We start from the raw sequence: 222,887 nt of genomic DNA on the forward strand, positions 1-222,887 counted from the left end.
CAGACATAGAGGAAGAGAGAGATGGAGAGAGAAGGGGGGGGATGGCCAGAGAGAACTTTCCTCTCAGATACAGATCTATTACTGTCAATAGGCCCCCAACTGCCCTGGGCCCCAGGTTACAGTACAGAAGAGAACACGCACATAATCTGGGTTGGACTCTTTCAAGGCCTATCCTTGGCTACACATTCCATGTATTTATCACATATTTTACATCTCAATATCTTTTTGTAAAGGGATGTTGTTAAAACACACATAATGAACACATCTATAATGTTTTCCTACTAAAGACTGATTATTGATCTGTAGGCTGGGGTAAAGGAAGCATAGCCTGAGACAAAAACAAATATTTTGCTCGGTGAAGCACAGCATCTAGGCTGGTCCCCTGCTAGGAGAAACATGGTCATGCCTCTAGTCTCAGCGCTGTGCTGGTGAGCAAGTGAAAGTTGAACTGTAGTTTGCCACACTTAACAGACTGTGAGTAATGCAGCATAATCATCAAAGATAAGGGAAACAATATCATGCTATTTTAAATGGTTACCCATTATAATACACTCTCTGGCAAAAAGTCAATTAAAATAATTATTATATGGCATACAAGTGCCCTCCCTGTATTTGGTGAATCAGCTGAGAATACTTTGAGTGACTGCAAGGTAAGGTCAAAAATGAGCATTTGCATAATGCAATGCAGAAATATTTATCAGTTAGAGTTTGAGTCCAGCAAGAATGCATAGGTATTTTGTCCAAGCTCACACACGTACAGTGATTTTGGTTGTGGGTTTTGGCTGAGAAAAATAGAAGTTTATAGTAGGCCTATGTCTTTACTCTAAACCCAATATCAGCCAATAAGCACTGCATTAAATGAAGGTGATAGCCACAACATACAGTATAAACACAGCAGTTTCTCCCTATGGGAATCCTCTCCTTGAGGTCAGGATATATTTGAAACCTACTTGGCAACGGGCACAGACATCTTGGTGATGAGTGAGAAATGAAATTAGCCTCTTTAATCGGTGCAACGATCATTTCAAATGTGATGCTGAGAGAAAATGGAGAGGATGGAATCATGTATAAATTATCTAAGCAGCAGGGACGCACTTGTCTTGTGGCACGCTTTCACATTCCGTCTTGCTCTGTTAATCCAGGAAACAGTCTGTGTCTGTCTATGAGAAAGATGCATTGAACAGAGATCAATGGATGACTCCCGCAGCATTGGCTGCCATTTCACTGCTAGATGGAACACCAACAGGTCATCACACTCATTAGCATAAACAAACAAAGCTGGAGCGGTACGCAGAAAAAGCATCAATTAGACCAAAACAAACTAAGCCCTTATTGTGATGCCTATACAGCCCCGGGACATTTCATTTATATGGAGGGAATTTGAACTTCTAGTCTTTTATAAATCATATCCATGATGAAATCACCCCTGGCTGCAAGTATAGCTGTTTGGCACTGGAGCGGAATACATTATCATTGAGGATGAATGCTAGATATTTGGACAAAACATTAGGAATGTTTCTCTTGCCAGTAGGCTCATTATTTATCTGTAATAGGGCATCTCATCGTCCCTGGTCCTCTTTAGGACAAACTGCGGAGGCATCCGAAGGTTAAAGAATGTAAGCACACTGATGCCAATGCTTCCTGGACAAGCAGGTGAGGTTGTTCTGAGGTGATGTTTAATGAATGTGAGGAATTATGGCGATATTGTGCGTGTGTGTGTGTGTGTGTGTGTGTGTGTGTGTGTGTGTGTGTGTGTGTGTGTGTGTGTGTGTGTGTGTGTGCGCAAGTCACAGGACTTGATTTGACATCACCAGCAGATCAATCTTAGAGCCGGGCAGCACCCTGATCAATGCTCTAATCACTGCCCAGAGGGCACTGTTTCTGTTTCAATGATCACCACAAGGTCACAAATTAGCACTGTTACACTGATGTAAGATAAATCTACTCCATGTTTCACTATGCAAATATTTGACCTGACCATTTTAAGACAATCTGAATAGGATGTGATACTGTAGATCTTAATAATACTAATTTGGTGGGTGCTTATATTTGTCTGATTTCACATGTACAAGTGTGTATTATACACGTGTGAATTGGAAATGTGTATTTTTTTCATATCCCAACGCCCTGACACACCCTCAAAAAGTGGGGTCACAGCCAGCAATTATCAACAGTAACCCTGGAGCAATTAGGGTTAAGTACCTTGCTCAAGGGCATATCATGAGATTTTTCACCTTGACAGCTCGGGGATTCAAAAAAGCGACCTTTTGGTTACTGGCCAACAATGCTCTAACCGCTAGGCTACCTTGCCACCCTAGTGAAATTACACACACACACAGATATCTCACACATACACATACACACTTTCTCTCTCTTTAAAGGTCCTTTGAAGAAAATGGATGACAGATCTGTGTTTTCTTTGCTGATTGGTAAGGGTCCATGAAGTGGAGCGCTCAATACAGTCACACTGATTACTATAGATTGGCTAACGGCTGGGGATACTGAGGGTCGATTTGTTTAATCTCTGTGTCATAAATGTCCTGCTGCTTCCAGAACAAACTATTTCTGTTCCCTCTTCCCTCCATCCTCTATCCTCCTCTGCCGCCCACCCATTCCATCTTTGAATTTGGCACTCAGTCACCGCACGACTCACGTTTACCCTCCTCACCAGTGAGAAGAGAATAATGGAGACTGCAATGTTGGTCCAACAAGAACAAAGACATTGCAATGTGTCAGCGAGCAGCCATCAAATTCAGAGCCCCTTAACTATGTCCAATTCATATATCGTTGTATGATATCGCCTACAGTTTGGAGAAAAGCCTTGGAAAGAGTTTGGAACGAGGGAAAGCTTTCAATTTAAGACCTTCTCTTCCTATCAGACAGCTACCCGTGTGGCAGGTCATTTTCCAATATAAAGTGGCCTAGGCCCATATCTTAGAAAATACTACATACTGATCGGATAAGGGCTGCAGTAGCGCATTAAATGGAACCAAGGAAAGGCATTTGGATTGATAACCACGGGCACAGGGTTGGCATACAGAGAGCCCATTTGGGGAGGAACCAGGAGGTGGGGAGGTGGGCATGCGTCTGACAGCCACAATGGGGCACTGGATCCATACATGGAGGGCTCCCTCCAACCAGCCCAGTCAGAGCCTATATGGGGAGGGGGAACTGGACAAGGCCACGGGCTTTCTGAGTGATTAATGAACAGCCATGGAGCAGCCACAGATAAGATTAGACCTTCACAGGTGATGAAGGACATGTGGCGGGGCTGTGGTGGTAGTGGTGGTGGCGATGGGGGGGAGATTACAATTCTACTAAATTGGCACACAATAATTAAAACCATGCCCATAAAAAAAGTATATATACATAGATTTAAATTGTGTCATTTCAGCTCAGTGGTGGAATGGCAGAAAAATTGTTGGCATCGGGGAGTGGAGAGACTGAGCTCTAAAAAAACAATGTGTCCCGACCATGCTTTTCTCAGCCTCATCACTACAGTATGTTGGACCCAGAACCTAAAACCCATCCAACAGAACTTATTCAGATGGACTGCATCAGTAGAGCAGTAGAGCCACAAAACAAAGGACTGAAAAAATACACCTCAGAACCTGAACTATGTAGGTGTTATAACCAGCCATAAAATAATGCAATATAGGTCTACATATATGTGTCAGGACAGTGTTGTGACCATATTATGACATGGTTATGACCGTGTCATAACATGTTATGATGCTAGGTGTCAAGTAAAGTGAGTACCAAAATCAACTGAGTACTCAAAGCAATCACAATATGCATTTCATTTCTACTAGGCACTGACTTTCTTTCTGGATAGTTCATCTGCACGTAATCAATTGATTGTCATGAATTTACTGAACCGGTATAATTTATTTCATGTTTGAAAGTTACTGGTACCTTCTCTGACTGACAATTCCAAAAAATCACATGCAGTGCATTTATGATTCAGAATAAGCAAGTAAGAGAGAAAAGTGGGGAGTCATTTACAGAAGCCATTTCCTGTAGAGAGAGAAAGATGATTGCTACTGATGAACCCCTAGTACCTGCTCAAATTATCCAGCCATACAGATGCATATAAATTATATATTGCATGAAATTGCTAAAAAATCAGACATAATGTTATATTCAGCAGCCAGGCAACAGTTTCATGACGACATCATGAAAAAACAGTACAACTGCAACAAAGAACAGACACACAGTCCCCATGGAACGTCCTTGACTTTAAATAACAGAGGAGATGGATGAGAAATGGATGACACTCAAACAACTATATGGTGGTCTAGTAATGTGTGCCAGTAACTTCCTCTATTAGGCCTGAATGAGAAAGAGTGGAACCTGGATGACCTAAATACACAGTCAATTTCACTAACAGAAAACCACTACTAAATTAATTTTCAATAGGCCCATGGGAATAGATGACTTCAGAATATAAATGCCCAGACCAGCTAAGTGCAGCAGCAGCTATAGTAAGTGCAGGTAGGCAACTCTAATTCTGACAAAGCACTGTAGAATTCTAAGACGACGCAGGCAGCAGTTCTTTCCTGGGAGCTCTGCTTTGGCAGACTGTCAGCATTTTCATGGCATTTACAGGTAAAGGCCAGGAGGGCAGAGCGTTGCTGACAGTTTAGTAAGACCAGCAAACAAGAGTTAAATGATGATGAAGACAGATGCTATGTACAATGCACTCCCCTAGTGGCCCTTATGTTCACCTCGAAGGAGAGGGCTTTCCCCATCTCTTACTTCAAATGTTTTCCTGTACACCCCTGTCTGTCCCTCTCTATAGTACATCATTTACTTTACTGCCTCCTCACATTTTAATGTGTCCTCCATTCCAGCTCTAGAGGCCATCGTTGAGGTCTTCATCAAACATAAAGTGATCGACAGGGGGCCAAGGACAGGTAAGAGTCACTCGAACAGGGCTATGACCGAGGAGGAGAGGGTGAGATAGAAAGAAGGGTGATGGTATAGCTGAGTGTTCTGCACTAGCAGATCTTACAGGGAGATTAATGATTGTTGTATGGATTTGCCTCGCTCTTCATTGATACACACAGAGACAAGGCTGGGCTCCAATGAGAATCTCCCTGAAATAACCAATGATTGCAATAATTACTGCCAAACTGGGGAGCCACCATCAGTGCCCCCTTCCATTCTATTCACCTCTTCTGCTCTTTTCCTATCTAATTAATGCAGTTCTTTATTGGTGTAATTTGGTGGTTTTAGACATTTCTCCTGGATTCAGGGAGTGAAGCAGGTCACCAGCCTGACAGGGGTTCCTGTGTGTTGTGTTGTTGCTGCTGTGCATCGCCAATACATCAGAGCAGTGATTATTCTCAAATGAGAGCAATTAGTCAAATGTCAGGTTCTGTCTCGCACTCTCTGGGGGGCTTGCTGACAAAGTCGCTCAGAGGTATGTCTAAAGATTAATAGCTGTGGGATTTCATTAAGTAATCTTGCTTCAATAGAACGGGACGAATAAACAAATAAATAATGTCTCCTAAGTTTCTTTCATAATTAGCCACTGAGCACCGGTGACATTTGAACACTCAGAGGCATCGACCTATCCTGAGTCTGCAGCCAGACAATACTGATACACCCATATACCCGTCTAGTTCAGGGTTGTAGTGACATGCTAATAGTATCATAAAATACACTATAAAATGCCCCTGATTTTAACATGATCAACATGGTCTCCACTCCCAGCACTGTACTATAGTGCTTTACCCTGAATGTCACCTTAAGGAAAGGCATTCAGAGAGCAGCTGTAAGTTATGGCGTTTTGGCACCCTTTCAAAAGTGTGTTCTAGTGAATTGGTCAATCAATGCTCTCTTTTGCTTGTGTCGTCGCTCAGTGCGGCGCCCCGGCATCAGCCTCAGCCTGAGCCTGATGCACCTATAAAACCTATAAAACACAGCAGTTAAATTGCTCTGTGGGTCTGGGTAGGCCTGGTGTTTGGCATCAAGCCCTCTGCCACCCTCAGTGTTAGGCCAGTGGGTTTAAGAGCATGTCAGGTGTAAATCTGGAGGCTGACTGACTGATCTCCCATGTCTCCAGCTAGGATTTACCACCTGCACAGAGAGAGGCAGTGAGAGGTCAACCTCACTAAATGCCAAGCAACACGGAGTGATTAGATCAATAATTGTTTTACACGCAATAGACACTTAACAATCATACATTGATCATTCAGACAAGACTTACATTACATCATTCCTTCTAATTCTACATAAGTCCATTTGTAGTGGTTTTAAAACCGAAGCAAAGTGTTCCTGACACTGTGGAACATTCACTTTGGGTAATGGTGTACTGTGCCATTTAAAGCTTTATTCCTCTGTGAATGTGTCACAAAACTGGCACTGGCAGTTTGTGGGAAGAAAGGGGAATATTTAAGGCAGAGTGTCTACCACATATACAAATAAAGTAGGAGAAAAGACCAAAGGCGAGCTGTCAGAGTGTGAGGCTGAAGAAACTGCAAGGTCAACAGCAACACCACAAAAACAAAAACATAGCTTGCACTAAAACTCTCCTAAAGTGCTTCACTGCAAGGATAAAGACTATAGACTAACATCAAATCACAAAATGAATGAAGACTGGCAGCACTTTTAGGCAGAGTAAAATTCAATTAGCCTTTTTTGTGTCTCCCCAGCTAGCACATTTGGCTCCTTGGAAGTTGTGGGAACGTACGTTTTTGGTTTCTCATTGGTTCTGGGAATGAGGCCATAAGTTTCCTGACTGGTAAAACGTAAAGTTTTTGAAACGTTCTGAGAACGGGAGTGAAAATTTCACCTTTTTAGGTTGCAGGGAGGTTTTGAGAACATTTTACTATGGTTCCCTGAAAGTTGTATTAATTTTCTGAGAATGGAAATTATAGGTTATTTGACGGTAATTAAATAACCTTCTGAGAACATGTTTCAATAAGACTGCTAGCTTAGGTTAACTGTTTTGAACTCCAAGCACAGATAGGACACATGGAAATTAGTTTGCTTTGGTATGAAAAAAAAAATATGTATGCACTCACTAACTGTAAAGTCGCTCTGGATAAGAGCGTCTGCTAAATGACTAAAATGTCAATGTAACCACATTTCTTTTTACAGCATCAGTGAGATTCGACCCTGTGATTTTCTGTTCTCTAATCATGGAATTAGTCCAATGTGCCACCAGGAATGTGCTAGAACGTAAAAAAAGAAAACTCATACAAAGCTGTTCATTTTTGTCTATTCAAGCAGACCCCATTTCAAAGGAAACAAGCACTCATTAAGATAATGTGTGGCCAATTAGTGGGCGCGGCCAACACACCTGAACACACTTAACAAGATAGAGGATAGAGAGAGTTTTGTTGATGCTGAGAACGTAATGTATAGTTATATATATATTTTAATAACATTCTTAGAATTCTTAGAATTCTTAGAACTATCTTTGAATGTTACACACTTTCTCTTGTTGTTTTTTTTATGGAACGTTTTCTTAATGTTCTGAGAACATCACTTTAAATAGATCAGATACCCACTCCCTCATGATCAGATACCCACTCCTTCATGAGGAAACCTGAAGAAAACATTATGCTGAAGTACAAAAATTCCCACAGAAGAACGTTGTTTCTTAACATTCTCTGAACGTTCTGAGAACATGACTTTAAATAGAACCATGAGGAAACCTGTAGAAAACGTTATGACTAAGTACTGAAATACCCACCAAGAAAAAGATGGTTCTCAGAATGTTATGTGCTAGCTGGGTATGCTGCACCATTCCCAGAATGCTGTGGGAAGGTTGTATGCAAAATAACTATAGGACAACCATGCTCTCACCAAACTCTAAGAAACATATGGTTCTTAGAATGTTATGCGCTAGCTGGGTCTAATTCATAAGGTTCTCACCATGATGTTCTGACCTGGGTTTAATGCCAAATAATCTGTTTCCTCAAAATACTAATATACTCTACAATATATCTTAGCCTAGCTGTCCTGTGTTCATTTTTACATGCTGTAAAATGCTCTCCTAAGTTATCACTGTTCATTTCAGGCCTGTCTCTTTGAAGCAGTTCTGTGTATCATGTTCTCTTTTCTCTCCTATCAAAATTAATGGATTATGATTATAGGGAACAGGAACAGGAAATGGATAGTAATATTCTGTAAGTCGCTCTGGATAAGAGCGTCTGCTAAATGACTAAAATGTAAATGTAAAATGTACATCCTTCGCTTCCACTTTCATTTTCTGCTTCCTCTACCTTTTTAGTGTCAGTGGCTCATGTACTTATTTCCCTCATTCATCCCCTCACCCTGACTGGACTGGTGGAGATCCATTCTCAGACCATTACCAACTATTTCCCCAAGGTCCGTTCTGAGGAGCCCCATCACACAGTGTTTTTAGAGAGTGTAGAGAAAGGTACTTGGCAGGCTAGAAGAATACATTTCTGCTTAATTAATCCCATTCCTTACTTTAGGTATTAAAAGCCAATGGTCTGTTTAACAACTTTCCGCGACACTAAACGGGCAATTAGTCACAGCCTAATAATTTTTCATACATTTTATGGATATGTCCAGGGCGGGGGGTGCTCCCTGCTCCCTGGAGGGGCATCTCACTACTGACCATCTGGCTTTAGTCCCTGCCGCACCACCCACCGGACCCACCTCCCCCCACCGCAAGATTAAGTCATTTCCTCTTTGCTTCTTGGCCCCACTCCTCAGCAACTTTACCATTAACCGTGTCGTGCTCCATGATCAGATACCCACTCCCTGATAGCCCTCTCCTCTCAGCCTCCCAGCCTAGGCTAGCTGCCTGAATTTGATAGCATGGTGGGGAGACAAATGTGCTGCCTATTTACTCATTGTGCAGTTCAGCCAGAGGCAGAGATGGGATGTGGGGGGAACCATCCTCCTTTCCAACGCTTTTGAAAAAGGCAAGAGGAGATCGATGGAGGCCCGGGCGTAATCAGCTGTGGCACATTGATGAGCACTCTGTGCCAGCTGTTCCAGCTAGGCAGACATTCCATTCCTGGAGAGTAGTGTTATGCAGTGAGCTTTTCTGACATTCATTCAAATGGCAGGGAAATTAAGACCACTTAAATGGAGAGGGCCGCCCACTGCCCAGGTGTAAATAGGATTTCAATAACATTCTCTGTTCTCTGAACAAGCACAGCTGTTCATCTACACTGCCAGCATTGTGACTCCACACAGGCCCAGGGTCAGGTTGTTCCTCACAACATTAATAAAAGAATGAGCGTTATCTCTCTCTCTCTCTCTCTCTCTCTCTCTCTCTCTCTCTCTCTCTCTCTCTCTCTCTCTCTCTCTCTCTCTCTCTCTCTCTCTCTCTCTCTCTCTCTCTCTCTCGCTCTCTCTCTCTGATAATATGTTTTAACACCCACAGAACCACAGGCTATAAATGAAATCAATTAAACATAATTGCACGTCTATGTAGCCTGGTTCCAAAATCCATCTGAGAAATGTAAATCTGCTAAGCATCCTATATTCGAAGCCTCCATGCAAAACATCATTAATGCCCCTTCATCATAATGTGTTTTTTCTCCTCTCTCTCGCTCCTTTTTTTTATCTGATACTCCTAACGTTTGCCGAATGGAGTTTTAGATTAGACATGTTTTTCGCCATTCACGAAGCCATTATCAGTTTGTAAGGGTTGGTGTGACTCACAGCACATCCATTTCCAACCTCCAGCCAATCCGGAGTGGTGTCATCAGTGGAAGTTGATATAATCCTCCGTTGGGTAGCTTGGGTGGACGCCCCATTTTGTCTGCAATCAGCACTTAGTTTCCAAGGGTCAGCAAACACAGCTCTCCATGTTAAATTTTCATGAGCTATTCACTGTCAATAACCAAACTGCCCGAAATCCTCTAAACCAGTCCATGTCATTATGCTAACTAATGAAAAATCAATTTAACATATCAATCAGCCTTGAACAAGCAGGAAAGCACCAGGCTCAGGCCTGGACTATTAACCCCTCAAATGCTGAGGTCACTTCTGAGTGGATCATACAGCTAAGGTCTCATATGTCAGCCCCAGCATAGCCCCCCAAGCGACTGTCACTGTGTGGAACTTCATTTAGCCATGACATCATGAGTGAGAGAGGCAGCCGCAGTGGAATCGGTCATTTCTTACAGTGGGTCGTCTATTGCACAATTCATCTCTGGTAACGTCAGTTAGCTAGCATTTCAATCTGCCTTTAGCCCTCCATGTAGTACATCAAATCAAATCAAATGTTATTTGCCACATGCGGTGAATACAACCTTACAGTGAAATGATGACTTACAAGCCCTTAACCAACAATGCAGTTTTAAGAAAAATACGTGTTAAGAAAAAAATAGATAAGTAAAAAAATAGGGAGGCTGTATACAGGAGGTACCGGAACAGAGTCAATGTGCAGGGGCACAGGTTAGTCCAGGTAATTGAGGTAATATGTACATGTGGGTAGAGGTAAAGTGACTATGCATAGATAATAAACAGAGAGTAGCAGCAGCGTAAAAGAGGGGGTGGGGGGACAATGCAAATAGTCCGGGTAGCCATGATTAGCTGTTCAGGTATGTTAGTAGAGTATGGACAGTCATGTCAGGTGACACAAAGCTACAGAAAGGGATCGAGAAGGCAATATACTGTAATGACTGACACCAACGTATGACACACGTACAGTGCCTTCAGAAAGCATTCATACCTCTTGATTTATTCCACATTTTGTTATGTTACAGCCTGAATTCAAAATTAATTAAATATATGTTTTTCTCACTGTTGTGGAAAACTTATCCAAAGAGTAGACAAAGACTATGAGTATAATAGTAAACCTTTAATCAAGCAATTGCTAGGGAGGTAATAATAATCTGGGAAAGAAGGAGGGGCGTAGGGATCGGGCTAATTTCAATGACAGTAGGCAGTATCGTCTCCCATAGGGCAATCTGGATCCCCAATGAAGGGGGAGACAGTGACGAGATCAGTCAGGTCATTTAAGATCACTACTGTGGTCATGACCATCTGGTTGGGAGGAGATCTCGCTGTTTGACACAATCCCCTCACAAAGGCCGTCAGGCATGAGAACAGACAGAAGGACAGCAAATGGAATCCAACCAGCACCAGGAGACACTGCAAAGTGAGCATTCCAAAGTTCGCCATGCTAGTTTTGACCCATTCTTGAGCTCTTAGCCACAGTAGCTACTGCCTTTCTGATAGTAGCAACTGCCTCAGCCAGCCTAGTGGAGGGGTCAGGGATGGAGGTATAGCATTCTTGACCCACCACCGCACAAGTCCCTCCTTTAGATGCTAAGAGAATATCTAGAGCCATTCTATTTTGTAACACCATAGTATGTATAGCCAGGGTTGTGGGTTCAATTCCCACGGGGGGCCAGTATAAAAAAATATGTATTCACTAACTGTAAGTCGCTCTGGATGAGAGCGTCTGCTAAATGACTAAAATGTAAATGTAAATGTAATAGCTACTAATGCAGCAGTCAGCTCTATAGCTTTAGCAGTAGCATTACCCATCATTTCTACTTCTCTAGCCAGTTCTCGAATGGAGTCAAGCACAGTTGTAATACCATAATTGGGAATTAATGCAGAGCCGGCTACAATGGTCCTCCTGTACAAGTGGGAGAAAGGATTTGGGGGTTCTGGGGTATCACGAACAGCAGGAACAACATAGGCAGCATAGCATGATCCTGATCAGATAATAATAAGCTTTCCCCCTACACACATACATAGTTCCATTTATCGAGGAAGTAGGTTTAGCATACACATTGGTATACTTAAGCTTATAATGTATTCCCAATGACATGTTAGGGTGGAATGTTATATTTTTCAACAGCAGGGGTAGGGTAAGATTATTGTAGATGGAAAGATTATACTTACAATGACTTACCCCCAACCGGGGACTGGTTCCATTTGCTATATAACACAAATAACCTGGGGCCGAATAGTCCATGATGATTGGCTGTTTAGGCAGGGAGGTGTGATTAGTCAAATCAAATCCTCTCATATAAAACACCTAATCTTCTACCCAACCAAGCTCTCGACCTGTTAGGTTACCTGCTTTGGTCCACATCAATATTTCGTAAGCATTAAGGGGTATTGCGAGCAGTGGCATAGTCTCGGCACTATCTGGTAATAGCCCACAAACCCAACAATCTGATACATTTTGTAGTACAGAGACATTACTAGCTAATTGTAAGAAAGTGTTTGACCCAGGGAAACCCCCATAATGTTCATGTCCTCTTTTCCTTCTATTTAGTTCAGCGGAGTTCAGGTCGCTTTCGTCTGCTTCTGGGCTTCCCCATCTGGAAGCCGGGCCTTGTTGGAGAGGAGAGGTCGGGGAGAGGTTACTAGTACGTTCACCCGCCTCTGGCTCAACGTTTGCTACCAACCAGACTCACAGCCAAAGTGGCTGCATTCCCCAGGGTGAGCAAAGTACCCCTACTTGGTTGCAGGAGCAACATCTTCTTCCGGCTCAGCTACTTCATTACAATGGGAGGTGTGGATACAGGTGTCTTTTCCTAGACACTTTACCGTCGTTGGGGTGGTGAGGGCGATCTGATGTGGTCCTTTCCATCTGGGTTTTAGAGGTTCTTTACCTCTGTCGTGCCTCCGGACCATTACCCAATCTCCAGGCTGGAGATCATGATGGGGACTGTCGTCCGGGGGAATTTGGGCAGCAGAGACCTGTGAGTGAACAGCTCGGATACAGTTAGTCAGAGCTATACAGTACTTCATCATAGTGTCATCTAGCAAATGCAGGTCTGTGATAGCACATGGAGGGGATGCTGGGGTTCTCATAGGCCTATCCAGATAACAGGCGTCGGAGTCTATGAAATGCAGTTCATGCAAGGACAGAATACTTGGAAGAGTTCCAACTTAGCTTAGCCTCAAATTCTGCCACCACATTTACATTTACATTTACATTTACATTTTAGTCATTTAGCAGACGCTCTTATCCAGAGCGACTTACAGTTAGTGAATACATATTTTTTTATACTGGCCCCCCGTGGGAATCAAACCCACAACCCTGGCGTTGCAAACGCCATGCTCTATCAACTGAGCAACATCCCTGCCGGCCATTCCCTCCCCTACCCTGGACGACGCTGGGCCAATTGGGGGGTGGAGTAAAGGGGGGGGTAGAAGGATTACTTTATCCTATCCCAGGTATTCCTTAAAGAGGTGGGGTTTCAAATGTCTCCGGAAGGTGGTGAGTGACTCCGCTGTCCTGGCATCGTGAGGGAGCTTGTTCCACAATTGGGGTGCCAGAGCAGCAAACAGTTTTGACTGGGCTGAGTGGGAACTATGCTTCCGCAGAGGTAGGGGAGCCAGCAGGCCAGAGGTGGATGAACGCAGTGCCCTCGTTTGGGTGTAGGGACTGATCAGAGCCCGACGGTACGGAGGTGCCGTTCCCCTCACAGCTCCGTAGGCAAGAACCATGGTCTTGTAGCAGATGCGAGCTTCAACTGGAAGCCAGTGGAGTGTGCGGAGGAGCGGGGTGACGTGAGAGAACTTGGGAAGGTTGAACACCAGACGGGCTGCGGCATTCTGGATGAGTTGTAGGGGTTTAATGGCACAGGCAGGGAGCCCAGCCAACAGTGAGTTGCAGTAATCCAGACGGGAGATGACAAGTGCCTGGATTAGGACCTGTGCCGCTTCCTGTGTAAGGCAGGGTCGTACTCTCCGAATGTTGTAGAGCATGAACCTACAGGATCGGGTCACCGCCTTGATGTTAGCGGAGAACGACAGGGTGTTGTCCAGGGTCACGCCAAGGCTCTTCGCACTCTGGGAGGAGGACACAACGGAGTTGTCAACCGTGATGGCGAGATCATGGAACGGGCAGTCCTTCCCCGGGAGGAAGAGCAGCTCCGTCTTGCCGAGGTTCAGCTTGAGGTGGTGATCCGTCATCCATACTGATATGTCTGCCAGACATGCAGAGATGCGATTCGCCACCTGGTTATCAGAAGGGGAAAGGAGAAGATTAGTTGTGTGTCATCAGCGTAGCAATGATAGGAGAGGCCATGTGAGGATATGACAGAGCCAAGTGACTTGGTGTATAGCGAGAATAGGAGAGGGCCTAGGAACTGAGCCCTGGGGGACACCAGTGGTGAGAGCACGTGGTGCGGGAGACAGCTTCTCACCACGCCACTTGGTAGGAGCGACCGGTCAGGTAGGACGCAATCCAAGAGTGAGCCGCGCCGGAGATGCCCAGCTCGGAGAGGGTGGAGAGGAGAATCTGATGGTTCACAGTATCAAAGGCAGCAGACAGGTCTAGAAGGACAAGAGCAGAGGAGAGAGTTAGCTTTAGCAGTGCGGAGAGCCTCTGTGACACAGAGAAGAGCAGTCTCAGTTGAATGACCAGTCTTGAAACCTGACTGGTTTGGATCAAGAAGGTCATTCTGAGAGAGATAGCAACAGAGTTGGCTAAAGACGGCACGCTCAATAGTTTTGGAGAGAAAAGAAAGAAGGGATACTGGTCTGTAGTTGTTGACATCAGAGGGATCGAGTGTTGGTTTTTTGAGAAGGGGTGCAACTCTCGCTCTCTTGAAGACGGAAGGGACATAGCCAGCGGTCAAGGATGAGTTGATCAGCGAGGTGAGGTAAGGGAGAAGGTCACCGGAGATGGTCTGGAGAAGAGAGGAGGGGATAGGGTCAAGCGGGCAGGTTGTTGGGGCGGCCTGCCGTCACAAGTCGCAAGATTTTATCTGGAGAGAGAGGGGAGAAAGAAGTCAAAGCATAGGGTAGGGCAGTGTGAGCAGGACCAGCAGTGTCATTTGACTTAACAAACGAGGATCGGATGTCGTCAACCTTCTTTTCAAAATGGTTGACGAAGTCATCCACAGAGAGGGAGGGGGGGGATTCAGCAGGGAGGAGAATGTGGCAAAGAGCTTCCTAGGGTTAGAGGCGGATGCTTGGAATTTAGAGTGGTAGAAAGTGGCCTTAGCAGCAGAAACAGATGAAGAAAATGTAGAGAGGAGGAGTGAAAAGATGCCAGGTCTGCAGGGAGTCTAGTTTTCTTCCATTTCCGCTCAGCTGCCCGGAGCTCTGTTCTGTGAGCTCGCAATGAGTCATCAAGCCACGGAGCTGGAGGGGAGGACCGAGCCGGCCGGGAGGATAGGGGACATAGAGAGTCAAAGGATGCAGAAAGGGGAGGAGAGGAGGGTTGAGGAGGCAGAATCAGGAGATTGGAGGGAGAAGAATTGAGCAGAGGGAAGAGATGATAGGATGGAAGAGGAGAGAGTAGCGGGAGAGAGAGAGCGAAGGTTGCGACGGCGCATTACCATCTGTGTAGGGGCAGAGTGAGTAGTGTTGGAGGAGAGGGAGAGAGAAAAGGATACAAAGTAGTGGTTCGGAGACTTGGAGGGGAGTTGCAGTGAGATTAGTAGAACAACAGCATCTAGTAAAGATGAGGTCAAGCGTATTGCCTGCCTTGTGAGTAGGGGGGGACGGTGAGAGGGTGAGGTCAAAAGAGGAGAGGAGTGGAAAGAAGGAGGCAGAGAGAAATGAGTCAAATGTAGACGTAGGGAGGTTGAAATCCCCCAGAACTGTGAGGGGTGAGCCATCCTCAGGAAAGGAACTTATCAAGGCGTCAAGCTCATTGATGTACTCTCCAAGGGAACCTGGATGACAAGGATATTAAGCTTAAATGGGCTAGTGACTGTGACAGCATGGAATTCAAATGAGGAGACAGACAGATGGGTCAGGGGAAAAATTGAGAATGTCCACTTGGGAGAGATGAGGATTCCTGTGCCACCACCCCGCTGACCAGATGCTCTCGGGGTATGCGAGAACACATGGTCAGATGAGGAGAGAGCAGCAGGAGTAGCAGTGTTTTCAGTGGTAATCCATGTTTCCGTCAGCGCCAAGAAGTCGAGGGACTGGAGGGTAGCATAGGCTGGGATGAAGTCTGCCTTGTTGGCAGCAGAACGGCAGTTCCAGAGGCTGCCTGAGACCTGGAACTCCACGTGGGTCGTGCGTGCAGGGACCACCAGGTTAGAGAGGCAGCAGCCACGCGGTGTGAGGCGTTTGTGTAGCCTGTGCGGAGAGGAGAGAACAGGGATAGGCAGAGGCATAGTTGACAGGCTGCAGCAGATGGCTACAATAATGCAGAGGAGATCGGAATAAAATGAACTAAACATCTGGGAAAGGAGAGAGCGGGGCCTCCCTCACCATAACTCCCAAATATAACTCTCCCAACTTCCACCTCAGAAACTATAATTGTTGTAAACAGCGGTTCAATGTTTTCTAGGAATATACTAACCTAGTTTATTCAGCTAGCTAAATAGGTGCAGTATTATTCCGTGAAAAACGTCCGGGCACCTCGTCATAAGACGCCACAGCCAGCTAGCATGCCGGTCTCCAACAGCAGGGTTTAGCGCCAATACTCAGCCACAACAACCACCAGTGTATCAACACACAAGCAGATCGTTCGTGTTCGTGTCTAACATCACCCATCAACACACAATACCCCATAATGACAAAGTGAAAACATGTTTTTAGACATTTTTGCTAATTTATTGAAAATGAATTACAGAAATATCTAATTTACATAAGTATTCACACCCCTGAGTCAATATGTTAGAATCACCTATGGCAGTGATTACAGCTGTGAGTCTTTCTGGGTAAGTCTCTAAGAGCTTTGCACACCTGGATTGTACGATATTTGCACATTATTCCTTTTCAAATTCTTCAAGCTCTGTCAAGTTGGTTGTTGATTATTGCTAGACAGCCATTTTCAAGTCTTGGAATTGATTTTCAAGTCAATTTAAGTCCAAACTGTAACTAGGCCACTCGGGAACATTCAATGTCGTCTTGGTAAGCAATTCCAGCAGTGGAGGCTGCTGAGGGGAGAATGGCTCATAATAATGACTGGAACGGAGAAAATGGAATGGCATCAAACACCTGGAAACCATGTGTTTGATGTGTTTGATACCATTCCACTTATTCCGCTCCAGTCATTACCACAAGCCCATCCTCCCCAATTAAGGTGCCACCAACCTCCTGTGAATTCCAGTATATATTTGGCCTTGTGTTTTATTGGAAAGCAGATTGAGCCAGGTCTTCCTCTAGGATTTTGCCTGTGCTTAGCTCTATTCCGTTTCTTTTTATCCTAAAAAGCTCCCTAGTTCTTGTCGATGACAAGCATACCCATAACATGATGCAGCCACCACCATGCTTGAAAATATGAAGAGCGGTACTCAGTGAGGTGTTGTGTTGGATTTTCCCCAAACGTAATGCTTTGCCTTATTGCAAACAGGATGCATGTTTTGGAATATTTTTATTCTGTACAGGCTTCCTTCTTTTCACTCTGTAATTTAGGTTACTATTGTGTAGAAACTACAATCTTGTTGATCCATCCTCAGATTTCTCGTATCACAGCCATTAAACTCAATAACAGTTTTAAAGTCACCATTGGCCTCATGGTGAAATCCCTGAGCGGTTTCCTTCCTCTCAGGCAACTGAGTGTATTGATACACCATCCAAAGTGTAATTAATAACTTCACCATGCTCAAAGGGATATTCAATGTCTGTTTTTTGTTTTTTTGATCCATCTACCAATAGGTTCCCTTCTTTGCGAGGCATTGGAAAACCTCCCTGGTCTTCGTGGTTGAATCTGTGTTTGACATTCACTGCTCGACTGAGGGACCTTACAGATAATTGTATGTGTGGGGTACAGAGATGAGGTAGTCATTAAAAAATCATGTTAAACACTATTATTGCACACAGTGTGTCCATGCAACTTACAGTAGTATGTGACTTGTTTAGCAATTGTTTTACTCCTGAACTTATTTAGGCTTGCCATAACAAAGGGGTTAAATACTTATTGACTCAAGACATTTCAGGTTTTCATTTTTAATACATTTGTAAACATTTCTAAAAACATAATTCCACTTTGACATTAAGGGGTATGTAGGCCAGTGACACAAAATCTCAATGTAATGCATTTTAAATTCAGGCTCTAACACAACAAAATGTGGAAAAAGTCAAGGGGTGTGAATACTTTCTGAAGGTACTATATGTGTCCATCGCTCTGACCGTATATTTGACCCTTTAACATCCAGTACTATCTGGGGTTACCAAAACACAGAGCCCTGTCAGCCACCACTGGTGCCCTACACCATTGCATTGTGATGGAAGGTCACATTGAGTTCGAGGCTGTGTCAAAGCCACTCTCTCATCTCAAGATGGGAGTGAAAAGGAGAGGGTAGAGAGAGAGGACAAGAGGACAGGGAAGAAGTGATCATGAGGAGGAGAAGGAGTTGTCATTGTTAGGCTGCCCTCTGATTGGGCCAGAGTACAGTAAGAGAGACATCACACACCTCCTCGACACCCTAAATCAAATCAAATCAAATGTTATTGGTCACATACACATATTTAGCAGATGTTATTGCGGGTGTAGCGAAATGCTTGTGTTCCTAGCTCCAACAGTGCAGTAGTATCTAACAATTCACAACATTACACACAAATCTAAAAGTAAAATAATGGAATTAAGAAATATATAAATATTAAGATGAGCAATGTCAGAATGGCATTGACTAAAATACAGTAGAATACAGTATATACATATGAAATGAGTAAAGCAGTATGTAAACATTATTAAAGTGACTAGTGTTCCATTATTAAAGTGACCAGTGATTCCATGTCTATGTACATAGGGCAGCAGCCTCTAAGATGCAGGGTTGAGCATTGTAATGGTTCAGAAGAGCATTGTAATGGTTCACATGGACAGGCTGCTCTAAATCCCTCACTTTAGACTCTGTTATGGAGATGAAATGTAGAGGTGATACATGGACCTATTACACATTCCGGTAGCATTAGAAATAGCTCCATTCCACAGTAATCCTCAGATTTTACTTATCAAACACCAACCATTTACTTCATACATCCTGATACAATAACCCCCTTCAAATGGAGGCCATTTAAAAAGTACAATACTCTAATACCAGCCCCAGCCCCTCTCTGTCAGGGAGAAAGCATAATATGCAAAGTACAGAAGTGTGAGTTTCACACCATTCGGCTCTCCCTCTCTCTCAGAGAGGCTGCCTTACAGCAATCCCACACCCGGGGTGCTGGTATAGCCCTGATGCTGAAGATTACGAGTCATCATTGGCCAGCCTGTTAATGTGAATGTTATTCATCCACAGTATTTATAGCGCCCATTCCATCATCCCTGTGACGCACAGAGCAGAGCAGAGAGAGAGAAAGCCCCCACACTCTGAATGGCTAGGCTATGTGTGTGGCTTCCTCCAGCAGCCAGAAGTCATGCTCCCAGCAGCATCACACGAGTGGGATTAGGAGTGAGTTTTAGTGGGATGATACATGGAGCAGATCAATTTCTGGGGTTGCTAAGCCTGCAATCAAGCGAATGCCACAATGGTAGACAATTTTCCTGCCTATTCAACCGAACAGATAAAGAGAATGGTTAGACAATAATATTTGATGAAGTAACAAGGGCACATTCTGTGCACTGACTGTATTTGCTCTGAGATTCTGGAATTCTAATTTATTTATGGTACACTTCTGGAATGAGAATCTTTGTTTTTTTGGCTCCCAGATGAACTTGTTTGATCACAGCAGAGACAGAAGGCACGTTTTATGAATGGCTCTGAAACATTATCGTAGTCTCAGCCTGCCTGTTTGTTGCCCTACATGTTGTTTCTGCGTTGTTCCTAATCCTCTTGCCTTTAATTAACGGAACAAAAAATTCTTAATGGTTCTTCCTTATCTTTATTATCGTGTCTTAAATCCCTTTAGCAGCCGAGAAGCTTGCATAATCCCACGGAAATGGCTTGTGATTGTACGTGTCATAGTTATTATATTTTTCACTGGCAAAAATAAGCAAATAATTAAATATGCTGAGAGAATGAGATGTGTTGCATGTGTTTTTAGGGGTAAGAAAATAACAATGGAATGACACAGTGAATCATATCTGCCTGTTATCCTCTGCCTGAGGTGGGTGACATGATTCTGTGTGTTTATGAACACATCTGACAACTGTTCCAACAAATTACCTCCATAGAGTAATAATTGCACAGGGAGCAGCCATTACGGCCATATGTTGACATACAGTATGTATATGTCATGCTCAGATTATCTCTGATTGGCTGTCAGACTTCATCAGTAATGAACATGGTTCCACTTGTATGGAAAACCAAAAGCACCAGTATAAAAGGCCTTGGTTAAGTCAGTGGAAATCATGACAATATTCAGTATGAATCCATTATCGGATGTAAACTGAAATAAATGCATTAATAATTAATGCATACATGAATGATTCAATAGAAAACAGTTCGTTTACAGTAGTGCCAGTATTTCATATGCAACACAACATTGCTTTGAGCAAAAAGACACACACACACAAAGACACACAATAAATATTAAAATAGGCTAACAATAACAGAGCAAGGACGTCATCACCAAGGTCTCACAAACCAGGCCATTGGCTACTTTGCTGAATCTGTACCAACTGCTTAAACCTCTGAGGATTTCTCCGTATTCATAAAGAAATCAATTTCCTTTCTTTGTGTTATGCAGTCTGCATTTACTGTATAGCTCTCCAAGAAGAGTACAATGTGGATCATTTCCATGTGTTTGTCATTCAGTGCATCTCTCGGAGCTGTGTGATATAGAAGTGATCTCTTTATGCTGTGTACAGCAGCTGCACCATGCCCCAACTTAACTCCCTGTTATAAGGCCACGACCCAGCAGTATATTGAACTGCATTCCATAAGGTTGCTCTAGCAATATGTGTGTGTTGGGGTGGGGGCTGGTGAGGGATCACATAGCTTTGTACATGCATATATATCATAGGCTTTACATCCCAACTGTAAATTCACACCAGCTCTATTTATCAGGCATGGTGAGGCATAGTGGGAATTTCAGTATCATCACAGTGTCTACAGAGCAGTAAATCAGATGGGCTGAGAGAGAGAGAGAGAGAAAGAGAGTGTGTGTGTATGGAGGAGAGAGGGGTATGTTCACAACGCGCTGGCACTGTCAGGAGCAGCGGCAGATGTTAAGTTGAAAGCGAGGAAGCGATTATAATTGATTAAACGCTGCCTTGTCATTTTATTCTTTAGCGCATACTAATGGTATTAATTTACAAAGAGTGCACTTCATAATAGAGTTGGAATGCACTAAAACCGTCTCTGAGACAAAGGAAGCAGCGACTGAGGAGGAGGTGCTTCTGCTGCAGCTGATGTGTGTTTGTGCAACTGAGGCAGGATGGGATATGATATAAGAGCCTTTTTCCCCATTACAACCCATCACAGTATAAATTATATTTGATTAGATTGCATGGCACAATGAGCAGTTAGCATGCGAAACCACATTCCATTTTCCCGTCTCTGTATACTGGGTAAATATCATTGGGTCCTGACACTCCATCCATTCACACTGCTCTGTTGTGAATTCTAGATGCTAAATTCAGAATAAATTTTGCAACGTCAATCTCAGTGACATGAAGCTCTTCATTATAACAGTTTTCTGAGAAAGGGACTATTTCTGATTGGAGTCAAATCCCCAAATGTAAAACAAAATAAGACGATGTATTTGACGTACATTTGGCGTGACGTCATTTTCATGCCATTCCACATTTGTGTCTTTACAACCTGAATTAATTATGTAATACTGTAGGGGAACAGCTATCTAATGTTCTCACATTTCACTCTATATTTCCCTTTTTATAACTGAGTTATTGTTCGTAACTGAGTTACGAGGCTTTACAGTAAATATTGGGTTGAGTGTTTGAAATATGATAGCTAGCTTTTATTGTGTTTGCAGACATCTCGTGGCCCGTGGGTTGGTGGAGATGATTGTGATTCTATATCAGAGTTGTCAGTCCCTGTGGAATGGACTGTGATGCTTAGAAAACTAGTAATCCACTTCCAGTTTTTCTTAAATTACAGCTACTACCCTGGTGATACACTTTACAACAGACAATGGCTGACTACAGACATCTAACACTAAATCCCGACCTGCTACTCTGAAAGCCCTGTATTCATTTTCTAAAATAAATTACAATGATGCCAGTTCCTTTGATTTCCACTCTGTCATCACTTTTCTCTTCTGGCTACATTGATGGGTATGAAATATTCAAAAGACAGGTCCTTGCAAAAGACAGATTTGATCGTGTCTTACAAGATGATATATGACTTGGTTTTATGGTTTATTCATTACCAAACACAGGTCTGCACTAAGCCATTCTCCTTAATGGTATAGCCAGTCTGAGCTCTGAAACATCCCACTGGACATTTGGCCATGTACACTACACAGCAAACACAATACATTAAAACAAGCAGGGGCGCAACTTTGATTTTAGAAGTGGGGGGACATACATTATTTTTTATTATTTATTTTTTCAGTTGGATAAACACATGGTCCTAAAGCATACCATTGCCTCGTTTTGTATCACATTCCAAAGGCGGCAGGTAGCTTAGTGGTTAAGAGCATTGTGCCAGTAACTGAAAGGTTGCTGGTTCTAATCCCCGAGGCGACTAGGTGAAAAATCTGTTGATGTGCCCTTGAGCAAGGCACTTAACCCTAATTGCTCCTGTAAGTCGCTCTGAATAAGAGTGTCTGCTAAATGACTTACATGTAAAATATAAACCTGGGTGGGAAAAAATGCAATTTCAGAATGTGGGGGGGACATGTCCCCCCCGTCCCCAGTGAAAGTATACTAAAATATTCAGGTCTACTACTGAGGACTACATTATTGTATGGTTGGCTTGCTTCATTTCACTTTTACTTATGCGCCATTGAGTGGAATTAGCTTGCTTTTAGCCAAAGCAGCATGATCAATTTTCTGTGAGAGCCAGTGGCCAGGAAGTCGATACAACGTATTGTATTATATGCTGGCAATGATGAGGTGAACAGTCTGAGGGGGATTTATATTTATATTATATTATTATTATTATTTATATCCTATGGGCTGAAATGCTGCATACCTCCGAGGCCTGGACTGGAGTGTGCACTGTGCAGTATTATATGGGGAAGGAAGGATTGGTGAAATAACCGCACTACTCCATGGAATGGAACTGGAGGATGGAGCACAGATCACATGGATAAGCCACTTTAGAACTTCCATTTCAGTGCATGAGAGCACTCTGTTTTATCAGTTCTAACATTTTACTGATTCTATCCTACCCCTGCTGCCACCCTCATATTTCTTCTCATGTTATGTGTGAGGCACCACGATTGCATCCTAAACTCCCGATCCAACCCCAGTGCTTAATTAAAATCTTAATTATTCAATTGACCCTGCAGCTGGTGATCAGTGAATAACCAAGCAGCACATCTTTCTCCCAGTTAAAATGAAGTATGAAGAGGAGGTTTTATTAAAAGCTGTGATGGTAAATTATACAACCAATGTCAGCCCAAATCTGCATTAGTTAGACTACTGCATTATGCTAATTAGAACAAGTGCAAAGTACACATCTTATTAGACAAACACAAGGTGCATGTGCAGATGTATAGCACAGACAGCACAGTGTGAGAGGAGAACATTGAGAACGGTAATGTCGCTAAATAAGTAAACATGCTTAGGAACAGTAATGAAATTACAGACAGGAGGACTATTTCTGGCCCTGCTCCAATGAAAGCAGAGAAAAATGAACCCATGCATGCTCTCCCACACGCTTCACCCTCTGGTGGAGACGGATGGATGGCGAGAGGGAGAGCAACACTAACAGCTCATGGCAGTCGCGCTCAGAGCACGCCACACCAGGGAGAGACGGGTTAGCACAAATTCTATTCAGCGCTTTTATACCAAATCACACCAACACGCCACCCTCCCCAATCTCCGTTCCGCATTCCTAGTTATTGGATGATGGGAGTGGGAATGCATAATATGACTATATCCATTTCTCTTTTTTAATCAAACCTTATTTTAAATGAAATTGGAATGAAAAATCAGATTATAGGAGCAAAAGGTCCTTTCTGCCGTAATAAAGGGACTAGCGTTTGCTCAGCTCCGTCCATTTCACAGTATAATATACTACTCATATACTCATATCAGCTTCCTGTGCTTGATACATGTGGGAGGCTGAGATACAAGGCGGACAGGTGCTAATCAACACATAAATCCCACACCCACCCACGTTTCCTGTACATTCTGTCCTATTCACGTCAGACCACCCAGACAAGCAGAGGTTGATGCCTACTGTTCCTACTGTTCCCAAGTGACATCAGTGTTTGTGAAGTGACAGTCACATAGGGACTGATGTCACATAGGGACTGATGAAGCCCAGATGTTTCAGATGAAGTAGAACACGCTTCAACACAACACAGCCTGGGAGGACAACACCCTCATCTCCTGAAAACAGGCTACTCATTATCCCAATCTGATTGGGCAACGTTCTGACACCAAGGTCCAATAAGCCTTTGAATTCTAGCCTAACCATCGGCAGCGAGAGAGAGGAAATTAGTAGAATTACCCATATTGTCTAAAGAAATCAAACAGACAGTGTTGCAGAGTTGAAGCACTGTCATTTCTTGACTTTCTGAAACATCCTCCAACTCATCAAGGGATTGCCTCTCACTTTGATGGGTTTTCAATTAAACACTTGTAATTGTTTTGTTCGCAGGACATAGCTATGTGATCATCTGTAAATCTTTAAAAGGGTTGCATGCCGGTCATGAGACTGAACAGCAGGATAAAGAAATGAATTTCACTGAGGTCAAAAGCTGAAAATAAGGGTCTGATGCACTGCCTTTGGGGAAATGTATGACACAATTACTTTAAAAGGCACACGCTGCCTTCTTACCAGAACATCTCTCTGTGATTTGTCGGACATGCTGTTTTCACACTTTCCCCTCAGATATCCCCTTTCCCCTCTCCTTTACTTGGGCCTTGAGGCATTGATGTTTAGCAAATAAGCACAGTTGCTCAACTTCACAAGGCTGCCCAGTCATGTCCCCTACCTTGGATGCCCAGTCATGATGTCACCTAGCTGCACCTCACTGAGTGACAACAGATGGAAACAAATCCAAACGGCGGGAAATAAAGGAAATGTATTAAAGTATTGTGGGCAGACATGACTGAGACTGAGCCAGACCGTACAGTATGTAATGGTGGGAGGGATACGCAACATGGCATATGTGTTGCTATTTCAAGGTGTTCCAGAAGGGTGCTTGTGTCATGACCCATGTTGCCCAATATCCTGCAAACAGCCTGGAATCATCCCAGAGCCTTGGCACCGTGTGTCTGACTGGGGACCCGACTGCCACCATCACCTCCCTGGCACAATGACAGACCCAAAGCTAATTTCTGTTAGCAAAATTCCACTTCACAAGTCACCTTGCCCCCCACAAGCAACTTCATTCATCTGTTTTCTAGCATATACCTTCATCATCTGACTATTTGTGCATGCAATGAGAAATGTATTCATGTCCAATGGAGGAAACAGATTCAGCTAACAGGAAAACAACAAAAGAGCATGCACTCTTGATATTTCTTAACTCTAGTAGAATCCAAGGACTACTCCCCTACTCTACTTACCAATTATACGCAAAGGCAGGAACAGAGTTTGTTAATCTGAACACATCCCTCAAGTGTTCTGTCGTTTTGTCTGAAGACTGAAGGCTTTTTGGCCATGGAGTGAGGAAAGCCTCGGCTTGACTCCTGAATCTATATTATAGGCTCCTGGTTCTGTGAAGAAGGGTAGGTTGGAGAGAGAGATCGGTAGTATTCATTATAATAATTGATTGGAGTTATATATAGCTCTTTTCCAAAATGATCAAAGTTCTTTACAGTACATTGTATAAGGGAAACTCACCTTTCACACGTACAAGGTGTGCGGGAACAAATTAACCCCAGGATTCAGGACCAGCTCACCTGGGACGTCTCAGAGCGCCCCCCAACCCCCTCTGTCTCAGAGGGATGATTTGTGAAGAGAGCAGCCTGGTGAGGGAGCAGGGAGAGTCCCCCCTAGAGAAACGCCATGGTCTCACACTGACACATTAACTGCTTGCTAATCTCAGAAAGGAGACCATGGGGGACAGAACTGGACTAAGTATTAATGCACCACCATAGAAATATATACATTCTGATCATAATCAGCAACTGGAATCCACTTTTCAAATGACATTGTGTAATTACTATCTAATAGCTATGTACTAAACTAAATAATGCAATATTTAATTGGGGAAATGCATCTGTAGACAACATTCTCAGCTCTTAATTATGGCTTTTGAATAGCAAAAATGAGTTGGACACCTAGGCTACATTTATCTTCTGGCTGGCACAATGCCCAAACCTGACTACTGTTTTTACACCTCCCATTATTGAACTCTTTCTGACACGCATTCTGCAAATGTCAGGAGCCTTCTACAAATTAAACATATATTTTTCTTAAAACCCTGGAACTTTTACGTAATACCAAAATGTACAGTTCTCTTCCCTTCGCAAAAAAATGAAACTAGAAGTGCAGCTTTTGCAGTTTCCTCAAACCTTTTTGGAAGGGATACAAGTGCAGTAATGATAGCATTAAAAAAGTATGCACTCATGGCAGGTGCTGCTGGGATTAATCAGAGGGGAGCTCAGAGGCTGAGAGGCAGTGGTAAGAGGTTACAGTACCTGGCAGTGTGGACTCAGTGAACAGGGTTTAGGAGTTGGACTTCTCTAGTCTGTACCATACAGAACAGTACATTTTACATTTTTGTCATTTAGCAGACGCTCTTATCCAGAGCGACTTACAGTTAGTGAATGCATACATTATTTAAATATATATATATTTTTTTTTTTCATACTGGCCCCCCGTGGGAATCAAACCCACAACCCTGGCGTTGCAAACGCCATGCTCTACCAACTGAGCTACATCCCTGCCAGCCATTCTCTCCCCTACCCTGGGCGAATTGTGCGCCGCCCCATGGGTCTCCCGGTCACGGCCAGCTACGACAGCCTGGATTCGAACCAGGATCTCTAGTGGAACAGCTAGCACTGCGATGCAGTGCCTTAGACCACTGCGCCACTCGGGAGACAAGTACAGTACAGTACAGTACAGTAGAGTACATGCCTGGACATAGCCTGCCTCCTGCTCCTCCTGTGGGGCCAGATAAATAAATAAGCAGATTACAGGCTCATAAATTATCACTGGTCCCTCTCAGCCCAGCTCTGAGGAAAGGAGCCAAGGAGCCTTCTTGATTCCCTCTCAACTCTGGGAGTTCATTAAATGTATCACAATTCTCTATAGTGTACATTTACAGCTACTGTAGCTCCCTGCGGCAATGCATTCAATAGCGTATAGTATAAAAAATATATACATTATAAATGAGGGGCACACTAACCCAGGTGTTAAGATCTTTAAAGGGTGACTGCACTTCCTCGTTTTAGACAGAACTCAAATGTGAGTTGGTTTCGGGGGGTGGTTTGCTGTGGATGTCTCTTGTGTGTGTTCGCAGGTGGTAAGAGTAAGCCAAATCATTTAGCAAATTAGCTTCAGCCGGCTGGTGTGCGACCGTGGCAAAGTTGGTTTGACTTTGGATAGCCTATCTCTGGGGATAGTTAGGGACCATCAATAAATTACGCAATGTAAATGGTGACAATATTTGTATATGAATTTCAACACATTTATAGTTGGTTTGAGGTTTTTAAGTCATTGAAATTTGGGCTATTTACCTTTTCAAATATTGTCCCATGTACATTGTGTAATTTACTGATGGTCCCTAACCAGCCCCATAGGGATATCGAATGTCATCTATATTGACAATGGGCATTACGATCGGGTCGCGTGCAGCTGCGCTCCAAATTAATGATTACTTGGATGCTGCCAGCTGTGGGCAGGATTAAAATAAACCAAGATGATAGAATAAATGTTTCTGACTCATATCGATGCCACAATGGCCATTTTCAAAACAGGAAGTTGCTTTATTAGGGGCAGTCGCTCTTTAACCTAACCTACTGGGGAAGTCTTCTAAGATTCTGGAAGTGTATGTAGTCATTTAGTGGTGGTGTGAAGTCATTTGGATGTTGAGTGGGATGTGTGGTGTCAGAGATCTGGGTGTGTTTTGACAGTTAGTTTGGGGGGCCATGAGCCTATCCACCATCCACTGAGGAGAATAAGCAGGTTCAGGGCATGAGGCATGTGATGTGGTAGCAGGCTAGCATCTGCTTGATAAAGCTTTATCTCTGACACTTTAACCACCGCATTCTGTTGTTCTGGAGCACCATGCAGTGTCTTCTGCTCCCTCACCGCACAGACCCTCACACACACGGTTGACCAGGAAATCCAATGTCCATTTGAGCATGTGGTGTATTATCCTCGTTACATTTGCAGATTACCAACATTGGCCAGTTCACGCAGAGGCCAGCTGCATTAATCCATGGATTATTAACGCGTCTCTCCCAAGGAGCCTTCCTTCCTCCTTTACTTTGTCAAATATTGACCATCACGCTCTATTTCCCAGAGATGACATCCTCTATCCAGCTTCATGTTGATTTCAACAGGTTAAACACACAAGAACAGAAAATATCAGAGGTTCAGCTAGCTAGCTGCCTGAGGCAAACTTAGCTCTGCATTGTGGGGACACACATTTAGATATGTAAATTACTTAAGGTTCACTCACTTTCATTCAATATGATAGTGTCTGAATATTATTCTCACAGTGCTCAGAATATAGTGTATTCTACAATGTTGATGTCTGGTTATTCAGTTCAAACAGAACAAGCCCACTCACTAAGGTAGTACATAAAATAGCCAGGTGATTGCACATTGCTCTGGATTTGGAGCACATGTTCTTAGGCACTGTTGAATAGTGCTTGAAGACCCTGATCCAACTCTCTCAAGACGAAACAAGGGGTACAGATTTCTGAGTTATCTTCTGCTTTCAGAGTAACACCCAAACCAGACCGACCACGTTGTGTGCGCGAGCGTAGCAAAATACATTTATGTGTATATGTTATTCAATAATTTCATCCACACTGCTCACACGTTTCAAAGGGTGTCTGCATAGCCAGGCGCTAAAATAGAACTTAGTTCCATTTGAGATGCTTGACACGCTGCATGTCCCGCCTCTCCCATAAAAAAAAAAAATAATCCCTGTGGCGGATAGCTGGTAGCTAGACTGCTAGCGAGATGGCAGAGACAATAGACTTTATCGTGGAATAATTCACATTACAGGTTCAGGTGAGTGCCCCATTTATTGTCTGGTAATAAAGCAAACAACGTAGCTAGGTGATCAAGTTAGGCTCAGTTGATAAGAATTGACATTTCTCCAGCTCTGTCTTCACCATAAATATAAATGAAAGGGGACTACAATTACACAATGTGACCGTATAGTTTTACATATACAGTAATCTCTCTGCCCAGTTTGTATCTGTGCGTAAAACAGATTGGTAGCCAGCTCTCCTTTTACTGTTGTGCCCATTTGGTTTTATATATGTATTTACTTATGTGTAAATAACTCAACAAAATAATTTATTTTAAGTATTGTAAAGGAGATATTGCGTCTGTCATTATAACTTGAGTTGGTAAATCCCAAAGTTATACAGTAGATTAATCCACGGACGGTAGGCTATGCAAGATATCCAAAGCTATTCAAAGGTAGTCTGTGGCCTCTAATTTGCATAAAAATTAAACACCAACACACACAAGGCATCTTCAGAGGGTTTTCTGTTTTTGGTAATGCAAAAGTAGTATAAAGAGTTATTTTCCATAGTAACGTTCCCCAACACTGATCATAGATATCTAACTAGGTTTCCCCTTTTATATGTGGATTAATACTTGAAGCGCTAAGAGTATAATTTTGAGGTCATATGAATTTAACATTTTAATTACTCATGTCCCCCCGACTTTCCCGTTTTGATTTCATAACCTATCAGAAAGATAGTTCTAAGGTTTCTAAAACACCTACATTTCCCAAACAAATTTTAAAAAGAATTAAGGCATGGGCTCTATTTCAAAATAGAAAGTAGAATGACCACTATTCAATACGTTCTGCATGTCAGCACATGTGGCAGCATAGCCATAGGCTACTAAGCACAGACTAGTGACATAATGAAACTAATATAAAATATGCTATTCTGTTCACTTGAAATACAGTTTATTAGTTGTGTAATGTTTAAGAAATAATAATGAATTACATTGTGATGTTGTATAACACTTGTGGTGTTTGTGGAATTGTGGTGTTTAAAAATAAATACAATTAACATTAAAAAAGGCTATAGCATAAACAAATGTACATGCTTTTTTCATATTATAATATTACCTAAGACCTTCATAAACACAACCAAATAATTATTTTTGAAATAGCATATATTACATGTATTTATTAGACTGTTAGAATGCATTGGTTCAGAACGGGATGGCTCGATGCCCAGCTCTTCGGTGTTAAAAGTCGTGGTAGAGAAACACATGATTTTGCATGACTCTGGAAAAAATTTACATTTTTACATTTACGTCAGCAGACGCTCTTATCCAGAGCGACCTACACCTTGGGTGTAGGGACTGATCAGAGCCTGAAGGTACGGAGGTGCCGTTCCCCTCACAGCTCCGTAGGCAAGCACCATGGTCTTGTAGCAGATGCGAGCTTCAACTGGAAGCCAGTGGAGTGTGCGGAGGAGCGGGGTGACGTGAGAGAACTTGGGAAGGTTGAACACCTGACGGGCTGCGGCATTCTGGATGAGTTGTAGGGGTTTAATGGCACAGGCAGGGAGCCCAGCCAACAGCGAGTTGCAGTAATCCAGATGGGAGATGACAAGTGCCTGGATTAGGACCTGTGCCGCTTCCTGTGTAAGGCAGAGTCGTGCTCTCCGAATGTTGTAGAGCATGAACCTACAGGATCGGGTCACCGCCTTGATGTTAGCGGAGAACGACAGGGTGTTGTCCAGGGTCACGCCAAGGCTCTTCGCACTCTGGGAGGAGGACACAACGGAGTTGTCAACCGTGATGGCGAGATCATGGAACGGGCAGTCCTTCCCCGGGAGGAAGAGCAGCTCCGTCTTGCCGAGGTTCAGCTTGAGGTGGTGATCCGTCATCCATACTGATATGTCTGCCAGACATGCAGAGATGCGATTCGCCACCTGGTTATCAGAAGGGGAAAGGAGAAGATTAGTTGTGTGTCGTCAGCGTAGCAATGATAGGAGAGGCCATGTGAGGATATGACAGAGCCAAGTGACTTGGTGTATAGCGAGAATAGGAGAGGGCCTAGAACTGAGCCCTGGGGGACACCAGTGGTGAGAGCACGTGGTGCGGAGACAGCTTCTGCCACGCCACTTGGTAGGGAGCGACCGGTCAGGTAGGACGCAATCCAGAGTGAGCCGCGCCGGAGATGCCCAGCTCGGAGAGGGTGGAGAGGAGGATCTGATGGTTCACAGTATCAAAGGCAGCAGACAGGTCTAGAAGGACAAGAGCAGAGGAGAGAGAGTTAGCTTTAGCAGTGCGGAGAGCCTCTGTGACACAGAGAAGAGCAGTCTCAGTTGAATGACCAGTCTTGAAACCTGAATGGTTTGGATCAAGAAGGTCATTCTGAGAGAGATAGCAAGAGAGTTGGCTAAAGACGGCACGCTCAATAGTTTTGGAGAGAAAAGAAAGAAGTGATACTGGTCTGTAGTTGTTGACATCAGAGGGATCGAATGTTGGTTTTTTGAGAAGGGGTGAAACTCTCGCTCTCTTGAAGACGGAAGGGACATAGCCAGCGGTCAAGGATGAGTTGATCAGCGAGGTGAGGTAAGGGAGAAGGTCACCGGAGATGGTCTGGAGAAGAGAGGAGGGGATAGGGTCAAGCGGGCAGGTTGTTGGGCGGCCTGCCGTCACAAGTCGCAAGATTTTATCTGGAGAGAGAGGGGAGAAAGAAGTCAAAGCATAGGGTAGGGCAGTGTGAGCAGGACCAGCAGTGTCATTTGACTTAACAAACGAGGATCAGATGTCGTCAACCTTCTTTTCAAAATGGTTGACGAAGTCATCCACAGTGAGGGAGGAGGGGGGATTCAGCAGGGAGGAGAATGTGGCAAAGAGCTTCCTAGGGTTAGAGGCGGATGCTTGGAATTTAGAGTGGTAGAAAGTGGCCTTAGCAGCAGAAACAGATGAAGAAAATGTAGAGAGGAGGGAGTGAAAAGATGCCAGGTCTGCAGGGAGTCTAGTTTTCTTCCATTTCCGCTCAGCTGCCCGGAGCTCTGTTCTGTGAGCTCGCAATGAGTCATCAATTTGACAAAGATCCAGCAAAAAAAAGGACCATATGCATTTCAGGTAAAATAACAACCCAAAGTTCATCTCCCAGGACAAATTAACTAGCAATAGCAAGCTAGCTAAATGTCTATGTATGTTTCATACAGTATGTGTTTCGCCATTCCCCAAATGAATATAGTTGGTTAACAGTTGGTTTTGATATTTTAACCTGCGTGTCATGATCGCGTCTGGGGTGGTTGGACCAAATCAACATGCGCGCGATGGTGCAAGTGTATCTCCGTTGTTGTCAGCATGTAAGACCCTCAGCAAATGGTTGTCATGGAAATGCTTCCTCAGACTATGACTTCTACGCACTGACTCTGTCCCTCACAATTGCCATAACAACCACATCAAAGAAAGTAAGGGTAAAGGAAAAGAGAAAGAGTGTTACTGTGGGGGTATTCTGGAAAGTCATGGAAATAGCCACGGTATCTCAGTAGGCATGGCCCTTAAAGCTGAAATCCTTAATTGGTGACACTGCCATGTCCATTTGGGTTATTACAACAAAGAAGTTACTGCAAACAACAAACACTGTTTTTTTCCCTCGGACATCATTGGACAGCGGAATATGTAGGTTGGTGTTTTTTCACCAAGCTGCCAAATGCTGCTCTCCTCCGTTTTCATCAACAAAACAAAAACAAAAACAAAGGCTCTGGGGAGAACAGTGGCGCTGTTTCCCTAATGCGGATTCATTCTTTCAGGACATCCCAGACCAACCCCGATGAAAAAAAGATACCTTCAAAAGAAAATGGCTACCATAGTTAAAGATGATCGTTAGTGGTGGCTCCTCCTTCACCCCAATACATTTACGGTGCATTTTGGGAGAGAGACAGAGAGAACATTAATGCCTAGTGTTATACAATCAAAGGCAACCTCTCAAACTGCCTGAAGGGACTTTTATATTAGCGCCCTGAGAGATTTATATCCACTTTACGATTGCATTAAGAAACAGACAGCAGGGAATTCAGAATGGACCTCAGAAGTGAATCACTACTCTAATTCTGACTGTGTTGGTCCATGTCTCCACAGACAAGATTGTCTTCCATTCACAGTCCCACATTTGGGGATCTCCAATCTAATCAAAACAAACACAATGATAACGTCATTTAGAGAGTAGTTTAATGCATACTTTTACTAATCTAAAGGCTGTAATGAAAAGAAGATGATCATTATTTGCTTTCAGTCAGTTTGCTTTCTTAAATGGAAAGCCCTACCACCATCTCACCACCTAGTTCTCTCTTCATTTGGTTCACTGCCATTTCTTTTCTCAATCACAGAGGTGACAAATGGAACAGGCAGGCCAAAGACCCCGCTGAGACTGCAAATAGTGATGAGAATCAGTATCGACACAAGGCCTAAGAGGTCCAGTTAGCCCCCTGTTTACCCTCCGCAAGGCCTGAGGATGTGAGACTATTCATCTAAAAACAGCCTGTCAGAGAAAGTGCCTCAGTCACAGCCAGCTCTCTAACTCTCTGGTGATCTCCGAGAGAAAATACAAGGAACACTAATGCCTAATGCTCCATAAAATTCTGACATCACCTTTCCACAGGAGAGGAGGACACACTCGATTTGATGGGCTAATTGTGTGTGGCATAATTAATCAATGTCTCCTGAACGACAAATTCCCACTCGCATGCTCCCAATGTCGCATGAATGCCGCCTTGAGCATAGGGGGTAATTTCATTTTCATTTATTTATTCTCGTTTATCGATTGATTTAGTCGTTATTGGCAGACACCTGTCACTTGTGCTCTGGGAGAGACAAGACGCCCAGAGACCTAGACAGGTGGGAGTCTTCACCTCACTTCAATATACAGCGGCTGGACAGTGCAGTGGAAGATAGAGTGACTGAGTCGACACTACTTCACCTGGTCAGCACTACTCTACTGCAGTGCAGTCCCACTCTCTGTCTCTCTCCCTCTCGCATGACTCACATCATTAGAGCCTGGCCCTTTCTTAATCAGGAGCTAATTAAACACGATGGACTTTGCAGCAGCACAATGCTCAGCACTAAGTTACACTGCCACCTCAGCTCTGGGAGTTAGTTAGCCCACAGGGAGAGACAAGGTACAGAGGAGAGCATGAAAACACAAACAAGCTAACATAAAGCCCTGCAAAATTAGGCTGGTTTTAATAGCCAGACATGATATTGGCCTCTGCCGCCCATTCGTTGCAAAGAGGCTCTAAGGAGGAAACATCTCCATAAACCAAGTCCAATAACAACCTTCATGCTTCATATTTCACATAGAAACAGCTCACAGGCTGAAAAAAAGACAATGTTATGACCAAAAAGCCAGTCAGTCATACATTAGTGATAAGAATCTCATTGTATATTTTATGACAATACAACACCATTGAAATAGATACAAGAGGACCATAATCCCAACCAGACAGGCAACAAATCTCTGAAATAATGGCAACATTAAGCCTAGACAGAATGTAATATGCACCAATGAGTATAAAAGCAGTAGTTTACAGGATACCAGAAAGAGGTTGAAGAGAGGAAAAAAGCAATCTCCTCATTGGAGTCTCAATAAAAATACATTATTAATTGTCAGCTAAAAGCTGGCTGAGGACAGCTTGTCGGTGAGGCTTTAAAAGTTCAGGCATAGCTCTGCCTTGTTAGTGCTCACAGGACAACCAACTTTGGGCCCTGTTTATTGCAAGTCAGGGGATACATGACTGTAACTATAGATAGTGGGCATTTACACTTGACCAAAACCCTGTGATCTCTTGGGAACCAACATTAGACTGGAGTGGATTTCCTGTCTGAGATAATGGCTTAATACAGGAAACATCCACAATATAATGAAGCCCAGGAGAATTCAACGGACAAAGGGGAGGATTGATATTCAATCCACAGCAATTAGATTCCTCATCATACTAAGGAATCAGTCCACTCATCCCATCCCTTACCACTGTGGGTTGGATTTCCATTGCTCAGCATCCAGATCAATTTCAAGTGTGTCTTGACTCAGTCGACTCATCCCCATTATGGCGTAAACAAGCAATTACTGTCTACATATATGATTACCAACGGGCCGTGACCGATTTCCTGAAATGATGGTGTGAGATCATTTGAATAAATCTCACAAATAGAAGTGGGGTCGATGTGCGGAGTGGTTGCAGAGAGAGAGACAACATTGTTGATGTTGAACTTCACGGTGGTAAACTACAATTTAGACTGTCACACTATGGTGAAGAGTTACCCTTTTTCTCATTAACATTCCATTGATTGGCAGAGATGGCTGTAAGTCGCCTAAATTAAGATTGACATAAGAGGTTACATTTGGTGAAGGAAGATTAATTCCACTGCATATCTTCAAGGTCCTCCTCACAGAACTTGTACTCCTCAGGTTTGCACAGGAAGGCCACATTGTTGCTACAGATGGTTTATCTAGACTAGAGTTATATCAACCAAATCTAAATTACAGTCAAAATGATTCAAGCTATTAGTGTGGAGAAGAGAGTAAATGTAGATGTAAACGTCAAATAAAAAAAAATCATAATGTCAGACAATTTTAGCCAGCACTACCTTATTGGATAAAATGAGCCACAGCTGCATACATTATATTCCTCCATTTCCTCCAGTCCATTCAATTCTTGATCTTTATGTCTACCATATTTTCAAAATGGTATTGGTCCTCTCGACAACTTTGGCATTGTACATGAGTGAGAGAGGCCAGTGATTAGTCTGGTTGATCTGAGGCTGTGACAGTGTTTCTGATAGGGATTACTGACTGAGGAGAGAAGAGAAGAAATGCTGTCTGACCCTCTTCTCTCAAGGAAATGCTTCACTGGCAGCTGGGTGTCTCACTTTCTGAGGCTGGATGGATCCTTTTGATGGCTGCCATGATCAAAGGAAGGAGATTTGCTACTATCTACAGTAATTTCATATTCTTTCCCCTTAATCTGTTTCTTTTTCTCCGCATGTAAAACTGTTCTCGGTTATCAGAAAATAAGTTTAATAGCAAACTACACAGTGGGATGTTGGTGATAAGGCAAGTTTCACTTTATGATGATGTCTTTAATCTCTAAATAACACAGCCACTATCTTTGTTGTTAGATCTACAGTTTCAATCATGCAGACTGCATCTCTATACTGTACATCGTTTTTCCTACCAGCATGGCTTGTGTTTACTATTCATCGTTCATATTCAACTTTAAGGGACGACAGGCAGCTTTCCAACATGATGGGAAGTCCTCTTCGGGGACTGGCAATAGAGGCAGACATGGAAATGGCCAGATGTCATTGTACTATCATGCATAGCACTAAAACATTTACGAGCCATTAGGCTCCGGTGCCAGAGGACAATAGCATGTGAGGTCTAGGAACCAGTGACGGATGGGCGGCTTCACAACAGGTGCATCCAGCCAATCATGCTACACTACAAGCAGCCTGCAGTTCTTTCTTTCTATTCATCTTTCATTATTTCAACACTTCTTCCAGCAAATGCACACACCTCCCCCGTCGCTCCACCATCAACGACCACAGTATCAGGTTTTAGAGATTTGCTAAGCCACGCATTGACCTGTAATAAAACACACTCAACACACAGACAGATACACATTTAGTGATGAAGCATTTTCAACAGTGTCCTTTCATCTGAAAACATTTACAGTGAATGAAAACCACACAGCCTTCTTACTGCATCATTGCAACAGAAAGGGCAAGTAGATATAGAAGCCGAAGTACCCTTTCTAAGGGATTTCTCTGTAAGATGATTGTGTTCTCTGGGTGTCCGTTTGTAATTTTACTTTAAGACGAGATCTCATTTCACCATCATGCCTGAGAAAGGCTTAGAGGAGATGACAGGCCTCTGTCAGAGGAGCCACAGCTCCAGCCAGGAAAATTAGGGTTACACAATTACATCGACTTCCACAAGCGCCACCAAAAGCCCTCCCCATAATTGGATCAATTTTAGGGAGTTTAAGGGCCGCTTGCGCCTGAGATACAGAGGCAGAGAAGAAGCCAAATTCCTCTCCTTCTCCCTCCATCCATCCCTCCCTTACTCCTTCTCTGTTGCAGTTGTATCACTACAAAGAACAACCAAACAGCAGTGGTCTGAAGAGGCCTGTTACATACAATCGTCTCAATTCTGAGTAGAAATAAAACTACACCCAACCAATAAATAGTTATCCTTTGCCTTACCATGACGTCACGTTCACATTCAGCCTGTTCTAATGTGGTCTTAAATAAGAAACCCATCTGCTGACGGTTGACAAACTCAGCTTTTTCCTTTCCCCAAAGTAATAATATTCACAATGAAAAGGGCCCAATCCTCATCAGGTGTATCATTAATCTGTGAGATGTTTCCCAGGACTATCATAACTACCGTTGCATAACTGCATAACGGATATGAACTAACAGGGGCTTCTTGTGACATATGGCTACTGACTTACTGTACTCTAGCATCCTGCTCTAAGGACCAATATTTAAGATGTTATGCTACCCTTGCTTTGGTAGAGGCTGGTATGAATGTCAATTCACCGCTGTGCTGTTTTTCTACAGGAATTGAAAGATGAAATGTTGATGCATCATCTTGTACTGATTTGACTATCTCAGCAACTTAAGTAGCTTGGACCTGCAGTTAATTAATTATCCAGGTAGTTTGTAGGTATTTCAAAGTGGATTTCTAGATTTCTGTACAGTCTGCATTTCAGGACTATTCCTGCCCTCCTCCACCTCCTCTCAAATAATATTCCAGAGTAATATTCCTGAGGGCCGGTCATCCTTAATGCAAAGTGATTTCATCTTTTAACCCTGATGAAATTTGTAAGGTTAAGAAGGATATTTAAAACTCTATCTAACTGATTCAAGGAGCTTGAAGGAATCATACACTGTCCCTTATTTGACCCTTTTTCAGAGCCAGAGAGGCTGTGGAGAGACAGAGAGCGGACTTTACTTGACTTCTCCAACTATGGTTTCCATCAGACGATGGCAAAGACATGGTCTGCTTTTCCAAAAACTGTAATACTGTATTTCACACATTTTGCATTGATCAGGGAATCATGTACCTGTCCAATCTACAGTACATATCTCAGGTCTATACTAGTTATTCCAAGTGACAAATGGTTTTGAGCTCATTATTTTACATTTCTATTTGAACACCTTAGGAGAAAAGCTAATGAAACCATTTACAGTGTGACTAAGAGTATTGATGTTCAGACTTGAAAATACCTGGAAATATTATCAACCTTATCAATATGGCTGTGTCTGCAGACACTTTCACACATCCACTCTGTAGGAAATATTAATTAAGAATTAATTAATTAGAATTTATGTAATGCCAATCTTCTACCTAAAGTAACTCAATAATTGCCAGGCAGCCTTTGAGATGAACAGTGAGAATGTCAGTTTATGGAAAATACCAGAAAATTAGCTTAATTACAGAATGCCACTTTTCTCTTACAATGCTTAATGGGTTGTTCCATGTCATCACACATTCCCCAGGGTGGTTGTCACCAATGTCTCTCTCTCCTTAAATATCCAATAAACCACTGAGGAAAACTACAAAGGTGATTGCAGTGTTTATGAGGGCAGATTAGCAATCAGCCAAACACGGCTCAGATACTTTCTTCACGAGAACAGTTCACATCTTTCTCATACTGAATTATAATTGCAGCTCATATGAAAAGGTGATTTTATGTTCTCTTCCAGGTGAGTCTATCCTCTGTGTTCACCAAAAACCTCCCTCTGCACAGATGAGCCTTTTTACATGACTTATAAAAGATGTTAGACAAAATTAGAAGATATTAAAGTACAACACTGTTGCCCTCCAGGAAGGGTAAATTAAACTTTTGGAAAGCGTTACACTGTAGGGTGAATGTAAAAACAGGGATTGTGTAGTTTGTAGGTAAATTATGTCTAGGCCCAAGCATAGTTGAAAGATCTACTGTGGTATTGTGTCTGGGGGGAGAAAACTTGGATCCTATAATGAATTGGTTGTAGACCTTCTACTGTAAATAATGGTAGCGTATACAGGATACCAACACAGCCAAAATGGGTCATAATATTTCATCCAGAGTATTATATTTGATTTGATGTAGCTTCTACACACACAAGTACACACACACACAAACACATACACAGATAGATACACAAACCAACATACACAATCAAGTTGGCTTTCAGCTTCATTAGAGTGCCTTGCCCCCGCCCCCTCTGATCTTCCAGCTCAACCCTTCTTCCTCTCTTCCTTCTCATCAAAACATTGCAGATGAGGTCCTGAGCCCAATTAATCACTCTCCAGCCCTGCTACACGGCCCCTTTATTAAACACACAGCCCACCACGCTGCTGCCTGCCTGCCTGCCTCACACCAACAGCCTCCTCAATGGGAGTGGCAGCCCTGTGGCTGGATACTACATATAGAAACCACAACACACAGACACACACAGACACACAAACAACAACACCAGCCACAGCATACAAATGCAGTGCAGGTACTGCAGGTGCTTACACACAGACTGGACTTTATTTTTCAGGTTTTGCAATGACAATGGGAAGTGGCTGAATGTGAGGATTTCATATTAATTTTTTCTATGCTGTCATCAGGGGAGTGGATAGTAAACTTAAGCTTGTCTTCTGAAACAGTTAAGAATAGATGTGAAAGTGGGTGTGAAGGGGTTGTACTTCAATCACATTGTCATTTACACCAGGTCATGTGGCTCTAACCCAAGCGACAAACGCGTATATTTTAATATATTACAAGTATACTAAAGTATACTTAAATATACAACAATTTTTCAAATACGAGATGTACTTTTTGACTATATCTTAATATACTATAAATGCTATCATCACACTTCAATACACTTATTAAAAGTGTACTTTAAATTATTTGTTTTCCTGTCTTTTAGTATACTATAAATGTACTATCATCAACCTTCAATACACTTATTCAAAGTCTGCTTTAAATTAACAGTTTTTCTGTCTTTTAGTATACGATAAATATACTATCATCAACCTTCAACACATTTATTAAAAGTGTAGTTTAAATTAATAGTTTTCAGTCTTTTAGTATACTATAACTATACTATCATCAACCTTCAATACACTTATTAAAAGTGTAATTGAAATTAATAGTTTTTCAGTCTTTAAGTATACTATATGTTCACTATCATTATACTTAAACACACTCATTAAAACTGTACTTCAATTTAAAACTCTTTAATTGTAATTTAGTATTTCCATTCAAAATACACTTGGAGTTGGCCTCCCGAGTGGCACAGCAGTCTAAGGCGCGTCATCGTCAGTGCTAGAGGCGTCACTACAGACCTGGATTCGATCCCAGGCTGTGTTGCAGCTGGCTGTGACCAAGAGACCCATGAGGTGGTGTACATTGGCCCAGCGTCGTCTGGGTTAGGGGAGGGTTTGGCCAGCCGGGATGTCCTTGTCCCATTGCACTCTAGTGACTCCTTGTGGTGGGCCGGGTACATGCACGCTGACTTCGGTCGCCAGTTGTACGGTGTTTCCTCCGAAACATTGGTGCAGCTGGCTTCTGGGTTAAGTGAGCAGTGCGGCTTGGCAGGGTCATGTTTCGGAGGACGCATGGCTCTCGACCTTCGCCTCTCCCATGTCTGTACGGGAGTTGTAGCGATGGGACAAGACTGTAACTACCAATTGGATATCACAAAAAATAGGTAAAAAGTACAATAAAAAAATACACAATTATTGATATTTATTTATGAAACTCTGTGAGTCATCAAGTACACTATCAGTGCATTCGGAAAGTATTCAGACCCCTTTTTCCACATTTTGTTACATTACAGCCTTATTCTAAAATGGATTAAATAAAACATTTTTCTCATCAATCTACACACAATATCCCATAATGACAAAGCAAAAACAGGTTTTTAGAAATTTTGGCAAATTTATGAAAATAGAAAAACAGAAATACCTTATTTACATAAGTATTCAGACCCTTTGCTATGAGACTCGAAATTGAGCTCAGGTGCATCCTGTTTCCATTGATCATCCTTGAGATGTTTCTACAACTTGATTGGAGTCCATCTGTGGTAAACTCAATTGATTGGACATGATTTGGAAAGGCCCACACCTGTCTATATAAGGTCCCACAGTTGGCAGTGCATGCCAGAGCAAAAACCAAGCCATGAGGTCGAAGGAATTGTCCGTAGAACTCAGAGAAAGGATTGTGTCGAGGCACAGATCTGGGGAATATCCTTGAGTGGCCCAGCAAGAGCCCAGACTTGAACCCGATCGAACATCTCTGGAGAGACCTGAAAATAGCTGTGCAGCGATGCTCCCCATCCAACCTGACAGAGCTTGAGAGGATCTGCAGAGCAGAATGGGAAAAACTCCCCAAATACAAGTGTACCCAAGAAGAATCAAGGATGTAATCGCTGCCAATAGTGCTTCAACAAAGTACTGAGTAAAGGGTCTGAATACTTATATAAACCTGTTTTCGCTTTGTCATTATGGGGTATTGTGTGTAGATGGATGAGGGGGAAAAACTATTTAATCAATTTTAGAATAAGGCTGTAACGTAACAAAATGTGGAAAAAGTAAAAGGGTCTGAATACTTTCCGAGTGCCTTGCAAAAGTATTCATACCCCTTCGAGTTCTTCACATTTTATTGTTTTACAAAGTGGGGTTAAAATTGATTTAATTGTCATTTTTTTGTCAACAATTTACTCAAAATACTATAATGTCAAAGTGGAAGATTTTGTATTATTATTATTAATAAAAATAGATAACTAAAATATGTCATTGCATAAGTTTTCAGCCCCTTTGGTTAGACACGCCTGAAGGATGATATAAGTACATTTAAATGTATTTATTTTTCACTTGGGAAATGCAAGTGTTACCATACAGTATTTTCCAACAAGACCAAGAAAAGGACAACAACCAACACATCCTGCAGTATATTCAGCTAGTAACATCAGGCTCAAGGTCAACCAATGCAAATTACTTCAGTAAAAGTAGAAATTGAAATAGTAAAATCTGGTCAGCTTCTGTTGCCACTGGGTAAAAACGGGTTAAATCAACATTGTTTCCACGTCATTTCAACAACAAAAAAAGTGATGATGTTCAATCAATTTGCAAAAACTCATCAACTTAACCTAAATCCATTGACATAGTGATCTCTTTTTTTTTATTTCATGTTGAATTCACGTTAGTTGACAACTCAACCAAATGTAAATCGAAACTAGACGTTGAACTGATGTCTGTGCCCAGTGGGTTGCTTCGACTCCAAACCCTGGGACACCCTTGCTGTCCTAATCAACAACAAAGACAACTAATCGAATCATGTTCAGATGGTTTGGATTTGTTGGACCACTCCTGTGAGCAGAGCAGCACTGTCATATATTTCCTTGACATTCTTTTTAGCCAGGTTATTATTATGTACTGACAGCAAGCACTAAGATTAGCCCCGCTGAGTTCTGAGGCTCCTCTACTCCTTTGAATCATCATTGAATTATTTAACAATTGATATTTATTTATTATTTTCTGCCATGATTTGCGCCAACTTCCTCTTTAATGCAGGAAACGTAGTATAGTATTCCTCCGGGTCCCGTCACCAACATTCATTTTTATTTCAAAATGGGTAGGAGATAAAGAACAGCTTGAGCATGACCGCTTCCTTAATTATAATGCATTTGCGACTCTTATCTGCCCTTAGCCAACCTTGGCCAATTTTACACTACTCACCTATCGCACACACAGAAAACAAGTCATCTTTGCGTCAAACATCTGCTTTAAAAACACAAGACGAAGCCTTATCTATGGGTGTTGGTGAGCATACTGAGAGAGAGAGAGAAAGACAGAGAGAGAGAGAGAGAGAGAGAGAGAGAGAGAGAGAGAGAGAGAGAGAGAGAGAGAGAGAGAGAGAGAGAGAGAGAGAGAGAGAGAGAGAGAGAGAGAGAGAGAGAGAGGATGACTGGCTTCCTCTGTTCCTAATAAAACAACTATCCCCAGACGCTTTAGGATTACTCAGCATTCATGAAACATTGCTTTTCATTTCAGAGAGATATTCCTTGCATCCACTCACAACAATCCTGACTGCCGTCCTCCCTTCCGCATTCATCACACTCTCTAATCTCAGTTCAATCAAAGAAAAGATTAACCGTAGATAATCTAAACAAAATGAAAGTGTGGTAATAAAAGTGCCATGTCCATTTCAGACAATGCACCAATTCGGCCGACAGAGAGATGATTGTTAGATGTGTAGCTCAGAGTCTCAGCTCTCTCAATGGCTACAGTACCACGACGCAGCTGAAAAACTTGGAGCAGCCCTCTGCCGATCCAGCTTTCAGATCAAACTCCACCAGAGCCGAGAAATACCCGAGAGCCCCCTGCAGCGATGGCAAAAGCACATGCTGTACGCAGAAAAAAAGAGGGAAAAAAATAACAAATGGAAGCGTTTCAAACGAGGATGGGGGGCAGCACATTATGCTAGAATACTGCAGACTACGGAGAATTCATTAGTCTCACATGTCCCTCCTAGGCATGTTCATAATAGTGAAGTCAGAAGGGCTGTAAAGCAGGCCTTTTGGAGGCCACCAGACATGGCTGAAGGAGCATGAGCCAACATATCGGAGACCTCTTGCATGGTCTTATATTAAAAGTAAATGCAGTTATTACTGCTTTATTGGACTTTCTAGGTTTTCATATCCACATCAATTTATATGCATTAAGTTAGCATTAAATCCAAGTGTATACGGCCCCTTGATAGAGTGCCAGACTATTGCAATAGGGGATTTTTATTTGCATTGTCAAAATGGGGTCGGTAAAATTACTGTAATTGAGTCACAGCCCACTGGGCACAGACGTCAGTTCAACGTCTAGTTTTGATTTACAGTTAGTTGAGTTGTCAACTAACGTGAATTCAATATGAAATCAACAAACAAATTCACCATGTCATTTAGGTGAAAATTCTGGTGAAAAAAAGATGAAAATTCCCTTACATTAATGACTTTTTTCAAATCCAATCAGTTTTCCACATTGATTCAACGTCATTACATATAATTTCCTGGTTGAAATGACGTGGAAACAACGTTGATTCAACCAGTTTTTGCCCAGTGGGAGAATAGCTCAGGTGTTGATTTATTTAACATGGGAATTCCTCTCAATTTCAATTACTCAGCATTACCAGGGAGATCTGTTTTGGTTGGAAATGAACCTGACAACAGATAATGAAAATGCCACAGACGCCTATAATGAGAACATGACCTTTCAAAGGTTTCCGTTTTATTTTCATATGACTGAGTGTAAATGTTGTGCTGCATGAGTAGGGACAGTTGTTTTGGTTGGTTTTGTGGGGGTTTTCTTTGACTGGTATTTCCAGCATTATCCACTAGGTTTGATGCAGGTAGAAAATCCTAGGAAATGTTCTTTAACAAGCTGTTTCCAATCAATTAATCAATGTCTGGTTGTGTGTGAGTGTTTGGTGGGGGGATCGCCTAAGCCAGGGGACGTGTAGCTCTATGAATCTTAATTGCACAAAGCCTATTATTTGGCAGGGAATACTATTTGTAGATCAGTGATTCTACAACTCACTTTGCTCAAGGTTATCCTCTCCAGTGGACTCAGAAGTTGGTCAATTAGGGGCAGTTTAAGGGGGATACCTAATCAGTTGCAAAACTGAATGCATTCAACCGAAATATGTCTTTCGCATTTAACCCAACCCCTCTGAATCAGAAAGGTGCTGGGGGCTGCATTAATCAACATCATCAGCGCCCGGGAGCAGTTGTTGGGGGTTAACTGCCTTGCTCAAGGGCAGAAAAGCAGATTTTTCTACCTTGTTGGATCAGGGGTTTGAACCAGCAACCTTTCGATTCCTGGCCCAACACTTTTAATCGCTAGGCTACCTGCCGCCCCAGAGTCAATGAGTATGTTTACATGGACACTAATAATTCAATATAATACAATACAATACAATAACTGATTATGGCAGTAGGACGAGTATGACATTAGTCATGTAAAAACCTTAGTCTGCTTATCTTAAATCGGCACACGCTGATTAAAATACCTGGTTTTCTGAGCTATCTTTCAAATTATTACAATAGGACATGTAAATAGCTTAGTCAAGTTAATTAATTCTAACTATTTTGAGGAAGTATATGACCCTCCAGACTCAAGAGACAGATTCCAACATCTGTAAAATGTAATACTTCCCCCAAAAAACAAATCCTCCTCCAAATATGGTATTTTACAGTTAATACCGTCAATGGCACTCACACACACACAAAGTTGAAAAAAATAAAAAGTAATGAGGAAATCTTGATGCAAGAGTGTGTGTGTGTTGCTACGGCATCTCAAGAGGGACAAACATTAATATTGCCACTTTTTTGTTTCAAGCGAAGGTCTTTTAAGGGAGTATACGAGGCACAGACATCCGTTTCCCCTAGCCGAGTTCTTCTAAGAGCAAACTGAACCTAGTATGCGGGCACCTTTAGGCGATCCCCCAACCAAACACTCACACACAACCAGACATTGATTGACAGATTGGAGACAATTCAAGAACATTTCCTAGGATTTTCTACCTGCAGCAAACCTAGTGGATAATAATGGAAATACCGGTCGAAGACAAAAAAACTACAAAAACAAAGCTACTGGCCCTAAGCATGCGGTAACGCAGAAGTTTAGACATATTATGTAAAACAAAAGAACTAAAGTGATTATATTTCAAAGGCATCATTGAATGTGTTTAGGGTGAGACATTATACACCAGTCATGTTATGAAACCTGCAAGCCAGCCTACTGCTAAACAGACTGTACTCTCACTACGTCTAGGGTCCTAGGCCTGCCTAACAGGTCCATATCATGATCTCAATGTGTGCAGAAGACGTGCAAGTAAGAGTAAGCAGACATGTGTTGTCTGGTGTACACAGAGGCAGGCAGCTTGACCCTCCAGGCCAGAAAGCTCCAGCGCTGTTTGGTCGCTGAGTTGGTTTTAGTTGAGGTGATAGCAATATGTATATATATATATATGTATATATATACACACTACCAGTCAAAAGTTTGGACGCACCTACGGTTATTCTTTATTTTTACTATTTTCTACATTGTAGAATAATGGTGAAGATATCAAAACTATGAAATAACACATCAATAACAATCATGTAGTAACCAAGAAAGTGTTAAACAAATCAAATATATTTTACATTTTAGATTCTTCAAATAGCCACCCTTTGCCTTGATGACAGCTTTGCACACTCTTGGCATTCTCTCAACCAGGTTCATGAGGTTGTCACCTGGAATGCATTTCAATTAACAGGTGTGCCTTCTAAAAAATGTATTTGTGGAATTTCTTTCCTTCTTAATGCGTTTGAGCCAATCAGTTGTGTTGTGACAAGGTAGGGGGGGTATACAGAAGATAGCCCTATTTGGTAAAAGACCAAGTCCATATTATGGCAAGAACAGCTCAAATAAGCAAAGAGAAACGACAGTCCATCATTACTTTAAGACATGAAGGTCAGTCAATACAGAACATTTCAAGAACTTTGAAAGTTTCTTCAAGTGCAGTCGCAAAAACCATCAAGCGCTATGATGAAACTGGCTCTTATGAGGACCGCCACAGGAATGGAAGACCCAGAGTTACCTCTGCTGCAGAGGATAAGTTCATTAGAGTTACCAGCCTCAGAAATTGCAGCCCAAATAAATGCTTCACAGAGTTCAAGTAACAGACACAACTCAACATCAACTGTTCAGAGGAGACTGTGTGAATCAGGCCTTCATGGTCGAATTGCTGCAAAGAAACCACTACTAAAGGACACCAATAAAAAGAAGGGACTTGCTTGGGCCAAGAAACACAAGCAATGTAAAGCATGGAGGAGGCGGTGTTATGGTGTGGGGGTGCATTGCTGGTGACACTGTCTGTGATTTATTTAGAATTCAAGGCACACTTAACCAGCATGGCTACCACAGCATTCTGCAGCGGTACGCCATCCCATCTGGTTTGGGCTTAGTGGGACTATCATTTGTTTTTCAACAGGACAATGACTCAATACACCTCCAGGCTGTGTAAGGGCTATTTGACCAAGAAGGAGAGTGATGGAGTGCTGTATCAGATGACCTGGCCTCCACAATCCCCCGACCTCAACCCAATTGAGATGGTTTGGGATGAGTCGGACAGCAGAGGGAAGGAAAAGCAGCCAACAAGTGCTCAGCATATGTGGGAACTCCTTCGAGACTGTTAGAAAACCATTCCAGGTGAAGCTGGATGAGAGAATGCCAAGATTGTGCAACGCTGTCATCAAGGCAAAGGGTGGCTATTTGAAGAATCTCAAATATAAAATAACGCTTTCATGCTTTTTTGGTTATGACATGATTCCATATGTGTTATTTCATAGTTTTGATGTCTTCACCTTTTATTCTACAATGTAGAACATATATATATATATACAAAAGTATGTGGCACCCCTATTTCAGCAACACCCATTGCTGACAGGCGTATAAAATCGAGCACACAGCCATGCAATCTCCATAGACAAATATTAGCAGTAGAATGGCCTTACTGAAGAACTCAGTGACTTTCAACGTGGCACTGTCATAGCATGCCACATTTCCAACAAGTCAGTTCATCAAATTTCTACCCTGCTAGAGCTTCCCCGGTCAACTGTAAGTGCTGTTATTGTCAAGTGGAAACGTCTAGGAGCAACAACGGCTCAGAAGTGGTAGGCCACACAAACTCACAGAACTGGACCGCCGTGTGCTGAAGCGCGTAGCTCGTAAAAATCGCCTGTCCTCGGTTGCAACACTCACTACCAAGTTCCAAACTGCCTCTGGAAGCAACGTCAGCACATGAACTGTTCGTCGGGAGCTTCATGAAATGGGTTTCCATGGCCGAGCAGCCGCACACAAGCCTAAGATCACCATGAGCAATGCCAAGCGTCGGCTGGAGTGGTGTAAAGCTCGCCGCCATTGGACTCTGGAGCAGTGGAAACATGTTCTCTGGAGTGATGAATCACGCTTCACCATCTGTCAGTCCGACGGACAAATCTGGGTTTGGCGGATGCCAGGAGAACGCTACCTGTCCGAATGCATAGCGCCAATCGTAAAGTTTGGTGGAGGAGGAATAATTGTCTGTTCCAGTGAAGGGAAATCTTAACATTACAGCATACAATGACAGTCTAGACGATTCTGTGCTTCCAACTTTGTGGCAACAGTTTGGGGAAGGCCCTTTCCTGTTTCAGCATGACAATGCCCCCGTGCACAAAGCGCGTTCCATACAGAAATAGTTTGTTGAGATCGGTGTGGTAGAACTTGACTGGCCTGCACAGAGCCCTGACCTCAACCCCATTAAACACCTTTGGGATGAATTGGAACGCAGACTGCGAGCCAGGCCTAATCGCCCATCATCAGTGCCTGACCTCACTAATGCTCTTGTGGCTGAATGGAAGCAAGTCCCCGCAGCAATGTTCCACCATCTTGCCTTCCCAGAAGAGTGGGGGCTGTTATAGCAGCAAAGGGGGGACCAACTCCATATTAATGCCCATGATTTTAGAATGAGATGTTCGACGAGCAGGTGTTCTTATACTTTGGTCATGTAGTGTATATATATATATATATATATATATATATATATATATATATATATATATATATATATATATATATATATATATATATATATATATATACTGCTCAAAAAAATAAAGGGAACACTTAAACAACACAATGTAACTCCAAGTCAATCACACTTCTGTGAAATCAAACTGTCCACTTAGGAAGCAACACTGATTGACAATACATTTCACATGCTGTTGTGCAAATGGAATAGACAACAGGTGGAAATTATAGGCAATTAGCAAGACACCCCCAATAAAGGACTGGTTTTGCAGGTGGTGACCACAGGCCACTTCTCAGTTCCTATGCTTCCTGGCTGATGTTTTGATCACTTTTGAATGCTGGCGGTGCTTTCACTCTAGTGGTAGCATGAGACGGAGTCTACAACCCACACAAGTGGCTCAGGTAGTGCAGCTCATCCAGGATGGCACATCAATGTGAGCTGTGGCAAGAAGGTTTGCTGTGTCTGTCAGTGTAGTGTCCAGAGCATGGAGGCGCTACCAGGAGACAGGCCAGTACATCAGGAGACGTGGAGGAGGCCGTAGGAGGGCAACAACCCAGCAGCAGGACTGCTACCTCCGCCTTTGTGCAAGGAGGAGCAGGAGGAGCACTGCCAGAGCCCTGCAAAATGACCTCCAGCAGGCCACAAATGTGCATGTGTCTGCTCAAACGGTCAGAAACAGACTCCATGAGGGTGGTATGAGGGCCCGACGTCCACAGGTGGGGGTTGTGCTTACAGCCCAACTCTGTGCAGGACGTTTGGCATTTGCCAGAGAACACCAAGATTGGCAAATTCGCCACTGGCGCCCTGTGCTCTTCACAGATGAAAGCAGGTTCACACTGAGCATGTGACAGACGTGACAGAGTCTGGAGACGCCGTGGAGAACGTTCTGCTGCCTGCAACATCCTCCAGCATGACCGGTTTGGCAGTGGGTCAGTCATGGTGTGGGGTGGCATTTCTTTGGGGGGCCGCACAGCCCTCCATGTGCCAGAGGTAGCCTGACTGCCATTAGGTACTGAGATGAGATCCTCAGACCCCTTGTGAGACCATATGCTGGTGCAGTTGGCCCTGGGTTCCTCCTAATGCAAGACAATGCTAGACCTCATGTGGCTGGAGTGAGTCAGCAGTTCCTGCAAGAGGAAGGCATTGATGCTATGGACTAGCCCGCCCGTTCCCCAGACCTGAATCCAATTGAGCACATCTGGGACATCATGTCTCGCTCCATCCACCAACGCCACGTTGCACCACAGACTGTCCAGGAGTTGGCGGATGCTTTAGTCCAGGTCTGGGAGGAGATCCCTCAGGAGACCATCCGCCACCTCATCAGGAGCATGCCCAGGCGTTGTAGGGAGGTCATACAGGCACGTGGAGGCCACACACACTACTGAGCCTCATTCTGACTTGTTTTAAGGACATTACATCAAAGTTGGATCAGCCTGTAGTGTGGTTTTCCACTTTAATTTTGAGGGTGACTCCAAATCCAGACCTCCATGGGTTGATAAATTTGATTTCCATTGATAATTGTTGTGTGATTTTGTTGTCAGCACATTCAACTATGTAAAGAAAAAAGTATTTAATAAGATTATTTCATTCATTCAGATCTAGGCTGTGTTATTTTAGTGTTCCCTTTATTTTTTTGAGCAGTGTATATATATATATCTGTTCTCCATGTGCTGGGACAAACCAAAATATCGACCACATGGATTCCAGAAGTCCTGAACCAAAGATAGAGTGGCAGTTGACAGTAGATTGACGGTTAGTCGCAAGGGTTAAGAAGCTGTGGGCTTGGACACAAACAACTTCTAACCTTCAACTAGATTTCATCAAAGCCAGTGAATGCAATTCCCCTTGAGTCAGAACGGTCCCTTGGGGAAATGATGTCATAGCTAAAATGGCACCTACAGCTCCACTATAAGCAACAGGAGGACATTAAAGGAATGAATTCCAGGGAATTGCCATGCAACCTCCCACATCTCCTTCAGGTGCTGTCCTAAGGTGGTTGCCCTGTGTACAGTGATATCAACTCACTTTTTTATCCCATACATCATTCTAGTCATTGGTGAAGGCTTTCTCACCGCATTGCAGCCATGATCATCCTACCGTAGAGCAGTGGTTCCCAAAAAGTGGGAAAGTTGTAATAGTAGAATGTACAAGGTGCAATTTCAAAATTGGGTAGTGCATCATCAGTTTTCTTCTTGTCATGTTAGTCATTGCATACCTTAGAGAGCTATTTATAACTTGTCAGAAATGTCCAGATCAACTAGCCCATGTCAGCCAACGTTTTTTAGCTAGGTTTTTTAGCCCATAGATTTTGTTGCAACGTTTGAGTCACTCAAATATCACATAGATACATATTAAACATGGCAAAATGTATAGAATTGCAAGGAAATTAGCTGTAAAACTACAACATTTTCTCTGCACCCCATGACAAAATGTGTAGTTGCAGGAAATAAGCTTTAAAACCTGCAAAATGTTCTCTCCAGCAACAAGAGGGGTGTGAACAGTTTGTGTCATGAACATGTTCCCCAATGCTGGAAAGGGGGCCTGAGTGAAAACGTTTGGGAACGCCTGCTGTAGAGCACACATTACCTGGACTTGGAGAACTTATTGTCCTTTTTTCTAATCCTTGCCACTTTGCAGCTCTATTGCTCCCTCTCTCACATGACCGCCCTATTTGAGGGTCAGTCACACTGGAAGACTCTGCCACTGCTGTGCACAAGTGAGTAACACCACTTCTGAAAGCATAGCTTCTAATGTTATTTAGCCTTGGCTAATGTGGGAGGCACTTAGTGTGTCCTTCAGCAGTCTCATGTAGCTGAACTCTTTATGATCGTGTTTCTCACTCCTCTAATAAATAAATAAAGTTTCTCTCCTCCACAGGGAAGGCAATTAACAGGAAAGGGATTGAGGAGCAGCACACATACTAGCAGTAACCTAAAATCATAATTTGCACATCAAACAGCCCTTGTCTTCATCCTGCTACATTTGCATATAGTAACGTGAAGGTACTGTATGTCAATGTCAAGTAGAAGTCTTCCTTCTTACCATGCAGCAGTACCTTCTGTCTTTGTGTCTTCTGCTGGGATGCTGGGGCTTACGCACCAGTAGCAGATCATGTTCATAGAGAGAGAAAGGGATAGTGGTGGAGAGGGAGACTCATTCCATGGCTTTGAAGGAGGGGTTGATGGGTAACCTTCAGCAAGACAGGAGTTACATCAGTCACTGTGGATTCCCTAAGCCAACTAAACCAACTTAGTAAGTATACTGACTGACCAGACTCCTGTTTGCTGCAGTCTAAACTGGTGCTATTAAACTTAACATATTCAAGGGGGACTGGGGGGGATCTTGGATGGTTGGAGCTTGGGCCGGTGGCCAAGAGGTCGCTGGTTCGAGTCCCCGATTTGACTGGGTGGGGGATCTGTCCTTGTGCCCTTGGGGAGGGCGCTTGACCTTGGTTGCTCCTGTGGGTTGCTCTGGATGGGAGTGTCTGCTAGATGACTGAATGTAATGTAAATGTTGAGTGGCTTCACTGCAGGTAGATTGTACAATACGTAATCAAATCAAATAAAGTAATTACTTTTAAACCTTTTACAAACCACGCCATGTATCATTTGCAAGCTCCCCATGTCGTGTTTGATGACTCGACCATGACGCATTTAACATTTTCTAACACCATCCATACCAGTGGGTTTATCACCTCAAATCTCAGAGGAACATGTGTTATTGGCAATTCCCATCTAACTACTGTATTTCTAACAACAATCCAAACAGCACAACATGCAGACGCATTATTTATGATCTCTCTCTCCTCAGAAGGATGCATTAAATATTTGTTAACTTATAAAAGCATCAAGCAACACCGCACCTCACGACTATTAATTTTTCACACTTGCCTCACATTGTAAAACTCCATTTGGCACATTCTCTACTCTCTTCTCCCTCATATTTTATGGCAAATCAGGGGTGATTTGAATATTGGAAGAGAAGGAATAAATCGGGATCCATTACGACTGAAATCCAGGGGAGCTTTAAGACACACACATACACTCCACATGCATAGCACACTACTCAAACAAATAGGGAAACATTAAATATTCACAAATCAACATAAAACAACATAGCACATCTCCTAATGATATGCATGTGCTGAGCCTCAATTACTTTTACCCACTTTTCTAGTTAGATTGAAGACTATGCATACAGCTCAGCTTCTTCGCAACAGGACATTGTGATTAAAGTTTCCATTTGATAAATTCCTTTGCGACTTTGTATTGGGTTTTATTCCACTCTGATTAGTTTGCTCGATAATAAACGGCAATTCAAATGATGGAAGATATGTGGTGATTGCTGATGCTAAAGATAAATATTCAGGAATTGAAATAATTGCATGTTTGTTTAATTTTTTTCCATAGCAAAACGTATCTTTACAAATCAAATTAAATGCTTTGTTTTCTTTGCCCCCGAAGGAAATGCAGTGCATTGTCAAACAACGTATCTTTGAGGCAAAAAAATAAGTTAGCTTTTCCCAAAGTGTATTGTATAAAGAGAGGACACAAACCACTAGATTAATTAGTCTATTGCTTTTTGAATATGAAGAAAACAGTTGTTTAGAGAAATTATACAATTAATCACTTTAATTACTTAACACTCAATGCAAATACTCTAAATTAATGTTAATTCTATTTAAAGAGACTGTGTAATTACGTTATAAATAGAGTGCGCGTCTTGTTAGTGATTAATTGTCCTCTGTAGCTCAATTGGTAGAGCATGGCGCTTGTAATGCCAGGGTAGTGGGTTCGATCCCCGGGACCACCCATACGTAAAAATGTATGCAAACATGACTGTAAGTTGCTTTGGATAAAAGCGTCTGCTAAATGGCATTTTATTTAATTCGTTTAGAATGAATGTATCAACAACATTCTTACGAAATATCTATACACTACAAGCTAGATAGAATATAATGTTAATCATTTTTTGAAAATCCAAGTGTGCACATTTTAACATAGGAAAGGTAATTGATCTCTGTCTGGCAATATGGCTTGCAAAAGCAGTTCCATAGTCAATCTAAATCAAAAGGTACAGCAGTTTGCGCAAGAGCAAACAAGCAAATTCAAACATCTTCTACAAAACCAGGGGAACGTTCAGCAGGATGCAACATTTTGGAACGTTCAGATAGGAATTTGCTATGTAGAACAAACATGGCTCTCTGACATTGCAATAATGTCGATTACATGTTTCTTTCTCAGCATTATCAAACTCTGTGTTACTAAACAACAGGCCAGGCGTAGGAAATGTTAAGTAATCAACATGATAACCACCTAAGAAATCTCTCTCTCTCTCTTTCTGGCAGCATATAGTTTCACCCTGGGATTCAATCAAAGCCATTGCTTATCTGAATTCTCATCACACGCTTAGTTGGCTCCCAAAGCATCAAATCAATGACAATTACTGCTCTATGAATTCATTCAACACTTGAAAACAGTTAGACTGGGTACATAGGTGTTGCAGTTAGCTTTAGCAATGTTGCCAGTAACTCTAAATGTTTAGAGGAACATGAAATTATTTTCACCTCTCATGGGACACCAATACTTATACCGTAGGGCTATCCCACTCCTTATATGCTTTTAGCATCAATGAGTGAAAATCATACATTATCATGGGGAGCATCCATTGGGGTCAGATATTACCAAATAAACCACATTATAAACAAAAAAGGTCAACTTCAACTAAGTTTAATCATACAGTACATTCTTGAAATTGACATTGTTTGAACACTGACAAAGCCATTGCAAGGTGTAAAAAGATTAGGTAAAAAAGCAAACGTATACAACCTTCAAAAACGTCTTTGTTGTTTTGTGTGGACGGACCAGTGCATTGTAAAATAATTTTACTCTCCAGCTCGCAGCACAATCAACATATTTAATGCTGTTCTGATTAAGAAATCTGGATAAGCCCATTAATAACAGTCAAAGGAACACTTAAGGAGTAATCTAGATAAACTTTTATTGAATATGATAGGGTATCAATTTCCATTTCACTGTTAATTGAAAATATAGTCCAGAGGCAATAACAATCAATACACCATTCTCACCTTCCCCATGACTTTCATGTAGCTATGCTCGTTTCTCATGTCTCCGATATGAGGAAGGAAATTGAGAGGCTAGATTTGTAAAGAAGAAATTAGCTTCAGAAATTTAGTCAATCTACACAGTAGGGCATATTTATTTATGTTGAGATTTGGAGCTTGCTTTTCATATACTACAAAGTATACTACAATTTTATTTGTACTTGCATGAACTGCATGTTATCTCTTGAATTATACTTTTCAACCGTAAAGAGTAAAAGTATAGAAACTGTTCAGTGAACAAATCCAATTTGTTTTTGTTTAGATACTGGGCCTTTATAAGTTACAACAAATGGCATCTTCTTTGATATTTACATTTACATTTACTTCATTTAGCAGACGCTCTTATCCAGAGCGACTTACAAATAGGTGCATTCACCTTATAGCCAGTTAGATAACCACTTTACATATATATTATTATTATTTTTTTTCTGGGGGGTAAGGGGGGGTAGAAGGATTACTTTATCCTATCCCAGGTATTCCTTAAAGAGGTGGGGTTTCAAATGTCTCCGGAAGGTGGTGAGTGACTCCGCTGTCCTGGCGTCGTGAGGGAGCTTGTTCCACCATTGGGGTGCCAGAGCAGCGAACAGTTTTGACTGGGCTGAGCGGGAACTATGCTTCCGCAGAGGTAGGGAGCCAGCAGGCCAGAGGTGGATGAACGCAATGCCCTCGTTTGGGTGTAGGGACTGATCAGAGCCTGAAGGTACGGAGGTGCCGTTCCCCTCACAGCTCCGTAGGCAAGCACCATGGTCTTGTAGCAGATGCGAGCTTCAACTGGAAGCCAGTGGAGTGTGCGGAGGAGCGGGGGTGAAGTGAGAGAACTTGGGAAGGTTGAACACCAGACGGGCTGCGGCATTCTGGATGAGTTGTAGGGGTTTAATGGCACAGGCAGGGAGCCCAGCCAACAGCGAGTTGCAGTAATCCAGACGGGGAGATGACAAGTGCCTGGATTAGGACCTGTGCCGCTTCCTGTGTAAGGCAGGGTCGTACTCTCCGAATGTTGTAGAGCATGAACCTACAGGATCGGGTCACCGCCTTGATGTTAGCGGAGAACGACAGGGTGTTGTCCAGGGTCACGCCAAGGCTCTTCGCACTCTGGGAGGAGGACACAACGGAGTTGTCAACCGTGATGGCGAGATCATCGAACAGGCAGTCCTTCCCCGGGAGGAAGAGCAGCTCCGTCTTGCCAAGGTTCAGCTTGAGGTGGTGATCCGTCATCCATACTGATATGTCTGCCAGACATGCAGAGATGCGATTCGCCACCTGGTTATCAGAAGGGGGGAAAGGAGAAGATTAGTTGTGTGTCGTCAGCGTAGCAATGATAGGAGAGGCCATGTGAGGATATGACAGAGCCAAGTGACTTGGTGTATAGCGAGAATAGGAGAGGGCCTAGAACTGAGCCCTGGGGGACACCAGTGGTGAGAGCACGTGGTGCGGAGACAGCTTCTCGCCACGCCACTTGGTAGGAGCGACCGGTCAGGTAGGACGCAATCCAAGAGTGAGCCGCGCCGGAGATGCCCAGCTCGGAGAGGGTGGAGAGGAGGATCTGATGGTTCACAGTATCAAAGGCAGCAGACAGGTCTAGAAGGACAAGAGCAGAGGAGAGAGAGTTAGCTTTAGCAGTGCGGAGAGCCTCCGTGACACAGAGAAGAGCAGTCTCAGTTGAATGACCAGTCTTGAAACCTGACTGATTTGGATCAAGAAGGTCATTCTGAGAGAGATAGCAAGAGAGTTGGCTAAAGACGGCACGCTCAATAGTTTTGGAGAGAAAAGAAAGAAGGGATACTGGTCTGTAGTTGTTGACATCAGAGGGATCGAGTGTTGGTTTTTTGAGAAGGGGTGCAACTCTCGCTCTCTTGAAGACAGAAGGGACATAGCCAGCGGTCAAGGATGAGTTGATCAGCGAGGTGAGGTAAGGGAGAAGGTCACCGGAGATGGTCTGGAGAAGAGAGGAGGGGATAGGGTCAAGCGGGCAGGTTGTTGGGCGGCCTGCCGTCACAAGTCGCAAGATTTTATCTGGAGAGAGAGGGGAGAAAGAAGTCAAAGCATAGGGTAGGGCAGTGTGAGCAGGACCAGCAGTGTCATTTGACTTAACAAACGAGGATCGGATGTCGTCAACCTTCTTTTCAAAATGGTTGACGAAGTCATCCACAGAGAGGGAGGATGGGGGGGGGATTCAGCAGGGAGGAGAATGTGGCAAAGAGCTTCCTAGGGTTAGAGGCAGATGCTTGGAATTTAGAGTGGTAGAAACAGGCCTTAGCAGCAGAAACAGATGAAGAAAATGTAGAGAGGAGGGAGTGAAAAGATGCCAGGTCCGCAGGGAGTCTAGTTTTCTTCCATTTCCGCTCAGCTGCCCGGAGCTCTGTTCTGTGAGCTCGCAATGAGTCATCAAGCCACGGAGCTGGAGGGGTGGACCGAGCCGGCCGGGAGGATAGGGGACATAGAGAGTCAAAGGATGCAGAAAGGGAGGAGAGGAGGGTTGAGGAGGCAGAATCAGGAGATTGGAGGGAGAAGGATTGAGCAGAGGGAAGAGATGATAGGATGGAAGAGGAGAGAGTAGCGGGAGAGAGAGAGCGAAGGTTGCGACGGCGCATTACCATCTGTGTAGGGGCAGAGTGAGTAGTGTTGGAGGAGAGGGAGAGAGAAAAGGATACAAAGTAGTGGTCGGAGACTTGGAGGGGAGTTGCAGTGAGATTAGTAGAACAACAGCATCTAGTAAAGATGAGGTCAAGCGTATTGCCTGCCTTGTGAGTAGGGGGGGACAGTGAGAGGGGTGAGGTCAAAAGAGGAGAGGAGTGGAAAGAAGGAGGCAGAGAGAAATGAGTCAAATGTAGACGTAGGGAGGTTGAAATCCCCCAGAACTGTGAGGGGTGAGCCATCCTCAGGAAAGGAACTTATCAAGGCGTCAAGCTCATTGATGAACTCTCCAAGGGAACCTGGAGGGCGATAGATGACAAGGATATTAAGCTTAAATGGGCTAGTGACTGTGACAGCATGGAATTCAAATGAGGAGATAGACAGATGGGTCAGGGGGAAAATTGAGAATGTCCACTTGGGAGAGATGAGGATTCCTGTGCCACCACCCCGCTGACCAGATGCTCTCGGGGTATGCGAGAACACATGGTCAGACGAGGAGAGAGCAGCAGGAGTAGCAGTGTTTTCAGTGGTAATCCATGTTTCCGTCAGCGCCAAGAAGTCGAGGGAGGGAGGGTAGCATAGGCTGAGATGAACTCTGCCTTGTTGGCAGCAGAACAGCAGTTCCAGAGGCTGCCTGAGACCTGGAACTCCACGTGGGTCGTGCGTGCAGGGACCACCAGATTAGAGAGGCAGCAGCCACGCGGTGTGAGGCGTTTGTGTAGCCTGTGCGGAGAGGAGAGAACAGGGATAGGCAGAGGCATAGTTGACAGGCTGCAGCAGATGGCTACAATAATGCAGAGGAGATCGGAATGAAATGAACTAAACATCTGGGAAAGGAGAGAGCGGGGCCTCCCTCACCACAACCCCCAAATATAACTCTCCCAACTTCCACCTCAGAAACTATAATTGTTGTAAACTACAGCGGTTCAATGTTTTCTAGGAATAGACTAACTAGTTTATTCAGCTAGCTAACTAGGTGCAGCATTATTCCGTGAAAATCGTCCGGGCACCTCGTCATAAGACGCCACAGCCAGCTAGCATGCCGGCCACAACAAACCACCAGTGTATCAACACGCAAGCAGATCGTTCGTGTCCGTGTCTAACGTTGTGGGTTAGTCCTGACAGCTTGAGCGAGTCCGTCGTCAACTTATTCAGCCAGTTAGTTAGCTAGAATAGTTAGCAAACTAGCTAGCCATTGCTTTCAGACAAAGAAGAACCCCTCCATTCACGGCACGAACACACAGAGAGAGCCAAACTAACGTTAACTAGTCACCCATGTCCCGAATTCCTTGAACGACTCGGGCTATCAATATGTAAAAAAATAAAAAAAACACAAATGTAGGTTATGACTTACCCCTAGCAGCTACTGTTAGCTAGCCAAGTGCAAAGCTAGCCACTGAATTGACTCAGCCAGTTCGCGTCTGTTCGCTCGGTCGTTCCAGCTATTGTTTACTAGTAGCTATCCAGGTAGCAACAAGCTAGCTAAATTTCAAGCACAGTAGCCACTTGCTAGCTACCTAACGTTAACGGTTCAGACAATGAGGTTAGAAAACAGCTGAATGGTAGGCAATTATTGTATGTAATTATTGTAGGCAGCCAGCTGGCGTAATTACAGGCACTCTCAGGCGTGAAACAACTATACCGTTGCTAACAGCTACTCGCCAGCTAGTCCAGGTGGTGGGTTAGCTAGCTAGCTTCGTGCTACACGATATCAAGCAGATCAGGGAGACAGAGACTAACTCCCAAACCAGTCCCACTTTCACACTGTACATTCTGTAGACAGAAGTGGAGCATATTTACAGTATATTCAGCAATTTCAGCAAGCCATTAAAGGGGTTGTAAAGTGAAAACTACAATTTAAATCAAATTTAATTAACATTTGAACTAAGGCAGATGTAATTAGTATCACCAAAGTCTGAAAAATCAATATTATTGTTCTGTCCGTTGAGCTGTATCTGAAAATCAAATGACCTGACTTGAGGCTGAATGACTCGGATCCGATTTGCCTCAGCTAGGATGATGTGAGCCTAGCTACTTATTATTAATGCGTCCAATGATATGCTTTGTTTATACGTCATCCTCAGCCCTCATTTGAATATGTATCGTGCATTACCTGTCAGTTGCCGCCACATCTCCTGATTCAGCAACAGGTCAGATAGCTAGCTAGCTACCGGTAAGCAAGAGAATGGTTTGTTGTTACTATGTCTTAGGCTGTAAAAGCAATTTACAGTTGTTTATCTTCCCCAACATGGAAGACTTAATAAGGGAGAAGTGGGTTACATTAGTTTCCCAAGCTCAGGATGCACCCAAGTTGATCACAAAAAGTGCTGTTTGCAGAGCACATTTTGCAGATGAGTGCTTTGAGAACCTGCTGCAAAAGAAGATGGGGTAGGCCAAGCTTTTGATACTGAAGCCTGATGCAGTCCCAATACTTGAGTTGCAAGCATGGATCACCATGTAAGTAGCTAACATAGAATACTGGAGATTATTAGCTAGCTAGCTATTTTATTTGTCAATGAGCTAATGTTATATCTCCAACACGAACCCCCATATCCTTGCTTTCACTGAGCTAGTTAGCCAGCTAGCTAGCTGTTGGTCAAATCTATGACTCAAAAGAGAACACGTTTTACAATCGGATTTCTATGCATCTCTTTCGGTGCATAAAAGATTGTAAAACGTCTTCTGTTTTGAGTTAGCTAACATTAACTGTATGATAATAGAGATGTGATATTTTTATGATTTCGAAGGAAAATTGTGTAAAATGTTAGCAGTGGCGACCCATCAGAGCCCCACCTGTTTTGAGCCCCACCTGTTTAAAATAATGTTTTGCATGTTATTTTGGCATTAATACGTGTCACATATCAGTTTGCAAACAATGTAAAACACTTTTTTTTTAAATCATTGAGTTAATAAAGCCGCCTACAAACGTGGTCTCTTTTTTGCTTTCTTGAGTAAGGCAGCTCCAAAATGCTGGTGTTTCAGCCTGGCTCAGTGCTTTCTGTGGTGGTGGGGTAGCCAGCGGAAAATACTGAGCGTAGGGGTTGGTAATGTTCTCTAGTTGCGCCGTGATTGTCTCAGTGTTCTGTCACTCATTGGGACACTACGTCACCACAAAATCTACGGGGAGAGCTCGAAAATTCAAGCCCCTTGGGTGCTGCCATAGAGTTACATTAGAAGTGTCTATCCAAGAAGGCTCAAGGTCATTGGCCACAGATAAAATGACGTCAAATCACGTTATATCTACCGTAGCTTTGATTGGACTGATCATGTCAACATCCTACTTTCAAAATTCATCATAATGAATCAAGTCGACAATCTACTGGCTTTTCAGTCCTTGTCATATGAAGAGAAATGATGAAGAGAAATTATAGATAAAACGTATCGGTGCTCATCGGCCATTGGACATAAACATTACTTGGTGGTGCACATGTAGCCTATAGCCTGTTTCAGAGAGCTTTCATTGTCTGCTTATATGCCCCCTTTATTTATCCTATGGTTCTGACTTGGTGTACAGGGAGAATACTGTAAGAACAGCCCATGTTCTGAATTCTGTCGCTGTACATTTCAAAAGTGCTGAACAAATAGCTATATTGACTACGTCCGTCCTAGATCGCTCATTAATGTCTTAATCGAAATTACGGATTGCATCTTATCCGCTCATCGTCCCCTTATGCCATAGTTTGTACATCTCAATTGTCAGTAGAAACCACATTTGTTTAAGCAAGTCAGCCATATCAGCGATGTTTTTTACAAGGCAGTAAATGAGGCTGAATGGACTGTTTCGCTGCCAGACAAGACTCCGCTGATAGCCAGGTGTAGCAGTGGTAAGGTGTTGGGACTGCTGTTGGGACTCTAACCCTAACAGTTTGTGGGCAACATTTGTCACCATTATAGTGCAATTAATGTATTGTTTAGTGTTGTGTTGTGGCCAAAATTGGGGGAGTCTGCCCCACCAAGATTTACATGCTAAAATTGCCACTGAATGTTAGGCTGAATACGTGGATGCTGCATAATGCAAGTAAGTAATCTGCATATTTTATAGTGTTTGATCACCATTCAGATACACAAACATTCCAAAAATAAACATGGGATTTTTTATATGCATACAGTGGGGAAAAAAAGTATTTAGTCAGCCACCAATTGTGCAAGTTCTCCCACTTAAAAAGATGAGAGAGGCCTGTAATTTTCATCATAGGTACACGTCAACTATGACAGACAAATTGAGAAAAAAAGTCCAGAAAATCACATTGTAGGATTTTTTATGAATTTATTTGCAAATTATGGTGGAAAATAAGTATTTGGTCACCTACAAACAAGCAAGATTTCTGGCTCTCACAGACCTGTAACTTCTTCTTTAAGAGGGTCCTCTGTCCTCCACTCGTTACCTGTATTAATGGCACCTGTTTGAACTTATTATCAGTATAAAAGACACCTGTCCACAACCTCAAACAGTCACACTCCAAACTCCACTATGGCCAAGACCAAAGAGCTGTCAAAGGACACCAGAAACAAAATTGTAGACCTGCACCAGGCTGGGAAGACTGAATCTGCAATAGGTAAGCAGCTTGGTTTTAAGAAATCAACTGTGGGAGCAATTATTAGGAAATGGAAGACATACAAGACCACTGATAATCTCCCTCGATCTGGGGCTCCACGCAAGATCTCACCCTGTGGGGTCAAAATGTTAACAAGAACGGTGAGCAAAAATCCCAGAACCACACGGGGGGACCTAGTGAATGACCTGTAGAGAGCTGGGACCAAAGTAACAAAGCCTACCATCAGTAACACACTACGCCGCCAGGGACTCAAATCCTGCAGTGCCAGACGTGTCCGCCTGCTTAAGCCAGTACATGTCCAGGCCCGTCTGAAGTTTGCTAGAGTGCATTTGGATGATCCAAAAGAGGATTGGGAGAATGTCATATGGTCAGATGAAATCAAAATATAACTTTTTGGTAAAAACTCAACTCGTCGTGTTTGGAGGACAAAGAATGGTGAGTTGCATCCAAAGAACACCATACCTACTGTGAAGCATGGGGGTGGAAACATCATGCTTTGGGGCTGTTTTTCTGCAAAGGGACCAGGACGACTGATCCATGTAAAGGAAAGAATGAATGGGGCCATGTATCGTGATATTTTGAGTGAAAACCTCCTTCCATCAGCAAGGGCATTGAAGATGAAACGTGGCTGGGTCTTTCAGCATGACAATGATCCCAAACACACCGCCCGGGCAACGAAGGAGTGGCTTCATAAGAAGCATTTCAAGGTCCTGGAGTGGCCTAGCCAGTCTCCAGATCTCAACCCCATAGAACATCTTTGGAGGGAGTTGAAAGTCCGTGTTGCCCAGCGACAGCCCCAAAACATCACTGCTCTAGAGGAGATCTGCATGGAGGAATGGGCCAAAATACCAGCAACAGTGTGTGAAAACCTTGTGAAGACTTACAGAAAACGTTTGACCTGTGTCATTGCCAACAAAGGGTATATAACAAAGTATTGAGAAACTTTTGTTATTGACCAAATACTTATTTTCCACCATAATTTGCAAATACATTCATTAAAAATCCTACAATGTGATTTTCTGGAGAAAAAAATTATCCATTTGTCTGTCATAGTTGAGGTGTACCTATGATGAAAATTACAGGCCTCTCTCATCTTTTTAAGTTGGAGAACTTGCACAATTGGTGGCTAACTAAATACTTTTTTCCCCCACTGTATGTCCTGTAGACTACATTTCCAACCTCTCCAGAAAAGACACCGAGGAATACTGTACAGTAGCATCATAACTCAGAACAGTAAAGGAAATTAAATTCACTACCCCTTAATCTACCATTTTCCTTTTAACAAACATTACATGCTACATAGACAGGCTGCTGGATCTCCTCTTCAATGAGGTCACCCCTGACCTAGCTCTGAGACTACGTCCAAGATGTCTGACCATTGTTTTCAAGGTAACCTAGTCACGTTTGCATACGGCGATTCATGGACCGTCTACGTTCGGGTTGCATAAGGTTTATACGGACCAACATCACATGCACACTAACACTCAGTGCGCACAGGGAGCAGGGTGAGCAGCGACGACGTCATCACGTCATCCAAAAACATGGCAGACATTGGATGAATATAAAATGTCAATATCTTTGGCTGTGAGTGATGGAAAAATCGGCCTTAGCAACAATTATTTGAATAATTCAATTGATGTTTTGTACACAAAGATAACTAAAGTGTCTTACTAGGAATTTTCTGATCTGACTTCTCTATGTGGCCGTGTATGGAAATTGTCTTTCTGAACCGGGCGTAAGTTAAACTTCAGTGCTGAAGCAAAGCTGTAGGAGCAGTCAAAATCGTGCTTCCCTGGCCCCTTGGTCTGGTCTACATAGCTCATTGACTTCCATTGTGGTGGCCCACGAGTGGGATGTCTCACTTCCTTTTCCGCTCTGCTAGTAACACCAGAAGAGAACAACTGAGCTAATGCTAAATTATCAGCAACAGCCAGCGGGCACGAGGGGATACGTATCCCCAAAAATGTTCATGCAACTAGCCTGAGTACTAGTCTGTTTAGCTTACATTCCGCTACTTGTACTTTGTGTCATGTTTCAAATATGTTTTGCAATGACAGAGTACAAGGAGTGGAATGTTGGATAAACAGACACTATATATATACATATACTGTATATTTCTATATACACTGAGTGTACAAAACATTAGGAACGCCTGCACTTTCCATGACATAGATTGACCAGGTGAATCCAGGTGAAAGCTATGATCCCTTATTGATGTCACTTGTTAAATCCACTTCAATCAGTGTAGATGAAGGGGAAGAGACAGGTTAAAGAATGATGTTTAAGACTTGAGACAATTGAGACATGGATTGTGTATGTGTGCCATTCAGAGGGTGAATGGGCAAGACAAAATATTTAATTGCCTTTGAACGGGGTATGGTAGAAGGTGCCAGGCACACCTGTTTGAATGTGTCAAGAATTGCAACGCTGCTGGATTTTTCACACTCAACAGTTTCCCATGTGTATCAACAATGGTCCACCACCCAAAGGACATCCAACCAACTTGATACAACTGTGGGAATCATTGGAGTCAACATGGGCCAGCATCCCTGTGTAATGCTTTTGACACCTTCTAGAGTCCATGCCCCGACGAATTGATGCTGTTCTGAGGGCAAAAGGAGGTGCAACTCAATATTAGGAAGGTATTCCTAATGTTTTGTACACTCATTGTACATTGTGCACATACGTAAAAAAAAGATGTGTATGTTCTGTTTTTGTTGTCATTAACCAAAGAGACAGAGCTATCTTTTGATCTTGTGTTTTCCTTGATGCAGTATAAAAATACAGAAATATGTATTGGTGGGATGTTGGCTAAATAAAATTAATCTAAGTAGTCACAACTGAATTGAAGTCAAAGCTTGTTTATTTCTGTTGTTTGATATCCAATGGTCCTATGACCTGCTCCATGAGGGCATTTTATGAGAAAATTACTTGAGGCATATTATTTCTAAACAAATATTAATCAAGTAGTTTGGGCCTTCAGGGAACTTGTTGCACCTTCTGGTAACCTGTGGAAGAAATTATACATTTAATAGGCCAGTCAGTTTATAATGACATCTATTTCACATTAAATTAATAATAAGTATAGACTATTGCCTACAAACGCACCTTAGGAACTTCCATACAGCAAAGGTTTTCTGCAGCGGTGCTGGTGGGATAGTTTGGCAGTGCCAGTGGCCACAACATCTGAAGGAGAAGTTCAAACAATCAATTTATGTTGGCAAGTAGTTAGATAGCTATACTACTGACATTGCAAACATAATTTATAAGTAGTTGGGGAAACAGGCCCGGCCCTGGATGTTCTGCCGCCCTAAGCGAGACAAAAAATGGCCACCCATCCCTGTTAAACTAGAATAGTGTACAGCAGGTGTCGGCAATATGTCTGGCCTTGGGGCTATTTTTTCTCAACTAATAGTTGGCGGAACAGAAGATAACAGCAGCCCAATTCATAGGACTATGCTACAAATTAAACAAAATGTTTAACGCATCTGGTTAGTAGGCTATATAATAAATTCAATGTCAATAACATATCCTAATATTTTCAATCTGATTACACTGATAAAATCACCAATGTCTCTATTAAATTAGTTTTTATATTTTCTTTGTGTGTTGATTGGGGAAAAACAGCTTGCAATCAAGAGAAAATGTTGCTCTGAAAAAGTCTCAAAAGAAAGGTGGATAATGAAAATAGAAGTTTCAAGAAGAATGGACAGAGAAATAGGCATTCTTATCATATTTATCCAATGTCAAACCAGTGTCTTGTTTGCAATGAAATGGTCGTTGTTTGCAAATCCTTAAATCTTAGACATGCTTATGAATCTAAGCGTGGCACTTTCAAAAGTTAGCTTTCCACCCAGACAGAGGCTCGACCGACCCAGATAAATTGAAGCTTCAGCTGCTGACTACTCGTCTATTGCTTAACCCAACAACAGAAGTGCTTCCCTAAGAACTTCCTTGGTTTAAACATCTCTTTTCAGAAAGTGAAAAGCTCAATTAATAGGACAGAATAGCAAAGTCAATTTTTTGTCTGCTCGAATATTGAAGGCTGCAGCTCAGCTTCAGAATGTCATAGTGATTCATCAATATCCCCACATGCATCTGAGTCACATCTTTCGCGGGCATTTTAAAGCTTGTTTCTAGCATAATGCATCACAAAGTTAAGCATTGTTATAGAACGCTTTATATAATCTGGATACTTATAATTTATTTATTGCAAAATTAAAGCTAACAATACAGTAGGTATACTTTTTGCCTTTCTATGGCATACCCTCACTCAATACAAGGTTTTAACCAAACACACCAAGCCTTTCCCAGACACGGAGGTATTTAAGGAGGCAGTATTGGAGGATTTGGCTATACCAACAAATCTATGGATAGCGTAATTGCATCTGTCAAACAGGTAGGCCTACCTCTTATATTTTTTTATAGGAAGAAATAGGCTCCAACAAAGGCCTCTTGTTGTTAGTGAAGTCGAATTAAAATGAAGACAGTTGTTGAAATTAATTACTTTCAGCACCATTTGCTGTCTACCTCTGTTTGATTATGCTGCAGCCACTCCAAAGCCTGCTTGCCTTTTTAGTTGACTTTCTCCTGCACTCTCTCTCCTCATTAACTGAAGTTAATGATTTAAAAAGTGTCTGTCTCATGACTTTGTAATACATTTGGTCTCCAGTCTAAGGGCTACAGAAAAACCACATAGGCTACTACTCTTTCTACTGTAGGCTACATGATTTATGTTAAATTAATTTGACGGAACGTAGGTGGAGCGCCGCTGTGCTGCGCCTCTCCAACAGCACCCTGGAGAGGCGCGCAGGTCATGGGCAAGCTAAATATTCTGCCTTTGGCAAAGTGGGCACTGATTATCATGGGGTGGCATCAGCACTAACCTAAATAGCCCTTATGCCACTGGGTGAAAAAAGTTATCATTCTTTTTGGGCAGAATGATGTGAGGTGTTGTGTGTTGTTGGAGGTGCGTCTTGGTCAGTTTAGCTCGGAAAATGCCGGCCTCTTCAAACAGCCGCTCTAGGCAGCTGTCTAATCCTGCCTAATGGGCGGGCCGGCCATGTGGGGAAATACTATTGACATTACTTGAAACAATGCATGAGACAGCTGACAATAGCAAGACAGATCATGGTAGACAATGCTCCTGAATGGATTTTGATTTTTTAAATATTGATAGTGGCAATTGGGACGTCAAGTGCGCATTGTTTCAATGCCAAAACCCTTGCAGACTCCAGTGATCACTATTGAACACATCAGCAAGTGGCCACTTGATAAAGGGCTTAGGGGCAGAGTGTTTGTACAGCTTGCATTGGCGTTAGATAAACTAGCTAGCTAGCTAACTAGTACTCACACCTAGCTTGCTAAACTAACATACTTAGCACACCCAGATTGGAAGATAAGAAGGCTACATCCAAACATTTTCAGTACGAGCTTATAAGACATACATATGTTATTTACCATTCTGATACATGTTGGAGAGAATGTTGAATTTGATCCATTTGTCTATCTCTATTTCTGCTCTCCATCCGTAGACTGGGAATTAGGTTCATGCCGATTGCTGAACAGTCAACAAGAAAACATAGCAGTATGTGATGTGGGGCAATAGTCAATCGGCATGTCAATCTGAGCTCATTATAATATTGCTACCCACCCCACACTAATCCAAGCATACAACCTCACTGATAGTCACAGATGAGAGATAGGGTTCATTTTCTAAAAGTCTGAATATATGGGTGATGTTTTTGGTCACTCTAAAACTTTTATCTGGGAAATAGGATGACTGTGCATTCCCTTTAAAGCAATGTCTGTCATCACCCTGCTATGAAAGACAGCACAACAGCAGCAGAGAACAGAACAGGGGGCACTAAACAAACACACCAACCAAACAGAGAGTGTAGCTACAGTAGGAGGCTGGTAGGAGGCTGGTACAGTACAGGGCCAGACAGAGGCAGCCTAGAGGCTCATTAAAACAGCTTGGCTCTCTTTTTTTAAAGCAGAGAGAGCGAGGCCCATGGAAACTCCAAACTGACAGAATATTTCATTAGGAGTCTTGAATATTTCATTTGGATACACGTCCCCAGATGCTTTTCCTCTTTCCTCTCATACATTAGGAATTAGGAGCCGCAAAAATTAAAACACACTAATCTGCATATGAATGGCAGTCCTGTATAATCTGTACTGTGAATGCAGGCAGGCTTGGCCTGGATGGATGCTGTATGAAATGGAGGAGGCTCCTCTCTTTATCCCTGTACTGCTAGGGACTGCAGCTCACAGTCAAATCCCCAGGCCATCCTGTGCAGCAGCCCCATCCAGCCCAATACAGGCCCATCTACTGGCTCATTAACACACCTCAAATCAAATCAAATCAAATGTTATTTTCCACATGCGCCGCATACAACAGGTGTAGAGATTACAGTGAAATGCTTACTTACAAGCCCTTAACCAACAATGCAGTTTTACGAAAAAGAAGTGTTCAGTAAAAAATAGATAAGTAAAAAATATATATATACAGGGGGTACCGGTACAGAGTCAATGTGCGGGGGCACAGGTTAGTCGAGGTAATTGAGGTAATATGTACATGTGGGTAAGTGACTATGCATAGATAATAAACAGAGAGTAGCAGCAGCGTAATAGAGGGGGGGACAATGCAAATAGTCTGGGTAGCCATGATTAGCTGTTCAGGAGTCTTATTGCTTGGGCGTAGAAGCTGTTAAGAAGCCTTTTGGACCTAGACTTGGCGCTCCGGTACCGCTTGCCGTGCGGTAGCAGAGAGAACAGTCTATGACTAGGGTGGCTGGAGTCTTTGACAATTTTTTCATTTTTTTTCTTCCTCTGACACCGCCTGGTATAGAGGTCCTGGATGGCAGGAAGCTTGGCCCCAGTGATGTACTGGGCCGTACACACTACCATCTGTAGTGCCTTGCGGTCGGAGGCCGAGCAGTTGCCATACCAGGCGGGGATGCAACCAGTCAGGATGCTCTCGATGGTGCAGCTGTATAACTTTTTGAGGATCTGAGGACCCATGCCAAATCTTTTCAGTCTCCTGAGGGGGAATAGGCTTTGTCGTACCCTCTTCACGACTGTCTTGGTGTGTTTGGACCATGATAGTTTGTTGGTGATGTGGACACCAAGGTACTTGAAGCTCTCAACCTGTTCCACTACAGCCCCGTTGATGAGAATGGGGGCGTGCTCAGTCCTCTTTTTTTTTCCTGTAGTCCACAATCATCTCCTTTGTCTTGATCACGTTGAGGGAGAGGTTGTTATCCTGGCACCACAAGGCCAGGTCTCTGACCTCCTCCCTATAGGCTGTCTCATCATTGTCGGTGATCAGGCCTACCACTGTTGTGTCGTCGACAAACTTAATGATGGTGTTGGAGTTGTGCCTGGCCATGCAGTCATGGGTGAACAGGGAGTACAGGAGGGGACTGAGCACGCACCCCTGAGGCTTATCACAGTGCACATTACTGCCTGGGCTCCTCTCTGGCTCGTCCAGGCTCAGAAACCCACAACATTCAGCTCTTCAGGCAGGTGCCATGGCAACCCTGAGTCTCTCCTTTGCTGCTCACTGGCTCTTTTTTCTTTTTCTTTTTTTCGTACCCTTTTTCAGTCACATTTCCTAAAACCTCATGGTTCGGAGCGTGACTGCTAGCCATCCAACTATGAGAGCTGGTGTCAAAAGCGCTCCAAGGTGAAGTTGTGACAAACTGCCATACTGTACCTCAGATTTTTGGGGGTTTAGTATGAAATAAAAAAAATGAAATAATTCGGAGCAGCTGTACTGGTAGCATTTTAGAACTGATCTCATTAGTGAATTAGCATAATGCATGGGAGCTATTCTTTGGAGTTGGCTGAACTATTATTGTATCTTCGCCATTTTGTTTTCCATGTCTGTTTGCTTATTTATGAGGTATTCCAATTTGCCTCAGCATCCTATGTTCAAATCCCTGTTCTGGATTATGTCATTATAATACGAATAAAGGCTTGTGAGTTAAACTAATCACATCATAATGTATTTAATTTCAGGTTTTTTTAGGGAGTGAATATATTATTGCAATCTCAGTATGGCCTATTATACCCCCTCCACCCCCTCAGTGTGTTGCAACACAGTTAACCCCTCAAGACTCCAGACAGGATAAACATGCATTACTACTGACAGAAGAAATATGAATGCAGGGACTTGGTTGCATAGGGAAGCCTTTTGAAAATGTATTAGAATAGGATTATAGGAAAATGCAGGATTGTTGGAAAACTACATAGTTAGAGAAAGAGAGACATATCTTGCTAGTACACTGTAACCACATTTCAGTACACTCTACTCATCCTATCAGCTTAAAGGTGCACCCATTTTTATCTCAATATAAAATCATTTCTGGGTAACAATGAAGTACCTGACTGTGATTGTTTTAAATTAAAATGGTCAAAAAGAAGAAAAGATTGCTTCTTAGCAAAGAGCAATTTCTCAAGGAAGGATTTTGCTAGGACTGTCCGGGAGTGCTCTGAATTGGGAGGGGAAAATGGAAAACTAGCTGTTATTGGCAGAGCGGTTTGGAACTCTCTTTCTTATTGGTCTATTAACTAATTTACTGCTTGGTGATGTCACCAGGCAGGCCAAAACACCATCCCACCAAAACAGGCTTTTCAAACAGCTCATACACTAAAAGGGCATTATCATAATTCTCACAATTTCACAATATTATTCCAAACGCATAGTGTGGAAATCTATATAAAACAAAGGGAAATCTAGTTTTTGACTGCACTTTTCCTTTAATGGAACAATTAAATGCTGAATTAATTACATATCTAATGGTTACTTCCCACCAGCTGTCGCCTGTTGAGTATGATTCGTTTTTTAAGCAGTTTTGAGAGCTCATCACTTTTCTCATCACTTTAATTAAAATGTAAGTATATTTGGCCATTTCATTTCTAGAAGATGTCACACTTCGTTATAATTAACATGTTTGATTGATATGGAATTAAGAATAGGAAAAAATACAACAATTCATATATACACTGTAAACGCCAAGGCATTTTTACTAAAATACTTATAGTAATTTGAACTCAAAGTCAATGAAAAGTCCTCATTATGTAGAATGTATATGTGGTACTGACTCAAAACTAAATGAGAAATCACATCAACTCTATTTTATTTTAAATTATGATAACAAAACTTTTTCCCCAGCATGCTCTAATGCTGGTAGATTTTGGGGAATTGTTTTTAATATCTGTGTTTTTGCATGTACATTAAGTGATTGATTGATTAAACTTATGCGACAAAATGATAAATAACATACATTTAAACTAATCCAATAATAATGTTAGTTTTTTTGCACAGTAACTGAAATGGTTCTTCCAGTTTAAATGGCTTAGGTAGTAACTTCACACTGTTCCCAACCCTGGCAGTAATTATGAATGCAGATTGCGGGTGAATTAAAATGTCAACTGTTGGATATCCTAACTATGGCTGGATTCCAATAGGAATTACACATCACTTTGCAAGCCAGCATAATGTGACTTGCAGGTAGGTTGCATAATTCTGGTACATTTCCCAAGATTTCCAGATTATTCTTTTTTTTTTTATCTTGGAATTTGAGGAAAGTAACTGAAATTTTGCAACCTTACTTGCAGGCCTGATGTGGCCTGTAAACCATGAGATTCAGGCCAGTGTATTAGTGTAAAGCTAGGTCTAGAAATAACGCCTTGTGAGATATGTAATGCATTGTCATAAAGAGTTTAATTATAATGATAACATTCACCTAGGAACTCACTTGGTGAAGGCAATAGGAATGAAAATGAACAAATTCAACAACCGTGTCTCTGTCACTAACAAATACAATCAGGGGTGGTAACGCTACAATTCACTCGAAAAGCCAAGGCACAGTGGGAAATTAAATTGGAGGTGTGGCTTAATGGGGGTGTTACTAAACATTTTCAAGTTGATACAACTCAAATATGGACCCCCTACAGCCCTCAAACTCAACTCTAGACCTCAAAGCCAGTTCCAGTGCTTGTTTTCATTGTTCTCCTCTAATCAGGGACTGGTTTAGAGCTGGCACACCAGGTACAGCAGGTGCAATTAATTATCAGGTAGAACAGAAAACCAGCAGGTTCCGGACCTCGTAGGGTAAGAGTTGAGTATCCCTACCCTACAGGGTCACAGTGACTCTATCGGTTTGAGTAATGACTACAAAATCACTTTAAGTAACTGTACTCAGATATATTAAGTGCAACAGGTTTCCTCAAAAGTTTTGAGTAATAACAGCACATTGGGTTTTACAGTGTAGTGGTTATATGCAGTGGCCAAATTTGAATACGCAGATAGCATGTTTGAAATCTCCTGCTCTCTCTGTTGGTATACTGCATGATTTAATCGAGTCTGGCTTCATCTCAGATCAGTGGGAGTTACAGGAGGTTGGTGGCACCTTAATTGGGGAGAACGGCCTTGTGGTAATGACTGGAGCGGAATCAGTGGAATGGTATCAAATACATCAAACACATGTTTTCCAGGTGTTTGATGCCATTCCATTTGCTCCGTTCCGGCCATTATTATGAGCCGTTCTCCCCTCAGCAGCCTCCACTGGTGGGAGTACTTAAAGAAAACGATTCATGGAGGAAATAACTTTTAAAGTGGGGATGCATTATCACATAACTTAGAAATGGAGGAAATACCCTTTTCAAGTAGTGATTCATTATCACATAAATTAGAAATGGAGGAAAGACCCTTTTCAAGTAGTGATGCATTATCACATAACTTAGAAATGGAGGAAATACCCTTTTCAAGTAGTGATGCATTATCACATAACTTAGAAATGGAGGAAAGACCATTTTCAAGTAGTGATGCATTATCACATAACTTAGAAATGGAGGAAAGACCCTTTTCAAGTAGTGATGCATTATCACACAATTTAGAAATGGAGGAAAGACCCTTTTCAAGTAGTGATGCATTATCACATAACTTAGAAATGGAGGAAAGTAAAATAGAGTAGTTCAGCCCGTTCAACAGATTCAACAGATCTGGTTGGTTGAAACATCCAGCTGGCATAAAAGCAGATAATGTTGGTTTTGAGTCATATATTCAGAAACTAAAAGGATACAAAGTCAAGCAGAATAACTCAACCTGAGGCTCAGAACAAAGCAGCAGACAACAACATTAATCTTCCACTCGAAAGATGGCCTATGTCTGGGGCGTTCAGTTCTAGTGATGGAAATCAGACATAAATGTACTGTAGGTACAGGCATGAGAGCAGCAACAGTTGTCTTGCCTTTTTTGTGAGTGCTTTTGCAGACAGGGTGTTAGATTAATATTGTATGGCCCACATGTGTTTCATTGGATCAGTTTGTATGGCAGCTGGCTTCACCTCATAAAAATTGAAATGGATCTGGAGAGTGATGTTGGGTCAGAGATACGTAGATCATGGGACTGAAAAATATGGAAAGAGGAATACACTATCAGACACAGGTCTTTGAGATACAACACAGGAAAGAGAAGACCTTACTTTGTTAGAGCTTGAAATATTTATTTGATACAACAGAGAAGGTGGCCTAGCTCGAAGCAGTCAAACCATAGCAAAGCTTGAATATTTAAACAAATGACTACAAATAATAGGTGAACTTGAAAGGTTTCTGATTTTACCATAGCCAAGCAGGACTTTGAGATAATTAATCATTTTGTTTATCGTCCTCTGTTATTCTCTGGTCTTTGCTGTGAGATGCTCTACACATTGTTAAAACTGAAGGCTCTGCCTCAAATGAATTCTTGTTAGTCTTTCTAAAAATAGCCTCCTGGTTACAGGGTCCAAGCTGCCTGTAGTCTGACAACCGCTGTGGGAGCATCATGACCAGCAGAACATGTCAAACCAGCAGCCAGCCTCAGAATGAGAAACATGAGGAAAAAGGACATCTTGTTTATGTGGCAATTTGAAATATCAGATGCACGGATTATGCAGATCCTTGTGCCTCTTACATATGTTTCCCTTTCCCCACCAGACTTTCTCTAATTAGTCATTTCTCCAGAATGCAATATATGATCATGAAGCCAGTGGAGCGATATATAGGGATACACTAACATAGTTAGGAATGCCTCTATAGGTGCAAACCCCATACTAAGGACAGAACACATGTATTAGTACACATGTGACCAGTGGGTTACCAGTCATTAAATGTGAGCAATACGGTAGTGAATATATTCACAACTCCAACTGAATAATCAGGGATACAAACAATGTAAATGAAGCTGATTCAACCCTAAGAAGGGGAATGGAAGCCCTATGTAGCCAGGTAATTAAGTAAGTTTGTGTTGGGTTCAGCAGGTGCCCGTCTACTTTCAATAACAACACAGATTTTAAGACAATGTTCCCCCCCCTGACCAGCCAACCGTAAGTCTCACTGCTTCATTGCCTCCGTCTCCGAATAACAAAAATAAACATTGGCCTCCGTTTAATTCATGCTGCATTACACATTTCTGCTGTCAAACTGACAGAAACTACAAAATTGTTCCTACTTCTTCTCCCCTATATGCGTGTATATATCCATGTATGTTATATCCATGTATTTGTATGCATTTATTTTTATCTAATTTGTTTTTTATTGATTTCATAAATCTCCCAACATTGTGCCGAGTAATATTCCTCATCTGGGTTGTCAGTCACTATCCAGCGGATAATTCAATGATAGTAATGTAGCAGAAAAACCTGGGACTGTAAACTCGTATGTGAAAAGATTTCCTGCAGAAAATCTCCTTGCCTTCGTATTAAGACCAACCCACTGGAGAGATGGAAGGAAGGGAGAGGGACTTGGGAGAAGGGAGGAGGCAAAGGGCTCAAAAAAGAATGCCAAAAAGAAAAGATCAACTTTGACTTCTCATATTTCTTGCTCCATCTTCCCATGAGGAAATAATATATTATCCCTTTGAAGTGGAAACTCGAAACAGAGTAATTGATTTGGTTCTCATTTGCCAATCTCAAGCAGAAGTTCTTGAAGAAAAACAGATTGAGTCGCATGTGCAGAAATGACAGAGGCCCAGAACTGGCAAAAACAATGAAGTGGAAATCTTAAATGATGAACAGCAAATTCTCACCCTGATTCTTCCTTGCTCATAACTATTAAAAAACTATTGCCAACACCATCCAAATGTATTCTAAAAGTACTAAATGTTTTTGCTTATTCAACCTAAAAAGCACATTCAATGAAGTGAATGAAGCACCATGGCTACCTTTGATAACATAATGGTGGGTTGAGGGCAAACTCTAACCTCCCACTTTCTATTAAACGAAAGGTCTACGATCCATTCAATATGATTCCTAGTTAGGTATTAGAGTGAGTTAAGCATGTACTGTGACCTATAAGAACTAATTGGTTAATTAGTGTAAATGCAGAACAGGTAAAGACACACTGTCTTTCAAAGATGTACCATGCCATGTTGAATTTATCATTAATCTACACCAGAAATCTTTAAAGTAACACAGTGAATGGAATGTTGAAAATGATTGAAATAAAGACAGTTAATGCCAACCCCCAGATGCTGATCAACATTACAGTAAAGAAGAACAGAGAGGGCGGGGGGCTCAAAAGCAATTACTTTAAATCTAGCAGATTGTCTTTTGAGCGCCCCTTGGTGACAGCAGCAGACAAGTTTCCTACCGTCTGTAGTCTAGTAAGGCGGCCTGGATTCCAGACCCTCTGGGACGAGGTGGGGATGCTGGAAAACAAACTGCGAGAGAGACCTCAGCAGGGCTTTAACACGTGCGCCAATTACAGTGAGCACAGCGTGCGTCCTTTTCCAAACACCGCTGAGTGCGCCACACGCCACCTGAGGAAACATCTGGTCCTGTAAGCTCACAGGCTCACACAAAAAAACACTGTTCCAATACATAAACATACACAGATATAGATACATGTACTGTACATGGGTGTGAGGTGTGCATAATCTGACAGGGTAAGAAAGTATTATTATTTCATGATGTACTGTACTGTAGATGTCATAATTGGCAACTTGTAGGCCTTTGAAATGTGAAAAAATAAAAATAAATTGTAAGCATTCATTTAAATAAAATAGCTGCTATCTGTTCAAACCAGCCCTATGGAGTTGTAATTTATCTCATTTTAATCCATCTACCAAATCAGAGCTGCAATGTATAGGGAGGGGCCACCTGCTCTGAGTTAAACAACATTCTGCAGTGCTTGGGTCAATTCGAATTGAAGGCAGTCAATTCAAGAAGTGATTTTAATACAAATATATATTTTTTAAACTTAACAACTTTAGAAATAAATAGCTTCTACTCCTCAGTTTGTCATTCAAATTTTGAATTGTTATTTAAATGTACTTCTTGAATTTACTGCCTTCAATTCAAACATTCATGCAAAGTACACATCACTCAAACCTCCCCCAGCTGTTTGACATATTACTACAATAAATGAACAATGATTACATTCATGATAAGCGCCAAACCCCCTTACATACCTATCACAGTTTGAACGCCAAGGAATTTGATTTCTCTTCTCATCAGTCCTGGTGTAGAGAGAATGACGTACTGCCCTCAGCACTTAGCCCTTCCATGTTGGCAGGTTCATAAACCCTTCCACAAATAACACATGTAAGAAGAAATATTTAGAGCAGGGGTGTCAAACTAATTTTGTCCCGGGGGCGTATTTGGTCTTCAACGTGGTCCGGAGGGCCCCTGAAAATTGGTTATATTTCCTTGCCGTCAGTATTTCCAAAATAAATTCCTCAATTCATAGTTTTTCCTGATTGTCTAGCTTTCATTTCGATAACTATTAGCAAGCTGGACACAGTCAAGAAACTGTGTGAATGTAGGTCCATTATCATTTCTACAGTTTCAATTTGGTTTTAGTGATTTGAAAGTATATTGAGATAGTTTTCATTTTTATTTTTTATTTTATTTTTTCAAACCACCTGCAGGGCGGATTGGCAGCAATTCTTGTGTGGCAAATATTCCTGCAACAGCCTTTGATGTAATTACTTTCCAAACAGCTCCCCCCTAGCCAATACACTACTCTGAATTCATGGCCTGGCTTGTTTGCATCGTCACTGGAACCCAACCGTTTCTCATCCCTCCCTCACCCTAGGGAGGATAAAGTGGCCCTGGGCCCTGCAGAGACAGGGTTTGGGCCTGAGTGTGTCCATCCAGAGCTTTACAATAGGAACTGTGCGGAAACATATTATAACGGTCAGTCAACACTAAACCCAATACAGCTAATAGAAAAACAAGGGAGGGCACGAATGTCATGTAAAGAATGTGTATTAACAAATTAATCAGCTGGCATACAAAATCAAACCAACATTTTCCCAAATTAATTCAAATGTATAGGCTCAGTCTCTAAATTACAAATTAAAATGCAAAATCAAGTCTCTATTTTGGTTTAGCAGCAATTTCTCTGTTCTCCAATGAAAGAAAATGTTTAATTCAGTTCCGTCCCAAAATCCAGCAAGAAATCCAAAATCAAGCAGAAATCTAAATAATTCAATAGCAAGACTTGAAGTTGTTAGTCTGTGTAATAATCCAAAGTAAAGTAGTGATCACAGAATAAAACCCCCAAATATATAAGTAGGCCTTAGAAATAGCCTTCCAAATTCAATAGTCCACACAAAGGAAACTTTTCTTGATGATCAACACAATATCCCTTACAAGTCCTTGAGAAAGTTCTCACTTGTATTGAGTGAAAAAATTGGCTTCCAAACTATAAACTGTTTCCTAGTTACAAACATTTCTGACATGCAGTCAAGATGGCTGCCCTCTTCCTTCTTCTTCCTGTGGATTTCCGGCAGAGTAGACACTTTTATGGGTATTGCTGTCTTTCACAGGTCGAAGTGAGAATTGCACATTTTGTTCAAAAAAAAAGTGAAAAGGGGAATGGGAAAAAAAGAAATTGCACCATCTAACCTTACATATACACCACTATCCCCAACAAACCCACCATCCCTCCCCACTACTTTGGCCCTATCAGATGGAACCCCTTCTCTCAAAACCCCCTGTAGCTCTTTTACACTAAAATCGCTGACACCCCAACACTTCCCTGCTGCTGCTATGAGCAAATCAATCTTCTGGGATTTCCATTCCATCTGTGAAGATGTAAAGAAGAACATAGAGGGCGGGGGGCTAAGAAGCTAAACTTAATAAAACAAAAACTATTGGGGTCACTCTGTACTGGCCTACTCCTCACAGGGATCCTCTCAGGCTTCCTCACCCTTTGCCCACCATCCTCTACTTTACTCACTGCCTCAGCATATGACACTTTCTGCACTGCTCGAACCCTGGCAAACTCAACCTGTCTCTCCTGCACCGGACATTTCTGATCCGAGTTAATGCCATTTATTTACCAGAATGCAGTTTTCTCCACCAGAATGGCTAGCTAATGCTAATGACAATGTAGTGGATTTTTTGTTAAAGAACCCCTCTCATTGCCCACATCAGATTCCAGCTTCTGGGAAAAAGCTGCATCGATCATGCAATGGACGAAGGTCTGCATATTCAAACTGCGCAACACAACGAGAAGGTAAGAAGAAACAGGGATACTGCATTCTTTGACATGTGAGAGAGGCTTTTAGGGGGCACATTGCTTCATGAACAATGGCTCGTTGCGGGATGAAGCAAGGGGGCATGATAAGAGGGAAAGTTCCACTAACAAGGGCAACTACAAGGAGCTTGCAGAGGTAATTACACGTTACGATGCTTAACTTGCATATGGATGTTTCTACTGTCTTCTCTGGGATATCAAAATCAATTCAGAATGATTTGGATGATGAATCCATTAAAAAGTGTTGACTTTGTGAATTCTGAGATGTCTGAGTTTAACTTCATGGAGAAACTTGTTGCCCAAAACATATGACGGCGCTGCTGCAATGGAATGTATCGGCTATTTGTATTTACAGCTAAGACCTCTCCTGTTCCCTGGTTAAGAGGGGATGATCACTCCACTCCACTCCGCTACCAGTGTCAACTCTCTCCTAATATGAACTGAAGCCTAGCCTCTGATCACCTCAACCTCTGTCCTGCACTGAAATCAATCCCCTGAACACCTCAACTCATGCCTCATACCCTGATTCAGTCACTGCTGTGATATCTTCCTAACACTGTGTAAGTAGCCCTCTCATGTTTGGATAAATACCATAGTAGGCCAGCAACTAACACAATCTAATTATTAGACATACATATCAATGATTTTACTCCGTGCTTGGACTAACCCGTTCTTAGTTATTTTGCCTAACTGTGTTGTGCTATTGTTTTTTGTCTTCCCAGTCAAATCATGTCCTGCCCTTAGTGGAAGGGTTGAGCAATTCTCCAAGACCATCCTTCCATAATGAGCCTCTCCTGCACTGAAGTCAAACCTCTGTAAACCTCAACTCATGCCTTATACTCGCATTCAATCACTGCTGTGATCCCTTCCCAACAATGTGTAAGTAGCCCTTTTGTTCCCATTCCCCATAATATTTTACAATAAATATTTGATTATTAAATGTCTAATAATATTTTCTTTGATGATTTTTGAAACACGCTTTGTCGTTTTCGCCTGGTCCGGGCCTATACCGTGGGTCTCCCATCCTCCTAAATTATGACAGTCTCCAGCCTCCACTGCTTCTCACATCTCGTAATGTCACGATCGTCGACTGAAGACACGGACCAAGGCGCAGCGTGATAAACGTACATACTTTATTCAGTACTTACACGAACAAAACAACAAACGAAACGTGAAGTCCTGGGTTAACACAAAACCTTAACGGAACAAGATCCCACAACCTAACATGCCAAAAGGCTGCCTAAGTATGGTCCCCAATCAGAGACAACGAGCTACAGCCGTCTCTGATTGGGAACCACCCTGGCCAAACATAGATATAAACGATCTAGAACAAAAACCAATGAAAACTAAACATAGAAAATCCACACCCTGGCTCAACAATTAAGAGTCCCCAGAGCCAGGGCGTGACACGTAATCTCCCTCCTACACACTGCTGCAACATGATTATAAGCTTGACACCTTAAATACCGTAGTGGGTTCAGAACAAAAGCTTTCACTGGATAACTGACATATCCTAGCATGACTTAATCAGGCAAAATCTCTGCATCAAAACTCAAAAGGACAGACAGGGTCTCCTCAGTCTTTCGCTCTCCACCGGGTCTGCATCGTACCAAACGGCAGACATCACAGACACCGGGAATCCTCATCTTCAGTTGATCCACCTCAACAATCAGCGCCACCCCAGTAATCAGTTCTTTCATCGGCGCTCTGCTCAGAAGACCAAAGCGGGACACAGCTCTCGTCCCGAGGTGGAAGAAACACAGAAAATCAACACAAGTCCACTTCTGGATACTTTGACCAAGTTAACAGTGCCCAGCTTCTTCTCCACCCAGCCTGATACCACATATGGGTCGGCCAAAGGGCATGGCTCCACTTTCTCCAAGAATCTTATTCCCACTGGGCCAGAATCATCTCGGGCATCATCATGATCATTAGGGTGAGGCTTGGTAGTCTTCACCACACCTGTCACCACTACTTCATCCTCACTTTCGTCAGGCTCGATTTCTGAGCTTTCACTAACCGACTCCATCTCAAGGTTTTTAGGAGAGCATGTAACCTTATCGCCAGTAGTTGATTCAAAGCTAAATTAATACACGGCTTGTTTTTGAGAGATGTAGATTTGTATGGTTGGTATTTGGCGCCATTCTTTCTTCCTCACGTCATCCTCCTCCTTCCCTCTTCCTGACACACCCACTCCCTATTTCTCTCAAACCAGGACGTGACTGTGGGTGTGACTAGGGAGTGACCGGGGCGGAGCTCACAACCACATCTCAAGGAACCTTGAACTACAACAGAAGGGTTCCAACACTATAGAAACTGTCTGTTACCTTATCTGTTAGCCAGTATGCCGTGGGCATTCGGAAGGCTTGCTTACTATGCTACTAGCTGAGAATGTAGTTTCTCCATGCACGCCTAGGGAAAATCCCCGGACACACGGCAGAAAGTGCCTTGCTGAATCACAGTCACTCGGCTTGTGCGTTACCTTCCACGTCGGCAGGTAGCCAAGCGGTTAGAGTGTTCAGCCAGTAACTGAAAAGTCACTAGTTTGAATCCCTGAGCTGACAAGGTGAAAAATCTGTCAATGTGCCCTTGAGCAAGGCAATTAGATTACAGTTAGCTGACCCTGGCCATGACCCCACGCTCTGAGGGTGACTCAGGGGGAGTTGGGATATGCAAAAAACACATGTGTATAATACAAATATAAGCACCCACCAATTGATTTATTATTATTACATAAAGAAAAAGGACAGAGTAGGCCTTTCTAAACTTGTGATGGCTGTATATGACAACACTCTCACCATTCACATCAAAATCTAACTGTTGATATGCCCTTTCTCAGTTGTTGTGAACTGTCTTATGGTGTTACACTGTACTACACAACATTTGAAATGTGTTCTCAAGTTCATGTTCTGGTAGATGCAATCAGCAGTTAAGGCTCAAATAAAGGGAACTTTAAAACTTAATCAGTTGAGATCTTGGAATAATGCCATTTTCTTTACAATATGAATGGAGATTTAAAAAATCTTATAACTAGACAAATTGAGCTTCAAGGTTTCTATTTATATCTTGGCATATCTTGGAGGGAACTGAGAATATTTAACAATTCCCTTGTCTTTTGCCAGTGGCTTAGTGTGACATATTGCTAATCTGGTTATTATGCAATTTATCAACCGTCTCACTTTAACTGCCGTGCCACAGATATTATGCGGGTTTCTTATGTGCCATGTTGCAATAACTCTGCAAGAAGCTAATGAGCAGCCGACACCACAATGGTAATACATCTCCAGTCACTTCAGGGTACTCTTGTTGCAACAACTTGTTAGTCTAAGTCACTTCATTAAACTAACCAAATTATATTTTCTAATGATAAAAGAGGGCTCTCAAGTTGGAACCAATGGATTGTGACCAAAACAAAGAGAGGGAGAAATCCTCAGCCAAGTCCACTCAGAGAGAGCACATCAAACACCACAACACTTCAGTATCTGCAGCAGGGATCCGTTTACTGACAGGTGCCAAACATTTAAAGAAAAATCTATAGTACGAGCCTCGTACCAGGACATAGTCATTGCTTGCCTACTCGCATACCCTAAAGTGATGCAAGGGAGGCATGTAAGCTGAATTCATTGTTGCCGTTGGCTTCCCCCGGGATGTGACGTATGAGCACTGGCCTTGAGCGAGGGAATGTCTGTTTCCTGTTCCTGGGCTGGAGATGTAGATGGACACCCTTTTCAGCTGGTCCCTGCATCCCGCTTTCGCACCGTCAGCTAATTACGGGTGGGCTGTCATTAAAGGAGTGTAAATCAGGCCCAAATGTGACTCTGGTGTCTTTGTGAGACACTGTGCGGGGAGAGCGTGGCCCTCTGATTTAATGGGCCCTGAGCTGAAGGGGATATAAGTCTCGATAATGATGGCGGAGCGCAGGGTATTGATCATCGCTCACTCTGGTGTCTGTGTGGGTTAAAGCAGTGAGGAAGGAAATTGAACTGGGATTTCTGAACAGTGTAGAGCAAGTGTGTGTGGAGAGGGGAGAGGGGAAGGGGGTCAAAACAACTTGAATAATGTGTTTATATAGGAGCACTCGACTCCTCTTTGTCAGATCTGCAAACCTTTCCACTCGAGCCCATCTGGGTACAGCTCCAATAGAAAAGGCAATACTGGATTGGTGCAACAGATACACACGTTTTCATTGTTGCTGTATTTTATATTTTTTCCATAATACATATTGAAGTTGGATTCAAAGTGAGAAACAGTAATGTCATTTCACGTATTCAGACTTAAGAACTATATAATAAGATAAAATAACAATTTCACAATGAATAGGGAAGTACTAATGAATTAATGGGTGCACTCAAACATGCACACACATTAACATGTACACAATACAGTAAGTTGATGCCAATCTTTTCCCCTTCATTTCCGTGCCAAATATAGTCACAAAGGCAACATATGAACATTGTTTGCGACTGTCAATGCCTGTTTTAATTACGAGACAACAAAGAGACTGAAGTTGGGCTGTTAAAGACAGTTTGTGGTTGGCATTTTGCTTTCCCATCATTATTGTAATGATGATTAAATATTTATCCCCTATGAGTCAGTGGGGAATCTTTTCACCCAGTGTCATTAAGGTTCCTGTTCACACCATGGCCCATTGGGTCTAACGCCTCCTGTCATGTGCTTCTACACTCCGTCCATCACCAGACACTATACAATGAAACACACTCCATCTTCGCTAGCCATAGCACTGCTAGGATTTACTCTGCAAAGATATTTATAATTACCTCCCTAACTATGTTTATCTGGCAAATAAGGTAACTGGAATATCTTCTGTTATTGTGCTAGTTGTGGAAATCAAAAGGCTTTTGTGAAGCCACTTGGGAGCCACTGTCTGAAATGACTTGCATCTACAAACTTCATACAATACCTCACACACAACATTAACAGAACACATAGCACTTTAAAGTAGAAGTATCGTAACACCCTTCCACATTAATAAGGATTTATTCTATTCAGGTTAGGGTAAATGGTATTATATCATGTTTCCAATGTACACATTTCCCTTCCTTTACCCTATAAATCCCCCCATGTCTCACATTAAATGAAATACTACATGAAATGAAAACGTATATTTCTTCAACAACAAGATAGAATATATATATTTATTTGGCCTGTCATTTTATTTGTATTTGTTACTAATGTTTACAAATGTAGCTAGCTTATTTATTTGAAATGGCACCCTTCAACCCAAAACAAAATAATATCTAGAATTGTAAATATGTTGAAGGACTAAAAACAATACAGTACATTTTCAACATCCTGTTCAGCATTATAAAAGGCTCCAAATCGTGACTTTGCAGTTCTTTTGAAACATCAATGAATTCCTCTGAAAATAAACAATATTTCCCTCACATTATCTCCTTCATCTACAGTACATATTTCAAGAACACATAAAATCAAGAACACAGAACTGTCACCTGTGCTCACTGAAGTATCTCCTCCAATGTAGTGTCTGTCAAGTGAGGTCTGACCAAAGGAGGAGAGATGACACAGAGCAAAATAGTTCTCTGCCTCATGGCTCTCCCCTGATGAGATGTGATTGAAATTGGTGGTGAGCTAACTAGTCATGTTACATGTTGCCTGTCATGTGGATGCATGACGTGCCATGCCTTAATTAGATGTCTAGCTGTTGGTAACAGATTCCTTCATACAGTACATATTCTCTCTCCCACTATGTCTCCCTCCTGCTTCCTGTGATGATGAATCTACTCCATAGGGAACGAGCAGGCGTGACCTCCCCTGCCTCTACCTCCCAGAATGTCATTACTCAGGATTCTGTTGGTCACATGGCCTGCCTGCCCTCGTCACTATGGCATCATTTGGCCAGCTGTCAGTAGATAGAGTGTAATGCTGCGACATCATCATGGTTGGCCTGACGGGGAGGGATCCGTGATGACAATTACAGAGATCCCATAGGTCACTAGTCCTGTGTTTTGTAGCCACGCCATACTGATGCCCCCCCCCCACACACACCCCTCCCCCAATGTGTAACTAAGTGCCACATCTCATATTATGGAGCAGACTATGTTAGACATCCTAAAAATGACCGGGAGACATGTTATCTCATTCCATTCACATTCACTCAAAATCATTTTTCATCCCTAAAATATGTGCATGTGTCTAACATGGCATAATACAAAGCCCTTTGTAGAGCAGCCAGGACAAAATGAGATGATCTGAGACTGGAGGATAAACCACAAATGACTTAACATGCCTACTCTGAATGCATGATAACAGTCTAAAACTTCCCACAGACATTCCTTGTGGATGACAAGGGAACAATGTTCCATGACTGCTTCCTGTATGTAAAGCAAGATGAGAAGTGATGGCTGTTAAGTGAGGACAATGTCAATTATGAGAATGACATTTCTTCTCTCACATAGATACACAATGTAAAATCCCCTCAAGGTGATTTGTTCCTCTGTCAATGTTATACTGCAGCCACTGAGTTTGTAATGCCGCCTTGTCATCCATCACTCTTATCTGGGATGACATAGGCAAGAAGTAAATAGGCCTTTCCTCTATATTTAGCATCCACCATCATTAGTAGAAAATCCTAAAAGCCGGACAATAGAGGATTGATTGCAGAGAATAATTCATCTACAATCCAAAAAGGTAGAGAGAAAAAGAAATTGTAAATCCACAATTGAGTTTATTATCCTAACCTTCATAAAAGTGACAAAGTGGCAGGGAGAAAAAGCATCAACGATGCTTAGAATACAAGCTGCATTCTTTAGGTTGGTCTTGTTGTTCTGAGAGGTTTCTCTGTATTGGAACAGTGTAGTGTACTGTACTGTAGGTGTAAGCAGAGTTTTTGCTGCATGGATAGATAGAGTGTTGGTGTAACAAGCTCCCTGAGGCAGCCAGAGGGTTCATCTTTCAGGACGGAGGGTCCCGGGAGAAGAGCAGAACGGCATGTTGGGGTATCAGGAACCCAGCGCTGCTCACTGAATTCTGGAACGCTCCCAAACTCCCAACAGATTGTTTCTCGACTCGGAGTGGATATTGAGATAGCCCTCTCACCCAACTCTTATAGAACCCTGCAGCCTCTTTAGCTACTGCACTGTATGAAGGTGCTACAACCATATTGCTACAGAATGTGGGGTTGTTGACATACGATAGCGATGCATATTAAGTAGCTTGAAGACATTGCTTAAAGAGGACACTAATGCTGCCATGACCTGTATTGAGCTTGGCGTTAGGTTAGCTCATATGGTTGAGCCGATTACCCTTTCGGGGTTAATTTCTCCATGGTGAAAACCCCACATGACACCGTGCTGGCCCCTTTTAAACACCTATCACACTAAAGCAGCCACTCCACATAGCATCCATGCTTTTCTCTGTCGCAGCGTTCATGCAGTTGGCAGCAGGTAAATATTTTGAGACATGCAGAAGAGGTCAGGCGTTTCACCCATTCCCCTGTGAGGAGGACTGCACTAATTTCATCATCCACCACAGCTGTCACAGCCACACAAAAATAGAGATGAGAGCCGAGATATACAAATTAAATGACCTGACGTTCTCTATCTTTTATTTTGTTTTTCCCCTATGTATTTGGCAGAGGAGATAAGAAGGAAGGGTGATGTGGAGGAATACCAATCGCCAGCTGTGTTTATTCATTACTCTACCCATTGTGATAATCTAATGTTTATCTGATAAAGAAAGCTGTGGGCATAGGTGTTCCACAGGGGAAGTAAACTGGGTTTTTTGGAAGGGAAAAATACTGTGGCCTGTCTGTGCATCCTGCACACACACCGAAGCCTAATCTTTTATTTAACAACCTGAATATCACAAACGAGTTTGTGCATCTTTATTTGTAACACTCAAAGGGACCAATCATTATCTTTTAATTACCACTACCCAATATTGGGAGCCATTATAGGAAGATAATTAATCTTACACCATGGCAAACTAAAGAGACTGGGAGTGGGAGGGAGGGGGATTTGCACAAACAACAAGTTCATACATAGCAACTCTTTTGAGGTACATTATTTGTACACGAACAAACACTGAATAATGAATTAATGGAGCAGCCAACAGCCATAAAGAGACAGCATTGAATGATTATGGTACTAGATTAATTGGCTGTTCATTACATGCACACCCATTGTGTGTTCCTCACAAATCAGTCCAGAGCTTGTCTTGGACTGACATAGGTTCCGGTACTCATTTTGGGTGCTGGTATTGTTTATATTTAGGTGCAGGTGCTCCACAATACTTTTGAGCTAATATTCTATAAGAGGAACAGAAGCTCAAGTAGTAGAACATTTGAGGTGCTGGTACTCATCTCCGGTGAGCTCCTGCCCAAGTCGAGCACTTGAATAGTCACATGTACAAACTGTCACGGTTTTGGCCGAGGCTGCTCCTCCTCCTGGTTCGGGCAGGCTTCGGCGGTCGTCGTCCCCGGAGTACTAGCTGCCACCGATCTATGTTTCATGTTCGTTTGGTTTTGTCTTGATGTTGTACACCTGTGTCTTGTTAGTCCTCGTTAGTGTCCTATTTAGTTCTCGTTGTGTGTGTTTGTCTTTGTGTGTGATTGCTCTTCTGTTTCGTGTTGGAGCTACGTACTTCCCTCCAGTGTTTTGGAGAGGTTTTTCGCACATGTTAGTGCGCCGTTTGTTTGACGCCTGTGTGCGCCGTTATTTCGCCTTCGGGCTTATTGTGCTTATTTTCTACGTGAATATTGCACTAAAGTCTTTTGGACTGAGCTTCTGCGTCCTGCGCTTGATTCATGCACCACACCCACCTTCAGCACCCCTTGACACAAACTATGTCGCAGATTGATTAAAAAGTAATATTTAATATCACTGTTAAAAGCCAATCTTCCATATTATTCTAAATAATCAAATATAAATAAATAATTGAATGAACCCACCTGAACTGAATAATTGCTGCAGACAACATAGTCGACATCATTTAATTTCACTCCCTATTAGCAGTACCCCTTTAAAACCACCTCTATCAAATCATAAGAGCTGATGTTGACAATGCACATTTAAGTGACTGTACTAATCACATAACCCATGTGGCGATCACATTTCTATGATGTACAGACATGAGACTTAATAATGTTTAAATAGTGTTGGGGAGTAGTTACACTATTTGTAGCCTACTATTTTAAGGTTAAATCATAACTGTACACTGAGAGGAGAACTATCTGACTCATTTATTGAAATGGCACCAGGGAAACTGGACTTGAAGGGTGGTGATGACAAATATGCAACCTCCGGAGGATAGAGTCATTTAGATTGATATATGCATATTTGGCAGACAATTCCCCTCTCATAAAACAAATGAAATCCCACCCAAAAAAATCTTCATCAGGTTATTTTTTTGCAGACAAAAGATAACCTTGGGTCTTTTGTATTCAGTACAGATTACATTTTTAGCCTTAGTAAGTATCGACTCAGAGACACCCTATTTCAGCAGCATTCAAGATAGTGCTATTCCAATTCTTAGACGGTTGGTGAAGCATGATAAAACAATGAACCATCAATCATGGCCCGGTTTAGATATGACCAATAACTACATCCAAGTAGGATATTGAACTACGATACCACATTAACTTTAATACCACAGACCAGAGAGCTCACTGTACAGTAGGTGATGTATCATATATGAAAACAATGAAGTCACACTGAGCAGGCTTGACCTTTACAACATATATCCCTCTGTATCCTGTGGGAAATTATCCCCTCTATATGGCAGAGAAGTATAGGCCTACCTCAAAAAAAGGTAGATTAACTATAAAATATAAACAGTCCACATTTCCCCTTTCAAATATATATATATATATGTACAGTTGAAGTCTGAAGTTTACATACACCTTAGCCAAATACATTTAAACTCAGTTTTTCACAATTCCTGACATTTAATCCTAGTAAAAATTCCCTGTCTTAGGTCAGTTAGGATCACCACTTTATTTTAAGAATGTGAAATGTCAGAATAATAATAGAGAGAATGATTTATTTCAGCTTTTTTTTCTTTCATCACATTCCCAGTGGGTCAGAAGTTTACATACACTCAATTAGTATTTGATAGCATTGCCTTTAAATTGTTTAACTTGGATCAAATGTTTTGGGTAGCCTTCCACAAGCTTCCCACAATAAGTTGGGTGAATTTTGGCCCATTCCTCCTGACAGAGCTGGTGTAACTGAGTCAGGTTTGTAGGCCTCCTTGCTCGCACACACTTTTTCAGTTCTGCCCACAAATGTTCTATAGGATTGAGGTCAGGGCTTTGTGATGGCCACTCCAATACCTTGACTTTGTTGTCCTTAAGCCATTTTGCCACAACATTGTCTATTTGGAAGGCCCATTTGCGACCAAGCTTTAACTTCCTGACTGATGTCTTGAGATGTTGCTTCAATATTTCCACATCATTTTCTTTCCTCATGATGCCATCTATTTTGTGAAGTGCACCAGTCTCTCCTGCTGCAAAGCACCCCCACAGCATGATGCTGCCACCCCTGTGCTTCACGGTTGGGATGGTGTTCTTCAGCTTGCAAGCTACCCCCTTTTTCCTCCAAACATAACGATGGTCATTATGGCCAAACAGTTCTATTTTTGTTTCATCAGACCAGAGGACATTTCTCAAAATAGTATGATCTTTGTCCCCATGTGCAGTTGCAAACCGTAGTCTGGCTTTTTTATGGCGGTTTTGGAGCAGTGGCTTCTTCCTTGCTGAGCAGCCTTTCAGGTTATGTCGATATAGGACTCGTTTTACTGTGGATATAGATTATTTTGTACCTGTTTCCTCCAGCATCTTCACAAGGTCCTTTGCTGTTGTTCTGGGATTGATTTGCACTTTTCGCATTAAAGTACGTTCATCTCTAGGAGACAGAACGCGTCTCCTTCCTGAGTGGTATGACGGCTGCGTGGTCCCATGGTGTTTATACTTGCGTACTATTGTTTGTACAGATGAACGTAGTACCTTCAGGCGTTTGGAAAATGCTCCCAAGGTTGAACCAGACTTGTGAAGGTCTACAAAAAAAATTCTGAGGTCTTGGCTGATTTCTTTTGATTTGCCCATGATGTCAAGCAAAGAGGCACTGAGTTTGAAGTTAGGCCTTGAAATACATCCACAGGTACACCTCCAATTGACTTAAATGATGTCAATTAGCCTATCAGAAGCTTCTAAAGCATGACATCATTTTCTGGAATTTTCCAAGCTGTTTAAAGGCACAGTCAACTTAGTGTATGTAAACTTCTGACCCACTGGAATTGTGATACAGTGAATTATAAGTGAAATAATCTGTCTGTAAACAATTGTTGGAAAAATGGCTTGTGTCATGCACAAAGTAGATGTCCTAACCGACTTGCCAAAACGATAGTTTGTTAACAATACATTTGTGGAGTGGTTAAAAAACTAGTTTTAATGACCTAAGTGTATGTAAACTTCCGACTTCAACTGTATATACAGTGCATTCAGAAAGTATTCAGACCCCTTGACTTTTTCCACATTTTGTTACGTTACAGCCTTATCAATCTACACACAATATCCCATAATGACAAAACAAAAACAGGTTTGATTTTTTGTGTGCAAATTTATTAGAAATAAAAACCTGAAATATCACATTTACATAAGCACCTTTGGCAGCGATTGTAGCCTTGAGTCTTCTTGGGTATGACGCTACAAGCTTATCACACCTATATTTGGGCAGTTTCTCTCATTCTTCTCTGCAGATCCTCTCAAGCTCTGTCAGCTTGGATGGGGAGCGTCGCTGCACAGCTATTTTCAGGTCTCTCTAGAGATGTTTGATCGGGTTCAAGTCCGGGCTCTGGCTGGGCACTCAAGGGCATTCAGAGACTTGTCCCGAAGCCACTCCTGCATTGTCTTGGCTGTGTGCTTAGGGTCATTGTCCTGTTTGAAGGTGAACCGTCGCCCCAGTCTGACGTCCTGAGTGCTCTGGAGCAGGATTTCATGAAGGAACTCTCTGTACTTTGCTCCGTTCATCTTTCCCTCGATCCTGACTAGTCTCCCAGTCCCTGACGCTGAAAAACATCCCCACAGAATGATGCTGCCACCACCATGCTTCACCGTAGAGATGGTGCCAGGTTTCCTCCAGACGTGACACTTGGCATTTAGGCCAAAGAGTTAAATCTTGGTTTCATCAGACCAGAGAATCTTGTTTCTCATGGTCTAAGAGCCCTTTAGGTGCCTTTTGGCAAACTCCAAGTGGGCTGTCATTTTCCTTTTACTGAGGAGTGGCTAACGTCTGGCCACTCTACCATAAAGGCCTGATTGGTGGAGTGCTGCAGAGATGGTTGTCCTTCTGGAAGGTTTTCCCATCTCCACAGAGGAACTCTGGAGCGCTGTCAGAGTGACCATCGGGTTCTTGGTCACCTCCCTGACCAAGGCCCTTCTCCCCCGATTGCACAGTTTGGCCAGGCGGCCAGCTCTAGGAAAAGTCTTGGTGTTTCCAAACTTCTTCCATTTAAGAATGATGGAGGCCACTGTGTTCTTGGGGACCTTCAATGCAAAAAAAAAAATTGGTACCCTTCCCCAGATCTGTGCCTCGACACAATCCTGTCTTGGAGCTCTACGGACAATTCCTTCGACCTCATAGCTTGGTTTTTGCTCTGACATGCACTGTCAACTGTGGGACCTTACATAGACAGGTGTGTGCCTTTCCAAATCATGTCCAATCAATTGCATTTACCACAGGTGGACTCCAATCAAGTTGTAGAAACATCTCAAGAATGATCAATGGAAACAGTCTCATAGCAAAGGGTCTGAATACTTATGTAAATAAGGTATTTTTGTTTTATATTTTTAATTAATTTGCTAAAATGTCATTATGGGGTATTGTGTGTAGATTGATGAGGATTAAATTTTTTTTTAATCCATTTTAGAATAAGGCTGTAATGTAATAAAATGTGGAAAAACGGAAGGGGTCTGAATACTTTCCAAATGCACTATATATATATATATATATAAACAGCTAATTGGCATTTTCTGAGAACATTCCTTTTTCACCTCAGGGCAAGATAGAAAAGCTATAATTTCTCTTGGAAAAGACAACAACAACACTGAAAACAAATGGGCAAGATGTGGGATGGCACTTGAGGCAAATGGTTCAGAGGTTTGACAGCCCTGTGGCAATTTGTCAGTGTCATTTTCCACAAGCGTCTCTATATGCTATCCCCACAAACATTTCATACAGGAAATAATTCATCTGCATCCAGAAGAAAGGGTGAGAGAGCGCCATCGCTGAATTAGCTATGAGTTATCTCCTCAATAACTTCTAATCAGACTGCCGCCGTTTCCTCCAGTGTAAACAAAAGTAATTACAGTAGATGTGATGGAGGGAGAGAAGGCGACAGCTTCTGCATGCTCAGGACCAGTGTCGAGCTAGCTAGCTAGCTGGTGCTGTAGAGCGGAACACTTTAATTAGGGCCAGACTAGCCCAGCACTACTGAATGAGACAATAGCAGACGTTTCACTTTCTAAAATAAGGCCTGCTGTGCTGCAGTTGTTGTTACATTACCCCCCACCAATATTGGCCTTGAGATTCACTTTAACGAAAATATAGAAACGCTGTTTGGAGAAAAGGCTTGGAATCCTGTATCTTATATGGTTTGATGTGATCATGATTAAGGTGAGGTAGTTGGAACTAATTACTATTATTTACTAATTCAGTTCAAACTAAACTACAATAACAAAACAGAACATTTACAAACAAAAACTTAGTTGAAATAGGAACAATATGATTATTCATTGTTCAATAGGGAGGACCAGTGAGTTGAAGTTGACTGGTGGCTACTGTAGTTGAACCAGTTTAGAGGTGGTGGGTGAACAGATGGCTCCTGTCTGTGTAGGGAGTACTCAGCTGAAGATGAATACAACACACATCATATTCAGATACCAATTTCTTTGTGTTACTAAGATCTTCAGTGGAGTCACAGCATCACTGAGAATGATGCAATACATCCTGATCTAAAACCAGTGGAGCATTTCTATGGAAATTGAGAAAACTAGCCGTTGCAAATGATCAAAACATTGCTGGCCATTATGACTCCTATACATTGTGTTAGGAAAACAACTAGCCAGCCTACAAATAAGTCTACTTGGGGTTTTAGGCCTGTCTAGCTGTTCCATAACCTGTCTGAATGACTATTTAACATGAAAGTAAGCATAAGTGACTAAGGTGTTGTATGCATGACCCTAGCTCTTCTCATGACTCCAAATGCTACAGCATTGGAGTCATTCCACATCCCTTTTGATTACTTGATGTGATTATTAAAGTGTGAAATGCTCTATCTATAAACAATTGATCCTTGATTGCGATACGTTTTTGGAAACCTTGAACACTCAACTTAACCTAATTATCATTACATTTACATTTTAGTAATTTAGCAGACGCTCTTTTCCAGAGCGACTTACAGTTAGTGAGTGCATACATTTTTCATACTCATCATCATCATCCAAAAATAACTTTACAAATTCAAAAGATACACTTACTGTTAGCTGTTTTACCACATACTTTTTTTTAGTTCCCGCCCAAGTTTCTATTAGCTCAGGAAGTGCAACGCAGTGACATGAAAGTACAGTTTTCGATGTTCCCGAAGCCGTAATGCACGCGGTGATTAGACATGGGTAGACGCAGTTAGACAGAGCGTCGGGACAGCTGTACACATTGGTTACCCACTGTGGTCAATTATTAAACTGAGAACCCTATGGCTATATGGCCTTTGGTTTTCAAGAGCTAGTATGTTCCTAAGAACACAGCTTACTTACCAGGATCCAGGGTGAGCTCTGTCCTGACTCTCTAGTCCGCCAGCCCAAGCAGGTTGCAATGTTCATAGATGGTGACCAAAATAATATGAATATATGCAAAAGAAAACAAAAATGAATTCCATAACAAAAAGGTATCAAACAAATAAGAGAAGACCCTGCTAGACCAGAAGGCTACTCAATCCACCTCTCCCTCTGCCATCACCTGCCAATCCCTAGTCTCTCTAGACAGATGTGCCTCCCACAATGTACCAATCTTGGGAGACGCGAGAAGATGGCGGCGAGTGCAGACGGGATTTTATCTTGCTCCGAGTAACCTTAACTTTTATCCCTCTCAAATGTACTTAAATGTAACAAAACCCGGTTTATAGTAAACACAACAGAGAACAACGTCAGTAGACCGCTAATTTGATCTGAAACTTGGCAAAATGGAAGAAAAAAATGTGAGAAAGAGCAAAGGGAGGAGAAGGCAGTTGCTAGCTGACCACTCATACAACGGAGAGAAACCGCCACCTGACTCCTCAGGAGAAGAAATTGAGGAATCTGGACATTCGGTTGATTCAGAAACTCCAGCCAATAGTCCTGGACCCAAAAAGACACAGAAATAATTGTCTTTGCGCGAACTCCAGGTCAACATAATCGAAGCTGTCACTGCAAAGATAAACGAAAGAGCCGATGGGCTGGAGAAAATGATACGCGAAAACACATCAAAGATCGTTGACCTCGAGACCTCTCTGAATCATGCATACGAGTGTATAGAAGAGCTTAAACGTGCAAACACTGCAACCTCTGATAAATGCACTGCACAGGAGAAGACCATTGCTGACATGCAAGAGCGCTTGTCGACAGCAGAGCGATACCGGAGAAGGTGGGGTCTACAGCGTTACGGTGTCCCCGAGGACCAGGGTGAGAATGTGAAGCACATAGTAAGTGACATCCTGTAACCGTGTGGCTCCGGACATCCCCGAAGGATATATGGATATAGCTGTGGATGTCGCTCATCGTATTGGGAAGAAGCAAGATGCCATCGGCAGCCGCTCGATCATCATCCAGTTCGCTTTCCGCACAGCGAGAGATGCAGTTTGGAAGAAAGCAAAGGAAAGCTGTAGACCCCACCTTCTCCGGAATCTACATTTTCTGAAAGAGAGAAAATGTAGATTCGGTGAGGACCTGACTGCTGCAAACAAGGCAGCAAAGGCAAAGTTGTGGCCTCTCGTCCAACAGGCCCGAAATCAAGGAAGGGGTGCATACTACAGGGGAATCAGAGCCTTTTTCGCAGACGGAAAATAAATTAGACCGGGTTGATTTGCTCTGCCGGTAGGCTTACAAGGTAGCCCATTCCCCACAACAAACTGAGCGTTCTAGTTTTGAATTCTGGTGTTATGGTTTACAAGTTAAGACATATGTTAATACATTTATGAAGCACCTTTTATAGAGAGGGTAGAGTTGAGATTGCATAGGATTTTCCTTTCTATTTTGTATATATGGATTTGAAGTTTATGTCAATCAATGCCAGGGGGATACGAAACCTGTTGAAGAGGAAAGCTTTTTTTTTTTTTTGTAAGGACTGCAACGCAGATCTTGTATTCATTCAAGAAACACATTCATGCAAAGAGGATTTTTTGAAAAATCAGTGGGGCAGTGACATTTTCTTGGCCCACGGAGCTAATCATTCAGCTGGGGTTGCAATTTTAGCACACAATTTCAATGGGACATTTTTGTTTACTCAAATGGACACCAATAGACATTGGCTAGTAGCGGTCATCAATCACATGGACAGATTATTTGTGTTGTGTAATGTATATGTAAACTGTTCTAGTCCTCCAAATAACTTACTTCTAGAGGAAATTGTTAAAAGTCTTCTGAGAAAATATCAATCCAGTTAGATTATAGCTGGTGGGGATTTTAACATGGTTTATTATGAGACTGATAGATTGCCCCATAGGCCTAACATTGGTGTGAACAAATTGGTGAATTTCTGCCAAAGCCTGGACTTAATTGACATATGGAGAGTTAAAATCCCTGGAGAGAAACAGTACACATGGAGTAATAGAGATCGTTCACTACAATCAGGATTTGACTTGTGGGTGATAACCTCTGTAGAGGTAAAAATACTGCCTGCAGTCCTGACGGATCATAAAGTCATATGGCTGACTATGAGAATGTGCAGTAATGATGATAAGAAATACTCTGGTGGTTTTTGGAAATTGAATAACTCATTGTTATTGCATGATGATTGAAAAAATGTGATTAAGAATCTAATTTCTGTTTACTGGAATTTAGCTACCTCTAATGCAGAATATGGGAAATATTGGGAACTGCTGAAATTTAAAATCCGCTCAACCTGTATTACTTACGGTAAACGGCTTGCTTTAAGGAGATGTGAGGTAGCTGAGCTCTCTAAGAAAATTGCTGATATCACAGAGATTGAGCATCTTGATCTTAATGAAAAAGCTAAATTGAATGATTTACAGAATCAACTAGATACATTTTATGAGGAAAAGGCTAGAGGAGCCTTCATAAGATCCAGAAAACAATGGCTTGAAAAAGGCGAAAAGAACAGTAGATCTTTTTTAATTTGGAAAAGAGGAGAGGGGAACTCAACACACTTCGGAAACTTAAGATTAATGAGGTAACCTCTGAGGATAGAGAGTTGGTATCAGACTTTACGACTAAGTTTTATGAGAATCTTTACTCCTTAGATAACAGTTTGAGTGACTCTAAGGAGCTCCTTGATTCTATAGAGAATGTTAACTCTGTTAGTGAAGAATTCAATTGGTCTTGTTGTGAAGATTTATCCATTATGGACATCCAATATGGGGTAGGTCAATTAAAAAATAACAAGTCTCCAGGTTGTGATGGATTAACCTCTGAATTTTACAAAACCTTCTCTGAAGAAATAGCACAATTCTTACTTGAAAACTTTAAAGAGGCTATAAAGAAGGGATAACTACCTGCCTCTCTGAAACAAGGGGTTATTACTCTTATACCTAAACCACAAAAAGGATCTCTTAATTATTGATAATTGGCGTCCAATCACACTCCTAAATAACGACTACAAAATTATAGCCTCAATCTTTGCGAAAAGGTTAAAGTTGTGCTTGAATGATCTGATTGATGAAGGTCAATCAGGGTTTATGAAAGGGCTCCATATACAGTGGGGAAAAAAAGTATTTAGTCAGCCACCAATTGTGCAAGTTCTCCCACTTAAAAAGATGAGAGAGGCCTTTAATTTTTATCATAGGTACACGTCAACTATGACAGACAAAATGAGAAAAAAAATTCCAGAAAATCACATTGTAGGATTTTTTATGAATTTATTTGCAAATTATGGTGGAAAATAAGTATTTGGTCAATAACAAAAGTTTCTCAATACTTTGTTATATACCCTTTGTTGGCAATGACACAGGTCAAAGGTTTTCTGTAAGTCTTCACAAGGTTTTCACACACTATTTTGGCCCATTCCTCCATGCAGATCTCCTCTAGAGCAGTGATGTTTTGGGGCTGTCGCTGGGCAACACAGACTTTCAACTCCCTCAAAGATTTTCTATGGGGTTGAGATCTGGAGACTGGCTAGGCCACTCCAGGACCTTGAAATGCTTCTTACGAAGCCACTCCTTCGTTGCCCGGGCAGTGTGTTTGGGATCATTGTCATGCTGAAAGACCCAGCCACGTTTCATCTTCAATGCCCTTGCTGATGGAAGGAGGTTTTCACTCAAAATCTCACGATACATGGCCCCATTCATTCTTTCCTTTACACGGATCAGTCGTCCTGGTCCCTTTGCAGAAAAACAGCCCCAAAGCATGATGTTTCCACCCCCATGCTTCACAGTAGGTATGGTGTTCTTTGGATGCAACTCAGCATTCTTTGTCCTCCAAACACGACGAGTTGAGTTTTTACCAAAAAGTTATATTTTGGTTTAATCTGACCATATGACATTCTCCCAATCCTCTTCTGGATCATCCAAATGCACTCTAGCAAACTTCAGACGGGCCTGGACATGTACTGGCTTAAGCAGGGGGGACACATCTGGAACTGCAGGATTTGAGTCTCTGGCGGCGTAGTGTGTTACTGATGGTAGGCTTTGTTACTTTGGTCCCAGCTCTATGCAGGTCATTCACTAGGTCCCCCTGTGTGGTTCTGGGATTTTTGCTCACCGTTCTTGTGATAATTTTGACCCCCACGGGGTGAGATCTTGCGTGGAGCCCCAGATCGAGCGAGATTATCAGTGGACTTGTATGTCTTCCATTTCCTAATAATTGCTCCCACAGTTGATTTCTTCAAACCAAGCTGCTCACCTATTGCAGATTCAGTCTTCCCAGCCTGGTGCAGGTCTACAATTTTGTTTCTGGTGTCCTTTGACAGCTCTTTGGTCTTGGCCATAGTGGAGTTTGGAGTGTGACTGTTTGAGGTTGTGGACAGGTGTCTTTTATACTGATAACAAGTTCAAACAGGTGCTATTAATACAGGTAACGAGTGGAGGACAGAGGAGCCTCTTAAAGAAGAAGTTACAGGTCTGTGAGAGCCAGAAATCTTGCTTGTTTGTAGGTGACCAAATACTTATTTTCCACCATAATTTGCAAATAAATTCATTAAAATCCTACAGTGTGATTTTCTGGATTTTTTTTTCTTAATTTGTCTGTCATAGTTGACGTGTACCTATGATGAAAATTACAGGTCTCTCTCATCTTTTTAAGTGGGAGAACCTGCACAATTGGTGGCTGACTAAATACTTTTTTTCCCCACTGTATCTAATAATCTGAGGCTTGTGTTACATTTGGTTGAGTATTGTGATCTATTGGATGACTCCCCTGTTATCTTATTTTTGGATTTTCAGAAAGCATGTGATACCGTAAGTCACAATTGTATCTTTGATTGTCTTAAGCATTTGAAGTTTGGTGATTTTTTTGTTGATGCTATTAGAACTCTGTATAATGGTAGCAATAGCTGTATCAAACTCTGTCATGGAACATCCTCAAGGTTTAACATTTACAAAGGAATACGACAAGGTTGTCCAATCTCACCTTTTTTTATTTTTGTTAGTTTCTCAAACCTTATGCTCATTAGTTTATCAAAGTCAATTTGAAGGCATTACATTCCAGGCCAGAGAGATCAAGATATCCCAACTGGCAGACGACACCTCACTTTTTTAGAAAAATGTGTCACAAGCTGGATTAGCATTGGATATTGTGAAGCAGTTCTCCAAAATCTCAGGTTTGGTATTAAATCTTTCCAAACGTGAGATGTTTGTTCTGAAAGGGGCTGTCAATCCAGCAGACTGTAACATCTCTGAAAAAGATACTGTAACCTGCCTCGGTGTAAAGATCACCAAAAATCTTAAGGCTGTGAATGATCTAAATTTGAATCCTGTAACTGAATCTATCAAAAATAAATTTTCCTCATGGTTAGGGAGGGATTTAAGTCTTCAAGGGAGGGTGCTTTTATCCAAAGCTGATGGGCTATCTTGTGCATCCTATATTTGTTCATCTATTGACATTCCCAAATCCACTTGCTGTACCTTAGATAGGGTATTGTACAACTTCATATGGAAAAACAAGCCACAAAAGATAAAAAGAGATGTTATCACCAACAGGGTTTGTGATGGCGGTCTAAATGTCTTAGACTTCACTCTCTTTAATCAGATATCAAAAGTCAACTGGGTTAAAAGGTACTTTAAAAATCCTCATAGTTGCTGGAATATTATACCTCATTTTGTTTTTCAGAAGCTCGGAGGGCTTCATTTTTTACTACAATGTCCCTATATTGTGGGTAAACTTCATGTGAAATTGGCAGCTTTTCACAAGCAGGCTTTAATGTGCTGGGCTTTGCTGTATAAACACAACTTTTCACTTCATAAATGTTTTATATGGAATAATGGGTCGATATTACATAGAAACAAGATGTTATTTTACTGTAACTGGTTCTCGAAAAACATTGTCCTTGTCAGCCAATTAGTTAGTATTAGTGGGAATCTATTTACACAGAGAGAATTTATGGAAAGATACAACTTTGAGGTTTCAAGCAAGGAATATGACACTGTACCTAGTGGGATAAAATGTTTACTTTAGAATAATGCATATTTTGGAACATCTCCTATTGTAAGCGATATCCAAGTGAATGGCATAGGTTTACTAGATAATAAATTCAATAATCGTTTTTTAAGGGATATTTTCTACAGGAATTCTATTCCTTCTGCTATATTTTATTGGGCTTCATCGTTTGATGTAAACTGGCGCCGTGCTTGGCTCACTCCACACAAATTTATGCTGACCAATAAAGTAAAGGAGATCTCCTTTAAGATTATAGATAGATTCTACCCGTGTAATAGCCTGATTTCTAAATATATACCTGATGTTACTAGTGAATGCAGTTTTTGTGAACTAGAAACTGAATCTATTGAACACTTATTTTGTAATTGTTTACATAGTGAGGTGTTCTGGACTGATGTACAACTATATCTTGGCAACAAAATGCATACAACCATTGAAATATCTAAGTTTGACATGTTATTTTACTATACTGATTCCACAATTGAACATCATTATGTCATAAATCTCTTTATTTTGTTAGGAAAATGTTTCATAAACAAATCAAAATGTATGAAGAAAAAGCCCCTTTTGTATTTTTTAAAATCAGATTTGGAAAACTATTTAGCATCATTAAAACGTATACAAAAAAATGTGTATTTCATTTGATATAATGTACATTTACATCATTTAGCAGACGCTCTTATCCAGAGCGACTTACAAATTGGTGCATTCAACTTATGATAGCCAGTGGGACAACAACAATTTTTTTTTTTATGGGGTTGGGGGAAGAAGGAGGTATTGTATTATTATTATTTCTCTCTTCCTTATTTTTTTGTGTAATCCCTCTGGCTGTTCAGTTTTTTATGTGTTTTACATGTAAATAAAATAGATAATGCTACTAATAATAGAAAAAACAAAAAAAATTACCAATCTTCCGGTTTACACGCCACTGCCTACATCGCTGATTTATCCGCTTGTGGCCCACATACCCCAGACACAAAATAGTAGCCAGCAAGATGGAGATCACAGAGGTTATTTTTAATGAGTGCATTCCACAAGTGACTAGTTTGCATCATCTACCTTCACTAAAACAACTGCAAAGAATTTGCCTGCAAACTTTGGTTTCGAATTGCGACGTTCTGGCATGTCTGCTTCGTGATTTGTTGGGGGAGTTGTCTGTCTGAAGAGGACCTTCCCCGGAACAATTTTTTCCCCCTTCAAAGTTACCAAGAGTCTGCCATTAATCCCAGACCCTAGTCACTGCTGTTGCCTAGGGTCTGGGTTTCAGAGACTTGCCAATCCCCAGCACATTAACAATCATCACGTCCTGGTTCTCTCAGCACCTGACCTGGTTACTGCTGCCTCCTAGGGATGGGAGGTATTCAGTGATCTACTTATGGCCTTCAACACTTACTGCCTCTCTATCTCCGTGTGGTATGAATAACCCCGTTTTATCAGGATCAACAATCCTTTAACATCTTACATAAAGACTTAGAAACAGTCCCAGAATGTCTGGTATGGTTCTGGCATTGTGAAACTGATGAACTTGTTGTTGGACATAGTGATAAGAAAACAAAGGCATCAAATAAAACAAAAGCTTTTGATCTTTACATTTACTGTAAAAAAGCATGACATAAAATCATACACTTAAAAGGATTTCTCATGGGTGTACTGCTTGGTAGCTAGAGTCGAGTGACAGTAATACATTATTTTGATGCCAGATGAAATTGCATGCTTGACTCAATTATGATATGACATATCAACAGTAAAACATCTAGGAAAAGCTTTGATGCAAAAAAAAAGATACATCAAAGAGAAATAAAGACGAGCAAATCATCCTATGATTGACAACTCTGCACTCCTTATGCTTACTTTTATCCATGACATTGATAAGGAGTCAAAGTTGGCGTATGTTGGCCTTTATAGATATGACTTTGTGCCCCTGGTCGTGCCCCTAATGTAACATAGCTACAAGCTGTGATCAAACTTTTATGTTGATACATGAATAAGCTCTTATTTCATTAGAAGCCAAACATGCTCAATGGAACATGGGCCTATTATACAAATTAGTTGATGCAATTGTGTGAAGTTCAAATATATATGAGGGTTTTTAAATGTAGGAAAAACACTTATGCATGAGTACAGATTCAGAACAAGTGAGACACATTACATATGCATGGAAATTTAGTGGCCAACTGGAAACAGTATAACGTGTTCATTGCCATAGTATTTGCTGAGCATGTAAAACCCCTGACAGCTGAAATCTGTCACTGAACCCCCTCTTAGAATGGTGGTCTTTGCAAGGACAAAGTCTTTGGAACATGAATGCCACAACAAATCAGGACATTATTACGATTCCACATCATTGTCAGAGCGCAAATGCTACATTTCACAATACTCTCAGATCAAAATGCCAAATCAAATTAAATAATGGCAGTTTTGCCACATTTTATCATTGTCATCTCTGTGGTGCTTCTTCCTTCCATCCCTGCCCTCTAAAAACTAGGCTCTGTCATCTGTCTTCTGTAAAGCCTAATGTCAACAGCACACGTCCTGTAAGCCTGCTTACCATTCAGAGGGGAACAGAGTAGTGTTAGCGATTCACAGGTGCTTTCAAGCTTTTTTTCTTTCCCAGCATGATTACATACTCTTGAGGAATTTTTATCTGAGCCTCTATTGAAACTGTTTTGTCCTTCAAGATATCCCGGTCCGGAGGTAAAACACTATGAAAGAACAAACTTTCCTTTTTGAAAATGGAAACAATGACAGCCTCTCTTCTCTGTGAGTGTTCGGTAAACTGTGGAGTACCAATCTATCCCTTGTGTGACCTGATCACTTTTCAAATGACAACAACATTGATCTACTGTGACAGTACAATTCAGGGGAAAACGTTGCAACATAAACATGCTTTCAAACCTTGTTTTCATGTTTTGATTGATGAGCAGCGTTTTCGATTTGGTATTTTTGCCCATCTGTTCCTCAGAGCTGTCAATGTCTTGACAATCCTGACAGTTTTCTCCATGTTGACTTATTTCCTAAAAGATGCAGAGGTCCAAAGGAAGTTGATGGGTACTGTTTTCCCTTTTAAAGTTCTATTACACTTTTTAACAAATTTACCTTTGAATTATGTCAAAGGTACATCATTATGTCAAAGGTACATAATTCAATTGAGTTATGAATAATGTCATCATAGTTAGGGTGTATTGCCATGGAAAACTTAAATGACTTAAAGTTATTACTATGCATGATCCAATGGCAGCGCTGTCATAAATAATTACCCAGAAAATCAAAAGTATCAAATCAAATTAAATCCTATCTATTAAGTCTGTCGAAAAACACAGGATTAAACTATGACTGGATAGTTAGCATTGGCTTTTGGAAATGAATTTTCACAAATAGTTTAATCCTGTGTTTTTCTCTGTCTAGCAGTGGGTTTAACACCCTGGAGCATGTCTGCTGCCAGTAGCTCTTCATCTATTATTGACTATATTGCACTTTTTAAGCACCATGTGCTAAAGTTTCAAAGACACTTCTCTCGTCCCTTGGTTACCAACGGTTGTTTTATTGATTGCTTTCTTTCTCCATACTAAATACACAACTCAACCCCCTGGCTAGAGGAGAACTATACAGTTTCAAATGTCTGCTGTGAGTTTTTCTCCATTGCTCAACAAACTGTGATATGCAGGTTAACTTTCCACTTATTCCAAACAACACAATAGAACAAACAATCTGACTCCAGACTCTAGAATAGCATTTGATGCAATTATGTTCACAGTGAGCAATCTTGATTTGATATTGGCTCTACAGTACAGTACCCACTGGGCACAGACATCAGTTCAACTTCTAGCTTTGATTTACATTTGGTTGAGTTGTTAACTAACGTGAATTCAATGTGAAATCAACAAAAAGAAATCACCATGTCATTCTATTTAGGTTAAAAGTTGGGTTAAGTGATGACTTTTTGCAAATCTAATTAGTTTTCCACATTGATTCAACGTCATCACATTGATTTTGTAGGTAGCTTCTCTCTTGGCACATTCAAAGAACCCCTACTTCCCAATGAAAAGAGGCCATAATCTGACATGATGAGTGATATACCTGAGGAGTGACTGTGAATCTGCATCAATATGAAGGGAAGTGGATCATTTATAGGGCTAACAAGCCATTCCGATTGCTAAAAATCACAAAATCTACTGAGTGGAAGTGAAAGTGATTTGAAATTACAGCATTGTGCTATGCGTGACGGTCTTCCAAATTAATGAGGGCTCGGCATTTGGTCCACTTGTCTCGCTAGAATGATTTTTCAATCTCAAGGTGCAACAACAGTGTCTAAAGAAGCAGTCAGTGACAGGACCAGTTATTGAGTCTGGTGTAGAGTTCATGCTCCATCTCAAACTTACAGAGACATTGAAGTCTGAAGATAATTTTTATGAGTTTGGTTTCAGTTTCCCCTGTCCATTACCCATTCTAATACACCAATCCCCACATGCCATCTTCCCCCTATTCCTCAGCTGTAAAATGTAGAACTCCTTGCAGACATCCTGAATTTAGGGAGGCCAGGCAACACAGTACAGACTTTGAAGTAAAAACTGTTTCAAGGCTGGCATTTTCTTTCTTAAATCCCATGACATTTCCTCCCTGCTCCTGCATAGGAGAATGAGAGTGACACAGAGAGGGGGCAACCAAATAAACCCTTCCTAGGGGCTGAAGCCACTAATCTGTAATTTAATTTCAAGCGGGTGTCTGGGCCATGAGGACACACGGCAAGGTCAAGGGCTACTGTACAGAGAGGGACAGAGACAGAGAGAGACAGAGAGAGACAGAGAGAGACAGAGAGAGACAGAGAGAGAGAGAGAGAGAGAGAGAGAGATGTGGATTTGGAAGCACAGCCTTGGGTTTGAGCAACAGCTTCATCCAGCTTAGAGGGAATAGTGATGGGCTTGAGGTGGCGGGGCCCTTCCTTTCCTACTTTTCAGAGACAGCCAGCCTGTCTGTTCCACCAACCCAACCACAGCCACTTATTTTACACACAACAGTAACAAATACTCCTGGAGGAAATTCATTATTCAAAACAAGTAAGATGTTTGGGATGAATAAGCATCTGCAAACAGAATAACGTGAGAGCGTAACTGGCAATTTAACACGTCTGGCTAGATCTGCATGTAAATGAAATATTTGTATTACTTTTCACCATTATTCTTGTTTTACTCATTATGTAGAGGAGTGGTCTGCAGATAAATCAGCTCTAATGGAAAAGTGGAGGTATGAATTGTGAGCAGTGTGGCTAATCCCGTGGGTAAGGAGATATGTATAATAATAAACTGGGTCTTGTTCTGCATGAACATAAATGCAGTGGCCTTGGGAATGGACGCAATAATTACCAGTGACCGCTCTGGAACATTTTCACCATGTCTCTTTAATGTGAATCGGCACTGGGTCATTTTATGGATGGCTTTGGCATTCATACGCACATGGACATTTGGCACAAGGACTTGCTCGAGTACCTGTATACTGTAACAGAACCTATACAATCACCTACCAACCCTTCCACCCTCCATCTTGAATTCATAAAACATTCCATCTTGGCAGTCAGAGTAGCTGAGAATAGTCTATGTTCATTAAAAACCTTACATATAAGGCTGATGTCAGGTCAGTGAGAGAACCAGGGTGTATCCCATGCACCATTTGCAGTTTGTTCGAGCTTAGCTGGCATTCAATTTCAATTCCCCCAAGTTATTGAATATACGAGAGCGGTAGACACTGACAGGTACAAGTTACTTCACGGGCAACCATTAATTAGTGAGTCCAGGAGTAAATGGAGAGCTACACTCCCTCTCTGGCAGGCAGGCAGCTAGGGAGACACTGATGGCAGCCTCAGCTGGGTCATCTCTTAAGATGCTCACTTCCTATTAGAAATGAGATCCTGGGCCTCTCAAACTTCCTAACTCGATGCATAGTGAAGAGAAAATGATGTCCGGGTTTGAGACAGGGAGCCTGTCAAATCCAATGGCCTTCAAGTGGAGTTTCTCTTTACCATATTGCATAGAAATTAATATGACTCCACAGCCACATTCATATACTGCAGCAGTCTTCCTTAATTGAAAGAGTAGCAGGGGAAGGGAAATGTATAGTGCAGTAATAGAATATGATGTGTTTATGTCTTTTTTGGAAACCCAGGAGAAAGTGGTCTGTAGGGATGGGTATGATGGACTCATCATCAGCTCAGTAAGGCCTGGACACTGTGTAGGTAGGAGACAGTGGAACCAGTCTCTCCGTTGATGGATAGGTGTAGTGGGATTAAATACCAGACTCATCTCTGTCTCACCGTCTGCCTCCTCACTCCTGGAAAATAACAAACAAAAACAATGTGTTAGAGAGAGGGAGGTTGTCAGACAAAAACCTTATGGGGAATTGTGCTATTGAGAAAAAACATTCACAAAAGGCCTATTTTGGTCATCTGTCATCATTACAGAGAGACTTTCTTATTTCACCTGGACAATAGTACGGTTTGTTCCTTTTGATTAGACTGCAACATCCCAGTCTTTATCCACTTGACCTGTTTTCCGTATTACAGATAACTCTTCTAAACTTTTAATGCAGTCTACCCACTCCGGTCCCAATAGTCCCCTACACACCACTGCTAATGCTACCACAGCAAATGAAACTGCTCTCCCTGAATCAACTCAGACACACCGGGTTTAATTATGTCACACATGAAGCCCTCCTAGTTTCAGTTTTTAAAAAGCAATATAGCGGGGTATAACCGTAGAGGTTCAGTTTAGATATGTAATTAGAGTGGATCACCCATAGCTACCTGAAACCTACTGCTCTTCACTTCAAATTGAAAAGAAAATATTTTAAAAAGAATGATTTGTTTTCATTTTTCAGTAAAATAATTATTTAAAGATGTACATGAAAGGAAATATATAAAAACACCAAGTTTGACGAAGAGGAATACTTCATGCATTATGACATTTTGCAGTAGCCTACATACTCTGTGTTCCAGAAAGGCCTCCTCTCTACTTCCTGTCCAAACCTGTCATGCTTATAAAGCTCTGTTTGATTCTGATCTGACTCGAAGGTTTGAGATTGCAGACCGTCAGCAGATGTAATACTCTCAAGCGTGTGGTGAATGCTGTCTTGGTCACTTTTGCTGGAAAATGGTTGCTGCCACTGTTTGGAAACCTCTCTATCACTTCTTAATCATTACAGAACATATTGTCCCCTTATTGTATATGTGGCACATGAGATATCTCTATGAAGTGGAGAAACTGTAAATAAAACAACGGAGACGACTTGATGAATTATATAAGTCAAAAGAAGTCAGACTGTTGACATCTGAGTCCTGACAGTTTCCTAGAGGTCTCTATAAACTCAGTGGTTCTGGATATCTATGTGTATTAAATAGCAGCACTCCATTTGAAAACTCACTCCAGTTCCCACTTTCCTTGCCTCCTCTCAGAGGGCAGTGCAGCTTGCCTCCTAATCCATCATATAAATGAAAACAACACAATATTTTCACACCTGCATGCTCTCATCGGATTCAAATCTACTTTTGGATATTCCCCCTTTGGAAATGCATGATGTGTGTGTTCAAACAGGGGGTCATTCTTATTGAGTCCAGGACAGCAGTGTCCTGAAATGAATTTCAGAAATGAAAGACCACCCCAGACCTTTACCAAAGGCTATAGAGATTGTTTGGCTGTATATGTGACACACGCATACACAAAAAAATACTCATATCTTCACGTCAGACTCCTGACTGAATAAACTGGGAAGTTAACACAGACAATCCAAACTTGAAGAAAAGTTTCTCTCTATCCAAGAGCTCCAGCAGACAGACATCAGGAGGACAGAACCATCCCTTCCCACTTCTTCTTAGCAGGTTGAAATGTTGCATGCTGACGGACAGTTTCATTTACAGCCAGTGCAGGGGATTGCACACTAATTTACTCAGGCTATAGGAGATTGTTCAGTTACAGCAGCAGTGTGCTGGGTTCATTCTAATGAACCACTGTAAATCCACACTGCACTCATTTCAGTCCTCATTTGCATTGAAATGGAAGTGCCATATTTCATTCTCTTCCTTGGTAACCTTCCACCACTTATTTATATATCTGGAGAACCCTGTACAGAGAGCCACGGCCCACTGTTTTCAGACATTGACATAAATGACAACAATCTGAGTAATTATCAGAGAACAACTCCAGGTGGGGGATTCTGACATAAACACAGATGCTTCCAGAAGTCAATATGCAGCCTGTGCAGCTTTGGAAAGAACTGACAAGGTCTGACAGGTTTTCCGTAAGGGATTATGAAATACACAGTGTCCTTATAGGTCTTATGTACTCAATGTATTGAACACTTCATTTGTATGATTTGTATAAATGCATGTGGCATATGCATTGTAACACTGCTGGTGGTAAGCAAACCACGATGAATTATTACAGACATGATAATGATAAATAAAACTCGGAGAAAACCATTCCGCCATACCATCTAGGACGTCACAGCCACAGCTTCACTGACTGTCATCTCAATGTAGTGTCATACATCACACACACGCCAAATAAATGTCATATGTACCTTTCCCCGTATTTCTACTATTTTGTGTGATTTCCCACCTCCAATTTCCACCAAGCCCCCCTGGTGTTAATTATCAGGTTTCTTTCCCCTAGAGCAGCACAGCGCTGTGGAAGTGCATTAATCTTGATTCTCCACTCCAGTACAAAGCCTTGTTTGAAGAGACTCCTGTGGTAAGCCCCAAAGGTGGAGTGATTCAGAGTCAGAAGAAGAGAGAGGAGAGGGAGAAAAGAAAAGAGTTGCAGATCGCTCTGTGTTTACACTGGGAAACCTGGCCGCCTGGTAAAGCAGCATGCAAATAATTAATTCCCTTCTTCTTCCTCAGTGTTTTTCATTCATCTGTATGATGAATATCATGCTGTGCGTCTGTGATGACATCAGAATTGACCACGGTGGGCTGTTATGATTTATTGATTTGGTCTGTGCTGGAGTAATGAGGTCACTTTCATGTCATCATCTCAGTGGACTGATGGCTGCTGAGTGGACCTGTTGGTGTTCTGGGGCCTAACAAGGGGCTCTACAATTAAATCTGACCCATTTCTATGTTCCAAATGGTCTGCTCTCATTGCTTTAGTGTAATTACAAGGTTTTCAAAACATGTTCCTTCATTAAAAATGTAGTATAAAGTGAGCCTTGTCCATGGATCCTGTGTAGCTAGTAATTGGTGGCGAATCAATGTTAGTGAATTCTAGAGGCTACTATACTGTTCTATAGCTGCTGGTCTGCTGCTGGCTGGCCACTCTGCTGCTGGCTGGCCACTCTGCTGCTGGCTGGCCACTCTGCTCCCTCTCATCTAATATATCATCCACATCACTGCACAGATACAGACAGAGACAGCAGCACACTCTCTGACAGACATGTCTATCGCCCTCACCATGATTTTATCTTTAATTAACACAGGTCATTTCAGATATTTCCGCCGACGGAAAGACAGAGATTGTATTATGATTTCCATGACAGGAAGTTATTTTAAGCCTGTGTCAGGTCGAATAATCATTAATTGCACTGTCATCACTGTGGCTGAGTGACAGAATTCATGAGAGCTCATTCATTTAAACACAGTGTCTAGGTTGAGGAAGGTGATCCTTTTGAAACCTAGAACTGAAATTCAGAGGGCTTTTAATGGCAAAAAATGTTATGCCCTTGATTTCTTGCGAATCGTTAGTCCTCAGTTCTAGAATAGTTTCTCATTATGAAATCTTGTTCTACAGCAGTGAAGCACTAAGCCCAGTTTGTCAACACACTGATACACATCTTTCAGCTCCAACGCCTTTCATTTGGAGCCATGTATTTTCTCACTGAGATTTATAACACTGACTCACATTAAAAGACATCTTAGGCTGCGTTTACACAGGCAGCCCAACTCTGATATTTTTTCACTAATTGTGTCATGAGCCCTCTCACTCCACTGGGTTACCACCTTAAGTTGTTTCCACTCTGCTCACCACTCTCTCTCTACTCAGCCTAACTAGCTCCACCTGTCCCTGCTCTGCTCGGCTCTAATTACTCTGCCAGCTGCGCTGCATTACCCACTAACCTCTCCCAGTATTTATAGCCCTGTCTTTCAGCTCTCCTTGGTCAGATCGTCTGCAAAGCTCACACCCGGAACCTGTTTGCTCGCGCTTCTGGCTCACCCTGGTTTTGTGACCCCGGACCTGCCTGGTTTTTGGATACTCTTCTGCCTCAGGAGATCCAGACCTGCTTCTGCCATTACGACTCCTGACTACTCTTCAATCCCGGTAACTCTGACCAGCCTTCTGCCTTGCTACTACGTATTTTGGATTTCCCTTGAACTGTACTGCTGCCTGGTTTCATTCCGCCCCGTTGTGTCTGTGTTTCCTCCCCCCCCCAGGACTTCTGGACCACCAACCCCCGGCGTCATCGGACGACGCTGCCACTGGGGGAGGCACAGACCCAGCACATCGGACGGGATAACCCCTGGAGCCTTCACTCACTCCCTACATCCCTTTCCCCTTAAGTTTAAATAAACTTTCTGGTGTGACGCAATTGTGGTCCTCTTGTCGTCTGTCTGAACCGTGACAAATTGGTATTTTGACCAATCAGATCAGCTCTGAAAAAGATCTGATGTGAAAAGATCTGAAGTGATTGGTCAAAAGACCAATTAGTGGAAAAAAGATCAGAATTGGGCTGCCTGTGTAAACACAGCCTTATAGTCTGCAAATCCAGCATATTTGTGTCTATTCCCATTTGGGTATGGTAACTTCTCTGTATTTACATTTCTGCCTTCTGTAATTATCTTGATGTTCTCAACACACCATTCCTTTGCTGATAATAGTTTAGCAGTATGTAATTCATTTAGCCAATTTAAAAGAACAGTGTTTCAACACAATTATACAAGCTCATATTTGCGTTGACATTTGTAAAAGGTGTAAACATATCTGACGGTGAGGGCTGCTGTGTACTGTACGCCAGTAGAGGCCTCTGTAAAAGCTCCAACCCCAGTAGGACACCTCATGTGGCCAATGAGAGAAGAGACAACAGTGCAGGCGCCAGGCGCCCGGGCCCTCTGCCCGGCGGGGGGGATGGAGGACGTGATGAATGCTCTGGAGGGGTGTCTTTCCATCCATGTAATGCAGGGGGATTGGACAGCAGCAGCGACCAAAGACCCTGAGCCAGGTATATTAAGTGTTGCTGACAGCCAGGTGACACCAGAGCCCTGTGTTGTGTTGACTGCACACGACCCAGTACCATGTCACCATGATGGAGTGATAAACAGCCTTCAGGATCCATAGATCACCTGAGACACTCCATATGTAATGTATATATGTAACGCTGCATGCATACCACAGCCCACTGCACTGCACTGTCACGGGGCCCCAAGGCAGTGGGTTGTAGGGAGGGAGGAGGGAGGGTGGGTGGTCTCCATGCTGTGTATCACATACCCAGGCTCTCATCTGCATTATGAGTAATCTATGCTAGTTAATTGAGCCCAGAGGCAGTTGGTTTCAATGAAGCCTCCTGTATTTTTTTGGTGCAAAATATAAGAAAAATTGCTCTCAGAGGAGCGGGGCTCTCTGTCGAGAGGCAAACAGAGCAGAACTCCTGCCGTGTTCATTAGCTGTCATTGATCAGTGATTCAGTCCCCACACTCCCGCTGCCTGCCACTGCACACTGATATTACGAGTTTCTTGTCATGAAAATCATTATTAAGGTACAAAAAGTGCAGCCAGCCCAGAAACTTTGGTCCTTATATTTTATTTTTCACTGCACTATTCTGATGCGTATGGCTCCACGCCAAACCTCCCCAAGCAAAGCTACAAAATACTATGCAGTCAGTGATATTCTGAGCAGCAAACCTATCCATCCTAGACCATCCTCCAATATCAATATGATGCAGTTTTTTGCACATTTCTTTATTGGCTTTTTCTCAGTGGTCATCATCCAGTAGCTGGTGCTTCTGCCACTTGGAGAAATGTACAGTACGGTATTATACGGTTGCAGAGTCATTATCCTGATAAATGGCTGAGACAATAAGCTAAATAATGCACAGATAGCCCACACCTCTCAGGAGAGCTCTAGCCCAGCGTAAGTGTCCTGTCTGACATGATCAACATCAGACGAGCCTCGCCGCGGCGCTGAGACAACAGCAACCTGAGGAGCCGCGTCTCCGCGGAAACACCCAAAGGTCACACCGACACGCCAGGCGAAGCTTATTCCTCACCTCACGCCTGCTCTCTTACTCTCTCTGTCTCTCTCTCTCTCTCTCAACGACGAGCCACGACACAGCAGCCATACTTTAAACGCTCTAGGAACCATTTTCCATTTTTATATCTCACTTTATTTCTTCCCCAAGTTATCTCTTCCTCATTCTTATAAAAAAGAGAAGAGTGGGGCTCCTCAAAGTGATCTGCCATCTCTGCTCCCTAAAACAAGACAGAGACAGAATAAGCCCCTCGGCCAACACTGTAAAACATAACAATGAGATAGATTCTTAGAGTGACAGTCCAGAGTTTAAGTGGATATACAGGGGAGAATTAAATCAATATTGTAGAGCTCTAGTAGAAAAGAGGCTGGAGAGGGCCATTATCTAGAGCTAATTGTACCTATAGGGCCTGTCCTATTAGACGTATTAATATCTACTCTCTCATTGGAATTCATTTGTGGTAGTTTACTGGCTGTTGCTGGATGACTAGGCCATATCTGTCTCTCTGCCTCTCCTCTTTCACGTTCACACTCACAGGATTTCCTTTATTCTCTTTGTGTCTGACCTTGACAATACAGCCTCCTTCCATTGGCAGATATAATATCAGGGAATGTGTGCTGTAGCTCCCAGTACAATGGGATTCTGAGGTTCTCTTTGCATTACTAATTTCGAGTAATATGTACATGTCCTCCTGATTAACATGGATCATTAAATTGTGTCAAACATACACGTTTATACTGCATATCTCACCATGCTATAGCTGATAACAAACACAATCAGGCTGTCTATTAGCATTTCAGGTAAAAGCCTACTAGCTGACAAGGTGAGAGTCCTCCACAATGAATGACACTTCCCTCAAGGAGACACAGGAGATGCTTCAACATTGTTCAATGTTTCAGCGAGCACTCACTACGGCTAATTACTAACCATGGCAACAGCTCTGGATGTGAACACAGTATGGACACACAAGGTGAGTGAATTCCATACCCAGTGGCCTGCAGTTGTTGTATGTAATATAAGAATGAAGCATAGAAAAGAATAATGAATCACATATAAACAGATAAATCAATAAGGTGAAAGGTTTTATAAAAACAAAATGTCCCATGACACTAAAACAAGATAATCAGATGCACTGCACTTCCGTTATTAAATAAGATATGCTGCACTCTGCATAAATGAGGTAATCAATAAAAGAATGGCCACAGAAATATTAAAATAATTGATCGGTGGTGATTCAGCAGGAGAATATGGTTTACAGGATATTGGCCTGCGACAGTGTTAGGACTGAATGGGAAGGTTAGGGTGTAGTAATGACAGATAACCTCCCAGACAGTGACTCAAATGACACCCTATCCCCTATATAGTGCACTACTGTTGAGCAGGGCCTTATAGGATTCTATAGGAAATAGGGTGCCATTTTGGACGCAGACAGTGACTCTTGATGCCACGACTTTATTTGAGGTAGTTAGAAGAAATGAGTTTCTCCACCCTCTGTCATCATGGTTTACTCTCTCAGCAAAGTGTATTTTTATGACTTGATCCAATCACTGTATAATAAAAACGTACAATAAAGATATTCATATCACTGTCTTGACACCAAATAACTTTGCTTTGGGTTATTACAGCAAGAGAAACAACTGTATCATTTGCATAGTAACATAATATGTGTGCGTTGACAAAGTGTGGTGGTGAAATGCAGTGTCAGCTCCTTCACTCCAGCTGGCCCTTGTGATTACTCTCCAAATGTGATGAATATAATTACAGGGAAACTACCACATCTCCTTATTAACAGATCCATGTCTTGAACCCCTAAATCTGCCCTATGAGATCCAACTATTTTATGTAAGGGAACATAAAGAGGAAGCTCCCACACTGCATTCAGAGCTTCCTTTAATGTGACAGGTTCAATCTTAGTTAGGTCAAAATTGATGGAAAGCTTCTGAAAAGCCTCTAAAAATATCCACGAGCAATATCAAACATGCTCGTCATAATGAAAGAGGAAAATATAGATTTTCCCAGGAAAAGCTGTGGTGACAAAACTGTGCTTGGCCTTCACAGCTTTAACCTCCCTCTGTCAGCTAGTGAAGCTTTCCTAAAATAGCCATAACACGGTTCCCAAACTGGGCTTCCTGGCCTGGGCAGTCCTCTTCCCCAGGCCTAGGCAAGAAGGGTAGGACCAGGGGAGTGAGCTGGAGCCTGACACAGCCTCCCAATGCTTGGCCTGCCGATGGGCCAGCCCATCCCTCTCCCCAGACAGGCAGCAGACAAGGGGCCACAGAGGCCAGGCTCCAGTCACTGGCTGATGGATGAGGCCTCACAGTCTGCCACTGCATTACTGCTGCTGTCTGTGCATGGTCCACCTGACCCTCACGACAGACAGACAGACAGACAGACAGACAGACAGACAGACAGACAGACAGACAGACAGACAGACAGACAGAATACTGCACTGGGCTGTTCTGTTCTGGGAGAGGGAACACACAACACCACACCATCCAGACACTCCATAGGTCTCTCTAGACATTGTCGTTACACAGCTGCATGGTAGGTAACCATATACTGTACATCCTCTTCAGATAGCAAGCTGAATACAAGAAACTGAACGTCAGAGATATTTCTCCAATAGTTAGACAGATAGCTATTTAGTGGCTTGCTTTTTGAGTGTGTATATGGCTATATGGTAGGCAGGGTTGGGTAGGTTACTTTCTAAATGTAATCCGTTACAGTTACTACTTACCTGTCCAAAATTGTAATCAGTAAAGTACCATTTGGATTACCCAAACTCAGTAATGTAATCAGATTACTTTCAGTTACTTTTTGATTACTTTCCCCTTAAGAGACATTAGAAGAAGACAAACAGGATCCATCAAAGGCATTTGGTGTGTCCTCATAGTGGTCTCTGACTTGTGGTCAGAGAAAAAACTTTAACTTGCGTCTTTTCTCAATGCTGAATTGAATGTCATAAAACAGAAAGGTGTCATAATGTATTTATATTTTTCGCAAACATCCTTTCTGGATTTAAACGTAATCCAATAAGTAATCATCTAGTTTTTCAAAAGCATCTGTAATCTGATTACAATATTTTACAATATAAATAACTGTTTAGAGTAACAGTTTTTTTAGTAATCAGATTACATGTAACTGATTACATGTAATCATCAGTTACTTCCCAACCCTGAAGGTAGTGTACTGTAGGTCGTTGGGCTGAGCCGGTAAGCATCATCCCTCTAAAATGATTTATGCAGTCAAATTCCTCTCCTTTGATGTATATATATTAATTTTTTACGTGTTAGCTAAATACCTTGAGCAAAAGATTGGCATAGTCGAATCCACTAAAGGGAGCAAATACACTGTAAGAAAGACGTTATAAATAGAGTGACTTGTTGAGGTGATGGAGACTATTATCAACACCTACGTCTGGCAGGGAGAGAGAGAGAGAGAGAGAGAGAGAGAGAGAGAGAGAGAGAGAGAGAGAGAGAGAGAGAGAGAGAGAGAGAGAGAGAGAGAGAGAGAGAGAGAGAGAGAGAGAGAGAGAGAGAGAGAGAGAGAGAGAGAGAGAGAGAGAGAGAGAGAGAGAGAGAGAGAGAGAGAGAGAGAGAGAGAGAGAGAGAGAGAGAGAGAGAGAGAGAGAGAGAGAGAGAGAGAGAGAGAGAGAGAGAGAGAGAGAGAGAGAGAGAGAGAGAGAGAGAGAGAGAGAGAGAAAGTTGATGCTTCTCACTTTACAGCCAGCATGTCTTTTCTTAACCTCCTCCTGTATTCTTGTGTCACTCCCGTCTCCCACAGAGACACACAAACACACCTGGTGCTGGCAGCTTAATGAGTCATCGCTCCAATGATTAAAGGTCCAATGCGGCTGTTTTTTTTAATCTCAATATCAAATCATAACATGCTATAATTGAGGAAAATCACATGTTGACTGCACTGGGCCTTTAACATTAATTGGGCTTTAAGGGGGGTTAGGAAGGAGCTGGAATATTCAAAACCCACTTCTAATGACATTGCATAGAAATACATTTGTCATGGCAACCAATGACCCTGTGATTTTGAGAATCAAAATATCAAGACTTTCACAAATTCCTGATTGTCCTTCACAGAATTAATGCAGCCTGAGGCTCATTACAGAAGCAGTTACACACAGCCTCTGCAGACCTTGGGGCCTCGAGAGCACTTATTGCCTCCTGAAAATACTACGCAATCGCTGGAGGGGGAAATGAAATGCGAAGATAACCTGACATGACACACACACAAACGCACACACACGGACACGCACACACACACATGATTGCTGTGTAATGATGTCATCTTATGTGATTCTTACCTGTGTTCTTTTGCCTTTAGCTTTTCAGGGGGGTCATGGCTGAAAGACAGAACAGAGGAATATGAGCTCAGTAATGTTAGTAAGACAAATAGGATGTAATATTGTAAAATTGACTGTGTCCATAAAATGTATATAGTATGTATAAGCTGGAAGTTATTGTTCACTAGTTTACTCCAATTAGGGAAGGGGTCGTGGGGATGGAAAGTAATAAAGGGAAATATAGAAAGAGGACAAATACATTAGAGTGTCTAGTTTGAGAAACAGGCGCCTCACAGGTCCTCAACTGGCAGCTTCATTAAATAGTACCCGCAAAACACCAGTCTCAACGTCAACAGTGAAGAGGCGACTCCGGGATGCTGACCTTCTAGGCAGAGTTGCAAAGAAAAAGCCATATCTCAGACTGGCCAATAAAAAGAAAAGATTAAGATGGGCAGTCTGAGATATGGCTTTTTCTTTGCAATGCCTAGAAGGTCAGCATCCCGGCGTCGCCTCTTCACTGTTGACGTTGAGACTGGTGTTTTGCGGGTACTATTTAATGAAGCTGCCATTTGAGGACCTGTGAGGCGCCTGTTTCTCAAACTAGACACTCTAATGTATTTGTCCTCTTGCTCAGTTGTGCACCAGGGCCTCCCACTCCTCTTTCTATTCTGGTTAGAGCCAGTTTGCGCTGTTCTGTGAAGGGAGTAGTACACAGCATTGTACGAGATCTTCAGTTTCTTGGCAATTTCTCGCATGGAATAGCCTTCATTTCTCAGAACAAGAATAGACTGACGAGTTTCAGAAGAAAGTTCTTTGTTTCTGGCCATTTTGAGCCTGTAATCGAACCCAGAATTGCTGATGCTCCAGATACTCAATTAGTCTCAAGAAGGCCAGTTTTATTGCTTCTTTAATCAGCACAACAGTTTTCAGCTGTGCTAACATAATTGCAAAAGGGTTTTCTAATGATCAATTAGCCTTTTAAAATGATAAACTTGGATTAGCAAACACAACGTGCCATTGGAACACAGGACTGATGGTTGCTGATAATGGGCCTCTGTATGCCTATGTAGATATTCCATTAAAAATCAGCCGTTTCCAGTTACAGTAGACATTTACAACATTAACAATGTCCACACTGTATTTCTGATTAATTTCATGTTATTTTAATGGACAAAACATTTGCTTTTCTTTCGAAAACAAGGACATTTCTAAGTGACCCCAAACTTTCAACGGTAGTGTGTGTATATATATATATATATATATATATATATATTTGCGAGAAAAAAGTTACAATATATCTGCAATATTAAAGCTGATCTACCCCCCCAAAAAAAATTTCATAAATAAAAATAACTTTTAAAAAATAACAAAAAAGACAAATACGATGATAGAACATTGTTCAGTAGAACTGTTGAATAATTTGCAGCTGAAAGTTTTTCCCAGTAGCATGGGATGTGAACATGTATGTAGCCAGCCTTCATACCATCTTTGTAATCTGTGGGTAGGGCTGTTGCGGTGACTGTATTACCGCCACACCGGCAGTCATGAGTCATGACCACAGTAAAATTCCATGTGACTGTTGAGTCACGGTAATCTCCTCTTATGCACTCTGGACATGCGTTGGTAGTACACAACTCGCTAACGACCATCAGGTCGCTAATGTCCTGGTACTCAGGGCTCTATTGTCCCTCTAACCACTCTGACATCAATGCAAATGCAATAGATAATCACATCTAACACATCATCAAAACAGTATGTGCTTTTAAAACTCACCTAACTGTGATTGATCAATTTCAAGAAAGAAGTTCAACATTTACATTTTACATTTTTAGTCATTTAGCAGACGCTCTTATCCAGAGCGACTTACAGTTAGTGAGTGCATACATTTTCATACTGGCCCCCCGTGGGAAACGAACCCACAACCCTGGCATTGCAAGCGCCATGCTCTACCAACTGAGCTACAGGTTGAAACTGAGTGGAAAACATGGTCATTGTGGATGTTGTTTCAAAGCATAACACAATTAAATGGGCAGAGCTTTCTAAGATGATGATTAATTCAAAACACCAATATGCATATGCATATTAGAGTTTATGTATACGCATAGACCTGTGAGCCCGATCCACCCCCCACCCCCTGCCCCCCCACAAAAAAAAACGGAATTAAAAGAATGATTGTCCCGTTTTACAATACATAGCCTACCGCATATTACGCATGGTAAAAAACTGATTTAAAATGTCTTTGGTACTCCAAACTTAAACAAATGATAGTATTCGCCATCGTGTGTGGACTGTATTATTATGCATACTGGATGGACTAATTACCTTATGCTACGCTCCAAACTTTCTATCCATGAGTCTGGGAAAGAACGTATAGGCCTAGGCGATGCTGTTGGTTAATTGATTGTGCAGGGCGGCTAAGCCTACAATTATAGTGAATTTGTGTTTGATTTTGAATACATGCTCCTCAAACAGTGGTTGATACATGGAGTAGCCTGAAAAACTATCCAGCGAGTGCATATGGTGCATATGGATGACATGTCTTTATTCCCCTTCCCCTGTTCCTGCCCATTTGATAAAGGGCCATTCTAAATCAAAACTAATTTTACATATTAGTAAAGATAGGAATAAATTGAGAATAGTGAACAGCATGTGCAGCCTGAGGCTTTTTTTTGCTACTTTCTCAAATCATCAATAGCCTACAGTCGCATAATGCAGCCCATATTTGTTTTGATTTCTAAGACATTCTAAGGTTTGTATCATTCACAACTAAAATTGCCAAATAACTCTAAATCTAGTGTATAGAACCTGTTTCAAATCACTTTTACGCTCAACATATCCACTTCATACGCGCACTTGCTTCGGAAAGGGAAAAATATCCTTTCTATTTTATTCATCCAAGTTAAATTATATTATTCTTACTATAATATCATATAATATAAAATAATGACACAGGACTTATAAGCATTTCTTGTCTGCTAAATGAACAAGCTTACAGCCTATGACATGGCGCATACAGTAGGCCAACTCATATTCTGTTCTTCTGAAATAAAATGTCATCATATCATAATGTTTATTCATGTAGATGTTCAAAAAGCACGCATCAGAGGCTTGTATGTATGGAGGCCTGGAGATGCTAAATGTATTTATGTTAATTAGCGGTCAATTACCGTGAGACCAGCAGTCTTTTGCATGACAATCACCGGCGGACAAAATTTCATGAACGCCACAGCTCTATCTGTGGGGTTATAGGTCCAAAACATCAGACCACTCTGGAGGCTCTCACATTAGTTTACAGTATTTACCCAACCTTATGATGACTCTCCGTAATTAACGAATGAGACGGGATTACAATCTAACTGTTGTCTCTCTCTTTAACCCCCCCTCCCTCTCCTCTCCTCTCCTCTCCTCTCCGTGTGTGCACCAACCTTGCCCAGGCTAACAGGAAGCAGAGGGCACAGTGCTTTATTTAATTAGCCACTGCAGCGGAGTGCTCATGTGGAACCGACGCGTGGCGCGCCCTGGAACACTAAGGGGAGGCAGATCAGGGGAGTGAGATGGATTGACGACACGTCACCTCCCCCCATGGAGGCTTCACGCTGCAGGGGCACGGGTCACATGACAGGGAAGGGGGGGACAAATGACTTCTGTGTACAGGAATTCATCCTGGGGATGCTTGTTGCTGTCCCCTAAACCCTGCTCTACTAATGGAGAGCTCTGTCCCTGGGTGTACTGTATACCTCTCTCCTCTTCTCCCAAAGACACAGCTGATCTAGCACCCTCTATGCAATTACTTTATCTAATATTCTAATCATGGCTACGTGCCCTGAATGGGCCTCCATGTTGTTGTGATGCAGAATGCTGCTGACTGCTTTCATTAGGTCTGACAGTTATTATTCCATTATTCCACATGATTTAGGAGCAGCTATCCCTCCACTATCTCTCTCATAGTGTGACTATGATCTGCTGGCCTTCTCTTCCCGGACCAACAGATAACCCTTGAGAAGAAGCTAAACCCTGCTCAGTATGCAAAGCACACACTATTTATAGTTCAAAGAGGAGAGAGGGAAATCTTCTAGCAACACACTACCTAACAATATCTGGCCCAGTAGTACGGTAATATATGAAAAGCCAATGAAAAATCCAACACTGTAGGGACACAATTAGCAGAGTCAGGTGCTGGTCTTCTCATGTGTTTTGATTATAGGAAAGGTCCCACCCACAAATTATGCATGAAAGTAGAACAGAACTTGAACATGCCTGAATATTACAGTCCTCATTGCGATGCAATTGGCTTTTGACAGCAAAACTAAATTCCCAGGATGCAGGTTGATAGTGGTGAAGTAAACACCCTCTAGAGCAGGGGTGTCAAACTCATTTTAGCTCAGGAGCCACATGGAGGAAAATCTATTCCCAAGTGGGCCGGACCGGTAAAATCATGGTATATATAACTTAAAAACAACAACTTCAGATTGTTTTCTTTGTTTTAATACTATCAACATAAAACATAAAGCTGGAGCCTGAGGACAGTGTGTCCAAAATAGTACAAGCACAACATCACTATTAATCATAAAACACCTGAAGTTTATTTGAAAATTCTAAAGAAAAAGAGCACACAAACACACAATGCCTCAGTGATTCACATAACTGTTTCACAGATCACAGAACTATATCCGGGTGTCATTTCTCAGGCAGAAATGTAGATACAAATAATTAAATCCTGTTCCCCAAACAAGTGCAAGAACCACAGAGTCAAGAATAGGTTAAATATACAAATAAAATAAAAACAATTAAAAACAATAGCACATCAACATAAAAACATATAAACATAAAGCTGGAGCCTGAGGACAGTGTGTCCAAAAGCACAACATCACTATTAATCATTAAACACCTCAAGTTATTTGAAATTCTGAGGACAAACAACACACAAACACACAATGCCTCAGTGATTCACAGAAGTATATCACAGATCACAGAACTATATCAGGGTGTCTCATGCAGCACTTTAAGTGGGGTTGCATAGTTTATTTGACTCCTGATACCTGGCATCTTTAGCTTTCACCAGCGCATCAATATCAGGCGTCACATCCTGAGTGGCAGCCAACTTCAGGATGTGATTCAAGTGCTTGTGCGTGAGCCTTGAGCGCAGCTTTGTTTTATTCATGACGTTATCCATCTTTAATGACTTGCAACACAAAGCCTCCTGGTGCAAAATACAGTGAAATGTCCAAAAATCACGTCCTCCATTTGCAGATTGCACTTTCTCTCTGAACTTTGTCACAACGCCTGCTTTTTTCCCGATAATTGAGGGTGCACCATCTGTAGCCAGGCTGACAGCGCGGGACCAGTCCACTCACACCCTGTCCAGCGCGCCGACGAGTACGGTGAAAATATCAGCTGCTGTCATTGTATCTGTCATCGGCACCAACTCCACGAACTCCTCGGTGACGGTCAATGTGTCATCAACTCCGCGGATGAAAATGGCCAGTTGTGCAACATCTGTAATGTCCGTGCTTTCATCAATTGCAACCGAAAACGCAATAAATGACTTTACTTTTTGCTTCAACTGGCTGTCCAAATCCACTGAAAGATCGGAAATCCTGTCTGCAACTGTGTTTCTTGTCAGGCTGATATTTGCAAAAGCCTGGTGCTTTTCAGGGCACACAATCTCTGCTGCCTTCATCATGCATGTTTTTACAAATTCACCCTCACTAAATGGTTTTGAAGCCACTGCGATTTCATTAGCAATGAGGTAGCTAGCTTTCACTGCAGCGTCACTGATGTCTCGGCTGTGAGTAAACACAGACTGCTGTTTCTTCAGACCCACCAACAGTTCATTCACCTTCTCTCTTCTCCGCTGTCCTTGAAAGTTGTCATATTTGTCGGCATGAAGACTCACAGTGGCGACGAAGGTTATATTCTTTCAGCACTGCAACATGCTGTGAACACACCAAACATACAGCTTTCCCATTCAATTCCGTGAATAAATAGAAGGATGACAATTTTTCTTGGAACACTCTGCACTCTGCGTCCACTTTTCTCTTTTTGACAGAGACATATTGGGGCAATGAGGGTGCCAAAGCACATAATGTTAAAAGTAGAAGCCGTAATAAATATCGCGGGCAAAACAAAGTAGCTCATCCGGACTGGCTGCACTTGCTTGACCTATTTGCTCTGCCCTGGTATAAACAGTTTGCTTGCTTAACACAATTGCTATTGCGCCATCCAGTGGACACAATTGGAACAGCAGTTTCTTTTATTGAAAAATTGCAGCTCATTTTTATACTTTACAAAATCATCTCGCGGGCCGGATTAAACCCGTTTGCGGGCCTGATCCGGCCCGCGGGCCGGACGTTTGACACCCCTGCTCTAGAGGAAGGAGTGTACTGCACTATACTAGCGAGCAACACAAGCAGAAGCACACAAGTTATGCAGAGGAACTCTTAGCCATAGAGCACAGGGACGTTTGTTAATTAGCTCCCCTGAAGTTCTTCTGTGGCCCACATCCACTAATGAAGGAATCATAACGACTGTATTTACATATCTTTAGGCAGTAATATGTGACCACTGGGACAGCACATGAGAATTGGAGCACCACAGACTATACTGACTGCAGTGGCTGTGTAAAGAGAGGCCTGTTGGGTTTGACTGTGGCTGGGGAGAGAGCATGGGGCTGGGAAAAAGAGATGCTGAGGCTGGGGAGAGAGGCTGAGGCTGGGGAGAGAGGCTGGGGCTGGGGAGAGATGCGGGGGCTGGGGAGAGAGGCTGGGGCTGGGGAGAGAGGCTGGGGCTGGGGGAGAGAGGCTGGGGCTGGGAAGAGAGGCTGGGGCTGGGGAGAGAGGCTGGGGCTGGGGAGAGAGGCGGGGGCTGAGGAGAGATGCTGGGGCTAGGGAGAGATGCTGGGGCTTGGGAGAGAGGCGGGGGCTGAGGAGAGAAGCGGGGGCTGGGGAGAGAGGCTGGGGCTGGGGAGAGAAGCGGGGACTGGGGAGAGAGGCTGGGGCTGGGGAGAGAGGCTGGGGCTGGGGAGAGAGGCTGGGGCTGGGGAGAGAGGCTGGGGCTGGGGAGAGAAGTGGGGGCTGGGGAGAGAGGCTGGGGCTGGGGAGAGAGGCTGGGGCTAGGGAGAGAGGCTGGGGCTGGCTCTCCTCTAGACTCCTCTCACCTTCTCCTCATCAGTATTACTGAGTAGATCAGTGAGGATTGCAGCAGGACTCCAGGGTTGATACATTTTTCATGACTTTGTCGTTCTCATAATACCCGTGGTCATGGGAATATGACTATTTCATGAAAGGACACAAAACAATGTGCAATGTGTAATCTTGGTTCCCTGAGGAAAGGGAGGGAGATGTAAGCCTAACATGTAAGAGATGGAGATGTGAGAGTTTCTCTAGAAATCACATGGTCATGCCTTTTCCTTTTCGTAATGTGGCCGTTGAACTTTACTTTTCAGGGTTGTCATGGCTGAAGAGATGAAACAGCTATCCCACTGAATTGTGGAGGCTATTAGAAACACTGCTATGGGAATACACCACCTCTGATGTGACTGAGTCTGAGGCAGCTGCCCTAGCCATTTCCTGTGCAGTGTATTAAAATCATCAATATGTTTAGGTTGATGAGCTATTGCACCTCATGCTCTAATGCGATTCCAGCGACTGTTATCCATCTTTCAGCTGTTGCCTTGGAGGATGGGTGACGTGGATTCACTCAATGGTATCAGCATTATGGAGCATGACATTAGCTTGTCTTCAACCTTGACGGCACCTTGTCTCTGCAAGCCAGGTAGGAGGGTTAATTCACCTCACAAACCGGAGACCATTTTCACATCTCTCTGCCTCTTTCGGAGGGTGCTCAAATTGCTCTTTCTGATGATGTTTCCTTCATGAAAGAACTGGGTCATGGCGATGCACACTCTGCCAGTGCCCTGTTGCTAGGGCCTAGGCTAACTCCACAGAGCCCAGGATGCAGAGAGCAGAGAAGAGAGACAGACAGGGGCTAGTGGGGCACAGAGAGAGATTGCAGCCCACTCCGAACAGTGTGCTGCTCTGGGATTACTGCAGCTAACTCTAAACTGCGCATCACGCTCAGATTACAAAACTCATTTCAGAAAGGAGGTGAGGGTTGGGGAGTGGGGAGTGTGTGTGTGTGTGTACTGTATGTGTGTGTGGAAGGGAAGGAGGGGGAATGGGTGTTGTTGGCTCTTCCAGCTGCAAGCACATCAAGGATTTCAGGCCAGGCATCTTGTTTGTAAAGTGGTACACTGCTAGCTAGCTGCTGTAAAGCTAGTGAGGGGAACACCTCCCCTTCCAAACGCAGAAGCCCAGGATGAGCCCAGGCTCCCAGTTATCACTGGTTATTGTTCCAATCAGGCTTTGAAAAGGGAGGTGCGCTCTCCTCCGGACAGCTCATTAAGATAACACACAAATGCAGCTCCCCCATCATCCTGCATTTATTAAAGTGGGCTTCATTTCAGCTCCTTTGTCTCACACAGGAACCTCTCCCTTTGTCAGCGCAATTGGAGCCAGATGGCAAAACAAAGCCTCTGTCTGGAGTGTTTTAAAGAGGTATCTCAGACGGCAGAAGAATGAGACGCTGAGCCCCTCTTCAGCTCACGCCCACCACCGCACGCATGCGCACCACCGTCCGCACGCCCGCACAGGTGTGGCTTACGAGGAGAAGAGAGAGGTGAGGGGGTTGTTGAGGAGTCAGGAGAGAACAGAGGGTTGAGGTGGAGGGTCTTGGAGCACTTTCTCCTCCTAGCCAGTACTGCACCTGTAGGTATGGGGACCACTATGGGTTGACCCTGCCACTGGCTGCAGAGCTCACTTTGAAACATTCATGAGACATGCATTAGGAAAAGGAGACATTGTCTCCCTCCACTCTGCCCAGAGACCTTCCTTCACCTCTCTGCTTATTAAAATCACATAGTATTAACTGTGCCGTTCACAGGGAGGCTAAATAATTCAATCACACTAAAGAAGGAGTCAAATGAATAACTTTAATGACATTAACGCTGGAGGGAGAGTCGTTCAGGCCTGTGCCTGGTATCCACTATGGTCTTGACTCAGAGCACAGAACTTGCTCTGCTTGCTAATTACAAAATTAATTCAGGACACAATATTAAATATTATCTCACTACTGTGCTGAAAAACGTGCTCGGTGCCCAAACATTAGCATTCCATTTAGACATAGCACCGGAAGAAGCAAAAATAAATTCTATGTAAATTCTCTTCAATTTCATTTTCAATTTCAATTAGAATGGGATATGCATTGAGAATTAATTAGCCTGTATGTGCATGGTGTAAAAATGTGGTGATGGTTGTTCCAGATGTGCCTTGGCTGACCTGTCTTAGACTGCTCCTCTTCCTCCAGTTCTTTGGCTTCTTCCAGCTCCTTGGCTGTGGAGAGAGAAGAGAAGCCATCAGACCATTAAACACACAGACACACACTGGGAAAACACGCAGGCACGCAGTGCACTGTTCCTCTGGCTTTCATAAGGCAGCAGCTCATTTAAACCTATGGCGTGCTCATCCTTCATGGCTCAGTCGTAGGCTGAGGCTGCATGGGGCACTGCAACACAGCTGCCCCCCCTGGCCTGGCCCACTCACAAAGACAGTAATCACATTAAGCTATGGCCACTGGCTCTCCTCTCTGGAAACATACTGTCAACTGGGCCAGGCTGACAGAAACCACAGTGATGGGCGCACACGGACGCAGACACAAATGTGCTCACACGCACACACACATACACATGTACACACAGGCACAAACACACACAGGCACAAACACACATGCACGAACACTCCAAAAATAGACCAGGAACAGAGGAACCAGAGGATGGCTGATTTGAATTGTATGACACCATCCTCAGCTCCATTGTGTTTGAGAGAGAGTCTACATTTAGTGTCAGACACTTACTGCACACACAGATTAAACTGATAATTGGACCAAATTAAACGTCAAGGCAACAATATTGTCTCTGAGTTTTTTTGTATGTCTGCTTCAATTTACAAGACTGACAGAGAGAGAAAATCCTCACTAAATCACAAAATCCCCATAATTGCAGCAGTAAAAAGATTGCCATGTTTCATTTAAAATATATATGCTCCTTCTACTGTAATGTCCACAGTCCTTCATACATTGCCCTATTCCATTTCCGTTCCACAATCCTTCGAGTCTATTTTGTATTCGCATTTTGAAAACACCACCCTCACACAGTATGCATATGCCCACAGGTTATAATTTCTCAGTGATTCATTCAAATCTCCAGCTTTCAAGTGAGTTGTTTTCCCCCTTTCTTCACATGGCATACCCACCAATTTCTCTAGCTCTAAAAGTTGGTTAGAAAATATCAATAATGAATGTGGAGTGTAAATGTTCTGTGAGAGACCTTGAGCCGCCTCTCCTCAGTTAACAGCCAACACTTCCTGTCCTGACGGAACAACCTCTGACACTATGGGAAGAACAGCCTCCGGGGACACTTCTACAGTACCAGGGTGAACCAGGCCTTTTAGAGACGCCTCTATGTCAAAGTCAAAATGGTGGCTGCCATCCACAGAGTGTGAGTGAAATCTGCTCTGGCAAGGGGAAGCGGCCATCATAAAACTCTGAGTTTAGATCCAATATAATAAGGTTATTTAAGTGATGAGTTACATCCCATATGCATGCAGGGAGAAAAACAAGGTAGTGCAGCAGCTGGATGAAGCACCTGGAGGAAAGAAGGTCACAGAGGACAGATATTCCCTGTATCCAGGGGAGTGTTATGATCTAAATCACCAATATCTCCCCAATGACCTTCATCTATCACAGAGGGCCATCCGTCCCATGTCACCTACAGATACACACTCCAAGGGTACGTCTGATTAAATCACACGCTCATTTAAATGTAAAATTAGCTTTAGGAATATGGTCACTGGTCCATGAAAGTTCATTTAGAGCATATGTTGGACAGTATGGTATATATATTCACTATGCAAGAAAAAAAGGAAGGAAGGAAGGACGGAAGGACGGAAGATGTGTACTGCAACAAATACTAGTATAAATTGAGCTTTCATCTCCCAGACTCCAATCCCACGTGCTGCTCTGCCCAGTTAGGATACACATCCACTGCTCCATATACATTATGACAGGGAAGAAAAATGACTTATTCTGTTTTGGACTAGTTTTGACCTCTCTCCCCTCACTACCCAGAGTCTCAGAGGAGAGCGTCAACTTCAATCTGGCCAAACCCAAGAACACCATTAAAAGATAAGACAGCCTCAATTAGGTTGCACTTTCTGCTTCTTGCAGTTCCAACAGCTGTGAATGTGCACTTTAACACATCTCCACATCTGTATTCATCCTGTATCAATTTATCTGGGTGTGCGAGTCTGCGTGCTACGTGAAGAAGTCAGTGTATGTTACTCTTCAACTCCGCAAACAGGGAACATGAAGGACTTGGAAACATTCACAGACAGGGAACAGAATGAGTCTTAACCTCTCATTTAGCTGAGTGGTGCACCGCCAGTTAATAAAACCTCTGTCTCTACTACTACTAGAGGAGTAACCTGCTCCTCCTGGTTACTGGAGAACACAAGAACTTTTGCTCATGGTATGGAATCAGTGTTTCCCCTAGGATTCTTTTCAGCAGCGGTGGGGGTGGGGGTGGGGGTCTCGGCAGAAATGTACAAAATATATTACTATTAAAAAGCGGGTCTCAGCAGAAAATAAAAATATTATAATTGTTTTGCATGTTTTATGTTTTGCAGTAGCGGCCACGAAATGAATATATGGGAAACACTGGGAATGTATTCTATTACTCTCTGCCGCTCTCTCTTTCCGTTTCATTTTGATTTCATATGTTCCATCGAGCTATAATTATTCTTGCCTGTGAGTGTGTGTCAGTTCCAGATGTATTTTTAAACCCCAGGGACCAGTACAGTGGCTGACCTTTATTTAAATGTCTCCTCCACTCTGAACACATCTCATTACAGCCAGGCCACCGGCTCCCTACCCTCCATCTCGGCTCAAAACTTTATTTCTTTCAGTCAGTCCCTACTCTGCCTGCAGGCCGTCCCCAGCTATTCAGACTCTTCTTAATGAACTTCCTGCAGACAGATGGGATCGCAGCATCCCTCCACAGCAGCAGATAATCTTATATACATACAAACACTGTCTGGGTGTTAAGATTCTGAACCAGCTGTCCAAGACACTGGCACCTCATGTTAACATGTCATCACTGGTAACCACCACTCTCCTCCCGCTGTGTCTTCCACATGATCTGGACGCCAGTTTCACTATTATACAGGTCATTTGCAGGTGTGCTCTCTGAGGGTTTGGGAAAATCATTGGTTCAGTCATTCTGTATTTTGTCCTCAGAGGGGTCTGAAAGCAGGATGGGTCTATACATTATTCACCTCATCAACTCTACACACAATAGAACAATAAAAAACACCTCTATGATAATCTATCTTTTAATGTCTAGGGGTATTATGTCATCAATGTTTCTCTCTCACTTTCATCACTTCTGGCTCTATTCACTTTTTCTCTAACCTTTATACTGTTATGCTTATGCAAAGATGAAAGAAAGCACCCAATCACACCCTTCTTTAACCTTGGAAGTTGTTTTTTTAAGAGGTGCCCAACTACCTCCATCGAAATGTGTGTTCAAGTGTAGTCTCTGCATGTGTCTATGGAAAGGCTCAGTGTGTTCCTGTGAAAAGTGTTGTTCAGAAAGACAACAGAGCGGTGCTGTTGAGACAGACTGCAGAGTTGAGTGGGCTTCTCTAGCCTCCTCACAGTTGTTCAGACAGACAGAGACATACAGACAGACAGGTACCTGCTCTGTCCTCCTCACAGCTCTCCTTGATCTTCCTACGGCAGACTGCAGCCAGGGCGATGAGCAGACCCAGCAGACACACAGCCAGGCCCACCGTCACCCACAGAGCCACCGGGGGAAACACCATGTTCTGACCTGGGAGAGGGAGAGAGAGAAAAAGAGACAGATACAGTTAGTAGAGAGGAAGGCACTCAACATGGTCATCACCATGACTACCATCATCATCATCTTCACCACTGCTATGGCTGCCTATCACCATTCCCATAACCATCACCATCATATGTGCCCTAACCACATCATTATTGTCACCGTATTACAGATTTTCATCATCATATCATGCCGGTACGTCTTTCAGAGCACACTCAAAAGGCGAAATCATCTAGATGTTAGGGAACATTTTCTATATTTAGTTGAACAAGATGTGGTGATTCATCGAGATCCATTTAACAAACAGTTGAGTGGTAAAAACATGGCCAGATGGCAGAGATATCTCAGCAGTTAGAGTACTTTGTGTTGTCTTTTTTTGACCACCTCCTCCTCTCTCTCTACCCAACAGCCTTGGCACTGCAAAAGAGGATGTGGGCACCAGGTTTTCCTCATGCCTTCTGCTGCATTCACTATCTGTCATCTGGAGTAATGATGCCCAATGACATCACTCGGTTTTATCCTATTAATCATTAATACAAATAAAATATGATGTTATAATTCAATAATTCTGATGCCACACTGCCAACGCTAAAAAACAAAGTGGAGCATTTCTCTGACGGTTGTGAGGATGACTGTCTATCAGCCAGCTTAGCACATCATTCACTCTAGAGAGACAATGAAATATCAAAGTGAGCGACAGCATCTTGGCAAGATAAAACCAACAAAAAACTGGTCAGCAAGACAAAGATATTGCAGACATCCCCAAATTTCCCCAGGGCATTCCAATGTAACAGAATAAAGCAGAGAAGGAAAAACAGCTCGAGACACTAAATAGCTTGAAGGCTGGCTATAATACAAACTGGCCTCCTTCAGAGAACCCTCTCTGGGAAGATAATTGTAAAGTCTCGAAATTGACTAGTGTTGGGATAGAGAAATGACCAAGCATCTGTAAGGACTTGGCACAGGACAGACGTAGAGGACAGAGACACAGTATTGCACAGCCAAGATGGAGGTCAATAGGAAGCATCCTTCCTATTGAGAGAGAGAGAGAGAGAGAGAGAGAGAGAGAGAGAAGAGAGAAGGGGGGGGGAGTGCTGTCCATTGCAGTGGATGAGGAGGGCCAGGAATGTGTCATAATGGTAGATGAGACAGGATGCAGAGAAATGGAGAGCTCTAGGGGGGCAGTTGGGGTGGCTTACTCTCTCAGTAAGACAGAGAAGGTTCATTTCACTGAGTTTCACCTCCTATCTTTTTGTTTATCTTTATTTGGCCAAGTAAATGAAGTGTTTGAATCGAAACATTTTTTGACAGTATGTGGCCATGAGAGCCTTCATACGTATGCGATTATTGGAACACATTATGGGAAGCAAGATTATGCTTACAGTGGGGAAAAAAAGTATTTAGTCAGCCACCAATTGTGCAAGTTCTCCCACTTAAAAAGATGAGAGAGGCCTGTAATTTCCATCATAGGTACACGTCAACTATGACAGACAAAATGAGAGAAAAAAAATCCAGAAAATCACATTGTAGCATTTTTTATGAATTTATTTGCAAATTATGGTGGAAAATAAGTATTTGGTCAATAACAAAAGTTTCTCAATACTTTGTTATATACCCTTTGTTGGCAATGACACAGGTCAAACGTTTTCTGTAAGTCTTCACAAGGTTTTCACACACTGTTACTGGTATTTTGGCCCATTCCTCCATGCAGATCTCCTCTAGAGCAGTGATGTTTTGGGGCTGTCGCTGGGCAACACGGACTTTCAACTCCCTCCAAAGATTTTCTATGGGGGTTGAGATCTGGAGACTGGCTAGGCCACTCCAGGACCTTGAAATGCTTCTTACGAAGCCACTCCTTCGTTGCCCGGGCGGTGTGTTTGGGATCATTGTCATGCTGAAAGACCCAGCCACGTTTCATCTTCAATGCCCTTGCTGATGGAAGGAGGTTTTCACTCAAAATATCACGATACATGGCCCAATTCATTCTTTCCTTTACACGGATCAGTCGTCCTGGTCCCTTTGCAGAAAAACAGCCCCAAAGCATGATGTTTCCACCCCCATGCTTCACAGTAGGTATGGTGTTCTTTGGATGCAACTCAGCATTCTTTGTCCTCCAAACACGACGAGTTGAGGTCCCCCTGTGTGGTTCTGGGATTTTTGCTCACCGTTCTTGTGATCATTTTGACCCCACAGGGTGAGATCTGGCGTGGAGCCCCAGATCGAGGGAGATTATCAGTGGTCTTGTATGTCTTCCATTTCCTAATAATTGCTCCCACAGTTGATTTCTTCAAACCAAGCTGCTTACCTATTGCAGATTCAGTCTTCCCAGCCTGGTGCAGGTCTACAATTTTGTTTCTGGTGTCTTTTGACAGCTCTTTGGTCTTGGCCATAGTGGAGTTTGGAGTGTGACTGTTTGAGGTTGTGGACAGGTGTCTTTTATACTGAGAACAAGTTCAAACAGGTGCCATTAATACAGGTAACGAGTGGAGGACAGAGGAGCCTCTTAAAGAAGAAGTTACAGGTCTGTGAGAGCAAGAAATCTTGCTTGTTTGTAGGTGACCAAATAATTATCTTCCACCATAATTTGCAAATAAATTCATTAAAAATCCTACAATGTGATTTTCTGGATATTTTTTTCTCAATTTGTCTGTCATAGTTGACGTGTACCTATGATGAAAATTACAGGCCTCTCTCATCTTTTTAAGTGGGAGAACTTGCACAATTGGTGGCTGACTAAATACTTTTTTCCCCCACTGTAACTACATAATCATAATTATGATAACCCCATTACATGGCTATTGTATGACATGCCATGAAGCATCATAGGATATACACTATATATATTTTGGCATATATTTAGGAGGGCTTATGATGCGATCCTGGTGCTATATTCAATCAAAAATCATTGGTTTTCAGAGTGACTGATATTGTTTAATATAAGGATGTTTGGGGCGGACCATAATCATCATTGAAATGTGACGTACATGTCTTTGCTGGATGTATTACTATAGATTGGCGTCGAATGACCTCTGTTCCAGCCCAAACCAATATCAACAGCAACATGTTATATAGAGAAAGGAGAAACCCTAGATAGTCCATCTCCAACCATGACTGATGGGCTCCACTGTCTCTCTATAGAGCTCTTTGCTCTGTGCTATTTAAAGGATGACCACTGTAACCATGTTAATACCAAATGCAAAGGCCAAATTACAGATGAATGCTAGGTAGTACCGTACTCTGTTCGCTGTACGCTCTGATTCGTGCATGAAGTGTCCACATAGAGCTATAATAAGACAGAGAAGTAATGAATGTGTCTGGCACTTTGAAGCAGAGCAGAGATGCTGTGCTCTCAGCTTTCCATTCTCTCCCTCTCTCTCACCCCTCCCTCCATTTTCTCAATCCCTAAGGGCAGGCTGATAAAGACAAATGTCGTAGTCGGCTATCATTTCAGCGCTGGGGCCCCAAAGAGCTGCAGGATCATATTTTTCTTTTTCTCTTGTTTGATGATGTGATTTTGTTTTCTTCAGAAAGAGATTTGTCTCTAATGGCTCTGTTTACCTATCCTCTCATTCCCCTCCTCCCATTCCTTCTCTGCTGGGGTGAGGATGGAGTGTTTTGGGCTACCTGTCACATCATTGAAAGTCAGCAGACTGCAGAGCTGCAGTAATGGGGCCACAGAGGTGCAACTTCTGGGCTCTGCACTGAACACCACACAACACATACAGTTTATAGAAGCACACAGCTCTATTTATGTAAACATCACTTTACAGTAATTACAGTGAGATAAGACTTGGAGGTTGGACTGGACTATAGCCCTTAAATATTATCAGGAAGGTCGACTTGGGTGTAGGTGTCGAAAGGAAGCGAAACCATAAGGTAAAAATTGATTATTTTATGGGAGCGAATGGTAGTTTGATTAAATGCCACCTAGATATGGAGTCTTAATAGAGGGACTGCATTACCAAAAAATACATTAAACTCCCCATTCATTCTATAAGACACACAGGGGGCCAGTTCAGGGGCATTGTTTAGGCCCCTCTCTCCTCACGCAGGCCAAGTTGAAGGTAAAAGCCCAGATTGGCATTCATTTTCCTGGAGCCAGAGTTTTTTAAGTCCAACCAGTGCCTACGGTGGAATAAAGTGCTCTGTCCTGGCCTGTCGTCTCAGATTGACTCAGTTCTACAACGTCATGACAGACAGAAGGATCAAAGCTGCTTTCTCCATCTGCGGGTGTCAGCTGAGTTTTACCTGCTCGGGACAAAAAACACCTCCTTAACTGGGACCGAAGGAGAATAATGTCCCCTGACAGACAGACAGACAGACGGAGAGAGAGACGGAGAGACACCCCACCACAGGCTAACAGGAGCCCCAGAGCTCATTCCAGGCAGGCTGGGGAATGAGGAGGAAGATAGATGGAGTCAATAAGCTTCCTCTTTCATTGTGAGGCTAAACCAAAGGCCTGGCAGCCCTGGCCTTCAGAGCTGCTCAGGGCTGGTGTGATGTGAGAGGATCAGGGGGCTGCAGACAGACAGTGGTTCAGTGGGGATCACAGCGAGGCAGGCTGGACTGGGGGATAGCCCTAGGGTGGAGGGACACTGAGGCCCAACCCTGCTGGAGGGCCTAGAGGCCCCAAGGGCCCAGAAGAAGTAGTCAAGGCCACACTGCAAAGAGGAAGAGCAGGCAGGAGAGAACGGAAAGAGAGAAAGACAGAGACAGAGAGAGTGAATGCGAGAAAGAGAGAGGTCCTCACGACTGTTAAAAAGCATTCTGCATCTCTACAATGATGAGTGATGAGTCAGTTAAAGGGGCAGGAGAAATTCATTGTGTGATTACACAGTATAACACAGAGACAATGAAGCCATTGAGACGAACGCACGTAAAACTCATTGGGACAAAAGCAGCCAGTCGACCTAAATCACATTCACAACCCAGTCTGCTGTGAACAATGTTCACACCTCGCTGGGAACAACAACTCTGCAATCACCAATCATCTATCAATCAATCAACAATAAGCTGTCTGGTGATTTAAAGCTTTATTTCCTTCCCTTCATTTAGCAGTTGTGAGATCTGGGAGGACTGTGATAGGCTGGCAGTAATAACAACAACACTGATGGAAACAAGGAGCCAGAGCAGTGTCAGAGGTCAAGGCTCAGCCAGACTAGAAGACAGACAGAGAGAAGACTCAACATGATTTCCTTTTTTCTATTTGGGGGAGTAATTGAATTGAATGGCCGACTTTGAGTTTGTTTCAGACTCACACCCATTGTCACACTTCATCATGGTCAGAGAAGGTGATCAAAACCTCGCCTCCGCCTCCAGCGTGAAAGGGCTAGCTGCTGGAGGTAGCACTGCCTGTCTGCCGTCTGTCCTCTGACGGTCCCCGGGTGCATATCTCACAGAAAGGGAGGACAAGGAGGAGCTCACCTCACCGGGAGAGGAAAAACTTGGCAAACTGAGATGGATGGGCACAGCTTTCTGTCCTGTCAGCATCTTTGCACTGAGCATTCTCCCCCTTTTCTTGCATTTCAATGAATTGCTATTCGGCTAGATACCACAGAGCTGTCTTATTGGCATGCAGGGAGGGAAACCGCCCCCCCCTCTAGGACAACCCAGCTCACATTTACTTACACAATTTGTCTGACATTATTGCCCTGATTTGATGCCGTGGTCTTGAGGAAAACACATAAATATGACGTGCACACAAGCGCATTTAAGACAGAATAATGACTCTGCAGTTATTGGAACAAAGTTTTCTAACAACACTTTTTTTCACGGAGGAAACTATAAAAGCCATCTGGAGGTGGCGGGCGGTGTTTTTTTTGGGTGTGTGTGTGTGTGTGTGTGTGTATGTGTACGCCTCTGTGCATGTGTGTGTGCTGTGTGTTGTGGGTGTGTGTGACTGGGCTGGAATGAGGATAAGGCCTACATGCAGTACTATTAGCCCACTCTCAAACTCTAAGCTCTTTCATGCACATCAGGCAGCAGCTCGTGACCTTTCTCCAGGGATGGATGCTTGGCTCTAGGTTCCATGCCTTTACTTCACCATTTAGCACAACGCTGCTGAGAGTTTGGAATAGTGAGTTGCAGTGGGAGGTCACCTCCTCGCCTCAATGAGTCTGACTGCTGATGTGATCGATCCAGAAGTGAATACCAGTCCAGCGCTTTGTCACACACATTGAGACATTGTCCCTATGGGCCTCTAGATTAACTTCTCACTAAGACACTAGTGTTTCACCCTGCATAAAGACTATTCCAGTCACCATGCTCCTGAAGGGCAACCTAACCTACAGACAGAGACAGAGCACTCACAATAATAAAAATGTACTTTCATCTCCCATCTGTTTCAGTATAATTCAATACAATCTCTTTTAAAAAATCACGCCAGATAAATATCCAACATGTCTGACTGTGCTATAAAACATTGCTAACAAATATAAAAAATAGGGCCATAAAGAAATTCCCAATCTTATCTAGTGTCTAGTGAAAACAAACTGTCGGCATCAGAGGTTTTGGTTTAATGCTATGCTCTCACACTAGGAATAGTTTTCAGTGTAAAACATCCATATAAATACTGGTTTGGCCATGCATTTAAACAGTGTGTGGGGAATCTAATCCTCAGGTAAATTCAGGGGGGTGATTTCAAATCTCATTCCAGCAAGGTTAACATGATTTTCTCATCCTAGGTTTAGAGTTTACCAGAATCAGACCGTATACCCAGTAGGATGGCTAATTAAGCATGTTAGCATCCTAAGCCATGTTTCAGACTGAGGGAGGGAGTGGATATGTAGTGGTGGAGTTGATAAACACTAGCCTAGTATGAGAAGAACTGGGACTGGAACCACATCGTCTCGACCAGTCACACCCCTGCTGGCCAGTCTACCCCCACCTCGACCAGCCCTCCTCAGCTCCTCACAGCTCCTCACTGCTTGTCAGCTCTGCCGAGACCTCCATTTAAAACTCCTCTGACGTCTCCTAGAGCTGACAGAGACTCCATCACCTCAGCATGCCCTCCTCTCAGGAGAGACTGGCATTAAGATGTCGGAGGAGGCAGAGTGGGCTATCGATTTCTCACCACTTCCATTTCGTTTCTCCTTCGGCCATAACAGCTGAGGCAAACTTTAGGTTGCAATAATCAGTTTAACAAGTCTTGTTCTCTACATTTTTAATTAGTTTTTCAAACAAGGGTCTGACTACAAGAGGGCGGAAGATGTGTAGGAGGGAATCGCTAGTGACAGCTATCAGCACCTCTACCGACAATCTCCCGGGCTGATCGTGTCTGAGCTGAGTGGGTAGGCTGAGAACAAATAGACAAGGCCGCCCTGCAGAGAGGAAGAGCAAGCAGGAGAGAGAGATGGAGACCATTTGAATGGCTACTGTCAAGTACAGCCCTAATCGTAACCTTATAGCCTCAATGTTTTAAGGGAATAAACACTACCAACAGCCACTCTGATTGGCTCTTTGGGCATGCGAGTTCTTTACCAGGATCTATTTGAAGTTGTGAGAGTTAACACATGACAGAGGTGATACCCAGGAGAATATCATCATCATCACAGACTCCACTATCTGATATAGTATAGAATGACAGGATGATGTGTTTACCCCCCGTCACTCAGCAATATAAACATTTGTACACACCCACAACATTAAAGATGTCCTTGCATCCATCCTAAACCCTCAGTTAAGTGAGTTTGTACTTTAGTATGCCTTCTCTTCTCTGCAGTATCACTAGGAGAATATATAATGACAGGATTTCTTAAAAAGACATGCCTCTGTATATCTTTGCCTAAGGCTCTCATTATAAAACAACATTTCTCATTTTCCTCTGCTGAAGTCTTTGGTGGTTACTGAAGAGATGAATATTCTCAGAGCCACTGACTCTGTATCAGGTCAGCTCTGTCTCCACCAACCACACAGCTGCACATCTCTAGGAAACAGCTACTTATTCTCACATTCACAACAAAAATAGTGTTAATAAGAATTATTTAAACGCAAACATAGTGGTGCAATCGGTTGTTTCTTGTTTCCATAGAAATGCAAAGCAATGCTTTGGAGTAAAACATGCTAATTGGTGATTTATTCTACTGCATGAGTAATTTCCTGGTCTTAAATAAAGAGTTTTGGGTGGGTGGAGATAATATGGATGTTTTCCTGAAGATAATGTAGCTGACTGGGACATAAGGTCCAAATAAGGTAGATAACAGAAGCCCTAGTTTGTCAAATTTACTTAAATTCAACTTGTATGTGCGTATGAGAGAGAGAGAGAGTGTGAGTGTGAGAGAGAGACAGAGAGAAAGAGAGAGAGAGAGAGAGAGAGAGAGAGACTTTAACTGCTTGGCAGTTGCCATGCAGTTTGGCTGTGGATGTGACTTACTAGAGCCTCCTCTCTGCTCAGATGGCAGAGTAAGGTGGAGGAGGTCTCTAACCTCCACTTCCACTCAGAGCATTACTACACTCACTTCTTCCTTCACCCGACCTTCACTTAAAGAAAATGATGTTCCTGGCTGCTGCATTAAAAAGAGACCATAGTATGAATACCAACTTCAAGCTAAATGTATTTTAACACTCTCCAACATTTCAACTTTAATACTGTATGCCATGAGACTGCCAAAGTTTTAATGGCTCGGACACACCAATAACGTTTGCCGGCCGAGAGTACTTAGCACTTCTAAACAGAGTGCGGGCCGTAATTTACAAACCGAGAGCACGCCGATTTTACATGTAGAATCGTGAAAAAATGTCGGCAGTCAGACGTCCACCAGCGGGTGGTCTCTAAAACACAGCGTGCCGAACGATTATCAGACGAACACCAGATCAACATACGGTGCGATGTGTGCGAGCCTTAATGAGGCCTTTTTCTCTGTGATACTAATCAAGAACCAATACTTTCATTCAAGAACAGACATTAGTAGCATATGGCAATATGGCATATACAGTGGGGGAAAAAAAGTATTTAGTCAGCCGCCAATTGTGCAAGTTCTCCCACTTAAAAAGATGAGAGAGGCCTGTAATTTTCATCATAGGTACACGTCAACTATGACAGACAAAATGAGAAAAAAATTCAGAAAATCACATTGTAGGATTTTTTATGAATTTATTTGCAAATTATGGTGGAAAATAAGTATTTGGTCAATAACAAAAGTTTCTCAATACTTTGTTATATACCCTTTGTTGGCAATGACACAGGTCAAACGTTTTCTGTAAGTCTTCACAAGGTTTTCACACACTGTTGCTGTTATTTTGGCCCATTCCTCCATGCAGATCTCCTCTAGAGCAGTGATGTTTTGGGGCTGTCGCGGGGCAACACAGACTTTCAACTCCCTCCAAAGATTTTCTATGGGGTTGAGATCTGGAGACTGGCTAGGCCACTCCAGGACCTTGAAATGCTTCTTACGAAGCCACTCCTTCGTTGCCCGGGCGGTGTGTTTGGGATCATTGTCATGCTGAAAGACCCAGCCACGTTTCATCTTCAATGCCCTTGCTGATGGAAGGAGGTTTTCACTCAAAATCTCACGATACATGGCCCCATTCATTCTTTCCTTTACGCGGATCAGTCGTCCTGGTCCCTTTGCAGAAAAACAGCCCCAAAGCATGATGTTTCCACCCCCATGCTTCACAGTAGGTATGGTGTTCTTTGGATGCAACTCAGCATTCTTTGTCCTCCAAAGACGACGAGTTGAGTTTTTACCAAAAAGTTCTATTTTGGTTTCATCTGACCATATGACATTCTCCCAATCCTCTTCTGGATCATCCAAATGCACTCTAGCAAACTTCAGAAGGGCCTGGACATGTACTTGCTTAAGCAGGGGGACACGTCTGGCACTGCAGGATTTGAGTCCCTGGCGGCGTAGTGTGTTACTGATGGTAGGCTTTGTTACTTTGGTCCCAGCTCTCTGCAGGTCATTCACTAGGTCCCCCCGTGTGGTTCTGGGATTTTTGCTCACCGTTCTTGTGATCATTTTGACCCCACGGGGTGAGATCTTACGTGGAGCCCCAGATCAAGGGAGATTATCAGTGGTCTTGTATGTCTTCCATTTCCTAATAATTGCTCCCACAGTTGATTTCTTCAAACCAAGCTGCTTACCTATTGCAGATTCAGTCTTCCCAGCCTGGTGCAGGTCTACAATTTTGTTTCTGGTGACCTTTGACAGCTCTTTGGTCTTGGCCATAGTGGAGTTTGGAGTGTGACTGTTTGAGGTTGTGGACAGGTGTCTTTTATACTGATAACAAGTTCAAACATGTGCCATTAATAAAGGTAACGAGTGGAGGACAGAGGAGCCTCTTAAAGAAGAAGTTACAGGTCTGTGAAAGCCAGAAATCTTGCTTGTTTGTAGGTGACCAAATACTTATTTTCCACCATAATTTGCAAATAAATTCATTAAAAATCCTACAATGTGATTTTCTGGAGAAAAAAATTCTCAATTTGTCTGTCATAGTTGACGTGTACCTATGATCAAAATTACAGGCCTCTCTCATCTTTTTAAGTGGGAGAACTTGCACAATTGGTGGCTGACTAAATACATTTTTCCCCACTGTATATGGCAATCTGAAATCTGCTCAACACAAAATCCCATTGACCATTATATTATGACCATGATGGTGAATTGACCTTGATTACTTGATTGTGATAAGTACGCCAATGAAAGGAGTAATCCTAACCTTACTGTCCAGACTGATGCTGTTCTAGAAAGTATTGCAGGGCCATAACAAGCAGTCATATTGCTGAGGCTTACAATGTGAGGGCTAATCTTAAGTACTATGCTCCTGCTATTAAAACAATCTGTTTTTCAGCACCATTACCACAGTGTCTGATCATTAGGCTACTATATGGCTTCTGGGAATCAGGTCCCCAGGCCTTTGAAAAGCACTGGAGAGGTGTTTGTGTTCTCTCTCTCTCTCTCTCTCTCTCTCTCTCTCTCTCTCTCTCTCTCTCTCTCTCTCTCTCTCTCTCTCTCTCTCTCTCTCTCTCTCTCTCTCTCTCTCTCTCTCTCTCTCTCTCTCTCTCTCTCTCTCTCTCTCTCTCTCTCTCTCTCTCTCTCTCTCTCTCTCTCTCTCTCTCTCTCTCTCTCTCTCTCTCTCTCTCTCTCTCTCTCTCTCTCTCTCTCTCTCTCTCTCTCTCTCTCTCTCTCTCTCTCTCTGCACTTCTCTAAATAGAAATTAACTGTGTCTTATGCAATGTTCCATCTTAAACACATGCCCTCCAAATCCTTAATTAGCTATATAAATACCACACTGCTCCTTACTGTTGCATTAACTACAAAATATACAAGGATGATCTATCACCATACCCAGGGGCGCAACTTTCACTGGGGACGGGGAGTCATGTCCCCCCCACATTTTGAAATTGCATTTTTGTCCCCCCCCCCCCCCAGTTTTATCATTGCAATGTGATACAAAAAGAGGCAACAGTGTGCTTTAGGACCATGCGGATGCCTCAGAGCGGTCGGGTAGGCTGTTTGGAGTGTTCAGTCGGCTGGATTTAGGACCGTGGACAGTGTGAAGGCAAAGCTTCTGGAAGGCTGGCTGGACCAGCACGGGAGAGTTAAGCATAGTTCAGTGTGTATGTGTTGTGCTCTTTCACCGAGTTGTAAAAGCAAGCAGAGTAGAAACTGGCTACTCTTTAGTTTACTGATGTAGCTGGCAAGGTAACTGCTGTTTAACATAACAGAAAAAAACGAGTGTTTATTCACAGTGCTGAGCTAGTATTGTAACTGACATGTAACGTTAGCTAATGTTTCATCCCCTCTCGACTGAGGTGAATGAATTAGCTGTCAGATAGCGATACGAGGTGGCTATTATTACTAACAAATCAAATGTTATTTGTCACATACACGTGTTTAGCAGATGTTATAGCGGGTGTAGCGAAATGCTTGTGCTTCTAGCTCCAACAGCAGTTGTTTGTATGGAAATGTTTTGTAGCCTTTCTTTTGTCCCGTTTCAACAGAAGTAAATGAACTTTTTATTTTATTTAACTAGGCAAGTCAGTTAAGAACAAATTCTTATTTACAATGACGGCCTACCAAACTTGGCTAGCTTTTGCCAGTTGATGTACCGTTAGAGAGAGTCAGCTGGCCACAATGTGGCTAACGTTAGGTATTATTTTTGCCTCAATCACACTAGACCTGAATCAAATGATGAAACCATAAACCAAACGATTGAAGATTGATATTCTGAAATGTTTTCAGTGCAATGTGTGTTTTTATTAGTCAGTATGGCAATGTACCGTTACAGGCTTCACTGTCATGGTGCACAGTAGAGGTCTGGTGGGACCGCTTCTTTTCATCCCGCACCACCCACACCCGCTGGCTTTCTGTCTGACTCCCACCCGCTACCGCAGGAACTGGTCCCAAGCCCAACCGCAGTCCCACAATGTTATTTTAGGCGTATGTGACGCAGCTCACTTGCCAGCCATGGTCCCAGCAATTTTGCTCCCTATAGGCATTATCAAATGCACAAAAATTCTCACATGTCCCTTATATTAGGCTATCTGTATTACTGGGCTATATCTGCCAATATGCTAGATGTATGCTAGAAGAGAGCAGAGTAGGAGAGACTTTCACTTTCTCCTGAGCTATTTTTATAGCCTACCTTTTAGGAGTGGGAAGATGGGTGATCAATATTTAGGCCTATTTCTAGGCAATGTAGTAAAGTATTTAGAAAGTAAATTTCCTTGGAAAGGTAACTGCCCCGTGCTTCTCCGCCCATGCATAGTCTATTGTCTACTCTATTTAATTGAGACCACACGTGCACCTGATCTCGCAGGTATGGCTACTGAACTTGAAGCAGCAAGAATGACGACAGCGACACTTGCTACATTTTGCATAGGCCTATAGGATATAGCCTACCTTTTAGGAGGACAATTTGCAGGCAGAGACAAATAAATGGGTAATCAATACTTATTGAAAATGAAAAGGCGCAACTCTCGCTCACCATAGTAGCCTAACCTATGTGCGCGTTGAGCCTTTTCCTTTTCAATGCTGCAGTCTTTGGTGGTTACCGAAGAGATGAATATTCTCAGAGCCACTGACTCTGTATCAGGTCAGCTCTGTCTCCACCAACCACACAGCTGCACATCTCTAGGAAACAGCTACTTATTCTCACATTCACAACAAAAAGTGTCTTAATAAGAATGATTTAAACACAAACATAGGTGGTGCAATCGGTTGTTTCTTGTTTCCATAGAAATGCAAAGCAATGCTTTAGAGTAAAACATGCTAATTGGTGATTTATTCTACTGCATGAGTAATTTCCTGGTCAACTCAATATTAGGAAGGTGTTCCTAATGTTTGGTATACTCAGTATATGTGGCCATAATGTAGTATGTGCTTTCATTGGCTGCTGTGATATAATGAACAGAGAGGGCCTCAGTCTTTACCTAGAAGTCATTTAGCAGGTGTGTAACTGGGGCCCTGTAGGGGCCTCTAATCCTCTGACCTTCTTAGTGTGCTCCATTCACTACCAGTCATTTATCTCATCCCCATCTCTATATCCAGCCAGTCAGCCATCCAGCCAGGAGTCTAACAGAAGGCACAGCGCAGAGGACTTGACTTGGTTAGCATTTAGCTCAGTTGGCATAGGGATCAGATATACACTGATGGCTCTGGAAAGTCTATCAGGAAATTGTCATGCTCTCTGTGTCTAATGTAGGATCATGCTGGAGCAGCAGTTTGAAATTCAAATGAAGTTGTATTAGTCCTTAAGCCTTCGGTTGGTTACGCACCATTTTACCATATATATTAAACAATCTATCTTATTATGGATTTCAATATCATTTCACTAGAATCGTTTTAATTTAATTTTGCTATTTCTCTCAAAGCCATTTCTGCTACAGATCCCCGTGGTAATGTTTTTAAGGTAAACATAATGGAATTGTATCTTATTTGATAACGAGGGACATCTACAGTACACGGTTGAGGCCCCAAATAACCACAGACGTAACAGAGCCATTGGAGGCGACAATAACACTAACAACGGCATCAGAAACCTTCACTATAGCAGTAGACTACAGCTCTGCTGCTCATCCCCCAGCAGTACAGTAAGTGGCTGGAAGTAGGCAGACAGATACATTATAGATATGACAGACAGTATAAGTGTGGGACTCTGAGATGTCTTGTGTCATTGACGGAGAGTTGCACTTACTGCAGACACATCCATGAGGAGGATCCCCCCCGTCTGATTAAATTAAACACAGTTGACAAAATGAACAATGTGAAAGGATGGAGTGAGTTAATTTCCCTGTGGACAGTTTGTCTGTAATGAGCTGCAGGTTGTCATGCAGGCGTTGGGAGGCGTGGGGTTGGGGAGGGAGTCAGAGACAAAGACAGGCATGGCTAAAGAGACCAGCCAGGCCAGCAGGAAGGAGATGTTAATGTGACCTGAAGGAGATATCAGCCCTCACAGCTTCCCTCTATCCACACCAGTCACATTAGGCTATGTCAAAGATGGCTGCCATATTCTAATCAATGCTTTCATCACAAATGTAGGAGCATAATATTTGGTTTCAAGAGTTAAAGGGCTGTGATGACACTGTCCCTGCAGATGAAGGCAGATGACTCAGACTGACTGCAGTACTAAATGCACAAACTAAATGTTGAGTCAGGTTGAGTCATTTCAGTCACATTTACAGACAGTAAACAAACTATTTTGAGTGGTTTAAGTCCATGCTGCAGGGAGGTAAGTAAGAAGAGTCCTGGGCCAGTAACACCATGCTTAACTTTAATTAATTTCACACTTTGTAATCAATTACTGGTCTCTAGAGCTATCAGTGAGGCGAGCTACCTTTTCCAGGAACGGGCCCAAGTCTCTCAGCGCCTCCTAATTGAAAAGACATTACACCACTAGACAATACTCTTTGTGTATGGGCGGCTATTGATTTGGACTGTTTCAAGGCACCAGAACAAAGCGATTTACGGAGGTTGCAAACATCTTTTGCGGGACAACAATGCATGGTCTTATCTGGTGTAGAGTTTAAGCATCAAATAAATGGATATGAATAATTAAATGACCAGGCCTTTGAATGTATGCCCGACCGTTTTCTCTGGGCTATTCTCTGCCCAATGTCTCTCAAAAGGCTGCAGCTAATATGATTTGAAATCGTAAAGCAGAGATTGACGCCAAGCCTCCAGAAACCAATTCCTCTTACAGGATATAACAGCAACTGTGTGGAATGTACACTCCAAGCCCCTTGGCTGAACCCCACTGATAGTCAGTCTCCCCTCACTGTGACTCTGGGAGGCAAAATAAAAAATGAGCCTGATCAATGACAAAATAGGGCTTTTTCCCTTTTACTGCAGCCATCAATATAAATAATGTCCTGAAAAAGAAACAAAGCAGGAGAGGAGTGCAGGACTTAAAGACAGGTTCCCTTCAGGCTCTGGGTAAGCATAAAGATGTCACAGTACTCCACAGCGTGGAAATGAGAGGAGAGGACGTGCCCGATGCCATGTCATGGTGGCCTGGGACTGGGCCTGTGGACACTAGGCCTTATAGAGTCATGTACTGGCTATGGCTCCCCTGTGGTGAGGTGATGGACAGGACAGGACCACACAGCAGGCCCGAGCCCACACACACACCCACACCGACGACCAGACAGCCACTCACAATAGAGAAGGTCAGGTCGCAACGCTCCAACATTGTATTTTCAACTGCAGAAATACAATACATTTTGACATTCAGCCATAGCAAAGACCTTTTATGCCAAAAGGAGACAGTGAAGATGACAACAGTGAACAGGAACAGGAAGGCATAAATCCACAACACAATGAGAGGGAGCTCATTTTATCTCTGTGATTGTTGAGATGCTATAAGAGCAATGCAGTGAGCAGGAACAGGCCCGGGCCTAATCCCTCATTCAACCCAACAATCCCTCAGAGCGGCAAATGGCAAGACTGAGAGCATGCCAAATAATACTGTGAAGCCATAATACAGGGATAAAATGTCCCCAAGGCAAGGGAGGGAGGGAGAATATTCAAACAACTCAACACCTCAACATGCCAGTGACAGGAGCAAGTGGCCCCAGTTCATAATCCTGAGAGGAAATAATGTGTTTACAAAGACTGGGTCCTGAATTTATTTTTAAATTGCTCCCTCCATTACTCCATCTCTCTATTTGGCTGTTGTTGTGCTATGGGGTCGTGATAAGACAGTGTAAGACAGTGTGTATTCAGGGAGGGAAGGAGGTAAAGATAGAGAGAGGGTGAGAGAGAGAGAGAGAGAGAGAGAGAGAGAGAGAGAGAGAGAGAGAGAGAGAGAGAGAGAGAGAGAGAGAGAGAGAGAGAGGACCTGTTTGTGCACTTGGACAGTAATTAATACAGTGTTCCATCAGGGGAACTGCCTGCTCGCTGCTCTGCTGACAACGGATTCATTTATACTGCTGTTTTCCTCCTTTTCCAAAGGCTTCGTTAATTGCATTTAAATTAGGCCTGTAAAAAAGTTGAATAGAGAACAAGGAGTAATACAGTGTTTTGTTTTTAGCTTTCTTTCTTTCGCATACTTGTTTTTTTAAGCTTGCGTAAGCTTGGCGAGCAGTGCACTGGCAGGTACCAATTTAGACGGCAACATTTGTCAGGAACAAGCCCCCAGAACAGATAATAACACAGTTAGGGAAAAAGGGAAGAGGCTAGCACAAATGTAATGAAGGAAAAACACAGCAAAGCTTTATGCTGTCTGCTGCAAATGGAATGGCTGTGCTAGGACTGCCCATTAGCACCTTTGTGACTCTGTCTCTTCTGACTATTAAGAGTAATGTTGGAGTGTGCATGGGGCTATTGAGGCGTGGATGTGAGTGTGAAAGGGAGCGAGATGTAAAGTGTGTGTTTGTGTGTTTGAGAGATAGGAAGAGAGAGAAACAGGGATAGAGAGAGAAAGTGAAAGAGAGAGAAACAGGGAGAGAGAAACAGTGTGTGAGAGAGAGGGGGGAGGGAGAGATATAGATACAGTTGAAGTCGGAAGTTTACATACACTAAGGTTTGAGTCATTAAAACTTGTTTTTCAATCACTCCACAAATGTATTGTTAACTAACTATAGTTTTGCCAAGTCGGTTAGGACATCTACTTTGTGCATGACACAAGTAATTTTTCCAACAATTGTTTACAGACAGATTATTTAACTTATAATTCACTGTATCACAATTCCAGTGGGTCAGAAGTTTACATACACTAAGTTGACTGTGCCTTTAAACAGCTTGGAAAATTCCAGAAAATGATGTCATGGCTTTAGAAGCTTCTGATAGGCTAATTGACATCATTTGAGTCAATTGGAGGTGTACCTGTGGATGTATTTCAAGGCCTACCTTCAAACTCAGTGCCTCTTTGCTTGACATCATGGGAAAATCAAAAGAAATCAGCCAAGACCTCAGAAAAAAAATGGTAGACCTCCACAAGTCTGATTCATCCTTGGGAGCAATTTCCAAACGCCTGAAGGTACCACGTTCATCTGTACAAACAATAGTACGCAAGTATAAACATCATGGGACCACGCAGCAGTCATACCGCTCAGGAAGGAGACGCGTCTCTTAGAGATGAACGTACTTTGGTGCGAAAAGTGCAAATCAATCCCAGAACAACATGATACCGGTACAAAAGTATCTATATCCACAGTAAAACTGGTGCACTTCACAAAATAGATGGCATCATGAGGAAGGAAAATTATGAACCAACATCTCAAGACATCAGTCAGGAAGTTAAAGCTTGGTCGCAAATGGGTCTTCCAAATGGACAATGACCCAAGGCATACTTCCAAAGGTGTGGCAAAATGGCTTAAAGACAACAAAGTCAAGGTATTGGAGTGCCCATCACAAAACCCTGACCTCAATCCTATAGAAATTTTGTGGGCAGAACTGAAAAAGCGTGTGCAAGCAAGGAGGCCTACAAACCTGACTCAGTTACACCAGCTCTGTCAGGAGGAATGGGCCAAAATTCACCCAACGTATTGTGGGAAGCTTGTGGAAGGCTACCCAAAATGTTTGACCCAAGTAAAACAATGTAAAGGCAATGCTACCAAATACTAATTGAGTGTATGTAAACTTCTGACCCACAGGGAATGTGATGAAAGAAATAAAAGCTGGAATAAATAATTCTCTCTACTATTATTCTGACATTTCACATTCTTAAAATAAAGTGGTGATCCTAACTGACCTAAGACGGGGAATTTTTACTAGGATTAAATGTCAGGAATTGTGAAAAACTGAGCTTAAATGTATTTGGCTAAGGTGTATGTAAACTTCAGACTTCAACTGTAGATAGGGAGAGGCTGAGAGAGAGAGAAACATGAAGAGCGAGAGAGAAACATGGAGAGAGAGCAAGAGCGTGAGAGAAACATGGAGAGCGAGAGAGATATGTAATTCTGGTGGAGAGTTGGTCCTTTCGGAGCAGGTGATGAGGCCTCCCATGAAGTTGATGGAGCTGGGCAATCCTCTGGAGCAGAGCTCAGCAGCACAGCTTGTCTCCCTCCCTTCATCCATTTACATTTTAGTCATTTAGCAGACGCTCTTATGCAGAGCAACTTACAGTAAGTGCATTCATCTTAAGATAGCTAGATGGGACAACCACATATCTCAATCATAGTAAGTACATTTTTTCTCAATAAAGTAGCTATCAGCAAAGTCTGAGCTAGTAGGGGAAAAAACTCAAGTGAGAGTGTTAGTCCCTCCCTTCCTCCCTGTCAGTGACTCCATCTCCCTGCCTGCCTGTCAGGCCCTGGTGCCACGGCTCTGAGATTAGCAAACACTCTCTGCTCTCGTCTCCATCTCACTCTCTGTCATCAACCCAACCCTCTCCTCTCTATCTCGATCTTATCCTGCTGCTGGGAGCTGCAAGTGCTGTGCCAGCAGTGGAGCCGGGCAGAGAGACAATGGTGCTCTCATCCACTGACCAGAGAGACAGAGCGCCTGGGGAGTGACAGGCCTAAAGCCCCCACCGCCATCACAGCCATACTGCCATCTCTCAGCTCCCACAGTAGGGATCCATATCTAAAGCTCTGCGTTCTGCCAGCAATGGTAAAAATGATATTAGACAGACAGAGAGTCCATAAAGCTCAAAGGGCATTATTCTTTTTTGAGGATAGCAAAGTGGCCGAGCGGGTGGGCAGGGAGGGGGGAGGGGGAGCAGATGTGGGATTTAGTCTGTCTGAGACTGAGCTGCTCAAACTGCCACTGCTGCTTTCAGCCAGCAGGATGGTAGTATAGCAGGGCAGGCTGGGGAGGAAGAGGAGGAAGAGGAGGGAGAGGAGGCTGAGGAGGGAGGCAGCCTGCCAGCCTGCCAGGGTTCATACAAGGACTGCTGCAGCTGCTGCCTCTTGTGTCGTCCATGGACGCTGGATGCCAGGCATCTCTTTGTGTCTGTTCCAAGTGGGATCCTACTGTATCCTGCTGCTACATCCATCAATATCCTCCTACCAACACACATTGTAGTCTCTCTCGAACCAACACATGATACGGTCAGTCAGGGCTCAAGCGGGACATGACCTCTTCTAACCTGCACTGAGATAGTTCAGTTGTATATGGCAGTATTGTGTATGTAGTATTTAGTCAGGCAGGTGTTGTGTCATGGGGAGGTACTACTATTGACAGTGGTGCTAATGATGATGGCATGGTTCACAAGCATAACTTCTTAACCCATACCGTTTCAACACATGGCTTCACACGCACCCCACACACCGTTTCATGCAGTTAGGGGTTCATTTTCTCCTAATTAACCTTGTCAAACTATTTCTTTTCCCAGGGGGAGAGTTGTATTACTATTGTAATTTTTCAATCAGAGATTGAGGAAAGTGTGAAATTTTAATGTGCTTGTTCTCTCTCCCCACTCTCTCTCCCTCTCTCCTTCTCTTCCTCCCTCCCTCCCTTCCTCTCTCTCTCTCTCCTATTGGGGAATAGTCCATTTGGAATCTTAAGCAGATTTCACCCCTCCCTATAATAGGATTCTCAGCCTGCCTCAGTCTGGTGTGCGGTGGGCGCAGCGCTGTGATTATCCAGTATATTTACTATATAAACTCTGCTCGGCACACACTCCGGAAGAGTTCTTCTAGGTCAAAATTAATTACAGAGGTTGTTAAGCATACAGCATCTGTTGTAAACAAATGCAAATACATTTTCATATCAAACAAGCCCCTTGTATCCCGGCACACAAAAATAAATCTGCCACTTGTTTACTAACAAGTTAGGTCATCATCAAGCTGTGCTGGTTAGAGTAAGATAAATTAATATTCTCCAACTAGCCCCAGAGTGCTCAGATCACGGCCACTCCATGGCTTTAATCAACAGCTTCGCAGCTTTGTCTCTGGGTTTGCTCCATCCTTTCTCTCTTTTTCTCTCTCTCTCTCCAGCTCATCCATCCCAGCTCTTTCTTTTTGGCTGGGCTATTCTCTTTCATAGGTTGACTGTGTTATTCTCCATAGCCTAGCCTGATATTTCTCTAGGATGGCTTCAGAGCGTGGGTAATTCCTTTATTTCCACTGAGCTGAACAGATCACTTTTTGTTATCAGCAGGTTTCTGCGCTTGGCACAAACTGGCTCTCTGTTGAGAACAAACACTAGTCTAACAGAACAGGTGCTCTGCTGGGTTCGGGGAGGATGGGGAGGAACTCTTCCTTGACACACTGACTGAAGAAGATCACAACCATACTCTCAATCCTTTTATACTGCTTCAGATCATCAGTCCTATGTACAGTTCCTCCTCTGCTCTGTCAGCATTCACCTCTATCTTCTCCATCACCTCTATAGATCTGGACCACTGAAATAACTCTATGATCTGAACCAGTTCGCCGCCTGAGGCAACATCTAGAATACCTTAGACAGGTACCTAATCAGCCTTACGTTCTCTCTCAACAGATAGCATATAAGCATATCAATTTCCATTACTAAAACTACAAGGTGCAATAGTCTCTAGTAGTTACACTATTCTAAAGTCTACTGCAACATGTAAACAGTATTCCTACTATGGGCTTAACAGCAACACTTGTTTACTCTAGGGTTGGTGGCCTTCATGTCATGTCTCTTCCTACTGTGGATTTAGCAACATTGTAATACCCCAGAGGCCTTGTCATGACTGTAGAGTGTGGAGCTGTGGAAAGGCCACCAGGCTCAGGGCCCTGCCGGCCCCAGCATGGAAACAGCAGTTATTTCCCAGCCCAGTGGAGCAGCACTCACTGACCTGACACACACAACACACCGACAAACATACACACGACACACATACTCGCTGACCTGGGCGTAGGGTGACCCCCCCCCTCCCCAGCTTTGCTCCAGCCCAGAGAGCAGGTCCCGGCCAACTCTTCTTATTTATGAGCCATTTCACACAGCACTGCTCCCATTAGAGAGCCAGCCTTGGCTCGTAAGACACACACTCCCTAACCACTCCACACGCTAAACATTACGTACACCAGTAAGGCATCCAGGGTACAGGGGGTCAGGGACTGGGGAAGGGACAGAGCAAACCCCAGGGCCACCACCCACACATCCCAGGAAGGGATTACACCACTCACCCAAAAAGAGCAATGTAAACATATTGATCCACATCCTGGTCGGCAGACATTGGCTGTAGCTTCATCTGAGTGGCAGGCTTGAGCTAGGAGTCTGCTCTGCAGGCTGTACAGCTGCTGCACTACCATTACTTCCATTTAGCTCTAATATTATATCCTTTATCACCTTCTAGCATTACCAAATGTCAGATGAATAGTTATTTTAGTTTCATGGGAATCATCTGGGAAATAATTACCCACTGATCTGTTTTAATGATATGCGGAAACTGATGGTTAGGCTTATTGGAGCATAATTGAACATTATTTTCCCTTCAGTTCTGTCGAGCTCTGAACAGCTAGCTGAATATTCAAGGCATAACATTTGACTGACGGATTGATTTACAAATGCATACAATACTTTAATAGGCAGCCGTGCTCCTGTGTGACTGAAAACAAGATTATCCTGAACTGGCAACATTAAAACACTGTGGGAAGTCTCTGAATGTTAGCTTGTTGTTTACTTTCCAGAAAAATGGAGGCTAGGGCCTTTGTCAGAGAAGACAGAGAGCAATGGGACACACACACCTGTGATGGTGACGGAGGCGTGGCCGTCCTCGCCCAATAGTGGGTTGGTCAGTCTGCAGCTGTAAGTGCTATTGGGCTCCAGGGTGACAGTCAGGACACTGCGCATGCTGAACAGCCCCTCCTCATTGGCCACCAGGGAGGTGGTGACATTGTCCGTCAGGTTGTGCCCGCCCCCGTCCTGCCACAGTACGTCAGCCTCAGGGTAGCCACCGTACGCCACGCAGGTCAGCGCCACCTCATCACCCGGCCGCAGGTTGGAGTCCGGCTCCAGGGTCACCAGGGGCTTGGAGTAGGGGGCTGAGGGGGGAGAGAGGAGGGGAGAAGAACAGACACAGAGTTTTAGCCAAGTCACCAGGGGCTTGGAGTAGGGGGCTGAGGGGGGAGAGAGGAGGGGAGAAGAACAGACACAGAGTTTTAGCCAAGTCACCAGGGGCTTGGAGTAGGGGGCTGAGGGGGAGAGAGGAGGGGAGAAGAACAGACACAGAGTTTTAGCCAAGTCACCAGGGGCTTGGAGTAGGGGGCTGAGGGGGGAGAGAGGAGGGGAGAAGAACAGACACAGAGTTTTAGCCAAGTCACCAGAAGCTTGGCGTAGGGGGCTGAAGGGGGGGGGGAGCAAAGACATACAGAGTTTTAGCCAGATTATCAGCAGTGAGGGACACCCAGGGAACTGTTTAATATGATTCCCATTAAATTGTTAATTACATTTAGGGAGCTTAGCATAACATCGAGCTTAAGATCCCAGAGACATCATCTGCAGCATCTCCTGGTGCTCCTCTCGGTCATCCTTCTTCTCCTCCCTGGAGAGAGCCACGGCTCTGAGCCAAGCCGCCCCACAATACCACACAACCACCACAGCCTGACCCGGCCCGGAAGGGGGGCCTGGGGGAAATAGGCACGGCGGCGAGAATTTGGGACTGCTGTGCTCTGTTCAGGGGTTTGGCAGGAGGGGGCGGGTGTTGAGGAGGTGAGGGGGGTGAATGCTCAGCCTGGGATTAATTCACGGCTCTCCAATCCCCTGAGCTAAAACACAACCAGAGGCGCAGCGGGCAGAGAGAGGAGGCTGTATTCCCTGAGCCAATCATATTACAGCACACAATGGGGAGGGGAGGGAGGGAGAGGAAGGAGATTAAATAACTTCATGCGAGTTGCCTTTTGAAAAGTGGACTCTCTCTCGCTCTCTCAGCACTAAGACGGAATGTCAGCCTGCCACTAACCTCCCTGGCTATCCATTTGACTGACAGGCAGATTTCCACAGAGACCCGTCATTTTCTCAGAGCACTGTGGGAAGGGAGCTCTATGATGTTAACTGTAAATGCCAGCTAAAAATAATACATCTATAAATCGAATGCATGAAAAGGGGCCAATTTGTCACTGTTTTTCTTTTTTTCCTCTACCCAGACTAGCCAGCCAAGAGGAAAACTGTCAAACGTTAACGCTGTTTAATGCACATACATCCATAGAGAGGAAAGGACCAATTTAACAACAAAACGGAAAGTAGTGGTGATGGAGGGAGGGAGGGAGGAGTTCACCAACACTGTGTGTGAAGCCATAAAGAATAATTATAAATAAAAGTGCACTCAGCTGTGATGACGGTCCTCTGATGGAACAACTACCTTCATCACCGAGTTGTTAGTAACAATCAATCTTGGCAGGAACTAATAATCAAAGCCAGTGATTGACCACAACCAGAGGACCACAATCAGGAAGTATCGACCAAACATGTTATGGAGCATCCCTGATGGAACCAAGTGTTTTATGACCAATTTCTGTGCTGTGTTAGGCATCGATCCTAAAGGTCTCACATGATTATCAAAGAAGGGCCGGTGATGTGTGTGATCTACCCCTTTCTTGCAGTCAAATGACGAAATACCTCTAGTGGCCTCATGGGTGGAATGTTATTAATATTTTTCATAATTTCATAATTAATAAACATGGATTTTTAAAAAACACTGAATATCTGGTGTTTCTATGTCAAACGGTTTTGTTATAATTCAGTCTTCTGTGATGTATATAAAGTGTCATATTGGGATGCTAACTCAAAATTGAATACATTTCAACTCTATATCTAACATGGTACAGGTGTCTTAAAAAATAAATAAACATAACCATGAGTGTGAGGTGTATACTTTTGTTTCAAAGTACATTTATTTAAGACTACCAAGAAACACTCTGTGACCCTCATTTAGCCCACTGCAGTAAAAGGTTTAAGAGGGGACTCTACTTCCTGTATGTGAAGCCCTTGAGGAACTCCTTCTCAACCATACTGGAGGAGGCGGTCCAAGGTCCCCATCCTCTGACCTTCTTCTTCAATATGTTTTGAGACAGACAGGAAAAGAGAATGGAGGATTTGAGGATTCGAGGAAAGACGTATCGAGAAAGAGGCCGGGAGACGTGGTAGCTACAGGCCAAGCCTTGGTCCAGCTTTCCCAGTCTGAGGTCGTTATTGTAAAACTTCAAAGAGAATGTGTTCTCAATGACTTACCTGGTTAAATAAAGGTAATAAATGAACAGACTCACCTGCCACCTGGAGCAGTAAGGCTGCACTACCGTAGGTCTCCACCCTGACGAAGCAGGTGTAGCTACCCTCGTCGGCCACCCGGACCCCCCTCAGGAGGAGCGAGGCGTTGCCCGCGCCCAGCTGGGAGGGGTACAGGCTGGTGCGGTTGGCGTAGCGCTCTCCCTGGTCTGCCAGCTGGTCCTGGCTGGCCCAGTAGCTGTGCACGCTGCGCTTTGTGTCCGTCAGCTGCCAGAAGACACTGAGGTCAGACAGGTTGAAGGGAGAGGCGTGGCTGAAGGAACAGTTGAGGGTGGTGTCCATGCCGTACAGCGCCACCACTGGCAGCTCTGGGACCTGTACTTCAAGGACAGCTAGATAGGAGAGAGAGCGAGTATGTCAATAACAGCAAACATAGACATGTGTGTTTAGCCATGTAGTGGAGAGAAATGTCTAAATAAGCTTTAGGGGGATGAATGAACTGCAATAAAGATGTAGCTCCTAAATATCCACTTGGAGGCAGTGGTGAGTTAATAATGTAGATAGTGGTCTGTCTGGTGAGAAAGAACACTCTCCATCTCTCTCCAGAGTGTAGTGTCTCCCTCAACACAACACTGGACTAAGCTGCTCAATGGTGAGTATGATTTGTTTTGTTTTAAAGCGGAAACCCTCCTTAAGGCATCTGATCTCCACACTGCTTGTCTAGACTCTCCTCTCCTCTCCTCTCCTCTCCTCTCCTCTCCTCTCCTCTCCTCTCCTCTCCTCTCCTCTCCTCTCCTCTCCTCTCCTCTCCTCTCCTCTCCTCTCCTCTCCTCTCCTCTCCTCTCCTCTCTACAGCCATGAGCAGGCTCTGCATAATCACTCTGGCTTAGTAGCCATCTCAGACACCACAGAGAGAGAAGGCAGGCTACAGCTAAACCATTCTCAATTTATTCCTGTCTCCACTTCTACAGGTCTGGTTATGTGATGAACATCAGGACAGAAAAAGCCAATCTAACCCCTGGAATCCCCCTGAATCTAGTGTGATGCATCCTAAACTAGACTGCTGCTATTTTTTATGAGAATCTCTTCTGTACTCTTGTCTTTCAGATTTAACAACAATCACACACTTTTGCATGAAATAGTTGTGATTGAGGTGTAACAATTGATTTCCCCATTATCAACAAACAACACTTTCATCCGAGTGCAATCCGTGGATGAGGATGCTCAGTCAAGGCAAAGATATTTTGGTAGACACATAGCCAAACCTCACAGGAGAGAGACCCCACATTCACCAATATCCCCCTGCTCATCTGCAGGCCCACTGCCACCTGCTGGATCCTCACGTAACTACAGGCCAGAGGAAAACTGGGCAAAACACATCCAAAAATACACCATCCACCACATCCAGAAAACCATGGAAACAGAAGAACAACAAGCCCAGTAACTAACAATCACAAGTATGTCATTCTAGGTGATGCACTACAATTCCTCCCAACCCATGTCGTGAAAATCACAAAGCAGATTTTTTATTTACTGACATCAAAACAGCTGCTAGTAATGTTTTCTATAGCCCCATAATGTGACTACACTTCCTCTGCCCACAGCACAGTCGACAATCCAATCCAGTAATCATGGCATAACATTACAGTAGCAGGGTTTATTGTACAGCCAAGGAGGACCGAGCACGCCCCCATTCTCATCGACAAGGCTGTAGTGGAGCAGGTTGAGAGCTTCAAGTTCATTGGTGTCCAGATCACCAACAAACTATCATGGTCCAAACACACCAAGACAGTCGTGAAGAGGGCATGGGTCCTCAGATCCTCAAAAGGTTATACAGCTGCACCATCGAGAGCATCCTGACTGGTTGCGTCACCACCTGGTATGGCAACTGCTCTGCCTCCGACCACAAGGCACTACAGAGGGTACTGCGTACGGCCCAGTACATCACTGGGGCCAAGCTTCATGCCATCCAGGACCTCTATACCAGGCAGTGTCAGAGGAAGGCCCTAAAAATTGTCAAAGACTCCAGCCACCCTAGTCATAGACTGTTCTCTCTGCTACCGCACGGCAAGCGGTACCGGAGCGCCAAGTCTAGGTCCAAAAGGCTTCTTAACAGCTTCTACGCCCAAGCCATAAGACTCCTGAACAGCTAATCAAATGGCTACCCAGACTATTTGCATTGTCACCCCCCACCCCCTCTTTTACGCTGCTGCCACTCTCTGTTTATTATCTATGCATAGTCACTTTACCTCTACCCACATGTACATATTACCTCAATTACCTGGACTAACCTGTGCCCCCGCACATTGACTCTGTACCGGTACCCCCTGTATATAGCCTCGCTACTGTTATTTTACTGCTGCTCTTTAATGATTTGTTATTTAATATACTTTTTTTGTAGATTTGTTTTTTTTACTTAACACTTATTTTTCTTAAAACTGCATTGTTGGTTACGGGCTTGTAAGTAAGCATTTCACTGTAAGGTCTACACCTGTTGTATTCGGCGCATGTGACAAATACAATTCGATTTGATTTGTAGGGCTGTATGGCTGTCTACCAGACTAACGTTCTAGTAATTTGTGTGCGTGTGTGTTTTTGTAGTGCTTTCTGGGTAATGAATAGGCAACAGGCACTTTGGTAGGACTGGAGTGTAAGTGACGGCCCACACAGAGGCATGCACACAGAGCAGGGAGGAGACACAGCAATTAGATCACTCCCAGAGCAGACCGGAATGACTCACTCCAATGGGTTCACAGAGGAGGAGAGAGGAGGGAGAGAGAGGTGAGAGGGGGGGAGAGAGAAGCGAGAGGGGGAGGTAGGGGGAGAGAATGGGAGAGGAGAGGGGGAAGAGAGGGCAGAGTGGGCAGAGTGGGCAGAGAGGGGGAAAATGATGGAAGAGAGGGGAGAGGAAGGAGAGCGAGAGGGCAGCTTTGAGCGTGCACTTAAAGATAATATCAGGAAACAAGCCAGGAGGGGAGAGCACTGCAGCCCATCGCTAATCCCCTAACTCAGACCATGGCCCATGTCAGGGAAGAGATAGCTACTCATCCTTCTCTCCTTCCTTCCATCTCTCTCTCCCTCCTTCTCTAACCAGTGACCCCTGACCCCTCTTGGTGCCGGTCTGGTGAGGGTGCAGCAGGACATTGGGGCAGCATGTTAACACACTGACAGACATACACAGACAGACTGAGAGCAGGAATAGAGCACAGCGTTTCACACCCACTTCACTGCACCCAGAGGGAAGGGGCAGTTAGCTCTGACGTCATGGAAACTGTAAGTGAGCATCTGATGTCCTATTCCTTCAGAGGTGAAACATGGGGGCGGGCAAACTGGTATTGTTGCTGCTTTTAATTGCTAGATATCTCCAACAAACACACCAACATACTGTAGTATCTGTGATCACTCCTTTGGTCTAGGAGGTTGTGGTTGAAAAAGTGTGTTTTGAGAGGTGGTGTCTCCCTGTCTGAGGGCTAAGGGCTCTCCCCGGCCCCTGAGAGGCGATAAAGAGATGCTCAGAGCAGAGAGCGGTGGAGAGAGGGGACGTGACGGCAGGGCAGATTTACACCCTGCACTTTATGTTTATGGGCCCGGCTCTGTTTGAGTGCCTGTGGGAGAGACAGAGCCATGCACTTTCACAGCCGACATGAAATAAACTCATTAAAGCCCTGTGAGCGCTGGCTCACAGACACCCTTACCTCAAAGCGGAGCGCCACGCAGGCAGGGACAGAGGCAGACAGGGAGGGAGGCAGACAGGGAGGGAGGCAGACAGGGAGGGAGGCAGACAGGGAGGGAGGCAGACAGGGAGGGAGGCAGACACACAGGCAGACACGCAGGCAGGGACAGAGGCAGACAGGGAGGGAGGCAGACAGGGAGGGAGGCAGACAGGGAGGGAGGCAGACACACAGGCAGACACGCAGGCAGGGACAGAGGCAGACAGGGAGGGAGGCAGACAGACAGGGAGGGAGGCAGACAGGGAGGGAGGCAGACACACAGGCAGACATGCAGGCAGGTAGACAGACAGGCAGGCTGGATGACAGTGGCATGCAAGCAGGCAGGGAGGAAGAGGCAGGCAGGGAGAGAGGGAGGCAGGAAGCAGGGAGGGAGGGAGGAAGCAGGGAGGGAGGCAGGAAGCAGGCAGGTAGGGAAGGAGGGAGGCAGGGAGGGAGGCAGGCAGGCAGGGCAAGCTAGTAATGGCCCTGTCGGATATTTACATCACTCACTCCCCACATCCCCTCCGCTCCCCTAATCCCTGGGCTGTCTCTTCGACCCCTACCTCAGCTCAACATAACAGTGATGCTGTCACTGGGCCCTGGCTAGCCTAGTGCTATGCTCACCAGTACAGATGCAGCCTCAAGAGTAGTGATGGGGGGAAAAATCAATACAGTTACATATCGGGATAGTAGTGTTTTCAGCACTTGTATTTCTAAACTAGTTTTCTCATGGCTCTCTCGTCCCTCTGCAGCAGACATATGGTGAGCAATATATTTGGACCATGGAATCACAATAAAATCACAGTATTGAATCGCAATACATATAGAATCGTGAGAATCGCAATACATATCGTATCGGCGCCTAAGTACCGAGATGATATTGTATCGTAAGGTCCCTGGCAATTCCCAGCACTACTCGAGAGCCACCCTGAACATGTGAGCTTAGATGAATGGTTTGCTGCACGGATATCTCTGTTAGCACAGATTAGCCCCGGCTAGTGCTAAGCTAAGCTATACAGATGAGTGGAGCAGAGAGGCTGAGGGGACTGCTGAGTGTGAAGCAGCATTGCAGGCAGCAGGCAGGCAGGGGGTGGGAGGAGGATCACAGGCTTCATACATAGGCAGCTGACAAGGTGACACAACATGGCTCTTGGTAAACAAATTCCTGAGCCACGGTGGCAGTGACATCTCACCTCACTCCTCCAGACGCAGGCAGGTGCACACAAACACACATACACACACACACACACACACACACTCGCACATACACAGCCAGGCAAATGCAGGCACACACATCCACAAGCAGAGGGCATTGTTATTCAGCTCAGTCCTGGCTCCTGACAGCTCCACAGCACTGTGAGAGTCAGTCTGAGACACAGGGCATTCTGACACTACAATATACACTGTCATAGTATTGCTCCACAACAGACAGGTCCGAATCACTGTGTTCAGTGACACCCACACACACCCACACACACACCTACACGCAGGCACACACAAACACATTAACATCTCACTCTGCTTGTGATCACTAAAGTTGAATTCACTCAGTCCAATAGAATGTACACCCGTATCCACCTCTAGTAGAATGCAATACATAGCCTAAACATTCTGTGTTGATGTTCCATTCAGGTTCAGCTGACCCTGGTCAATAGAACACAACCCTAAACAGAAATACCTAAACCTGTAATAACCTGATCCCTTTAATAACCTGGGCTGTTAAACACAAGGGCTTCAATAAGACCACAACCTCCATCTCCCTCCAGCTCCTGATGCAATAACCCACACTGTTCAATAACCCTGGTTCATAACTGCTTCTCCAATAAACACACAATAGAACGCAGCTTCAAATTAACTCTGCTTAATAACATTGAACAGCATATAGGTTATCACCTACTAGGCCAATATGCACCTTACACACAGGTTAAATTACCCCTGCTCGATTACAGATGGTAGAGCTACCAGTAGTCCTGTTCATTGGAAGATGTTAGGTACACATGTTCGGAGATATGGTAAAGCCCCTTTGTAGAACATGGCATAAAGGAACAGCCATGATAAGAGTGCACAACCATACATACACTGGAAGGCAAATCGCAGAGGTAATATTGACTTAACTAAGTAAAGACACACAGGCACTGGAGTTATAGTGTTCTGTCTGGCTAAGTAGTGAGCTGCTTAAAAAGCTGTGGCAATAATGCCCCCATTGGGTGGTCAAAAGTACTGCAGTTCCAGACATGTTGGTCTTCACATGAATTACCCACCTGAACATCAAAAGAACAGGAAGTTCACAACAGCTATTCTTTCAGTAAATGTTGTTGTTCAAATATGCCAACTAAAGCCTTTCTTCAAAGCTTTTCTAAATCACACTGTCCAAGCCCAAAACCTTTCAAATATGTCCAGGGGAACACAAATAAAAACCAACATCTGGAATACATTGAGAGACGTAGTGGTAGTTTAGACATGGTAAGCTTAACATTGCTCGGAATTAGCACTCGGACACATAGAGAATCTATTCTAAAGCTGTGCCTTTCCTCCCCTCTTGCTCCTGAAAGAGAGACACAAAATGGAGGGGATTATGTAGGTCTCTGAGCCTTGAATAATGGGGTCACTCATGACATTTACCAATTTAACACTGTCTCCCCATATCTGGGCTACAGTCATCATAGAGTGAAAGCCATCTCTGTCTGTGAGAGATATATGAGGTGCAGATAGCTAGTGGAGCAGACAGGAGCTCAGGTTGCTTATTTTCAGCAACGTAATAAATCAAGATGCACCACACTTCCTTTCTCCTGACTCTGTCTGTCTGTCTCTCTCTCTTTCTCCCTCTCTCATTTGTCGTTTATGCTCTCTCCATCTTCTTCTCTCCACAGACAGGGGGGGCGGGTGCTTTATCAGGGGGAGCTGGTCTCATATCCTGTCAATAAGCTGTTAATGGGCTCTGACAGCCAGATAATAGGGCCAGTTGCAGAGGAGCTGCCTGGGAGATAAGGACAAGCCTAACCTTCCTTCACCACCTGCCTGAGAGAGAAGAGAGAGAACACAACCTGGGATGAGTATGAGGAGGGAGACGTAGGAGCAAATCCATCCCAGCAGGAGAGGGGGTGGGGTGGATTTGAGTTTGTGCAGCTTAATCCAAATGACTGGGGTTAAGGTGAGCCTATACGCTATGCATACGATTACAGAAAAGCCAAGCTAAGTTGATCAGAAAGCCAAACTGTATTATTTTAGGGGTGGCAAAGGTTTGGGTTCTAATCCCTCAGATAGACAAGTGTTTGACACCTGCTGGCCCTGGTAATAACCAAAGCCATGTCTGGGAGGGCAGAGCCGTTGCTCAAATCTCAGGCTGCAATTCTGTTCTGCCTTATGAAGGGGTCGGAGAGCAGTGGATGTCTACATTAATGCTGGGGGTTAAGGGGTTAAAGGGTCAGTGGCTGGGGCTGTGTGTCTGGATGTTACCCTGAGCCCGTCTCCTCCTGAAACACAGTGACCTCACTCAGGGCCCCGTAACTGTGGCAACACCCGACCCTGCTTCTCCTGAGACATAGTGACCTCACTCAGGGCCCTGTAACCATGGCAACACCTGACCCCGCCTCTCCTGAGACACAGTGACCTCACTCAGGGCCCCGTAACCGTGGCAACACCCGACCCTGCTTCTCCTGAGACATAGTGACCTCACTCAGGGCCCTGTAACCGTGGTATCACCCGGTAACCGTAGCAGCAACCTGTAGGTAAGTGTCTCCTCTCTCTGGGTGTCAGACAGGGAAGCTTCTTACTCAGCACCAAGCAATGATGCTGCTTTCAGAGCGGTGGTGGTGGGTCATTCATCCTGTTCATCACAGCCCACTAAACACAAAGATAACCAGCATATGGCTCCAGGCCCCGCTCAGCGCTCCCTACACAGAACTGCAATCTCTGCACGTTACCCGCATCAATGTTTAAGTGATCCCACAAGACAGCTTTTTTAGGACTTGTTGAAATAATCATGAGGTGCTTGATGGGTAATGCACTCTGTTTAAATGGCTAGGCTACAGTGCAGAGTGAGTGGGGAGAGAGGGAGGGGCCAGCAGCTCAGTGCATTAGCCAACCTGCTAGTAGACTAACTGGGCATTATGTATGCATCGCAGCGAAAGCAATCTTTGTCGGGCCTGTCCTCGATTGTTTTTAAAAGGATACTTCAGCGGCCACAATCAAATTAGCAAGAACATCACTGATACGGGGTAATAACCCTAAATTGAATTTCTGCGCGGGCCAAAGTGTCCCCTCTCTACAGAATCAATTGCTGTGAAGAGAAAAGGAGGACAGGGAGAGGGCATTCCTAGTTAGCAGACCTTAAAGGCACCAGAGATGCGGCTGTGAGCAGGCATTTACACGCTTCAGGGCCTTGCCATAATGTCTGCCGCTCACTGACTGCCACACTAGATGTGATCTATTCAATTATGCTAATTAATTATAATTACTTCCCAGCTCTCGTCGTTAAAACTGAATCCAGGTCAGCTTGCCATTTTTGCATTTGCATTAATACAATTTCCCTTTTAACGTGGGGATGCTAAGAGTGGGCAGGTGGGCGCAAGCAGCAGCAAATGGCAGAAGCCTGGCAGGCTGGTGGCAGTGCTGACAGAACAGAGAGCATGACAACACGCAATTAGGCAGACAGCATCCTGTTAATGCTTCTGCTTTACACTACAGGCTCTACTGTGTCTCATCTGCTACTGCTGCTTATGGAGCCTGGATGCTAGGCCTACTTACTGGGCTGGTGCTTCTGCTGTTGCTTGCCTGTTACCTCAGAGCAACCCCACTAGGAGTACTGCTACTAGTTTAGTGCATTAAAAGTACACTGAGTATACCAAACATTAGGAACTCCTTGCTAATATTGAGTTGCACCAATCAATAAGGGATCATAGCTTTCACCTGGTCAGTTTATGTCCTGTATACTCAGTGTATATGGATACTAAAACAAAGAAACCTGTCACCACCACATCAAGCAACAATTCCATTGGGGACGAAAACTGACACCAGCTGTGCTAAGCAACATTTTCTTATTTTACGCACCAAGACAATGTTACACACCAACAGCTTAGACGAGGACTCTACCTCTGTACTCTACTAGAGGTTGTCTTGGGAGAGTGCAGTGGCAATGTAGCAGCCTCAGAGTGTAATCCTGTGTGGAGATAGGGGTATTTAATGGCGCAGCACAGGAGTGACACTGATACGGTTATTTAATGGTGGAGTAGAGGAGAGACACTGTAGAAGACAAGTGGGATTAGCAAGGGCCTGTAATCCTAATCAGAGACCTACTGGAGCCAACAGGCCCAGAGGACCCCAGGTCTCACACACACATATAGACACACAAACACCAGCACATACACATGTGCAACCTCACTCACTATTCCCACATGACAGTTTGTCTCTATCGACAGACTTTCAAAGCACATGATTTAGAGTATGACAGAAAACATGCTGTACAATATTACCTAATACTGTCAATCATTCATTCAACAGTAAATTCCAGTAAGTAAATAAAGAACAATCATATATTGTGTGAGGTAAAAACCCTCTTAACTACAACTTAAAGAGCTACACAGTCCGAGATGCCTCCCTCCCTCCCTCCCTCCCAGTGAGAGGGCTGAGGCAGCCGCCACAGCCAGTAATGAGCAGGCCAAAGACCCATTAAGGCTGGAACAGTACTACATTTACATTTACATTTTAGTCATTTAGCAGACGCTCTTATCCAGAGCGACTTACAGTTAGTGAGTACATACAATGTTTAAAAAATATATAATTATACTGGCGTCCCGTGGGAATCGAACCCACAACCCTGCTAGGCCCTAATGAAGCCCTGCTCCTATCTCTCTCACTCTCAGAGTCTCTGTCTGACTGCTGAGTCCAGCACACTGCCCTGAGCACTACAACAACCCTGCTGCCTACAGCCCAGGCTACACCAACCACAACTCCCCCTTCTTACTGGAACATGAGAGGCTGACTCCCCCACCACACTCTCTGACTCACTGGAGAAAAACTACACTCTCTGCAAGTCTCTTCTCAGGCAGGACCTCACCCTACTAGCTACCCAAGGGCCCCATTCTAGCTCTGGCTAGAGAAGGACAAACTCATCCAATTTTCCTGTCCACATAACTTTCTAAATGTTCCCATTCTGTAAAGTTTTCATCGTCTTTACGTTTTGCACTGTTAAGAATATTCGTTTTCAGAGTAAGCCTAATTTGAGCTGTTATTTTGTCTTCCTTGTCATTTCTTTGAAGGGAATGACTAAAAACCCTGTTGAGCGTATTGTTGAGATGGCGGTGGAGTTACACTTGGTGGTAGCTTTGATCTATGGGTAATGACAGGCTGTGGAGGGGGACAGGGGGACACCACCCACCGAGAGCTTGCACAGCCAGCAGCGCGTGCAGCAGGAGGGACAGCATGGTCTTCTTGGGGGTCTCGGTAGCGCGGGTCAGCCTCGTCAGACACAGCACTGTGGAAACAAACACAGAGACATGATCTGATTCACTCTGGCCCAATTAGTTTAAATAGAATGTTTCAGACAAGAAATCATCAAAAGAAAGACAGGGAAGTGCAAACCGCTACTGATCATGTTAATAAAATCTAATGTCAACATTAAACCAGCGTGTATGCTGTGGGAAATCCTGCAAGAGAGAGGGAAAGAGAGAGAGAGAGAGAGAGAGAGAGAGAGAGAGAGAGAGAGAGAGAGAGAGAGAGAGAGAGAGAGAGAGAGAGAGAGAGAGAGAGAGAGAGAGAGAGAGAGAGAGAGAGGGAAAGAGAGAGAGAGAGAGAGAGAGAGAGAGAGAGAGAGAGAGAGAGAGAGAGAGGGAAAGAGAGAGAGAGAGAGAGAGAGAGAGAGAGAGAGAGAGAGAGAGAGAGAGAGAGAGAGAGGCAGAGAGCGAAAGAGATAGAGCGAGAGATAGAGCGAGAGAGAGAGAGAGAGAGACAGAGAGAGGGAGAGAGATAGAGAGAGAGAGAAACAGAAAGAGAAGAGAGGGAGAGAGAGTAAGAGACAGAAGAGAGAGGAGGGGGGAGAGAGAGAGAGAGAGAGAGAGAGAGAGAGCTGTACATAGTACAAGCCATTTCTTTCAGGCCATTAGAGCTGAGTGAAGGGAACTTCCATTCTGACAGGAAACAGCTGAGTCATTCGCCTAGTGGCCTCAGGATGCCCACCAGTGGGAAAACATTAGATGTAGCACACTCTACTGACTCCTACCACAAAAAACTGTGTCCTGTCTCCCACTCTCTCGGTGGGAGACCGCAGAGACACTGTGTGTGTGTGTGTGTGTGTCAGGGTTTCGGTTAGCTGGTAATAGCCGGCTTTTGGCCAAAAACAATTGCCACTGGCCAAATGTCCAGGAGAAGACAAAAAATCCCATTGCGAAATAATGCTTTTTAGTCTATTCATTGATGTAAATACCAGTTTATGTAAATATTCATTGATGTAAATACCAGGTGATGTAAATACATTTGACCAGTCATGCTTATCAGTCTATGGGTTAATTTGCATAATTTTTTGGAATTAAATTGCTGCTTGTGTATATTCATTATGTATCTTATTTATCACACGCACACAGCATACAGATACAGAGCCTGTCAGACAGCGCTTTCATAAGCCCAATCATTGCACAACAATTCTAAATGCAATCGTGTGTTAAAAATAGTTTTTGGGCCACGATTAAAAAGAGCTAGTATTTTTTTTTCTCAACTGGTAATTGAAGCGCACTTCCTATTCGCCATTCAAATGCATAGGCAATCGAAGGCAGGCTTCATCAGCGTGTCACACACCACTTTGCAATGAGCTGGATGCAGTATGCATTTTGAAAACATATAGCTACTTAACTGTTCGAAACCTGAACGTTTTATTACATCTTATTACATTTACATTTACGTCATTTAGCAGACGCTCTTATCCAGAGCGACTTATAGTTAGTGAATACATTTTTTTTTTATACTGGCCCCCCGTGGGAATCAAACCCACAACCCTGGCGTTGCAAACGCCATGCTCTATCAACTGAGCTACATCCCTGCCGGCCATTCCCTCCCCTACCCTGGACGACGCTGGGCCAATTGTGCGCCGCCCCATGGGTCTCCCGGTCGCGGCCGGCTGCGACAGAGCCTGGATTCGAACCAGGATCTCTAGTGGCACAGTTAGCACTGCGATGCAGTGCCTTAGACCACTGCGCCACTCTTATGAGGCATGTTTTACCTTGCTTCAAAGTAGCCTAGGCAATTATTTTATAAACCCTTCCATATGCCATTGAAACCAAGAGCCTATTTCTCTCATGTTCTATTGCTTTCTTTCATCGTCCGGTCGCCAAATGCCTTGCTGAGTTAATAATGTTAAGAAATAATTGTTTATAAACAGGGGTGCACATAACTTTTTCAGTGAGTTACTCAGGTGAGTACCAGCAGATGGTGTCTGGTCTCACCACATATGTAGCATGGTCTTAAGAAGTGCAGTCTTCCTCACTGTCCTCCTCAGTGTCGCCCCCACTGTCCTCTTCAGTGTCGCCCCCACTGTCCTCTTCAGTGTCGCCCCCACTGTCCTCTTCAGTGTCGCCCCCACTGTCCTCTTCAGTGTCGCCCCCACTGTCCTCTTCAGTGTCGCCCCCACTGTCCTCTTCAGTGTCGCCCCCACTGTCCTCTTCAGTGTCGCCCCCACTGTCCTCTTCAGTGTCGCCCCCACTGTCCTCTTAAGTGTCGCCCCCACTGTCCTCCTCAGTGTCGCCCCCACTGTCCTCCTCAGTGTCGCCCCCACTGTCCTCTGCTTCAGCTTCCTGCATGGTAGATGATGAAGATGCTGCAGATGCACCTCCCTGTCCTTGGTTGAGCCTCCGATTAGCTGTCTCCATCCACAGGCCAACAGCAGGCTTTGGGTCAAATGTCTCTGTGGTCTGCTTTGACAGGTGAATGTGCATCAGGGCTGAGAGACGAGCATGTGACAGACGAGATCTGTTTTTTATTATGTTGAGATGTGAGAATCCCCTCTCACAAGCTGCACTGCTTAAAGGCAGTGTAAGAGACAGCTTAACAACCTTGTTGATGTTGGAGTAAGCATCTGGGTTACTTGTATTTACTATTTGGACCAAGTCATACACAGAAGAGGCTCCCAGGCGTTTTCCTGCCTGCTTTAAGCGCATCCATTCTGTCACAGCGGTATCTTTGTCAAGTTGCAAGGTGGCCTCATATTTCTTGAGAATGCTGCAAACTGTTGTGTTTCCAAAACTGTGGAGGTCTTGCATTTCCTGAGGCCATGTTGAAGGATCAAATACTAAGAAATGATCACATTTATTTATTTTATTTATGACTTGAGGGAGTCATATCTGATTTCAAACACTTCAATTAACCCCCTGAGTAAGTGTGTCTTGTCTCTGTCAGCATCAGCATTGGAAACAGTGTGTGCCCTGTGGCTTTCACCATCAAGCAGAAGTGTGAACTGTCAAATGGCCACCATGAGTTCATCCTTACATTCTCCAATGGTCAGCTTTTCCTTCTGAAACCTAATGGATGTGGTCTTCAAAATGTTGCAAATGTCAAGCATGTTTGACAGAAAGCACTGAAAACGCTCTGTGCAGATATGCTGCAAGTCACTATTATCACTCGTAACCAGTTGCATTTTAATGGCTGGCAATAGTCTTGATATTTTTAACAGTGTTTCATGCCTCCATGCAGACCATCTGATATTATGAAACTTACCCAGTTTCACAAAGGAGATCCCATTTTCTTCTCATAGCTTATTCAGTGCAGCAGTTTTTTTTGCTCCACCTTTTTGTAAATAAAACTGCAGCAGCTTGACCACAGAGCGATTAAATGTCTCACAGTAAGGTACATTGCGATCAGCTGATTTCGCGCAATTCTCCAGGGAGTCTCCAACCGCAGCAAGTTGCCGGAGTTTTGGCACAACGCCGTTGTAGATACCTACGTTGACAGCAGCCCCGTCTGTGTACACAGCGACCAACTTTGTTGTCCAGTCATCCAAGCCTGTGTCCTGGAAAAGTCTCACAAATCCGTCTGTTATGGCCTGCGCGGTTCGGTCAGCACCCAATTCAATCAGTCCAATAAAGTCCGAAGTAAACTCTCCGTTGCTGGACACAGACACAATGTAAACGATTTCCTGCTCAGTTTTTGTGATGTCCTCAGATCCATCAAAAAGCAGCTCCCAAAATTCAGCAGACTGCAACTTGGCTCGTAACTCCCCGCTGATGGTGTGAGCGATGCTCTGCATGATCCGTGTGCCTCCTTCACGTGAATGATATGCTGCACCTCCGACATTTACTCCTAGCCGCTTCAGTAAAGGAACATCCTCAGAATAGGAAGACATGGGACGTGCGTGTTTAGCTTTATGGAAGGCGAGGAGGAAAATATTAAACAGAGCTTGCCGCTGATCTTCATTCACCTTGTCTCGCCATCTGGCAAGTGGGCGACTGGACATTTCTTCTCGGCTAGCTTGTTTATTAGCAATGGCTTGCGCCACATTCGTGTGCTCCTTGCTCTTTTCATGTTTGTCAAATAAAGGATGGTTGAAATTCTTTGAGCCTTTATAAAATGCACCTGTTTTGTCTGCTAGATGTGGATTTGAGCGGCAAATCTTGCACCACATTACAGTGCGCTCATCGTTAGCTTCAAGCCACTGCACATCTTGGAGCCACTTTTCCGAAAAAAGTATTTTCTTCGGCTCTGGCTCCAGTTGGCGTTTCTTTGTAGGTGGCGAAACGCCAAAGAAACTGCTTAATGTCTGTTGCTTTTTGGACATCCCTGACAAGCAACATGTCATGTGTAAGGTTAGATGAGAAGATCGGTCAAGTACGCAAAGGCGCGTAGTAACACAAGTGGCATTGCGCATTCCTTTTTTGTCGCGCTTGCGTACCTGCGTACCAGTTATGTGCACCCCTGTTTATAAACATTCTGATCTACTGCATCAGAATCATTGCTTTTTAACGTTTTTTTTTTATTTTACCTTTATTTAACTAGGCAAGTCAGTTAACAACACATTCTTATTTACAATGACGGCCTACACCGGCCAAATCCGGACGACGCTGGGCCAATTGTGCGCTGCCCTATGGGACTCCCAATCACGGCCGGTTGTGATACAGCCTGGAATCAAACCAGGGTATGCAGTGACGCCTCTAGCACTGAGATGCAGTGCCTTAGACCACTGCGCCACTCGGGAGCCCATGTGGCCTAGGCATAGCCTACTGGTTGTATGAATTTTGGATCTATCGTCTGACAACTGTCCCAGAGTCTGTTTGGGCTATTTCTTTCTCGACAAGCTGACCAATATAATAGGTAAACTTTTCTACTATGGGGGATAGTAGATTGACATAGGCTCATAGGCAGCGCGTCCATAAGGCTAGGGGAAGCTTTCCCTAAGTAAATTGAATTGCCAAAATTATATAGGCTAATTATATAAGCATGATTTCGCCACAGAAGATCATTAGCGTCCCCTAGCCGTAAATAAGTTGTGGATTGTTTTAAATCGCATTGCCTACAGTCGGGAGGAAAGGCAGCGCACTGTTTGGGCAGCTTGCGCGGCAAATAACTAATAAATGATTGTTGAGTTGCGACTGTCCGTGAAACGTTGAGATGCCCAGCCAGGCATATCGCAATATTTCCAAATTCAATCGCGGGAAAACATAGTTTGGAAAGCAAATGGCTATTGCTCTAAAGAGAAGAAAATGAAATGACTCAAATCTGTCTTTTCGTTATCCAAATTATCAACTTCATTGAACAAACAACAGTAGGCCTATAGCCTATCTTGTTGGCATCAGCGGAGAGCATTGGCCATATCACCGGTGAGGGCGCACTGCGCATATTCACTCTTTGTCATTGTTGGGTCAGTGCTACTTAACAATTAGTTTTTGGACAATAATTTCCTCCTCCAGTTTAGATGGACGTCATATTCTATTTGTGTATCCCCTTCTTATAGGCCCATTATATGGTGGTCCTCTGTAGCTCAACTGGTAGAGCACGGCGCTTGTAACGCCAAGGTAGTGGGTTCGATTCCCGGGACCACCCATACACAAAAATGTATGCACGCATGACTGTAAGTCGCTTTGGATAAAAGCGTCTGCTAAATGGCATATTATTATATGGACAACGTCGCTTTTATTGATCTGTTTGTCAGTGTCAGCAGAGAAGGCTACCCTGTAATTTGTCGTATTAAAAAATATTCTGCTAATGTCTCCAGTCATATACAGAACAAAAGGGAGTGGGTACACTAAGAGGTGTGGTTAATGCAGTCTTTAGCTATGGTGACCAGATGGGTCAGTTCACAAAGACAAAAAGTAGAAGAAATGCATAAAATGGGTTTTTCCCGTGCAAAGAAAGAATAAATAGCCTATAGCCCAGGCATCTACGCTATACACGCTCAGCCATGATTGAGCGGTCTTTTTTGCAAACAGTGATTTGAGTTATATTATTAGCCTAAATTATGACTATCCAATCTACTCATCATATTACGAATAGTAAGCTATCTTACATAAGTCTGCATGGAATGCTTTTTATAAAGGTGCATTTTTATGGTGAAAATGTGCTTCCCCAAACTTGAAACTCATGTGCGGTCTATGCATAGGCTAGTGATTTTGCAGTTCGCTACTCGTGTTGTTTGCTGAGGAAAAGTAAATGTGGACAGTTATTCTAACATATTCAAAGTGTGCGTTATAAGGACACACGATATTGCATCCTCGACTTGCATGTTCTGTTAAGATTAATTACCGTAATCTAAATGTGATTTTTGTCATTCTGAGCACCGTGGGTGGACGCCCTAATCAGGTTACGCACCATGCATATGGGTCAGGTACTTTTCTCAAATGTCAGGTAAATTTAAATGCTGCAGGTCAAATGTCCGGCGCCACATTTTCATAACGGAAACCCTGGATTGTGTGTGTGTGTGTACACTGCCAATGACCCTCATAAAATGAGGTAAGGAAAATAAAAATAAACACTATAAAATGACAGCAGGGCCACAACAATCATGTGAATATAAACGTTTTGGGGATACTGTATATAGACGGGAGGGGTGGACACTGACCAACTAGTGAAATGCTCCTTTAAAGCCCCTGGAAGTACATGCAATATTACATTAAAATACTAAAACTATCCAGTATACTATAATAGCACAGATCTAAAAGAGTGGATGATGTGGATTATGATTAAAAGGATACTGTGTACATATAATCTAATTATGTGTATAGTTATCATATTACATATTGTGCCAGGAAAACAGAGATCTGTTTCCGCCCTGTTATTGTACTCCTCATTTCCCTTTGGCATATATCCTGTACTGTATTCTCTCTCAACACTCATGTCCTCTCCTGCCTCTGTTCTCTCCCCCTCCCTTCCTGAATCCTGACACAGCTAGCTTACCCTGCTGACGACCCCCAGAGAGAGAGAGAGAGGCTGTGAGAGGAGAATAAGGACTATAATGGGTAATGCCAACTGGGGTCAATATGACGGCATGGTATCAGGTGGCTTGTGGGTAGGCAGGCTACAACATAAGCAGACAGAACAAAAGGGAGTGGGTACACTAAGAGGTGTGGTTAATGCAGTCTTTAGCTATGGTGACCAGATGGGTCAGTTCACAAAGACAAAAAGTAGAAGCCTCTGATACTCACTTCGGTTTGTACTGCTATTAACAATGTTACAGAGATAGAACAAAATAAATCCCCACCAAATACTCAATCATAACCAACATAAACATAGCCTACTTTTTACGGTTAGAGAGCATCGCAAGCAAAATGCGTTTGTAATAAATAAATTACAAACCGTTTCCAACTATCCAGGTTTGTGCATTGTCAAATGTTCCGAGTCACATAAACACTGCTATGGTCATCAGCTTCATTCCTTGGCTTAGATGAAACCCTATGATGAAATCCTTTCCATGAAGTCTCCAGATGAGCTCAGCAGAAAGAAAGGATGTGGGCAGAATGGTAACTTCCACACAAAGCTTCTTCCATAATAGGACTGTTCCCTGGACCCTGGCTGTCTGTCAGTCTATCCGTCTGTCTCTCTCTTGTCTGGACAGCTGTCCAGCAAGCAGCAGCAGACAGCCTGCCCATAATTAATTTAGCACGCTAGGACTAGGGACTAGGGAGCTCACTATCTAGAAATATTGGTCCTCCTCACTGGCTTCAAGTTATTCATAGCAAGGCTGTACACTCGTATGTGTCATAACATACCCTCATGGCATGCATAGAAAACATTACAACATAAACAGATGACATACCTAAGAGCTCTTCATAGTCATAAGTCAGATTTCCTGACACATTGTTAAGTTCCTGTTTAATTTAGTTTAACTTATGAACTCAGACATTCTTGAGTATGACTGGCACGCAGTGTGAAAGCCACTCTCTGTCGAGGCTGTATGTGTCCCTTGTGGACAGACAGGACAGCAGGAAGCATTCACATGTTTTTCATTGAATTACTCAACGTTATTTCCCTTCCCCCGGTCTACTTCCTCCACCAGGACTGGTAAATCCCCTCTCTCCCTGCACTACCCAGCTTCTTTTGGCCAGCTTAATGTCAGAGGTCAGATCAAACTCATTTGACCACACCTGCAGCCTGAGACATGCTAAGGCGGGACTTATTTCAGCATAATGAGTACAATAAATCTGTACTCTATCTTCGCTCAGCAGATCCATTTACATTTGTTGTGGATTTATAGGTTGTGGTATAACGTACACAAATGGTATTACCTAAACTTAAGGTGTTTGCTGGAAAAGTCTGATATTGCTAATGCTTTTCCCTCCATTTTAAGTATGAAGTATTTATCTTGTCTTTCCCTAACCTCGGTTATAATTTCCTCTCTAGCCATGTTGCCAGCTTAGTATCAAAGACTATTGTATCCCTCCAGGATGCTGTACCTGCCAAGAAAGCCCAGCTGCTCTGCTCTGACAGTCATGTGACAGGCATCATCAGACCAGTCCTCCAATTCAGCATGGAGCTCAGAATAATAACATAACATAAACTGCAGCTGACACCATTAAACTTTTTTTTGCCATTTTAAAGCTAATTTCCTGCAATGCTACACACTTTGTCATGGGGCGCAAAGACAATGTAGCAGTTTTAAAGCTAATTTCCTGTAATTCTACACATTTTGCCATGTCTTATGTATGTTCATATGACATTTGAATGACAAACACTATAACAAAATCAATAGGCTAAAAAACCTAGCTAAAAACACTAGCTGACATGGGCTAGTTGATCTGGTTTGTGCATTGTCAAATGTTCCGAGTCACATAAACACTGCTATGGTCATCAGCTTCATTCCTTGGCTTAGATTGTGGTCCTCTGTAGCTCAGCTGGTAGAGCATGGTGCTTGTAACGCCAAGGTAGTGGGTTCGATCCCCGGGACCACCCACACACAAAAATGTATGCACGCACGACTGTAAGTCACTTTGGATAAAAGCGTCTGCTAAATGGCATATTATTATTATCTGGACATTTCTAACAAATTATAAATAGCTCTCGAAGGTCTGCAATGACTGACATGACAGAGGAAAACTGCTGATGCACTACTCAATTTCGAAATTGCACCTTGTGTTTTCTACTATTACAACTTTAAGGAGTAAGTTGAAAGCCGGACTGAGTTCATTAAAAGGTGTGCCCCACAGTTTAAGAACCACTGCTCTAGAAGACCTTATCATACTTTATAATCACCCAGGTTGTTTGCCCTATGTGGCCCTGGGCCTGAACATTTTTTCCCTCCCATCTCTGTGTTGCCAGGGTAATGCTGCTATGTGTTCCAAGTTCCAACCGCAGCGGTTCCAATAAATATGAGACCACCTACTGGGCACAGATGTCAATTCAACATCTATTCCACATTGGTTCAATGCAATTTCATTGAAATTCCGTGGAAACAACGTTGATTCAACCAGTGTGTGCCCAGTAGGCAGTCTTTTGTCTAAAAACAAGACAATCATGTTATTATCAAGCTTTACTACCTATAATTACGTTTGGAGCAGTGGATGCTAAATAAAAAATGTGAAACATTAAAAAAGTTATTGTTTTTAGATACAACTATAAAAATAAAAAAAATTAGCTAGCACTGCAGTGCATAAAATGTGGTGAGTAGTTGACTTAAAGAGAGAGATAAAGACAATAGTTGAACAGTTTTTAACAAATGTATTTCTTCAAAAATTAAGGAGAAGTATCAGAGAGGGAGTGAAAGAGAGAGAGATAGCTATATTTCATAGTATTTTTTTCACCTTCACTTTCAATTACTTAGCTAACCAATGCAGCTAGCTAATTTAGCCTACTCAAACACCCAGCTCTAACAGAGAGGAATGCTATTTACGTTAGCTAGCTGGCTATGGCTATCCAAAACTGGAACTCTTCCAAGTCAAGGTAAGCTTGACTTGGAAGAGTTACACCGGGGCACGCCGGTGTAACTGCTAAACTCCTTGCTGACTGTACACTATACTGCATGATTGAAGCAGGTTTACTAGTAGCTATGTTGACTATGATGTTACCTAATATGGTGACAACGATGTAGGCTGTGTTTTGTGGTTAGTGGTTATGGTATGAAGGTTTGGCTAAGAAAGGTTACATTTAATTCAAGAAGAGATCTAGCTGAGTGCTAGCTGAGTGCTTTGGTAAAATGTGATAAACAAAAACCACCATTGGGACATTAAGTTACTGAGCCTTAAATCGAAGTTACTTAACAGTGTATTTATTGTTAATGAGTTTCTTAAACGAGTCTATTGTCTTTTGTTCAAATAAGATGCAGTAGTGTATCCAGTCATGCGCGTTTCTGCTTCATTCACTCCAGCTGTTGCTTACATCTGCCACACAACGACATTTTCGTGGCTCATTCTCAAAATCAACAGAAAATAGAAACTACGCGTAATTACCTGGTTACTACACCACGTTTCATGTACTTTTCTTTGACTAATGTAAACAAAATAAAAAGTGAAAACTTACCATGTTAGGAGAACGCAACTTATGAATCACCAACCATCCAGCGGCTGTGATTTGTTACACAAAATCACGAATGATCTTATTCTGTTGAGTTTTGCATACCCTCTTTGGGTTTTCCTGACAAAATAAGCGCTAATAGCGTTCCCTTGAACCCCTTTGACTTGAGAAATGAATAGTTCGGCTACATGTATTAAACAACCTTACATTTAGGAGGATTCATTCGATTCTAAGAAACCGCTCCTATACGGTGCTTTGTCCAGTATGATGTCACGCGTACGAGAAAAGTGTTTGCCCCCGGACCCCCACCGCTGGGTAATGTTAACCCTTTATGTTGAAGGCAAGCATACAGTATATAAAACAACTGTGGTGCTCGTCAATTTTCATATTCTATAATATTTCGTACATCTCACATTTTTCATACTCAACTTTATTATTTTGAATAAACTAAGGGTAATAATAATAAGTGTAATACCTTGATTACACATTTTTGTCCGATGAGGGGTCATATGCTTTGATGAAAATAACAAACTTGATAGGCAATAGTGTTGTATGAACTAGATGCCATTGTTGAACTGGAAGTTTGCAATAAATGTCAGTATGAAAAATGTATGCACTCACTAACTGTAAGTCGCTCTGGATAAGAGCATCTGCTAAATGACTAAAAATGTAAAAAATGTAAAACAAAGAGAGCTGGTTTTACACTGCTATAATCACTATCTGTCCCAGACATGAAGGCTGGATAGCTGTGTTGGAAATAACATTCTGAGCCAATGTATTCAGCAGGAAAAGTAATCAGGGTATTTTGAGACATTAAGGTTTCCTGCTTTTCTCCTCAACTGCTTCTCTGTTGTTATTACATTCTGATACTCCAAGAACACATTAGAAACAGACAATATCCCTTCAAAGGATGTCTGACCGGCTCTGTTGAACTCAGTTGTGTGAGAAATAAAGCTGGATCCAAATAATGAACCCTTCTGCACCTAACTTAATAACACAATCTTGCAACTGAATCCTGTCTTACTACTGATACGTTGCACCCCCTGACAAGGCCTTAGAGTCCACTACCTTAAAAATTGTTATTTTTGTTTTCAATATCACATTTAATTGTTATTGCCTTACAACAACAACAAGGAACATGTCAAATTATGTTTTGATAAAAGCCTAAATAAGTTCAGTTTTTTGTTTAATCTTGGGGGCAAAATGACTCCAGCTGGTTATAATCATGTAAAATATGTTGGTAGTTTGAGGGTTAAAATAATTTGATAATGGCACAGAAAAGTTGGAAAGTTTAGAAAGTAGGCTCTGAGGCCCAAAAACTGACCAAATATGCAACAAGTGGTGTGGAGGCTCTTGAAATTGCTGTAGAAAAGGTATAGTAATTTGGTTAGATTTGCTACATCTACATTGCAGTTGTTACATTTTGCTTCAGCGAGGACCATGATAGCAAATAAATGATACATTGTTGCCATCATGTATATTCCATTACTTCCGCCTTGGTCAGCGTGATTGTGGACCACGTGACTAAACACGGAAGCAGATAGTGTCAACAAAGCAAATCGTGAGTCTGCAGTACAGTTTTGCAAGGAGTTTCATGTTTCATTCGTGGATTTAATGTGTTTTAGTGGCTGACATACAAATGTTATTTTTGAAAAAGTCATCCAAACGGTCTTTATTGCTAAACATTTTAATGCCTAACGTTAGTGCCAGCTAGTTAGCGATAGCTAGCTAGCTTAGAGGCTAATAACGGTAACGTAAGCTGTGTCGTTAGCTGTGCATATCAGAAGATTAGACATCTACTTTTCCAAACTTGATCTAGCTTTAGATGTGTGAATGTGGTGCTGATTTCACCATGTTACCAATGTAGATTGTCGTTGTAACTTGTTCCTGTCTAGCAATAGCTCATGATGTCGGAGTGGCACCTGTCATTGAAGCTGGTGGATCAGCCCAAATCCACCTTCCACTTCCCTGAGACGATGCCTGGAGACGTGTCTCCCGGCGGGTACCGAGTTTCTACTCTGAAACAGCTCGTTGCAGCACAGCTCCCTGATTCCTTACCGGACCCCGAACTCATAGGTTTGCATTGCATAAGTGAACAACTCTCACATGTCAACAAACTTAGCTAACTTCTGTACTGTATTTATGATTTGTGTCTAAAGTGTTTTTTCTTTCATATGTCAGAGCTGGTACACTGTGGTCGGAAGTTGAAAGATGACCTGACTTTAGACTCCTGTGGGATCCAGCCTGGATCCACCCTGCACATCCTCAAAAGAACCTGGCCCGAACCAGAGATCAATCCAGGTGGGTTTTGGCCGACTAACTCTAACCCTCTTAGAAGTGCCATGTCACTAGACATTTCCATTTATAAGGTTACTTTTATAAAGAACCATAGTAATTTATCTCCCCTCTTTCTCTCTTTGTCTGTAGAGCCAGTGAACAGGACAACTGCAGCCAGGGAGTTCCGTGTGCTGCAGGCAGCCCTCCACTCCAACTCCACCTACAGAGAGTCGGTAATAACATTGTTATGGTGTTGAGAATGAAAATGTAGAAGGATGTCTTTATCAGAAATCATATTATATCAGTTACAGTGGGGTCCAAAATGATTGACAACCTTGATAAAGATGAGCAATAATGAATGTATAAAATACACTGAACAAAAATATAAACACAACATGTGTTGGTCCCATGTTTCAAGAGCTGAAATAAAATATCCCAGAAATGTTCCATACGCACAAAAAGCTTATTCCTCTCAAATTCTGTGCACAAATTTGTTTACATCCCTGTTAGTGAGCATTTCTCCTTTGCCAAGATAATCCGTCCACCTGACAGGTGTGGCATATCAAGAAGCTGATTAAACAGCACGATCATTACACAGGTGCATATTGTGCTGGGGACAATAAAAGGCCACTCTAAAATGTGCGGTTTTGACACGCAACACAATCCCACAGATGCAGGAATGTCCACCAGAGCTGTTGCCAGAGAATGTAATGTTAATTTCTCTACCATAAGCCACTTCCAACTGCGTTTTAGAGAATTTGGCAGTACGTCCAACTGGCTTCACAACCGCACGTGTATGGCATTATGTGGGCGAGCGGTTTGCTGATGTCAACGTTGTGAACAGAGTGCCCCATGGTGGCGGTGGGTTATGGTATGGGCAGGCATTAGCCATGGACAACAAACACAATTGCATTTTATCGATGGCAATTTGAATGCACAGAGATACCGTGACCAGATCCTGAGGCCCATTGTCGTGCCATTCATCCGCCGCCATCACCTCATGTTTCAGCATGATAATGCACGGCCCCATGTCGCAAGGATCTGTATACAATTCCTGGAAGCTGAAAATGTCCCAGTTGAATGGCCTGCATACTCCCCTTGCATATTCACCAGACATGTCACCCATTGTGCATGTTTGGGAGACTCTCGATCGACGTGTACGACAGTGTTCCAGTTCCCGCCAATATCCAGCAACTTCACACAATCATTGAACAGAAGTGGGACAACATTCCACAGGCCACAATCAACAGCCTGATCAACTCGAAGGAGATGTGTCACGCTGCGTGAGGCAAATGGTGGTCACACCAGATACTGACTGGTTTTCTGAGCCAAGACCCTATTTTTTTTTAAAGGTATCTGTGACCAACAGATGCATATCTGTATTCTCAGTCATATGAAATCCATAGATTAGAGCCTAATGAGTTTATTTCAATTGAGTGATTTCCTTATATGAACTGTAACTCTTTGAAATTGTTGCAGGTTGCGTTTTATATTTTTGTTCAGTATAAATAATTCAAATACTGAGCTATATTGTATGCTCAAAAGAATGGAAAAGTTATATTATTATATAATTGGTCAGAGAAAGATAATTTGTTTAATTAGTAATGCTTTTTTTCCTCAAAAAGGTAGTGGTCAAAATTATTGACGCCCTCAAAATTATTATAAATAAGATGTAGTATTTGGTTCCATATTCCTAGCTCGCAATGACTACATCAAGCTTGTGACTGTAGAAACGTGTTGGATGCATTTGCAGTTTGTTTTGGTTGTGTATCAGATTATTTTGTGCCCAATTGAAATGAATGATAAATAATGTATTGTGTCACTATGGAGTCACTTTTCTATTGTAAATAAGAATAGAATATGTTTCTAAACACTTCTACATTAATGTGGATGCTACCATGATTACGGATAATCCTGAATGAATCGTGAATAATTATGAGTGAGAAAGTTACATAGGGTTAAAGATCATACCTCCAAAACATGCTAACCTCTCACCATTACCAATAACAGGGGAGGTTAGCATGTCTTGGGGGCAGGATCTTTGACCCTCTGTAAATCTCACTCATCATTATTCATGATTGTTACTTGTTAAATAAACATATATTTATCTGGGCAATTGTATTAGTATTAAACAATATAATTTCCCTTTTTTTTTTGCATACAATATAGCTCAATATTTGAATTATTTATTTTATGCAGTCATTATTACTCATCTTTATCAAGGATGTCAATAATTTCAGACCCCACTGTATATAACTTAATTTGCTTCCCCAGGTGTTTAAGATGCTGACTAATAAGGAGTCTCTAGATCAGATCATTGTGGCCACGCCAGGACTGAGATCTGACCCGGTAGCGCTAGGCGAGTACTGATAATCCCTTCCCGTTATGACATAACATCATCCTAACCATGTCACTAAGGAGGTTAAGTCTTACAATGCTATTCTTCTGAATCTTGCAGGAGTGCTCCAAGACAAAGATCTATTTGTGCAATTCACAGACCCTAACATGCTGGATGTGTAAGTCTTTTTGTTCCATATACTGTAGAATGACTTTGTCATACCATGTTGTAAATTAGTAACTATACTGTGGATTTGTGACATAGGGATAAGAAAAAAGTATTTCATTTTTTTGCCTTGTAGGTTGATCAGTTCTCACCCAGCCCTGGTCAATGCCATCATCCTGGTCCTCCACTCAGTGGCTGGCAGCATGCCTGCTCAGTCCAGTGCCGGCTCCTCCCGCAACGTCTCCTCCAGCTCCTACAGTGACATGCCAGGTGAGTATCACACTGGTGGACACTATAGGGTCGTGTTCAAAAGGGCAGACCGTAGAAAAATGGTTTGCAAAGGAAAACAAAAATCTGTGTTCTTATTGGACAAGGTTCAGGTAGCACCTCCCTGTTTCACTCTTTTTCAAAATGTTTAGTCTCTACTGAACATGAACCAGTGAAGGCCACATTGGTCTGTCACTCACCATCACTAAGACTGGGACATGTATGACGTTTGTTTTGTCTTGTCTGCAGGAGGGTTTATGTTTGAGGGCATGTCTGATGATGATGAAGATTTCCAATCGGTGAGTCAATCTACCTGGATTGAGATTTAAAATGTAAATATAGATGGAGTATAGCTAACACCGTTGCTATGTGTGTAACTAGGGCAATCAGGCAGGCCCATCCAACCGAACCGGGGGCCCAGCAGGAATGCGTCCTGTGTCCCTTGGCCATAGTGGAGCTACAGGCCCTCGACCCATAACACAGAGTGAGCTGGCCACTGCCCTGGCCCTGGCTAGTACTCCTGAGAGCAGTGCTGTTACTCCCACTGCAGGGGCTCAGGTAAAGAATGGCCCATAAGCCTCCCTCAACACACACACACTCCTCTACCAGTGACACAGAGCAGACACTTGCCTTTCTAACTGCGTGCCCTTTGTTCTGTGTTGCAGCAGGACCCCTCATCTGGAGTGCCTCCCACGCCAGCAGGGACTCCTGTCAGCAATGACCTTTTCAGCCAGGCGCTGCAGCAGGCTCTGCAGGCCTCCAGCATGTCCAGCATGTCCTCTCTGCAGGTCAGTCTCTTCTCCTTTCCATCTCTCCTCTACCTCTCTCATTCTCTCCTTTCCCTCTCTCCTCCTCTCCTCTCACTCTCTCCTCTCACTGTGCTACATGAGCCGTGAGGACAGACCAGATCCACAGGTCTCGACCTTTAAAGGACAACACTGTGGATAGAAGCTGTGCTCTTAATCATAATGCCTGGAGCAATGGCACTCGCTGCCTTTAGTTTGGTCTCTCTAGCTGGAGTAATGACGGGCTGAGCTTCAATGTCTCTGACTCTGTGTGTTTTGGTCTGTTTTCCAGTAGGTTTAAGGCTAGCTTTGTTCTTCTGTCTTATAGGGGCGTTGGCAGTCCCAGCTGCAGCAGCTGAGAGGCATGGGGATCCAGGATGAGGAGCTGATGTTGCGGGCGCTGCAGGCCACAGACGGGGACATCCAGTCAGCTCTGGAGCTCATCTTTGCTGGAGGGCCAGGACTCTGAGCCAACCCAGGGCCCTGAGAGAGGAGAGTGCTGGGGGAAACGTCTCTACACAGGCCCAAGCTGATGGCACTGGTCATTCTGCCATTGGGCTGTGATATGGACACTTATATGGACACAATGCTTCAGACATGAAGACTTCTCATTACTACTCCTCTACCCTTTCATACACAGCCTAAATGGAACAACCTTTAATGGCTGGAAAAATATTTCTTCTTTTTGTTTTTGACTTGACTTGTAATAAAGACAAACAATGTACCTTATCTATCCCTGAATCTGACTAATGACTCATTTAAAGGAGGGTTGGTGTTAGCCCCTGAAGGCTTTAAACTCATCGCTGTGTGAATATATACATAATCAAAGAGGGCTGTGTTCTACCAGAAATCTTCATTTTGTTTCAGACACAATCATTGACTCAGATCTGCTATAGAATATGCATTGGAAGAAAGAAGTGTTGACTACCCCTTGAGTCTAATTGTAATTCATACAGTTGTACACTAGGTGGCAATGTATAACCATTTACCATAATTCCTTTGCAATTCCATTCAATAGAGAAATAAGGAGTAGCAATTTGACAAATATTGCTAGCTAATGTTTGAACTGATTTTGAAACTGGTTCATTTGGGCTGCCGGATCAAAATAATACAAAATAATGTAATAGAATAACTGTATTATAGTTGTTTGAGAGTATTTGTAAATACCAGTATTAGACTATTTTGTGGTTCGATAAAAATCTAAACTTATCCAACGTGTATGAGATTTATTACATTTTTACTCTTTTAACAGCTGACATTATGCAAGAATTAGAAATCTGAAGCTGTACTGTAGAGGGATTGCCTTGTCTCCATTCTCAGTAGCATCCATTCAGATGTTATTGTGTCTGAGCTGAACACAGTCACAATGAGCAAATGGCCTTTCTCTTTATTCACTGAGAAACAACCAGACCCATTTTGTGAGCTGCTTTGTCTAATTGTCTCCCATTGGGGTGCTGTGGAAGAAGAGGACAAATTGCATGCCCCCTCACCCTTCCATTCTCAATCTTCAGTAATTGCCCTGCTTAGTTTTATAACTGCGTCTTGGTGAATGCGGCTGCTCAATCAGTGAATTGCCCTTTCATGAGCACAGCACCCAAACAGCTTTGTGTCCTTCTGTCCCCATTACCATTTTATATGCGTGCCGTGCACACCTGCGGGCAATTTCCCTCTCTGAATATCTCCTACAGAGTTTTAAAGTGAGGTCTCTCCCTGGACTCTTCAGAACTACATCAAATTATATCGAGTCTTCAATTGGTTGATACAACATTTGATTGCCATTCAAGCAAATTTCAATAAATAATGATGCACCATAGCAATTTACTTGCTGTAGGCCTATTAGACAATATATTGGTGGTCTTTGTTTGACAGATCACGTTAAAAGCATTACAGTAATGGTAGAGGTATTGTGATTATTAAACAGAAACACAAACCGTTAATTCTGCTGGTCGTTGTCATGTCAGACCTATCCTCTTGATGTTTTTTTTTCTACATTTCTAAAGCCCCTGACCCTTTAACTGCAGCATCACATCCTCAAACAATATACTGTCACAACATCCAGGGAAGTTGCCATGGAGATGCATCTATCTGATTAAGAAGGGGATATGTAATCACACATTGCAGATCTTCTCATATTGCTGTCATTGCACTACATTTAGGTTACACAAATTCTTTCTCTTTTTTTTCTCCACTCGGAGGACAATGCAAAGAAGATGAAATGCTTTCCTCGTCTGTCTTTTTGCTGTGCTGCTTGACATCAAAATGGAGGTGAAAGAAGGTGCTGTCCAGACAGATCTGTTCAGTTTGTACCTGTGGCTGTGTAGTGACCTCTCTCCCCCTTCTGTCTATGCAGACAGGCTTGTGTGTGTCCTGCGGGGGATGAGGGTGCAAATATGGTGTTATTTGTGGATGAAGGCAATGTATTGGCTGTGTAGGAAACTGCACTTAATCGGGTGAGTCACTAATGTTTGACTAAAACAGTAGAGGGACAGAATGAATGCAGGGAAATAGGGGAGGACAGTAATTCCTCCAATCCTATCTCTCCCCATTGCCCCTGTCCCCCAGAGTCTTAGGTCATTATACCTCGTCTTCTCTCATGTATTCTGCTGCTCTGTAAAAGCCTGACTATGTGCAGACTGCAGACACAGTGACTCAACCCAGGTTCATAGCTGGTTCACATGGCCCTGAGAAGAAAATTACCTTTCCTGAGTACAGCGGCTCCAAGCTCTGCTCACCGCTCTGCTCCAGCTCTCTTTCATCTTAACCACTGTCACGACAACATAGTTGGTTGGAAGAAGCTGTAATTCAAAAAGGAGGACAATAAATTATATAGAAACACCGACCCACCAGTCTCTGAGTATAGTGGCTTTGCTCTGGAGCAGACAGAACTATCCACATTATCCAACACAACATTGACCTGTAGATTCAGGGGATGGAATAGGACAGTCCTATTTAATTATACTGTATGACTACACAGTGGAAAACTCTTTTCAGCCATAATAGACCATTTAAAGCAGAGTAAAAGCTAAGTTAATCTAACTGCCAGAGACTGCAGAATAATAATAGGTTTCACTTCGGGTCACCTCCTCAGACGTGTCAGAAGGGAGTTGGAGGAGAGTTCCTTTATCGTCTACCCATTTTGTTTTTGTCTTTTTAAATGATGCACAAATTATTTGTTGTTAGCATCAAGTCTGTTTACCTGAGATTGCTTTCTGCCAGGCATGAATGGGCTGAATATGAAATGAGTTGGTGATGGACAAGGGCCATTTTTTTGTATCCGTCTGTGGAATGGATGCATTCATTGCTGCTTTCAAGACATGTCTTTCAGGGCAGGCATTCTCCTCTGGGTGCTCTTTTGTCCACCAAAGGACGCTTTGATGCATTTCCTCTCAGGTGTTTTAACCATTGGTGGGTGTCTAATCCCTGGGAGAGGGTGATATCGCAGCAGTGGGAGAAAGGTTTGAAGTGATACATCTCTCCAGAGCAGCTGGAAGGACCGTCATGAAGATACTGTATGATAGAGAACAATAAGGATTTTTTAAATTTTATTTTACCTTTATTTAACTAGGCAAGTCAGTTAAGAACAAATTCTTATTTACATTGACGGCCTACACCGGCCAAACCCGGACGACGCTGGGCCAATTGTGCGCCGCCCTATGGGACTCCCAATCGCGGCCAGTTGTGATACAGCCTGGAATCGAAACAGGGGGTCTGTAGTGACGCCTCAAGCACTGAGATGCAGTGCCTTAGACCGCTGCGCCACTCGGGAGCCCAACGATAAGGATAACTGACTACAGAGTCTGGCGTGGCTGAATAAGATTCACTCTATCGTATAGAACTCTGAATAAGATCTATACCTTAATCTAAACAAAACAGCAATACCCTAAATCACCTTAGATGGATTCTCAGGAGAGTATATGAGCACACTCCTGTTCAAGTATCAACTAACTGGTTCATTGCAGTTTTTATGTCAACTTTGGGTGGAGAATATTTCTCTACACTTTCACAAAAGAGGTGGAGGTGGATCACACTTTCCCTGCCTTATCCTTATTGCGTTTGGTTGTCCGTGGTAACTTCCATCTGTCTGTCCTCTGTCTCCTCATACAAGCTGTATCTAATAGAAAACACTGCTGACTTTATAGGCCAGCTAGGCTCCATTGTGAGGCTCTGAAAGGATGTTTACACATTGATCTAGCCCCACCTACTAACAGAAGGCAATAGGAGGAGAGCTGGGGAGAGGAGCATGCTGACTGACACTGCGTCCTTTTCAGGAGCAGAAACACTGAGCGTTCAAACAGACATATATGGGCCTGTGTTCTCCAACAGTAGAGCATCAAAATCACGTGGTCAGGATCCCTTGTCTGTCTGGTCTGCTTGTTAAAGCCAAGCTGTGTGCTTGTGTTTAAATTTAGGATTCTCTAGCACCATCACCATCAAAGCCCAGGGTGTGTTCTCTGTAATCTCAACCGCTGTTCTCTGTCTCTCAGAGCTCTCCTGTAGTTGTTTATTAATTAATTAATTAAGTTTGCTCTCGAAGACACTAGAGACCGACTCAGACCATGTTTGGCTTACATAGCAATTAACACATTTCCTCTGTACAGATCTTTGGTTAGTTAATGAAATCACTATAAAATCACGGCCGGCCGGTGTGCAGTGAGAACTGGGTTGGGATTGTGTGGTGGAGCGGATGACCATTAATTACTAGGTTGACGTCAGTGCCTTATCCACCGTCCTTGACTCAAACAACAGAGAGTAGCTCTATGGCACTTACCATTCAATAGACCCTTACCATGGTAACTGGTAATCACAACAGTATTGAGTTATTTACCAAACATCTTTTGGATTATTATTTTTTTGTAACATGTTTGTTACAGCATCAAGAAAGAGCCAAAAGACAGAGGGTTTGGACTCATAAACTCTACTTTATTTAGTTTGAAACTTGATGCCTCTATGTCCCCATACAATACATTCAGTATATACATTTGGCGATGAGGGACTGTACAGATATGTTATAGTAGTGCATACGTACATGGGAAGAAAATGTACACAAAAGCACTAAAACCACTTTACCTCAGAGTGGCTAGAGAGACACTGAGTAAGTCAATGGCTGATGGCAACACATACACGCACGACACTTCTCTGAGGGTGAGAAGGGCCATTTTAGGTTCCCACAGAGACATAACAAAGTGAAGAGTGAGTCTGCTGACTGAGACAAAGCCCCTTCTCTGCTTTCCAGAGTTCCCTCCCTTCCTCTAGCCAGGCGAGAGGACTTCCTCTGGGCAGTGTGGACATCGTACGTGGGACCTTGCCTACAGTAACATGCGTCTGTCAGCAGCACTGAATAAAGATCCTCCTCTTCTTTATGTTTCATCTCTACCACACAGGAACATTCTGAAGACATACAGTGCATTCAAAAACTATTCAGACCACTTGACTTTTTCCACATTATGTTACGTTATAGCCTTATTCTAAAATTGATTAAACATTTTATTTTCCTCATCAATCTACACACAATACCCAATAATGACGAAGCGAAAACAGGTTTTTAGAAACTTTAGCAAAAATAAAAAACTGAAATATCACATTTACATAAGTATTCAGAGCCTTTACTCATTACTTTGTTGAAGCACCTTTGGCAGCGATTACAGCCTTGAGTCTTCTTGGGTGTGATGCTACAAGCTTGGCACACCTGTATTTGGGGAGTTTCTCCCATTCTTCTCTGCAGATCCTCTCAAGCTCTGTCAGATTGGATGGGGAGCGTCGCTGAACAGCTATTTTCAGGTCTCTCCAGAGATGTTGGATCGGGTTCAAGTCTGGGCTCTGGCTGGGCACTCAAGGACATTCAGAGACTTGTCCTGAAGCCACTCCTGCGTTGTCTTGGCTGTGTGCTTAGGGTTGTCCTGTTTGAAGGTGAACCTTTGCCCCAGTCTGAGGTCCTGAGCGCTCTGGAGCAGGTTTTCATCAAGGATCTCTCTGTACTTTGCTCCGTTCATCTTTCCCTCGATCCTGACTAGTCTCCCAGTCCCTGCCGCTGAAAAACATCCCCACAGCATGACCTTATATAGACAGGTGTGTGCCTTTCCAAATAATATAATGTCCAATCAATTGAATTTACCACAGGTGGACTCCAATGTAGTTGTAGAAACATCTCAAGGATGATTAATGGACACCTGAGCTCAATTTCGAGTCATAGCAAAGGGTCTGAATACTTATGTAAATAAGGTTTCTGTTTTTTATTCTTTATACATTTGCAAAAATGTCTAAAAACCTTTTTTCGCTTTGTCATTATGGGGTATTGTGTGTAGACTGATGAGGAATTTTTTGTATTTAATACATTTTACAATTAGGCTGTAATGTAACAAAATGTGGAAAAAGGGAAGGGGTCAGAATACTTTCCGAATGCACACTACCGGTCAAAAGTCTTAAAACACCTACTCATTCAAGGGTTTTTCTTTATTTTTACTATTTTCTACATTGTAGAATAATAGTGAAGACATAAAAACTATGAAATAACATATGGAATCATGTAGTAACCAAAAAAGTGTTAAACAAATCAAAATACATTTTATATTTGAGATTCTTCAAATAGCAACACTTTGCTTTGATGACAGCTTTACACACTCTTGGCATTCTCTCAACCAGCTTCATGAGGTAGTCACCTGGAATGCATTTCAATTATCAGGTGTACCTTCTTGAAAGTTAATTTGTGGAATTTATTTCCTTCTTAATGCGTTTGAGCCAATCAGTTGTGTTGTGACAAGGTAGGGGGGTACACAGAAGATAGCCCTATTTGGTAAAAGACCAAGTCCATATTATGGCAAGAACAGCTCAAATAAGGAAAGAGAAAACGACAGTCCATCATTACTTTAAGACATGAAGGCCAGTCAATACGGAAAATGTCAAGAACTTTGAACGTTTCTTCAAGTGCAGTCGCAAAAACCATCAGGCACTATGATGAAACTGGCTCTCATGAGGACCGCCACAGGAATGGAAGACTCAGAGTTACCTCTGCTGCAGAGGATAAGTTCATTAGAAATTGCAGCCCAAATAAATGCTTCACAGAGTTCAAGTCACAGACACATCTCAACATCAACTGTTCAGAGGAGATTGTGTGAATCAGGCCTTCATGGTCAAATTGCTGCAAAGAAACCACTACTAAAGGACACCAATAAGAAGAAGAGACTTGCTTGGGCCAAGAAACACGAGCAATAGACATTTGACCGGTGGAAATGTGTCCTTTGGTCTGGAGTCCAAATGACGATTTTTGGTTCCAACCGCCGTGTCTTTGTGAGACACGGTGTGGGTGAACGGATGATCTCTGCATGTGTATTTCCCACCGTAAAGCATGGAGGAGGAGGTGTTATGGTGTGGGGGTGCTTTGCTGGTGACACTGTCTGTGATTTATTTAGAATTCAAGGCACACTTAACCAGCATGGTTACCACGATACGCCATCCCATCTTGTTTGGGCTTAGTGGGACTATCATTTGTTTTTCAACAGGACAATGACCCAACACACCTCCAGGCTGTGTAAGGGCTATTTTACCAAGAAGGAGAGTGATGGAGTGCTGCATCAGATGACCTGGCCTCCACAATCCCTCGTCCTCAACCAAATTGAGATGGTTTGGGATGAGTCAGACCGCAGAGTGAAGGAAACTGCATATGTGGGAACTCCTTCAAGACTGTTGGAAAAGCATTCCAGGTGAAGCTAGTTGAGAGAATGCCGAGAGTGTGCAAAGCTGTCATCAAGGCAAAGAGTGGCTATTTGAAGAATCTCAAATATAACATATATTTTGATTTGTTTAACACTTTTTTGGTTACTACATGATTCCACATGTGTTATTTCATAGTTTGATGTCTTCACTATTATTCTACAAAGTAGAAAATAGTAAAAATAAAGAAAAACCCTTGAATGAGTAGGTGTTCTAAAACCTTTGACCGGTAGTGTATATCATGTATTTAATTAATAAAAATGTGAGCACAATTTCCCTCCATTACAATGGCCCTCTCCGGCAACATCACAGTTACCTCATGAAGGTGTGGGATAGTCTAATCATGACATTGACAGACAAGCTCCTAAACCTGTCATGAAGAGTCATATACTGTATGCCAGTGGTTCCCAACCAGGGGTACTAGGACTTGGCCTATCCACAGGGGATACTTGAGAAGACTCATGAGACCATAGGCCTACTGGTAAAATGCACATGAGGGGGTACTTCAGGGGTACTCCGGGCAGAGCAAGATTCAGTTGGTGGGACAGTAACCGAAAAAGGTTGGGAACCACTGCTGCTGTATGCAACCCTACTTTACTTGTTCCCTTATCTTACCAACAAAATCAATTCACCTCCAGCAAAACACTTGTATAATTCTCTTAATTCTTTGGAAATGCCAATTGGAAAACAGCCTTAGATTTCCACATCTGCAATGATGCCTCCTACTGGCTATGGGATTGCATAGCATGCTTCAGCACTCTCCTTATTAACATTTAGATTTGAAAGGACACGTCAGTCCCTCTGGTTCAGGGTTCAGGGGAGAAGTCAAACTCCAAGAACAAAGAGAGGCTTCAAGCAATGTCTCTAAATTCAAGGTCTGTACCAGAATAAGACAGGGTCGTGTGGGGTAGAGAGGATAGAACACACAGAGACAATAAAGTAAATCAAGAGTAAAGTGAATAAGAAACCAATTTTGAGATGTGTGTATTAAATAATTCCAACAGAGGGGTTATGACAGACTGGAGGTCAGAGTTCATCCAGGAAAATTGAGTCCTCCGATTGGTCCATGGGGATTCTACAGACAGTCTTTATGTGAGGGTTGACAATCCCATTGGTCACGAGACACCATTACTCATCATCAGTGTCTCAGAGTCAGAGTCAGGCCACAGAGGCAGTTGGACACATGGAAGCAGAACTGACTAAAACACAAAGCACCACAGTATATGAGGCCAGGCCTGGGGTATTCAAACTCTGCCCAAACACGATCACATGGCACAGAATAGTGAGGGCCGGATGCCACGAGGCAGGCCTTCACAGAGAGGAGTAACACATCTGTAATAAGAAGAATTACCCCAGAATAAATTACAGTCACAGAACAATCGTTGAAAGAAGCAGAACTCTAGAAATCAGCGGATCTAATCCGACTGATTTAACCCATGCATTATAAGGCATTAACCAAACATTTGTTACTGACATCACACAATTTCATAGTGACTATACATACAAATGCTGATCTGTAAAATGTAGTTTTTTAAAAAGAACCAAAAACATTATCTGATTGACTGGTTTATGCAAAAACATATTCTTAAACCATAGATGCAATTTGTTGGGAATCGGAGTCGCATGGTGGGGATTGGATCAATATCTGCAATCTCATTGTACCTATTGATCTGCAGATAGACTAATGAAATTGATTTTCTGAGGTAGACAATGCAGGCATATTCTATTCTCCCCATCCAAAGATATTCTACGATGGGGAAGGTAATTTGGCCCATTTTTAGACTAGGAGCCCAACTCTGGCTCATTTAGCCAATGGTGCTACTGCTTTATAACATAGTGATCCATCTATCAGTCTGCTGACTGTCAAACCAGAGCTGTACTTACGCTGTCCTACCAATGGGACACCCGTGGTGATGGATATCAGAAATTACAGTCCCGGGAATAGACAGAGACATCAGTCTGTAGACCGTACAGCACTTAAACACTAAACTGTTGTTGCACTGATGGGGAAAGTATTCACACAGGGCAGGTTTATTGAGTTTGCCAGCCACTGTAGAGTGCCCATACAATATAACCCAACTCCAATACATTAATTTGCCTTCCCCGCTTCCTTTATAAGGCCATTACAATCTTTAGGTTCCCCTCACTAAACAAACATGACACTTCCAGCAGAAGGAGATGGGTACAGAGTGGTACTGTTGAGGAAGCAGCTGTGGGATCAGTGAAACAATGCTTGTCAGCAGATAAAGTGTCAGTCAATGATGCGATGATAATGTTATAGCAAATACAAACAAAAAGTTAAAAGCAGGACTGGGATCAGGTGGGTGATGACAGGTGAGCTGTGTTATCATCATCATCATCATCATCATCATCATCATCCCTGCCTCCTCCGCCAACTTGAACTCTGTCCTTCAGACCAATCAGACAGAAGCAGATAGGCAGAGCGACAGGGTTTCCCAGGGAAGGTGGCAGGAGAGGGCATCTGACCCCTGAGTGACCTTTGGGGAAGGAAGTGTCACTATAGTGTTCTGATGGCCACGGGGTAGAGCAGGGACATGTGCTCGGCCCCCTTGATGGGCAGCTTGCGGCTGGAGTAGAAGTGGATGATCTCGGGGACACTGACGAAGGGACAGCTGTTTTGACCCAGGATGTACTTGTTCTCCTTCGTCCTCGACAGCTTCATGTGCATGAAGCCCTGGCTGCTCCTAGATGGAGAGAGAAAACAATATTTCAGCTCTAAATATTATGAGTGCTTTATCTCCCAGCGGTACAGTGTGACAGATCATTCCCAGGTGATGCAGTACAGTAGGGCTGGTTTAGAACCCAGGTCACATACTGCATGCTCCTAAGTAGGGTAAATCGAGAATGCTACTAGTCTAATGAGCTGCCAGGAAGAATCACTTAGGCTACACCAGTTAATAAATGCAGAGCAAATGAAATGCTCCCTGGGCTGTGCTCCCTACAGTATTTCTAGGCCTGAGCCGGAGCCTTGGATCTGTGTGCTTTACAGCTCTTAAGTAATCTCCTGCTCCGGAGCCTTGTCTTAATGAGAAATGTGGCTGTATAAAACCCATTATGCTGCACTGGACAGAAGCTGCAGGCAGGAGGGCAGTGACACAGGCCTTTGCTCACATAGGAGAGGGAGAGGAGAGAGGTCAGAGAGAGAGAGGAGAGCTCGAGAGAGAGAGGAAGAGGACAGAGATGACAAAGAGAAGAGAAGAGGAGAGGGGAGAAAGAGAGAGAGAGAGAGAGAGAGAGAGAGAGAGAGAGAGAGAGAGAGAGAGAGAGAGAGAGAGAGAGAGAGAGAGAGAGAGAGAGAGAGAGAGAGAGAGAGAGAGAGAGGGTGAGGTAGAGGGGGAGAGGGGAGAGGGGAGAGGGGATAGAGGAAAAGTCCTCAGGAGACCATTTATCAGAAACCTTTTTTGCGACAAGCAGCCAAAACACCCAGCATCAGGTTAGTGTCAAGCACTGAGCACACACTGACTCATGGTCCCAGATAATGTTTTTTCTTCTGTTTGCATTGTGCAATGCCCAAGATACTGCAGATCAGCTCACCCTGAGGACTTACATAGTTAGGAAAATTATATATGCAATATTTAGCAGAGCAGGTGTCCCCTCTCCTGTAAACAGAAATAAAACAGTGGAATAACAACCAGTGATTGACTGTACTGCCTTCCTGTTCCCATAAGAAGGGAGTGGAATTCAAAGACAGAAATATGTTTTCTAAGCCATTCTGTGTGTGTGTGTGTGTGTGTTAGTGTGTGTATATATGTGTGTCCATTATCAGCAGAAAGCACAAATTGCTGGGCATCTTAAATGAGATGTCCTTACTTCCCTTATCTTATAATTGCATTGGAAAAGCCTGAAGCCATATTATCTCACTAAGACACCAGCAGAAACAAAGCCATGCAGAGAACACCAACATTAGGATCAAGGGGAAACGTAACAGGTTCAATTAAGGGACAATAACCATTAAAAATGACATTTCTCAAAACATCAGAGGCATATACTTATTGTAAGTCAAATCTTTCATCAGTTCATGAACCAAGAGATAAAACCCTAGTGTGACATGGTGAAACTAGTGAGGACCAATGCAGATGAAGGACAGTCAACATGAATTCTCTCATATCTTCTATTCAACACATTGCTGCTGTAAGACTGGCAAGTCACAGCCTTGACATATGTAGTTGCTGCATTAAAAGTATGGTTAGAGATGGGAAGATAGAAGGAGAGAGGAGTCGGAGAGGGGGAGACAGAGACAGTCAAAGAAACGAGGGAGATTGAGAGCATCTAGTGTGAGGAGAGGTGGATGATCGTTTTATAAGAGAGCTGAGGGAGAGGACTGCAGGGTTTCTCTGCTGCTATAAAAGTGAAGTAAATACAGCTAGCTTCAGCCTCCTCCATTACTGCGCCTCATCACCCAGCCAGCTCCTCCATTTGAATACATCTCTGTCATTACCAGGATGTTAATCAAATCAAATCAAAGTGTATTGGTTGGAGTATAGGAGGACAGATATCACTAGTCACAGAGCCTGTTCACTGCCTACATCCCAAATTACACCCTGTTCCCTATTTACTGCACTACTTTTGACCAGGGCCCATAGGGCTTAGGCCAAAAGTAGTGCGCTATATAGGGAATTAGGGTGCCAATTTGGGATGTAGTCACTGTGTTGCTGCTTCTTAAGCTGGGCCAGGAGAGGAAGGGCCACTCTGAAGGCAAAGTGTGATCGATTCATCAACAGTTTGAGGAGACAGGCCTTGGGTTACATGGGCACACCACTTAAAAAGCTAAACACATCAATGGGAACATTTTAAAATCCCCCGAAGATTTCCTTCCCCGTCAGCGTTTAGCTATGCTTATCGCGTTTCAGCTCCGTGGAGACTTAGAGGAGCAACAGACCACTACTCACTGCTGTCTGATAACAGAAATGTAGGGCTATTTTTGACAAGACTGGGCCTTTTGTGTTTGTTATCGTATCCTATTTAGTTGTGCGCTTTTATTGTCTAATCTGGATTCATTTCACTCTGGAGGTCTGGTGTCCTGTTCACTGGGGTCTATGACTTTCACTTGAACCCTCATCCTCACAGCAGAGAAATAGGCTGACAGCAATCATCGTTTATCTCTACCTCTCATATATTAGACTGAACTATGAATTATGCTTCAATGCAATAAATCTGTGGCATCAGAGAAGCAAAATTTACCCAACAGAAGATAATGATCCAGAAAGAAAGCAATGACTTTATGAAGCATTGTGGAACAGGAAATGTCCTGAATAGCTATTCTTCTGGTTTAATACGTACTGTGGCAGTCACAAACAGAGCGTGTCTGACTGGAAGGATTACTAACACGATCAGGACATGATCACACCTGTTCCTCATGGTTTAGAGTGATTTAAAAAACAAGAATGTGGTTGGTGGTTCTCATAATAGGTCAACTATATTGTACAAAACATAAATCTGTGTTGTTGTTGTGTTTCGTTTGGGAACCATTCCAGTTGTGGTGATATCCAAGAACAAAACATGCATTAATAAAACGCATTGAACTGTGCACTGAACTGCATGCACACTGAACCGCGCACTCCACCACAAACTGGGAGAGCCCTCACTAGGAGAGCCCTCACTGGGACAGCCCTCACTGGGAGAGCCCTAACTGGAAGAGCCCTCACTGGGAGAGCCCTCACTGGGAGAGCCCTGTGTCTCTCACAAGAAAGACAAAAAGAGGAGGACACTTTTCTGAGACACTTTTGCCTCTCCTGACATGAGTTCAGTTGCCAACGCAGAGCTTTTGTTATTCTTTCTACAGTTCCAAGGCTTTCTAGTTTCCCATGTGTTATAGCATCAACACACTTTGTTGCATAAATCTTTGTTTTCCTCTTTTATCAACGGTTTATTTTCTACCTCAGTCAGCCCGTAAACCCAGCTGCGTAAAGCCCCTCCCTGGGGTGAAGAGGCAGAGCTACACCACTCAGAGACTCGCGAAAGGTTAAATGTGTTTTATGCACCTAAAAGAGCACTCATCTTCAGAGAGAGGAGGAGAGAGAGTGGGAGAGAAAGAGAGAGGAAGATAGAGAGAGAGACAGAGACAAACGTAGACAGAGACTAGGTACCCTCTCTCCCTGTCAAAAGTCTCTCGAGACTCATGGCTAGTGAAAGTCTGGGCCTTCATCAATGATGCAAAGCACAAACGTGCCGCCGAACGGGCCTCATTAATATTTCAGCATCTGCCAACATGGACTATCTGGCCTACACATTGGGTCTCCAGCCCCTGCCACAGAGGCTTCTAGGAAGCAGGAGAAGGAGGAGGCTCCAACATGAGCAGACTGAACTCTGTGTCACCCCCTCCCCACTACCGGCTACATGAATCAACCTGCTGATTGTTTACTGGGTTGATCTTAATGACCCTACAGCCTCCTCTGCTTCCTACCAGTACTGCACAACAAACACAGTCAAGCTGGCAGGACACAGGCACATGCTCCACCACACACACCAGAGAGCTGTTTAGAAATATCTGCCTTCCTGCCTTTGCCCTTTGCCCTGGGTGGATGACATCTCCACTGATCTGTGCAGGAGGTCCAACAAAGAGAGTGTTGCAAACAGCCTTTTACACAACTATGATTTATGGTTCGCAAACCAATTGGTCTCACAAGCACACAGACACGGAACAATGAGTTCCATCACTCCTTTCTGGAACTGACACAATTAGTCCCATTATTCTGGGATGGACATTGGTGGTCCTAGACGCACTCAGAAGTCTATGTGTTTGAACTTTGAACTCAGAGTCAATATGACTTTCTACCACTGTGACTGGCCATGGAGGCAGCCGGACTGACTGGGTCAGAGGTTCAGTCCTGCTGGCTAAAAGGTCACAGTGTGTGGGCTCTGACTGAGAAGGACAGCTCCTACTGGGGATCAATAACACTCCTCTCCTCCACCCCCTCAGACACAGCATGGGACGTGTCATAGTGGGCACCCCGCCGGTCGCCACCAGTCTCCCCAAACAAACCCCAGCCCCAGCTATGTCTGTCCAATAAGGCCTACCTGCCTACTGCACCAGACAGTCCAGTCAATGGCCCAGCACTGTCTGTCCAATCAAGCCCACCAGTCTAATTCCCTGTGTGTCCCCAGGCAGGCCAGAGCAGAGTTCCAGAGCTCTGGTAATGAAATCAGCAGTCAGTGTGAGGAGCAGTGGAGCAGCTCTGGCCAGCATAATCTCCTCCTGCCAGCAGAGATGAGCCTAAAGCAGACTGACGAGGAACGTCCTCGGCCCCAGCAACTGTTTTTCCCCCTGCTGCAATGTATCTAATCTATCACTGACTTTGACAGATATGTGCTTTATTGTGAATAATGTGCAGAAAATTATATATATATATATAAAAAAAGAAGCCTATAACAAAAGAGCATAAATGGCAGTTTCTATCTGAAGAAAGGTGACAATAATACTGTAGAACAGTCTTCCATGGCCATAACTCAAGCAGTTATCTTCTCTGCAGCTCATATCAGAGGCACTTCCTCTGCCCCTGTGGTGAAATGGTTTTCTCAGCCAGGTATTGCTGTGTGCTGGTGAAATGGCAGCCCGCTGACACTCATCAGTTGGCTGGCTCCCTGCGGTAGTGTGAGCCCTCAGAGCCTCTGAGTTGATGGGATGTGACTGCCCTGTGGAGGTGAGTGCCCGCTGTGCAGCGAGACCCTTTAAGCTACCCTCCAGCCAAATGTCAGACCAAACAATCAGGGCCTGTCCCCTGGACCCACTGCTGGCCCGGAGACAGGTCACAGTCAGGGGGCAGAGGTCAGCCAGTGGGGCAATTTGAACTCAGTTCTGGGCAAGTCAGCGAATCAGAGCGCCAACAGGGCCAGAGAGGTTACCTGGTGGAGGTGGGAGGGCATCATGTAGGAAGGACAGGGGTCTTAAAGGTGATGTGCATTACCATACTGAACAAACTGAGTCAGCAAGTAGGTAGGAGGTGAGGAAGACTCCTGGAGGCAGAATAATGGTGCTGTACTGTGTGTTGAACTGGTACTCGATCTATAGAACTATACTCTATGATAACCTGTGAACACCCTCAGTGAAGTGTGTGTGTGTCATACTGTAAATAGTGCCTTCAGAAAGTATTCATACCCCTTGACTTATTCCACATTTTGTCGTGTTACAGCCTGAATTCAAAATGGATTAAGTTGATTTTATTTCTCACCCATCTACACACAATACCCCATAATGACAAAGTCAAAACATGTTTTTAGAAATGTTTGCAAATTTATAGAAAATGAAATATCTAATTTACATAAAGTCAATACTTTGTGGAAGCACCTTCCATCTTTCCACAGATTTTCAATGGGATTCAAGTCTCGGCTTTGGCTGGGCCACTCAAGGATTTTTTACATTCTTGTTCTGAAGCCATTCCACCGTTGCTTTGGCTGTATGCTTGCGGTCATTGTACTGTTGGAACGTAAATCTTCGCCCCAGTCTAAGGTCATTTGCACTCTGAAGCAGGTTCTCATCAAGGATTTTCCTGTATTTGGCTCCATTCATTGTTCCCTCTATCATTACCAGTCTCCCAGTCCCTGCCGCTGAATCGCATCCACATAGCATGATGCTGCCACCACCATGCTTCACAGTAGGGATGGCGTTAGACAGGTGATGTGCCTGGTTTTCTCCAGACATAGCGCTTTGCATTCAGGCCACAGAATCTTTTGCCTTTTGATCTTAGTCTTTCATGTCCCTTTTTGCAAACTTTAGGCGTGCTGTCATGTATGGCCACTCTACCATAAAACCCAGATTGGTGAAGTACTGTAGAGACTTGTGCTTCTGGCAGGTTCTCCCATCTCAGCCAAGGAACTCTGTAGTTCTGTCAGAGTGGTCATTGGGTTCTTGATCACCTCCCTGACCAAGGTCCTTGTTGCCCGGTTGCTCAGTTTGGTCGGACGGCCAGCTCTAGGCAGAGTCTGGGTAGTTCTATATTTTTTCAATTTCCCGATGATGGACCACTGTGGTCTTGGAAACTTTCAACACTCTAGAAATTGTTTTATACCCTTTCACAGAAATACTGTTTGCCACATCACAATTCTCTCTCGGAGATCTATGGACAGTTTCTTCGACTTGATGGTATAGTTTCTGCTCTGACATGCACTGTCAACTGTGGGACCTTATATAGACAAATGTGTCCAAACAATTGAATTGGCCACAGGTGGACCAATCAAGTTGTAGCGACAGCTCAAGGATGATCAAAAGAAATTGGATGCACCTGAGCTCAATTTGGAGTGTCATAGCAAAGGGTTGTGAATACTTACGTAAATGAGATTTTTCAGTATTAAATTTTCAATACATTTGCAAAAAGATTAAAACATGTTTTCACTTTGTTATTATGGGGTATTATGTGGATTAAATCAACGTGGATTAAATATATTTAATAAATGTTGAATTCAGGCTGTAACAACAAAATGTGGAATAAGTCAAGAGGTAGGAATACTTTCTGAAGGCACTGTAGGTACTGGGTGCTGTATGTTCTCTAGTGAGTGAGAGGGTGGTGTGTCATAAACTGTACACTGTTACTTGTGTTTAGTGGACAGTATGTATAGGAAGGGTCTTACTTGAGTGAGAGGGAGAAGTCGTTCTTGCTGGTCTCACTGTTCCTCACCAGGTAGCTGGCCTCCTTACACAGCCTCAGCAGAGACTCTGCATCCGTCCTGCTGATCGATCCATGGTACCAGCTGCAGGGTGGAGAGAAGAGGGAGGGTAAAACAGAGTTTCAAATGGAGAAAGTGTCTGTGTTATCTAACATCAAAAGACAATCAAACATCTCCACACAGCTCTATCTCAGAAGCACCAACACAAAAGTACCAAGTCCCTAGAGAGGATCACAGGAATAGAATTACTAGTCATTATAATTCTGTGGATAGAAAGACAGTAGGGGAGGATGACTTACAACTGGCTCTCCAGGGGCATGGAGGGGTCAATGCGTTCCCCCAGAGTAGCACTGCAGTGGTCCAGAGAGCTCATCTTGGTGTTGACCAGACAACAACTGGAGTGGACGCGGGGCGGACGCCCTCCTTTACCCTCCTTGGTGGGCGACATTCTGGACTTCTCCGCCCCTTCAAACTGGACTGTAAATGAAGGAGAGATCCACAGCCAGATATGAGTATCACAATACAACAGCATCTCAATAGAGGCTTTTGTGAAGAGACATGTCAAATATCAGCCTTGGAACATTGTAACCACTCAAATTCATAGACAGAGCTATGGATGCAAGGACAGACCATCCATGACATCAAAATTATAGTTTTAATAATTTCTTGAGTCTATTCATTGTTTGTTTACATTTATATTGTTTACAAACAGAGTAAAAACAAGCTGATATTTTGGAGTCTGAAGGGGTACGACAGTTGAACTAAGCTCATGAGACATTTACAAGTTATATTCTTCAAGAATCAATGGGAATATCATTACTTTATAAGTCCAAAATGGATGTAGCAACTAAGGATTCTAGCTTTAACACACTGACCATTGAAGTCCATCTTATATTTTCTGTACTAATCAATTATAAGCAATTCAATTAAAGTGGCGTTGAGTTCAGAGAAGCATGTGTTCTTAACATCAGGCATATCAGTGAAACACAGAGCTGCTGTGACTTATTCTTCATGATTCCTTCTGGTCTTTCCCAGCTTGTATGTGCTGTGCTGCAGTGAGACGTGTTAATGAGAGGAGACAGCCATGCCTCAGTGTTTAAACACACACACCACCACTCTGTACAACACATCACTTTCAAGGACCTTCACAGACGAAGGCAGAGCGAGACAGAAATCAATCCTGCCACACTGTGTACACAATGCCAGACGGGAGGGAAAACACAACATGCACAAACTAGTCCAGGTTAATCATTGAGCCAGGCCTTGAAAAGTGGCAAGGTCACTAACTAGAGAATGGAAGTTGGCACTTCTCAAGGCTTTGCTGCTCGGTCTGATGGGGGATCGGAGGTGATCCATCCAAATCGTGACACGACCCTGACTAACGTTAGAGGTCAGAGAGTTGCTTTTAGACCAATCAGAAACAAGCTACTCAATCTTCCTATTTACACAGTCTGATGTGAGATCAGAGGGGAGCGTGGGAGGGGACCAGGAGTAGAAGTTGAAACCTCAGAACTTCCTGGTTGTGGTCAGCGGTTAGAGGTCAGAGAAACTGACACAGGAGAGATGGGGGAAACCGTTTCTCTCCACAGCTCATTCCTGTAGTTGATGTCACACCATCCTTTGGAAAGAGCCCCATTTCCAGTTGCCTTGGCTTGCTACCCCCAGCAGTAAACTGAGGTCACCCTTCAACATCAAACACATTACCAGAGTCTGTCACTGCCAGAATGCTGAAGACCGCTTTAGGGCTTCAAGAGGAGTGGAGCTACACATCAAACGTTGAGCCTCTGATGGAAGCAGTTCATTTAGCATACTCTTAGTTGTGATTGCCTGCCCCCCGCCACTCCTCATCTCAATGGCTAATCTCACTCCAGCCCTGGTTTTAATTTTACTGAGTGGACACGGCTCCTCCAGACAGACAAGAGCCGCTGGAATCACAACATGTCGATGGAGAGGGGAGGAATACGCTTGTCTAGTCTAGACCACACCTCCAGTCAAAGGATAGCATTTAGCTTACTGTAAAGCTATTGTAACATTGAGTCCTTACAGCCCTTCCACCATCATACACTGGAACTAAATTATAAAATGCAACATGTAAAGTGTTGGTTCCATGTTTCATGAGCTGAAATAAAAGATCCCAAAATGTTCCATACGCACAAAAAGCTTATTTCTCTCAAATTTTGTGCACAAATTTGTTTACATCACTGTTAGTGAGCATTAGAAACATATTCTAAGCATCGCTGAAGCATGCATAGCATGTGCTTACCACTGGCAAAGCTACATCATATATGATCATGTTGTTCCACCACTGACCACCAGGGGCTCCCCTTAACCTAATGTGAATGACATATCAGTACTTCCTTAATAAAGTAAGGCTGTGTTTACACAGGCAGCCCAATTCTGATGTTTTGCCCAAATAACTGGCAAAATATCTGACTTTGTTAAAATACCAATTAGTGGCAAAACGAAAAAATCTGAATTGGGCTACCTGTGTAAACACAGCCTTAGTGAAACATTGCTCTGAAGCTCAAACCAGTTCCATGGCTTGGCTATACAAAATTATAATGATAATGATGGTGTTTTTTGCACTAATACATAGTTGAGTCTGAAGATGACACACACTGTACAGTATAAATGAGGCCAAATGATTTGTTTTACTAGTTTCCGTTGTTCCATGAAAGTCTAATATGGATGATATATTCTCACACAAATGTCATCCGTTTCTGTAAACGGTACAAGTAGCTCTCTTGGTATATGTTTAATGTATATGTGTATGTGTGTGAGATAGTGTTTCCATGGAGACTGACCGGGTGGGAAAAGATGCGTTTGCAGCCCCTCACGCTGTCAGCCAAGACACAGCCAATCTGTAGCTCTGCAGCAAACCTTCCCCTGAGTGTGTGCTTGTGTGTGTTTGTGTGCACGTACGTTTGTGCAATAATGTCAGAGAAAGAGAGAGCAGTAGTGGGACTGCTGTAGTCTAAATATATTGTTTCCTCTTTATTAAAACAAAACCCTATCTCTATAAAAACAATGTCCCCTGTATCTCTGAACCAGTGGAGGCTGCTGAGGGGAGGATGGTTCATAATCCAGAACGGAGCAAATGACATGGCATCAACCACCTGGAAACCATGTGTTTGATGTAATTGATACCATTCCACTAATTCCGCTCCAGCCTTTACCACGAGCCCGTCCTCCCCAATTAAGGTGCCACCAACCTCCTGTGCTCTCAATGTATATGTGTGCGTTGGTGTTGGCTATATGAGTGTGTCAGTGTGTGTTGGTGAATGTGAGAGTATTATGAGTTTTGATAAGAACACGAGGAGCTCCCATGTGAGGAAACTGTCACTTTCGGTCAGCTATCTGTCATCACTGTGGCAGATAGAACATGCTCTGATGCTATCAGCTATCACATACAACTACATGACATTGGCAATGTCTGTCTACATTCCATGTCTACGGCTATGAAGGAATCTGAACCAACACTAAAGTCTGTTATTATTGGTTTGATCATGATAGATTAGACTGACGTTCACCTGAGCCCTAGTCAGAGCTCTCAATTCCCACTTTAATTATGCTTAATACTTTAATTCCTAAACACTCAAAACACCTCAATTAAACTCAGATTGACATCTACAGTAACATTAGATCCACAAGGAACCAGCTCAATGTGATTAAATACTTTTCCTTCTCTCGCTTTTGACTCCTCCACCTAGGCAGAGTGAATGGCTATCCTCAGGGGTGTTCACCACTCAACCTCTCCCGTCAGAACAGGGCCTTTTCAGAGGCAATGCACATAGCTTCAAAGAGGAATTACTAAGGAGTGAACCATAAAAAAAAGCGATCATTTTATTTGTTTGAGTGTGAAGAGCCCATGTCTTCTATGATTGCCAACCCTCTCCCCCACAATAGCTGCAGCAGCAGCAGTATTATAGTTTGGCTGACTCCTGGTGATATTCAGCCCAAACTCATTCCCTTTCATTCTCCACAGCTCACACTCAGGACGGACAAGACGAGATTGAAGAGAGGATTGGCACATAGGTAATGAGCCCTGAGGGGCAGTTAGAGTGATGTAAGGACCCACACGGACGCACAAACACACACTTACACACATGCCATTCTGTGTGTGTGTCTGCCAGCCTGTCTACACTACCTGTATTGTGGCGTGTAAAGCAGAGCAATTGGAATCTCGGTATCAGATTGAACCGTCAGTCAGACGGTGATGGATGGTTGAAGGGCCCACCCATCTCTGCAGGCTCCCAACAAAACACAGGCTGCAAGGATGGAGGGATGGAGGGAGGGGGATGGAGGTAGAGAGGAAGGGAGATGGAGAGAGATACTGATTGGCTGGGACTTAGATAAATCACAGGCCAAAGGTCAAAGGGACATCTGGAGGACCAGAACATGCCCAGAGAAAAGCAGAGCTGAAAACCACTCACTACTGCCTCCTCTCACTGAGACAACCACCCACTTTCCACACAGCACATTTACTAATTAAGCCAGCTAATTAATTCTCATTTACTAATGGTACTTCCATCAAAAGAGTGAGTTCACTGGTCAGTGGGGAAAGCTTGAGATCTACTGCTGTATTACAGGGTTACAATTAAGATTTCCAGCTTGACATGTGAAATGATTAACAGGTCTGAAGACTCATTGAAATGCACGGCACATTGTGAGCATCAAACCATGAAACCATACACTGCCATGGGAGAGAGTGAGCTGCTTGTAAAACCACTGCTTTCTGTTGACATCCAGAGTATATTGTGCTTCGGGAAGTCGAATAGGATATGTTGAAAGGGTTATATAGAAACACACTTGCTGAGCCCAATGGTCTTATTCTCCGATGAGTTCAACATCAAGGCATGTTATTTTTCTATCAAATCCCAAAATGTGTTCTGACGAGTTTTCCAAAGACAAAGGAACAATCCTCCAAAGGCTTAAACGCCTGCAGATACCTTGAACAAAAATGAAATCTGGATATCTTTTAATTACATTGTTTTGTATTCTAGTGAGACAACGGGAAGAGAAGGTAAGATAATGGCCCAGACAATCAATTCACACCAGAAAACAAAGGCAAAAGCTCTTTATTACATCCAGACAAAGGACTTTGTTTTCTGTTTATATGTAGATGTAATATCTGTACTGTCACGGCTGTCAGGCAATATTTAAATATGATAATGATATTGAACTGGTGAGACAGGTTCTGTTCAGCTGTACTGGGCGCTGTACCATCCAGGTCCATATCACACAGCTAATCATAATGGCCCTGGTAACACTTCTAGCATGGAGACCTGGCTAGGGCCACGAAGAGCAATGGCTTTTGCCCCTAACAACAGTTCTAGGATCAGATTAGCAGTGGTTAGGAACAACTTCTACCTACTCTGACTATGTCCTCCTGTGTGAGTGGAGGCCAGAGGAGAGTGTAACTGTATTCACAGGAAGGTCAGAGAGCCCCCCCCCCCCAGTCTCTATGTCCAATCTCTGACCCCTGTGATGTAGTGGGAGTTCAGACAGAGAGAGGATCCTCTTACAGCCAGACGCCACACTAAAACCCACTCATATCCCATGCATGGTGGATGTGGAGCCATTCCCAAGGCATTATGGGGCATAAATCATGTCCTGTCCTCACCCTCAGAACACAGCCAGCTCATCTTACTGGCTCTCTCTCTGGTGATGGAGGGAGGATGGCTCATTGTAATGGCTGGAATGGAATGGATAGAACAGTATGAAGGACATTAAACACATGGTTTCCAATTTAAACTCCAGCCTCCACTGGTCTCTCTACAGTAATACACCCCCTCTACACTACCAGGGGAGTACAGAGCCTCAGCCTGGGTATTAGTTCTGCTACACATAGCCCCTCTCCTCTCTCTCCCTGGATAATTAGCCTATCAGAGCTTCTAAAGCCATGACATCAAGCTATTTAAAGGCACAGTCAACTTAGTGTATGTAAACTTCTGACCCACTGGAATTGTGATACAGTGAATTATAAGTGAAATAATCTGTCTGTAAACAATTGTTGGAAAAATTACTTGTGTCATGCACAAAGTAGATGTCCTAACTGACTTGCCAAAACTATAGTTTGTTAACAAGACATTTGTGGAGTGGTTGAAAAATGAGTTTTAATGACTCCAACCTAAGTGTATGTAAACCCAACTTCAACTGTAGAATGGGTCTAGTCTTGGAGTCAAGTCCAAGTCGTGCATTCTAAGACAACGTCAAGTCGAGACACGTTTTTCGTCAAGTAAAAAACCAATCTATACATACAATGACAGCAAATTCTTTGTCTTATTTATTGATAAGTTACCAGACAGCACTTTATACTTTTTTGTCTACAACACATTTTAGATTATGTAATTATAAAATAGGGACCTTGTAGCAGTTCAGAAGAGTGGCATGACATCAGCAGAAGGCAAGGCAAGTTGACGTGCTCAGTGTAGATTTATTTACACAGGTCTTGGCGATCCAATGGTGAAAAAGCACCATATCATGTTGCAAATATACAAGTAGATTCACCAAATATACATCCCAAAAGAAATAAGCTTCTGTATGATGCATAACCTGTCCTATCTGAACAGACACAGGTAGGGCACGACGCGCAGTGACAAACTAACAGGAGCTCCTGAGAGGTATATATAAGCACTCTGACCACTCCCAGGACCATACATTACCCAATTGGCAATTACAACCAATAAACTGGTTCTACAATGTGAAAGGCAATTTCCCCATCCATTGTTACATTGGTGTACATTCGTTTTAATCAGATCTTAATTATTACTAATTCAATAACCATTCATACATGGAACCAATCAATTTATCTTATTCATCCAGAAGCACGGCGTGGATAGGCTATTTCTATGTGCACTGAGGCACGTCCTCCTATTACTGAACAACCAGAATGAAACAGAGACATAGGACTTACAGACAAACGGAACTCGGACATAACCCGGAAATATGGAAACAAAGGCCATACATTGAATGCTAAATAAACAGGAATTCTACCTCATGAGTCTTGCACACATTCATGCTGCATAATGAACACTCTTGCGCCAATCAGAGTGGGTAAGGAATGGTAAGGTAAAAATGAAAATGGATCGTATCAAACATGAAACAGAAATGTCTAAGTGTTGCAATAAAGCGGTACGGGACGGAATGATGAAACGCTTACAAATATTATAGGATATAGATGGAATATAGGTTTAGCACATAGCATTTTTGAACCGTAGAAAGCAAGAGAACAAAGCATTTCTCCACTGGGGGGAGGATGGAGCTCAAGTGGAGAGACGAGCCTATGGGGAAGTCCAGCCATGGTAATAATTCATTTTAACAAAATTACAAATGCAAGCTTCATAAGTAATTGGATCAATTTCAAGCAATTTTGACATACCAAATGACCACAGTAGGCCTATACTAGGTCTAATTGTTGCTTGATGACCCCATTCTGGTGAGCTTGTTTAAAAGTAAACAGTCAATATGCTTGATTAACAAACTATATTTGGAGCTGTGCATATTTATCATGGCAATCCTCTCCCTAAAATGTGCTGTTTGCCGCTTGCAATAGATCCATAGTGTACAGGAAATCAGTAATCTGTTCACTAGCGCACCAGACCTTTGTTGATTGGACAGTTTTGCTGGTGGTCAATCAGAGGGCCAAGTGTGCGTTTCACTACAATCTGTTGCATGTTTTTTTTTGCAAGGGCTTAAGTGAAGCGGGCTACTGTCTCAGGCTGTGTGGAGCGTAATCACGGAGATTCTAGTGCCACAAAATGAGTGACAAAAAAACATAAAACCCCATAGTCAGATAATTTTAAGTCATCAGTCTCAAGTCAAAGTCGAGTCTACGAGTTCTGGAGTCAAAGTTATTTTATTTTTCTAATGTTCCAGTGTCTCAAGTCATCACAAGATTCGTGTCTCAGTCCACACAACTCTGGAAATAGGGTTATTATTTGGTCACAGACATCAAAAAGCAAGGTCAGAAAGACTTTGTGGTACATATGAGATGTTCTCTACCAAAATGAAGAGAAGTAAACTTGGGATTTCAAAGGGTTCTCAATCAAGTGAGTTTCAGGTAGTATGAGCTATAAAGAGCAGTGGGGCAGGGGGATGCTTTCTTGGAACACTTATGCCTATGTTGACAGTAGCATTAGGGGTCACCCACACTTCCAATTACCCATTCAGAAGGCAATTCAGCGGCATTAAAAGTAATGAGCCTTCGTCCACAACCTGGACTGGTGCTAGTGATTTTCTTGCCTTTATGTAATCCAGATGGAAAAGGAGCAAAGTTACTACAGAGATAATGTGAACCGGTCAAACTGATTAAAAAATATACTGTAGAGCTTGATCAATCACTATAATCAATGAGGTCACACATATATTAACTGTCTTGTTACTGTTTTCACATGTTGTCAGAGATGGAATGTTGTCTTACAAACTGTATGGTATGTAGTCACCCACGCAATTAGTCATTTCTCTCAACTTCAATGCCAGACAGTTCACCATACGAGTACCCTATCAGGAACAGGATGAAGAGGAAGATGAGCAATGGAAATTACATATGTGGAGATGGCAAAGAGAGAGGCAAGGAGACATGTTGATGAGGGACATTGGATGAGGGTCTCCAGATGGAATGTTCGGATGACAGACAGACAGGGACAATAAGACCCACGACAGTGGTGCTGGTCACAGCCACTGTGTCCAGGGGAGTGCTGGGCTTGGCTGGGGGGCAGAGCGGGGGAGTGACTCCACCCCCTCCAGCAGGGCCAGAAGGGAGGACTGTGGTTGAGCTACCGACAGGAGGGGGCCACGGCAGGTGATCACTTTAATCTCTCAGGCAGCCCAGGTCACCAGGACGGGAGCAAGAGGGAAGGAGGGGGAAGAGAGAGAGGTAGAGCAGAGAGATAGCGATAAGAGAAAGAAACGCAGAGCGAGGCATGAGGAGAGATAAGGCAAGAGAGAGGCAGAGAAAGATTGAGATAAAGAGAGAGAGAGAGTAGAGGGGGAAAAGGGGAAAACAGAAGAGAAAAAGAGTAAGAGAAATGAAGGACAGTAGCATCCCCATGCAGGTACAGGTCAGGTTAGTATACTCTATAGCACAATCAATGAATGAAAGCAAAGAAAACCAGGAGAGAGCAGGACTGAAAAGGAAGGAATATTAGTTGACCTGAGAGAACAAGACTCTGTACTCTTCGACCTCTCCACTTTGCCTCAAGTTTTTTGATGGTTTTACAAGGAGTCAACCAGGGGAATTTTCAACTGTAGGTCAGAGTCATTAATTACCTACTGGATTTTGCAGGAAAGTGGCTGAAGAGACACGAATGAGGTTATTTAAAACACAAAATCAAAGACCTGAGGAGACCGAGCATGACTTGAATAGGAAGCCTCACGGACAACATAAGCTCTGGTGATGGCTCATAACATAGGAAAGTCTGAAACTGCCTTCTAATAAGAGGGGCAATGATACAAGATTCTCTACTGGAGCCAAAACACAGTGGAATCCTTTATAATGGTGGGGCACCCCGGTGCAGACCTAGCCCCTCAGTAAATGTATCGCTCATGTCCAGATGCGGGGGGGTATTACCAGAGTAACGAGTGCTGGTGCGCCTGGTCCCATCTTTCACTGGGAATGGCCCCCGTGTTTAATAGCACAGGAGGCTCGATAAAAAAGGGGGATGAGAAGGGGAGCATTTCCCTATCCACCAGGGGAGCTGCGGTTCTGTTTGCTGCAGTGGCTAATAAAGAAACATGGAGCAATCCGACTTGGCTGTGCAGGAGGAGTTCTACGCTTCAGGAATGACATATGTTGCCTGTCAGCGTCCCATCGTTCTCTCGATAAATGAATAGAGTCCTGATGTTATGTTTCATCATTGATTCCCTCATAAAAATAGTAGTAAAGATGCATTGTAGAAAGAAGAAAAGGAACACATCACACAATGCATAACTCAAAAACATCCGATCAAACCACCATCTCATTCAACCCCTATTCCAAGATATTCTTTCGTATCCTCATGCCAAGTAAGCCATTCATTTAGAATCACCCACCTCAGGGGCAATGGAGTGACTGTTATTCACTGGTGAAGAAAAAAAGCTGGGGAGTTTGAGGACTGCCGCCTCGCTGTTTCCCAAAGGTTTTATAGGGCTGGTAAACTAGCTTTTTTCTGTGAGCTGAACGGACACATTATGAACATGTCCTTGTTGCTGTAGCCTGCAGAAATAAGCTGGGGTGGGGAAAATGCCTGATGAGGAGGGAATCTAAAGTCAAGCAGATGAAGAGGGAAACCAGAGAATATTCAGTTGGACAAGCAATTAAAGACCTCAGCCTTAGTGCGTGAGTGGCAGGGTGAGAGTAATGTGGCTGCAGGACTGTGTGATAAGGACAAAGGGCTCACATGGAGGAGTCCTCGCCATGAATTGTGTCCTCGGAATGAAGTGTCTTTAATGGTATCCTCTACAAAGGATGGTGTCCTTTCACTATGACAGCCATTAGGAGAGAGTAAGTATCCCTGATTCTCAGACAAAGGCAAATGAGACAGAGATATGGGGTTAGGACAGAGGTTAGAGCTCTAGCCAGCCCAGCCAATATATAACTTCCTGCTTGCCAGGATCCCTCACGTTGAGCGATTATAAGTTTAATTCTCATTTCAAATTCCAGGTTGGGGCATGGTAATTGTTTTGGGAGTGCAGGCATTACGGTGTGTTGTTTCACCGCCTTGCTCTGAGGATGAAAAAGCCAATTTCTCTACAGGTCGGGTCTAACCCCATTTAGCTCAGCTCTGCTCAGATGCACAGTGCTAATGAGGTCTATCACATTAGCTATTCAAAAGGAAGGAATGATTCAAGTGGACAGAATTACAGTGGCAGTCTTCAAGTTTGTTTGATTTTTCCCCTTACCCTTATAACCTGTTTCAATTTGCTGTCAGCCCAAAGGCCTTTGGAATAAATCTTGATTGGATGTTATATTATGTTGCGAATGGATGAGGCATCTCTTAGGCTCAACACGTTGCTCTGAGACACTGTGGGGAAGTGACCTGCCTGGGGAGCAGAGGGTGACAATTCTTTATCCCTCATTTGTCAGGCTGAGGTGATGAGAGAGGCTGAAACACAGGGGAGAATGCACAGAGCGCCAGAAGTTTGAGTCTGCACTCTAACATTTCTGGAGCCTCTATCCACAAGCTTTATCCAAGTCCACACATACTGCAAGCAAAACTGTGTGACCCAGATAGAAATGTCTGGGTGTATGACTGGGCGGGCACAGACAGGCGTCAGGTCCTTTAGTTGGCACTCGGCCTCACCAGTGACTTTCCCCTATCGGTGATCCATGTGTGTTTTTGCTTTGGGAAGAGGTGAATCATTGGTAGAAGGGTTGTTCTCTCTACTCAGTAGGACATCCCGTGGGACTCAGTGTGACAGGGAGGTGCCTTGAGCATTAGAGAAGACACAGAGCCCAGCTTCACCCGATTCACCAAACCCCCAGGGTGTAGCCACTCTGCCCTACACTGTCTCTCCACCAGAGTCTCTCTCTCCAACTTACAGTCCATTCATACCATCTTCTCAATCAGGATGAATGTTGAGTGTCTCGAGGTTAAGGCTATGATGCAAGAAGAGACCCACAAAAAAAATACTATAGTATACATGGTATACAGTATTCGGAAAGTATCCACATTTTGTTCACGTTACAGCCTTTCTTCTAAAATTGATTAAATGTTTTTATTTCCTCATCAATCTAAACACAATACCCCTAAGACAAAGCAAAAACAGGTTTCAGAAAATTTTGCAAATTTATTAAAAAATAAAAAACTGAAATATTAAATTTACATAAGTCGTCAGGACCCCTTTACTCAGTACTTTGTTGAAGCACCTTGGGAGTTGGAATTACAGCCTTGAGTCTTCTTGGGTATGACGCTACTAGCTTGGCACACCTGTATTTGGGGAGTTTCTTCCATTTCTTCTCTGCAGATCCTCTCAGAAGCCTATCTGTCGGGTTGGATGGGGAGCGTCGCTGAACAGCTATTTTCAGGTCTCTCCAGAGATGTTTGATCGAGTTCAAGTCCGGGCTCTCAAGGCCACCTGGTTAGGACATTCAGAGACTTGTCCCGACTTGTCCCGAAGCCACTCTTGAGCTGTGTGCTTAAGGTCATTGTCCTGTTGGAAGGTGAACCTTATTTCGCGTCTGAGGTCTTGAGCGCTCCTGGAGCAGGTTTTCATCAAGGATCTCTCTGTTCTTTGCTCCATTCATCTTTTCCTCAATCCTGACTAGTCTCCCAGTCCCTGCCGCTGAAAAACATCCCCGCGCGCAGTGCCATCACCATGCTTCACCGTAGGGGTTGGTAGCAAGGTTTCCTCCAGACATGACGCTTAGTAGCATTCAGGCCAAAGAGTTCAATCTTGGTTTCATCAGACCAGAGAATCATGAGTTTCTCATGGTCTGAGAGTTCTTCAGGGTGTGCCTTTTGGCAAACTCCAAGCGGATGTCATGTGCCTTTTACTGAGGAGTGGCTTCCGTCTGGCCACGATACCATGAAAGGCTTGATTGGTGGAGTGCTGCAAAGATGGTTGTCCTTTCCTGGAAGTCGACTCATCGGTGGGGTTTCGGTGGTGTTTTGTTGCCGCTGTGGGACCTTATATGGACAGGGTGTGCCTTTTCCAAATAATGTCCAATCAATTTAATTTACCCAGGTGGACTCCAATCAAGTTGTAGAAACAGCTCAAGGATAATCATTGGAAACAGGATTGCACCCGAGAGCTCATTTCGGAGTCTCATAGCAAAGGGTCTGGAAAAGAGTCTTTATTAATAAATGCGTGTACAAACATTTCTAAAAACCTGTTTTCACTTTTGTCATTGTAAATGGGGTATGTGGATTGATGAGGGAAAATTTTATTTAATAAATTTTAGAATAAGGCTGTAACGAACAAAATGTGGGGAAAAGTCAATGGTCTGAATAACTTTCCCGAATGTAAATAGTATAGTATTCACTCGGTGTTCTTTTTGCTGACTTTACTGTAGTATTCGAACTGTAGTGTTTTTTAGCAGACCATGGTAGTGTTTTTTACGGACTAATCGTCAGCAAAAACACGCTACAGTTACTTATGTGAACTGTATACTGTAGTATAGTACAATTAACTATAGTATAAATACTGTAAAAGAAAACTGTAGTACATACTATAGTAATTCAATGTATTGTGTTTTTGAAGATGTAAACTGGTATTTATTCTGTAGTGGTTTGTGGACATTACTGTATTATTTACTATATTGCTTTTGTTTTATTATCTTTGACATAGAAGTTAGAGTCTTTCTCCTTGGAGGAAACCTACTGGAGAAATACTTAAAAGAGCAAATGTTCCATAAACTGGTAGGTAGTACTGAGGTCTGAACGAATAGTTCAAGCTTCTGCTCTTTTCTGCTTAACAGTAGAGAATTTCCACAATATATTAGTCTATAGTTGTTAATGTACTTTTCTCACTTATTGGTTGCAGAAATTGGGATATGGGAGGGGAATGAGCAGGGAGAAGTGCAAATCAAACACTGTAGTATAGTAGTAGTATCCTTGCACAAGCTTGGCTGTGCAAGTGAGTTATGTAATGGTCTCATAGGAGCAGGAGTGTGAGGCAGCTTGATGGACAAGTACACCTGGACAGGACACTAGTCTATCAGACAGGCCTTACCCCCCAATCTATCTCCTTAATGCTGAGTTAGTCAAGCAGAGACGCATCGGATCCAATTTTTACAGTTTTGGATTTCACTCGGTCAGGATCAAACTCCCAACCCTTTCCAATCTCGGGAGGCGGACACTAAACCACAAGGCAACTGAATGCAGTATATACTAAAGTAAAAAAATATATAACAGTTATCCTGTTGGGCACAATCCCATTCTAAATCTACGAGCTTTCAAACATCCAATATTGAACATTGGCCAGAGCCCAGAACTTCGTTGGACTCTCAGAATATAGGAGATGACAGCAACAGGAAGACACAATGACATAGCCTCCTGTGACTGTGGACATTCTGGAGTGACTGTGTCATCTGGAGGGTTCTGTCTTGTGCCCAGTCTATACTGATTAGTGACGAGGAGAGTGAGTGAGAGAGAGAGAGACAGACATTCCATAAGAAACTCCAGATATTTTTTTTTAGAGGTCTCTACAAGAGGTATTTGTTTACCTTGTTCTTTTAATTAGGCAGCGCTACTTCATCAGTGTAAACACGATGCCACATAAATCACTGGCCCACTTGTGCAGCAATTTCATTTAGTTCTGCTTTTAATTTGCCCACCTAATTGCATACATATTCAAAATAGGTTAGTAGATTGCAATGTTTGACATGGCGTTTATTAGGAGCTGGAGGAGAGCTCAGAAAAACAAAATTGCTTTTTGCAGATGCTCTCATATCACCATCACCAGAAACGAGTAGTTACGGGCTGATTGTGGAAGAAATCAACCGAATGCCACCTCATGAAATGCACGTTGTATCCATCGCATCACCATCCACCTCTCTCTATCCCTCTCTCTCCCAACACTTATCTGTAGTGAAGAGAATCTGTTCCTATTAAATAATGAAAGTGGAGGTGAGCAAGAGAGTGATTGAGGGGAGATGACAGTGCTGCCCGTTCTGCCTAGCCTCACAGCTGGCCACACAGCCGGGGCTCCCAGGGTGGAGAGAAGAGCTACGGTCAGGCTGGCAGAGCGCCGGCTCTGTGCAGGGGGAGAGAAGGTGGGGGGTTAGGGGCTGGGGTGGGTGGCCAACGTGTGTGAGGGAAGATAACAGGCAGCGTGGATGCACGTCAAGGCAGCGGAGACATTTGGGGAGGCTCTGAGCAGAAGAGGCCTGTCAGGGAGGTTATCAGCATTGGAGCAGGCGGAGGGGAGGCCGACCGGTGGGGATGAAGCACTGTGGAGTGACAGGCCATCAGAGAGAGAGAGAGAGCGAGAGACAGAGAGAACCATGTGGCCAGGGCATGGACCAGGCTCACCAACCAGTCTGTTAACTCCTCTTTAAACACACTGCAATAATCACTACTGGAATGAAACTGATTCAATTATTTACTTAAGAATAGAAGAGTTTGTGCTTCAGATTTCTCTGGGTCATTGAAGTCCTTTTGAAAGTCATTAAAAACCCATAAAGCGGTGTGTGTGTTGCTCCTCAGGACCTGCCTCAGGGCTCTGACAGCATCTCCTGTTATCTCGCCTGCGTAAGTTCACTGGGTTACGCTGGCTAGCAGCCAACAATGGCGTTTAGCAGCCAGCAACACAGGGTCTACAGATGAAGTAACACTGGCTCTCTAGCCAGAAACAATGAGGCACTACTCAGATTTCAATGGCTGCCTGTTCAATGTCTCGATGTGGATTAGTGTGTGTGGTGTGCATATTGAACATGAACACACACACATACATCCATACAAGTGTGTACCTGTACACACACACACAACCTCACCGTAACACTATTCCCCCACACACACCAACCTCTTTCACACAGAGGCTCTCTTCATATGGCCAAACTTGGAATGGATCTTCCTCACTCCTCAACCCCCCCTCTCGTCCATCAGAAAGTCAACGCCTGAGGGAGAAGGGGGGACAGAGCGGCTAGGATGAGTGATTAACCGAATGAGCATGTACACAACCTCCCAAACACCCCTAACAAGGGGAGGGAATTTACATTCCATTGCATATCTGTCAATAAGAGATAACCCAACAGTGAATAATAAGCGAGGGCCGTGTAAAACCAACGACATGTACTGTGTGTGTGGATGTACTAGACAGGAGGACGGCAGCCCCAAGCGGCGGGGACAGCTAAGGGAGGAGGTGGTGGTGTGCATGAAGGTTGTGGCGCATTAAGAAGTTCTGTCCCTTATACAGCTCTAACCTGAAGACAAATATGCTTTATTCAGATGTGCATTACAGTGTTCAGCTAGGGAGAGATAAAGGTAGCTGCATTAGTGGTGTGGTAATACCTCTTATTCACCCACTCTCCTCTATTTTCCAGGGGTGCATACTTCTTCATTCTATTCACATTATTCTGCGTGGACACTTTAATTCAACATACCAACGTCTAAATATAAACAGCATCTATAAGCTGGAAACCGCAGAGGAAATCTGAAGAGTGAACAATATCATTATTCATCTATGCAAATAAGAGTTTAAATGCAAATAATTTAAATTCACCAACAGAATATAAAACACATCATATACACAATATCTACGAAGCATAGTGTGGAAAGTTCCTTCCTAACACACCCAATGGTCTGGTGTTAGAGACGACAAGTCATTAAGGGGACAACCAGAAGAAGGGACTGGTCATCGTCCTGACCCTTGGCCTAAGGTCAATGACCTGTCCTGAGTGATCTGAGACTTCTGGCTGAGCATGAGGTACTGGCTCATTCAGCCCCCTGTCTCTATTTCGGCAGTCGCCAGGGTCCGATACATGTAACACTCTTATAGTGCTCTGACAATGATGATCCAATCTTCAAACAGCCTGGATATAGAAGAGATAATCGTGTTAGAGGTCTACCAGAGCTGTCACCTTTAAGACCTAGGTCTACCAGAGGCTGTCACCTTTAAGACCTAGGTCTACCAGAGCTGTCACCTTTAAGACCTAGAACGTCTACAGAGCTGTCACCTTTAAGACCTAGGTCTACCAGAGTGTCACCTTTAAGACCTAGGGTCCTACCAGAGCTGTCACCTAAGACCTAGGTCTACCAGAGCTGTCACTCTTTAAGACCTAGGTCTACCAGAGCTGTCACCTTTAAGACCTAGGGTCTACCAGGAGCTGTCACCTTGAAGACCTAGGTCTACCCAGAGCTGTCACCTTTAAGACACAATCTAACAGAGCTGTAGCCACCTTTAAGACCTAGGTCTACCAGAGCTGTCACCTTTAAGACCTAGGTCTACCAGAGCTGTCACCCCAAGACCTAGGGTCTAAGAGCTGACCTTTACAAGACCTAGGTCTCACCAGAGCTGTCCACCTTTAAGACCTAGGATCTACCAGAGCTGTCACCTTTAGGCACTCTATGTCTACCAGAGCTAGTCACCTTTAAGACCTAGGGTCACCAGAGCTTGTCACCTTTAAGACCTAGGTCTACCAGAGCTGTCTGACCTTTAAGACCTAGGTCTAACAGAGCTGTCACCTTTAAAGACCTAGGTCTACCAGAGCTGTCACCTTTAAGACCTAGGTCTACCAGAGCTGTCACCTTTAAGAGACCCAGGTCTACCAGAGCTGGTCACCCATTCAAGAACCTAGGTCTACCAGAGCTGTCACCTTCAACACCTATGTCTACCAGAGCTATCACCTTTAAGACCTAGGGTCTCTGCACCAGAGCTGCTCACCTTTAAGACCTAGGTCTACCAGAGCTGTCACCTTCAAGACCTAGGCTCTACCAGAGCTGTCACCTTTAAGACCTAGGCTCTTACTAGGAGCTGTCACCCTTTAAGACCTAGGTCTACCAGGAGCTGGTCACCTTTAAGACTCTAGGTCTACCAGAGCTGTTTCACCTTTGAGACCTCTAGGGTCTAACAGAGCTGTCACCTTTAAAAGCTCTACCAGAGCTGTAATATCACTTTAAGACCTAGGTCACTTACGTAAGCTGTCGCCTTTAAGACCAGGTTTACCCAGAGCTGTTTCACCTTTTAAGACCTAGGTCTACCAGAGCTGTCAAACCCCCAAGACCTAGCTCTTAAGAGCTAAGTCTGCCCCTGCAAGACCTAGGTCTTACCAGAGCTGTCACCTGTAAGACCTAGGTCTGTTCAGGAGCTGTCTCACCTTTAAGACCCTAGGTCTACCAGAGGCTGTCACCTTTAAGACCTAGGGTCTACAGGCTGTCACCTTAAGACCTAGGTCTACCAGAGCTGTCACCTTTAAGACCTAGGTCTATAGACAGTGTTAGAGCTGAGGCCCTTTTATATAAAAAAGTTCTTGAACTTTCTCTGGGCCTTTGATGATCGGACGTCTGGAACAGAGCCGTTCGCAACCAGTTCTTCCCGCTGAGAGGGAATAAGAAAAAAAGAAAAGATTCTTCTTTCAGAAAGCTCTGTTTAATGACAGATTGTCAGAGGAGAAGTCTCTCTCTCCACCAAACACTGGGATATCATTATGGGCTGAATGGAACATAAAAAGGTTGAAGACATACAATCAATCAAAGCACTTCTCCAACTCCAGTCTTCCTCTTTGAAAGACAACTTCCAGCACTCTTATCTCTGTTCTCCGGGCCAGCAGATGTCACTTTGACATCCCGAGCAAATGAAATTAATCACCATCAAAGGAAATAATATGAGAGGAGTGTTTGTAAATAGATCCTAAATACAAACTCGCCTTAGTGTTGGATAAAAGACAAAATCATGAGAGGAAAGAAATGAAATGAAAGAACCAAGACATCCGTTTGTCCTAACAGCTGAGAGACAGCACACATTTACTGCAGTAAGGAAACAGAGAAACATAGACCAAGTAAATACAGGACAGAGAGAAACAGACACAGAAAGAGAGCCCAGCCCAGGTGGTGTGTGTCGTGAGTAACTGTGAGGGATTTAGAGGTGTTGTCCTTCCTTGTCTCTGGTTCTGATCCTACTGCCACTTACAGAGCCCTTGTAGCTAATGCAGTCAGAACAGAGCAGAGCTGTTCAAGAATTACAAAAAAAGGAAAAGAAAAAAGGAGGAAGAGGTGAAAGAAAAAAAACCCTTTAAAGGATTCTTTAATATTTGTGTGTAGTATCGTTTCAAATCGAGGGAAAGGTGTTGGTTTTTCCTTCGCTCTTTTTGTTTGTTTGTGTTTGTCCTGGAACTGCCTGTTCAGTTATGGCTGTGTTAGCTATGCTGGAGCTCTCTAAACCCCAGGTGAGATTCAGTAAGACTAGACAGAAGGGCATTGGGAGACAGACAGACACATGCAAACACACACATACATGCACACATACACTGAATGACAAAAAGTATGTTGGACACCTGCTTGTCGAACATCTTATTTCAAAATCCATGGGCATTAAAAAATGGAGTTGGTGCCCCCTTGCTATAACAGCCTGCACTCTTCTGGGAAGGCTTTCCACTAGATGTTGGAACATGTTGGAGCTTTACACCACTCCAGCCGACGCTTTGGCATTACGCATGGATCTTAGGCCTGTGTGGGGCTAGCTCCGCCACGGAAATTCATTTCATGGCTCCCGACAAACAGTTCTTCCAGAGGCAGTTTGGAACTCGGTATTGAGTGTTGCAACCGAGAACAGAAAATGTTTCTGTGAGCTTGTATGTCGCCTACCACTTCGCGCCTGAGCCGTTGTTGCTCCTAGACATTTCCCTTCACAAGGTAACAAGCACTTACAGTTGACCGGGGAAGCTCTAACAGGGCAGAAATGTGTGACGAACCGACTTGTTGGAAAAGTGGCATCTATGACGGTGCCCGTTGAAAGTCACTGAGCTCTTCAGTAAGGCCATACTACTGCCAATGTTTGTCTATGGAGATTGGATGGCTGTGTGCTCGATTTTATACAGTACACCTGTCAGCAACGGGTGTGACAAAGTTAACCGAATCCACTTAATTTGTAGCGGTGTCCACATACTTTTGCAATATAGTGTATACCGTATATGAGATGAGAACACGCATGAAACACAGTCATGCTCCCTACCCACCATACACCATAGGTCTCTCCCAAGCTGCAGGTTGACGTTTATTGTCACGAATCTTGCCCTGGAGGCAGAACTGAGCGATTTCTGCTAGATGGGACAGCTGCAAAGTCAAAATTGGCTTATATCGTAAAATTTTATGAAACTAAAATCCTAATGCTTAAGTTAGGGTTGCAGTGTGGTTAAGGTTAGGGTAAGGTTAGGGTTATGTTTAAAATCAGATGTTGCAGACTTTGGTCACTAGCCTGGCACAACCACACTCTACCAGAGCGTTGCCTCCAGGGCAAGATTCGTAACAATAAATGCCAAAGACTGAACAGACACTCAGAAAAGGGCCCCACTCACACAGACCTGACACCTGCAAATTAACACTGTTATGCTTTTACCAGAGGGGGAATGAAAAAGTAAGATGATAAGATACCGGAAACCTGAAAGAAGCAGTAATCACATTGGTTAGTGCTGGAGAAAGGGTACCTGGGCAATTAGTGGGATGGAGAGGGACAGCAGCACAGACACAGAGTGACAGTTGGTTCGGTGAGACGTGAGAGCAGGAGGAGAGGAGTGTTATCATACGTGCTCTCGTACCTGCGAAGGCCCTGAGATGCAGCTCCTTCTTCCACTCCCCAGGGCTGGTCGTACTCCTCCGGGGGGCCTCTCTCATCCTGAGGCAGCCGGCTCTCTCTGGGGCAGCGGGGACGCTCGTCGTCCGAGGTCCCCTCCCGTTCTCCGCTGGCTCGTGAGGGCGTGTCGTACAGGGGCAGCGACCTCAGTGCCCCTCCTTAGGCCCCCGGCCACCGCGGATCTCTGGCAAAGGAGAGGAGGGAGAGGAAGGGTTAGATTAAACAGACTGTCAATGTGGATGTAAAGGTAAAAAAACCATACGAAGGGACTGTATATGTGAATATGTATGTGAACAACAATAACCAAGCAACATAGAAAAAAATAAGACAAGCTATTATCAGCAAAGTTCACTTCCAAAATCAGACAGTATCACTTCCAAAATATCATTTTCTCTACATAACAGCACTAAGACAGCCATGTTCCAAGGTAGACTAAATGCAGCTATCCTTGAGCAGCGAGATCCAGCTGTCTCTTTACATACCCACCCCCCTGAGGACCCAGGAGAGGGAGAGGAACCAGACATGGGACACCAACAGGCATGTTAATTATTGCTGTGTGGATCCTAATCAAACTCTCGATATACCTGTCAACAGTGATTAGCATAACCAAGCAGCACACACGTGATCAGGAAAGACAGCTACAGATGCCTGTGTGTTGATGGAGACAGGTCTATAGGTATCTCTGTGAGTATCGGTGTATGTTGATCACCGTCTGGCTTCATAATGTTAAAGCTCCAGTCTCAGACTATGACCCTAGTGAGTAGCTGTAGCTCCAGGTTTAGAACTATAAAAGAGGTGTAGCAGAGCCTCCTGTGTGCATGTTGGGAGCTGGGTGTGATGAACGCCTGCTCTAGCTGATGATGAGCTGACAGAGTGTAGAGAGAAAATAGAGATGAGCGGAGCCTGGGGCCCTGAGCACCTGTGACTGTGCCTGCCTGGCTGACTGACTGACTGGCTGTCTGCATGCAGAACTCAGGTCATCATCATTACAGCTATAACCAGCCTCGCCTGGGGGCCCCACACACCACGGAACAGAACAGAACGACCGAGGAGAATCCCTTCCCCATCTTCTCACCTATATCTCCCTCCCTCACCCTCTCTCGCGCCCACTCCATTACTCTCGGGCATTCTCCATTCCTCTCGTCTCTCCCTCTCTCTCTGAGATATTTATGAACGATATAAGGCAGGGTAAGGCGATGGAAATTCTATGCAATGCTGTATAGTGTTCACACCTATCCAGTGAGAGTTTCGAAGACAGCCTATCATTGCCCTTGAGAAGTCTCCCTCCTCTCTCTTTTCCCCCTCTCTATCCCATCTCCATGTCTTTCCAGTAAAGTATGAAGCGTTAGCAACTAGCTCCCACTTCCTCCTGGGCTGTGAAGCTTTTAATAGCTAACTCGACCATAGAGTAATGCAAATGTGAGGAGAATGAAATATTATGCCACACACACTTTGTTAACTGTTGAAGCAAGGGGAGCTTCAGGAAAATGAGAGAAGCAGGGAGCCTAATGGAGGCTACTCGGTAGGGGATGGCAGGAAATCCCACTGTTTAGGTGAAACTCTCACCTTCTGATCTCGTTGAAGGAGTCTTGAATCAACAGCAATAGGAAGGAAGGAAAGGGAGGAAGGAGAAATGTGGGATGGAGAGGTGGCTGCTGGAGGACTGAGTGGGAGGATGGGGAGTAGTGTTTAGGGGTTTGGTGGGGAGTAAATCTTGCTTGAAGGACCCTTTAATTGGGACGTAAGTTGGATAAACTGCCGAAGGGGTATTAGACTCCCCACCAGGCCTATGAACAAGGCTTATGACTACTCTAGTGTGGGTTGGGAGGGGGGCAGTGATTGAGGCTGGGAGGGGGCTGAGGAAAGCGGCAAGAAGCCCTGACACGTTGCCTCAGTGAGTATCCCAGCTAGGGACTGCATCCCTCCTCCTCCCCTGCCTCTCCACCTCCCTCTGCCTTCCTTCTTCCTCTCGCTCTTCATCCCTCCCTGCTCCGCGTGAGGCATGCTTTTTGAGCGGGGGTGGGGGTCATCTGTCTGTGTAGATTACCGTGATTAGCTTGATGGTGGAGCGGAGCTACTGGGATTGTTACGCAGCGGGAGCACTAGCTACTCTCTGTCCCTCTGATATCACTGCCTCACGCTCGGTCAGTCACCCACCACACCCCCTCCCCTTCTCCTCCCCGGATGTGAGAGTTCCTTTCCTCCAGATGGCACCTCCCTCCTGACCTCCTTTCTCTAAACGGTCTGATACGTCCTCACTACTAGGTAGTCCAGAGTTGGCCTTTGACACCCTATCATTTCACACAGTAGTAGACAGACTAGGACTAGAGGACAGGCTGCTGTGGCAGACTCACTAAGGAGAACAGAGGCACATCTACAGCAGGAGGGAAAAAAAGAGTTGATCCCTGCTGATTTTGTGTATGTTTGCCCACTGACAAAGAAAATGATCAGTCTATAATTTAATGGTAGGTTTATTTGAACAGTGAGAGACAGAATAACAACAAAAACATCCAGAAAACGCATGTCAAAATAATGTTAGAATTGATTTGCATTTTGAGGGAAATAAGTATTTGACCCTCTCAATCAGAAATATTTCTGGTCTCCCAGGTGTCTTTTATACAGATGAGGCTGAGATTAGGAGCACACTCTTAAAGGGAGTGAGCTCCATCTCCAGCTTGTTACCCGTATAAAAGATACCTGTCCACAGAAGCAATCAATCAATCTGATGCCAGAAACTCTCCACCTCCATGGCCAAGACCAAAGACCTCTCCTAAGGGGATGTCAGGGACAATATTGTAGGACCTACACAAGGCTGGAATGGGCTACAAGACCAGCGCTTCAACAGCTTGGTGAGAAGGTGACAGCTGGTTAAAAGGGATTGATGCCAAATGGAAGAAACACAAATTAATGTATCCAATCTCCCTCGGCCTGGGGCTCCATGCAAAGATACCACCTCGGGAGTTGTAAATGACTGATGAAACGGTGAGGAATCAGGCCCAGAACTACAGGGAGGAACTTGCTCAGCGTGATTCTCCTGGAGCTGGGACCATAGTCACCAAAGAAAACAATTAAAAACACACTCGTGAAGGACTGAAATCCTGCAGCAGCCACTACAGTTATCCCCCTGCTCAGCATATACAGGCCCGTCTGAAGTTTCCACAATGAACATCTGAATGATTCAGGAGAGAACTGGGGTGAAAGTAAGTTGTGGTCCAGATGAGGACTGCAAGAAATCCAGCTCTTTTTGGCATCAACTCAACTTCGCAGTGTTTGGAGGGGGTGGAATGCTGCCTATGACCCCAAGAACACCATCCCACGTCAAACATGGAGGGTGGGAAACATTATGCTTTGGGGGTGTTTTTCACTAAGGGGACAGGACACCTTCACCACATCAGCGGGACGGTGGACGGGGCCATATACCGACAAATCTACAGTGAGAACCTCCTTCCCTCAGCCAGGGGTGAGCATTGAAAATGGGTCATTGATGGGTATTCCAGCATGACAATGACCCAGAAACACACGGCAAGGCAAAACAAAGGAGCGTGGCTCGGAAGAAGAAGCACATTAAAGGTCTCTGGAGTGGCCTAGCCAGTCTCCAGATGTAATCCCATAGAAAATCTGTGTGGAGTGGGAGCTGAAGGTTCGAGTTGCCAAACGTCAGGCACAAAATCCCTCCTAAGATGTTCAGCCACAAACCGTGGCCAACAAGAAGAAATGTCTGACCTCTGTGATTGCCAACAAGGGTTTTGCACCAAGTACTAAGTCATGTTTTGCAGAGGGTCAAATATTTATTTCCCTCATTAAAATGCAAATCAATTTATAAACATTTTTGACATGCGTTTTTCTGGATTTTTTTGTTGTTATTCTGTCTCAAAATGTTCAAAATAAAACCTACCATTAAATTATAGACTGATCGTGTGCTTTTGTCAGTGGGCAACGACAAAATCAGTAGGGGATCAAATACTTTTCCTCACTAATGTAAGTCAGGGAGATGAATAACTGTAACTCGCTGACTGCACAGACAACTAAAACGCTTAAAGTCAAAGTCAGTTAATGCCTCTAACTCAGGTTCCAGAAATTCAGTGACAGAGATGGAGAGAGAGAGAGAGGAGAGAGGGAGGGGGTGAGAATGAATCTTCCTTCCTTTCGATATCGGTCTCTGGTTCATGTAAAAAGGGGATTTAATTAATTGAAAGAGATCAAGATATTGCTTGCCATAAATCCACAGGCTCTTTTCTCACAACCTCAAGGAGGAGCCCTCTGGGCATATTAGCATCACTGGTACATGGGGAGCGCGGTGGGAGCGGGAGCTGCTCTGGATTAAATCAAAACTATTCTCTTAAACCAGCCTGGCAGCCAGGAGACCTGACCCATCCACCTCCCTTTCCCTCCACTCGCTCTCCAACTGACACCGTGAATGCATTAGATGCAGGGAGAGGATCTAGAAAGTTCTCACCACCACAGCATCTCTCTCTCTTAGATCAAAGATCAGGGCATCATATCATCACATAAAAAGTTAGAAAGGATCCTTGCTCTCTGGCTGACTTGAATGGATGACTACTGCCTAAACCGCCCACTCCTATAGCTCCAGAGAGGATTTGCTACTATGAAGTGCTTGGTGAAGGGCTATAACAGTCTATCTTCCTGTACTCAGTGTGGGATTAAATGTGATTGATTTCCCAACCCTGGAAAACAATGGAGCGAAAGTACCCAGGCTTCAGGATTTGGTCTTTCGGCTCCTCTGAAGGCTTCATTCATAAAGAAATCCGAGTATGATCCCACACTAGGATGTATGGTGTACTAACACTAGTTACATAGCACAGTGTGTGTTCATTGCTTTGATTGTCTGATATTCCAGAGAAAGTCAATACTATTCAGATGGTCATGGGGATGAATATTGAAACAAAGTAGAGCAGCAGACAATAGTCTTCACTAACTAAGATTCTACTGTCCCCCACTGAAGAGGTTAGTCAAGATGGAAGTGAGTACTAGAGTAATAGAAATTAAAGCCAGAATAACCAGAGTCACTAAAGGCGATGTATGGAGCGAGAAGAAAACTGTTCTTTCCTCTTTCCGGAACAAAGTTTTCAAAGTGTAGAAAGTCTTAGCGTTCAGCTACAGAATGCGAAGGAAGGGCTATTGAAGCACGCACACCTGTAACAAAGCATGCAGTCGAATGAGCTGTAGGACAAAGAGACAGCAGCAAGAGGTTGATGAACAAAGCTCCCGTGCTGGGGCCGTGTATCAACCGTGTACAGCGGATTTTTCACAGCGTTTAATTTCAGTTTCTCATATCGACGTGGCCTAGCTGAACGCTGAGCAGAGAGCAAGAGACTATCGGGTGCTGGGCGGTGGCAATCGGTGGGCTTGTGAGTTATCTGCGGTCACCCAGAGTGTATTGTGTGTCAGGCTGAGGAGGCTGAGCGCTGGCTGACAATTGGAGGTGTATGCTCCTGACCTATGTCGGCACACTTCAGAGATGCTGCTTGGCTTAGTCTGCTGTGTGCAGGGCTGTGGAGTGCTAAGAGGTCTCTGCCTTT

General features: G+C 43.3%; 3 protein-coding genes across 6 annotated transcripts; 1 reads left to right on the forward strand and 2 right to left on the reverse strand.

Annotated features, from left to right (window-relative positions):
- Positions 1-104,734: 104,734 nt before the first annotated feature.
- On the reverse strand, positions 104,735-174,246 carry LOC121582287 (CD276 antigen). 2 transcript variants are annotated; one of them, XM_041897993.1, is made up of 8 exons: positions 173,986-174,246; positions 163,439-163,534; positions 153,394-153,744; positions 150,877-151,173; positions 128,691-128,825; positions 125,218-125,271; positions 115,904-115,942; positions 104,735-105,680 (listed from the first exon to the last, which is right to left on the reverse strand). In XM_041897993.1, the coding sequence occupies exons 2-7, from the start codon at positions 163,482-163,484 to the stop codon at positions 115,920-115,922; spliced, it is 906 nt and encodes a 301-aa protein (XP_041753927.1). In that variant the 5' UTR covers positions 163,485-163,534; positions 173,986-174,246; the 3' UTR covers positions 104,735-105,680; positions 115,904-115,919. The 2 variants fall into 2 exon arrangements, with proteins under 2 accessions (XP_041753927.1, XP_041753928.1); XM_041897994.2 differs by lacking the exon at positions 173,986-174,246 and adding an exon at positions 170,830-171,056.
- A 1,217-nt stretch (positions 174,247-175,463) lies between these two features.
- LOC121583268 (ubiquitin-like protein 7) lies at positions 175,464-180,544 on the forward strand. 2 transcript variants are annotated; one of them, XM_041899449.2, is made up of 11 exons: positions 175,464-175,540; positions 175,875-176,055; positions 176,161-176,280; positions 176,407-176,489; positions 178,531-178,615; positions 178,715-178,772; positions 178,896-179,029; positions 179,276-179,325; positions 179,408-179,584; positions 179,692-179,814; positions 180,140-180,544. In XM_041899449.2, exons 2-11 carry the CDS (start codon positions 175,884-175,886, stop codon positions 180,278-180,280), a joined length of 1,143 nt encoding a protein of 380 aa, XP_041755383.1. In that variant the 5' UTR covers positions 175,464-175,540; positions 175,875-175,883; the 3' UTR covers positions 180,281-180,544. The 2 variants fall into 2 exon arrangements, with proteins under 2 accessions (XP_041755383.1, XP_041755384.1); XM_041899450.2 differs by having other exon boundaries at positions 179,695-179,814.
- A 7,942-nt stretch (positions 180,545-188,486) lies between these two features.
- On the reverse strand, positions 188,487-215,710 carry LOC121582272 (SH2 domain-containing adapter protein F-like). Of its 2 annotated transcripts, XM_045225012.1 has the most exons (4): positions 215,627-215,710; positions 197,439-197,616; positions 197,104-197,223; positions 188,487-190,223 (listed from the first exon to the last, which is right to left on the reverse strand). In XM_045225012.1, the coding sequence occupies exons 2-4, from the start codon at positions 197,585-197,587 to the stop codon at positions 190,037-190,039; spliced, it is 456 nt and encodes a 151-aa protein (XP_045080947.1). In that variant the 5' UTR covers positions 197,588-197,616; positions 215,627-215,710; the 3' UTR covers positions 188,487-190,036. The 2 variants fall into 2 exon arrangements, with proteins under 2 accessions (XP_045080947.1, XP_045080946.1); XM_045225011.1 differs by lacking the exon at positions 215,627-215,710 and having other exon boundaries at positions 197,439-199,271.
- Positions 215,711-222,887: the final 7,177 nt, after the last annotated feature.

Source organism: Coregonus clupeaformis, chromosome 15 (genome assembly GCF_020615455.1).
Source record: "Coregonus clupeaformis isolate EN_2021a chromosome 15, ASM2061545v1, whole genome shotgun sequence".
Taxonomy (NCBI): domain Eukaryota; kingdom Metazoa; phylum Chordata; class Actinopteri; order Salmoniformes; family Salmonidae; genus Coregonus; species Coregonus clupeaformis.

Excerpts from the sequence above, each read along its gene's own strand:
- LOC121582287 (XM_041897993.1), bottom strand. The coding sequence starts at position 163,484 with ATGCTGTCCCTCCTGCTGCACGCGCTGCTGGCTGTGCAAGCTCTCG. Across the intron at positions 153,745-163,438 it reads GCTGGCTGTGCAAGCTCTCG|CTGTCCTTGAAGTACAGGTC; the intron begins GTGGGTGGTGTC and ends TCTCCTATCTAG. Across the intron at positions 128,826-150,876 it reads CGCCTCCGTCACCATCACAG|GTCAGAACATGGTGTTTCCC; the intron begins GTGTGTGTGTCC and ends TCCCTCTCCCAG.
- LOC121583268 (XM_041899449.2), top strand. The coding sequence starts at position 175,884 with ATGATGTCGGAGTGGCACCTGTCATTGAAGCTGGTGGATCAGCCCAAA. Across the intron at positions 178,773-178,895 it reads GACCCTAACATGCTGGATGT|GTTGATCAGTTCTCACCCAG; the intron begins GTAAGTCTTTTT and ends TTTGCCTTGTAG. Across the intron at positions 179,815-180,139 it reads CCAGCATGTCCTCTCTGCAG|GGGCGTTGGCAGTCCCAGCT; the intron begins GTCAGTCTCTTC and ends TCTGTCTTATAG.
- LOC121582272 (XM_045225011.1), bottom strand. The coding sequence starts at position 197,671 with ATGCTGTTGTATTGTGATACTCATATCTGGCTGTGGATCTCTCCTTCA. Across the intron at positions 197,224-197,438 it reads ATGCCCCTGGAGAGCCAGTT|CTGGTACCATGGATCGATCA; the intron begins GTAAGTCATCCT and ends TCCACCCTGCAG. Across the intron at positions 190,224-197,103 it reads GACTTCTCCCTCTCACTCAA|GAGCAGCCAGGGCTTCATGC; the intron begins GTAAGACCCTTC and ends CTCTCCATCTAG.